Source organism: Salmo salar, chromosome 16 (genome assembly GCF_965601325.2).
Source record: "Salmo salar chromosome 16, fSalSal1, whole genome shotgun sequence".
In the NCBI taxonomy this organism is placed as follows: Eukaryota; Metazoa; Chordata; class Actinopteri; order Salmoniformes; family Salmonidae; genus Salmo; species Salmo salar.
The window spans coordinates 71,894,448-72,133,773 of record NC_138306.1 but is presented as its reverse complement, the minus strand read 5'-3'; the positions used below and the strand labels follow the sequence as shown (position 1 = coordinate 72,133,773).

Sequence of the window (239,326 nt, the reverse complement as noted above, 5' to 3'; positions counted from 1 at the left end):
AGTTAACCGTAAGGTTGCAAGATTGAATCCCCGAGCTGACAAGGTAAAAATCTGTCGTTCTGGCCCTGAACAAGGCAGTTAACCCACCGTTCCTAGGCCGTCAATGAAAATAAGAATGTGTTCTTAACTGACTTGCCTAGTTAAATAAAGTATTGTTTTTTAAATTAAAATAAAAAAATTGGCCAAATCGGCGTCCAAAAATACCGATTTCCGATTGTTATGAAAACTTGAAATCGTCCCTAATTAATCGGCCTTTCCGATTAATCGGTCGACCTCTAATCCAGGTGTACAAAGCTCTTAGAGACTTACCCCAAAATACTCACAGTTGTAATCGCTGTCAAAGGTGATTCTAACATGTATTGACTCAGGGGTATGAATACTTATGTAAATTAGATATTTCAGTATTTCATTTTCAATAAATTAGCAAAAATGTCTAAAAACATGTTTTCACTTTGTCATTATGGGGTAGTGTGTGTAGATGAGTGAGAAATTCAGGCTGTAATACAACAAAATGTGGAATAAATCAAGGGGTATGAATTATTTCTGAAAGCACTATACATGTTAAAATCTGTATTCCTCCTACAACCCTCTGGCTCCCTCAATGGAAATAAATATGGCTCTAACTTAAGAGATCTCAGCTGGCCAACCATACAGACTGTAGACCAAACTACACCTCTACACACAATGTTTACCTTAGTATCTCTTCCCCCACTGATTAAAAAGTAATGTACCAGAAACATGTATAGTCTTTATTAATAACTACATTACTAATGTAGAAACAATAGAATAGGAAAAGTAAATAATCTTTAATCAGACTCAGAAGATTAAACCTCACAGGCATTCTTTCCAACAAACCAAACAAATCGAAAAACCCTTATACTGTAGCAAGAAAGTATAATGAATGTCTTGCAAAATATGAATATGTTCTGTTTTGATGGTTTTAAAATATCAGAAGCAATGTATACAGAAAAACATGGAACAAAAAAATCCCTTATACATTTTTTTTAACTGCACACCAGGTGCTTTTAAACAGCAAGATCAAATCTAGATATTGTAATAAAGAGCATCGATATCATTGCTAAAACACAGTACAAAAATAGTTATAGGGAAGTTGTGATATTAGCTTGATTCATCTCTCCACAGACAGAAATGAAATTAGGGATTGTATGAGGACAGAATTGACTAATTAAGTGATAAAAAAGATGGATTAAATGTTATCAGATTTAGGAGTTGTCACTGTCGTCATCGTCATAATATCTGTTCCTCTTGATTTGTTCCTCCACTGACAGCGAGTCATAATCATCTTTCCACAGCATGTTGCTTATCCCCTGTGCACAGACATCCTTCATGGCAAAGCTGTCAAGCTGTTCATCCCCTTTCCACCCGTCTTTGGGTTTATCTGTGTTTCCTCTTGACTCCATTCCAAAATCCAAAAGGTCGTCCAGCGATGACACCAAGGGCCTCTCACTGACAGACTCACTAAAGATGTCAGACTTAAAATCAGACAGGAGGATGGAACTGTTATCCAGCCCAGCAAAAATGTCCTCCAGGAAGCTAGAGGTGCTAATCTTTGGTTCCGCTTCAAAAGAAAATGTACTTTGAGTCGCCTCTGTGAAGACATGTTTATCTAGACTGTCGTCTGTGGCCTCCATACATTTGGCACCCATTGGCACAAAAGCGTCCTCCCTCTGCGCCATATCTAGAACGTTGGTTGGCATCCATTTTAGCTCTTCATCCCCGAATATGCCCTCCTTAAAATCGCTTTCGGCAGTAGCTGGTTCTGTGGACTGAAGTATTAAATCTCTTTCTTCCGTTTTGTAGTCATCAAGCACTTTGAACATTGGTTCATGGTCAAATAATAATTGTCCGTTATTATTGTTGTTGGAGTTTGCATTTACTGCTGGCTCACCTGATGCCTCACCATCTATCATTGTGACCTTGACCTTATCCTCCTCACTCCCATTTACTTTCTCCATTTTCTCCTTCTCCTCTTTATAAGAGTTCTCTGCCTCAGCCTCCCCGCTATGCCCATTTACTCTCACATCCTCTACCTTCTCTCCACTTTCCTTTTCATCTTTTTCTGTCACATTCACACTTTCCACAGCTCCTTCCTCGTTCACCTCGCTTGTCACTTCCACATCGGGTTCCACTTTCCCAGCTACCGCTATGCCACTGTCTCTTGGGGGTTCATGGGTGGGAGTACTCTCTGTTACCTCTACTAGGTCTACAGGAGTGGTCAAAGCCGCCTTCTCTGCTGGAGTTTCTATAGTTACAACGGCACTTTCCCATGCAGTTTCTTGAGGACAATTTTGTGTTTTTATCGCAGGGCTATCTTTTAATGAAGGTTCATTGATCTGGCTTTTATGGGCATCGGTGTCAGTCTGTGGAGAGCTATCCTGGGGGGGCCATGAGGGTTTAACCAGCTTCACCTCGTCCTCCACCATGAACACTTTCTTGGGAGAATCATTTTGAGGGGGCCATACAACTGCAATCTTACTTGTGGGCTTTTTGTTTTCATCCTGTGATTTGCTCACTTCCTTTTCCTGTGGAGGTGGTACCTCTATCTTTGTCGAACTGAAACTGCTCCTGGCTGTGGAATTTCTGGAATCTAGTTTTTCAGGGGACGGGGATTTTAGCTTAGTCTTTTCATTTTCAATGGAATACTCTTGATTTTTAGCACTCCAAAGGTCTTTGTGAGGCTTCTGTCCAAATCCTTCGTCATAATTTCCTTTGGACTTGAACAGTTGTTTGAAGTGTGGCTTGCAGTACATTCGTCCATGGAGAGAGGCGTAGTTGCCAAGGCTGAGAAAGACAAAATGTTGTTGCTACAGTATTCAGACACAACATTTGAAATAAGATAGTTGTTATTATTTGTACTGGTTATAAGCCCAAGTTTGTGGTTTACCTTAGTTTGCCACTGCAGTGCTCACAGCGGAAGCAGCTTTTATGGAAATTGTGTTTGTCTGCGATCAGACTCTCCATCGGATACACCCTCTTCCGACACACCGTGCACAGTTCGGACTCTGGAACTCGAATTTTCTGCAAGAGAAAGATAGTGTTAGGTCATTCTTTTATTTATCTTTTCAGTAAAAACAAACAAAGTGACAACAAAGCAAAATGAGTTAACACTAACATATCAACACTATTAGTTAATAGTTAGTTATTATCAGTAAACCTACTGGACTGTAAATAATGTATGAAATAAATGAAAAAATGGTTCTCACTTTAAACAAACTACAAATTATGAAGGCTTTATGTAGCATACGAACAGTAACATCTTGCTAAGCACTACAAAGATGCTTCACAGATCTGTGTAGTTCATTCCATAATCTATAAAGGGTTTAGAAAAGGTGACATACAGTAGTCTACCGTTTAAAAAATGTTTAACTAGGCAAATCAGTTAAGAAAAAAGTATTATTTTACAATGACGGCCTACCCTGGCAAAACCCTCCCCTAACCCGGACGACGCTGTGCCAATTGTGCGCCGCCCTATGGGACTCCTGATCACGGCCGGTTGTGATACAGCCCGGGATCGAACCAGGGTCTGTAGTGACGCCTCGAGCACTGAGATGCAGTGCCTTAGACCACTCCGCCACTCAGGAGCATCTCCCTATGTACAGTATAGTAGGCTGCATTGCCAAATGTGACTTAACCAAGACAGACATAACACACACCGACGTACAGATGTTACCAAGCTAAGCTAAGCAGGCCTCATAAATATGGCGTTCGTGCTGATGTTAATCAAAATCAAATCAAAATCAAATTGTATTAGTCATAGGTGTAGCCCTTACATTGAAATGCTTACCAACGAGCCCCTAACCAACAATGCAGTTTAAAAAAATACGGATAAGAATAAGAGATAAAAGTAACAAGTAATTAAAGAGCAGCAGTAAAATAACAATAGCGAGACTATATACAGGGGGGGGTACCGATACAGAGTCAATCTGCTGGGGCACCTGTTAGTTGAGGTAGTATGTACATGTAGGTAGAGTTATTCAAGTGATTATGCATAGATGACAACAGAGAGTAGCAGTGGTGTGAAGAGGGGTAGCCATTTGACAAGATGTTCAGGAGTCTTATGGTTTTGGGGTAGAAGCTGTTTAGAAGCTGTTTAGGACCTAGACTTGTCGCTCCGGTACCGCTTGCCGTGCGGTAGCAGAGAGAACAGTCTATGACTAGGGTGGCTGGAGTCTTTGACAATTTTTAGGGCCTTCCTCTGACACTGCCTGGTATCAAGGTCCTGGATGGCAGGAAACTTGGACCCAGTGATGTACTGGGCCTTTCACACTAACCTCTGTAGTGCCTTGTGGTCAGAGGCCGAGCAGTTACCATACCAAGCAGTGATGCAACCAGTCAAGATGCTCTCGATAGTGCAGCTGTAGAAGCTTTTGAGGATCTGAGGACCCATGCCAAATCTTTTCAGTCTCCTGAGGGGGAATAGGTTTTGTCGTGCCCTCTTCACAACTGTCTTGGTGTGCTTGGACCATGTTAGTTTGTTGGTGATGTGGACACCAAGGAACTTGAAGCTCTCAACCTGCTCCACTGCAGCCCCATCTATGAGAATTGGGGTGTGCTCTGTCCTCTTTTTCCTGTAGTCCACAATCATCTCCTTTGTCTTGATCACGTTGAGGGAGAGTTTGTGGTCCTGGCACCACACGGCCAGGTCTCTGACCTCTTCCCTATAGGCTGTCTTGTCGTTGATCAGGCCTACCACTGTTGTGTCATCAGCAAATTTAATGATGGTTTTAGAGTCGTGCCTGGCCGTGCAGTTATGAGTGAACAGGATGTACAGGAGGGGACTGAGCAAGCAGCCCTGAGAGGCCCCTGTGTTTAGGATCAGCGTGGCGGATGTGTTGTTACCTACCCTTACCACCTGGGGGCGGACCGTCAGGAAGTCCAGGATTAAGTTGCAGAAGGAGGTGTTTAGTCCCAGGGTCCTTAGCTTATTAATGAGCTTTGGGGGCACTATGGGGTGGAACGCTGAGCTGTAATCAATGTATAGCATTCTCACATAGGTGTTCATTTTGTCCAGGTGGGAAAGGGTAGTGTGGAGTGCAATAGAGATTGCATCATCTGTGGATCTGTTGGGGCGGTATGCAAATTGGAGTGGGTTTCTGGGATGATAGTGTTGATGTGAGTCATGACCAGCCTTTCAAAGCACTTCATGAGTGCTACGGGTCGGTAGTCATTTTGGCAGGTTACCTTAGTGTTCTTGGGCACAGGCACTATTGTGGTCTGCTTAAAACATGTTGGTATTACAGACTCGGACAGGGAGAGGTTGAACATATCATTGGAGACACTTGCCAGTTGGTCAGCGCATGCTCGCAGTGCACGTCCTGGTAATCCGTCTGGCCTTGCGGCCTTTTGAATGTTGGCCTTTTTAAAGGTCTTACTCAAATCGGCTGCGGAGCGCGTGATTACACAGTCTTCAGGAACAGATGGTGCTCTCATGCATGTTTCAGTGTTATTTGCCTCGAAGCGAGCATAGAAGTAGTTTAGCTCGTCTGGTAGGCTTGTGTCACTGGGCAGCTCTCGGCTGTGCTTCCCTTTGTAGTCTGTAATGGTTTGCAAGCCCTGCCACATCCAACGAGCGTCAGAGCCGGTGTAGTACGAATCAATCTTAGTCCTGTATTGATGCTTTGCCTGTTTGATGGTTCATCAGAGGGCATAGCTGGATTTCTTATAAACTTCCGGGTTAGAGTCCCGCTTCTTGAAAGCGGCAGGTCTAGCCTTTATCTCAGTACGGATGCTGCCTGTAATCCATGGCTTCTGGTTTGGGTATGTATGTACGGTCACTGTGGGGACGACGTCATCGATGCTCTTATTGATGAAGCCAATGACTGATGTGGTGTACTCCTCAATGCCATCGGTGGAATCCCGGAACATATTCCAGTCTGTGCTATCAAAACAGTCCTGTAGCTTAGCAACAGTCCTGTAGCTTAGTAGTATTTAATTAAGCTGCCAGTTCAGGACTTGTGAGGCATCTGTTTCTCAAACTAGACACTCTAATGTACTTGTCCTCTTGCTCAGTTGTGCACCGGGGCCTCCCACTCTTCTTTCTATTCTGGTTAGAGACAGTTTGCGCTGTTCTCTGAAGGGATTAGTACACAGCGTTGTACGAGATCTTCAGCTTCTTGGCAATTTCTCGCATGGAATAGCCTTCATTTCTCAGAATAAGAATAGACTGACGAGTTTCAGAAGAAAGTTATTTGTTTTGAGCCTGTAATCTAACCCACAAACACTGATGCTCCAAATACTCAACTAGTCTAAAGAAGGCCAGTTGTATTGCTTCTTTAATCAGACCAACAGTTTTCAGCTGTGCTAACATGATTGTAAAAGGGGTTTCTAATGATCAATTAGCCTTTCAAAATTATAAACTTGGATTAGCTAACACAACGCGCCTATGTAGATATTCCATAAAAAAATCTGCCATTTCCAGCTACAATAGTCATTTACAACATAAAAAATATCTGCACTGTATTTCTGATCATTTCGGGGCGGCAAGTAGCCTAGTTGTTAGAGCGTTGGACTCGAACCCCGAGCTGACAAGGTAAAAATCTGTCGTTCTGCCCAGTTAACCCACTGTTCTTAGGCCGTCTTTGAAAATAAGAATTTGTTCTTAACTGACTTGCCTAGTTAAATAAAAAAAATTGGATGTTATTTGAATGGACAAAAGATGTGCTTTTCATTCAAAAACTAGGACATTTCTAAGTGACCCCAAACTTTTGAACGGTAGTGTATACTTAAGCAATAAGGCCCGAGGAGGTGTGGTATATGGCCAATATACCACGGCTAAGGGCTGTTCTTAAGCACGACACAACGCGGAGTGCCTGGACACAGCCCTTACCCTTGGTATATTGGCCATATATCACAAACCCTGAGGTGCCTTATTGCTATTATAAACTGGTTACCAATGTAATTAGAGCAGTTAAAATAAAGGTTTTGTCATACCCGTGGTACACTGTCTGATATACCACAGGTATTAGCCAATCAGCATTCAGGGCTCGAACCACCCAGTTTATAATTAGAATTATGCAACCACAAGCATGAAAACATTAATCCATAACTTCCAATCAATCCTTTTTGCAAAAGCAGCTCTATACAGTGTCTTAGGCATCAACAAAACCACCCCCCTGTTGACGAGGATATCATGAGGCACGCTCTTGCTGTGTTTTAATGCATTCTAACAGACTGCCAGTACCCATTAGATTCATTATGCTTTAGAAGTGTTAGTGTCTGTCAGATAAGAATAAAGAAGAAGAACAACAAAGGGGAAATGCATAATGAAAATAGTGCAGATGCAAAACATTAATGTTGAATTTGAAGGCACTGTTAATATTTTTTACTTTCACACAAAAATATGTTAAACACACCATCACTCTCTATTAGTCTCCCCTCATGCTCCATGTGTTGGTTTACCCGTCACGACAGTCTCCTGCTGGTGTGTTACAATCTGTGATGTCCTCTGTTCTGAGACACTGAATCCCAGATTCTGGAACACACTCTCTCTTTCGGCCCAGGACTCGTTGAAGCTCTTCAGTAGGTCCTCTGTGGCGGCCTTCACAGGAACTGCCATCTCTTCAACCGTCCCTTTCACCACGTCGGCGTAGGAGGGAGGGAGGGGGCGGGTCATGTGGCTCTCAGAGTGCATGCTGGTCTCGCTCCTCACCCCGCTTGTTACGTTGCCAAATTCATCCATGCCAGAGAACTCCTCAGTGACGGACTTTGTTTCGGAATGCCCCGTCGGTTCTGCAGACTCTGATTCTCTCCTCTCTCTCTCCTCTTGTTTCTCTCTCACTTCTTTGAGAGCATTATGATCACCCAAGTCAAAGGCATTCTTGATGGCCTTGATGTTGAAGGCAGGTGTTTCATCGGTTTTTGGCGTTTTGGGGTCTGCCTCTGGATCTTCAGTGTCACTTCCCAGTCTATCTGTGATGACGATGGGATCTTTTCTGATGAACAGCTTTGGTTGTGCCGATTCAAATTGATTGACCAGCTTTGACAGGTCAAGCCTAGGGAGATCCTCTTTCATTATGTCTATATTCACACCCTCAGGAACTTCCTCTAGATCCTCTGGACCCAGGCGCTCCGGGATTTCAATGGGGTCCTTCCGCATGTATGTCCTGCTCACCTCTGCCTTCTGAGCTTCCTCAAAGAAGAACTTCTTGTCTCTGACAGTCATCATGGAGTCAACCATATCAGCCACATCCGGAGTCGTCGTCCCAGTCTCCATCTCCTGTGTCTGCATGTGGATCTCAGGTTCAATCAGCGCTGGGGAATCCTCTCTGTCGGAGGCTTGCTCTGTGGTCAGAAACTCGGGCATGGGTGGGGGAGGGGTCATGCCCCGAGAGAGCTTCGCAGTGGTGTCCTTCAACTTGGCTAGCTTCTCTGAGCTGCTCAAGGTGGGAGAGGGTGTGTCCCTACAGAACCGAGAGGTAGGGGTGCGGGGAGGGGGTGGGGTTGGGGTGGCACCAGACCTGTATGACGGAGGAGGTGAGGGGGTTACCATGAGGGGTGAGTCTGTTCTCCTCACTGATTCAATGCTGATGAAGGTAGGTGAAGGTGTTCGCGTTGCAAGCATGGGAGAGGGAACTCTGGGATCAGGACCTTTTACTTCAGTCAGCTCCGGCTTTTTGCTCTCATGAGAGATCTTCTTCTCCTCAACCACTTTCTTATGGGTTTTGACTCTTGATGAGCCAATGATTGTTTTAGATATCTTGGTTGTTGCTCCTCCAAATCCTTTATTTTCAGATGCTGGTGCAGGTGGTGGTGTAGGTGAGGATGCAGGTGACGGTGCAGGGTGTGGTGCAGGTGGTGGTGCAGGTGAGGATGCAGGTGACGGTTCTCTCTCCTGTTTTGCCATGGCTGCCATTTGTCCTTCTAAGAATACAAGTTTTGCTTGTGCTAGGTTTCTCACATGGAAAATGATCTCTATGAGCTTCTTCTTATTCTGCTGAACAGCAACCTGTGTTAAATCACGCTTTTCCTCCGCCCTCATCAACCAGTCAGGGACCTCACTAAGTATTGTCCTCACTGAGTTTGAATCCATTTTCCCTGGATGAAGCTGCTTAATGTTAAATAGCAGTTTCTGTACCATTACACATTTCTCTGAATCTGTGCTCTCCACTGATTGAGCTGAGCTTTCCACCATTGATTGAGCTGTTTCTGTCTGTGCTGCTTCCTTCCCTGCAATGTTCATGGAGACAGCCTTAGACTCTGCCTTCGACCTCTTTTGATGCTGCTGCATTTTGCTTACTTCTCTTTGTTGTTGGAAAGACTTGACCTGCTGCTTCTGTGTGCGAACCTGCTGTTCCTGCTTCTGGAAGCTCTGTTGAACTACTCTCTCATTAACAATCACTTGCTCGTGCTTCTGAATGTGCTGTTCCTGCATGCTCTGTTGACTATGGGAGACAGATATGTGGCAGTGCCCTGGAGCTTGAGCTACTGGCGTGGGAACTAGTTTTGGCTCATTGGGAAAAGGGACTTTAATGCCTTTCTGCTTTGCCTTTGTCGTCATTTGGATCTCCAACTTTGTTTCCTTGGCAGCTGCAGTTTTCTCAACCTCCTCAGCTTTCTCCTGTATCACATTCATCTCCACCTTTACTTCATTTTTTGCTGAGCTACTGGTGGCCATCTGCGTGCTCTCCTGAACTACTCTGGTCTCACTCTTAGAAATATTCTCCATACCCATTTGATGTACATGTAATTCGTTTTTCACTGCTCGTTGATCTTTTTCCACCACCTCTCTTTTCTCCTCTTTCTTCTCTGTCGGCAACTTCACTGTTCGCACCTTGAAATTTGGTGTCACTTTTGGAATTTTGATTTTGGTGGGCTGAGATGGAATCTTTTTTACTTCCTGTGTGAGAGAGGCGTTAGTATTCTTTTCCTCCTCTGCTTCGTATGTGACGGTGGATTGGGTTTGAAGATGTACATTTTCCTGGACAATGCTCTGAGTGGAGATGATAGACTGTGAGCTAGCATTCATTCCACTCTGCTGCTCAGCTACTGAGGACGAAATCACATTAAAGCCAGATTGGACTTTAATGTTGGACTCATGGTGAGGGTGAGCAGCAGAAACTGAAACAGCCTGATGCTTGCCAGAGGAAACAGACTGATGCTTGCCAGAGGAAACAGCCTGATGTTTTCTGGAGGCAACAGATGAGGCGAGTTCTTTCCCAGAAGAGACCATAGAGGACTGATCAGTGGTAATGTGTTTCTTATCTGAGGAAATATTTCCAGATTCAGAGGTTGATTTGTTATTTACCATGGAGATCAAAGGTTTGCTCAGGGGGATATGTGATAGAGCTTTCTTCGTGTGCGGCTCTTGTGATGCTGTGCATACTTTGCTTTTAAACGGAGTTTCCTCAGCCTGTGTTACCTCTGAGGTCACTTTTGACTGCTCTGTTTTGTGTGCAACTGAGTGTTGTTCACTTCCAACATTGGTTGAGCCCATCATTTGCATCATATTAGTTGGAGGAGAGGTGGGAGATGTGACTCGTGAAGTGGCGGGAGTTGTGTCTTGTGACTTGTGTCTCTCAGCCTCCTCTCTTTGCACACGATACCTTTCCTCTGCCAGCATCAGTGGAGTTTTGAATTTACTGGCATACGGTTTAGGTTTTGCAACTGGGGCAGGTTCTGCAGGTAGGGGTATTTTGATTGGAGGGATGAATACCTTTTTAGGTGGTCGTGGCAACTCTTCCTGTGGTGGTTTTGCCACTGGGATTGGTGAAGGGATTTTAGTCATGGACACTGTAGAATCAGATTGAACCTGTGTGTTGGTAGTATTTGTAGTTTCCACATGTTTACAACTGATTTCACTCTTGACTTCCTGGACTACTGCTTCCTCTTTATGTTCTGTCTGAACTGTCATTGGCTGAGGAGGTGGAGGAGGCGGTGGTGGTACTGCTTGCTTTTTCTGCCATTTTGGTTTGACCAGTATTGGTTGCTTGGGTGGTTCAGGTTTTGGGATTTTGAATAAAGGCTTAGCTTTAAATGGCTTTCCAGGTGGTGGTGTAGGCACTTGGTGTGGCATTGAGTTTAGCTCTTGCTGTGAGGGCGGTGGAGGAAGAAAGTCTTGCCCTGCCTCGGAGGGTGGGGGTGGGGGAGAAGGGAAAAAGTCAGGCTCCCCGCATTCTGCTGGGGGTGGAGGAGGTGGAGGCGGAAGTTCACTGTCCTGTCTCGTAATCAGGGGACGGGATGTGGGAAACATTGGACTATGGCATGACAGGGACATTGGGCTGCCTGCCACTGGTGAGGGCGGGGGAGGAAGTGACATCTCAGACTCAGAGGGTGGAGGCGGGGACGTGGGAGGAGGAGGGAAATGAATCTCAGGCGTCCTTTTCTTTATCATACCTTTTCTCTTCATGTCCAGGTTCCGGAAATTTGTATTCAGATTTTTGACGTTGTGTTTTTGTATAACAGTATTATGTTCTGTCACAGTTGTTTGCAACTGTTTCATTGTTTTTGTTTCCTGTGTTTGTTTTGAAACAATATTAGTTTGAGATGCGCTTTGTGTTTCTTTCATCACATTTATGTCTGAGGCTGCTTCATTCTCAGTTATCTGATTCGTTGATGTATTATCAGTCATCTGATTGGTCATGTTTTTCTTCTTTATGAAGATGGGTTTAGGGGGTGGTGGTGTTCTCTGTTTCACAGCCTGTTTTTTAACATGTGTCTGCTTTGAGGACTCAGACATATTGACTGATTTGACCTGTGTTGTCACGTTCATATCTGAGACTTGTGTTTCTCTCTGTGTTTCTTTCGTCACCTTTATGTCTGAGACTGCTTTATTCTCAGTCATATGATTGGCTGATTTATTCACAATAATCTGATTGCCTGCTTTATTCTCAGTTATATGATTGGCTGATTTATTCACACCCATCTGATTGGATGCTTTATTCTCAGTCATGTGATTGGACGATTTATTTACAATCATCTGATTGGCTGCTTTATTCTCAGTCATGTGATTGGCTGATTTATTCACAATCATCTGATTGGCTGCTTTATTCTCAGTCATCTGAATGGCTGCTTTATTCACAGTCATCTGATTGGCTGATTGATTCACAGTCATCTGATTGGCTGCTTTAATCTCTGTCATCTGATTCATTGATGTATTATCGGTCATCTGATTGGTCAGGTCTTTCTTCTTTATGATCATGTGCTTAGGAGGGGGTTGCATTTTCTGTTTCACACTCTGTTGTTTAACATGTGTCTGTTCTTTAACTTCAGTCTGTTCTTTTACATGTTCCTGCTGTGAGTCCTCCAAAATATTTACTGTTTGGACCTGTGTTGTCATAGTGTGTTCCTCTTGGGTGAGGGTCTTGCTGCTCTTCACTGATTTGTTCTCGGTGTACTTCTTAGTGTGCTTTTGTGTGGTGTCCTGTGATTTACTGCTCTGACTCTGAGACAGGTTTTTCACAGCAGGGGCTAGATTGACTGTGACGTTCTCATTCTTAGCCACATCTAAGTATTCATGGTCCATCACTTGCTGTTTGGGTAATGGATTTTTCACATGAGATCTGGGAGCTTTCCTGGGAGGATACTTTCGTACTTTCCGATTTGAATATTCTTTTCTCTGCATCAGATTCTTTATGGCTCCTTTAACATCTCCCTTTATCACCTCCTCCTTCTCCATCTGTGATTGCTCCTCATCCTGGTCCTGCCCCTGCCCTTCGTAGAGGCATTTTATGGAGGTCTTCACATCTCCCTCAGTGCTTCCCCTGCGTTGCATTCGTGGGGATGTGGATGGTTCTAGTAACAGCTGTATTGTGCCTCTCACGTCCCCCTGTTCACTCACTTGGTGCTGGTAAAGCTTTTTCTCACTCGAGGCCTCATGCAAACCCTTCAGCGCAGTATGAATGTCTCCCTTTACAATCTCCTCCTTTTCCATCTCTTTCACTGCCTGCTTAGCCTCTTCTAGTGATTTCAAGGTGCCTTTGATATCGCCGGGCACTAAATCCTCAACAGTTACCTCAGTCTTGGTGGTCGCCGATTTCTCTAATGATTGGAGGGCTCCTCGGATATCACCTCGGACAATTTCTGGCTTTTCCATTTCCTTGGCTTGGTTTTGAGCCTCCTCCAAAGACCTCAGAGTGGTGTGTAGGTCCCCTTTCACCACTTCCTCTTTCTCTATCATGACTCTCTTGCTAATAGTTTTGGTTAGTGAGTCCAGGGCCGCCCTCAGATCTCCCTTGACAATTTCCTCTTTCTGCAGGTTTTCCAGCAAGAGAGCAGGTTCCATCATGAACACCTTCACTGTGTTGTTGACATCACCAGGGACAATATCGTCCTCAGCTACTGTGCGTTCAATCTGCTGTTGATTCTTCCTTAGTGTCATTTTGGTTTCCATAACGTCGCCGCCAATGATGCGTTCCTTCTGCGCCTGTTCTTGTTCCTCATTAGGTTCAAACTGGAGTTGTTTGAGGTAATCCAGAGCCCCAGATTCAATGCAGGTGGAGTAAAAGCTAACGTTACCCCTCTCCGTGTCTTCCACCCTTATCCTTTTAGATTCCTCTGACCCTGGGTTGGACAAGAGTCTGTGAAGGGTCCTACTGACATTGCCTTTGATGATATCCTCCTTCTCAACGCCATCACCGTCTTCCTTATTTAGGAGGGAGTATATAGTCATTCGCACGTCTCCCTTTTCATCTTCTTGAATCAGAATTCCACGTTTTGAGGAGCCCTCCTCCTTTAGTAGGTTGTTGATGGCCTCTTGAATGTCGCCTCTGAGGATTTCCTCCTTCTCAACATTGAATCCCTTTTCTTGGTTGAATAGCTGTTTTACTGTTGTGTTGATGTTGCCTCTCTCTTCCTGGTCTATGACTATCCCTTTCTCTGTCATTTCTCGTCTGTTTAGGAGGTTCATCATGATATTGTTCAGATCCCCTCTGATCACCTCCTCCTTCTGGATTTCTGGAGCATCCTGGTTCATGAGTCTGTATTTTGCCATTCTGATATCTCCTATCTCATCCGTCTCAATGAGAATCCCTTGTGAGTCAACCATTTTCTGACAATACAGCTCTTCAAGGGTCTCTTTGATGCTCTTCCCCATTATTTCAGTTCTTTCTACACTGTTCTCATTAAATTTGGTTAAAGGAGTGGTTTCAAAAAGCCATGTTGTTGTCTTTACATCTGCTTGTGGGATCTCCTCCCGGGTGACAACAGTCTCTGTTCCGTCTGACTCTTTAATGCTGTCAAGCGGCTGTTTTTCAAAGAGCCACACAGACTGTTTGACATCACCTTTCATCACTTCTTCTTTTGTCACTGTCTCCATTTCGTCATATTCTGAGCCCTCGCCATGGATCTTATCGATGCTGTGTGTTTCAAACATCCATGAGGCAGTCCTGACGTCCCCTTTTTGGATCTCACTCACGCTAACAGTTCTAACATACTTCTGAGACGTTTCATCTGTCTCAAAAAGGTGTTTGTTTGTCTTCACATCACCACCCTGGATATCTTCAACTGTTTTAGTCAACACTTTCATGTCCTCAGCGATTTCATCAAGAGGTTGTGTTTCGAACCTCCACCTGGCTGTGCTGACATCACCTTTCTGGACGTCCTCCTCCGTGACAGATTTGATGACATAGACGTCGTCTGTGTCCCTTATCGAATCCAGAGGTTTTGTCTCAAATAACCACCGGGCCCCCACCACATCTCCTCTCATGATTTCTTCCTTTGTCATAGTGGTAACTTCATGGTAGTGGCCCTCTTTGTCACAGATTGCATACAGTGGCTGATTTTCAAACATCATGGTGTAGCTTTTCACATCCCCTTTCTCTATATCGTCCCTGATGATGCTCTGGAGTTTTGACATCTCAGTCTCGGTGGACTCCTCCTGGATTTTATCGAGAGAGTAAGTCTCGAAAACAAAGCGTCCTTGACCAACGTTTCCTCCCAGCACATCGGTTACGGTGCGAGTGTCCTTGGCTCCCTCTGTATCCTCACAGATAGTGTCAATAGGTTGGTTTTCAAAAAGCCACATGTTGTTCACTACATTTCCTTTCTGAATTTCCTCTGCCGTAAGGGTCTTCAGCTTATGCATTGTTTCAGCTGAGGTTGAGGTCATGATGTCGGAAGACCGATTCTGGAAGAGAAACTTCATCCTAGACACATCTCCAGACTGGACATCAATCTTAGTCACCCTCCTGAAGGCACCACTCTCCTCCCCTGTGAGGTTCTCCAGGTTCTCTGTCTCAAAGAGGAAGCGAGCGTGATGCACATCTTTGCCTTGGACGTCCTCTAGTTTGACAGTGCAGGTTTTGAGAACGGTCTCCGATTCGGACTCTGAATGGTCACAGATGTTATCGAGGTTCTGAGTCTCAAAGAGCCATGTGCATGTTTTGACATCCCCTTTGTTGACTTCCTCAACCTCATTCTCATTCCTCACCTTATCTGCTTTCTCATACAGATTATCCATTGGTTGAGTCTCGAACAGCCACCTGCAGGTTTTCACATCACCCTTCTCAATTTCAACACTCTCCTTTGTCTTAGTTTCATCTTCTTCAGTGTTGCTGAAATGTTTAATACCATCGAGGGGTTGAGTTTCGAATAACCACTTGGCAGTCTTGACATCGCCCGATTCAATCTCCTCCTTTGATATACCTTTTATAATCTGGAATTTATTGATACTTTCCTCAAACTCATCGATAGGATGTGTTTCAAACATCCACCTGCAGCTTCGAACATCTCCTTTTACTATCTCCTCACGTCGCACGGTTTTCACCTCATGGTAGTGTCCCTCGCTGTCTTGCATGGCATACATCGGGGTGGATTCAAAAATAACTTTGTTTGATTTCACAGACCCACTGGTAACACCTTCAACTTGAATTCTCTGTGCCCCCTCACATCTGCTTAAATCCAAGGTTTCAAATCTTTCCTTGTGATTTGTGACGTCGCCCTTATCAAGTTCTTCAAGGTTTATAGTGCGTGTCATTTCCTTCTTCTCCTCCCTTATGTTTTCAAGTGGTTGACTTTCAAAAACCCACTTCTGATGTCTAACATCACCCTTCTCCTCCTCGGACGCAACCATCTTCTGAAGTTTCCCTACTTCAGCCAGATCCTTCAGGTTCTCCATTGGCACTGTCTCAAACAGATGTTTTGCTGATCGCACATCACCTCCTACAATCTCCTCTGAGGGTAAAGGTCTGGCATTGGCATTGTCTTTCAGAGTATCCATCTGCTGTGTCTCGAAAACCAGGCAGTGCTTCCGCACATCTGCTCCAATAATCTCCTCCTTTTGCCTGATGCTTTGCCATTCCTCGTCTTTAATGGAGTCCAGTGTTTTTGTCTCGAACAGCCACCTCCCTCGGTTCACGCCTCCCTGGGAGTTGTCCTCCATGGACACTCCACAGATCAGCTTCACCTTGGCAGGGTCTTTGTTGATCATGTCCAGAGGCTGGGTCTCAAAGAGCCAGCGGGAGGTCTTCACGTCTCCTTTCTCCATCTCCTCCCTGCGGATAGCGGTGATCTCCAGTATATTTCCAGAGTCGCCCCTGATGACACACATGGGCTGGGTTTCAAACATCCGTGTGGTTGTCTTCACTTCCCCTTTGATCTCCTCAAGCTCTGACTTCAGGTTCAAGAAGTGGCTCTCCTCAATGGTCTCTGTGTGGCTGAGGGAATCCAAGTGTTGAGTTTCAAACAGATACCTGGCTGTTTTCACGTCCCCTCCTGTAATATCTTTAGTGAAGACAACCTCCAAGGCTTGCTCATCCTCCTGGTAGATTTTATTCAGACAATCCAGTGGCTGGGTCTCGAAAAGATAGGTGGCTGTTCGTACGTCTCCTCTCGCTAGCTCAGTCAATTTCCCTGTATGTACAGTGGATTCTGGGGTGTCTACACGCAGCGCATCCATGGGCTGGGTCTCAAACATCCATGCTGTGTATTTGACATCACTTCCTGCAATGATTTCCTGCTGAGCAATGTTCTTCACTTCATCATCCTCATCTGGGGTGTCATCTTTAATGGTATCCAGCGGCTTATTCTCAAACATCCAGCGCATGGACTGCACCTCCCCTTTAAGGATCTCGTCCCACTCCAGGTAATCTCCCTCAGGGCTCATACATTCATCCCCACCGCTGTTCTCAAACACATAGCAAGCCTGCTGGACTTCCCCGGTCATCTCATCTTCACTATCCAGCTGTGACTGCTCGATCTCCGTGACGTCGGTGAAGTAGTCCTTCTCCATGGTCCTCCGAACCTCTGGGTGCATGTGCTTGTACAGGCGCTTCAGCTCATTGAGGTTCCTCTGCTTGGAGTACTGCTCCTTGTTGAAGATGTATCTCTGTTGGCCACCCTGGTCCTGAGGCGGGAGAGAGTCACAGCACTCGGGGACCTCCTGGGGCATTAGCTCAGTGGGTGGAGGAGGGAAGTGCTCCATGGTCTCATAATCCATGGATGAGGCTGAGGCAGCGGGAGAGGAAGAGACAGCCCCTGTCCTCATATTGGATGAGGCTGAGGCAGCGGTAGATGAAGAGACAACCCCTGTCCTCACAGTGGATGAGGTTTCATAGCTCGTTGCTGCTGAAGCCCTGGATGACTGTTTCATAGTGGACAAACTTTCATAGCTAGCTGCTGCTGAGGAGGACTGGTTTACCGGTGCCCATTGAAACTGGTTATAATCCAGATCAATCTATGGTTTTATGATTGATGGAAAGAAGGACAGTGGTAGTTGCAGTCAGAATATGAAGTGATAGAGAAATGGAAAAGAGGACAGTATAGCAGAAAAAACCAGACAGTAGATTTAAGCAGATAATGACATCTCTGAATATGTTTGTTTTTACACAAAATAATAACAACTATCATAAATTTGTGCTTTTTAAGCTCACCACATTCTCACGTCATCCAATGTACTCAGTACTCACTACCCTCAAAGTGAATTCCCCTGCTTTGATGTTGATATAATGGCATCGTCTAAACACAGACACACTATAATGGCCACGTAGATAAACAGACTGCATCATTACCTTAATTTGCTTGCCCGGCGTGGCCTGTTCTATCGTCTTCTCATACTGTTGTTTCAAAGCCTGAGTGGAGACCTTTGGTAAGTCCTCTCCTCCAATGACCTTAACTGAAATAGAAACAGGAAACAGTTGTCTCATTAAATGAGTCTCAGTTTGAAGCCCAGTTGGTTTGGAGGAAACTAAAATCATGTCTTTAAAACCTACCGTTTCCAATTCCGAAAGTGGCATCGATTACCCTATTCCCAGTTTCAATATTTTTTACCTTCCTATGCCTTGATTTAATTTGCAGCCATGCACTGAATTTCTAATAGAAAATCATCTGCAGTACAATTCAATTCCACACCTCATCTGTAATTTAGGTTTGGAGAATAATCTCCAGCTTTTCAACAGTCATTACTATACACTCTAGGGTACGCCTACACTCTAGGCTGTGATCAAAAAAGGCCAAAATTAAAATATGAGTAGTATTATACTCTACCTGTTTCATCATGGTTTTCATAACTGGAGGCCACGTTGCTTTGTTGAACTCTTTGATCATGAGTCACCTGTAATGAGATGGAGGCAAGCGGTGAGCACAATAGTCAATTCTTCAAATTGATTTCCTTCACACACAGACAACAGAAAGGGTGTGTAAGTGGAATGTTAAAATCACAATGAAAACAGCATTTTTCTTACCACGTGAGGTTAATTTAGCCCTGCATTTTTTTGTTCTTTTTTTTTTTTTTTACTTTACTCTGTGTAGGAAAACTTTGGAAAACAAATAAAGTGATATGAGAAACAAAAAGTGTTACAGTTATTCACGTACACTTCATTATAGATGTTGGGGCAGGTGCGGGGGCAGCTAACATATTGAGTTTATTGAGTAGATGTGCGCTAAAATTATGGGAAACGACCGAGCAGGCTTCATGACGGGCTCAATATGCGTTTGTGAGAAATAGGTTTAGTTTGAGACTGCACCGTTGCAGGGTTAAGGGTCCAACTGAATATAAAGACTAATACATTTTTTTTAAATATATATATATATATATATATATATATATATATATATGAGAGAAAAGTTGAGTAATGATCTGAATTCATTGGTAAATACCAGGTAAGTAATGTATTGTAATGAAGTATAAGTGTATAATACCTCCTGGTCATGGAAGTAGGCCACTTGCTGAGTGGTGGGAATGACCTCCCTGACACTGCTCCTCACTGTCACCTCCTGTGAGCTGGACACCTCCTGTCAGAAAGACCACACACAGACCGTTCACACACTAGGCCTACATACTCATGATTCACAAACACGAATGTCTCCAGATGCCGGTGGGTGTGGTTTACGCCGGTTCTGCTTTACGGGGGGTACTTTTACTTGTGGGTGGCATACAGTATTTTGTCACGGACCCGCTCGACTAGCGTCTGTTCCCGTCGCTGACAGGTTGCAAGCAACACACTCGCACACAAACACTTTAACACACACACATTGTAGCTAGAAGTCACAAACGCACAGCAGTATTGCGTTCCCCCTGACAGCAGACCATATTTAGCAGCAGGAGGGGAAAATATGAATGTTCAGAGAGCAAAGCTTACTGGAAAATCCATCTGTTATAAATAATACATTATTTCCTGTCAATTGCAGAGCTCTCCCCGTGAGAATAGTAATGTCAAAATTCTATTAGACAGTAACTTAAGGAGAGAGTGAGTGACAAATAGAGAGGTAGAAAATCTCTGAAGTAAAATGAAAATACACCAAATGCACCTCAAATAGGTTTTAGAAATTGAATACTTGAAATTGGACTTTCTTTCCCTGGCACTGTTCCTAGGCCGTCATTGTAAATAAGAATTTGTTCTTAACGGACTTGCCTAGTTAAATAAAGGTTATATAAAATACATTTAAAACATGTAGAGCGTAGAGGCATACATGTCAGAATAGTACTGGCTCCCTGAGACCACCTAGGTCTGGTATAACATGTGTTGTTGCCGTACAACCTGCCATACAGCAAAACAAAACAGCATGTGGACCCATTATCTGAGCTGCATTACCTGAGCTGCAGAGACACGTAAAAAGGCTCTTGATGCACAGTAACAATAACACAACAAAACCCCCTGCTCCACATCTGACCACAGCCCCAGTGCAATATAAATAAATAAGAATAAAGGATTTCTATGTATGGCTTATGCCTTGATGGTTTAGATGCCAGTACCTGCATGGATCTCTTTTCTAAGTGGATCTGCGTAACGCTGGTCTGGGACTGGGAGGAGGAGGCGTACTCCTGGCTCTCAAACTGTTTCTTCACGCTGGCCAGACCCCCTGGCAGAGAACAGACTTCAGACTCCTCCATAACCTATCACGAGAAGACATAGGCATCATTAGTTCGAGTCATCTCCATGCAAAGGGTTCTCATAAGAGTATCTTCAGGGTTACAGTGGTAGTTAATGCAGAAGTGATAGTTCCCGGGACGTCCTGAAGGGGGCATAAGTGAGCAGCATATTCCACAGGACTGGACAACTTCCCTAAATACAGTTGGGAGTTATGACTTGGACCTCATGACGTTTGCAAGAGAAGGATGTCCCCAGTCTTCCCACACGATTGGATATCCCAAACATCTGTGACACCAAGTCAAATCAAACTAACTAGTACAACACAGCATAACTGTATCAAGCTATGTTTTAGTGGCGTATGCAGACAGTAGCTGTAAAGGTATTGAGGGATAATTCTGGTCCAGATTCTGTCTGTTACCCCTCATAGTGTTCAGTAACCCTACAGCCCAGCCTCCCCATGGGCCATGACACTGGGATCAACGGAGGTCACCGCAGTGGCACCGACAAATGACACTGATGGCCTCAATGCAAATCTACATTGGTGTCATTCAGTACTGAATGTAAAAGTAAATGATGCATGATGAATGTTGATATCCCACTACTTGTCTTCAGAATTTTACATATAACTGTGTGGACAGAGGTTCCGGGAATATGTGGTCGCTGGAAGATCTTTGTAGTGTCCAGGAATATTCAACACTGGGTTTCTTTATGACAAAAGAGGAATTATTTCTATCCATGAGGCTTCTCATTATAAAAAGGCTTAGAAATATAAAAACGTCTTCCTGACTTCCTTTCAGTTCCAATCAGATAACAGTGGCCTGGGTATAGAGAAGCTGAATGGAATGCAACAGACCAGGGAAGAGAAGCCATATAATAGTGAATAATAGTGAACCACTAAGTCACGTATAGTAAAAGGCTAAAAGGTTGAGGCTCTGATGGCTTCAGTCCACAGACTGAGTTGAATTAATGGCCTTGGCTTAATACATGCCCTCGTTTTCAATTACAGGCTGGAAAAAGTGTAAGCTGCTTTCAGAGAGGTGTTTCTTTACTCTGATGAACCAGGCATCTAAGCTCTTTTTTGTTGTGTTTTTTACACAGCAGGTTTGCTTGGTCATGAATGTCTGTGTAGAATCGTTTTGAGAATGCGTCATATTTGGGCATACATGGATATGTTCTGTTAATAATTCCCATTAAAATGGGATGCACTGCCAATTATGCCACACACATTTCAATGTGTGTGTTTGAAGGTATAGTGTCTGTCTGCCTGCCTGTCCTGCCTGCTTATCAGCCTGTCTAGTTATTATCCTTGGAGTGTCTTTCCCTCCATCTCTCTTTACATCCTTGTGGAAGTATCCTCTTACCGTGGCGGATGAGCTGCTGGCCTCCTTCTTGGACACGGCAGCCTGATACATGGCCATGCGTTCCTTTAGTGACACGGACTCCGGCTCCTCGCTGGTGGGCGCTCCTCCGTCTCCTTTCCTCTGACTCACCACCCTTTCCCTTTCCTCAGGACGTCCTGACCTGGTTCCACCCGCGCTGCCCGCAGCTGCAAAACGCAACAGACATGGAGTTTACTCTCCAGGACATGAGAATGCAGTTTATGCACGGAAAGAGCCGAATCCTGACTTGAAAGCGCCGTATGTCACACGAATTTCTGCATTCGTTCTTACCATTGATTTACAGTGAATCCATGGTTTACGTAAAAGTCAGATCAGTTATGAGTCAACCTTTCAGCGTTTCAGCCCATTGATGTCCACCATTTTGTGGTGCCAATAGACTAATGGTCAAATAAAATAAAACATGTACAAACAGAATAGATACTTTCAAGAGATACTTCTTGAAATAACCATGGATGACATTTTAACAGGACGTATTGGAAAACAGTTGTGCTTGCTTCATCCTATTATTTGTAAGGACAGGGCCATGATGTAACTGAAACAGAGACAACAGTGAAAACCTCTATCAGTGGAGGCTGCTGAGGGGAGGACGTCTCATAGTAATGGCTGGAACGGAGCGAATGGAATGGTATCGAACACAAACGTGGTTTCCATGTAGTTTATACCATTCCATTGACTCCATCCAGCCATTATTACGAGCCGTCCTCCCCTCAGCAGCGTCCACTCATCTCTTCTGCCATCCAAGTTAGCCTCACTCCTCCGTCTGGCTTGTTCCAGAACCACGTCCCCCTCACATGTTTCGTACATGACCCCTCTATACATAGCCATAGACAGGACAATGGGGATTCACAAAGGATGTTGTCATGAAACTGAAGCGAGTTACACTCATCAATCAAACAGGACTGCTCTAACGTCACACGCACGCACACAAATGGACGCACAAATGGTTAGTACAGTACATCCCTATAGACGTCCAATTAGTGTCAAGTATTGATTTATGGTTGACTCCGCTACGCTATAAAGCATCATTAAGCCAGTGAGATAACTCCACTGAGGATCTCCCTAACACCCACACTGGACCTCAAGGCTTTTAGCATGTTGATTCTGCCTGGGTTATAATGCATTGACATCAAAGAGGACACGGATGTAAATGGTAATTGTGTTATGTAGTACACTTTGACATTCCTATGTTGTGGATTTTCTCTGCTGTTTCACATACTGGGGGGGAGATCTTAGCCAAAACAGAAGCACATGGATAGAACACTGGTATATTTTAAGGAACTATTCCAATGGTATCTCAACTACTACTATTAGCGATATAAAGCTATTCTTTGCCTGGTACATACCGTACGCATATACCCCTATGGAGACGAGCTAATCATCCTAATGCCTGTCAGAAAGTCCTATGAATACATGAATTACTATCTGCCGGTTTGATTTCCTATTCCTGGAATTGACTGGTTATCCGACCGGATGACACAAGTCAAACATGCTCCCTACTTCAAGTCTATTAAAACAGGGCCAAAGTATATATTTGTCTCATAAACACACATGATTTCTCACAGGAGCCAAGCACTTGGATCGGCTACCATGTGATGAAAGCATATTCCCTTAAACCACAATTTTTAGATCCTCCTGCTATGGCGGGCGTGTTAGTGGTAACCAATCACCCTGCACTGCGGAGAGAGATAGCTAGAGGATGACTGACCAGCACAGCAACGTCCAAAAATAAATCTGGGTTTTACCCGCTCTTGACTATAAATACAGGTCAGATACCCTACACCTGAGATCACCTGAAACCTGACACTCGTTTAACACAGCGAACGTGGGATAATGTCCTCATTTATCACTGGGGATAAGTGCGTACCACACGTAAAGCTAAATTAATTGTTAGAACCTTCGTAGGAGCATCGTTAAATCTCAGAGCTGTTTCCCAAAACCATTATTAATGTTGGACTTGAAAACCCTCGTAATCTAACGCCTGCCTCGGACCACTCGTAGAACAGCAAAGTGCATTGTTAGAGGCTTTTTTGCGTTCCCGCATCACTTTATACACAGGATCTCCGGTAATTAGAATAAGCCACCTTAATATTTGTAGCCGTAGGTGGTGATATCTCTCTAAGAACTGATCCGTTGTCAGTATTGTGGAATAATTATAATGTTAAGGAACGATTTTAATGTAGAAAGCTGATCCGAGAGCAGCGCTCCCTTTCTTTTGATCCTATCAGTATTGGCACATGTGCTAACGATGCACTTAGTGACCGTTCTCTCTACGTGGTGTTTTGGGAAACGCGGGTTACATCTTCAGCCGTTGTAGGGAAACGTGTGTTACATCTTCAGCCGTTGTAGGGAAACGCGTGTTACATCTTCAGCCATTGTAGGGAAACGTGTGTTACATCTTCAGCCGTTGTAGGGAAACGCGTGTTGCGTCTTCAGCCGTTGTAGGGAAACTGGTGTTACATCTTCGGACGTTGTAGGAAAGATGCATATTTTAAACAATCCTAATCCTAAATTCCAATGCTATCTGGAAACTGGGCCCTGGGCTGTCAGTAAGACAGAAAGACATACAAGCGTTCTGATGCCATAAAAACGCTGACTAAACCAGACTCCATGAGAGTCCCAAAATAAATCCTCCTTTTTTTGTTTCCCAGTAAGAGAAAGAGGGATGAAGGGAAGGAGTGAGAGAGAGGTCAAACACAAGGACATCTCAAAAGAGCAACATTTCTCCAGAAGCCTAAAAGCTTTTTCCTCTACATCGCTGGCACGTTCCTCTGTTTAATTAGCGATATCAACTGATTTCAATGATTATAACGTTTACAAATTACTTACTGGGTAAAATGCCATAATCTTCCAGCAGATTATCATCTGTTTGCGTTTCAACATTGCTATCTTAAAAGCAGAGTTGATTTCACTCATTTTATTTTCCTATATCAATTCCCCTTCCATAGAAGGCCACCTACTGTATGATTAGTCAGCAGTATGTTTTCACCAACTCCACATGGCAGGAATGGGTGGCTCTTGTTCTCTTCCTTGAGGAGTATTAACTCTGTAATCTCTGATATGCGGGGCAGCGGTGCCTTCATCTGGCTCTAGGGATAGGAGGGGGAGGTTGAGGTGGCGGGTGGGCGTCAGGAAAAGTCTATGGGGGGACAGTATGTGTGGGTATGCATGGCTCAGTGGCTATATTGAGCTGAGCCAGGGCCGCAAATGGATCAAAGAGACCACTGGATCGGCCTCAAGCACTTGGTCACAATGTTTCTACTGAGTACGCTCACAGTCGGAGAGCATTCCAGGCGAAATAACTAAGTCATATCAGATCGGAAAAACCAAGCTGACTTCATGCATACTTAACAATCCCACATCCTCGTGGAATCATGCTTCCTTTCGCAATTTTACATTTTATTAATTTAGCAGACGCTCTTGTCCAGAGCGTCTTACAGGAGCATCTAGGGTCAAGTGCCTTGCTAAAGGGCACATCGACGGATCCCTCACCTAGATACCTCGAGATTTGAACCATCGACCCCTCGGTCACCGACCCAATCAGCTTCATCTGACAACTCTATACTTCTTGAACACGTTTAGAAGACTCTTGCTGTAATTCCTGTCCTGTTTTACATGGTAAAACAACCTAGTCGTACAGTACACGCAAGCAAAAGCTGTATAAAGCTGAAAAGGCAATCTACTGTCAACACAGTCAATTTACCATTCAGCCTCTCATTCATCCAGTACATATAGTATCTCTCTCTCTCTCTCTACATATCTCTCGAAGTGTCTTTCTGTGTCTCACTCAAATCAATCATGTGACAATGAATGTCAGTCCACCTTTACATATTGTAACACACTGAAAGGCTATGAAGGTTGTAAAGACTGGCTTACTTACTGTAATGCTCTCTATGCCTTTAGCACGACCGTGTACCTCGGACAATACAATCCCACAGATAATGTTGAAGAGCCTTGAAATCCCCTGGGAGCCAGCAGCAGGATCCTTTCGCCCGGCCGTTACCAAAGGAAACGAAAAAAAACCCTGGGAGGTGATTCAGTGAGGGTTGGAGACCGGCTCCAACAGTGTTGCGATCAGCTCAGCTCTGTGGGGCCTAGTGGACAGTGACAGCTGATTTTATTTTAGATGCCCCCCCTTCCTAAAAGACAGAGCTCAGGAGGGGTAGGGGGGCTTTTTTTAGATGAGGTACCCTACATGCCTTTTACCTTAAGTCACACGGACCTAACGGAACAGACGTCCTGCACTGAGACCTCGAAACCGGACCCACATCCCTCGTTTCTCCGAGAGGAGGGGAAAAGACGAAGGGGTGGGGGGTAATCAACCCAATGAGAGGACCAACCCAAATAACTTCATACAGGTCCCCAAATCCAGAAATATTGACAACGATGATTCACCATTCTTTTAATATCTTTGATGATGAAATGTGTGAAACCACCCTAGGCTCCCTTTTAAGAGCCACAGGCAGCAGGACTTTTTACATGCCAGAAATGAAAAGTAGAAAGTGAAGGGGACTGAGTAGAGGGCAGACACCTGAGGTTCAGGGATCTCCCTTGGCTGCCCGGGCCCAGATGGGGAACAGGGATACCAGATGGGCAGGAGTCCCCTCTGAGACCACACCAGAGCCGCCTGTCATAGCTCGCCCTGATGCATCAGCCATGATCATGGCATTTACAACAATCCCTCTCATATCTTAGTGCGTGTGCGTGTGCGTGTGTGTGTGTGTGTGGTACCGGGCCTGTCTAAGTGACTGAGTGACACTGCTCCCTCTTTGTGCCATCAAAGCTCATTATTAAAGCCACTTGTGTTCTGGGAATCATTGAAAACATTTCCAGGAACCGTTACATAAGTGCATGCCTTAAAGCTAGAATCCTTAGTTGCTAGATCCATTTTTGGACTTAATGATTCCCATTGATTCCTGAAGAATATCTTATAAATGCCTCATGAGCTTCGTTCAACTGTCACACTCCATCAGAACTCGAAATAGCTTGCTTAACTCCAATGTTTATAAAACAACATAAATGTAAACAAACACTGTAGAGATTCAAAACATGGTTAAAACTATACATTTGCTATCATGAATTTGAGAGCGGTTAAATTTCTCCAGCCCCAGAACTTAGCTTTTTAGCTAAACAGGGACGGGGTGTGTGTTTTGTTATTGTTTCAATTAAGGATTCTATCTTAAGAACACACGTAAAGGAAATACAAGATTTGGTGACTGGAAACTTGGCCCTTTACGTGACATACAAGTATCATTCAATAATTTATCATTGAACTGACATCATGTCGCAGTTAAAAGGCAATTCCGCCACTTTTCAACCTCATATTCATCATCTCCAGCACCAAACCAGTGTTTACATACAGTGGGGTCCAAAATATTTGACGCCCTTGACAAAGATGAGCAATAATGACTGTATAAAATAAATAATTCAAATACTGAGCTATTTTGTACGCATCTAAAAAATGAAGGTAGAGGTCAAAATGATTGACACCATTGAAGATTCTTATCAATAAGGAAGTAAAAAGTGTAGTATTTGGGCCCATGTTCCTAGCACGCAATGACTCTACAAACTTGTTGGATGCATTTGCATTTCGTTTTGGTTGTGTTTCAGATTATTTTGTGTCCAATAGAAATTCATGGTAAATAATGTATTGTTTCATTTTGAAGTCCCTTTTATTGTAAATACGAATATAATATGTTTCTAAACACTACTACATTCATGTGGATGCTACAATGACTACGGATAATCCTGAATGAATTGTGAATAATGATGAGTGAGAAAGTTACAGAGTGTCAAAGGTCATACCCCCAAGACATGCTAACCTTCCCTGTTATTGGTAATGGCGAAGAGGTTAGCATGTCTTGGGGATATGGTCTTTGACCCTCTGTAACGTTCTCACTAACCTGCAGAAAGAGAAAGGGAGACAGCATGAAAGAGGAGAGTAAACTCTGCCCAACAAGAGCGAGCCCCCCTTAAGCCATTGACCTTGTGAGAGTAGCTTCACCACGCTAACTTCTCATTCAGGCCATCTATCAAAGACTGATTAGGATTAGCTTGCTCAAGGCATCAATGTGCAGACCCTGACATATCTTGACATTCTACCCAGGGTACTCCTGGTTCTGTTCAGAAAACCTCCAGGTATTGTATAGTTCACTAAATTCAAATAGATAGCAGTGATTGTTGTTTTCTGCCCTGCAGTGTGTACCATAGGAGGCTATTGGGAGGAGCTATAGGAGGATGGGCTCATTGTAATGGCTGGAATGGAATTAATGGAACAGTATCAAACACATCAAACACATGGAAAACACGTTTGACTCCATTCCATAAATTCCATTCCAGCCATTACAATGATCCCTTCCTCCTACAGCTCCTCCCACCAGCCTCCTCTGGTGCATAATGTACCCCCAGAGTCAGACAAAGCAGTGCATCAACTAAAGAAAAGCCTGGTTATCTCTGCTGTAGGAACCTGTTCCGTGCTGATAATCCCTCTGAAATTGCACATGGATTTCCTGTTCCTGGAGTGTAAACAAATTTGCCCAGAATATCTGATGTCATAGACAACATCCCCTGGCACTTTATCAGCTATCTAACGCCTGCGGGCCTTCAAAGGGTTAATAATGAACGCATTTCACAAATTCTGGAAACTTCTTTTGCTAAATCATAGTAGAAGTGTATGCAAATTCTCTGGCAAGGCTTATTTTCAGGTCACTGTTTAGACGATAGATAATCACAGTTTATTTTGTGTGCTGCCTGTCTAGATAGAGACTGTTGTCCCTCAAAGCACCCTAGCCCTCTGGTTCTGTTTGAGTATTGTGCTTAATGGAAGTTAATGGGAGGAAGTTAACTTTTGCCATTTAGAGAAGCCCTAAGAGAAACACTGTGGATTGAAACGTGTCAATCTGAGTGACAGGAGCTTCGATTTTCCTGAGGCTAAAATCTCCTCCAATAACCTTCATGGGTAAAATCCACAAACAAATTTGCCTCGTTTAACAAAAATTAAGTGGTGCTTTTCTCAACGGAGCGTATCCCCTGATATTATAAAATAATATCACTACAACTGTGAATATGACATCCCATTTAAAAAATATTGTGTTGTTTGGACCCACAGGTGTGGGCGATATAAACCAGACCCAGAATCCAGTGGGATATACAAAAGGGAGATATTGTAACCAAGGTTGTCTATTTAAAAGACAAAAGCATGCTGGTTCGGAGGTGAGGTGAGTGCTTGTTTAAAGCACAAAGTGCAGTGTGTCGTTCACAGGTCTTTATTTAACACGGTGGCTTTGGGCAAACAGCTCCTTTACCGCCTCTGTCACTCACTGTGAGATGTAAATCACATGATGCTGTCACTGACATGACACTGTCAATCGGTCAGCTCTCACAAACCCTCATCACTTACACCAACGCCAGTCCGCAAAGGCCACAGTGTCTTCCAACTTTAGCCACCACAGTGATTTAGGGCTGGTTAACCATTTCACATGACCGACATGTGACATTTGAGAATAAATAAAAAAATCTGGAAATTCAACTGCTGTGTATAGGTTGTTACTGAAACCACAACAACAACTAGGAGTAATGACGCGTGTGTGTCTATATGTGTGTGTGTGTGAGTGAGTGAGTGAGTGAGTGAGTGAGTGAGTGAGTGAGTGAGTGAGTGAGTGAGTGAGTGAGTGAGTGAGTGAGTGAGTGAGTGAGTGAGTGAGTGAGTGAGTGAGTGAGTGAGTGAGTGAAACACACAGTCCATTATTCCTCTGAGCCTTTCCCCACCCACTGTCTCTCTCTCTCGCTTTCTGTCACTCACTCACTCACTCACTCACTCACTCACTCACTCACTCACTCACTCACTCACTCACTCACTCACTCACTCACTCACTCACTCACTCACTCACTCACTCACACACACACACACACACACACACACACACACAGAAGCACCTCAACATGACCCCAATGTCACACACTCAAGCACTATCTCACTCAGGTCATGTCCTCTGCCTTCACACGTGTAAATCATTTAAATGGAGTGAAACAGGGAAATGTGTATTTGTGGATGATTTCCAATTACAGAAACATACATCTGAGAACCATTTTAAATACTGCACCTTTTTAGATGGAGAATACTGCACATTCCCCACGGCTACTCTGTACAGCCAGTGTTATCAGTTTCAGTGGAAAAGGGAAAACCCACAATGCAGCCACTCAGCAACTTCGCCTATCACAGTAATAGAAACACTGTTTGTGTATCTAGGGTTGTTCATTTTCTACCTCAGATGGTACTCAATTCCCAGAGTTGATTTGATCCCACACAGGACAATACAGTACATTCTCAACACACAAGCTCATCTTCAGATTTCTCTCTCAAATACACGTAACCAATATCACATTATGTAGCTACTATGTGGATTTGAAGTAATTCTTTGAAAGTTGTGAAACCTGATTTCTGATGGAACAAAAGTCCTGGAGGAGGAAGTAAGGCAGTGCGTAATACTGCAGTCATGGCCTACTTACAGAGGCTGGGGTCTTGAGTTGAGGCCATGTTCTCACCAGCTGATGGGTCGCTCTTCTGGTCCAGCTGGTAGTTACTGGCTGGGGCTCCTCTGGATGTGCTGGACTGTACGGCTCTCACTTCCTGGTTAGGGAAAGAGAGGGAGGGAGGGAGGAGAGAGAGAGGGAGAGAGAGGAGGGGGAGGTGAGCGTATTATCACAGGAAGCACCTGTGCTTTCCCAGAAGGGGGTGGAGATTGAGGTACAGGTCATAGCTCAATCGGCACACACACACAGGCTGGTATGCACACACACACACACACACACACACACACACACACACACACATGCCCATACACACACACACACACACACACACACATGCCCATACACACACACACACACACACACACACACACACACACACACACACACACACACACACACACACACACACACACACACACACACACACACACACACACATGCCCATACACACACACACACACACACACACACACACACACACACACACACACACACACACACACACACACACACACACACACACACACACACACACACACACACACACACACACACACACACACACACACACACACACACACACACACTACCAGTCTGAAAAATGATCCACCCAGTGAGTGTTAGGTGTCATTGAACCCCTGGACACCAGTGGAACATTATCGATGGAAGCGAGGATGTCTGTGTCTGTTGACTGGATGGCAAACAAACCTCTGAACTTACAGCGCAAACACTGATGACCTTGACTGGAATGTGCAAAACAGGCATCGACTGGAAAGTTACAGCAAACAAAACACTCCAGTGAATTTTAATTGGCAAATTCTTAGTGTGTGTAGCAGCTTAAGGCTCCACCTTTCAACAGAATTGTAGGTTACACAACTAGCGTGTTAGACAAAATGCAATATTATAATGCCAAACGTGTCTCGTTGTTAGTGGCATATCCTTGAGGCATATAATCTTGTGTTTCCTGAAGTGTTTTTTTTTTTTGTCAAATGTAGAAACTAGTAGACGAAGCACGCCTAGTTTTCTTGCAAATCAGTACTGTCTGGAACAAACAAACCTATGTGTTGTTTTCCAAGAACTATTTGCAAATCAAATGTGTTCCCTGTGGTATTTAATCTACAGCTTCCCAGCGGGACCTGGGGAAGAGTGACAACAAGGAAACAACAACACAAGGACACAACAGACAATGCTCCCAAACACCTGCCACAATCAGAGAAACGCACCTGAGACAAATCTCGGACACACACACACACACACACACACACACACACACACACAAAGACACAATGTATTTGAAGGGCATGTCCATGAGAGGAACAGCTTATGAGGTGTGTCAAGGTTGCAGGTCCAATACAGCGTGACCAGAGTTAACCTGTGGTCTGGGTTCTTCAATTGACTGAATGTGGGATTTAGTCCCTCACACTTCAAGCTTTGTCAACAGCAGCACAGTAGTAAACACCATGTAGCCGAACGCTCCATTCCGTAAAACTCGAACCACTCCTCTCCTCAGGAACGAGCTCCCAGCATCCCACTGGATCGTGCTACCATTTCTGTTGACGTCTCCCGTTATTTAATAATAGCAATAGTAAGTCTATGGCAGCACTGTGTGTTGCTCCGGAGATGTTTCAGAGCGTCGTTAGCGGCAATAGAACTGATGTTTGAACAGCATTTGTGTCTGTGAAGTTGGAATTGACGACATAGAGAGGACTGTGTGCTAATCTCTAGACGAGGGCTCCATTCAGTCTAATCCACAAGGGGATTTTGGAGTTAAATCTCCTGTAAATAATAATGCTCCACTGCAAACATGTTGGCACAGGGAGTTTATTTGACTGTTTAAAAGAATCCAGTTGCACATTGCATCACAGCAAGCAAGTGGTGTATTCTAATTGATTTCATTGGATAGGGCCCGCAGTCATGTTACCGGGCAGACTGGGCTCGAGCCCCTCTGTGGCTATTCAGCTCTGAGGTCAGATGTCAACAAACAGGGCAGGATGTAGAACATCTTTATCAGTGGAGTGAGCATTTACATCACATAATATTGGCAGCAATTATATGACACGTTTCTAGACAAAACATATCATATCTCTAATGTGTATACGTATATGGTCATTCAGCAGTATACTCATGCATTTCCTCACCCATTCCCATTAAAATAGATCAAACGTTTTCTGGTTTTCTCCACTATCATGTCACAGCATTTCCATTTCGGAAGAGGAATGGGGTCAGAGAAGACACAGACAGGAGGCCATTTCCCAGGGATCCCAGTTAGCCAGATCTTATCCTCCATATGTTCCCGTTGACCCTGCCACAGGTTCCCCGTCAGCCTTCCCATCCAGCCTGGGGAATTACTTCCCCTTATACGCTCCCCTTGACAGACTGACATCGTTAATAAGGTACGTGCTTCAGGAAATCTACCAGCCTCAGAGACAATCCGCAGGAAAAATAAATAACCCTTTTAAGGATGTCGCAGTAATGAAATCAGTGCCACCCGTCCATGACATTAATGCTGATGTGACAGCGTGCACAGTAAAACGCTGCGGCCGGTATCAGTGGAAACCATGGCGATGACATCAGTTTATTATATGGAGCTGCAGATTAGGAAGTGACATCGCGACCTGTTGTTTTCTGTCACCCGGGGGTGCACTCATGCACAACCATGCCTATTAAAATCTAGTAAAGTACATCATACAGCAACTATAGGTGATCTCTCTCTCTCGCGCTCTGTGTCTGTATAGAAAAAGGAGTTCTGGCTGAGGTGACGGACTAGAAGGGGTTGCTGAGGGAAATGGCAGCTCATATGTGACTGACTCACCACTTGGAGGGATGCTTTGTTTCAAATGATGCACACACAGACTCACATATACACACCACCAAGGCTGATTGCTCCTGGCTAGGAGGTCTAACGTTGTGAAAGCTGCCTTACTGCTTTCGTGGCACAACATGAAGTGACATGAGGATGACTCATCAGGATCAACAGTTGAAAGTCAAGACAGAGACATACCATTAGGCTGTAGGAGGCGTCTGCCTTGCTGCTGGTGGAGAACATCTCGTTTTTCTTCACTCGCCTTAAATCAATCCAACACTTTGTTAATCCATCCGATGTTTTGAGTTACAGCGTCACAAAACTTGCTTCACCTGAGCACGTACTGTACCTGAACAAGTTTGATTCCACTTTCTCCTCTTCGTGAAATAACAAAGCTTTAGTTTCTGGTTTAGAAGCTTTTGCTGAAACGGCAGATATTTCCCGTCTTTGAAGGTCACACAGAGGACCTTAACAGATTGCAGAGTGTCTCATCCAAACCTTGGCACGAGCTTCTCTTTCCATCTGAGTTGTTTGTTTGCATCCAATGCCATAAGCTCTCCTCACAATCCAAAAAGTTTGCCGTGAGAAATATTGTACAGTACAATTCTCTGTTGACTCTCACCATTATTAGGAAACACAGGCCACTGAGATCCACCCACTTATATTTCAAGCACTCTCAGGCCAACACAGTCACAAAAGAGTTGCAGCGAGGATAGAAAGATAGAGATGAGAGCGGGGAGAGCAAGAGATAAAGGGGGATACCTAGTCAGTTTTACAACTGAATGCATTCAACTGTAAGAGATAGTGAAGATAGCTGACAGTAGAAAGCCTAAATAGTATATTTGACCTTTCAGCTTCCCTATCAAATCGAAACATTTCAAGCAGACAATTAACAACAATGACACATGGTTTGATGCAAAAACCTAAGAAAGAAATTGAGAAACCTATCCAACCAAAAACATGGAGATCCAGAAAACCAGAGCCTACGCTTTCACTATGGTGAATCACCAAAACAATACAGAAATACACTACGTAAAAAGAAGGAACAGCACGTCAGAATTCAGCTCAATGTAATTGAAGAATCCATAGAATCTAACCACTTCTGGTAAAGTTGGAACACACTAAACAAACAACAACACGAATAGTTAATTATGCAAACGGAGATGTGTGGATAAACCACTTCTCCAATCTTTTTGACCCCATAACAAAGAACAAACAGCAAAGACATATACATGATCAATTCAAAATCTTTGAATCAGCTATTAAAGACTACCAGAACCCACTGGATTCTCCAATTACATTGAATGAACTACAGGACAAAATACAAATCCTCCAACCCAAAAAGGCCTGAGGTGTTGATGTTATCCTAAATTAAGTAATAGAAAACACAGACCACAAATTCCAACTGACTATACTTCAACTTGTTAACATCCTCACCTCTGGCATCTTACACAATATTTGGAACCAAAGACTGATTGCCTCAATCCACAAAAGTGGAGACAAATTCAACCCCAATAACTACCATGGGATATGCGTTAACAGCAACCTTGGGAAAATCCTATGCATCATCATTAACAGCAGACTCGTACATTTCCTCAGTGAAAACAATGTACTGAGCAAATGTCAAATGGGCTTTTTACTAAATTACCATACGACAGAACATGTATTCACCCTGCACACCCTAATTGACAAACAAACAAACCATAACAAAGACAACATCTTTTCATGCTTTGTTTATTTCCAAAAATTTGGCATGAAGGTCTGCTATATTATTACAAAAAATCTGCTATTTAATAATAAAACAGTGTTGGGGGGAAAACATTATAACATCCGTGTACACAAACAACAAATGTGTGAGACACACTTTTCTCTCAGATTACACAGATCCACAAAGAATTTGAAAAGAAATCCAATTTTGATAAACTCCCATATCTATTGGGTGAAATACGACAGTGTGCTGTCACAGCAGCAATATTTGTGACCTGTTGTCACAAGAAAAGGGCGACCAGTGAAAAACATAAATATGGGTTGTATTTACAGTGGTGTTTGTTCATTTATTTTCCCTTTTGTACTTGAACTATTTGCACATCGTTATAACACTGTACGTAGCCATAATATGATATTTGAGATGTCTCTATTCCTTTGAAACTTTTGTGAGTGTAATGTTTACTATTCATTTCTGATTGTTTATTCAACTTTTGTTCATTGTCTATTTAACATATGTTTCCCATGCCAATAAAGCCATTTGAATTGAACTGAGAGAGAGGTAGAGAGAGGGATACAGAAAGGGAGCAAGAGAGAGAAAACAGAGAGTGAGAGAGGAGACATACAGACAGGAACATAGTGGAGGGAAAGAGAGAGGCTGAGTAGAGAGAGAGTGTTGTGACGGAGTGGGCCCAGCTTGGCTGTGGCATCTCCAAGCAGGTTTGAGATGATTAGGAGCCTCTGTCTCGCTGGGCCAGCTGACACACACAGAGGAGCTAACCAGTACTGTGTGCCAGATGGCCAGACGGCCAGACAGACAGGCTGCAGAAGTGTCATATGTTGTATGGGTGGAGAGGACTATTCTAGGCACCAGGCGTTATTGTTGTAAACACCTCTCAGTCTAACACACTCATCACAACACAGTACACCAAACCCAGAAAAGCCTCAGCTACAGTGGGGGGTTAGTGATGATGTAACACTCCTCTGAGTGTAGGCTACTTTGCACTGGATTTATGGAGGGTGTAGGAAGTTCTCAGAAAAAATTGTCAATGTTGATATAACATGCATAATCATTTTTTCCACTGAACATTTTTTCCACTGAACATTTCTGAGAGAGACAGAGAGTCGGAAACTACAGAGAGTCAACATGAAAAAAAAGAGTGTGGTTCTGAAATGTGCTCATCGTGCTTCACCGTAGATGGGACTTGTCTATGAAGTACAGTGGCCTGCTTGTTAAAAGTCCCCAGAACCAACATCACTCTCTCTCTGTCTCTCTGTCTCTCTCTCTCTCTCTCACACACACACACACACTCTTTCTCGCTCTCTCTCACTCTTTCTCTCGCTCTCTCCCTCTCTCTCACTCTCTCTCTCTCTCTCTGTCTCTCTGTCTCTCTGTCTCTCTCTCTCTCTCTCACACACACACACACTCTTTCTCGCTCTCTCTCACTCTTTCTCTCGCTCTCTCTCTCTCTGTCTCTCTGTCTCTCTGTCTCTCTCTCTCTCTCTCTCTCTCACACACACACACACTCTTTCTCTCTCTCTCTCACGCTTTCTCTCGCTCTCTCTCTCTCTCGCTCTCTGCTGTGATGGCAGCAATATTTCACCCAATAGATATGGGAGTTTAACAAAACCAGGTTTGTTTTCTAATTCTTTGTGTATCTGTGTAATCTGAAGGAAATATGTTTCTCTAATATCATATATTGGGCAGAGGTTTAGGAAGTGCAGCTCAGTTTTCACCTAATTTTGTGGGCAGTGTGCACATAGCCTGTCTTCCCTTGAGAGTTTGCTCTGTTCTTTTGTTAATTCTTTCCAATATGTCTCTCTCTCTCTCTCTCTCTCTCTCTCTCTCATTCTCTCTCGTTCACTCTCTCTCTCTCTCTCTCTCTCTCTGACTAGGCCATTCTCTCTGTCTCATCCCACTGGGCCTATACGTAATGAATGCAAATCATGTTTCACTCCCTTTTATCAGGCTCCTCTGCCTCCTAATGTTTGCTGAGCGCTGCCAAACACCAACTCCATCCGACGCTATTTATACGTACGAGTGACGGATCTAAACCGGTATATCCAGAACCTTCTCCATTTCCAGTGACTTTGGACATAATAAGTGACAGTGACAGTGACTTTGGACATAATCAGGGGGCCCTGTGTTCATCAATGCAGATACAATGTTCTGGGGATATAGGCCTAGTCTATCTTTGTTTATATGGATATAGACAGGTGGAAGCAAAATAAACTAGCTGCGAGTGTGGGCTCAGTTTGACCAACAGTGCTGCTGTTAATGATTAAGCCGTCACTCCGAACACCGTTCGTCATCCAGTAAGTTATAAATAAAGCTTTAACAGGTTTGGAAAAAAAACAACATTTAATCTATTTCACCATGGCAACCATCACAGTAGCAGCCAGGTCTGTGTGAGGGGACGTTATGAATTACAGTGCTGTCTTTGTCTCAGAGCAATATCTACATAAATGATTAAACTGTAAGCCCTGTGGGTCGGGTGGTAATCCGTTGGCATGCACGCTCCGGTGCCGGTCTGGGTGTCATCATAATACCGTTGTAAAAAAAGAAAAGGGCCCTGAAACACACAATCATGCTGGTGGTGAAGATGAGGTATGACCATAATGAAGATGATTGGTGAACAATAGGAAAGGAATGCTCATTATATGCACATAACAGATAAGTACAAGATGAATGCTTTAGAAAGGGAAACCCCCAATCAAATTCCCTACCCGTAGTGTATCTAGAATAGAACCTGTTTTAGGTCAAGTCAATGGAAATGAAAAGCCAGGTGACGACGTGGCCTGGCCATTGGTTTAACTGTACAACAGATAAGTGCTGGTAATAATTGTAACGTCTAGCGTTCAGAGAACAATTCCTTTGTCATTGGGCCGTGTGGTTGGACTCCATTAAATGATTTGAATCAGTGAAACTGAGACGAGGTGGAAGTGTCTCATAGAGCTAATGGAATTTTACAAGTGAGCCATTGAGCCACTTTAGGCCGGGCCGGGCTGGACAAGAGAGGGCTGGAAGAATGGGTCAGAATGAAGGGGTTTTGGTATGGGTGTTAGTAAACTGTAGCCTCAATGTCAACATAACATTAACCATTTGGAGCTTTAAAAGAGGCTCTCAAAGCTGTTTGCCAAATACCACTTCCTGTCAACCAGGGCAGCCAATGAAATGACAGTAAACACAATTGACTAACCCCTAAATATAACAAGCATACACATGATGCTGTGTCAGGTGCCAAGTTACCTAGCTGAATATTCTGCATATGGGACACATTACATCATGTTCAAAGCCTCCATAAAAATGAAAGGACAATCATGCTCCCGAGTGGCGCAGCGGTCTAAGCCACTGCATCTCAGTGCTAGAGGCGTTACTACAGACCCGAGTTCGATTCCAGGCTGTGTCGCCATGATTGGGAGTCACTTGGGCGGCGCACAATTGGCCCAGTGTCGTCCGGGTTTGGCCGGGGTAGGCCGTCATTGTATATAAGAATTTGTTCTTATCTGACTTTCCTAGTTAAATAAAAGGTTAAATAAAAGAAATGCTTTTGTACATCCAACAGTACAGAGGTACGGTAGCTACTCAAGCTGTGAAAATCAACCCAAGCTCCCATGTACATTCCCAACTGCATGTGCCACCGTCTGAATGTGTGCAGACGTCTCACATTTAAGTGTCCAGCTGGCCTTCAGTATATGTCATATTTAAAGCCACCCATGACATCAAGCTTCATAAGTCACAGTGGGCTGTATATTTAGAGACTGGGTGTCCCTTGAAGTGGTGAAGTGAGGATGGGGAGTGGGCTATCTATCTCAGAAGCCCCCTAGGACCTCCAAAAACAAACTACCCGAGATGAACTCCCTGGTGAAATAACAGGACAATGACACAGGACGTGCCATGGTGTGGTGACATAGATTCTATCTCTGTGCCATGATGTGGTGACATAGATTCTATCTCTGTGCCATGGTGTGGTGACATAGATTCTATCTCTGTGCCATGGTGTGGTGACATAGATCCTATCTCTGTGCCATGGTGTGGTGACATAGATCCTATCTCTGTGCCATGGTGTGGTGACATAGATCCTATCTCTGTGCCATGGTGTGGTGACATAGATCCTATCTCTGTGGAGTGATACATGCTATATGACTTTTGTTCTATTTCTTCATTATAGACCTACCTGTTTAGGTGTGCAACTTCTAAGGATTGCTTTAGATTGCATTTGGATTACAGTGTTATCTGGGTTGTTAACTGGATTCATTCTGACATTCGTGATTTCTGGTTTTTGATTATTATTTGACATTTCTGCTGCACTGTTAGGAGCTAGTAACACAAGCCTTTCGCTGAACCCACTATAACATTTGCTAAACTATGTACAGTACGTGACCAATAAACTTTGATTTGATTAAACAGCAGTGACATTTATAAACACTTTAGTGTTTAGCGCTATTGTTTCTCATCTATAACAAATGCCATGTTTAATTCAAATCTAAATATCAGATGATAATGAAAACGTTGATATTGCTCCTCTATGATGTGCATTAAAACAACACATTAAAACAGCACTAATTATTAAGAAGAGGCAATATGGAGATGTCTCTATATTCACATTAAATGTGTATATGACTTGTGAATACATATATACAGCACCAGTCAAAAGTTTGGACACCTACTCATTCAAGGGTTTTTATTTATTTGTACTATTTTCTACATTCTAGAATAATAGTGAAGACATCAAAACTATGAAATAACACATCTGGAATCATGTAGTAACCAAAATAGTAGCGACGCTTTGCAGTAATGGCAGCTTTACACACTCTTGGCATTCTCTCAACCAGCTTCACCTGGAATGCTTTTCCAACAGTCTTGAAGGAGTTCCCACACATGCTGAGCACTTGTTGGCTGCTTTTCCTTCACTCTGTGGTCCAACTCATCCCAAACCATCTCAATTTGGTTGAGGTCGGCTGATTGTGGAGGCCAGGTCATCTGATGCAGCACTCCATCACTCTCCTTCTTGGTCAAATAGCCCTTTTTATTTTATTGAAATTTTTATTTCACCGTTATTTAACCAGGTAGGCTAGTTGAGAACAAGTTCTCATTTACAACTGCGACCTGGCCAAGATAAAGCAAAGCAGTGCGACACAAACAACAACACAGAGTTACACATGGAATAAACAAGCATACAGTCAATAACACAAATAGCCCTTACACAGCCTGGAGGTGTGTTGGGTCATTGCCCAGTTGAGAAACAAATGATAATCCCACTAAGCGCAAACCAGATGGAATGGCGTTTTGCTGCAGAATGTTGTGGTAGCCATGCTGGTCAAGTGTGCCTTGAATTCTACATAAATCACTGACAGTGTCACCAGCAAAGCACCCCATCACACCTCCTCCTCCAGGCTTCACAGTGGGAACCACATGCAGAGATTTGTATTTTATTTAACTAGACCAGTCAGTTAAGAACAAATTCTTATTTACAATGACTGCCTACTGGAGAACAGTGGGTTAACTGCCTTGTTCAGGGGCAGAATGACAGATTTTTACCTTGTCAGCTCGGGGATTCAATCCAGCAACCTTTCGGTTACTGGCCCAATGCGCTAACCACTAGGCTACTTGCCGCCCCTGCTGGAGATCATCCCTTCACTTACTCTGCATCTCACAAAGACACGGCGGTTAGAACCAAAAATCTCAAATTTGCACTCATCAGACCAAAGGACCAATTTCCACCGGTCTAATGTCCTTTGCTCATGTTTCTTGACCCAAGCAAGTCTCTTCTTCTTATTGGTGTCCTTTAGTAGTGGTTTCTTTGCAGCAATTTGACCATGAAGGCCTGACTCACGCAGTCTCCTCTGAACAGTTGATGTTGAGATGTGTCAGTTACTTGAACTCTGTGAAGCATTTATTTGGGCTGCAATTTCTGAGGCTGGTAACTCTAATGAACTTGTCCTCTGCAGCAGAGGTAAATCTGGGTCGTCCTTTCATGTGGCGGCTCTCATGAGAGCCAGTTTCATCATAGCGCTTGATGTTTTTTGCGACTGCACTTGAAGCAACTAAAAGTTCCTGAAATGTTCCGGATTGACTGACCTTCATGTTTTAAAATAATGATGGACTGTCGTTTCTCTTTACTTATTTGAGCTTTTCTTGCCATAATATGGACTTGGTCTTTTACCAAATAGGGATATCTTTTGTATACCATCCCTACCTTGTCACAACACAATTGATTGGCTCATACGCATTAAGAAGGAAAGAAATTCCACACATTCACTTTTAACAAGGTAGACCTGTTAGTTGAAGTGCATTCCAGGTGACTACCTCATGAAGCTGGTTCAGAGAATGCCAAGAGTGTGCAAAGCTGTCATCAAGGCAAAGGGTTGCTACTTTGAAGAATCTCAAATATAAATATATATATTTTGATTTGTTTAACACTTTTTTGGTTACTACATGATTCCATATGTATTATTTAATAGTTTTGATGTCTTCACTATTATTCTACAATGTAGAAAATAGTAAAAACAAAGAAAAACCCTTGAATGAGTAGGTGTGTCAAAACTTTTGACTGGTACTATATATATATATATAGTACCATATATATATATATATATATATTCTCACACGTCAATCCCTGAGGTAATCTCATTAGGATAGCATGATGACTAAGCTGAAGCAGGACTAATTGGTGTGTCTCCCAGACATTTGATTGCCCCCCTCTGGTTGGAACTGGTAAAGACATCTGATTCCACTGTCAACCAGTACAGGGACCCCATGTGTTTGTAAGTGTGTGCGTGTGTGTGTGCGGGCGGGCGTGCGCATGAGTGTTACACAACCAGGGTCAGACAGACCATGTAAACATAAGCAGAAGGGGGTCGGCTAGTCAGCTAGTCCACTCGAGCAAAAAAGGGGCTCTTCACTCTGAACATAAACTATTGCATCACTCCACATCTGTGGATAATGGAAACATAACCTGTCCTCCTCTACAGCGGAATCAGTGAAGTTATGGCACTACTTATAAGACCACCCGGCGATGATCCATCCTCCATTGTTATGTCTAACCTCACAATGACATCCCAGGTATTCCACTGTATAAATTATAAAATATCCCACCAAAGCTGACGTTTTATTAAATATGCATTACAACCCTACAGATAAGGCTAGAGACAGAATCATGTTTTAGAGTAAGCTGCAAACCTTTTCTTCTGTGATCTGTGAACACCGGCTCTGTGTTGAACTGACACAGGCTTTTGTTAGACGACTAAATCAGAGAGAAGAAGGTGACCTTCCCGTTGCCCGCGAATACTGTGTGGCTGATAATGTTATTAGAAGCCAGAGTGAAACAGAGACAAGTTAACAGTCAGATTATTGTGTTTCATTCAAGGTCTCCTTTAATTAAGTGTTCTAAAGGAAAATGAATCAAATATTAACATTCTGCTTTATTGTTTCTCAGGTCACCTTGCCCCAAAAGGGGACAGAATGAATCTGATTTGGGGGAACAAAAAGCACTTTAACACCACGGGCACACAGAACGAAAATTAAAAATGAGAATGAAATCTTCTTCGGAAATTGAAAGGAAACAGCAAATCGGATTAACATTCATTAAGAATCAAACGTCAAATAGAAAGGTCAGGTTGTATATGATTCAAAGGAAGAATTAGACAGTGACAAGTATCCGTGTTCTCAAAATTAAGATTCAAGATAATGACAGAAAGATCGGTTTCTCTACAAATTTTGGTCACGCAAAATAAAGGACGAATTCCAAATGGGTGTCGTAGAGTAAAAGTAAGGTTTTATCCTTCTTTCCTTGACTTGAATGATGACATAGAGGAAGGGTTGAGAGTCGTCATATTGGATCCCTATAGAAATACAAGCAGTTCAGCGTTAGTATATCACAGCGGTACAGTAGATAAACCACCATTGTATGGGGATTGGGGGCGGAAGGGTAGCCTATGCGGTTAAGAGCATTGGGCCAGTAACCAAAAAGTTGCTGGTTCAAATCCTCGAGCTGACTGAGTGAAAAATCAGCTCATGTCAAGGGAAGAAAATAATTCATCTTTGAAGCAAACTGTGTTAGAAGCAAATGTATCCTAAGTGTATTATAGAACAAGGTCCATTGGGGAATAGCCAAACTCTGTTCTTATCAGGATGTGTTTGGTTTATTATGGCTCTGTTCCACTCTGTCTCGCCACACTAGTCTAAATATACTTAACAAGGCTTAACTTTCCCTAAAATACAACATTTCACTCAGTACCAGATTAAGTTTTTACTGTGTATTGGAGACATGGCCAGTTATTCTGAGCCAAGGAATGTCTGTGAAAGATTGCATCTTTTGGACCTTTGGCATCAATGGTTCAGTGTTGTGGTTGCAGCAAACTACGGTACAGTCATCTGAGAAACATCTCACATTTCCTTTCACATCTTTAGTCACTCTCCTCTCCCCAAACACAACCTCCTCTTCCTTCCCATCTCTCTCTCTCTCTCTCTCTCTCTCTCTCTCTCTCTCTCTCTCTCTCTCTCTCTCTCTCTCTCTCTCTCTCTCTCTCTCTCTCTCTCTCAATGTAATCTTGTCAGTGAGGTCGCTTATACTAATTAATTAAAGAACAGTGAAGATAAAAACCCTCACAAAAAAACAACAACCCCCTCACTATTTCATTTTTTACACTTCTGCTCTTGTGGTTAAACTACTAAGAATGAGGCTTCTCAGCTGGCCTTTAATCAGTTCAGCTGACTTCACCTTCCTCTTTGTGATCTGAAGCAACACCAGAACCCACAGATCCACATAAGAAGACAGACAGACAGCAGGACCCAGTCCAGAACTCTGACTACGACAGGCATGATCCAGTTCCCTATAGATCCACGTCTCCACTCTGCCTGTGCTCCCATCCGATCTGAGGCAGGCTGGCAGTATCTAAAGGCCCTCCACTCCCGCGCTGTCAGCCACAGCCAGCATACCAATTACAGGGTTATTTTTAAAATACAGCTTAACCATAAAACCCCAGGAATAGGCCTTAAATAACACAGTGCGGAATAAGCCCCGTCGTCTGTGCATGGCACTGCACTGCACAGACAGCATGTGCCACCTACAGGTTTCAGCCCACAGTCGGCAGACTAGAGAGACACCATACTGCAGCTGTGCTGCCGCCTCAAGACCTCTAAAACCTACAGAGCTGGGACTACTGTATGTTTATTATGAGTAGGGCTCAGAGTTTTCCCTGACCATGAGCTAATTATGAACAACTGTGGGACCCAGTTAAGGTCATATGGTCAGGAACAAATCTAGAACCTAGTTATGGACTAGTCAGAGGTACTATGAGTCCCACAACTAAGCAATCAAAGCCAGCGAGCTCATTGAATTGATAAATAAGAAGTTAGTATCAGAATGGGTGATTAATAACCCACTGGTCTTAAATACATATAAAACTAAAAGCATTGTATTGGTAAACAAAAACAATTCTAAGACCTAAACCTCAACTGGAGTTGTACATAAAGGATGTGACCATTGAGCAAGTTGCGGAAGCTCAACTCCTAGGTAGTACATTGGATGGTCAATTATCATGGTCAAGTCATATTGAAAAATGTGTTGTGAAGATGGGGAGGAGTATGTCTGTTCTGAAAATACGTCATGTGTTTTTGACACAAAAATCAACTGTACAAGTTGTTCAGGCTCTGGTCTTGTCCCATCTTGATTACTGTCTGGTAATATGGTCAAGTGCAGCAAAGAAAGACATAGCAAAGCTGCAGCTGGCTCAAAACAGATCAACACGCCTTGCCCTTAACTGCACATACAGAACTAACATCAACAACATGCATGATAGTCTTTCCTGGTTGAGGGTTGATGAGAGATGAACTGCTTCTCTTCTTGTTTTTATGAGAAGTATTACTGTAATGAAAATTCCAGATTGTCTCGCATAATCAAATAACATTCAGGGCAGACACCCATACATACCTCTCAAGACATGCCACCAGGGGTCTCTTCACATTCCCCAAGTCCAAAACGAATTCACGACAACGCACAGTATTATACAGAGCCATGATCGCATGGAACTCCCTTCCATCTCCAATTACTCAAGCAAACAGCAAAATGACCTTACAAAGTGGATAAAACAACATCAGGTGGAAAAATAAGGACTGTGAAATGATACACAACCTACACACACACATTATTCTTTAGTTGTACTGCTTGTATATCGTCGCATTCTACATTTGTGTGACTCTTCTTGTCTATCAGTGTATCAGTGCTTTGTTACTTGTCATGTTTTGTGTGGACTCCGGGAAGAAGTACCTGCTGCTTCGGCAAAAGCTAATGGGGATCCTAATAAACCAATAAACTCCGTCGGTGTATTGATCTGATTTATAAATAACTAAAGCTGCCTTCAGGGAGCTTGACACTGAGACATGGCCATTTCCTTTGTTTACAGCGTGATTACGTTCCCTTTACAACTCTCGAGAGGACGGTAATAACATGGCCGTGGCTGAGAAACATCAGTTGTGTATTTAGGCTACACTCCATAGACAGGAGGATGGACTAGAGATCAATACAGATCTCTCAGTGCCGCTAATGGGGAGACTTCACTAATTTCTTTCACTTTTGCTGTGCTCTTCATGCTATCTGCCGGTACCTTATAGATGCACTAAGGATATTATGATACTATTTGTATTATAGTTTTGATTAAACCAATAGAATCTGCGGTGGATCTTTGGCATTACGAACACATCATGGTCAGATTTGAGAAGAATATGGTTGGCATCATGACGGTGTTAAAACTAACTAAGAGAATAACTAGGTCAGATGGACCATTCGTTACTCAACGGTAGACATTTGGCTGTGGGACGCTTTCCCCAAAATGACCCACATTGCTTCCAAGTGTCTTAGATTTTCCTCTGAGAGCAGCCAGCTGCAATGTGATGGGAAACCAGGCGGTGAGCCGGTGAAACAATCGCACTCGACTTGAGCGAGAAAAAAAATTAGACGTAAGCACTTTTACCAGAGTCAAAAAACTTTGGGTAAACCCTTTGCCAAAGGCTGAATCATATTTCTCTGGCTTTTCAGTATATTTTTTAAAGATACCTTTTAAAACACTATTTGTCTAGAGAGAAGACGCTCCAAGTATCAGAGCATCATCATTCCTGTTCATGTCTTTGTAACAATACTCCTAACCCCTAGACAGTGGTATCCACTGCTCTTTGTAACAATACTCCTAACCCCTAGACAGTGGTGTCCACTGCTCTTTGTAACAATACTCCTAACCCCTAGACAGTGGTGTCCACTGCTCTTTGTAACAATACTCCTAACCCCTAGACAGTGGTGTCCACTGCTCTTTGTAACAATACTCCTAACCCCTAGACAGTGGTGTCCACTGCTCTTTGTAACAATACTCCTAACCCCTAGACAGTGGTGTCCACTGCTCTTTGTAACAATACTCCTGACCCCTAGACAGTGGTGTCCACTGCTCTTTGAAACATATTTTCTATCCCTGGTCATCTTGTTCTATCTTGACATTGAAACCATCAATCTTCCTAAACAGAGCATTTTCTAACTGTGTAAAAACCAGATGCAATAAAAAGAGGGGGCAAAATACTGAAACCAGGTGCTACGCCAGGGGTTTTCTATTTGTCAGTGATCACACGGAAGTCTTTCACAGGATCCCACCCTGAAACTGGAATAGACGTATTTATGGAATCAAGTGAGAGAAACAATAAGAACACAAAAACGAGCAGCAGAGCTGATGTTTTTAAAAAGTGTGATGCCATTGGTCACCAGACCTCCCTCTATCTACACTGATACTCTGCTCACCGTCGTTCAGACACTAGAGACAGATACATTACAACTGTGACAAAATCTGCAATGAACCTACTTTACTCAACTTACTTTTTGAACTTTACACAAAAGTTTTATTCAGTTTCTCACAGTAAATGTAGCACATAATTGTCCATCAGTTGGTTCCCTCCCAAACAGTCCATGGACAGAGCGCTTTGGGCCACAATAAGTTAGGGCACTGTTTGGCTAAAACATTCAATTCACATAAAGCTGTACTGCATAATAAACAAAGAAGTGTACTTACGGTGTTTGTTGCTCCTAGGGGCTTCTCAAACATCCTCTTCAAGCTACTCAGAGGGATGTCAAATCTCTCAATGGTCTTGGCAGCCTGGAGGTCCTCCCGGAGTACTTGGTCGTCCGTGCCGTCTGCCTGAGGGCCAGAGAGATACGGCGAGGAGGAGACGGACCCCGAGGTCACTAATGACTCGCCACTCACCACCTCCAACTCCTCTCCATTTCCTGATTGAATTTCCATTGTTGTGGAAACCGTATCCCCCCGTTCTTTCCTCTGGGCAGGAGCGTACAGGGGAAGTCTATTGTATGACTGGGAGGTAAAAGGGGGAGAAAGGAAGAGAGAAGAAGAGGGAGTATTGTGAGTGAGAGAAAGAGAGAACAAGGAGTATATGGGGCTCCGGTGCCTTTCCCTGCTCTGTTCGGACCCTGTGGCTGCTCTAGACACACCAGGCTGATAGACGGCACAGAGAGGCTGGCCTTCAGAGGAGGAAAAGGTTTTCCCAGTGACACACCGTTTTGGGTCTTGGACGCAGCTCACAGTAACGTCAGCTACATAGCTATGAGAAATAAATATTCACTTTAGAGAGAGACAGAGACAGAGACAGAGACAGACAGACAGACAGACAGACAGACAGACAGACAGACAGACAGACAGACAGACAGACAGACAGACAGACAGACAGACAGACAGACAGACAGACAGACAGACAGACAGACAGACAGACAGACAGACAGACAGACAGACAGACAGACAGACAGACAGACAGACAGACAGACAGACAGACAGACGGCCTACTTTATAAATGAAATATTACACTAATAGAAGTATTATAGCCTACCTTTCAGCTTAATCCTGAAGCAAGGAACTCCAGAACCCAGTTTAAACTGAACAGACCCCTTTCTCCCTCCCTTTGTCAGTACCAGCCAGGCCAGGCTGACAGGAAACAGTTGAGACCCAGGGTTGACAATGTCTCCACCCTCACACCGCCCAACCCCAGCCCTATCCTTGTCTGGCTCCAATTCTATTATTCCTGAACAAATCATGGAAGCTGTGTCACAATTAACCTCCCACCCCAGCCACCAGTGTGATGGTTGTTTTATTGTTCATTTCTTTAACACTTATTGCCCTTCCTTTCCTTGGGAGGGTTTTACTCCACTGGGCACGGCTAAAGGTTTGTTTGACGATTTAAACACATTTTTTCCTCTACTTACAACATTGGATCACAACTGTTCTACTATTTTTCTTTGTCCCCCTGTAACATTAATGTTATCTCTCATAGCTTTGCGTTGAATGTTTTTTTTGTGTCAAGACAAGGGCCCTTCAGTGTGGGGATTTCGGGCTGTGTGAGCATATGCTAACTGTACTGTAAGGTTTTGCTGGTTTTTCTGAATGAGTTTAAGCACCATGAGAAATGAATTGAATTACTTATGCATAGGTTGTGAAATCCGCCAAGGCAACTCTGTGGTCTCTCAGGTATGTCAAAAGCACTTTTTTAAGCAATAGGATTTCAAAGAGTACTTTGGCAACAGTCTCAGGTAGTAGTTGAATAGTTGAATATTGGAATGTATTTTAAAATACACTTAGAAAGTATTGGAAAATACTCAAATCCACTGACTCAAACACACTCCCATGCATTTGAAAATAGTATTTGAAATAAGTATTTGAAAATACTTTCAAACATTAGGCTATTTATAGCATAGCAAATTGTAATAGCAAATGACTTCCAATAGAAGTAGTTGATTCGGGCCACATTATTAGAAAATAGTCAAATCCCAAAAAGTAGTTCAGCTCAGGGAATAAAGAGAAGGATACAACGGGATAGAGAGAGGGATAAAGATTGAGCGAGAGATCAGATCAGCTTAATGAGCGCGAGGCCATGACAGATGCATCTGACAGTACTGTGGGGATATAGTATGCAGCTTCATCTGAACCTGCGGCACATACATTATTTAGTGAAGGCCAAAGGTATGTGTGTCACTTTCAGATGGATCCTGTGTCCGCCTGGCACACTCGTCTTACAGGAGTTACAACGCTCACACAAACACATGCACACACGTACGCACACACACCGTCCTCTCCCACTCAAAGCGGATCAGAAGTAAAAAAATGGGCCTCATACTCTCCAGTCCTAAAGTCCCTTTCATTCCCATGGAAAACCCTTCAAATACAAAGACATAACTCAACATCTACATACCAGCCATGTCATGACAAGTAGGAATATCATTTGTTATCATGGAATGCAAAAAGTAGGGTGGGAGTGTATTTCTCTACAGAGAAGTTCTCCATTAAAAAAACACTGGATTGTTTATTTTGTATCCAAATAAAAGTTCTTATTTCTAAGCTTTCATTAGATTAAGATGGGCTTTTCCCAGCAGACTGAGAATTGCTGCATGCAGTACTAGACATGTGGGTAGGTATGAGCCATTCATGGATTTCTGGTCACACATAGTCACTCAGTATCAGATCTCTGTCTCACATACTCCAGTTACTGAGGTTTACTTCAGGCCTTGGTTTTCACACGTCGCCGAGACGGCAGGTGAGAAGGGACACTCTATCTAGTGAATAGTAGCCTATGTTTACACAATGTTTAACGGGGTGTTCTATTAGTTCAACAGCTACAACAGAGATGCACACGGCACTCAATGCTTTGGATATTATGTGACATTATCAAACATTTCCTTTTATATTATTTAGTTGTGTATATTTATAGTTGTTATTTATAATTGTTAAACAGTTGTTAAACAGTGTATTGACTTTTTTTTTTTATTGACTATACATCTTTAAACAAACGTCCATTTCATTTAGCTTCTAACAATGCTTGACCAAAAGAACAATGCATAAATGGTTATTGGAGATTCTTTTCCCCAACCGTTACACTGCTTCCCCCGTTCAATCTTTCGTCATGTTCTCTTGACAGCCGGATGGAATAGCTTAACGAAGGACTTCCCAGAAACCACCCTGAAGAGACAGATTGCAACATAGACCGTTGAGAGTTCAACATTTAAGTGAGGGAAAGCTTCATCTTGAAGTTTTGGAGGGGAATGACTAGGTTACAAGCAAAGAGCTATTAAACTTATCCTAAGCTTTGGGCCATAGTTAGCTTGTTTGGCTTGGTACTCCGCCCAGACCAGACCGTTCTTTAAACACAAACCCAGATGGTATCTGGACATTTCTCAGCCACCTCTCTCTCTCTACTGCTGCTGCTGCTGCTGCTGGAAAAAGTGACTCCATCTCATTTAGCTCTCATTACAATGCAGCTAAAGTCAACAGGGGATAAGGGTCTCATAGAACCAATGTTCCCATGTGCTAAGCAAGACTTTCTGTCAAAAAGACATATTGAAGATGATGAATGTGCAAGACAATCAACATTAGTTACCTTTGTGTATGTAGACTGCATTAATACAGATGTAGGATCTTAATTTGAGCCAGTTTGCTACAACAGGACAGGACATTTGAATTATTATTATGTGAATTACAATGAATGAATATGTTTGTAGGGGTTGATACATTTTTCATTAGGGTAAATCAAGTTTCAAATTTCAAAGTGGAAATGACAAACTTTAGAAGCTTTTTTAAAACTCAATCACACTACAAGTTGGCATTTCCTGCTGTGCAGGAAAATTCTCAGCAACAGAAGAGTGATCAAATACATCTGTAAAACCACAGAGAATGGAACTGGAACAGAACGGATCCAGTGCTGCATGTGGCCTGTGAGCACCCTCTACTGTCTCCTGGCTCTAATATCACGCTGTACACATTGATAATACAATTTTTAAGCCAAATGCTGCAATTGTCCCCAAGTAGTTTAAGTAATCTATTCAAATACACGGTGTGCTATACCCAAATCCAACATTTGAGTAAAACAGATTAAATGAAATATCAAATGATAATCATACAGAATATACTATATATATATATATATATTAGTTATTATACAACTATAACAACTTGTGGACACATCCTGGCAGGGTGTTTCTGTACCTCAGCTACGGCATTCAAATATAATACTTATTCTTGACAGCTCAATACATAAAAAAATACATTAAGTACTTAAATACCCTGGTGAGAGTCTAGACAAGCTTTCCACTGGATGGCAGCAAAACACTTGAAATCGCAACAAATCCTTAGTTTAGCCACACACACACACACACACACACAAAACACAATTTCTTATCTGAAGACCAAAGACCACAATTATTTTAGTTGGAGTTGGCAAAAATATTGTTTTATGTTTTCAAAGATAGGTTACAATGTTGCAAAAACACGAATCATAATGTGCTAAAAGAGTAGCGGACACTTTGGTAGTCCACGTCTAATTTCATTCACCTGGGCATGATTGGCTAACCTTAGTCACGTTGCCTGTAGGGTTCGCGTCAACTCCTTTCTCTCCACCATTGTCAGCGCGCGCAGCCGAAAAATCCTCCACGCATCTGTCGTGCTGCAAAACCGACTAATTCATTTACGACATAATCAATTACAGGACCATGTCACTCTGTTCTGCGTTTGTGTGTATGGTGCGCAAATATCATTTCAGCTGCATTGATAATTAGCCTTTCACTTAACAGTTGTATTTAGACTACTTGTTCGTTTATTTTAGCCAATACGGGACATCATCTTATACAGTTGACAGTTTTTCGTGATGGTTTGACAACATGATTGGTAAGTCACTGTTTTTGATACCTCTGTATTGGTCTTTCCCGCTATCCTTTTCAATTCCTATATAGCACTGTATACCGCAATACCCTGATTACTGTGCTTTTTCACTATCTGAATCTTAAACAAGCTGAGTGCATGATTTGAGAGATGTTACACTGACAATGGACATATTATGTATATATAAAGTGTTATGGAATAGAATAGTACATTTTATTGTAGGATACGTGGTTTGTCATAGAGGCGTCATAGCCTTCAGGGTTTCTTGCGTTGTCACAGGCATAACTACATTATGTTTTCATTCAATAGGTTTCACCACTATGTTTTATTATTTAAACAATTTTACATTGGTTTTATATAAGCTGTAGTTTATCTGCTAGTACCCCTAAAAAATGTATCATTAATGACATCATAGTTTAACCTTTTCTGTTTAACTTATTCTGAAGTTACGCATAGATATAACAGACTGATTCAACTGTATTTGCATGTCTTATCATTAAAAAAAATCTATGCTTTTGTAAACACACACACACACACACACACACACACACACACACACACACACACACACCACACCCACACACACACACACACACACACACACCTTACACTTCAGTGCTGCAGAGAGGCAACAGCCCCAGTCAGTCTGTTGAGAAAGGGCATCTGTGTGTGTGTAGAGCCCCACTCCTGAGTCCCCTGGGAACCAATTACTCATCACCAGAAGAGAAGGGGGAGAAAGAGAGGGAGGAGGTGGGAAGAGGGGGGTGGGGCAGCAACACCTGCTTTCCACTCCCCCAAGCCAAACTCTCACTATAAGCTGTGTCTCACTGCATGAGTAGTTTCTATGGGAACCCAATCCATGCTATCAGTGAATTGTGTGTCGCTATATTTCAGCCAATGTCAAATAAGAATACATTAGCTCATCAGTCCTCACCTGTGCGCATTTCCTTACAGGCCAGCAACTTCTCATGCCAACAACCTAACTTGATCTCTCAGCATCTAAGGTAGGTTGGCTTTAACTTGTCCAAGCATTGTTATTTCAATTTGTATACTGATTTTAAACATAAACTCCATATAAGGTCTGTCCAACTAGCAGCCCTGTTAGCCGTCTGTGGCGTTTCCTAAAAGGTTCCTGATGGGACAAGCCATCATGTAGTGAGTGGGGCAGCTAAGGGCCAGTGCAGGCTGAATGATACTTGATATATCTCGGTAGAGCCTCTCTTTGTCCACCTCCCCATGGTTATTATCTCTACAGGAGATAGCAGGGGAGAGAAAATAGAGCTGGAGAAGTATGGGGTGTTATTACACAATACAATGCAAAGACATAGACACATACACACAAAGACAAAAACAGGAATTTGTTTATGCATCTCCAGACTGTATGTCTTGGCCATCTTTGAGAGAGTGCTTGTCCGGTACACACACACACACACACACACACACACACACACACACACACACACACACACACACACACACACACACACACACACACACACACACACACACACACACACACACACCACACACACACACACACACACACACACACACTCTGTAAAGGTCACCCTGATTCTCCGGCTGTCAACATCTGTCTATCAAATCCATCATCAAGCAATTCCCAATGCATAAACTATATTACTAGAAGTCATGCCATGTTTTCATCAGGCTTTGACTGTATATTATTAAGGTGAAGGATATATTGTTACAATTTCATAGCAAGAGAGAGAGAGAGAGAGAAAGTGGTTGCATCATTATCGGTTAAAAATAGTATTCTAGTTACACTTCCAATGAATGCTTCAAAATGCATAGTAATAATATGATAGTCTATACTGTATTTTACATGTAGAATTGTATTACTATTCTATATTTCAATGGATCATTCTGTATTGTCATTGATACAGCTCCAGAACTATTGTGTGTAGGGATGCACGATATATCGGTGAGAATATCAGAATCGGCTGATATTAGCCAAAAATGTCAAAATCTCTAGTTTAACGGCGATGTCAAAAACCGATGTCAAAGCTGAAGTGCATACCTATATAACGTAGGTAGGTGACGTAATGACGTCACGAAAAATACAGTGCTACATGTGCAACACAGCATTCCTAACCTGGCCCACAATGTCTGCTGTGTGGATCTATTTTAAAGTTTCAAAGGAAGATAACAAAAAGGCGATATGCAACGTTTGTGCTGCTGTTATTTCCCGAGAAGGGGAGAAAGTGAAATCGTTCAATACCACAAACCTAATTTGAAAGTGCATCACCCCCAGAAGATCAGCGACTACTACTAGAAGGCCAGCTTCCCGTAGTTGCCTCTTCACTGTTGACGTTGAGACTGGTGTTTTGCTGGTACTATTTACTGAAGCTGCCAGTTGAGGACTTGTGAGGCGTCTGTTTCTCAAACTAGACACTCTAATGTACTTATCCTCTTGATAATTGTTTTATTTCCTAAATTAAAGATGAGATGATGTGTTGTAAATTTGCTCTCATTTTACTAGTCTGGTCAGTTGAGCACATTTGAAAAGTTTAAGTTGTGCCATTTATAGCAGTTTATGACAGCCTTGAGACAGTCCTTTTTTCAAGCAGTTAACCTGTTGGGGCTAGGGGGCAGTATTTGCACGGCCGGATAAAAAACGTACCCAATTTAATCTGGTTACTACTCCTGCCCAGTAACTAGAATATGCATATAATTATTGGCTTTGGATAGAAAACACCCCAACGTTTCTAAAACTGTTTGAATGGTGTCTGTGAGTATAACAGAACTCATTTGGCAGGCCAAAACCTGAGAAGATTCCTTACAGGAAGTGGCCTGTCTGACCATTTCTTGCCCTCCTTGATCATCTCTAACAAATACAGGGGATCTCTGGCATGACGTGACACTTCCTACGGCTCCCATGGGCTCTCAGAAGGCGGGAAAAAGCTGAACGATGTAATTCCATCCCCAGGCTGAAACACATTAGCGCGTTTGGCAAGTGCTCTATCAGAGGGCCATTAGACTGAGGCTCGTGCATGAGGGGATAGCATGCTTTTACTTTCACTCTCTTTGTAATAAAAAACGATTTCCCGGTCGGAATATTATCGCTTTTTTACGAGAAAAATGGCATAAAAATTGATTTTAAACAGCGGTTGACATGCTTCGAAGTACGGTAATGGAATATTTAGAATTTTTTTGTCACGAAATGCGCCGTGCTCGTAACCCTTATTTACCCTTTCGGATAGTGTCTTGAACGCACGAACAAAACGCCGCTATTTGGATATAACAATGGATTATTTGAGACCAAACCAACATTTGTTATTGAAGTAGAAGTCCTGGGGGTGCATTCTGACGAAGACAGCAAAGGTAATAACATTTTTCTTATAGTAAATCTGACTTTGGTGAATGCTAAACTTGCTGGGTGTCTAAATAGCTAGCCCTGTGATGCCGGGCTATCTACTTAGAATATTGCAAAATGTGCTTTCACCGAAAAGCTATTTTAAAATCGGACATATCTAGTGCATAGAGGAGTTCTGTATCTATAATTCTTAAAATAATTGTTATGTTTTTTGTGAACGTTTATCGTGAGTAATTTAGTAAATTCACCGGCAGTGTTCGGTGGGAATGCTAGTCACATGCTAGTCACATGCTAATGTGAAAAGCTGGTTTTTGATATAAATATGAACTTGATTGAACAAAACATGCATGTATTGTATAACATAATGTCCTAGGGTTGTCATCTGATGAAGATATCAAAGGTTAGTGCTGCATTTAGCTGTGGTTTGGGTTTATGTGACATTATATGCTAGCTTGAAAAATGGGTGTCTGATTATTTCTGGCTGGGTACTCTGCTGACATAATCTAATGTTTTGCTTTCGTTGTAAAGCCTTTTTGAAATCGGACAGTGTGGTTAGATTAATGAGAGTCTTGTCTTTAAAATGGTGTAAAATAGTCATATGTTTGAAAAATTGAAGTTTTTGCATTTTTGAGGTATTTGAATATCGCGCCACGGGATTACACTGGCTGTTGCGTCCCACCTAGCCCATAGAGGTTAAAGCTAAAATTATTAACTGCATTTTAGTTTGAACCAATATTTCTTTCAAAGCATTTAAGTTTCTCCATACGGTCAAGATTGGATAGTAAGAAGAGCCACCAACAACTTCACCATCTTTGTAATACGGGGCAGCTAAAATATTTGTGTCATGAATATCTGTTGTGCCGATAAAATACATTCATGGATGTGTCATTTTTCTAATTTACAAGTTATTAAACAATCTGTTCCTAACTGAACAAATGAACATATGACACTGTTTCAACTATTTAACTGTACTAGAATGCTTAAAAGTCTGCTAAAATGTTAAATATAGGTTATCGGTATTGGTATCGAGTTTTTTGGCAAGGAAAATATTGGATATCGGTATCAGACAAAATTGTCATATCGGTGTATCCCTAATTGTGTGCAGCCACACTGTATATTGTATCTATAGTCCTCTCCTCTTCAGCATACATAACAGTTCTTCTTTGTGAGATGTGGTATACTTCCCAGTCCAACTCATGCTTCAGCATAGTGCTCTCCTTTCGCCTCCACCCCCCCCCTCCCCCCCTCCTCACTCCCCCTCCTCCTCATGGCTGGTTGCCATAGCAGCTGATTGGAACGTTCACTCAGTCTCCAGCAGCATATTGCTGTTCACCCCCTAGGAGAGGACAAGCCGCTTACAAAAGGAAACATCTAGGAATTAACCCGGGTGCTGAGGTCAGCTGAAAGTGTGATTATTTCATTTCACATGTTCATTAATTGTAAGAGATGGTCATTATTTGGGATTATTTAGTATTATAAAAAAAAAATATTATAACCTAGCAAACCATTGTAAATGTATTGTATTCTTTGTATTTGCCTGGGTTTAGTAAACTTATTCTCCAATCATAGCCAACCATGCTCACACCTCTTTAAGGCTTCTGTCTAGAGACTTACCATTAAATAAACTAGCAGACAGAATGCAGACAGGAGATACACAGCAACCTTCCACTTTCATCTAGATAATTACTTTGAATCTCCTTGCTCCACGTTTGATTGGAGAGAGAGAATATGAGAGAGAATGAGCAAGGGAGAGAGAAAGAAATAGATATGGATAGCGAGAGAGGGAGAGGAGAGAAAGAGAGAGAGAGAGGGATGTTGAGAGAGAAAGATAGAGAGAGAGAGAGAAACATATAGAGAGAGAAACCGACAGAGAGAGAACATATATATACACTGCTCAAAAAAATAAAGGGAACACTTAAACAACCCAATGTAACTCCAAGTCAATCACACTCCTGTGAAATCAAACTGTCCACTTAGGAAGCAACACTGATTGACAATACATTTCACATGATGTTGTGCAAATGGAATAGACAACAGGTGGAAATTATAGGCAATTAGCAAGACACCCCCAATAAAGGAGTGGTTCTGCAGGTGGTGACCACTGGCCACTTCTCAGTTCCTATGCTTCCTGGCTGATGTTTTGGTCACTTTTGAATGCTGGCGGTGCTTTCACTCTAGTGGTAGCATGAGACGGAGTCTACAACCCACACAAGTGGCTCAGGTAGTGCAGCTCATCCAGGATGGCACATCAATGCGAGCTGTGGCAAGAAGGTTTGCTGTGTCTGTCAGCATAGTGTCCAGAGCATGGAGGCACTACCAGGAGACAAGCCAGTACATCAGAAGACATGGAGGAGGCCGTAGGAGGGAACCAACCCAGCAGCAGGACCGCTACCTCCGCCTTTGTGCAAAGAGGAGCAGGAGGAGCACTGCCAGAGCCCTGCAAAATGACCTCCAGCAGGCCACAAATGTGCATGTGTCTGCTCAAACGGTCAGAAACAGACTCCATGAGGGTGGTATGAGGGCCCGACGTCCACAGGTGGTGGTTGTGCTTACAGCCCAACACCGTGCAGGACGTTTGGCATTTGCCAGAGAACACCAAGATTGGCAAATTCGCCACTGGCACCCTGTGCTCTTCACAGATGAAAGCAGGTTCACACTGAGCACATGTGACAGACGTGACAGAGTCTGGAGACGCCGTGGAGAACGTTCTGCTGCCTGCAACATCCTCCAGCATGACCGGTTTGGCGGTGGGTCAGTCATGGTGTGGGGTGGCATTTCTTTGGGGGGCCGCACAGCCCTCCATGTGCTCGCCAGAGGTAGCCTGACTGCCATTAGGTACCGAGATGAGATCCTCAGACCCCTTGTGAGACCATATGCTGGTGCGGTTGGCCCTGGGTTCCTCCTAATGCAAGACAATGCTAGACCTCATGTGGCTGGAGTGTGTCAGCAGTTCCTGCAAGAGGAAGGCATTGATGCTATGGACTGGCCCGCCCGTTCCCCAGACCTGAAGCCAATTTATCTGGGACATCATGTCTCGCTCCATCCACCAACGCCACGTTGCACCACAGACTGTCCAGGAGTTGGCGGATGCTTTAGTCCAGGTCTGGGAGGAGATCCCTCAGGAGACCATCCGCCACCTCATCAGGAGCATGCCCAGGCGTTGTAGGGAGGTCATACAGGCATGTGGAGGCCACACACACTACTGAGCCTCATTTTGACTTGTTTTAAGGACATTACATCAAAGTTGGATCAGCCTGTAGTGTGGTTTTCCACTTTAATTTTGAGTGTGACTCCAAATCCAGACCTCCAGGGGTTGATAAATTGGATTTCCATTGATTATTTTTGTGTGATTTTGTTGTCAGCACATTCAACTATGTAAAGAAAAAAGTATTTAATAAGATTATTTCATCCATTCAGATCTAGGATGTGTTATTTTAGTGTTCCCTTTATTTTTTTGAGACAGAGAAACAGACATAGAGAAAGAAACAGATCGAGAGATAAACAGATATAGAGAGAGAATCAGATAGAGGGTGAGAGAAACAGATGTCGACAGAGAAAGAAACAGATATATAGAGAGAAACAGATAGAGACAGAGAAACAGATAGAGAGAAACATATGTATATAGAGAGAAACAGATAAAGAGAGCTAGAGAGAGAAACAGAGAGAGAAACCGAAAGAGAGGGAAAGGGAGAGAGAAGTTGAAATGAGAGAGAGAGAAATAGACAGAAAGCGGGACTGTGGGTGAAAGAGAGAGAGAGGAGAGAAAGAGAGAGAGCAGTGGCTGAGAGAGAAATCAGTGGCAGATTTTAAATGCAGCACAATTAGTTTCACCAGTCACTAGGAGAAGAGAGGGCGAAGAGAGCAGCGAAAAGGGCTCACTACCTCGCTGTAGGAAACAGTTGGACGTCTCCACTATCTCCTCTTATCGTGCTTCCGACAGCTAGGTCATATTGTGTGCAGTGGTAAAGGCTACTGTTTATTTAGTCAGTGGGAAATGAATATGTTATACCTCTCATTAGAGTGCATTTGTTTAACATTTTCTAGAGACTGAATTTAATTTCCAGTGACGTGTTAGCTCATGAGACAAGTGTCCGTAGATCAACTTTGCGAATAGCTCATGATCTTACGTTGGTCTTTGTTCTCCAAAAGCTTTAGACTGTGAGTGCATACTGACAGAATGTCAGCCCTCCCCAATACTATATCAGCCTAACAAGCCATTCTATTCTGTTATGTCTAAGTAGAATTTAGAAGTAGAACGTAAGTAGAATGGCCCTTATAGGATTTGAGTGGTGCGCTGGTTTAAGATGGAAGGGTATTCCTTCTCTCATTAGGCTGTGGGATTTGGGACGTTTGTCTGGGTGCTATATGTCTGGTATTGCTATAGCAACCAGTTTTCATTCATGTATGGGTAAACTGTAGCTGCTGCACACACACACACACACAGACAGACAGACAGACAGACAGACAGACAGACAGACAGACAGACAGACAGACAGACAGACAGACAGACAGACAGACAGACAGACAGACAGACAGACAGACAGACAGACAGACAGACAGACAGACAGACAGACAGACAGACAGACACGTACACAGGACAGTCAGAATAGTCGTAGAGGGACTGATGTTGTAACACCTTTCTGTCACCTTCCATCTTAAAGCAGACGTTTCTCTTGTTATTTTCACCCATGGCACCATTATACGACCGTAGTGACTCTGAAGAGCTCTCTGAATAAGGGAGATACAGCTCTCTGAATAAGGGAGATACAGCTCTCTGAATAAGGGAGATACAGCTCTCTGAATAAGGGAGATACAGCTCTCTGAATAAGGGAGATACAGCTCTCTGAATAAGGGAGATACAGCTCTCTGAACACAGCTCTCTGAATAAGGGAGATACAGCTCTGTGAATAAGGGAGATACAGCTCTCTGAATAAGGGAGATACAGCTCTCTGAATAAGGGAGATACAGCTCTCTGAATAAGGGAGATACAGCTCTGTGAATAAGGGAGATACAGCTCTCTGAATAAGGGAGATACAGCTCTCTGAATAAGGGAGATACAGCTCTCTGAACACAGCTCTCTGAATAAGGGAGATACAGCTCTGTGAATAAGGGAGATACAGCTCTCTGAATAAGGGAGATACAGCTCTGTGAATAAGGGAGATACAGCTCTCTGAATAAGGGAGATACAGCTCTCTGAATAAGGGAGATACAGCTCTCTGAACACAGCTCTCTGAATAAGGGAGATACAGCTCTCTGAATAAGGGAGATACAGCTCTCTGAATAAGGGAGATACAGCTCTCTGAATAAGGGAGATACAGCTCTCTGAACACAGCTCTCTGAATAAGGGAGATACAGCTCTGTGAATAAGGGAGATACAGCTCTCTGAATAAGGGAGATACAGCTCTCTGAATAAGGGAGATACAGCTCTCTGAATAAGGGAGATACAGCTCTGTGAATAAGGGAGATACAGCTCTCTGAATAAGGGAGATACAGCTCTCTGAATAAGGGAGATACAGCTCTCTGAATAAGGGAGATACAGCTCTCTGAATAAGGGAGATACAGCTCTCTGAATAAGGGAGATACAGCTCTCTGAACACAGCTCTCTGAATAAGGGAGATACAGCTCTGTGAATAAGGGAGATACAGCTCTCTGAATAAGGGAGATACAGCTCTGTGAATAAGGGAGATACAGCTCTCTGAATAAGGGAGATACAGCTCTCTGAATAAGGGAGATACAGCTCTGTGAATAAGGGAGATACAGCTCTGTGAATAAGGGAGATACAGCTCTCTGAATAAGGGAGATACAGCTCTCTGAATAAGGGAGATACAGCTCTCTGAATAAGGGAGATACAGCTATCTGAATAAGGGAGATACAGCTCTGTGAATAATGGAGATACAGCTCTGTGTTTAAGGGAGATACAGCTCTGTGAATAAGGGAGATACAGCTCTGTGAATAAGGGAGATACAGCTCTCTGAATAAGGGAGATACAGCTCTGTGAATAAGGGAGATACAGCTCTCTGAATAAGGGAGATACAGCTCTGTGAATAAGGGAGATACAGCTCTGTGAATAAGGGAGATACAGCTCTCTGAATAAGGGAGATACAGCTCTCTGAATAAGGGAGATACAGCTCTGTGAATAAGGGAGATACAGCTCTCTGAATAAGGGAGATACAGCTCTCTGAATAAGGGAGATACAGCTCTCTGAACACAGCTCTCTGAATAAGGGAGATACAGCTCTGTGAATAAGGGAGATACAGCTCTGTGAATAAGGGAGATACAGCTCTCTGAATAAGGGAGATACAGCTCTCTGAATAAGGGAGATACAGCTCTCTGAATAAGGGAGATACAGCTCTCTGAACACAGCTCTCTGAATAAGGGAGATACAGCTCTGTGAATAAGGGAGATACAGCTCTGTGAATAAGGGAGATACAGCTCTGTGAATAAGGGAGATACAGCTCTCTGAATAAGGGAGATACAGCTCTGTGAATAAGGGAGATACAGCTCTCTGAATAAGGGAGATACAGCTCTGTGAATAAGGGAGATACAGCTCTGTGAATAAGGGAGATACAGCTCTCTGAATAAGGGAGATACAGCTCTCTGAATAAGGGAGATACAGCTCTCTGAATAAGGGAGATACAGCTCTCTGAACACAGCTCTCTGAATAAGGGAGATACAGCTCTGTGAATAAGGGAGATACAGCTCTCTGAATAAGGGAGATACAGCTCTGTGAATAAGGGAGATACAGCTCTCTGAATAAGGGAGATACAGCTCTGTGAATAAGGGAGATACAGCTCTCTGAATAAGGGAGATACAGCTCTGTGAATAAGGGAGATACAGCTCTCTGAATAAGGGAGATACAGCGCTCTGTCTGGTATTTGCTCATGACTCATGTCTATTTGGAATATAATGGCAGAACATATGAATGGCATGGAGTCATCGTTTCGTGATTTGTTCGATGGCGCCTAGTCTAATTTTAGATTTTTCTCTTAGGCTTTGTCTGTCCACTTCTCTCTCTTTCTCACTCTCTCTCTAAATTCTGTCAATCCAGCAACATTTTCAACTCAAACTGAAAGAAAGAGCACATTTGTGTGGGTGGGTGGATAGGAAGAGGAGACATTGTTGCCTGTGTGTGTGTGTGTGTGTGTGTGTGTGTGTGTGTGTGTGTGTGTGTGTGTGTGTGTGTGTGTGTGTGTGTGTGTGTGTGTGTGTGTGTGTGTGTGTGTGTGTGTGTGTGTGTGTGTGTGTGTGTGTGTGTGTGTGTGTGTCTGCGGCAATAGGCTTCTTCAGCACCAGATGACATTAGGGACCGTTCCTTTAGGAATCCCATTTAACTGACCCTCTCTGTGACGTCATTCTAGAATCTAGAGAGGGCTTCCTTGTTCAACCTCCCTGCCTGGAGGCTGAATGGAGGCTGGCTAGCTAGCCTAGCGCTAATTCAACCAGTTTCACTGCAGTGAGTGAGTCAGGGCTCTTCTCTGCTGTGTGACACACACACACCATCAACCCAATGAATCCAAACATGAATGGAGGATTTGATTTTGTTTTATTTGGATCTCTTATAGTCCCCATTTGGACTAATCTTCCAAGAGTCCTTAAACAGGAGGAGGAGGTGTAGAGAGGAAAGGGGAAGTAGAGAGAGAGGAAGAGAGGAGATGCAGGAGGGTATTTTAGGCCAGTGAGTTAAGTTGATTTGACAGTTGGCCCGTATTCATCATCGAGACTGACTGTCTGTGGACAGGGTCAGGACGGGGCTGGCATCAGTGCTTCCCACTAAGCTTTGTCACTCATGTCCATGCTATTTGTGGCAACCTGAGCCTGTAAAGTGACACAGTGGTTTTGTGTCTGCCTGTAATACAGGGTTTGGGATTATAAAAGGGAGATTTAGTATTGCAGATCTGTCTCCTTGCACTTTTTGCTATTTTGTCGAAATTGTCTGAGTACACCAGCCCCCCCTCTCTCTTCCCCTTCTCTCTCTCCCATCACTCTCTCTCTCTCCCATCTCTCTCTCTCTGCCCTTCTTCTTTCATTCTATCCTCTCTCTTTACGTGATCTCCAAGGACTTCCTCCTCTACCTCAGTCAGGCTTCAGCACTTCAGCCAGCACAAACTAACGAGTCTTTGTGTGGAAAGGAAGAGAGTGAGAGCAAGAGAAACAGAGTTTGAGAGAAAGAGAGAAAGTGAGAGAGAGAGAGAGAGAGAGAGAGAGAGAGAGAGAGAGAGAGAGAGCGCTAGAGGGGAGAGAGAAGCTGGCTGAGAAAGCTGACAGCAAGCAACACCAGAGGGAGAGGCAGAGAGGGGGTAGAGAGAGAAAGATAGTGAACGCTAGACAGACTCCTGGGTGCTAAACAATAGAGTAAGAGGGTAGCAGCAAGGTCTGTTCTTCTGGGAGCCCTGTCGATGTGGACGTTTATGTAGTGAATACTGTGGTAATGCACTAGAGCATTCCTGGAGTTTGCAAGGCGATATGACACAGGTCAGTCAGTGGAAATATACATTATTGAAGTGTAGTGGTAATAGTTTCTCACCTTTGGTACTTTTACATTTTATGGGGGAAACTCACGAGTGGGATCCATTCAGCACAGGACACTATCTGTAGCATCTGGTGTGGAGGGAGCTTATACAGCGTGGTGTTCCTAGTGTATATCATGCTGCAGGGCTTACTGTTCTTCCTAGAGAGAGAGAGAGAGAGAGAGAGATGACATCTGGTGCATGATGTCATCCGGTACCAGGTCACAGAGGGAGAAGCTCCCAGCCTCAGGTCCTGTTTTGTGGCCATCAGTAAGGAGGCATTTATTATGAGATTGTGATTTGTGTGGACAGTAATCCACAGTTTTAAGTGGTATTGTTTTGCACAGAGTATCCACAATGTCTATATATCAGGCGATGACTGTCTGAATTAAACATTTCTCTTACTAAGATACGTGTATACGATGACACCGTTGTCATGGCAACCACCGCAGGGTTTTCAAGGAATAGGTAGCATGGTGTATGGAGCGCTGGATTCTGAGGATGGGAATGAGAATACATGACTGAAATGAAGTGTAGGAAGTCGGTACATGATGCTTAGATACAGCCATGGAAACCCTTACCCAGTTCCCACCATCTCCCCATACTGTCACTGTGGGGGGTTGTGTTTGAATTTTAGTTTCGTTTATTCATTCAACCTTTTTTACCAACAAGCACACATAAAACTTGAAAAGCCGTACATGCGCATGAGTAAAATCATGGAGGGTAACATACGATAACATCTGGGACTTTCCATTGTGGTCCTCTTGAAACAAGATGGCTAGGCAAGATGCAACACGGTTGAACACAGTATGACAGCGAGATGTCCTGTACTGAATGTGGAGTGGGATGGGAAGGGGGGGGGGGGCAGGGCTGCCGCTGCAACATCCATGTATTATGTCTTAAACATCCCTCTGTGAGTCCTGTGTGTGTGCACGCAGAGTGCAGGTGATTACATGTGTGTGCATTCCTTAATGCGTGTTCCCTTTCAGTCAGTCAACTTCGGTACAACATACTGTAATGAAACAGCAAGGAGCAGGTTTTGAACCCTCGACCTTCAAGCCCGAAGTCCGGCGCGTTATTGACTGTGCCGCAAAAGCATGCTCGAGCGGCAGAGTCGATTTCCGCGCTTATAAACCCAGGGTCGTTACACTACTCCTTCCTTTCAAAGAGCACGTCCTCGCGCTAGCTTGCGACTCAACGTCTTACAGGAACGCGCTCACCGGCCAAGCACACGCACTGTCGTGGATGCAAGGTCCGATCACTTCCGACAGCGGAGTCAATCACCACCTTCCGGAGACACCTGAAACCCCACCTCTTTAAGGAATACCTGGGATAGGATAAAGTAATCCTTCTAACCCCCCCCTAAAAATATTTAGATGCACTATTGTAAAGTGGTTGTTCCACTGGATATCATAAGGTGAATGCACCAATTTGTAAGTCGCTCTGGATAAGAGCGTCTGCTAAATGACTTAAATATAAATGTAAATGTAAATGAAACAGCAAGGAGCAGGTTTCGAACCCTCGACCTTCAAGCCCGAAGTCCTGTGCGCTATCGACTGTGCCGCAAAAGCATGCTCGAGCGGCAGAGTCGATTTCCGCGCTTATAAACCCAGGGTCGTTACAATACTATGGGGAGTCGCACGCTGGCGAAAACACAATTGGAACACGAGACCGTCTGACGTTGTGCCATCTCAACTGTCCCGTAGTGGTAGAGAGTTGCTCACCCCCTGGATGTTATGTGCTGAAGTTTGTATGGTTCTCATACATTTCCTTAATCACGAACAATTAGTTATTCTTCTAATTGTTTGGCCTGGCTATAGCAATAAGTAAGCTGGCTTACGCGACCGAAACGACGAAGGCTAACAAGCCGGGTTTGGATTCGCGACCATGGCCAGATTAATTAAAAGATATTCATGTTAGTTGTCTTGTATGTCTCGGCTCGGTGCTTGCTCAGGCTGCCCTCACTTGAATCTGTTCGTGTGCGAGACTAGGGGATGGCTGACACTGTTCCCCTACTAATCCGTGGCACAGGTTCTCTCGACAATCGTGTAGCATTCTTTAGGGGGCTTGTTGTTTCCAATAGTGACTTCCTCTCCCGGGTGCCCGTACCTCAGCTGATGGTTTGGGTTGTTGGTCGGGTAGAATGTCTCCCGGCTCCTGTGCGCACTGTCGCCGGTTACAGGAGGCTACTCGAAGAGAGAGGGCGACCAGGTTCTGTGGGTATCCCCGCCGCCTGTGTCTGCAGGGGTTAAGCACCGCTTGATTCTCTTCCCAGAAGGGTCCGGGTCCCACCTCAGTGATCCGGTCCTACGTACACTTTCGAGACCAGGTTAGCGAACAAGCGCTGCATAGCGTGCTATCCAGATTAGCTAACTCGCCGAGGCGAGCTAGCTACTACTAGCTATTCCTGCCTCCCCACGGTGGAGTTGCTGGGGTAGCTCTCTTGTTCAGTATACGTAGCGTTAAGTCGCTTGGTTATTGTAAACGAACCATGCCGCGGTCAAAGAGGCTAGCTAGCTATGGCAACTCTACTCTTATTTTCAATTCCTGGAGTTGGAGGGAGTAGAGAGCGTGTCTTGCATGCTCCTCCGATGGGGAAGTAGTCTCCGAGCAGCTGCACCGCTCCACTAAAAACATTGCTGTGACGACAGTGCCCCACATTTTGATACAGCAAACGGGGTACTATGGGGTACTACATCAGCCATTGCCGGAACCCTCTGTGCCCATAAGACATCCGCATTGCTTTCTGTTTGGGGTTTTAGGCTGGGTTTCTGTATACACACTTTTGACATCTGCTCATGTAAAAAGGGCTTTATAAATACATTTGATTTGATTTCAAGGCCGTTAGTTTATTATGATCAATCGTGATCCATTCTGACTGCTACATTTGTCGTCACACAGGGCCACGTGCAGACACAGACCTATCACGGGCAGGCAGGATACGTGGAGGCTCCCGGTTGACTCTCTCAGGCAGGATGAAAACGACTACATCAACCATGATCTTTTGCTAGTTACGGCCACTTTCACCATGATCATTAGCAATTTCTTTGTGCCATTCAGACCCATTTAGCAATATGGCATGCTTCAAATTCAAATACTTCCGGCTTCATGCGCCATTTGGGAGTTTTCATAGGAATACGTGCATGACGTCAGCACTATCACTATCTACTGGCTTTAATGGCTATGTGTCACGTCTACTCCCACTCCTCCCCTTCGGCGTTTGACGTCACCAGTATACTAACCACCGGTCCTGGGATCCATCATTACGCACACCTGGCATCGATCATTGCGCGCACCTGCACGTCATCATGAGGCACACCTGGACTCCATTACCTCACTTATTACCTTCCCGATATCTGGCACTCCCTTAGATTCTTTCCCCAGCCAGTATTATTCCTGTGTTTATGCATAGACGCTACTGTTATGTTGTCTCGGGTTCATGTTTGTTGTTTTATTAAACGTTTCACCTGCTTCTCGACTCTCAGTGTCTCCGTTACAGAATACTGACTCCAACAATGGAAGCAGCAGGTAAAACAGAATATCTCCCATACGGTCGACGAGCAGGGATAACTTCTACATCAACACCATGACCAGCTGGCACAACTGGGGACAGCTATGGAAGAGGTTCTTCACAGTGTGAAACGTCTCGAACATACCCGGAGGCGTTGCCGTCAACTAGCGGAGGATACTCTACAACCAGTCGACCCAGCGAGCCAGTACAACAGCCCATTCAGCAACTCGCTCAGGTCAGCGATGCCTGTTTGTCCCTACCGGATAAATATGACGGCACCCCATCTAAATGTTGTGGCTTCCTACTTCAGTGCTCCCTCTACTTTACGCGCCAGATGGGAGCCCCCACCACCGAGAGGTCCAAGGTTGCCACAGTTATTTCTCTGCAGACTGGGCGGGCATTGGAATGGGCCACAGCTATCTGGGAGAGAGGAGAGGAGGAGCTAGATTCATATGATGGGTTCATGGCTCTGTTCAAATGCATCTTCGATCATCCCCCGTAGGGCAGAGAGGGAGAGAGGAGAGGGAGGCTGCCGTGTATGCGCTCACCTTCCGGACAGTAGCAGCATCCAGTGGATGGAACGAGCCGGCGCGTGGTACGCTATTCAGAAGAAGTCTGCGCGAGGAGGTCCAGACGGAACAGGCCTGTCGAGACGACAACCTCTGCTTGGACGCACTCATTGCGATGGCCATCTGGATATCCTACTTCGGGAGCGTCGATACTTTCATCGCTTCTCCCTCCCTCAGTGAACACTCTGGATCAGAGCCTAAACCCATGGAGGTAGGGGGTCACACGCCTCCCCGTGGCAGAGCGATACAGACGGAGACAGATGGGGCTCTGTCTGTACTGTGGTCAAAGAGGGCACCAGCTCCAGCGGTGTCCGGCACTTCTTAATCCGGGATCCACAAGAGCAGAGGGATGGTCACGTGATCTTCCACCTCCTGGGGCAGAAGTGAGTATTCCATCTTCATCACTTTCTGCTAAACTATTTTTTGCGTCCATCATACTAAACTCAGCAGAAAAAAGAAACGGCCCTTTTTCAGGACCCTGTCTTTCATAGATAATTTGTAAAAATCCAAATAACTTCACAGATCTTCATTGTAAAGGGTTTAAACACTGTTTCCCATGCTTGTTCAATGAACCATAAACAATTAATGAACATGCGTGATGGTCGGATTCACGTTTATCGATGAAGGAATGAGCGTTACACCGAGACCTGTACTCTGGAGCGGGATGGATTTGGAGGTGGAGGGTCCGTCATGGTCTGGGGCGGTGTGTCACAGCATCATCGGACTGCGCTTGTTGTCATTGCAGGCAATCTCAATGCTGTGCGTTACAGGGAAGACATCCTCCTCCCTCATGTGGTACCCTTCCTGCAGGGTCATCCTGACATGACCCTCCAGCATGACAATGCCACCAGCCATACTGCTCGTTCTGTGCGTGATTTCCTGCAAGACAGGAATGTCAGTGTTCTGCCATGGCCAGCGAAGAGCCCGGATCTCAATCCCATTGAGCACGTCTGGGACCTGTTGGATCGGAGGGTGAGGGCTAGGGCCATTCCCCCCAGAAATGTCCGGGAACTTGCAGGTGCTTTGGTGGAAGAGTGGGGTAACATCTCACAGCAAGAACTGGCAAATTTTGTGCAGTCCATGAGGAGGAGATGCACTGCAGTACTTAATGCAGCTGGTGGCCGCACCAGATACTGACTTACTTTTGATTTTTGACCCCCCCTTTGTTCAGGGACACATTATTCCATTTCTGTTAGTCATATGTCTGTGGAACTTTTTCAGTTTGTCTCAGTTGTTGAATCTTATGTTCATACAAATATTTACACATGTTAAGTTAAGTTGTCTGAAAATAAACGCAGTTGACAGTGAGAGGACGTTTCTGTTACATTACACACATCACCCAACCCCTCACCGTAGAGTCCATTCATCAGGAGAACATCCCCTTCTTCATCACCAGGGCACCAGTTCACAAGATGTTCCTCGGCCTCCCTTGGCTTCAACGCCATAATCCCACCATGTCATGGTGGAGGATGAAAATCACAGACTGGCCAACTGAATGCCAGAGGACCTGCTTCCTCATCCCCTGTTGTTCTACGTCGGTTGAGAGTCCTGTGGTTGCCCTTCAACCCAACAACCCAGAGATATACCAGGACCTGCAGGAGGAATTATCCAAGACCCGCGCCACCTGACCCAGGCCATGGAGGATTACATCCAAGAGGCGCTCCAACAAGGTTTCATCCGCACGTCCTCTTCTCCTGCGTCGGCTGGTTTAATTTTCGTGACCAAGACGGATGGAGGGCTACGTCCATGTATTGATTACAGACGACTCAATGAAATCACCAGGAAGTACCGTTACCCTCTCCCTTTGTTGCCGGCAGTTATCGAACAGCTCCACGGGGCCCAGCTCTTTACCAAACTGGACCTGCGGAGTGCACACAATCACATCCGCAATTCAGCCCGCAGGGAGTGGAGGATGGATGACAAGAAGGTAGATGCAGTCAGGTCATGGTCAGTCCCAACCACCATAATGGGGTTACAACGGTTTTTGGGGTTTGCCAACTTCTACCGCCATTTAATCAGGAACTTCAGCTCCGTCTCCGCCCCTCTCACCTCTCTCTTCAAGGTTGGTCCCTGTAGGTTGGTGTGGAGCCCAGCAGCTGATGAGGCCTTCCGTCTACTGAAGGGACGTTTCACCTCCGCCCCATTGCTCAGATATCCTTTGTGGGGGAGGTGGATGCTTCAGAGGTGGGCGTGGGGGCCAGTTCTGTCTCAATGACAGGACAATCCACAGAAATTGTATTTGTGTGCATATTACTCTAAGAAACTGTCACCTGCAGAGAAGATTTACGACGTCGGTAATCGAGAGCTCCTGGCGGCGAAGTTGGCATTAGAGGAGTGGAGACGCTGGCTGGAGGGCACCAAGGAACCATTCGTCATCCGCACCGACCATCAGAACCTGGAGTACATGTGGACAGAGAGGAGGCTGAATCCGCACCAAGCAAGGTGGGCCTTTTCTTCACAATGTACGACTTCACGCTGACCTATCGCCCAGGTTAAAAAAACACCAAGGACGATGCCCTGTCCCATCTCTACGATTCGGGAGAGGGTCCTGTCCAGAATGAACCTATTGCCTGTAGCTTACTAGTCCCTATGAGTTGTCTAATGATACAGGTTATTGGTGGTTGGTAGCAGAGTCGAGGGACAAGTGTTGGACACGACCATGCTATTATCCAACACAATCTCTGTGGTTCATATGAACCCTGAAATTAGCTTCCTGTCTCCAGCTCAGAGCTTTTCATTCCTTGGAATTAGATTTGATTATAAATCACCCCTGTCTGTTACCACAGAAGGGGTCAGTTTTTCAGAGCTGTCTGTCCCATTCCCAGCTAGGCTACAAGGAGCTTTGTCGCCAGTACCTATGGCTGGTCGGTAGGGTAACCTTCATGGTAACTTCCAGTGTTCACGGGTATCAAAAGTGTTGTCTCCCGCATGTGAGTTCAATGAAAAGTGTCCCTCCTCCACGTTCATACACACAGTTGTCAAGAGTGGTGGAAATGGAGGAAGAACCAAACTCTCCCAGTCCCCTTCAGATGGCACTTCACGGGAGGCTCACTGTCTGCTCCGACCAGTGGCGTGCATGCGCAGTGCCGCCCTAGATCATGCGAACTGTCACATCAGGGTACAAACTACAATTTGTTGTGTCTCCCACGCTCCTGCAGCATTATCACGTCGACTGTCCCGAGGCCTCAGCGCCTGTTTTGAGGGAGGGAATATCCTCCCGTCGCCAGAATCAGGCAATCCGAGTGGTTTCTATGTTGAAAATCCTGAATGGCTGGTACAGCCGGTATTTCCTGGTTCCGAAATGGGACAGGACTTTGCATCCCATTCTAGACCTACATGCCCTCAGCTAGCACCTCAGACTACAAACTCAGAATGCTCACGAGCCGCTGGCTGTTTCAGCCTATTGGCTGGTGGCGGCAGAGTCGAGGGGGCACGCAGTGTTACACACATCCATACTACTTTCCCGTATTCAGTTTCTAGGCTTCATAAGAAACCATAAAAAGAGCTGTCTGACTCCATCTCAGCACATACCGTTTCTATCCCTGCGGAGGGTGTTCAGGTTCCGGCTCTGCTTAGCCAAATTTTGGCTGGGCTATTCCCACTGGGGATGATGGCTTCTGTGATGGAAGTCGTTCCCGTGGGGCTATTGTTGATGCGGCCCTTCCAACGCAGAGTGCTAGCCACTCACCTGGACGCATCTCTCAGCCTAACACAGTCGCTTTGGGTGTCTCTGTCAGGCCTTCGGGCCCTGGCCCAGTGGTGGGACCCTCTGCTATTGTTAGGGGGCTCCCTTGGACTGAGTTATATCGGGCAAGGTGATCACGACAGACGCGCACCCCCCCAAGGGGTGTACGGTGGCAACTCGATTCGGGAGGGATGGATACTGGTGCGGAGTGCACCATATCAATTACCCAGAGCTCCTAACAGTATATCGGCACTCAGGCACTTCCCCCTGCTTTTGTCGGGCTGGCTTGTGTTGGTCAGAACCAACAATATGCCAGTGGTGGTGTGCATCAACATACGGGAGAGACTCTCTTCCTCCTAACCTTGGCTCGCTCCCTATTTCTGGGGAGCAGTGTGCACATGCTCTCGCTTTGGGCTACTGTTCCTTGAAGGAGGGAAACGAGGTACAACACCTGTTTGGCCCCACGCCGCCCATTCCTGGGCTTGGTGAAGAGCGGTATTAAATTGAAGGAATTAATCCGAGCCTCACGCTTTTCACCTGTGGAAGGCGAGGCTTCCAGCGAGGCGTGGCCTTATCAGGCGTGATTGTAGATCCTTCAACCTGAAGTCGCAGGAGTGCGACTCCCAATAGTATGTTGTACCTCGTTTCCCTCCTTCAGAGAACAGTAGTTATGGTCATAATGTTAAGTTTACTTTTATGCACTCGATGTGCATACACTCATCACATATACCTATTGAGAGAGATCAATGCCCACTATGCGATGAACTGAGCAACCATGTACAGTAGAATGGGTTTGCTCATCGACCATGTACACACTTGTGCAATAACAGTAAAGATATTTCTTACAACATTCTTTCTCTCTCTCAGGGCCAGACGTTGGGTGGTAGACCTACGGCAGGATGAGTGGGATCCTGAAGAGGAAGTTTGAGGAGGTGGAGGTGGACAGCCCCTGCCTCTCTCTCCGGGGGTCCGATGACGAGGTCTCTGCCGGCAGCGACAGCGGGAACAGCAGCGACAGCGTCAACCCTGGCCCCTCCACCCCCGTCGCCCGTGAGTTGCTTGACTGCTTAACTAACACAGCCAGCTTTGCCAACTTCGGACAACACTGTCAACTATTTGACGCAAAGTGAATGAAATAGCGCCTTACATTGTGCTAGTGAGTAGCCATCCATCTTTTCAGTAGAAAAAACTCCCAGTTAATAGAACCACTTCCTCACCTACTGCTTTTCAAATCAGATCGGATTCCCTCAAGCACCACCAGTATAGAGAGCCTCAACGGGATTAGAATGATAGAGAGAAACAGGAAGTAACTCTTGGGAGTAGTGTGATTTCATCTGTCTCTCGGAGTCATAGCTGGTGATCTCCCCTAGCTCCTGCTCCCTGTGGGTTTTTAGATGACAGGGAGGATGTTAGGGATGCTAGAACTCAAGGGGTCCATAGGGATATCAATAGCAGCAATACTCACTTAAGGGCTCCCGAGTGGCGCAGCGGTCTAAGGCACTGCATCTCAGTGCAAGAGGCGTCACTACAGTCCCTGGTTTGAACCCAGGCTGTATCACATCTGGCCGTGATTGGGAGTCCCATAAGGCGGCACATAATTGGCCCAGTGTCGTCCAGGTTTGGCCAGGGGTAGGCTGTCATTGTAAATAAGAATTTGACTTGCCTAGTTAAATAAAGGTCAAATAAAACATTGTCTCTAAATGCCCCCTTTCTCTCCATCCCTCCTTCTCTCCCTCCTTCTATCCCTCCTTCTCACAGCCTCTTCTATCTTGAGGTGTGAGAAGCGCCTGCTGGTGCGCAATGTGCACTTTGAGAGCGTGACGGTGTACTACTTCAGCCGGCGCCAGGGCTTCACCAGCGTGCCCACGCAGGGTGGCAGCACCCTAGGCATGTCCACACGCCACAGCTGGGTGCAGCACTACACCCTGGGGGAGTTCGCTGTGGAGCAGGAGAGAAGCCACAGAGACATGCTGCGAGACCACCTCAAAGAGGAGAAACTCAACTCCATCAAACTCAAGGTAGTCAAGTCGATCTATCTAAAGGTAGTCAACTTTAGTCAACTCCATCTAACTAAAGGTAGTGTCATAACTGGATCATAACGATCTGAAGGATCAGGTTACGGGGGGAGAGCGGGAAGTCGACTGTTTTATGGTCGGTCATAAAATATGTGGGAATGGTCCGTGGACGCTTAAGGGACGGTCACGTCGAGTGTTTCATTTGGTGATCTAATGATGGACAGGAAACACACATAACTATCTCTTAAAGTGTACATTAAACTATTTGTGAAAAGTAATGTTAACCTTCTAAATGAGAAAATATGGGTTTTCATATAAATTTTACCAAATCAGTGGTCACGCCCACGTGAGCGTAGACATTATGTCGGCGTCATGGACTCGCGCCTTTTTCCACAGAGTATAAAACCCACTTCCTACAAAATTTACATCAAGTCAGAGAACGCTGGGAGTCCCCATGTTGAAATGGCTAGAATTCTATAGATCATTAGACCATACAACTGTAGTTTTGGCTACATGGCTTGAAATGGTTAAACTCCGAGACTATCGATCACTACAGAATAAGAGCAAATCTTAGACATATAATTACTAGTCTGCAGATAGAAATTCCGTAAGTCTAGTACGAGAATACCAACAATCGCCCAAACATCTATTCTAAAAACATTGTACGCCTGACGTATCGATTACAACAGACACTATTCAGGGCCGCGGAGGAAGCTACAACCACGAAGGACATTGTGACTTCTGAGGAAGTTTACCAGAAACTCTCTGATGAACTGACTCTCCAGCAGACGGACAGGCGATTCCAACAGAGAAGACAACAACGACATACGGGGCGTAAATATATACATTGAAATTATTCTCGAATGAGCGGCCGTTCATGTGCAAAGGATTAGCATTTCAATGAATATAATTATCAACTGTGTGTAGTGAATCCATTTCGTCTTTCTCAGTCCCCGCCCCTTTCATTTGTCTACCAAGCCGTCATATCGGCTTCGTCCGCTGGGGACTTTTTCTTTGTATCATGTAGTAACCCACATATCTACAGTTTGTTTTATGTAATTCGGTGTGGTTAGTTAGTAAATAAATAATTAAGCCAATTTGTATATCGACACTCTAAAATTGACACTAAACAACATTTTTCGTGGTGCCCCAACTTCCTAGTTTAAAGTTACATGATTAGTTTAATTGCGTAATTAAATGACAGAGAATTGCTTTGATAATATACAGTCTTCACATTTAATGATAGTCCAGACACGACAGTAGTCAACTCCATCAAACAACTTTTTTGGCCCACAACCCCATTTTGATATCTGAATATTCTTGCGACCATCACATACTTTTAATGTGGGCTATGACAGTCCATTGCAAATTAGTCTGACATAATGCATCTTATCTCACCACCACTAATGTGATGGGTGTGCTTGGGGCATGTCGCATCAGACCTTCTCAAAGTCAGGGGGCGTGGTCGACAGTGCACACCTCATCTCTGCTGTCACATCCAAGCTGGATCGATATTTATTTTTAATGTAGACGAGAGCACTGAATCCAGCTTTACACAGATATGAGCTGGTGAACGGTATACCATGAGTTTCATGGTGCTTTCAAGACAACTAGGAACTCTGAAAAATATGAGGTCAAATCAAAACGTCAGTGATCTTCAGGTCGGAAAGTCTGAGCTCTAGAAAGAGGCTTGAGATTCCAGTTGAATGACCGTTCAAAACACATTTTCCCAGTCTGAGATTTCCAAGTTCCGAGTTCCCAATTGCTTTGAACGCGGCAATAATTCTCAGAGGTAGACGGCAGGGTGTTCGCTTCGAGTCAGGAACCAAAACTCCTCCATAGTGACACGTAAATGCATTCCATCACATGACGGCTTCATCAGCTGTTCGATTTCACTTACCGGCATGTCAACTGAGCCAGGATCACAGTCAAATGGATTGGGAAGCAGGTGCCAAAGTGCTCTTCCAAGCATTGGAGGTGAGCAGTCATCATTCGTGTGGAACACTTACTGATGCTGTTTTCTGTTAGAAACATGCACCGCCGAGGGAAGGGGGCGTGGTTCGCTTTTGAAAGACTCTCCAATAATAATTATTTCCTCTGAATCCACTGATTGGGTCACTCATCTGTAGAATGTTTTTTGGATTTCCCCTGCATGCTTGCGTTCAGTTAGTTTAGTTACCCAAATATTTCTGTTACATAGGCTGTTGTAGCTGCTTCGCGTGATGTATTGTTGTCTCTACCTTCTTGCCCTTTGTGCTGTTGTCTGTGCCCAATAATGTTTGTACCATGTTTTGTGCTGCTGCCATGTTGTGTTGCTACCATGTCGTTGTCATGTTGTGTTGCTACCATGCTGTGTTGTCTTAGGTCGCTCGTTATGTAGTGTTTTCTCTCGTCGTGTGTTTGTGTCATATATATATTACATACTAATCAGGGGGAATGGGAACCAGGTGTGCGTAACAAAAGTCAATGCATGGGCATCTCGGCATACACAGCTAACGTTTATTTGGAGAGCATAAGCTGGGGAGTTTGAGTTGTTCAGTCAGTTTCCTCTTGATTGCTAGCAATAGCATCAATTATTTGTTTAGCAGTGTTATCTGACAAAGGTATTTATGTGAGTTTCTGTGCCTCTGCCTCCCCATACATTGTTTTCACCATAGAAATTGCTTCCAGTAATAAGTCTCTGCAATAGTGTGTGGTTTCATAGCGTAGCAGGCCTAGCCATTCACCATGGGAATTATTCAAGTGCAACGGTCAAGTGTGCCCTTTTTCCGTGATGTAAGGGCGCTCTCTGGTTGAATTTTATCTTTTAGATTTGAATAATTTTCATTTTGATTTTTAAGGTTAACCACATTACAATGATTTCGAGACACAAAGACGATGTTATAATATATTTTTTGGTATATATCTTTATCTGTTTTTCTTCAGGATTTTGGAAATTCTCCTGCGACCCCCATTTTCATTTCAGGCGACCCGTCCCCCCCCCCATGGAGTCGCATCCCCTAGTTTGGGAACCACTAGTCTAACGGAAGCCTTCCGAGGCTGTCTAACGGAAGGCAGCCGAGGCTGTCTAACGGAAGCCTTCCGAGGCTGTCTAACGGAAGCCTTCCGAGGCTGTCTAACGGAAGGCAGCCAAGGCTGTCTAACGGAAGGCAGCCAAGGCTGTCTAACGGAAGCCTTCCGAGGCTGTCTAACGGAAGGCAGCCAAGGCTGTCTAACGGAAGGCAGCCAAGGCTGTCTAACGGAAGCCTTCCGAGGCTGTCTAACGGAAGGCAGTCGAGGCTGTCTAACGGAAGGTTTGGACTATGCTTTTGTGTTAAAGTATCCAGCAGTGCAGTGGCAAATTCAGTGTATTAATAATAGATTGCATAAAGCACACACAGTGGCACTTCTCCAAGTTCCTAAAGTGCATTACATTGTACACCAATGTGTAGCATGGCAACTATTGTTGTGCTAGAAATCAGCTAACATAGCAGAGAGATGAGGAAGGAATGTTTACCCATTAGTAAGCCGGGGATAACCGGGAAAGCACGATAGCGTTAGGACTAGGTTATGAGTTCAAGGTTAATGACAAATGACATTAACCTGAGTGGCACAGTCCTTTCTAGTCAAAATGACCTTTACATTCCTTATAATGTATTTATTCAGTGTATTCACTAGCACTTTCAGCTGCTTTATCGCAGAGATTCTAATCCAACACAAGGGGATGCGCTAACACAAGCAGTCAGCCATGTAATTGTTATCAATAATAATCCCCCTCATTGGTTTATGCTGATTCCTCACCTCGCTGTGACCTCAGACAGTGTGTTGGAGTAACAACTTTCTTTGAACAACCTGTGTAAACCATTTGTGTTGAATTGATTTACATCACCACCTAAGGTATTATAAACAGGAGATGAGCATTTATTTCATAGATACAAGGATACACATATAAGCACCTACAGCAGTCTATATGGCATGACTTTACAAGAGCCTAGATACATTATCCACTGAGTATACAAAACAGTATGAACACCTGCTCTTTCCATGACACAGACTGACCATGTAAATCCAGGTGAAAGCTGTGATCCCTTACTGATGTCACTTGTTATATCCACTTCAATCAGTGTAGATGAAGGGGAGGACAAAGGTTAAACAAATATTTTTAAGCGTTGAGAATTTAGACATGGATTGTGCGTGTGCCATTCAGAGCTTGAATGGGCAAGACAACAGATTTAAGTGCCTTTGAACGGGGTATTGTAGTAGGTGCCAGGCGCACCGGTTTGTGTCAAGAACTGCAACGCTGCTGGGTTTTCCATGCTCAACAGTTTCCCGTCTGTATCAACAATGGTCCACCACCTAAAGGACATGCAGCCAACTTGACATAACTGTGGGAAGCATTGGAGGCATCATGGGCCATCATCCCTGTGGAACGCTTTCGACACCTTGTAGAGTTCATGTCCTGACGACTTGAGGCTGTTCTGAGGGCAACTCAATATTAGGAAGGTGTTCGGTTTATTCAATGTACATCACTAGAGAGCATCACCATCTACTCATGTTTTTTTCTTCCAGCTGACCAATAATGGCACTGTGGAGTCGGACGAGGCCGAGTCTCTGACCCTGGACAACATCTCAGAGGACGACATAGACCTGGACAACACAGAGGTGGACGAGTACTTCTTCCTGCAGCCGATGACCACCAGGCGGCGCCGCGCTCTCCTCCGGGCGTCCGGGGTGCGACGCATCGACGTGGAGGAGAAGCACGAGCTGCGGGCCATCCGGGTGTCCCGGGAGGAGTGCGGCTGTGACTGCAGGGGGCTATGCAACCCCGCGACCTGCGCTTGCAGCCTGGCCGGCATCAAGTGCCAGGTAAATGGAGCTGTGGTGAGGGTCTCCTGAATTACCTCTGTCAGTATGTTTGCCTGTTAAATGATGGCTGGCTGGCTGGCCCGCTATTGGCTAGCTGGCTGTTTGCCTGGCTGTTTGCCTGTCTCTTCGACTGTTTGACCGTCTGCTATGCTTATGCATCTGTCTATGTGTTCGTTATTCATTGGAAACGGAACTGTCCAGTATTGGAGGCTAACTGAGGCGTTGGTTGTCTGTCTGTACAGGTAGATCGCATGTCATTCCCGTGCGGCTGCAGCAAGGAGGGCTGCAGTAACAGCACAGGCCGCGTCGAGTTCAACCCCATCCGTGTTCGCACCCACTTCCTGCACACCATCATGAAGCTGGAGCTGGAAAAGAGCCACGAGCAACAACAACCGCAGGTCACCAATGGTTACCACGGAGAACTAACAGTCAACGTCCCTGTCCAGCGTGCTCTGCAGTACCCCCTGATGTCTGACAACATCCCAGTCCCGCAGGCTCCCATCATGCACCTGCCGAGTGCCAGCGACGCTGAGCAGCATCTAGAAGAGGAAGCGGACGAAGATGAGGAAGATGATGAGGAGGAGGATGAGGACGATGGTAGTAGTTTATGTAGTGGCCTCTCGGACTGCAGCACCGACAGCCTGCACACTAGTGACTCTGAGGAGGAAGAGGAGGAGGAAGATGACTGTGGGTCTATGGAGGAGGGGGTGAGTGGACCCCCAGTCTCTCACACAGAGGTGGTTCCTCTCTCCTCTGTGTTGGGTTACACTGATGGCACACACACCAACACCAACCGCGCTAACCCCAACTCATACTACCACAACCCTTCATCAGGGTACTACCAGATGGACAACTCAGCCAACCTGAACCCCACACCAAAAGCCCCTAGTGAAGCTCCCTCACTCCGCCTCTCACTCCCCAACAGGGAGGAGGCCACCGATGGCCCCACGGTCGTGTCACAGGAACAGCCTAAAACCACCTCCGAGCCGCACACAGACCACCTCAGCCAGATAGAGGGACTGTATATGCATTTTCCCCACACTGACAAAGCACCAGCAGCCAACGCCTGTTCCTCAGCCCCGCAGCAGAGCAACACTCCCCACAGTGGGGAGACTAGTACACTACACCATGAGCAGTCCTTTCAGACGCAGGTCAGCGTTTTTCATCATGAATCGTGTTCTAGAGGCAGCTCTGCGGAGTGGTCACTAGCTGGCACAGCCACAAAGTCATAAAATCAGATTTTAAACCTAACCTTAACCCTAAACTTAACCACACTGCTAACCCTAATGCTTAACCCTAACCTTAAGACCAAAAGCACATTTTTGAATTTTTACAATAGAGCCAATTTTGACTCAGTAGCTGGCCTATCTAAGGGGAAATCGCTCAGTTCTGCCTCCAGGACAAGACTCATGACAATAATTGTCAATCAGCCTTTCAGACAGACATGGACGGTAATGATGTTACACTGTCACTGAAGAATAGCACAAGGTCTGAGGTATCTGTGGGGACTGAGGAGCAGCAGAGCCAAGGGACTTTCAACGGGCTGGCTGAGGCGTCCTCTCTCCTACCTGAGAATAAAAGGGATCCACCAATTCTAGAGACTAACACTAGTCACTAGCAGTGTCAGGTAGACTTGTGGCAAGTTCAATGAAACTGGTTAGTGTGATAAGTCAAATAAGCATTCCTTTGCAGCAAGTATGCACATTTGGATTAATGTGCTGACCAACTTAAAGGGTTAAAGGGATACTTCAGGATGTTGACAGTGAAGCCCTTTATCGCCTTCTCCAGATCCAGATGAACTTGTGGATACCATTTTTATGTCTCTGCATGTAGTTTGAAAGAAGTTGCTAACTAGCGTTAGCGCAATTGCTAACTAGAGTTAGCGCAATGACTGGAAGTCTATGGAAACCAGATGCTAGCTGTGACCATAGACTACCAGTCATTGCACTAACACTAGTTAGTGTTGGCTTGCAAAACTACCTCTAACTTCCTTCGTACTGGAGGAAGGATGCAGGGACATAAAAATGGTATCCATGAGTTCATCGGACTGGGACTGGGGAAGTAGATAATGGGCTTCATTGCCAAAATCCTGAAGTATCCCTTTACTAGAGAAACTACATGATGTCAGTATCAATTCATTTTCTGTACAGGAATAATGCTGTTTTTGACCTATCCTAGAAACTGGGTCGCCAGTTTGATTTGAATAGAACCTGAAGGACAGTGTTTGTTGTTTTTAACTCCTGATGAATGTACCTTTTTAAAGTGAACGATTAGGTTTCAAAGGCAAGCTGTGGGGTTTTGCCTCAGAAGGATCTTTGCACATTATTGCACACACAGTTTCCATGTCCTGGATCTGAACGTCTAACAGCTATTGGACAATGACTGTGAAATAGTTAGAATTAAACAAAATGATTCCTTATTTCAACAATATAACCATGTTGAATGGGGAAATGAAAAGATAATCTAATTTGAGTTAAATGAATGAACTAAGATAGCCAGTAGGGCTCGGACGATATCAGTAACGCGATACTTGTTGGTAGCGTGGCAATGAAACAAAACACGAAGCGGATTTAACTTCTTTAGGAAAACAGCCCTAATGTTGGAAATAAACATTGCTGTCATCCAGAGTCGCATGTCTTTATTTTCCATGTTATAGCTCACAATATTTATATATAGCAGGTTTTTAAAAGACCGAAGAGTTTTGTCTGCTTCGTGTTTACATTTTTGCCATGGAAAAAATATTGCAGTACTGGTATAGTCACAGCCTTAGTGGATTGAGCTTTTATATGGAGTCAACTGGAAAATGTATATAGCTGCAGTTTATTTATGGCTATACAAAGTTTATGTAATATTATGTGCGTTTTGATAATGAGAGCATGCAGTGGATTTTGAGGTACTTCAATTATTAAGCGTCGGTCTCGTGCTGATCTGTGTTGTCTCATAGATGTTGAATACTTCGCATGTATTTTGTTGAAAGGAAAAAACCCTGTTTAAAAATGAAAGTCGTTTTTTTTAAATATGCAGTGAGAATGTCAAAAGGAAACAAAGAACATTTATACTTTACATTAGATTGGACAATCCTCCAAGATACTGTAGTTGGAGCCACAGACTTATAATTGTCTCTAGTCTTACCACTACATTTAGGTCCATCTTCAATTGGACCATGAAACTTGGAAAATGTACGTCATTTGAAATCGTTTTAAACGTCTTGCTCAATTTCATGAGACAAGCTATATTTTCAGTGCTGCTATTATGATTTGATATCAAGTTTTATTGTCACATTCACAGGATACAGCAGGTGTAAAACAGTACAGAGAGAACCTTAACTTGCGATCTCTTTCCCAAAAATGCGCAATAACGGTAGTAATACAGATAAGGAGTAAAACACGGGAAATGCGACAGAAGAAAAACAGAAGAATAGAGTTATATAACGTTCTTATATACAGGTCAGTACAGTGCCAGTACTGTTATTACAATGTGCAGGGGTACTGGAGTGATTGAGGAAGGAATGGACCTACTCAATCAAAACATGTTCTTTGTCTACACTCTCTTTTCTCTATGTATCCAGTCTCTTCATCTAGCCCCTTTGTGGTTCTCCTCTTTCTCTTGCTCTCATGACCTCTCTCTCCTCTCACCCATCCTGTGACATCATATCACGTCAGCCAATGAGGTGGTATGTAGCGTAAGGGTGCCAAAGCGTTCATGTTCAGGTGATTTATAGTGAAGTAAGCTACATCTGTACCAGTCTCTGCTATTCTGCTGTAGATATGATTTGGTAGTCTATATTGTGGTCAATGTGAAAATGGGTATTTATTGTGGTTTATTCTCGCAGCAGTCTGTTGTGTCATGAAGGCCTTGAAGTGCACAGAGCTCATGTTGTTTTTGGTATTGTCCCAAATGGCACCTTATTCCCTTTATAGTGCACTTCTTTTGAACAAGGAAGTAGTACCATTATAGGGTATTTGGGACATAGACTTCCTGTTCTGTTTAGTTTTGTCCCAGAATGTCTCTTTGTTTATCAAGACTGCCTAGAACTGGGGGCCAAAAATAGATTTTCTCTGTTTGTCTCTTCTTTTTTGCACCACCATTTGTTCCTTTTTCCACAAACATCAGACTTTGAGAATAAATAACCAATGGAACAATTGTGTCCCTTGTCAATCATTTTGGTTACGGATTATTATGACCTTGACATTTTGTCAAGATGAATCATACATATCAGTAATGTATTGTTGTAATTATTAAAGAAAGACAAAATGTACATCCTAAACATAAATATGGATGTTTCTCTTTCTTTTTAAAAAGTGTTTGTCAACACCCATTTTCCAGTTCCAAATGTAGCCTCTGAAATCCCCAGAGAAAACCACTGCCATGTTGACTGTCTCGCCCACAGAGTCGGAGTGAGATGGATTCTCCGGAATGTGTCTGTTTCCCAGGGTAACACATAGCTAAGACTGCTGTCTTGCGCTCAAGACCTCTACATTATGTAATGAATTTGAAGAGTTCTTTCAGTAATGTCTCAGCAACTGATTATTCCAGGATATACAGCGCCTTCGGAAAGTATTCAGACGCATTGACTCCACATTTTGCTAGGTTACAGCCTTATTCTAAAATGTATTAAACTGTTGTCCCAATCAACCTACACACAATACCCCATAATGACAAAGAATAAACTGTTTTTTAGGCTCCGTCTGGGCCACTCAAGGACATTCAGAGAGTTGTCCCGAAGCCACTCCTGCGTTGTCTTGGCTGTGTGCTTAGGGTTGTTGTCCTGTTGGAAGCTGAACCTTTGCCCCCAGTCTGAGGTCCTGAGTGCTCTGGAGCAGGATTTCATCAAGGATCTCTCTGTACTCCGTTCATCTTTGCCTCAATTCTGACTAGTCTCCCGGTCCCTGCTGCTGAAAAACACACCCACAGCATGATGCTGCCACCACCATGCTTCACCGTAGGGATGGTGCCAGGTTTCCTCCAGACGTGATGCTTGGCATTCAGGCCAAAGAGTTGAATCTTGCTTTTATCAGACCAGAGAATCTTGTTTCTCATTGTTTGAGAGTCTTTAGGTGCATTTTGGCAAACTCCAAGTGGGCTGTTATATGCCTTTTACTTTCGAGTGGCTTCTGTCTGGCCACTCTACCATAAAGGCGTGATTGGTGGAGTGCTGCAGAGATGGTTCTGGAAGGTTCTCCCATCTCCACAGAGGAACTCTAGACTTCTGTCAGTAACCATCAGGTTCTTAGTCACCTCCCTGACCAAGGCCCTTCTCCACGATTGCTCAGTTTGGCCGGGCGGCCTGCTCTAGGAAGAGTCTTGGTGGTTCCACACTTCTTCCATTTAAGAATGATGAAGGCCACTGTGTTGCTGGTGACCTTCAATGCTGCAGAAATTGTTTGGTACCCTTCCTCAGATCTGTGCCTCAACATAATCCTGTCTCGGAGCTCTACTGACAATTCCTTCGACCTCATGGCTTGGTTTTACTCTGACATGCACTGTCAATTGTGGGACCTTATATAGACAGGTGTGTACCTTTCAAATCATGCCCAGTCAATTGAATTTACCACAGGTGGACTCCAATCAAGTGTAGAAACATCTCAAGGATGATCAATGGAAACCGGAGTCTCATAGCAAAGGGTCTGAATACTTATGTAAATAAGGTATTTCAGTTTGTTTAATATATTTTAATATATAAACATTTCTATGAACCTGTTTTTGCTTTGCCATTATGGGGTATTGTGTATAGATAGCTGAGGATTTTTTGTTTGATTAATCCATTTTAGAATAAGGCTGTATGTGGAAAAAGTCAAGGGGTCTGAATACTTTCTGAAGGCACTGTATGTATTGTTCTTTAGTATAAAGTCAGTTATAGCTAATACGATTCTGTTCTTGTTGATACCTTCGAAAGTAGTGATTGTAATGAATTGAGAAATAGTCAGAAAATACATTAGGAACAAGGTCTTAGTTTTAAACTGACTGTTAGATCAGTCAGTCTACTCTGGTGTTTTTGAGATGTCAGTCTTGTGCTATACCTCTATACCTGGATAGTTGACAACAGATTTATTCATGTCTAAATTATGGCTTAATGAGGAGTTCAGTAACAACATTGAAATAATCATTATTACATTCATGAAAATATTATTAAAATTACATAATACAAATACAATAAATTATAATAGGTTATACGGTTTGACTCAATGGAACTTGATGACAAAACCAAAATTCCCTTGCTATGGGGGGTTGTTTATTGCCGATTTGTGCTGTTGCTGAGCAACTATTTCTAGGTAATCATGGAAATTATTCTCAAGAGTTCAACAGACATAATATCCTACTATAATGACATCATTTGAGTACTTAATTGAGCACATAAGTTCAGTCTACTGCATGATTTGCGCCAGTCAACAAGCACTCATAGAGCATGTTTATTGAAAATCTCCTTGAAATCAGCCAGAAGTGCTACCCAGACTGGTCATGTGTCTCCCCACCTCTAGGTGGAGCCACTGACCTTATTTTGCAGGGAGTCCTCTCTTTGGTGGCAGGCAGGTTAGGGTATATGGTGGTCCTGTCTTCCCACCTCACACAGGCTAATCTGTTCCTGTATGGGGACCTTGTCACGGCTCACTGCCCATGGGTGTGTATTAAACTAACATTGACTCAAACAGACCCCCACTACAGCAGGTGCTGAGCACACAAAGGATTTGTATGGATTAAAGCACAGGGATATGAAGGCAGTTCATTGATACTATGCATATACTGTAATATTGTACAGTTTAACAAGTGTTTTCCATGGCTTCTGATCATGGTTTTTTTTCTGATGCAGGGAAGGAGGGAAGGACAGGGGTTGGGAAGAGTATGCCTGCTCGCCGCAAGGTATTGTGGGTAGGCAGTTGGGAGACACTACTATCAGCAAAGTGTTTTGAGGCGGTAAGGGTGGGGGTAATCTCAATCGCTCTCCCTCTGTATACAGTTGATATATGTCTCCCTGCTGCCTATTGACCATTCAACATGCTAACAATAGATTGCATAACGCAACAGTTTAATCTGATTGAAAATATTCTGTGTACAAAGTATGCTTTCCAAAATCGGGTTTTATTTTGGAAATCTTGATTTTGTGTTTTGTGGTCACATCTTTGGTTCTAACAAAAATGTCACTCGTCACACATTTGCAAATGTATACATTTCAGTGTAACATGAAATTCAACCACATGGATGATACCGTCAACCAAATATCCAGCAATATCCAGCAATCGTCATGCTTTCTGATAGAGCATAGCTTAAAAGAGAAAGGTAACAGGTGTGTTCTCCATTCTTTTGAATGTTTTATTTCATGTTTCCAGATGAGCTGATACTAGTCCTGACCTGCATGCCCTTCACTAACACACTAGCTGAAGGAAAAATGGCTGCCGATTGCTTTATGTTTCATATCTACAGAAATGTGGACCATACAAGGATTTCATGTGTCAATGTCTGCAGAATGTAAAACAAGCTGTAGAAAAACGGCAACTTAAAAGTTACTTTAAAAAGCAACAGTAGAAGTGCTATTTATAATACTTGTAATACAAGTAAACTGTAGACCCCAGTCACACACACTTGCACGCACACACACGCGCGCGCGCGCGTGCCCGCACGGACGCACACACACACAGATGTGTGCACGCAAACACGGGCGCACACACACGCGCACGCTCACATAATACCCTTTGGGGGTGGCCATGAAAAGATAAAAAGTGCTCTTACATCAAATGGAAGTGTTATGCATACTGTGGGTCCATTTAGAACACCATACTATTTATACATCGAACCAAACCACTATGTTGAAAGAATCAGGCTTTGAATTCAAATCATTCATGAACTATGAGTACAGTATGCAGTACAGACGAGTGGTAAACTCAACGCCAGGTGTCATATGCACATATTATAATGGAGTTAGACATCTTTGGAAAAAGACCATCAATGTGTTCCCTTTATTATATTTTTGTTAGTCATCTTTCTTTACAAGAGTGTTTCAACAGAAACAAGGAGTGGAGAGAGAGAGAGAGAGATATCGAAATACATCTGTCGGAGACATTGCTTTGTGACAATGAATGTCTACGAAAATGAAGATCTCATTGGATCCCTCTCAATGAATCTGTTGACATACATTCAGGATCTCTGTGTCCGTGGGCATGTTCATAGAAACAGCGAGGGGGGGAACAACGGCAATTCATATAGATGTACAAGATATATCTTTACCAAGTGTCACCGATGATAGGTTGCGGAATTAAGCTTGTGCATAATGTAACGTTCACGTGATGAGTAACCTTGCCTGAGACCTGAAGACCTGGGTTAGCTCCCCGAGCTAAGTCTCAGACCTTACCTCAGCGGGCTAGCACAGTCTTGTGGTGTGCAGGAGACCCGGTTAGTTACATATACAGCATCTATGCTTATTCCCAGAGTGATACACCAAAACTGCGGCCTGAGAACAAATAGTTCTGGGAGCAACAAAACGTATGTGGCGTTAGTATTGGAACATGGATTTGTTTAGTCGCTGAGTTTTGCTGTACATGGTGTTTTTACAACCGTGAAAAGCAGTGGACACATTCTCACAATTACACGATAAAACATTCCTTACCATTAAAAAAAGGAAATTATACAAAAATGCAAGAACCTTAACTAACACGGCGATCGTTATTCAAGACACTGGATGTAGGATGGTAGCAGCAGCACTAGCTACAGAAAACTTCACAGTATACTCATGTGTGTCAGATAGTAACACTCAACAGAAAATCACAAGCGGTTTCGCAACGGCTTTTTGAGTTGCCGTCTTTCACTTACTCCTGGCAGTGATACATAACAATAATCTTCCCCTGCCTTGTTACCCCCTGGAACAGTCCCCTTAAATGGCTCCAAACCTGCTCTCAGGCCTTAGCTAGCTACACATCAGTTTGGCCTAGCACCCAACACCACCACACCACCTCCACCAACACATTAGCATACATCGATCTTCCAAAACTGTAAACACGTTTTTCTTCAAAGCAAACGTCTTAGTACTTATCATTTGTCCTTTTGTTCGCTTATTTATTTTGCTCTCTCAGATCTTTGTCTTTCTCCCTCTTTTCTTTCTCATATTGGTCTTTCTCCAAATTTGTGGCACTGTTGTACGAAGGCAACGAGGCGGTGGAGGGCGTCATGTCCGTTTTCTCTGTGGAGGTGGAGTTGTCCGCTAACTGTCCTATCACCAGCACCTCATTGTCCTCCAGCTCGTACATCACACTGCTTTTAGGCTGCTCCTTGCAGAGCTCTGCTGCTTTCTTCAGAGCGAGTCGGGCCAGGTAGCGCCTGAATGACCTCTGGATCACCACGGCAGACATGTCTTCCTGCTTGCGCCGCAGGGTACTGGTGATGGGTTCGTAGGAGACTTTGGAGGGGTTGGAGGCCATGAAGCGCTCCTCCATCTGGCCCCGGAGGAGGTCCAAGCCTTCACCCTCTCCCAGGACACGCTTGGTGAAGGCAAACAGGATGTCAAGGCAGTGGATGCGCTCCCCACTGACCATGGGCAGATCCATTTTGATCAGCTGGATGTGGTTGGGCTTGGCCATTCGCAGCGGTGGGTCCAACGCGTCTGCAAAGTCCGACAGCTTGTCGTACTCCACGAACTGCGTGGCGTCCGGGTCGAAGCGCTCCCACACCTCGTAGAACATCTCAAAGTCGTCCTCGCTCAGCGGCTCGGCCGACTCCTCGGTGGCCACGCTGAAGTTCTCCAGGATGACGGCGATGTACATGTTGACCACGATGAGGAAACAGATGATGATGTAGCTGACGAAGAAGAACATGGCCACTGGCGGGTTGCCGCAGTTTCCCCGGTACAAGGTGCCCGGGTGCTCCATCTGGCTGTCACAGTCAGGCTCCTTCTTGTTGAGGATGGGCGCCAGGAGGCCGTCCCAGCCCGCCGACGTGGTGATCTGGAACAGGCAGAGCATGCTGTTGCCGAACGTCTCGAAGTTGAACATGTCGTCGATTCCCGCCTCGTGCTTGACGTAGGCGAAGTTGGACATGCCGAAGATGGCGTAGATGAACATGACCAAGAAGAGCAGGAGGCCAATGTTAAACAGGGCAGGAAGTGACATCATCAAGGCGAACAAAAGCGTCCGGATGCCCTTAGCGCCCTTGATGAGACGGAGGATGCGGCCGATTCTGGCAAGTCGGATGACTCGGAATAACGTTGGGGAAACAAAGTACTTCTCAATCAATTCTGATAAAAACATACCTGTAAGGACAGAGACAAAATACCACACCAATTAAACACATACAATTTCTCGGTTACAACTCCAAACATTTCATTCTGAACGCTACATTTGCATTCAAACGACTATGAAGAGTCAAGGTTCTTACCTACGATTGAAAGGATGACAACGACAAAGTCAAACACGTTCCAGCCAATGGTGAAGTAGTAATGGCGGAGGGATATCATTTTGAGCGTACACTCCCCAGTGAAGAGCACTATAAAGACAAAGTTAATCCAGTGGAGGATATTTTCCCTCTCTGGTGTCTGGTCATCCTCTTCCACCATCATAGTGACCATGTTGAGGCAGATGAGGATCATGATAACAATGTCAAAAGCCTGCTTCGTTATGAAGTCAAACACACAGCCTTGGAATGCATTCTAGAATGGAAAGACAGATGAAGGGAGAGAGAAAAACAGAGAGAGGAAGAGAGCGATAGAAATATATATATTTAATCATCATGACTGTGAGAATTCAAAATAAATATTGATTTACATTTTTTGTTATTTGCTTAGAGAAATCAGTCTTAAATATTCATTCTTAATATTTGAGCTACTGCTTGGTTTAATGGTTATTGTAATATCGATAGGTGTCAATATCAAACCGTTGGCCTGGGAATAGGCTTCTGGGGTTTCTTGGAGCCGAGCTTCTTCATGGCATTGTAGTATTTCTTCTGTTCCTCTGTCATGAAGATGTCCTGACCTCCAAAGTAAAGGGAACAGTACAAAACCTGGTAAAAACCTAACACACGGACAGCCAGAGTGTGCATCTCTCTCTCTCTCTCAAGTTTCTTTCAGTCATTGTTAGCTCAGGGCTAGGCGCGCTTTTCAGATCTCTCTCGCTCTTTCTCCTCCCTCTCCTCTCGATATCTCTCAGGCTATTTTACACTCTCTCTCCTCTTCCTCCTTGAACTTTCTTTATTTTTCTCTTGTCTCCTCTGTCTCTGTATCACAGAGACTGCATTCACAGTGTTAGCTCTCTTATTAACGACTGGAAGGTGAATGTGTGTGTGTGTGTGTGTGTGTGTGTGTGTGTGTGTGTGTGTGTGTGTGTGTGTGTGTGTGTGTGTGTGTGTGTGTGTGTGTGTGTGTGTGTGATGTAACTCATATGCCTGCTGTATTTAGAATAATCTCTCAGCTAGCAGCAGGTTTGACAAAACACTGAGCTCTCGATATCGCAGTGTATACTGAATACGTATCTTTTTCTTCTGTTGGTTGAAGTTGTCAATGATGACACCAATGAAGAGGTTGAGAGTGAAGAAGGAGCCAAAGATGATGAAGATGACAAAGTACAGATACATGTAGAGGTTCTGTTCATATTGGGGCTGAAGTTCCACCTGAAACACAAACAAGAAAGATATACACCAAAATGTTTAATCATTGCACATATTCCACCATATTCAAGTCAAACCCTCATTTACAGGACATTCCTAAAGGAAGAAACATTTTTTACAAAAGCCATAAAAACACCAACATTCCAATAAAAAATGTCAACTCAAAACCTTAAATACAAGAGTCAACCTGACTTTAAACTGTCAGCCATTTTCCATGACCAGAGCCCCAAAGAAACACTTACATTACGAGAGTCCACAGCTGCGTACATGATGTCCATCCAACCTTTAAATGTTGCCTAGGAGCAGAGGACAGAGAACAGAATGAATGACTCTCTGAGGGGTCACTCTCAAGTGGTTACTTACATCTGACTTCCCTGTTCCTTTGCTGCAGCCTTGCAGTCAGGCTCCGCTCCACTACTTTTGGTTAAGGAGAGCTATTTTGGTAGCAGGAAGAAAATATTAAATGAACAGTCACAATACTCTGTGAAAGGTGCTAAGCTATGTCTCGAACAAAAAATACTCTACACTGATTTAAAAGCACAAAAGTGGCATAAAAAGTCAAAAACAAGACCGCCATACAGGCATACGGTATATAGACTGAGTGTACAAAATATTAGGAACACCTTCCTAATATTGAGTTGCATCCCTTTTTGCCCCTAGAACAGCCTCAATTCGTCGGGGCATGAACTCTACAAGGTGTCGAAAGCATTCCACAGGGATGCTGGCCCATTTTGACTCCAATGCTTCCCACAGTTGTGTCAAATCGGCTGGATATCCTTCGGGTGTTGGACCATTCTTGATACACACAAGAAACTGTTGAGGGTGAAAAATCCAGCAGCGTTGCAGTTCTTGACACACTCAAATTCCTCTGATCAGTCTATGTCATGGAAAGTGCAGGTTTTCCTAATGTTTTGTTCACTCCGTGTAAATTAACATTATATGCACGTTTCATAATAGCTACACTTTTAAAACCAGATTTATTAAAGCATAATCTTCCTGAACGCCAACAGACAACTGACCATGTCCTCATGCCTGTCCCACTCACCACTTGCAACAAGGCCAAATACCCGGCCCCGACATTATCAAAGTTGATCTTGACATTCTTCCATCGGGCGCTGTCATTGGCCAGGGCCAGACAGTCGCTCTTGTTGTTGACCACCTCGATGGGAAAGGTCTCGTCGTTGGTGGTGTTGACGCAGTAATAGTACTTCCCTGCGAACAGATTGACGCCCATGATGCTGAAGATGAGCCAGAAGATGAGGCACACCAGCAGCACGTTCATGATGGACGGAATGGCACCCAGGAGGGCGTTCACCACCACCTGTCAATCAAAGATGACATGGTTAGAGCGCTCGATCAAACCGGTTCTCTGAGGTTTCTCTGGATAGGACTAGAAAGTAATGTGACAATGTGTTGAGTGAGATAAAGTTGAAGCTGAAATGCACACTCTTGTTACTAAAGAACCATGCATTTCTAGGCTTATCAAAGAATCCTGGTTACCATAGATAATAACATATGCAATAATAATATAATCATGTATAGGGAGGGTGAATAACGCTGGTAATATTGAGATATTTTGTTAGGTTTAGGAACACATTATGTGTACAGTATTTTCACTGTGTTACTTTCAGTACAAAGCATGTTACGAGCGCTACCACAAGAGTTTGACAGTTAACTATTTAAGGAAAGGAAAAGGACGGAAACGCTCTTTCAAAGGAGTGGCGACAGAGCACATTTAACCACTGTAAGTTCAAAAGCAAAACAGAAAAAACCTTAGAAGAGTCAGGGTGAAGTCACAACAGTGTTTACTGTAAATGAAAAGACACACAAAGAAAATAATTACACATCAAAAGGCCCCACACAAGCAACATCGAGGCAGAGCAATGTTAGAATCTATCGACACAATGTGGAGAAAGTAATGCAGATACACACGAGAGACATATCTCGAAATCTAGCTCTATACACAGGCATGCGTCCATTTAAAATACATCACTGGTTTCTGTTTTCCTCCTTCTAGAAAGCCTCAGTCATTTAAAAAGGACTGTGGCTAAGAATGCTACAAGATGTCAAATGTAACAAGGCATTCATCTCCTAAAATAAGTTACATTTAGCTATGACATTTAGTTATTTTCAAAAGACTCAATTGCAGTGGACTTTATCATAACAAATATCCTAAAAGCTGCTTGAGAGGCTCTTTCTGATTGCAGTTCAGCATGAAACATGTTCTCCAGTAACCCTTACCCTCATGCCCTCGAACCGTGACAAGGCCCTCAGGGGTCTTAAGGCCCGCAGGGTTCGTAGGGATTTAATGGCACTCAGCTCAGAGTAGCCTAACGCATTGGCTACCAAGCTCACCAGAGACACCTGAGAGAGAGAGAGAGAGAGAGAGAGAGAGAGAGAGAGAGAGAGAGAGAGAGAGAAAGAAAAACAGAGAGAGAGATAGAGAGGGAGAGCGAGAAAGAAAAACAGAGAGAGAGAAACAGACAGAGAGAAACAGAGACAGAGAGACAAAAAACAGAGAGCAAGAGAGAGAGCGAGCGAGAGAGAGAGAGCGAAGGAGAAAGAGAGAGAGAGAGAGAGAGAGAGAGAGAGAGAGAAATAAGCAATGTCAGGAGAGACGTTTGCAGAAGGAGAACTATGTGTGGTACATGGGTAACAAATGTTATGGAATTTCCATTCATTCCAATTGGTAAATGAATCGTCACAAAATTAATCAAATCCCTTTAAATTGCTATCCAAAGCTTAGATTTGAATTCATCTGCTGACAAAGCGTGTTCAAGGTCATCGCGTGTGTACCGAGTTCGCATACAACTCCAGCAAATACATACATCAACAATGAGGAAGTCCAGCCAGCACCAGGCGTTGGTGAAGTACTTCTTGAATCCATAGGCCACCCACTTCAGCAGCATCTCCAGGATGAAGATATAGGTGAAGACTTTGTCTGCGTACTCCAGCACTATCTTAATGGTCTTCCGCTGTTCTATGTAAATGTCTTCAAACGCCTACACGGAGACACAAACAAGGAATCAAGCATTAGATAATGTTTGTCAAGTGTTTTGAGTCACATAGGTTGGTGTTTTTTTTATAAAATGTAGGGCTCTGAGTTTTTTCTGAACACAGGACATGACCAGGAAATACTATGCATATGGCTCAGAGTTTTCCCTGTCCGGACTCAACCCTACTGATGAGTACCCTCTGACCAATCAACGTTTCAGTTTTCACTTCAAAACAGAAGTGTCAGGCTAACCAAGAAGCCATAAAGCTCATCTTCCCTCTACATCAAAGTAAGCAGACTGTAATTATTTGACACTCACATTGTGATGTAAAGGCAACTAGAGCACACGTTTACTTGACTTTTCTTAAAGGAGCGGTACAACATTACACAGGCCAGGTGAGCGGCAGCCACTCACCAGAGCGCCACTGCTGAGCAGGATCATGAAAATGATTAAGGTCTCGAACCAGTTGTGTTCCACGATGATGAAGCACGTCTTCCTCAAGGTCCACCACATCTTCCACTTGCCCTCCTCAACGTTCACCTGGCAACACTGGAACCTGAGCACACAGCCTGGGAGAGACAGAGAGAGAGAGAGAGAGAGAGAGAGACCGAGAAAGAGAAAAAGAGAGAGAGAGAGAGAAGATAAAATAATGCCTTGTCCTTGCCTGAAAGAAACTTTTCCTCCCATTTTTCAAACAGTTCCCCCCCCACCATCAGAGCTCGGAATTCGCTCTAGACTACTTCTGATGTGTGAAAGGACAAAGTATGTCAAAGATAAAACGTTTGTCTCTGTCAGTCTCTCTCAAACCTTCCTCTCGCCAGTCCCTCTCTCCCTTCCCCCCCCCTTTCCCTCCTTCTTCCCCCACTCTTCCTCGTCCTCTCCCCCAGCCCCTCCCTCCCTCACCATCAGTGAAGCAGTTCTCTGGGTCCTCTGACTCCTCGTCCTCCAGCTCCACTGACTCCGCTCCATCCCCCGGGGGACCGATATCCACCGAGCTGCCCTCCGACGAGGTAAGGTGCTGGGGCTCTATAGGTAGCTTCTGCGGGGGCGGGGGGAGAGACAACCTTCTGAGCTACTAGAGATCTTGAGATTCTTGTAATGGTTCATTCTCCATTGTCATGGACTGTAACAGTACAGTAGTCTCACCAAAAACTTTGATCTGGACTGGAGACATGACTTTGGCTTAAATATAAACTCAGAGTTATACTCGTTTCATCATTATAATCATCATTACATGCAGCGTCAATCAAAAGTACCTACAGGCTTTGAGATCAGTTTGATCAGAGGAGATCCAATCACACTGTAGTATACAGCACGTGGTAGCAACAATACATGCTACAGGGAGAGGTTGGTGTTACAATGCACTGTGGGTATGTTTGATATTGGCTCAGACAGTCGAAGGGGGCATGCAGTATTCCAGTGCATTTCCAATCCTGAAATCGGAAAACAAGCAAGAGAATAGCACAAGCTTCGGTCTGTTTCGGTAAATAAATGGGTATTGCCACATTAGCTAACCAGCAAAAACCAGTACTGTGCACTGTTTACAAGACAGCATGTGGTCTGGAGCTATCAGATAATAATAATATAATGAATACTAATATAACATTAGATGCAGTGTGACCATGCTACCCAGAAAACATACAGGGGAGATACAGCTAAATGGGGTACTCTAACAGGATTATCCACTGGAGACTAAGAGGAAATGTCCCTCCAAGAGGAAATAATGTTGGAGGGATCTCTGGGGCTGACTACTACAACTGTCCTTATTCTTTGCTATTGGGAGGATAATCATTGGATTATAATGCACACTTTGACATTAGAGCCCTGCAATCCATGTAAGTTACACATAGTACAGTACTAGAGATATTTTTTATATATAAATATATAATCTACATGCTGTTTGGGCTCCCGAGTGGCGCAGCGGTCCAAGGCACTGCATCTCAGTGCTACAGACCCTGGTTCGATTCCAGGCTGTATCACAACTGGCTGTGATTGGGAGTTCCATAGGGCGGCGCACAATTGGCCCAGCGTCGCCCAAGTTAGGGTTTGGCTGGGGTAGGCTGTCATTGTAAATAAGAATTTGTTCTTAACTGACTTGCCTAGTTAAAGAAGAATATGCAATTCTGTGTACTGTATGGTGAGAAGGCTTAGCTCCGTAGGTGGAATCCCTGTCCTGTTTTCATTGGTAAAACATGGTGCAATGTTTAGGGAGTTTGGGGCGTCTGGCTGGCTGGCAGACAGAGGAGTAACATGCCATCAGTACTAGACAGTGCAGCAGGTCTGATTGCCGTGGGACCCAGCTAATACGTAGTGTGAACGATGGAAGCATGCTACCCTGCCCGCTCCACACACCTCCAGCCCGAGATACACAATGTTCCAGAAGGAGCGGTGGTGCTCTCTCTCTCTATACCTCTCTCTCTCTCTCTCTCTCACACACACATTATATCCCCCTTTCTCACATGTTCTCTATTTCATCCTTCTTCTTCTTCTCTCTCTCTATACCTCTCTCACACACGTTCTATCTCTCCTTCCGTCTCACACATTTTCTCATCCTGCTTGTTCCGTCTTTTCCATCTCCCTCCCTATCTCTATTCTTTCACACGTCTTCTCCTTCTCTCTCTTTTCCAGTCTCTCGCTCTCTGCCATTTCTCTCTCTGCCATCTCTCTCTCTCTCTCTCTTTGTTCAGGGCAAATGCTATATATAAATTGAGGGTGCCCTCCTGCCATGCTTTTGGAAGGCAATATATAATTTGTGTCTCGATTTCACTTGGGTGTTTGCTATAATTGCTGCATCAGTTCAGTATGGTATGGCTGACTGTATGCAATCGCTAATCTACCAGGGGTTCAAAGAACCTAATATTCAGACTCCAAAACATTCACTAGATCTATACAGGGAGAACATGTCACCCTCGTGATTTTAACCTAAAGTACTTCGGGTAAAATTCATTTATTTCATCTTTGTCTCTTCCTCTCCTCCTTTTCTCTCTTCATCAATTCTCTGTTATTTTTTCTCAGTCTTGGGGTGATCAATGCCAATCACCTCCAAAATCAATCAATACAAACCAAGCAAGGAAATCAAAAGGAAAAACAAGTCACATGACTTCACCTATCAATGAGAAAAGTGGATGCAGCTCATTCATAATGGTGTTGAAACTACAAAAAAAGCCTGATGATCAAATTACAAATAAAGAAATGAGATGAAGGGGGATAGAAGAAAATAAAGGCCAGGGACTACAACAGAGGAAAGCAGTTGGGGAGAGGGGTAGTCAGGCAGAGAACAAAAAAATAGGCAATCCGTTGAAATAAATGCAAGATAAGTATTGGTTGGTTCTGTAAAATGGCATAGGCAGTCTTCATGGTTAGTGCTATGTAGAATAAAATGGTCTTACAAGTCTCCTCTCTCTCACTGACAACCTTGTGAGCGTCTGTAACACAGCTGCAATAACAAACGGTGGGTTAAGCAAGGTAAAGTGACACAAACCATGAGCCAGCTCATAATGTACAGTACAACCTCGATGTCTGTTTTCATCAATCAGCTGCAAGGCACATAAGAACACAGGTTATCCACAGAGAAACACTTTAGAAGACAAGGCTCCAGGATGATATAGAATAGGATTAAACAAATTGTGAGGACGACAATTGACCTTGTACTGTTCGTAGCACAAAATCACACTCACACACTCACACACGGTTTATGATCCCGTTCCCAAATAAATAGACTAATTTGAAGCTATTATTAATAAGGGAGAAGGGGGATCAGCAGTGGCATCTAATCCATATTTGTTGCATGGAGAGTCATGACCAGAAACAGACCAGGCTAGCTTTCTCTAATAACTGAAGGAGTTGGCTGGGGGCAGGTTGGTGACACTTCTGTCGGTCGGCTCAGCTCCACTCCACTCCCTGTCCTTGGCTCTGGTCTGGAGATGTGAGGGCGGGGCTACTGAGCCCAGAAGGCCCGCTTACCCTCCTAGCTTAACGTGACATTATGTCTTCGAAGCAGATACACATCTTATTTACAACATCTGCTCCAGAATGTCATGTGTGTGTGTGTGTGTGTGTGTGTGTGTGTGTGTGTGTGTGTGTGTGTGTGTGTGTGTGTGTGTGTGTGTGTGTGTGTGTGTGTGTGTGTGTGTGTGTGTGTGTGTGTGTGCGTGTGTTCGTGTGTGTTCATGTGTGTGTGTGTGTGTTCGTGTGTGTGTGTGTGTGTGTGTTCGTGTGTGTGTGTGTTCGTGTGTGTGTGTTCGTGTGTGTGTGTTCGTGTGTGTGTGTGTTCGTGTGTGTGTGTTCGTGTGTGTGTGTTCGTGTGTTTGTGTTCGTGTGTGTGTGTGTGTGTGTGTGTGTGTGTGTGTGAGGCCAGTGAGTGGGATATTTTAAGTCCTTTATCTGTCTTCCGGCCTTAATTTACAGTCTATTAAACATGTCATAAATATTATGTTTATTTTCAAATCTCAGTGGTGTGATTTCTAAGGAAAGGGATTAAATGTGTGAGAAATGAGCCTCCACACACATCTGTGAGCCTCCACACACATCCGTGAGCCTCCACACACATCCGTGAGCCTCCACACACATCCGTGAGCCTCCACACACATCCGTGAGCCTCCACACACATCCGTGAACACCCACACACACACACACACACTTCACTTCGCTTCACCCTTTGCAAGGACGCTGCTCTAAACAATTTCTTTCAACAAGCGCATATAATAGTGAAGACCCATTTGCCCGCCTGTATACTCAGTCAACCAGATAACACACACATCAGCCCATTATAGATATCTAATGAGAACATCCAGAAACAACCTGCTGCTTGGGCCATAGGCCATTCTGACTCATTATCTGTAGTCAATCATCATCAAATTTCAAATGTATTTATAAAGCCCTTCTTACATCAGCTGATGTCACAAAGTGCTGTACAGAAACCCAGCCTAAAACCCCGTACAGCAAGCATTGCAGTTCTAGAAGCACCTGCAGTGACTGTACTGTCCTCTCATGCTACTTCATTGTTTTGATGCCTAGGGATTTATAACAGTACACTACAACAACCCTGGATAGTGGACTAGGCTAAAAAGACTTGGTGCAATGACTCAGCAAAATATCTAGCTGATAACTGCCTCTGGAAAGTCTGGAGTTCTCAGATTCTATCCACTGATGTGTAGTGGTAAAAAAGAATCGGTGAACAAAGTAACGCTGCCTATATTTCCCATGCATTTTTCCACTTTAGGTGGGTAAATGCCTGGCAAGATGAAAAGGTGTGTGAATGACGATTATGTGCGTTTCCCTTCCACTTCACCACTGATTCTGTATACAGATCTACGTCAAACACAGCAGACCTTGGTCAAATACATATGACAAAAACGATGAAATACGATAGAGTTGCGCTGTATTTAGCTTACCTGACAAAATGGAACCAATGGCACAGTCACAAAAGTGTAAACCAATGGAATAGTTCAAAAGGTGTAAAGAAATAAGCCTTGTTTAACCATCCTGATCTGCTGAGCTCACATTCTGTTTCACTACACATGACACGTAATGGGAGCACACACGGTTAGTTCTGGTTCACAAGGCTAGTAAACCAGTAGAACAATCCCAATAGTGTTAACTAAAGGAATCGTCCCAAAAGTGTAAACCAATGGAATTGTCCCAAAAGTGCAAACCAATGGAATAGTCCCAAAAGCGCTCACTCTGCTTAAGGTCAAGCTAAATCATGGCACCTCCAGTAACACAGACACCACTCAGAACTAACACAGACACCACTCAGAACTAACACAGACACCACTCAAAACTACCACAGACACCACTCAAAACTAACACAGACACCACTCAGAACTAACACAGACACCACTCAAAGATACCACAATTAAAAGATGTGATGTGACTGTGCTCGTTGCTACTTAACAGAGCAGCACAGGGGTCTCTAGTCAAACCTCCTCTCTTACCTCTTTGCTGCCCATCGACATTTCCTCAGAGGCCGAGTCGCTGCTGAAGTCCTCCGTGATAGCGGTCTCAAAGTCCGACTCGCACACCGCGATGGGCACGCTCACCGTCAGGCTGGGGTTGTGGATGAACGACATGTAGTTGCACTCCTCCTTTGGGTAATTCGCCGTACTGTCTCCTAACCCCACCCCCAATCCCCCTCTGGGCCGCCCGTTCCCCTCCTTCAGATAGACCCCACTCGGATCTTTAGTGATCTCGACCAACATGTGTTTTGAGATGCAGTTGTCCCCCTTGCCGTTGATGGAGCTGTGGAGCTCGTCCAGGGTCTTATCCCCCACCAGTGACCCCCCCTTGACCCGTTTGGTGGCTCCGCCCCCGAGGAACAGGCTCTGGATAACCTGGCGGATGGTCACCTTGACCCACGCCACGCCCCTCTGGATGCGGCCCACAGCGATCTGCAGGTTGTTCATCTCGCTGTCGTCATCCGTGGCCGCCAGGTTGTCGGCGCTGAAGGAGCTGAGCAGCAGGGCCAGGAACAGATTCAGGACCTGTAGAGGCAGAGGGAGGAAAGGAGTCCATTCTGATCTGAGTTCAGTTGTTAATATGGAGATTCAGTTCAAATTGAAAATTGCATATCACGTAAATATGGCAATGCTTAAAACATATTTGCTGCACCAGTGTCAAACACAAATTGACCAAGAAAGATTCATCACAAGTACAGTGATATCATCCATAGGTATGGGGATTTTGGGATATACAATGACTAACAGCAAAAACACCTACCACCAGGTTCCCTATAACCATGACCATCATAAAGACGATGAGGCACATGCTCTGGCCAGCCACCTCCATACAGTCCCACATGGTCTCGATCCACTCCCCACACAGCACCCGGAACACGATGAGGAACGAGTGGAAGAAGTCATGCATGTGCCAGCGCGGCAGCTTGCAGTTGTCTGCGATCTTACACACACACTCCTTGTAGCTCTTGCCAAACAGCTGCATGCCCACCACGGCGAAGATGAACACGATGATGGCTAGGACCAGTGTCAAATTACCCAGAGCTCCCACCGAGTTACCGATGATCTTGATCAGCATGTTCAGGGTGGGCCAAGACTTGGCCAGTTTGAACACCCTCAACTGTCGACAAGAAGAATCACATGAGGTTTTTTTGTTGTTCCTGGTTGTGACTACGGTATTAATATCTAGCTAGCATCAATCAACAAAGGATGAAGATGAATATTACCGCTGTATCAAGGAGTATGTAAAAGAAAGGCCATCTGTTATTCAGCTAAGGGGGGGGGGGGGGGGGGGGGGGTAGTATAGTTATGTTTCCTGTAGAAATGTGGCAACTAGAAGGTACACGATCTGCTCTGACGGGGTCAACTCGGGAGGAACTGGTGTCAGAAGTGGGATCTTACCAATCGGAAAGACCGGAGCACAGACAGGCCCTCTACATTGGCCAGGCCGAGCTCCATCAGACTCAGACTGACGATGATGCCGTCAAATATGTTCCATCCCTGTTGAAAGTAGTAGTAGGGGTCCAGAGCGATTAGCTTGAAACACATCTCGGCCGTGAAGATGCCCGTGAACACCTACACAGAGACAGAGACAGAGACAGTGGTTAGATTTGAGCACGGTTAGAAATATTTCCATAGAATGAGTGTTAGTGGTTGTGTGGGTAGTGTGTGGGTTAAGCTTGGCTAGCCATACATATTTGGACCTATGGATAGATGTACATCTTTGTATACAGTTTCCATAGTATGTGGCCAACTTGGTGGCTGAATCTTCTAAAATAGACTTAGACAATGAAACTGTGAAAAATAACAGATTGGGGATTTGGAAGATGCCACGTGTGACTTTGAGGAGAAGCTATACCAGGTGCAAGAGATTTTCCTTACAAATTCCATAGAAATGAAAAAAGCAGCAGTAGACATTTCTGAACTCTTATCGAACAGACCTATACATCCATGAATGGATCTCTATCATTTGTAACTGTTTCTGATGTATGTATTGTGAAGTATTGTTCAATAGATGTACTATGTAAGGCATTTATTTATCTGTGTTTCTATTTCACAATTCATTTTACATATACTATCAGATTGCTGAGTGAAGGGTTTGGGTGTAAAAAATATCTAAATATATATGATGTATTGTATGAAGAAAAAAATATACAATTAGAAATGGCTGTTAGGGGAGAAAACCATCCCAGTAACAATCTCTCTTTAACTGCTTGATATTTCGAAAAAGCCTTGCAAGTTTACGTCAGTAATATTGGACACGTACCAGGTTCCCGACAGAGAGGACATGATTGAACTCCTTGGTCATGGGATAATGTTCCATGGCCATGAAAAGGGTGTTGAGAACGATACAGACGGTGATGGCCAGGTCCACGAAGGGGTCCATCACCACTGTGTTGACGATCCCCTTGAAACTCAACCACATAGGACAGCAGTCCCAGATCAGACAGGTGTTGGCAAACTTATACCAGCATGGTGGACACTTCTGCCTGGACTCTTCAAGCTCTGGAAAGGGTTAAAACAGTCACATTTTTGTGTGATTTTTTAAAATGTTTACTATTTAGTCATTTAGCAGATGCTCTTCTCCAGAGCGACTTACAGGAGCAATTAAGGTTAAATGCCTTGCTCAGGGGCACAGACAGATTTTTCACCCAGTCGGCTCAGGGATTTGAACCAGCGACCTTTCGGTTACTGGCTCAACGGGTTTTAAACGCTAGGCTACATGCCGCCTGTTGTCATGTAGACATGTCCACATTTTGGCTATAAGGCATTATGACTTGTTATAAGCATGTATAACAAGTATCAAATATCATATAGTTAACTTTCAGGAAAGTGCTATCATGCTTTTATAATGCTAAGGAGGACACTTCATTGATGGCATACACATTATAATGGTTGTTGTAGGCTATGAGTCTTCAAGATGTTTGGTTCATCGGTCTAGTATAATAACATATTATTTAAGAACTTGGTGTGACACCAACCCTCCATGGTGTTGGTGAGAATACTGGCCACACTCATAGCTCTGGCTCTGGCTCTGTCTGGCTCATCTAGGTAGGCCATGGACGCCTGGCGAGACCTCCTCTTCTTCAGCCTCATCTCAGAGTCAGTGGTTGTCCCCTGGAGATCAAGAAACATCTGGAAGAGTTATTCAGTGTACGGACTAGGTGGCCTGTAAGGGACTCCTGACCCTAACCATGACTATACCAACGATGTTGGGTTCACTTCAAATAGTATTTATTTTCTGTCAAATACTTTAGCTGGGCAATGGAACCAATGGAATAATCCCAAAAGTGCAAACCCGGTCATCTGACTCAATCAAAAGAAAATGAATAATATTTGGAGCGTGGACTGATAAAAGCTATAGCTCACCTCAGGCAGGAGCAGTCCTACAGGCGAGGTGGGCACCGAGGTCCCTCCCACTAGCGAGACGACGCCGTTACAGTCCACGGTGCTGTGCATCTTGCCGTTGGCGGGCAGCAGGACGCGCTGAGGGGCCAGGCTAGTCTGACTGACCGTGCTGGAGCGGCGCTCGATACGGCAAGGCACAAACAGGGAGCCGCGGCGGCTGTCGGTGTCCTCGAACGTGCTTTGCTCGTCGTCGGCGAAGTCGTTATCGGAGACCACATCGCGGGCGCGGCCTCGGAAGCTAAACAGGCTAGCTCGGCTGTTCCTCCTCGGGGAGAAGAGGGAGCCGCGGATACTGAGGAGAGACTGGTGGAAGGGGAGAGGGAGGAAAGAGAGAAAGGGGAGAGGAGAGAAAGGTATCAGTACTGAAAAAGAGGAGGAGGATGGAGGTTATGGAGACGATGAAACGGAAGAAGGGAGATCAACATGATTGGAGTGACTCAGTGGACACTCCGCCCAGTGGAGTGATGAGGAAGATGATGGTAATGAGGACAATGGTGACTAAGACAATGACCCTTTCCCCTCACTGTGTACTCGCCTGGTTGGGTGAGGAGCATCTCTTCTCGTAGGACAGCCGGTTGGCATCCATAGAAAACCGGAAGCTTAACCTCTTGATACTGTCCTCCGACTCGGACTTGTGGAACTTCTTGAGCTCGCCCCTCTCTTTTCTCTTCTTCTGACGGTTCATTCTCTCCTTGGCGCTCTTGGAGATGAGTTTGGAGGTCCCTGAGGAGGCTTCTGAGGAGGGCCCCCCTCTCCCGCTGTACTCTCCGTGGCTCTCTGTGGCTGCTGCCGCGGCAACCTGCCAGCCAATCACACACAAGCACAGTTGTCACGGCAACCGGCACCCGTCTTTGGTGGACAGAGCACAGAGCAGAGCGGCAGGCAACACAAATACCCAAATCAGCTTCAAAGAACTTCTTAAAATGGAGGCCTGTGTTTTGTCCCACAAACTGACTGTTTTCCTAACGAAACTGGCAAAGATTAAAAGGTTATCTGTTCCGGAAGCAAGTGAACAACCCAATTGCTCTTTGAAATAATAACAAGCCCTGGGTAACCTGAATCACTGTGGATTCATTTACAACAACAAAAAGCATGGGAGACAAAGTCATTCATTTTTCAAAAGCAACCATGCTTAGACTAAGTATATAAAATCTTTGTGATATCCATGTTTTTGTTATTATTGTATTGCTGGACACTTGGTCAAGCTGTTATTGTAAATAAGAAATGATGTGTAGCAGATGGAACTTCCCTCCCTCCACGAAAGCCAATACTGTACTACCAATACTGCACAGAGTAATTATTCCTTCTCTATCTACCTCTTGTTTCCATAGTAATGGAGCACCCTTGTGTGTAAAAGCTTGACTCCAAGCAAGCACCAAGACATACTTATGTAAGAGAGGATTATGGACTTAAGAGAGAAGGGCAATAGAGGGAATAGTAGGGAAAGACAGGGAAAGACAGGGAGGACTTTGGCTGTATGCACTCACTACTGTGCCGTCGCTCTGGATAAGACGGTCTGCGTAATGACTCAAATGCAAATGATTTAAAAAAGTAAAACTCTGCAATGCAAATGCACAAGCAGAAATCAGCCAATACCAATGCCTCCTCCTGCTGTCTCTTGAGCTGCTCCAGCATGGCCTGGAACTCCTCCTCCTTCTGGGCTGCCTCCTCTATGGTGGCCTGGTTCTGCTCATCGTAGGCCATGGCCACCACAGCCAGGATCAGGTTGACCAGGTAGAAGGAACCCAGGAAGATTACCAACACAAAGAAGATCATGTAGGGCTTCCCCGCCGCTCGCAGGGTCTAAGAGGGAGGGAGAGAGAGAGGGACGGTGGAGGGAGAGAGGGGGAGGAAGAGAGAAGGAGACAGAGAAAGAGATGGTGGAGGGAGAGAGATGGGGAGGGAGGGAGGGAGGCAGGGGGAGGGAGACAGAGAATAAAAGAGGGAGAGAGAGATAGGGAGGTAGGTAGTTAGGGAGGGGAAAGAGAGAGGGATAGAGGGAGGGGGAAAGAAGGATAGAGGGAGGGGAGGGAGAGAGAGAGAGGGAGGGGAGGGAGAGAGGGATAGAGGAAGGGAGATAGATAATTGTTTTCATTATATGCATTTTCTTTTCTTTACATTTTTTACATTTTAGTCATTTTAGCAGACTCTCTTATCCAGAGCGACGTACAGTAGTGAATGCATACATTTCATAAATTTTTTCCATACTTTACCAGTATTCCTGAGTTGTTTCACTGTTATTTTCAATGATAAAGCACTAAAAGGGGATCAAGTGTATCAGATCAGCAAACAGTGAGCGGCCATTTTGTTTCTAACCAATAGCTTTGTCCCACCTGTTGGTAGAGGTTTTCCCAGAAGTCCTGGGTCATGAGTCTGAAAAGGGACAGGAAGGCCCAGCCAAACGAGTCGAAGCTTGTGTAGTCGTAGTCTGGGTTCCTGCCCGCCTTGATGCACGTGAATCCCTCTGGGCACAACCTGTGGTGAAGAACCCCATACACAACACACAGGTCAGCAACCATGTTGTGGTCACTAAACCACTGCCACAAGCCACTTGTACAGTACAGAGCAATACAGTGGATATTTACTGCATCCACTGAGCAGCATTGGTTTTCATTAGATCGACTTAACTGTACTTACACTGAATATGATTTCATTTTCTAAGATCAGCCTGACTACATTAACACTATCAACTGGTTAAGGAAACAAGTGAGTATGCTTACATGCATACTAATAACTCGATATTAAACTGATTATGGCAAAAGTCCGAGTATGGCATTAGTCATGTAAACACCTTAATCTGATTATCTTAATCGGCGTAAGGTCAAAGTCAATTAAAACACCTGGTTTTCTGAGCAATCTTTCTAATTATTAGGACATGTAAACAGCTTAATCGGCGTTCCAGCTGTGTATTTGATCTGTGCATGTGCCAGGACCGGAAGCATATGCCTCCCTCTTATGCGTGAGGGAAGTGAGTTCGGAAAAACTGAAAGGATGCATCATTGAAATATTTTTCACAAACAAACTTCATTTGTCCAAACTCAGAATCAAATAGTCTTTGCAAAAATAACACGTTCCATGTTGTAAAACGTTTATTTTGTCTGCTGATTTTCAGACGTGTCCATTTAAACATGATTATTAGGTAAATCGTTCTTCTTGCAAAGCATGTAAAGGTTTTAATCAAATTATTACATTAATTTGACAGTGCACAATAACCATATTTATTGTGTGCATGCAATCATGCTCAGTAATTCCGTATGCGTGTTGAGGCTGTGTTGGTGAATGTAATTGGCTATATAAATAAAGGATGTTGTCGAGTCTCACCCGGCTCCACTGCCATTCCCACACAGGAGGGCATCCCTGCGGTTGGGGAGGTAATAGTAATTACCTAGAAGGAAGAACAGAGAGAGGAACCATCAGTCAATATGTTGAGGAGCGCTCGGGGAAAGGATGGAGGCAGGCAGGGAGGGAGGAAAGAGAGGAGGGAGGTTTGAAACTGGATTAAAAGATTTGAAATTTAGCAAATCATCTTAATGGGTTTTCAAACTTGTACAAAATTCTGATTTATGAATTAAGCAAACAATATGCTGTGGCCCAGTGGTTGAGTGCTTTAAGTGAAATAAACAAAAGCACTTTATTCAAATAATTGTTATTGTCATTATATATATATATATATATATATATATATATATATATATATATATATATATATATATATATATATATATATATATATATATATGGTATAAAGGGGGGTGCAACTCAATATTAGGAAGGTGTCCTTAATATACTGTATACTGAACCAAAATATAAACGACTGACTTGACTGCATCAAATGAACCAACTCAATTATGCTGAAATAATATAGTCCTCTCCACTCTCTTGTATTAGCGCCAAGTGCTCTATTCTGGTTAGCATCTCTTCAATGCCTAAGTGTTAAGGAAACAAGTGAGTATGCTTACATGCACACTAATTATTTATTTCAATTCACTGTTTTCCTTATATGAACTGTAACTCAGTAAAATCATTGAAACTGTCACGTTTCATTTATGTTTTTGTTCAGTATATACAGTATATGTATATATATACACAATTGAAGTCGGAAGTTTATATACACTTAGGTTGGAGTCACTAAAAGTCGTTTTTCAACCACTACACAAATTTCTTGTTAACAAACTATAGTTTTGGCATGTTGGTTAGGACATCTACTTTGTGCATGACACAATAATTTTTTACAACAATTGTTTACAGATTATTTCACTTATAATTCACTGTATCACAATTCCAGTGGGTCAGAAGTTTACATACACTAAGTTGACTGTGCCATTAAATAGCTTGGAAAATTCCAGAAAATGATGTCATGGCTTTAGAAGCTTCTGATAAACTAATTGGCATAATTTGAGTCAATTGGAGGTGTACCCGTGGCTGTATTTCAAGGCCTACCTTCAAACTCAGTGCCTCTTTGCTTGACATCATGGGAAAATCAAAAGAAATCAGCCAAGACCTCAGAAAAAAGACCTCCACAAGTCTGGTTCATCCTTGGGAGCAATTTCATCTGTACAAACCATAGTACGCAAGTATAAATACCATGGGACCACACAGCCGTCATACCGCTCAGGAAGGAGACGCGTTCTGTGTCCTAGAGATGAATGTACTTTGGTGCAAAAAGTGCAAATCAATCCCAGAACAACAGCAAAGGACCGTGTGAAGATGCTGGAGGAAACAGGTACAAAAATATCTATATCCACAGTAAAATGAGTCCTATATCGACATGACCTGAAAGGCCGCTCCAAAACTGCCATAGAAAAGCCAGACTATGGTTTGCAACTGCACATGGGGACAAAGATCGTACTTTTTGGAGAAATGTCCTCTGGTCTGATGAAACAAAAATAGAACTGTTTGGCCATAATGACCATCGTTATGTTTGGAGGAAAAAGGGGGAGGATTGCAAGCCGAAGAACACCATCCCAATCGTGAAGCACAGGGGTGGCAGCATCATGTTGTGTGGGTGCTTTGCTGCAGCTGGGACTTGTGCACTTCACAAAATAGATGGCATCATGAGGCAGGAAAAGTATGTGGATATATTGAAGCAACATCTCAAGACATCAGTCAGGAAGTTAAAGCTTGGTCGCAAATGGGTCTTCCAAATGGACAATGACCCCAAGCATACTTCCAAAGTTGTGGCAAAATGGATTAAGGACAACAAAGTCAAAGTATTGGAGTGGCCATCACAAAGCCCTGACCTCAATTTTGTAGAAACTTTATGGGCAGACCTGAAAAAGCGTGTGCGAGCAAGGAGGCCTACAAACCTGACTCAGTTACACCAGCTCTGTCAGGAGGAATAGGCCAAAATTCACCCAACTTATTGTGGGAAGCTTTTGGAAGGCTACCCGAAACATTTGACCCAAGTTAAACAATTTAAAGGCAATGCTACCAAATACTAATTGAGTGTATGTAAACTTCTGACCCACTGGGAATGTGATGAAAGAAATAAAAGCTGAATAAATCATTCTCTCTACTATTATTCTGACATTTCACATTCTTAAAATAAAGTGGTGATCCTAATTGACCTAAGACAGGGACTTTTTACTAGGATTAAATGTCAGGAATTGTCAAAAACTGAGTTTAAATGTATTTGGCTAAGGTGTATGTAAACGTCCAACTTCAACTGTACGTCTCGTGTCTGAGGTGTTGAATTGCGACTCTACTTTGTCTCTATACTGAAGCTTAGCTTGTTTGATTGCCTTGCGGAGAGAATAGCTACACTGTCTGTATTCGGTCATGTTTCCGGTCGACTTGCCATGATTAAAAGCAGTGGTTCACGCTTTCATTTTTAGGTGAATGCTGCCATCAATCTACGGTTTCTGGTTGGGGAAGGTTTTAATAGTCACCGTGGAAACAATATCACCGATGCACTGCTAATAAACCCGCTCTCCGAATCAGCATATACATCAATGTTGTTGTCTGAAGCTATCCGGAACATATCCCAGTCCACGTGACCGAAGCAATCTTGAAGCGTGGAATTCGATTGGTCGGACCAGCGATGAACAGACCCGAGCACAGGCGTTTCCTGTTTTAGTTTCTGTCTATAGGCTGGGAGCAGCAAAATGGAGTCTTGGTCAGATTTTCCGAAAGGAGGGCGAGGGAGGGCTTTGTATGCGTTGCGGAAGTTAGAGTAGCAATGATCCAGAATGCTTCCAGCCCGGGTTACGCATTCGATATGCTGATAAAATTTAGGGAGTCTTGTTTTCAGATTAGCTTTGATAAAATCCGCAGCTACAATAAATACAGCCTCAGGATATGTGGTTTCCAGTTTATATAAAGTCCAATGAAGTTCTTTCAGGGCCGTCGAGGTGTCTGCTTGGGGGGGATATACACAGCTGTGATTATAATCAAAGAGAATTCTCTTGATAGATAATGCGGTCTGCATTTGTTTGTTAGGAATTCTAGGTCAGGTGAACAAAAGGACTTGAGTTCCTGTATGTTGTTATGATCACACCACGACTCGTTAATCATAAGGCATACACCCCCGCCCTTCTTCTTACCAGAGAGATGTTTGTTTCTGTCGCTGCGATGAGTGAAGAAACCAGGTGGCTGTACCAACTCTGGTAATGTATCCCGAGGGAGACATGTTTCCGTGAAACAGAGAATGTTACAGTCTCTGATTTCTCTCTGGAAGGCAACCCATTCGTCTACCTTGTTGTCAAGAGACTGGACATTGGCGAGTAGTATACTCGGGAGCGGTGAGCGATGTGCCCATCTACGGAGCCTGACCAGAAGACTGCTCCATCTGCCCCTTCTGCGGCGCCGTTGTTTTGGGTCGCCTACTGGGATCCGATCCATTATCCTGGGTGGTGGTCCAAACAGAGGATCCGCTTTGGGAAAGTCGTATTCCTGATCGTAATGTTGGTAAGTTGATGTTGCTTTTATATCCAATAGTTCTTCCCGGCTGTATGTAATAAGACTTAAGATTTCCTGGGTAACAGTGTAAGAAATAATACATAAAAAAACTGTATATACACACACACTGACTGTACAAAACATGTACAAAACATTAAGGACACCTTTCTAATATTGAGTTGCACCCCCCATTTTGCCCTCAGAAAAGCCTCAATTCGTCGGGGTATGGACTCTAGAAGTTCAACGACACTTAAATATTTTGTCTTGCCCATTCACCTTCAGAATGACACACATACACAATCTATGTCTCAGTTGTCTCAAGGCTTAAACCTGTCTCCTCCCCTTCATCTACACTGATTGAAATGGATTTAACAAGTGACATTAATAAGGGATCATAGCTTTCACCTGGATTCACCTGGTCAGTCTATGTCATGGAAAGAACAGGTATCCTTAATGCTTTGTACAGTCAGTGTGTGTGTATATATAGTTGAAGTCAGATGTTTACATACACCTTAGCCAAATACATTTAAACTCAGTTTTTCACAATTCCTGACATTTAATCCTAGTAAAAAGTCCCTGTCTTAGGTCAGTTAGGATCACCACTTTATTTTAAGAAGCCTCCCCCTTTTTCCTCCAAACATAACAATGGTCATTATGGCCAAACAGTTCTATTTTTGTATCATAATACCAGAGGACATTTCTCCAAAAAGTACAATCTTTGTCCCCATGTGCAGTTGCAAACAGTAGTCTGGTGGTTTTATGGCGGTTTTGGAGCAGTGCCTTCTTCCTTGCTGAGCGGCCTTTCAGGTTATGTCGATATAAGACTCGTTTTACTGTGGATAAAGATACTTTTGTACCTGTTTCCTCCAGCATCTTCACAAGGTCCTTTGCTGTTGTTCTGAGATTGATTTGCACTTTTTGCACCAAAGTACATTCATCTCTAGGACACAGAACGCGTCTCCTTCCTGAGCGGTATGACGGCTGTGTGGTCCCATGGTGTTTATACTTGCGTACTATTGTTTGAGCAGATGAACGTGGTACCTTCAGGCATTTGGAAATTGCTCCCAAGGATGAACCAGACTTGTGTAGGTCTACAATTTTTTTTCTGAGGTCTTGGCTGATTTCTTTTGATTTTCCTATGATGTCAAGCAAAGAGGGGCAGAGTTTGAAGGTAGGCCTTGAAATATATCCACGGGTACACCTCCAATTGACTCAAATTATGTCAATTAGCCTATCAGAAGCTTCTAAAGCCATGACAGCATTTTCTGGAATTTTCCAAGCTGTTTAAAGGCACAGTCAACTTAGCCTATGTAAACTTCTGACCCACTGGAATTGTGATACAGTGAATTATAAGTGAAATAATCTGTCCGTAAACAATTGTTGGAAAAATTACTTGTGTCATGCACAAAGTAGATGTCCTAACTGACTTGCCAAAACTATAGTTTGTTAACAAGAAATTTGTGGAGTGGTTGAAAATGAGTTTTAATGACTCTAACCTAAGTGTATGTAAACTTCCAACTTCAACTGTATATACAGTACCGGTCAAAAGTTTTAGAACACATACTCATTCAAGGTTTTTTATTTTTTTTTTATTTTACTATTTTCAACAATGTAGAGTAATAGTGAAGACATCAAGACTATGAAATAGCACATGGAATCATGTAGTAATCACAAAAGTGTTTAAAAAATCTAAATACGTTTTATATTTGAGATTCTTCAAATGGCCACCCTTTGCCTTGATGACAGCTTTGCACACTCTTGGCATTCTCTCAGCCAGCTTCATGAGGTAGTGCCTTCTTAATGTGTTTGAGCCAATCAGTTGTGTTGTGACAAGGAAGGAAGGTATACAGAAGATAGCCCTATTTGGTTAAAGACCAATTCCATATTATGGCAAGAACAACTCAAATGTGCAAAGAGAAACGACAGTCCATCTTTATTTTAAGACATGAAGGTCAGTCAATCCGGAAAATTTCAAGAACTTTGAAAGTTTCTTCAAGTGCAGTCGCAAAAACCATCAAGCGCAATGATGAATCTGGCTCTCTTGAGGATCGCCACAGGAATGGAAGACCCAGAGTTACCTCTGCTGCAGAGTATAAGTTCATTAGAGTTACCAGCCTCAGAAATTGAATCCCAAATAAATGCTTCACAGAGTTCAAGTAATAGACACATCTCAACATCAACTGTTCAGAGGAGACTGTGTGAATCAAACCTTCATGGTCGAATTGCTGCAAAGAAACCACTACTAAAGGTCACCAATAAAAAGAAGAGACTTGCTTGGGCCAAGAAACATGAGCAACGGACATTAGACCGGTGGAAATTTGTCCTTTGGTCTGGAGTCGAAATTTGAGATTTTTTTTCCAACCGCCATGTCTTTGTGAGACGCTGTGTTGGTGAACGGATGATCTCTGCATGTGTATTTCCGACCGTAACGCATGAAGGAGGAGGTGTTATGGTGTGGGGGTGTTTTTGCTGGTGACACTGTGATTTATTTAGAATTCAAGGCAAACTTAATCAGCATGGACACCTGCAGCGATACGCCATCCCATCTGGTTTGGGCTTAGTGGGACTATAATTTGTTTTTCAACAGGACAATGACCCAACACACCTCCAGGCTAACAAGAAGTAGAGTGATGGAGTGCTGCATCAGATGACCTGGCCTCCACAATCCCCCAACCTCAACCAAATTGAGATGGTTTGGGATAAGAGTGAAGAAAAAGCAGCCAACAATTGCTCAGCATATGTGGGAACTCCTTCAAGACAGTTGGAAAAGCATTCCAGGTGAAGCTGGTTGGAGAATGCCAAGAGTGGTGATGCAAGTAGCCTAGTGGTTAGAGCATTGGGCCAGTAAACAAAAGTTTGTAAGATAGAAATCCCAGAGCTGACAAGGTAAAAATCTGTTGTTCTGCCCCTGAACAAGGCTGTTAACCCACTGTTCCTAGGCTGTCATTGTAAATAAGAAAGTGTGCAAAGCTGTCATCAAGGCAAAGGGTTGCTATTTGAAGAATCTCAAATATAAAATACATAATTTGATTTGCTTAACACTTTTTTGGTTACTACATGATTCCATATGTGTTAATTCACAGTTTTGATGTCTTCACTATTATTCTACAATGTAGAAAATAGTAAAAATAAAGAAAACCCCTTGAATGAGTAGGTGTTCTAAAACTTTTGACCGGTAGTGTGTATGTATGTATGTATGTATGTATGTATGTATATATGTATGTATATATATATATATATATATATATATATATATATATATATATATATATATATATATATGTGTATGTATATATATATGTATATATGTGTGTGTGTGTATGTATATATATATGTATGTATATGTGTATGTATATATATATGTATATGTATGTATATATGTGTCTATGTATATATATATATGTGTGTGTGTATGTGTGTATGTATATATATATATATATATGTGTGTGTATGTATATATATGTATGTATGTATGTATATATGTGTGTGTATTTATATATGTCTATGTATATATTTATGTATGTATATGTGTGTGTGTATGTATATATATATGTGTGTGTGTATGTATATATATATGTATGTATATATGTGTATGTATATATATATATATATATATATATATATATATATATATATATATATATATATATATATATATGTGTGTATGTATATATATGTATGTATATGTGTGTGTGTATATATATATATCGTGCAGAGGTAATAACTCTAACAATATCTCATCATGACCATACCTGGAACACTATGGACCAAGGAGGACCACAATAAACACTTCATAGCCACTACTGTGGGTGAATGATAGATTGTTGTCAATAAATAAATTATTCACAAAAACAAAGGATGCAAGGAGTAAACATTACATTATACAAGGATATTAATTATTCAAACCAACGCATCCCCTGAGACTGGAAGTCAATGAGACATATACTGTCTGTTTGACAGTGTACCAACAGCTCAGGGGAAGAGGACAGAGTCGTCCAAGAGAGAGTTTGACCCCGTGAGCTACTGGCCTTGAATACTAAAAGCTGCAGGTTGCAGAGAGATGGAGAGGCTTACTGGAACTCTCACCCAGCAAACTACTACACCTCCCTCCCAGACCTCTGTGACTCACATCCTCCATTACTCTCTCCATCTTTCCATCTCTCACTCAAATGGATTTATTTGATTGATATTGCATCAGTTCCATCGTCAACACTGACTGTCATTTTCCCCTGTTTTCTCTATCTTCTCTCTCCCGCTCTCGCTCTCTATCTTTGTAAATCCATTTCCTCTTTATCCTTAGACCATTTTCACTCTACCCTTTCTCTCTTCTTCATTTATCTCCTCCTCCCTTTCCACCTTGTCCCGTCTCTCCCCATGACATCAGTGTCATATGTTGCTGGTCTGGTCTGTGTGTCCGCCTGCCGCGCCCTACCAGCGGCCAGTGACCAGCCTTCTCTCTCTCTCTCTCTCTCTCTCTCTCTCTCTCTCTCTCTCTCTCTCTCTCTCTCTCTCTCTCTCAATGTGCCTGTTTTCTCACACACAGACAGGGTGTAGGAGGGGATGGGGAGAAGGGGGTTGTTGTGGGCGATTATCCGCCACGTTTGCCACAATTTCCCACCAGGCACTGCTTGCTATTCCCCCGGCCTTCCGGCCAATCACTGTCACTCTTTATCACGCTGCTTCACAGACAGTGGGCAGGGCATGGGCTGTCTGGTTTTATTACACAGAATATGAAGTCTGTCTGAGTAGTGTGACTCAGATACTGTCTGAGGTATAGAACTTGACCCTCATTACCCCGGCGCCCCTGCAGACAAACAGGCACTTAGCTTACTCTCATCGTTGATGTACTCAGTCCAGTTTACGGAGCTAGTGATGTTGAAATCGGTTCCATTTAAGTCTGCAGTTCCCAGAGTTCTGTTCAGGCGGTCGTCGGGGGTCGTGTCATTGACGAGGTTGCGGATACACTTCTGTCTCAGGTTGCCCATGAAGAGCTGCAGGCCAATCAGGGCGAAGACGCTGAGACAGAAAACGGTGAGGATCATGACGTCGGAGAGCTTCTTGACCGACTGGATCAGAGCGCCCACGATGGTCTTTAGTCCTGTTAGGGAGGGACGACGCACAGTCCTGGTTACCAGCTCCAACTGATTAATAGAACAGATACATAATATGGTAAAGAAATATAGTATAGAAATGCTAAGGTATATAGAAATGCTTCAGCCCCCAATGATAGCTAGCAATCAGCATAGGAGATCCATATGTCAAGTTTCTGTATGGCATTCATACAGGAGCCGGTTGAGGAAGAGACTGATCATTTTTCCTCGTGGATCTCTCCAGAGATGGTGTTGTTGTTGGTGTTAAGATCACCCAGTTCATAACACACTTAGATAAACCCCTGGCAAACTGTCTACACAGAAAGTCTAATGTTGGTTGATAATCAAATTATCTTTTTGAATAGACTCAGATCACTACAGATATCGTATCATATTCATATAATTACTTAGTGATCTGTACAGAAATGTAATAATGACATGATAGACAAATTGCGATCATTCAGTTTGACAGGGACCAAGTGTGTTGGGGTTTTAGTGATGCTATGCAGATGCTAAACTACGTTTTGCTACAGACTGTTTTACTTGCACAGACTGGAATATGTTCCAGGATTCTTCCGATGGCATTGACGAGTACACCACATCAGTCATTGGCTTCATCAATAAGTGCATTGATGATGTCGTCCCCACAATGACTGTACGTACATACCCCAACCAGAAGCCATGGATAACAGGCAACATCCGCACTGAGCTAAAGGGTAGTGCTGCCGCTTTCAAGGAGCGGGACTCTATCCTGGACTCTATCCTTATAAGAAATCCAGCTATGCCCTCCGACGAACCATCAAACAGGCAAAGCATCAATATAGGACTAAGATCGAATCGTATTACACTGGCTCCGAGGTGCACGTCGGATGTGGCAGGACTTGCAAACTATTACAGACTACAAAGGGAAGCACAGCCGTGAACTTCCCAGTGACATAAGCCTACCAGATGAGCTAAATTACTTCTATACTTACTTGAGGCAAGTAACACTGAAACATGCATGAGAGCATCAGCTCTTCCGGACAACTGTGTGATCATGCCCTCCGCCGCCGATGTGAGTAAGACCTTTAAACAGGTCAACATTCACAAGGCCCGCAGGGCCAGACTGATTACCAGGATGTGTACTCCGAGCATGCGCTGACAAACTGGCAAGTGTCTTCACTGACATTTTAAACCTCTCCCTGTCCGAGTCTGTAATACCAACATGTTTCAAGCAGACCACCATAGTCCCTGTGCCCAAGAACACTAAGGTAACCTGCCTAAATGACTACCAACCCATAGCACTCCCGTTTGTAGCCATGAAGTGCTTTGAAAGGCTGGTCATGGCTCACATTAACGCCATTATCCCAGAAACCCTAGACCCCCTCCAATTTGCGTACCACCCCAACAGATCCACAGATGATGCAGTCTCTATTGAACTCCACACTGCCCTTTCCCACCTGGACAAAAGGAACACCTATGTGAGAATGCTATTCATTGACTACAGCTCAGCGTTCAACACCATAGTGCCCTCAAAGCTCAGCACTAAGCTAAGGACCCTGGGACTAAACACCTCCCTCTGCAACTGGATCCTGGACTTCCTGACGGGCTGCCCCCAGGTGGTAAGGGTAGGTAACAACACATCCGCCACGCTGATCCTCAACACGGGGGCCCCTCAGGGGTGCGTGCTCAGTCCCCTCCAGTACTACCTGTTCACTCATGACTGCACTGACAGGCACGACTACAATACCATCATTAAGTTTGCAGATGACACAACAGTGGTAGGCCTGATAACCGACAATGACGAGACAGCCTATAGGGAGGAGGTCAGAGACCTGGCTGTGTGGTGCCAGTACAACAACCTCTCCCTCAACGTGATCAAGACAAAGGAGATGATTGTGGACTACAGGAAAAGGAGGACCGAGCACGTCCCCATTCTCATCGACGGGCTGTATTGGAGCAGGTTGAGAGATTCTAGTTCCTTGGTGTCCACATCACCAACAAACTAACATGGTCCAAGCACACCAAGACAGCCATGAAGAGGACACGACAAAACCTATTCCCACTCAGGAGACTGAAAAGATTTGGCATGGGTCCTCAGATCCTCAAAAGGTTCTACAGCTGCACCATTGAGAGCATCCTGATGGGTTGCATCACTGCCTGGTATGGAAACTGCTCAGCCTCCGACCGCAAGGCACTACAGAGGGTAGTGCGTACGGCCCAGTACATCACTGGGGCTAAGCTTCCTGACATCCAGGACCTCTATACCAGGTGGTATCAGAGGAAGGCCCCCAAAATTGTCAAAGACTCCAGCCACCCTAGTCATAGACTGTTCTCTCTGCTACCGCACGGCAATCGGTACCAGAGCGCCAAGTCTCGGTCCAAGAGGCTTCTTAACAGCTTCTACCCCCAAGCCATAAGACTCCTGAACATCTAATCAAATGGCTACCCAGACTATTTGCATTGTCCCCCCCCCCCTTTTACGCTGCTGCTACTCTCTGTTATCATCTATGCATAGTGACTTTAATAACTCTACCTACATGTACATATTACCTCAATTACCTCGACTAACCGCTGCCCCCGCACATTGACTCTGTACCAGTACCCCCTGTGTATAGCCTCGCTATTGTTATTTTACTGCTGCTTATAATTATTTCTTACTTTTATTTCTTATTTTTTTTTTCTTTTTCTTTAAACTGCATTGTTGGTTAAGGGCTTGAAAGTAAGCATTTCACTGTAAGGTGTTGTATTCGGCGCATGTGACAAATAAAATTAGATTTGATGTGATTTGAAAGTGGGCTGATGTAGGTTGAGGTTAGAGACCCCCACTAATCATGGGGCCAATGATGTGATTGGTTCGTTCATGAAACCGAGAGATGACAACTTTGTGAGAGTGTGTGTCATGGCATTGCCTAGCATCACTCTAGTACAACCCTATTCAACAACCACCATACACAGTGAACAAGACATACATGCAACCTAGAACAAGGACAGAGGGGTAACCCTAGACACAAATGCTCACCACACAAATTAGCTTTTGCAATGTCTCATGCATAAAAAGACAAACAAATCATAAATATTCTACCTAGTTTCACCAAAGGGCAAGATAACAAAAGAAAGAGAATTACAGGAAGAAAGTGAAAGTAACGTAATGTGTCTAAAAGCGTGGAATCTTTTCCATCTCGATGGAGTGGGCCTGGATTCCTGCTTTTACTGGCCTGTGGAAAGGCAGCGTGACAGAGGTAACAACGCTAGGCTAAGCTAACATGAGATGAGCAGTACCTCTATCTCAGATGGAGTGAATTAGCCATTAGCTGTTAGCTTATAGCCTTGTTGCTAGCATTTAAGCATTTAACATTTAACCTTTGACCTCTGACCTGGGCTCTCTCACCTGGGATGACTGATATAGTTTTGAGGGCTCGGAGAACCCTGAAGGTTCTGAGGGCCGAGACATTACCCAGGTCCACAAACTCTGTCACATATCTGTAAGGGAAGGCAGCAGGGGGGAGGTTTGGGGGAGGGAGGAGGAGCGAGGGAAGGAAGGGGGAAGTCACACACACGCACAGGACACACACCATGACAACACAAGGGGGTTGGGGTTTGGGGGGGGGGGGGGGGGGGGGGGTCGGCAAACGTCACAAACAAAAGACATCTTGGCTGACGGGTGAGTGAGCAGGCATAGGTTCTTACCTGGGATTACCGAGATAGTTTTCAAAGCTCGCAATACTCTGAAAGTGCGCAGAGCTGAAACATTGCCTAGGTTTACAAACTCTGTTACATACCTGCAGGATTAAATGCACAGTTAAAAATCAGCGTTGTACCCTGACATACTTGCAAATGCACACACAAACGTACAGACGCAGGTACACACATACGCGCATATGAATACACGTCAAGCACACACTTTCACAGTGGAATTAATTAGATCAAATGCACTACACCATAAACATAGGAGTACATTAGATATCATACATACCGTATATACGTTTTTGAGAAAGATTATTTGAAAAATAAAATTGTATTTTGTAAATGTAGTTAATGGTTTCTTTTCATTTTGAAGCGAGATTAAAATGGAATGGATTAATGGCTATTTGTTAATGTAAAAATAGAAATGTAATGAATTAAGGCTGCACCATTAGATTTGGGGTGGGGTCGCGAGAACAAAATAAACGGGCCCCCCCCCCAGAAAATCTGGCCAAAAAAATGGGGTCCCCACTGAAAAAGTTTGAATGCCACTGGTCTAGAGGGTTGAGTGAAGAGCACTGCTCTGACCTCTGTGTCCTGACAGACCTCTGTGTCCTGACAGACCTCTGTGTCCTGACAGACCTCTGTGTCCTGACAGACCTCTGTGTCCTGACAGACCTCTGTGTTCTGACAGACCTCTGTGTCCTGACAGACCTCTGTGTCCTGACAGACCTCTGTGGCCTGACAGACCTCTGTGTCCTGACAGACCTCTGTGGCCTGACAGACCTCTGTGGCCTGACAGACCTCTGTGGCCTGACAGACCTCTGTGTCCACACTTTTCAAACCAGTCCTTCCAGTTACATGGCAGAATCAGAATATACACAGAGTGTAGAAACATTAAGGACACCTGCTCTTTCCATGACATAGACTGAACAGGTGAATCCAGGTGAAAGCTATGATCCCTTATTGATGTCACTTATTAAATCCACTTCAATCAGCGTAGATGAAGGGGAGGAGACTGGTTAATGAAAGATTTTTAAGCCTTGAGACAATTGAGACATGAATTTTTGTATTTGTGCCGTTCAGGGGGTGAATGGGCAAAACAAAAGATTTTGAACGGGGTGTGGTAGTAGGTGCCAGGCACACCGGTTTGTGTCAAGAACTACAATGTTGCTGGGTTTTTCACGCCCAACATGGCCCAGCATTTTGAGCATGGGGTGGGGGTGGGGGGGGAGCAACTGAAGGTGTTCATAATGTTTGGTATAGTCAGTGTATATTGATATTTGGATTAGTGACATGAGTAGCAGTTTTGTAGTGGAGTGTTATATTAATTATACTTTTTAAAATAAAATCTACGCTGGTTAGGAGGAATACATACATTGGTCCTATACTCAAACATGCTTGTTGTTGATACGGTCAGCAATGCTAGATAATATCCTATTCTATTAATCCTAGCTGGAAATATAAGTCATCGATACAGTTGAAGACGGAAGTTTACATGCACCTTGGCCAAATACATTTAAACTCCGTTTTTCACAATTCCTGACATTTAATCCTAGTAAAAATTCCCTATGTTAGGTCAGTTAGGATCATCCCTTATTTTAAGAATGTGAAGTGTAAGAATAATAGTAGAGAGAATGATTTATTTCAGGTTTTATTTCTTTCATCACATTCCCAGAGGGTCAAAAGTTTAGTATTTGGTAGCATTGCCTTTAAATTGTTTAACTTGGGTCAAACGTTTCGGGGAGCCTTCCACAAGCTTCCCACAATAAGTTGTGTGAATTTATGCCCATTCCTTCTGACAGAGCTGGTGTAACTGCGTCAGGTTTGTAGGCCTCCTTGCTTGCACATGCTTTTTCAGTTCTGCCCACAAATTCTCTATAGGATTGAGGTCAGGGCTTTGTGATGGCCACTCCTATACCTTGATTTTGTTGTCCTTAAGCCATTTTGCCACAACTTTGGAAGTATGCTTGGGGTCATTATCCATTTGGAAGACCCATTTGTGACCAAGCTTTAACTTCCTGACTGATGTCTTGAGATGTTGCTTTTTCCTCCAAACATAACGATGGTCATTATGGCCAAACAGCTCTATTTTTCTTTCATCAGACCAGAGGACATTTCTCCAAAAAGTATGATCTTTGTCCCCATGTGCAGTTGCAAACCATAGTCTGGCTTTTTTTATGGCGGTTTTGGAGCAGTGGCTTCTTCCTTGCTGAGCGGCCTTTCAGGTTATGTCAATATAGGACTCGTTTTACTGTGGATATAAATACTTTTGTACCTGTTTCCTCCAGCATCTTCACAAGGTCCTTTGCTGTTGTTCTGGGGTTGATTTGCACTTTTCGCACCAAAGTACGTTCATCTCTGGGAGACAGAACGCGTCTCCTTCCTGAGCGGTATGACGGCTGCATGGTCCCATGGTGTTTATACTTGTGTAATACTGTTTGTACAGATGAACATGGTACCTTCAGGCATTTGGAAATTGCTCCCAAGGATGAACCAGACTTGTGGAGGTCAACAATTTGTTTTCTGAGGTCTTGGCTGATTTCTTTTGATTTTCCCATGATGGCAAGCAAAGAGGCACTGAGCTGGAAGGTAGGCCTTGAAATAGATCCACAGGTACACCTCCAATTGACTCAAATGATGTCAATTAGCCTATCAGAAGCTTCTAAAGCCATGACATCATTTTCTGGAATTTTCCAAGCTGTTTAAGCCACAGTCAACTTAGTGTATGTAAACTTCTGACCCACTGGAATTGTGATACAGTGAATTATAAGTGAAATAATCTGTCTGTAAACAATTGTTGGAAAAATTACTTGTGTCATGCACAAAACAAATGTCCTAACCGTCTTGCCAAAACTATAGTTTGTTAACAACAAATTTGTGTAGTGGTTGAAAAACAAGTTTTAATGACTCTAACCTAAGTGTATATAAACTTCCGACTTCAACTGTACATCTGTGGTAATACTTACGCCATGGAGATTACCATGAAGTCCAACCAGTTCCATGGATCCCTGAGGAAGGTGAACTTCCCCACACAGAACCCCCTCGCCAAGATTTTAATGAGAGACTCGAATGTGTAAATTCCTGTGAATGTGTACCTGATCAAACCAAGACAGAAAGGCATTATGATGGTTGCTATGGAAGTCAACAACAACAGCCCTATTCAATCAAAATCTTATACCTGTTTTCTGGGGCTAGACCAAAACAACACAATTTCTCCTGTGCCAGTGTAGGCTCTGTTCCAATTTTGCTAGCAAGAAAACAATTGTAAGTCTTATGCTAGTGTGGATATCAGTGGAGGCTGCGGAGGGGAGAACGGCTCATAATAATGGCTGGAACGGCGCAAATGGAATGGCATCAAAGCTTGTGTTTGATGTATTTGATACAATTCCACCTATTCCTCTCCATTCCTCCCCAATTAAGGTGCCACCAACCTCCTGTGGTGGATACTAGAGCATAGCCAATGTTTGAATTGTCCTGCTAATTCATTTCTTTTGGTTTCTCACAGTAAAAATGTCTGAGATTACTTGAGGCCAAACGCAATTACGCATTCTCACACTGGAAACAGAATTGTATCTTTGTCTTACCAAGGAAGCTATAAAAACTGGTGTCAATTGAATTAGTGTAACAGCCAATAATAAGTAACCTACAGGAATTAAATCTAGAATATAAGTTACTTACTCAACATTCTTGGCCCAGTCCGGGGGGTTGCTCAGAGTCATAAAAGCACAGTTGGTCAGAATGGTGAACATGATCAACATGCTGAACATCGTACAGAGACACAAGTCAAGGAAAGAACCCAACACGTTCAGAGACACATGAAAAGCAATGTCACATCAAGGCTAACTAACAATGAGGACTAGTCCCCGAGTGTTCCGTGACCATAGGCCATAGGCTATCCGTTTTGTTACCAAAGCCCCATATACTACCCACCACTGCGACCTGTATGCTCTCGTTGGCTGGCCCTCGCTTCATATTTGTCGCCAGACCCACTGGCTCCAGGTCATCAATAAGTCTTTGCTAGGTAAAGCCCCACCTTATCTCAGCTCACTGGTCACCATAGCAGCACCCACCCGTAGGACATGCTCCAGCAGGTATATTTCACTGGTCACCCCCAAAGCCAATTCCTCCTTCGGCCGCCTTTCCTTCCAGTTCTCTGCTGCCAATGACTAGAACGAACTGCAAAAATCACTGAAGCTGGAGACTCATATCTCCCTCACTAGCTTTAAGCAACAGCTGTCAGAGCAGCTCATAGATCGCTGCATCTGTACATAGCCCATCTGTAAATATACCATCCAACTACCTCATCCCCATACTGTTATTTATTTTATTTATTTTGCTCCTTTGCACCCCAGTATCTCTACTTGCACACTCATCTTCTGCACATGTATCACTCCAGTGTTTAATTGCTATATTGTAATTATTTAGCCACTATGGCCTATTCGTTGCCTTACCTCCCTTATCCTACCTCATTTGCACACACTGTATATATACTTTTTCTATTGTATTATTGACTGTATGTTTATTATTCCATGTGTAACTCTGTGTTGTTGTTTGTGTCGCACTGCTTTGCTTTATCTTGGCCAGGTCGCAGTTGTAAATGAGAACTTGTTCTCAACTAGCCTACCTGGTTAAATAAAGGTGAAATAAAAAAATTAAAAATAACCCGGAAAAACTCCATGCCCTATACAGCCTAGAAATATCGACCCAGAGTTTTTCTTGGTCAGGTCACATGGTCACGAACCACTCAGGGAATCCACTACCATAACATATTTTCAAAGTCAACATACAATTTAGTCACATTTCTCTCACATATATGCTCTATATGACACCAAACTAGGCCATAAGTATATCAAACTAAACCTTGATATAGATGTGAAAGGATATGAGTGTACTAAAACTGCAATTGCTATTCTCCGTAGAGGACTGAAGGGGCTTAGGATGTAACAGGCAGGAGTGGCGTTGAAACGGAATATTGCCTTGCCGTGATTCAACACTATAAATGTCTATAAGAGACAGAGAGAGAGAGAGAGAGAGAGAGAGAGAGAGAGAGAGAGAGAACATCTTCGACTGACTATGGAACTAAGACTACAAGAAGTGACTGTGGCTGTGAAACACACCCATCCCAGCTGTACACACCACCACAGCACCAAGGCAAGGCCAAGACATTGTCATCCACTGTTGATGGTGTGCTGCGGCTGTACTGTGGTCCTGTTACTATTGGTGTTGTTCCTTCAGTCTGGCACGCTCAAACCCCAGAGGACAGGTGTGTGTGTGTGTGTGTGTGTGTGTGTGTGTGTGTGTGTGTGTGTGTGTGTGTGTGTGTGTGTGTGTGTGTGTGTGTGTGTGTGTGTGTGTTTTCTGTCTAAGTGTGTTTGTGTGTGTGTGTTTCTGTCTAAGTGTGTTTGTGTGTTTCCGTCTATGTGGGTGTGTACATTGTGTCTGGATGACTACATGGATGACTACATCAAAGACTCAGCTGGGGCCACAGTTTAGCTCAGTTCCTGTCACTTGTGCGTTGGCTGCTAGTTAGCCTTGGCACCATCTGAGGAGGATCCTAGAGTGTTGGCTGCTAGTTAGCCTTGGCACCATTTGAGGAGGATCCTAGAGTGTTGGCTGCTAGTTAGCCTTGGCACCATCTGAGGAGGATCCTAGAGTGTGTCTGCTAGTTAGCCTTGGCACCATCTGAGGAGGATCCTAGAGTGTTGGCTGCTAGTTAGCCTTGGCACCATCTGAGGAGGATCCTAGAGTGTTGGCTGCTAGTTAGCCTTGGCACCATTTGAGGAGGATCCTAGAGTGTTGGCTGCTAGTTAGCCTTGGCACCATCTGAGGAGGATCCTAGAGTGTTGGCTGCTAGTTAGCCTTGGCACCATCTGAGGAGGATCCTAGAGTGTTGGCTGCTAGTTAGCCTTGGCACCATTTGAGGAGGATCCTAGAGTGTTGGCTGCTAGTTAGCCTTAGCAACATCTGAGGAGGACCCTAGAGTGTGTTGACATGAACTGAGTGCTCAGAAACAGTGTCTCAAATGTAATTTGGCCTGTTTTTGTTATTCTTTGAAGATGCATCACTGAGTGCACCAGTTAATACATAAATGACACAACATGGCACATGAAGGCAGCATGAGGACATGGCACCATGTTGCTGCTTTGGAGCACAGTATGCTAGCTTTGTTTAAAATGCAGAACATTCTGTGAACTCCTATGTGTCACTATTGGCCATTAGGGGCTAACGTGATTGCCAATGAGTCTTGCAATGTCTTGTGAATGTATCATAATACTTTTGGATTGAAAAATAGACCAAACCTTAAAGGTTGTGGGTGGGGTTTAGCCTGAGTCCCATAAACCATGAAATAGGAGTTGGCAAGACAGCACAAACAGATCTGGAATTTAGGCTAGGTGTGGGTGTGTCCAGTACCTTCTGATTGGAATAGAAGGGGTCCAGGTCCTCCAGAGGGGTGGAGACAAAGCCTTGGGGGACGTCCCCGTAGATGAAGGGGAGGGACTTCCCTGCCTCCAGGTCGCTGTTGGGCTTGGGCTCATTGTCGTCATTGCTGTCGCTACGGTCAACGCGGGGTTTCCGGGCCTCCTCCTCGGCGATGCGCCTTTCGATGGCGGCAAGCGAGTCGGGACAGAAGCGGCAGAAGCTGTCAGGTCCGGGCGGTACAAGCAGCTGTGCCATCTTGTCATGGTGCTCCTTCACAGGGAAGCTTGGGGCTCCGCCAGGACAGGGGGCTGGGGAGAGAGGGAGGGAGATCAGGAAGACCCAGCTACAACATTTAGCCTACAGCACATGTTGTGCATGACAAGTGGCCTGGGATACATCCAGTACTCTACTGTATGTTTAGACAAATACTCTCCCCTCCCCCTACGTAGAACTGAAACAGCATGAATGGCAATATAATCTTAATTTCCCATGACTTCTACTGTAACTTACTGTACTGCAGCACCATGTTCAGATATACCATTACGTCATCATACACAGAGACCTGGTTTATTTCTCTCTCTGATGGACGATCAAAGAGACTTAGTGTAGCATCCTTAATCCTAGAATCTTTCCTCTTAAAGACATCAACGTGGTAAGCGCATTACAGGGTAATGTGCACACAGCTCATACATGTAGATATATCTACTGTTGAGAGTGAAACCCTGGATGACTGTCAACCACACACACACACACACACACACACACACACACACACACACACACACACACACACACACACACCACACACACACACACACGCACACACACACGCACAGCAAAAAGGAGGGGAGACATTAGAGAGGGTTTGCACGGTTCCTCTGCCCGCACTGAACTTTGGGTAGTCTTTCTTTCGAGACGCCCAGGGGGTCATAGGTGGGGATGAGGGAGAGGCGAGAGGGCTGAGGCTGGTGACAGCCGAAGAGGGACCTAAACTGATGCAGAGGGACACAGACAGCCTTGGCCGAGGCCAACCAAACTGGACATCAGAGGCCTGTTTCAGCCGAATACAAAATTGAAATACCCCTTTTATTTGTATGAAACAATACACACTCTTTCTTTGCTGAGAAGGGAAGTGGTCACCAAGTTAATTGAGATGTCGGTGACCACAGAGATTTTTTTTAAGCTTATTCAAATGTAATTCTATGTAGGTGAATTTCAATATGTCACACTCAAGGTCCTAAACGATATCTTAACCGCCATCGATAAGAAACAATACTGTGCAGCTGTAATCATTGACCTGGCCAAGGCTTTCGACTCTGTCAATCACCACATCCTCATCGGCAGACTCAATAGTCTTGATTTCTCAAATGATTGCCTCGCCTGGTTCACCAACTACTTTTCTTATAGAGTTCAGTGTGTCAAATCGGAGGGCCTGTTGTCCGGGCCTCTGGCAGTCTCTATGGGGGTGCCATAGGGTTCAATTTTTGGGCCGACTCTTTTCTCTGTATACATCAATGATGTCGCTCTTGCTGCTGGTGAGTCTCTGATCCACCCCGCGCGCCCTCGCCGGCCCCGGACCTGGCCCCTCCGCGGCCGCCTCCCCCCCGGGCCCCACGCCATCAGCTAGCTGCTCCCCGCGCGCCGCACCGCCGCCCGTCCGCTCCTCCGGACGGTTCGACGAATATGTGGACAACTACAAATACCTAAGTGTCTGGTTAGACTGTAAACTCTCCTTCCAGACTCACATCAAACATCTCCAATCCAAAGTTAAATCTAGAATTGGCTTCCTATTTTGCAACAAAGCATCTTTCACTCATGCTGCCAAACATACCCTCGTAAATCTGACCATCCTACCGATCCTCGACTTCGGTGATGTCATTTACAAAATAGCCTCTAATACCCTACTCAATAAATTGGATGCAGTCTATCACAGTGCCATCCGTTTTGTCACCAAAGCCCCATATACTACTCACCACTGCGACCTGTACGCTCTCGTTGGCTGGCCCTCGCTTCATACTCGTCCCCAAACCCACTGGCTCCAGGTCATCTACAAGACCCTGCTAGGTAAAGTTCCCCCTTATCTCAGTTCGCTGGTCACCATAGCAGCACCCACTTGTAGCACGCGCTCCAGCAGGTATATCTCTCTGGTCACCCCCAAAGCCAATTCCTCCTTCGGCCGCCTCTCCTTCCAGTTCTCTGCTGCCAATGACTGGAACGAACTACAAAAATCTCTAAAACTGGAAACACTTATCTCCCTCACTAGCTTTAAGCACCAGCTGTCAGAGAAGCTCACAGATTACTGCACCTGTACATAGCCCATCTATAATTTAGCCCAAACAACTACCTCTTCCCCTACTGTATTTATTTATTTATTTTGCTCCTTTGCACCCCATTATTTCTATTTCTACTTTGCACTTTCTTCCACTGCAAATCTACCATTCCAGTGTTTTACTTGCTATATTGTATTTACTTCACCACCATGGCCTTTTTTGCCTTTACCTCCCTTATCTCACCTCATTTGCTCACTTTGTATATAGACTTATTTTTCTACTATATTACTGACTGTATGATTGTTTTACTCCATGTGTAACTCTGTGTTGTTGTATGTGTCAAACGGCTTTGCTTTATCTTGGCCAGGTCGCAATTGTAAATGAGAACTTGTTCTCAACTTGCCTACCTGGTTAAATAAAGGTGAAATAAATAAATAACTAATTAAAAATGTCCCCAGGGTTGTCACTGCCACTGTGGTTGATTTAAAAACAGCCAACTGCTGTGGATAGATCACACTCATTGTGGATACATCTGTGATGGAAATAAACACTCATTTTCTCTCTCACCATGGCCTGATTCTCAATCAACATCAATCAACGCCCACACACACCGTCCTCTCCCCCATTTATCTTTTTTTCCCCCTCTCTCCAAAGGCCTACCCTGTTTCCTCCAGAGGCCCAGGGAGAAATACAAACAAGCACTCCCCTAAAACCCAAGTGGGGCCTTAGAACAAAGCCTGTACCTTTAAGACAACACATATTCAGAGGCCAGTGAGGGCAGTGGGGCCTTCCTGTCAGGGGTCAGGGGGCAGGGAATAGGACTGTGTTCCCCCACCGGCTCCTCTCTCATCACATCTTTGGCACTGTGGTCAGTCTTTACCATTTAATATTTCGGAAACAATGGAGGAGCTGCAGTTCTGTCGCCTAGCAACCCTATACTGTCTGACATATGAGGCGACTACTGACACATGGCACATCCAACACAGTGTCACAGCACCCAGCATACACTTCCATGGGGCTCCGAGGCCAGCCGAGGAGGGATCTCATTCGCATTCATCAGGTTAACGCCATTTGGTTTCTGATTGCCGTGCGAGCAACTGACATCGAAGCAGGTGTTTTCAGAGTTGATTGGTGTTTCTACAGACTATAAATAACAATTTAAGTAACTATCTACTAACCCTAACCCTTATCCTAACCCTAAACTTAACCGTTACCCTTATCCTAGCACTAACCCGTACCCTATAACCCTTATTCTAAACCTAACCCTAACTGTAACCTTAGCAACCAGTTGCTTATCAACAGAGAGTTTGACCATCGTTCTAGCATCTACAGATGGACTGTCAGGACTATCTAAATAAAGTGTGACTCGAAATCACCTTTGTTCTAATCCACGGCATGGAATAGGCGTATAAATGAGGAATTACAGTAACCTCATATATCCTACGGTTCTTTGTACTGTAGACAATATCTGTGTCACTGTGTGCTGGCTAGCTTTTCCCATAGGGAGCTTCATAAACACATCAGCTTGTGTCCTAAAGACAGCCTGGGGATCCACTGCTCCGATGTGTGAGTTAGTTGACAGCACGTCACCTAAGAGCCCTATGAAAGGTTTGCTAGACCCTATGCTAGTACACAGTCCCCCAACTGAGCCGGTCTCTGAAGGCGCGTTTTGCCTGGAGTCTAACAACACCGCAGACACTGATTATTTCTATACTCTGAAGATGAATGAAATGGTATCTCCAGTTCTAGCATACATCTGTAGCTATACTGTCTGGTATGTTAAGGGGTTTTGAATGGACATTACATTTCCGAAGCCATTTAAAATCAAAAGGTAGTCTTGGGTGGACGCCATTCATTCTAAGAATGTTTAAAATGTCGACCTCCACATTTAAAAAGGTTGTTTTGATATTATGATGTCTGTCTGTGATTGGGATAAAGACGCTTTGGGAATATCATACTCGGCCTGTGATCAATATCACAGCAAGAATGTTGTCAGATCTGTTCAACGTCACACGAATCCCTCGAGACTTTATGTAGGCTGTTATCAACACACAAGTATGTACTCAAGACATACATTAAAGCAATACATACTGTTATTATATCAATACATTAAATGTGACATATGAATAGTAGTAACCGTTCATATTAGTACTTATTGCTGCGTAGCCTCATTTTCTCTGAACGCGTCTGCTGTCCATGGTGCTGAAACGCGAATCAACACAGAAAACACCAATTTGGGGCTCATACACCAAACGACAGACAGAAACCAAATGGTAAGCTGCTAACATAGACACAGGTATGTTGTCATCATGAAACGCATAGCCAAACACATGAAGGTGTGAAACAAGTTAGGAATTGATTGATGGCTAATAAATCCGTCTAGACAAGTGCAGTGGTTTGCTTTTAAATACATTATGTAGCCTTATCACGAACAATAAGCACAGGCAACAGGTATAATCTGAAAGAGAAGGTGAGGCTAGTAGCCATACCTTAATTGTCGTGGATTCAAAACCAGCAGGGGAGGCGGCAGCTGTCGCCATATTGACGTATCCGTATATTTCCTCGAATTTTCGGTTTCTCATTCGTAACATCTCCGCCCTACCACCACCATCTGACACGCACATAAGTCTCCAAAAACCGAGGCACTCAGATCATAGTTGGAACGGGCGAGGAACATTAAGTAACAAGAGTGGCTATCTCTCTCAATCACCACAATCCCTGAAAACACAGCGACGTGAGTGAGTGACAAAGGTTCCCAAGCGCGCGTCAGCCACCCAACTGAATGGGTGTGAATGGATCTCTGGGCGTGCCCTTACCCCGTTGTTTATTCCTTGTAATGGATCCACTATGGATGCTGTTAGCTGAAATATGGATAAACATTTGTATTTTGCCACTACATTCTCTAAGTAGCAGTGTTTCATCTATGGCCATGAGAATATCTTATGTCCATGACACTAGAGTCATCTAAGAAGCAGTGGTGCCATCTATTTTTCCATTATCGAGACATGACCGCAAATGACTCAAGCTACTTGAACAATATCGATTGGAAATATGATCGTGATCAACGTTTGCTCAATGCGTTCGTGTGTTTGAGTAACACACGTTTAGAGACCACAAAATCCCTGCCAATTTTGATAAATGCATTGCAAGAAATGTATATGTCAATTGAAGGAAAAATTGTTAAATTGATATGTATTACAACAAATTGAATGATCTAATTGCGACACCCATGTATAAAAAAAGTAAAGCCATAATTTAGAGATTATAAGAAAGAAGCATAGTATAGTAGCCTAAATAATCATTTATTGTCATTAATTGTCTGTCAGGGGTTCCCAAACATTTTAACTCGGGCCCCCAATGGGATCACCACACAGCCATTTTGGTACTCCCTCCGTTGTAAAAAAAAGATTTTGAAACGCATTTATTAATGTCTACATTCGTTTTTGACAAGTATGTTTTATAACAGACACCTTAATGCATACATTTAAATTATATTAAGGGAACTTAACATTATTTTATATATATAAAACATATTCCTTAAAAAACACATTTGAGAGTGCTAATGATACTTCGCCCACTACAATTTTTTATGTATTTAAATACATGCAAATTTGTCCTTTTATTGACATACTGTTGAATTCTTTTCATTCCTATGGAGGACTGCTCCTTCTGGGGAGTGCCAATATGGCGACCGGTGGCTTCAAAACCTCTCATTGGCCATGACACAGCATCTACCATCCAGGTAATCATTGGTTATCGTCTTGTATTGTTTGTGTGAATGTTTTCTGAAATCCAATAATAAAAAATAAAAAAATATTTGGAAGTCTGAGATAGACTGTATTAAATAGAATGGATTGGCGGTTCCGAATTTTCTGTCTTGATGTTGCAAGAAATACGGAGATTTCCTCGCATGCAGGATCCACTAGCCTACCTGTCAGCTGCTGCTCAATCACTCCATAACTCTGCTTCCGCTTGTTCACGAGATGGTTCGAAGAAACGTAGATCTGTTGTAACAGTAGGCTATTGCAAAAATAAGCACAACACAAACAGGTTGTTTAGCAATTTCGTATTTTATTCAGGAGGGGAGTTACATGCAGATAGGCAAGTTATATGTAGCCTACACAGCATATCGTACAAGTAAGTCACAGACAGGCAGTCAATAGCGAGTTAATGTTTAAAACATTGTTTAGCATCTTTGCAAACATTGGCTAAACTTGAGGCAGAGTGCTAACTATATGGCAACATAACTACAAATATTACATCACACATAACGCTAATTGTTTTTGCCCCAATGTAATGTTTAGACTACGTCTTGCTTGTGCTACGGCAATATCCTTTTCAACAGACAATACGTTTGTATGTGGACTTCTTATACAGTGAGCTGCAAAAGTATTGGGACAGTGACGCTTTTTGGTTGTTTTGGTTCTGTACTCCAGCACTTTGGATTTGAAATGATACAATGACAGTGAGGTTAAAGTGCAGACCGTCAGCTTTAGTTTGAGTGTATTTTCATCCATATCAGGTAAACGTTTAGAAATTACAGCACTTTTTGTACATAGTCCCCCCATTTTAGGGGACCAAAAGTATTGGGACTAATTCACTTCTATGTGTATTAAAGTAGTCAAGTGTAGTAGTATTTGGTCCCATATTCCTAGCACTCAATGATTACATCAAGCTTGTGACTCTACAAACTGGTTGGATGCATTTGCTGTTTGTCTTGGATGTGTTTCAGATTATTTTGTTCCCAACAGAAATAAATAATGTATTGTGCCATTTTGGAGTCACTTTATTGTAAATGTTTCTAAACACATCTACATTAATTTGAATGTTACCATGATTGAGGATAGTCCTGAATAAATTGTGAATAATGATGAGTGAGAAAGTTACAGATGCACAAATAGCATATCCCCCCCAAAAACCTTCAGTTATTGTAATAGTGAGAGGTTAGCATGTCTTTGGGGTATGATATTTGTGTCTAACTTTTTCACTCATTATTCAATGCATCCAACAAGTTTCTAGAGTCACAAGCTTGATGTAATCATTGCGTGCTAGGAATATGGGTCCAAATACTACACTTTTGACTACTTTAATACACATGAGTGAATTTGGCCCGATACTTTTGGTCCCCTAAAATGGGGGGACTATGTACAAAAAGTGCTGTAATTTCTAAACGGTACACCTGATACGGATGAAAACCCTCAAATGAAAGCTGTCAGTCTGCTCTCATTGTATTATTTACAATACAAAACTACAACAAAAAAGTGTCACTGTCCCAATACTTTTGGAACTCACTGTATATTTTTGGAACGTATGTTCAGAAATATGAGGCAGAGACATAGGCTACATCATCATATCGATCTAATTGGTTGAGGGTTCAGAAGAGGGCGAGCAAAGAGAGAAACATGACTGTGTGTGAATAACACATGCACAGTATGGGATTTGGATTCTTAGATTTGAGAGAGAAGTTTCCAGAAGGGGAGGGACTGGAGCAGAAACTCTGTATTCGTAGCCTCGGCCTAAAAAGAAACTCCACCACACTGGAGATCTTGATCCTCCACAACTGCATCAATCTGAAAACACCAAATATAATGGCAGAAATCATATTAGATGATTTTGCTTCCACCTATCCAGCCGTTTCATTCAGATCAATGCAGAAGACGAAGGATAGGACACAAGGTCAGGGTGCCGCTGTTGACTATTGGGACGCAGGCACTCTGTCAGATGGGCTGTAGTGTAGCATGGGTGAAAAAGGCTACTGATCTGTCTGATTAGCACAATACTTGAGCATTCTAAAGAACTGCACTTTCAACTAAAGAGCAACATGTGTTCTCTCTGAAGTGGCACTCAGGGAGAACCGGCAAGCAGTGGGTGTGTGCCTCCTGAAGGGTAGCCACCCTGTGATTCTTGCAGGTCCCTGCCCTCTGCTGGTGAAAGTGCATTTTTACAACAAGCCAAGAAAGCAGTGTGCCACCAATCTCCTAATTATCCATCTCCATCAAATACACATCTAACCCCTCACATGTCAAAATATACCTGAATTTAACAATGCTGTCATAGTGAATAAAAAAGCTGTAGTGCTGGTTGCCCTTGGCGCCCATGTGGAGTGTCTGACTGTTTGCCATTCACCTGGCTCCTCATCGAGGGAAGTTCCTGAAGCTGCCTGTCATCATGGTTACACTGTTCTCTTCTCATTGCCGTCTCAGTGATGAAAGTAATACGTGTGAGTTTCTGTCACATACACGCACACGCAGTCACAAAAACACACACAGGCACCTATACACACACATGCATACAGTGCATTTGGAAAGTATTCAGACCCTTTGACTTTTTCCACATTTTGTTATGTTACAGCCTTACTCTAAAATTGATTAAATAAAATGTTTACCTCATGAATATACACACAATGCCCCATAATGACAAAGTTTTTTGAAATGTTAGCAAATGTATTTAAAATAAAAAACAGAAACACTTTATTTAAATAAGGGAAAGGGGGATACCTAGTCAGTTGTACAACAATGCATTCAACTGAAATGTATTTTCCGCATTTAACCCAACCCCTCTGAATCAGAGTGGTGCGGAGGGCTGCCTTAATCGGCATCCAGAATTTTGGAACCACTCTTTGTAGAGCTGGTCGCCCGGCCAAACTGCGCAATTGGGGAAGAAGGGCCTTGGTCAGGGAGGTGACCATGAACCCGATGGTCACTCTGACAGCTCCAGAGTTCCTCTGTGAAGATGGAAGAACCTTCCAGAAGGACAACCATCTCTGCAGCACTCCACCAATCAGGCCTTTATGGTAGAGTGGCCAGACGGAAGCCACTCCTCAGTAAAAGGCACATGACAGCCCACTTGGAGTTTGCCAAAAGGCACCTAAAAGACTCTCAGACCATGAGAAACAAGATTCTCTGGTCTGATGAAACCAAGATTGAACTCTTGCCTGAATGACAAGCGTCACGTCTGGAGGTAACCTGGCACCATCCCTATGGTGAAGCATGGTGGTGGCAGCATCATGCTGTGGGGATGTTATGCAGCGGTAGGGACTGGGAGACTGGTCAGGATCGAGGGAAAGATGAACGGAGCAAAGTACAGAGAGATCCTTGCAGATCCTTGCTGAAAACCTGCTCCAGAGCACTCAGGACCTCAGACTGGGTCAAAGGTTCACCTTCCAACAGGACAACAACCCTAAGCACACAGCCAAGTACATGCAGGAGTGGCTTCGGGACAAGTCTCTGAATGTCCTTGAGTGGCCCAGCCAGAGCCCGGACTTGAACCTGATCGAACATCTCTGGAGAGACCTGAAAATAGCTGTGCTCCCCATCCAACCTGACAGAGCTTGAGAGGATCTGCAGAGAAGAATGGGAGAAACTCCTCAAATACAGGTGTGCCAAGCTTGTAGCATCATACCCAAGAAGACTCAAGGCTGTAATTGCTGCCAAAGGTGCTTACTTATGTAAATGTTTTACTTCCGTTTTTTTATGTTTAACATATTTGCAAACATTTCTAAAAACCTTCTTTTGCTTTGTCATTATGGGGTATTGTGTGTAGATTGATGAGGGAAAAAAACATTTAATCCATTTTAGAATAAGGCTGTAATGTAACAAAATGTGGAAAAAGTCAAATCAAATCAAATGTATTTATATAGCCCTTCTTACATCAGCTGATATCTCAAAGTGCTGTACAGAAACCCAGCCTAAAACCCCAAACAGCAAGCAATGCAGGTGTAGAAGCACGGTGGCTAGGAAAAACTCCCTAGAAAGGCCAAAACCTAGGAAGAAACCTAGAGAGGAACCAGGCTATGAGGCTATGAGGGGTGGCCAGTCCTCTTCTGGCTGTGCCGGGTGGAGATTATAACAGAACATGGCCAAGATGTTCAAATGTTCATAAATGACCAGCATGGTCAAATAATAATAATCACAGTAGTTGTCGAGGGTGCAACAAGTCAGCACCTCAAGAGTAAATGTCAGTTGGCTTTTCATAGCTGATCATTGAGAGTATCTCTGCCGCTCCTGCTGTCTCTAGAGAGTTGAAAACAGCAGGTCTGGGACAGGTAGCACGTCCGGTGAACAGGTCAGGGTTTCATAGCCGCAGGCAGAACAGTTGAAACTGGAGCAGCAGCACGGCCAGGTGGACTGGGGACAGCAAGGAGTCATCATGCCAGGTAGTCCTGAGGCATGGTCCTAGGGCTCAGGTCCTCCGAGAGAGAGAAAGAAAGAAAGAAAGAAAGAAAGAAAGAAAGAAAGAAAGAAAGAAGAAAGAAAGAAAGAAAGAAAGAAAGAAAGAGAATTAGAGAGAGCATACTTAAATTCACACAGGACACCGGATAAGACAGGAGAAATACTCCAGATATAACAGACTGACCCTAGCCCCCCGACACATAAACTACTGCAGCATAAATACTGCAGGCTGAGACAGGAGGGGTCAGGAGACACTGTGGCCCCATCCAATGATACCCCCGGACAGGGCCAAACAGGAAGGATATAACCCCACCCACTTTGCCAAAGCACAGCCCCCACACCACTAGAGGGATATCTTCAACCACCAACTTACCATCCTGCGACACGGCCGAGTATAGCCCACAAAGATCTCCGCCACGGCACAACCCAAGGGGGGGCGCCAACCCAGACAGGAAGACCACGTATAGTGACTCAACCCACTCAAGTGACGCACCCCTCGTAGGGACGGCATGGAAGAACACCAATAAGCCAGTGACTCAGCCCCTGTAATAGGGTTAGAGGTAGAGAATCCCAGTGGAGAGAGGGGAACCGGCCAGGCAGAGACAGCAAGGGCGGTTCATTGCTCCAGAGCCTTTCCATTCACCTTCACACTCCTGGGCCAGACTACACTCAATCATAGGACCTACTGAAGAGATGAGTCTTCAGTAAAGACTTAAAGGTTGAGACCGAGTCTGCGTCTCTCACATGGGTAGGCAGACCATTCCATAAAAATGGAGCTCTATAGGAGAAAGCCCTGCCTCCAGCTGTTTGCTTAGAAATTCTAGGGACAATTAGGAGGCTTGCGTCTTGTGACCGTAGCGTACATGTAGGTATGTACGGCAGGACCAAATCAGAAAGATAGGTAGGAGCAAGCCCATGTAATGCTTTGTAGGGTAGCAGTAAAACCTTGAAATCAGCCCTTGCCTTAACTGGAAGCCAGTGTAGGGAGGCTAGCACTGGAGTAATATGATCAATTTTTTTGGTTCTAGTCAGGATTCTAGCAGCCGTATTTAGCACTAACTGAAGTTTATTTAGTGCTTTATCCGGGTAGCCGGAAAGTAGAGTATTGCAGTAGTCCAACCTAGAAGTAACAAAAGCATGGACTCATTTTTCTGCATCATTTTTGGACAGAAAGTTTCTGATTTTTGCAATGTTACGTAGAGGGGTCTGAATACTTACCAAATGCACTGTACACTCGCGTCACGCAAACACACACACACATACATACTCTCCCAATCAACGATCACTCCATCGACAGACACACCCAAGACTTCAGCTTAGCATGACTTTCCAAGAAGAACAATCTCGGGTTTCTCCCAAACACCCTCTTGTCATGCGGCTGGTGTAGCTGGTGCATGGAAGTCAGGTGCAGGAGAGCAGAGATGAGTGGACAAAGCATTTTACTGAGGCAATATTTGGAACAGAACGCAACTGCGTCACAATAAACAAATGACCAAAGAGCAAGTGAGGCAGCACAAAGTACAACAACTAAATACAAAGTACCGGCTGCCACAAAGCACGGGTACAAAACAGGGGCGAAAATCTGATATCAACTTTGGAGGGGACAATTACATGAAATTTTCTCAAGAGCAATTCCTGAGGGGGACACCAAAAGTAGTGCTGTAACACATAGCCTACATTGTAATATGGTAAATGTATATTGAGGAACCAAAGAAATAAGCTGTTTGCCGTACTCCTAACTACCGGTACCCAAAACTACACAACTAATCACAACAGCAATACCATTGCCTTTAACAAATCTTAGTTCAGTCACCAGTTTAAGTTGAGAGTGGGGGTATCCATGGCATTTTCCAATTATGTTCCTATTTTACAAGTAAAAAAAATTGAGAACCTTTCATAATGTTGCCAAACAAAGACTCAACAAACTTACCTGAGACTCCCTGTCTCTGCCAGTCTGTCCCTGCATATCTGTCCCCAACTCTGCTGTCTGTGTGCCATCTGTTGCCTGCTCTGCCTAATGACATCATTGTGAAACATTTCCATTAGAATTTCATTTCTTTCTTATGAACATTTTATCAACTAGTCTTTGAGATATTAGGCTACTAGGGTTCTTACTTTGCGTTTTGGTGTACTGAAAAATACTCTGATGTCCGTCTTTTATTTTTCTGCCATTTTTCTACCTGGCTGGCTGGCTACACACACACACACAGTGTGTAGGTTATTTACAGTAGGAGATGGGCTTCTATCATCTTATCTTTTAGCATTCTATTTGGGATTCGATCTAAAAGGTAGCTAGCAAATGTGAAACGGATTAAAATGACAAGAGTTGACAGCTGTATGAGTTCACCATTTACACAACATATGCTGCAACCTTTTGTAATTTTAATAGTTTGTTTCATATTGGCTGGCTTCCAACAATAGCTGAATTTGCAAAGCTAGCGAGCACCAATTCCGTTTCAGTGGTGTTTGCTATAATCTTTGCTACCCGGGTTAAATAAAGGTGAAATAAAATAAATAAATAAAAGTTCCCTTGCGACAATTTAGCTTTTGCAACGAGACCATTAAATATATTTAAGACAATGGTAGAAGAGAGTGTAGTTCTGTTCAGTTTGGACTCCAGTTTATCGCTAACCTTATCACAGGGACTTTGAAGCACTAACTTACATCATCTGCATGCTGATCTTGGAATAAATTGACGATAGCAAAGATTCCATCTTTGACGAGGCCACATAAATGGAATAGGTACTAGCTAGCTTAATAGTTAATATTTGCGCGCTAGCTCTGCATATTCAGCTAGTGTGTGTGCGCGATTGACTGGATTAACCTCACATCAGTTACGTTCATTGAGTGCCTTTCAGACAGTGGATACGACCCCTCTGTTACCTCGCCAACTAAGGAACTGGCAGTGGATCAAACCATTGTGAGGCAAAGGGTGGGTGGGTCGCACTCTTTTGAAACTTAAAAACGCGCTATTAAGTGTCTATAATCAGCACAATTGCTTTCATTGCGTATTATTAATATTATTTAAATTACATAGTTATGTTTCAGTGATATATTGGGGGAGACAAATCATATTTTTCCCAGGATGGGGGGGGTCGTGTCCCCCCCGTGTCCCCCGGGATTTCTGCCCCTGGTACAAAACAAAACCCGTCGCAACCAGCCGGAAGCGTGCCAACCTTGACAATAAACAATACCCCACAGAGACATGGAGGGAACAGAGGGCTAAATACACATAGTAATTATGAGGAGATGTAAACCAGGTGTGCAGGAAAACAAGACAAAACAAATGAAAAATGAAAGGTGGAGCGGCGATGACTAGAAGACCGGTGACGTCGACCGCCGAATGCCGCCCGAACAAGGAGAGGGACCGACTTCGGCGGAAGTCGTGACACCTCTTTATAAGCCCTCGACCTGACAGTCAAAGTGACCACAGGCATATGCAAAAAAATATATAAAAAAACAATTCCAGACACATTACATTCTCCTCGAGTAAAAGGAGACAATTGAAGGTGTCTGGGATGTCATATTGTGACAAAATCTTTAGTTGTTTATCAGGCTGGCAGAGCATGTGACTGACCTCACTGTGCTCCTGAAACAATGTCAGCTATGTGACTGAGGTGGAGCTCATGGCTCCTGTCCCCTCTTGACATTTGGCTGTGACTCTGCTAATGTTTTCATTAGAGGGCTAGTGGTGAATGTGAGTGCCTTGCAGCAGCTTGACCCTTACAGCTCTGTGGTATTTAGGGTTACATCATGCCATAGTACTCAGTGGGTGTTGGGAGTTAGTTAGCCACTCAGTACACTGTAAATCTACTGCACTTCCTGATTATTCCAAGACTGAAAAAATAGTAATAACTGGGTAGGGAAAATTCGGAATAAATTGCCTCTATACACTTTTAAGGAATTGTGCTTGCTTCGGTCAAATGTTGATTTATTTAAAACTGTTCATTTAGTCAGATGGTATTGTTTTCTTACTAACCTCCATTTCACTGGTTTACATGTGATTGTACAGGACAGGAAACCGGTAGGAGTCTAGGGGGTGCACACACAAGCCAGAGTCAAAACTTCCCGAGTTACCTCTGACCTATTCAATAAACTGGCTCGAGTAAATAGTGCATTGAGATAACAAAGGCATGCGGGGAAACAGAGGAGGGAAAATGAGTTCATATTATACTTACTGACTCTATTTCCTCACCTATAGATAAGACTATTCACGATGGGGTCAGGGTGCAACGTTTTTCAGAAATGCTCATCAACATGGCCGCCACTGTTTAAAGATGGATAAGTTAAGATCTGTGTGCGTAGGTTGTAATAGTAGGGGGATTTTATTTATTTATTTAACCTTTATTTAACTAGGCAAGTCAGTTAAGAACAAATTCTTATTTACAATGATGGCCTACCAAAAAGGCAAAAGACCTCCTGCAGGGAACGAGGGCTGGGATTAAAGAAATTAAATATAAATATAGGACAAAACACACATCACTACAAGAGAGACAACACAACACTACATAAAGAGAGACCTAAGACAACAACATAGCAAGGCAGCAACACATGACAACACAGCATGGTAGCGACACATAACAACACAGCATGGTAGGAAATGTTGATTATTATTCTAAGACAGCCATTTAAAAATGATTGTGTGTGTGTCCATCTGATAGTGTGTGTGTCCATTCACAGATTTCAGTACATAAACATTAGTGCACACCAGATAAGTGACAAGCGATTTGTAACAAGGAAATGTGGCCAATGCAACACATTTATGAACGTATATATTTACTAACTAACTGGTGCAGGGAATCTCCACTGTTTAACCACCAAATAAGATTACATGATTACAGTCGATGTGGACATGTGTTCCTGGGCTTAATTTGATTAAACTCCTACTTGGTGAGTGACTGCTACTGTGTAAATTAAACTTTAGTATAGGGACAATGTCCATCGCCTGCCATAGTCCAGTCTGACCTTGTGTGATAGTGTTGAACCAAGCAGAGTTTCCAAACCGTAGACTTCTACTCCCTCAATGGTGCTACTTTGTCTCCAGAAATCACAGGCAAGGGTGTGTATTCATTAGTTGCATTCTGTTGCAAAACCTTTTGTCTGTTGCGTAATGCTTTGTAAAATAAACTTTACCGTTTGCTTTAGGTGTGATGGTGTGGGGATGCTTTGCTGGTGACACTGTCTGTGATTTATTTAGAAATCTTATCCAGCATGGCTACCACAGCATTCGGCAGCGATACAACATCCCATCTGGTTTGCGCTTAGTGGGACTATCAGTTGTTTTTCAACAGGACAATGACCCAACACACCTCCAGGCTGTGTAAGGGCTATTTGACCAAGAAGGAGAGTGATGGAGTGCTGCATCAGAGGAACTGGCCTCCACAATCACCCGATCTCAATCCAATTGAGATGGTTTGGGATTAGTTGGAACGCAGAGTAAAGGAAATGCAGCCAACAAGTGCTCAGCATATGTGAGAACTCCTTCAAGACCGTTGGAAAAGCATTCCCGGTGAAGCTGGTTGAGGGAATGCTAAGAGTGTACAAAGCTGTCATCAAGGCAAAGAGTGGCTACTTTGAAGAATCTAAAATATACAATATATTTTGATTTGTTTAACACTTTTTTGGTTACTACATGATTCCATATGTGTTATTTCATAGTTTTGATTTCTTCACTATTATTCTACTATGTAGAAAATAGTAAAAATAAAGAAAAGTCCTTGAATGAGTAGGTGTGTTCAAACTTTTGACTGGTACTGTACATGCATTTGTACAATACAAACTCTTGTTTTCATTTGGAGGAAAGGGTTTTTGTTGCAAAACGTTTTGCTAATGAATACACCTCAGATCAGTCCTCCCCATTTATGTGAATGCATTGTAGACACAGAAATCGGAATGGGTTACCTTCAGTAAAGTATCACCACACAGGACAACATGACTGACGATGCAAAGATGGCAGCACGCAGACCTATAAACCATACTGTATAGTCTCTAGTCCAAGATGGATGAGAAGGGTACAGTAACTAAGACTAGAAATGTTTTTACAAATTAAAGGGACTACGGAGGGTTCACCCAGTTGAAATAATGCCATAGGAGCCCTTAGGTTCCAGTAGGCTGTATAGTACAGTAGGGTATATGTGTAGACAGGACAGAGTCTGTGATGTCAGAGGGCTGGGCAGGGCCAGAAGGTGCAGTAGGCTGTCTGCTAAACAAGGATTACAGAGCAAAGGATCTCTCCCTCTCTCTAATTCTCTCCCACGATGGTGGTGAAATGACAGTCATGTTGATTGAAGATATCTCATTTCTGGACAGAGAGAGGTAAGGACATTGTCTATTTGAAACTGATTTGTGGATTTGATTGTTGTGTAACTGCTGGACAATATGTTGGGACAGGGCTTGGAGAGCACTAATCCGTCTCGCTCTTGGAGGAGTAAAGCCTATTCTGGTTGGCATTAGCCAGTTGACCAACATGGCCCAGGCATGGCTGCATTTAATTATGTGCTTGGTCTATTCTGAGTATATTTGCTCTATTCTAAAGAGAGAGAAAAAAATGTGAATTTAAGTGTTTAACCTATTCAATTAGATGCCCTGATTACCACTATCATTCAGTTTTGTATTGGTTTAAGAGGACAGGACAGAATGGCTATAAAGTAAAACGTGTTTTAGTTAAGTCATTTAGATGTTCACAGGAGCCCCCAGCATATTCTTCCACATTGAGTGGAGGGCAGGCATACCCAAAGTGTTGGAGTCCTAGAACTATAAAGCTTCCTAGCAACGCATTCCAGAGAGCAGCACTCACGTGTTACAGTATAGGAACGTGGTGACGAACATTTACTCACCGCTGCGGAGGAAGACATGCATTGTTGAACTCACTTCTTTAAATAGTCTGGGGTTGTCTGATATAAACTAGGGGTTTGACACTTTGCATGCTGGTGCTCAGTTTTGTCAACTACGCGTGCCACTAAACGTTTGTGTGCGTGAATATTAGGTCTCTCTTATTTGACGAACGTGTCCAGAAAAGCCGTTCCGATGTTGTCTCGTAAGTAGACTTCTGCTGTTGTAGTTTGTATTTTTAAACGGAAGGTAGTATAAAAGCACATGGAAGTGACATTAAAGCATTTCATTTCGAACTAGTGTGTCAAATACGCACTCAGTCAAAATCCAGTAATTGTCAGGTGGTCAAGTCTGGTGACAATTTCATATTAAAAACAATTTAAATGTATTTACTCTTGCTGTGTAAATCTTGTAGGATATGTCCATGTTTTTGTCTAAAAAACGGAGGACGACTGTGGTTTTAGATTTCACATCTACATAAACATTGTATAATTAACCGTACCTCCTGTACGTAAGTATTTTATGTCAAGCACTTGGACGTGTGAGTAGCCCCAGCTTTACAAGGTGATGAATGTTTTTATTTTTTTCAGAGACCATGAAGGGATGGGAAGGGTTTATCGGTTAGGCCCAGAGGGGCTCCTCTCAGGCATTTTAATGCCATCTCCAAAGTACTTTTAGAGTAGGAACAAGGCATTTCACACAGGTCCTCAGAGGTCAGGGCCAGGCAAGACTTAATCTGTGATAGACTATATATGCATAAGTATGTGGGCGCCCCCTTCAAATTTAGTGGATTTGGCTTTTTCAGGCACACCTGTTTTTGACAGGAGTATAAAATCGAGCATGCAGCCATGCAATCTCCATAGATAAACATTGGCAGTAGAATGGCCTTACTGAAGAGCTCAGTGACTTTCGATGTGGCACCTTCAAGGGATGCCACCTTTGCAACAAATCAGTTTGTCAAATTTCTGCCCTTCTAGAGCTGCCCTGGTCAACATTTAAGTGCTGTTATTGTGAAGTGGAAATGTCTAGGAGCAACAGCGGCTCAGCCGCGAAGTGGTAGGCCACACAAGTTTACACAATAGGATTGCTAAGTGCTGAAGCACATAGTGTGTAAAAATCGTCTGTCCTTGGTTGTAACCGAGGAATCTGGGTTTGGCGCATGCCAGGAGAAGGCTATCTGCCCCAATGCATAGTTCCAACTGTAATGTTTGGTGGAGGAAGAATAATGGTCTGGGGCTGTTTTTCATGGGCTAGGCCCCTTCATCGGTCCCCTTAGTTCCAGTGAAGGGAAATCTTAACGCTACAGCATACAATGACGTTCTAGAAGATGATGTGCTTCCAACTTTGTGGCAACAGTTTGGGGAAGGCCCTCTTCTGTTTCAGCATGGCCATGCCCTCGTGCACAAAGCAAGGTCCATACAGAAATGGTTTGTTGAGATTGGTGTGGAAGAACTTGACTGGCCTGCACAGAGCCCTGACCTCAACCCCATCAAACACCTTTGGGATAAATTGGAACGCCGACTACGAGCCAGGCCTAATCGCCCAACGTCAGTGCCCGACCTCACTAATGCTTTTGTGGCTGAATAGAAGCCAGTCCTCGCAGCAATGTTCCAACATGTAGTGGAAAGCCTTCCCAGAAGAGTGGAGGCTGTTATCGCAGCAAATAGGGGACCAACTCCATATTATTACCCTTGATTTTGGAACGAGATGTTGGACAAGCAGGTGTCCACATACTTTTGGCCATGCAGTGTAAGTCCTGTACCACGGTGACACTTTTAGTTGACTGTGACATCCGCTTCTCACAGGATGTCATCTCTTCTCCTCATGTTGACATTGTCCCTCTGTTAGGAGATTCACCTGAGATTCAGTCAAGTCTCAGACTTTGGTCGCGTCTAGACCCCTGGGGAAGGTCCATGGAGGAGAAGGAGGAGAACCCACTGGAGCGGGAGCATACTCTTGCAGTGGTTCTACCAGGAGGCCTGGAGAAAATGGCCACGGTACATGGGAGGTAAGAGGCATACAGCCAGAATGTTTCATTGGAGCCATACAAAGTCATGCTGTGTATTTGGAACGGATTGACTGAGTATGAAAAAAGTATGAAAATGGATGCACTCACTAATGTAAGTCGCTCTGGATAAGAGCGTCTGCTAAATGACTTAAATATAAATCGATTCCTTTTATATTTGAACACCATTAAAATGAGTTTTAAACCATGAATATATCTCTATACTGTGGACACATGTAGTACACCTGCACTGTGTTTGTATCTCTACAGTAAACCCGTGATGGACATACTGGTCACACTCTGTGCCCAGTACCACCTGAATCCATCTGACTTCACCATAGAACTCCAGTCAGCCAATAGAAATGACATCTCCTTCAAACCCAGCTCTCTGATTGGAGCCATGGAGCCTCACAGGATCCTACTGAAACCTAAAGGGGGAGAGGAGAAGATAAGGAGGCCGTACGTGCCAGAGGTAAATACTGACAAAATGCATCTGTACACACTAGCCAATCTCCAACCTAGGTCACTTTATGTACTGAAGGGATACTGTTTCCAATAGGTCACTGTACGTCTGCTGATCAACTACAAGAAGAACCATAAGGCCGTTGTGAGGGTCAATCCTAGAGTCCCTCTGGAGCAGCTCCTGCCTGCGGTGTGTGAGAAGTGTGAGTTTGACCTGGAGTCCACCATTTTACTGAGAGCCAACGACTCCGAAGGACCTTTAAACCTGAGCAGGTCCCTCGATGACTATGGACTAAGGGAACTATACGCCAAGGACATGGCAGGTGAGACATGTTTTTATGTTACTCCGCTTTTGAGTTTTGGTAGCGCTGGTAGTGATGACGTACTTGTTTCATACCGAAACTGTGTTTTGGAGACTGTCTACAGAATATTATTTACCCACTGAGTGCATAGTGTGCGTATACTGTAAATAGGAAAATGCTAACATGGATGTCTTTTTCTAATCTTGAACAGCTATGAAGTGGTTATCACTCTACCTCCCCCCGAGGGTACAGAACTTAACGAAAATGTCTGAAAATGCCCCAACATTTCGGCAATGAACACATTTCATTAGAATGCCAGTTCTCAATCATCTGTCGTTGCTATTTCTTTCCCCTAGAAGCACCTGTAGAACCCCCCCCCCTACCGAGTAAAGAGAAGAAGCAGAATGAGAAGGAGAACAGGGGATTGTTGGGATTATTCAGGAGAATTAAGAAGAAACCAGAAAAGGTACTTTATTTTACTGTCGTACGTAAGCAATGTGTAAGAAGTAGATTTTAGACCTTTTTGACTAGATCTGTGAATGCAGTTGTTTTTTTTCCCCCAGCCGTGCTAGATTTGAGTGTGTGGTAGGATTTCAGTGTACACTGACAAAGCTTTGTGATATGTGTTTTTTGCTGTGGTCTTCTTCTAAAGGGTCTCTCAGTGAGTGCCCCGGCCTCACGTGGTCTGAAAAACCAGCGGGTGGCCGGCAACAGCATGAACTCCCTGGGTGTCCACTCCTCCAACACCCTGCCCATGGACAACACCATGGACAAGAAAAGACAGGCACCCATGCCCCCCATGGCAGGCTCCCAAAGCGTCCCTGCTAACCTCCATGTCCAGCCGGTGAGTGACAGGTGATTAGGGAGTAGGATTTAGGGCTGTCTCTCGATACTCTTTCATGGTTTCCTTCGCTTTGTTAAGCCTGCACGAAACACAGCCCTTATTTTAAGTGGTTCTAAAATCCCCTATTGGAAAAACGATTGGAACCATTTCCTTGTTTGACAGCAAGGTTTTTATGGGTATTATTACACCGCTTTGGGGCTCTATATGTGAAAGGACAGGGGAGCCTTCCACCATATTGACTTCACCTGATTTGATTGCCTGATTATGCCCTGCGAGTTTAGTGGTTATAGAGAAAAGGAAGCATGTCAATACTATTGAGACTCAGCCGTGGACTTTAGACTTTAACTAGTGGTTCCAAATCATTGTTCCCTGACCACAGTGAGAATGTATGGTAGATTTAAAGGATCCTGGGTTAAACCAGTATTTGTTTCTGGTGTTTTCCAGTTGACATCTAGGAAGAAGAGGAGAGCCCCCCCGCCACCCCCCTGTGCCCCCCCACCACCATCCTCCTGTCTTAACACCCACAAAGGACCACCCCAGGACACTGAGATCAAAGGTCAGTCATATTGAATCACTAGTTGACTTGTAATCTGAATGGTCTCTCACTGTTGTAAAATTGAGTTAGATCAGGGATTGGCAACTTTGATGGGAATTTAAAACAGAATTTATCATGATGGGTCTGCATACCCAAATCATACACCCTCCCCACCTTGCGAGCAACATTTTAGCGGCCCGACTCATGACCGCAAAGTTAAACAATTTACGTTTTGAAGTTCATTTCCTGCAATTCTGCGATTTTTGCCATGGGACAGAGAGAGAAATGAAGTTTTACCACATTTCCTGCAATTCTACACATTTTGCCATAGGGTGGAGGCAAATGTTTTTTTTATATGATAACTGATGATCAGTGGGCCCCACCCCAGTCAGTAATTCCACCATGCTTACAACAAGTTTATATGGCTAGCTGCTAGACTAATTTACCAATAAACAAAATAATATGCTGATGTGGGCTAATTGAGTGACTGCTGATGCACAAACGCATTTCGAAATTGCACCTTGTGTATTCTATTATTATTCTAACTCTCAACAGTAAGTTGAAACCCCGACTGAGTTCCTTTTTTGAAGTAGTTCCGCGGACCTACAAAAAGGGGGCGGCTCATGGGCTGCCAGTTGCCCATCCCTGAGTTAAGAGGGTAGGCTCATGTAGAATCACATGCTGCATATGGTGTCTCACCTGTCCTCTAGTGGTCAATATTTTAGTGGGCTCTTCCTGTTGACTCATTTCCCTGTCTGACTGGTTGTCCTGCTTGGCTGTTGGTTCTCCTTGGCAGTGGTGTTCATCTTTAGGCTGTTTAATCACAGATTAGGGCTCCCAGTAGGCGGTACTTTTCAATCCTGGTACCTGAGCAGGATTGTAGACCACTGTTCTAAGCAGTGTCCCTTCTTTCTCCCCTGCAGACGGCGAGTGAGAGCTGCCACCTCCTTTCCTCCTCCTCCTTCCTCTGTGCTGCTCCTCCTGCTCCTTCTGTTCCACTCTCCTCTTGTCCCCGTGGTGAACGATTCTTCCTTCTCTCCACCATGTTGGTTTTTGAACTGTCATGTTTGTCACTCGGTAGTCTTTATAAGCTCTTTATTTTATTTATGTTGTATTTGTTTATTTTGTTTGCTTTTACCGCCTGTGTAACCTTTTTGTTTCCTTTCTCTGGGTTTAGATGGTAGGTTTCTCAGTACAGTAACACAGATTTAGTTCCTGCCATATCATAACTGTGCCTTCTGAAGAGACGCTTCATACGATACACACCTCAGTGTAAATGACGTACAATACTTCACAAGTTTACTTTTGAATTAAACCATGAAGGGATTAGGTTTTATTGTCTCAAACGTGTTTTTTCTGTTTTCTTTGTTGTTTTTCTGTTCCTCAATTGACATGTTTTCTTCCATTCACCTCTTTCTTTTCAATCATAGTTTAAACTACGTCTGTTGAGGAGATAATGTTTTCTAAGTCAGACACAGGTTGCTATTCCTTGTGCAAATGTATTCATTCGATTTTAATAAAGTGCTTTGATTAACTTGTTTTGTCAAACTGGGCTGTCTGTATTGTCTAAAATGAGTTACAACCACCTTAGTACTCATTTCAATCTAATCTACAATCATCTTTGCACCCTTACTTCCTATATTGCAATCCTCAGTTACTCAAACCACCAGCCACTCTCTATTCTAGGTTAACCTAACATCCTAACAGTTTCTCTGTCTTTACAGGGAATGGAGTATCACTTTACACACTGGAGGAGATGGGAGAGTGTGAGGAGGACCTGGACTCCCCATCCTCATCCCCAAACGTCTCCAGCCCTTTGACTCAGCCCCGAGTGCCCCCCACTCCCCCTTCTACCCCGTCCACTACCTCTCGTCCCTCTAGCACCTTTCCACCCTCCAATCCCTACCATCCCTCTCCTCTCTGCCCTCCCTCCCCTCCCATCCTAGGGGAGACGCTAACCCCTTTCCTGCTTTGTCAAACCAGGGCCAACCTCAAGCATCCTTCGTTCCCAACCCTAAGACCCGTCAACTCCACCAATGGAGGCTCCCCTGTGTCCTTGACACAGTCGGGTGGAAGTAAGGGTTTCAGCCCCCTCACTTTACTCCAACTCAAGGCCAAGGCCCCTGGTGAGGCTTGGAGGAGTCCCGGTCTGAGGGAGGGGTTGACCACCTTCACCGTGGTGCCCCGAGGGCAGTCCCTGATGGGGCAGAGGGGCTTGGAGGCGGACCCGACCCTGGCGACGACCCAGGCCTTAGACCCAGCACAAACCATTGATGAACCCTCTAATGGTGTTGCTGAGCCTGGGTTGGAGCACCACCGGACAATGAAGAAGACACCTGTATTGCTGGAGAGGTCAGCGGTTGAGGGATCCACCCCAGAGCCTGATATGGATTCTAAACTTTCTCCTCCAGGGTTTCCAGAAGGTTCTACTGACTGGGTCATCAGTCCTCCAACTGTGTCTAGTCCTAGCGAGCTTTACCAGACCGCACCAAATTCACCAGTGGTAGTCAAGCAGGAGAGTTCAGAGATCGAGGCCCAGGAGGAGTCCAAATCACCCACAGACAGTCTAGATTCAGAACTACAGAAAAGTCTAGAGGTAGAAGTCCCAGAGGAGTCAGATTCACTCTCAGAGATACCCAACCCATACGCAGCTGACCTGTTGGCCCACACCAATGGAATACCTGGAGATGAGGTGACCTCAACTCCTGAACTACTAGAGAGCAGAGGATCGTTCCGGAAGCTCAGTCTGGTGATGGACGCCGAAGAGGACCGTTTCTGTTTCCCTCCTCCCCCTCCCCCTGTGTGCTATGATAAGGAGGTGGAGGAGACGGAGCCGACCCAGTTACGATTGAGGCCTCCTGGGGGAAGAAATCACCGCCCTCCCTCTTATCCTCCCCCTTCTCTTCCTACGCTGAGTCGTACCTTCTGTGAACCAGCAGAGGGAGACAATCAGACAAACGCCTCTTCTTCACCCAAACCCTACGTGCCTGCAGCCAAAGCCCTGGCCAGAAAAACCGCCATCCCCTCCTGCTTTGCCCAGGCTGTGGCTCTAGCCGTCCGTAAGTCGCAGTCCGCCCGAAGGCCAGCACCAGACTTGCTTCCCCCCTGTTCCTCCCGTTCCGGCTCCTCACCCTCCTCCGCCTTACCGCTAACCAATGCGGTGAGTGATGATTTTGACCTGCGCTGACACAGTGATGACATGCTGGCAAAATTTGCCAGTGTAGCAACTGGATTGGACCCACAGCTGAACCATTGGTTACCCCTATCGTACTACGATGTGGTTGCTTCTATACATAAAGTTGCCATTCTTAACTTTCATGATCTCTCTCTCTGTGAACCTCACATGTTCCACAGGTGAACTCTTTACACCAGTGGAGGCTGGTGGGAGTGGAATGGAATGGAGTCAAACATGGTTTCCATGTGTTTGATACCATTCCTCCTCCTATAGCTCATCCCACCAGCCTCCACTGCTTTACACAGGAACAAAGGGAAGGGCATATCTTTATGTAAGTGTGTACATTCTACAGTGGGATTTTTTTTCTCTCTGGAAAGATGTCATTTGTTACATTAAATGGCGACATACGCCTTTCTAAACAATCCTGCCAGGCTGGTATTCTTCTCAGACACCTTGGTGTTTGTCTGTTATCTTCATGTGTATGTGGTATATGGCCCTGTAGAATACCTCTGTGCTCACACTCTGTGTGACCTGGTGGAGGAAGGACCTAATCTAAACTGGTGATATTTGTGTCTCTTGTCCTACAGGGGCCATAATGGCTTCTTAGTAAATCTGTGAATGGAAGTTCCTGTTTAGGGTGAGGCAACTGCAGTGAAGTAGAGCCGGCCACCACATAGTCACACGACCTCCAAATGGACCCCACTTAGAGATTGACTGACAAATTCCAAAGGAGCCCAGGCCCCTTGTTTTGCACTGGGAGTCAGCACGTTATAAAAACAAGACTTCATCCAAGAGTTTGGTTAGTGTACAGGTCATTTTATGTTCACTGAATGTTTGTTTTTTGTATCATGCTACTTGTATTATTTGGAGGCAGTGCTGCCTTATGTTATTAAGATGTTTGACTTATGTGAAGATGCATTTCTTATTTGACCTTGGTAGTACAGTATTTATGGGATCTACATTTTTGTACATGGAGTTTCCTGTTGACTCATTTGTGTTGAAATGTGCCAAAACCGAGATTAAATAATATGTAATCTCTTATCTTTTTTCTTTTTTTTGTCGGTCAAGGACAGAGCTCTGAAATATGACGACTTAAAATGTTACATCTCGTTCTGTACGTATCACACCTTTGAGTGGATAATTCTATTTTTTCCCCCAGACATGCATTATATATATGTGTATATATATATGTATATGATAAGCCATAATCAACTAAAGTGTTGCTTTCTTTTACCACTGGAGGGCAGGAGCACACTTCACAGTTAACTCGTGTACAGAACCACTGAGTGAGCTGTTTTGTGATCCACACTTGATAAATGATTAGCATTGACATATCCAGATATTTAAGAAGAGCATTAATTATCATTTGTTTTCTTTGTCTTTACTGGTTCTACTTTTTTTTAATGCGTTAGTGTGTTTCAGTTCAAGCCTTGTTATATTGTCCATTTATTGAGTTATGGTTGGTATTTCACAAGGATATGCTACAGGGAGCTATGTTTAGAACATTGCAGGAAGATATGTAATGTTAAATCTACATGATGTGAAAAATGTCCTTGTTATGCATTCTGTTGTTCAGAGTGCAACACTACAGAATAAACTGAGAATATACCGTGTTAAATCTTGTACTGTTAACATATTGTACCCCTGCCCGAAGGCTGCACTGCGTAACAGTATGCATGGGTGCTGAGTGCGTCCACAGTATATTGATTTAGCTCTGGCCTTCGAGAGAGACAGCCGCCAAGCAGCAGTTGCTACATACAGTCAGACCTAGCCAGAGCAGATGCAGCCTGTGGTTAAAGCCTCTTACTACCATACCAGGGCAGAGCGCTGGGATACACTCCTCTCCTCCAGCTTCATCCTTTTCACCACCTGAGGGGGGGGTGGTGACGGGGGGTGACCTCTGACCCTATCGTGTTTCCACGTTGATCCCCCGGAGGACGTGTCCTGGCCCTCAAGGGCAGCGGCGATGTCATGCGGCCGTTGTCATGGAGAATGCCATTATCGCCCCTAAGGGAGGGTCACGTCTCAAAGGTAGAGAGACACACACCCACACACACATACTGAAGCTGCCTAAAGACATCCAGTACAAGTGACAACTCTGGCATTCTCCTTCTTGCGATGAAAGGTTGCATTTCAACCTGGGCTATGATGTTATACACTACATGGCCAAAGTATGTGGACACCTGCTTGTTGAACATCTCATTCTAAACTCATGGGCATTAATATGGAGTTGGCCTCTCCCTTTGCTGCTATAACAGCCTCCACTCTTCTGGGAAGGCTTTGCGCTAGATGTTGGAACATTGCTGCGGGGACTTGCTTCAATTCAGCCACGAGTATTAGTGAGATTGGGCACTGATGTTGGGCGGTTAGGCCTGGCTCGCAGTCGGTGTTCCAATTCATCCCAAAGGTGTTCGATGGGGTTGAGGTCAGGGCTCTGTGCAGGCCAGTCAAGTTCTTCCACACCGATCTTGACAAAACATTTCTGTATAGAACTCGCTTTGCGCACGAGGGCATGGTCATGCTGAAACAGGAAAGGGCCTTCCCCCAAACTGTTGCCTGGAAGTTGGAAGCACAGAATTGTTTAGAATGTCTTTGTATGCTGTAGCGTTAAGATTTCCCTTCACTGGAACTAAGGGGCCTAGCCCGAACCATGCAGAACAGCCCCAGACCGTTATTTCTCCTTCACCAAATTTTACAGTTAGCACTATACATTCGGGCAGGAAGCGTTCTCCTGGCATCCGCCTAACCCAGATTTGTCTGTCGGACTGCCAGATGGTGAAGCGTGATTCATCACTCCAGAGAACGTGTTTCTACTGCTCCAGTCCAATGGCGACTAGCTTTACACCGCTCCAGCCAACGATTGGCATTGTGCATGGGCTTGTGTGTGGCTGCTCAGCCATGGAAACCCATTTCATGAAGCTCCTGACGAACAGTTCTTGTGCTAACGTTGCTTCCAGAGGCAGTTTGGAGCTAGGTTGTGAGTGTTGCAACCAAGGACAGACGATTTTTATGCGCTTCAGCACTCTGCGGCCCCGTTCTGTAAGCTTGTGTGGCCTACCACTTAGCGGCAGAGCTGTTGTTACTCCTAGACGTTTCCACTTCACCTTCACAATAACAGCACTTATAGTTGATCAGGGCAGAAATTTGACAAACTGACTTGTTGGAAAGGTGGCATCCTATGACGGTGCCACGTTGAAAGTCACTGAGCACTTCAGTAAGGACATTCTACTTCCAATGTTTGTCTATGGAGATTGCATGACTGTGCTTGACTTTATACACCTGTCAGCAACAGGTGTGGCTGAAATAGCCGAATCAACTCATTTGAAGGGGTGTCCACATACGTTTGTATATATAGTGTATCTTGTCAGATGCTTATGCAGATGTTTAAAGCATGAGGGGAAACCTTTGAGATTACAACGTACTGTAAATGTAGGATCATATTGTGTCAGTCACAAGATTGAATTAATAAAGCCTTCGATTAAGCAGGGCCTTTTAGATCAAATTAAATCAAGCTTTATTTATACAGCACATTTCAGACATGAATGCAACACAATGCACTTCACAGGAAAAAACATTCATTAAAAACTGAAATGGGAGGATTAAGAAAAATAATAACAAAGACTGAACAACTAAAATGCACCCTTAGGAAAAGCAAAACTAAAAAGATCTCTTTTAAATTATGTCCACAGTTTCAGCCCCCCTCAGGTTCTCTGGCAGGCTATTCCAGAGGCTGGGGGCATAATAACTACAAAACTGCCTCTCCATACTTCTTGGTCCTAGGCTTTGGGGACAGAGGACCTGAGGGACCTACTGGGTACATAACTTAAAAGCATGTCTGACATGTATTGGGGTGCACAATTGTGGATTGATTTAAAAACCCTCTTGAATAATCTTTAAATTAATTCTGGCACTCACAGGCAGCCAGTGCAGTGACTGATGTGATGTGTGCTCTACGTCTGGTCTTGGTCAGTACCCGTGCTGCAGCGTTCTGTATGTTTTGCAGTTGACCAATGGCTTTCTTGGGCATACCAGACAGGAGAGCATTGCAGTAGTCTGCTTGTAATAAAAGCATGGAGAGAGTTTCTCTGTATCAGCCTGAGAGAGAAACAGCCACACCTTGGAAATATTCCTCAGGTGGTAAAAAGTAATTTTGGTCACATTCCTAATGTGTGATTTGAAATTGAGTTCAGAATCTAAAATGACACCTAGGTTTTTTACCTGGTGTTTTATCTTTATTGCCCGTATATTAAAATGTGAGCCAAATTTTCTGTAATAATTGGCTCTAATAATAAGTACCTCAGTCTTGTCTTGATTTAGCTGGAGGACGTTGTGAGCCATCCAAGTATTTATATCACTAATACAGTCTAATAATTTATCTGTGGAGCTAAAATTCTCTGGTGACACAGAAATGTAAAGTTGTGTATCATCTGCATAGCAGTGAAAATCAATTCTGTGCTTTCTGATAATGCTGCCAAGGGGTAACATATCCTGTATAAACTGAACAGTACCAGACCCAAAACCAAACCTTTTCGATTGCCACGTGATATCTACTTCCTCTGAGTTATGTTCACCAAGAGCGACAAAGATGAAGAGGCTGTTTTGTGTTGATGCGGAGGCCTTACTGTGGGGCGGTAGCGGGAGAGCCAGACACAGCCTGTTTTATGTCAACCTGAGACTGCCTTGAACACCACTACTAAGTCAAGCACCATTGTTGTGTTACTACTTCACACTTTGATTTGGTTACTGGTCAAAGAGGGGTCTGGACTTCTTATCATATCCATCGACATGAATTGAACAACCTTTTACATTTTCAAATCAAATAAATCATTCATTTTTATGATTATTTATTATCTTGTTTTCTTTTTCCTCTGCAATTCTCACTGTCAAAAATACAAGCAAAAGCCTGGATGGAGTGAAGGAGTCGCTTTACGTCAATGGTTCAAATGATCTCGATCGTTTACTGATCTCAAACTCACATCAGAGTGCTCCCTTCACATAGGGAAGAGCAGGAAGCCACTGAAGGTGCTGTAGTTACTCGACTTTTCATCATAGAGCTCCTGATTTACCGGGAGACGCATGTAGACCACATCCCCGGCCTCCAGCTCTAGAGTCAATGCATTAGACAAGAACCTATTATGTCCATTGTCATTGTCCTGGTGATTGAACATGACACTCTTATCGTTACGGTAAATATAGGCACCTATGGACTGTGGACCCTTGAGACCCATGGCAGTGAATCTGATGTAGTAGAGTCCTCTCACTGGTGCTGTGAAGACACCTGCATCAGAGGAGAGTAAAATAAGTTAATAGACTGTCACAGACACTTAGCGACGCTGGAATCGCTGGTTGTCTACATGTTTCTATATGGGATAAAGATAACACAATCACAATGCATGCGTACACCTGTCTGATAGCAGATGTCTAATGTGAACATGATCTGATCCCAGGTCACATTTGAATACAAGGTGAAAAGGGGGTCTTAGTGTGTTCAGTACCTGTATTTGGGTTGTAGGCCTTGCCGATGTTGGTGATGACCCTTCTGTATACTAGTGTGGTGATACTATTAAAGAGTCCTACATATGCATCATTAGTCAAACCAGCAGAGAAGGCCACCTTTGGTCTGTCTATGAACACAGAGGAGGGAATTAAAAGCACTGATTGAAGACAAATACAAACATGGTAAAATGCATAATATGATCCTGATGAAGACAAAAATCACCTAAAAAAAACATGGAAATGAAATCCTAACAAAAGGTTTAAGTGAAAAACAAAGACGCAATCTGCGACATTTATCATATTACAAACGCATTCGGGCCATGAAGCAAAAAATAAAACGCGCTTTGATTCGCCAACAGCCCAACAGCCATTCCATTAGATTACAAGGATGTGCAGTTGTAGGCCTACATTATATGCTCCATGGAGTTTACCTGCATTCTCTCTCCTCAGCTCCTCCACCATCCCCTCGCTGGCATTCAGTCTGGCCTCTAAGGCTACCATTACAAAAAGACAGATTAGTAAACTGATGCTGAAACTCTCTGTTTTAAGCAGAATGATTTCATATATCCAGGCTGCATCACATCCGGCCGTGATTGGGAGTCCCATAGGGTGGCGCACAATTGGCTCAGCGGTGTCTGAGTTTGGCCGGGGTAATTGTAAATAAGAATTTGATCTTAACTGGCTTACCTAGTTAAATAAAGGTTAAATAAAAAAATAAAAAATAATATATGCGACTGAACTCAGGAAGGTGAGCTTATGTCCAATTTTCAAGATTGTCTTTCTTTTACATTTTATAAAAGTACAGACTCAGCTTCAAAACGGCATATAATATGATATAATTAAGTTATGCTTCTTTGAAATTTGATAAACCTGTTATTACATTTTGGAGACAAGTAGGAGGAAAAAGTGCCCTTGAATGATTTTCACACTTTCTAGAGGGCTCTTTTTTTGTTTACGCCTATTCAGCATTGTTCACACCTTCTTAAGCCTTCTTAACCCATCTTTTTAAGAATTCACATGTAAACGAATGAGTCAGCATGGCATCGTCCTCCAGGAGGTAGTCTCTCTCTATTATCCCCCTCCTTTATCTCAAACATGGCATCCTGCCTTTCTCCCTACATAGCTCAGTGCTTTCTCTTTGGCAAAACTAGGGTCATAATTTAACAGATCCCAGACACGTTTGTAATTAAGGCATATGAAAGTTCAGAGAAGTTAGGAAATGGCAACAAACGCCTACGATCCGGAATCCGGGTCACATTTATTTACCTGTGTTCCCATTCTCACTGTCTGTCACTCTGGCCTCCAGGGCTAAAATAGCATGGGAAACAGTCATGAAAAGTGAGTTCATATGAGAAATAAGCATAAATAAACTGTCTATAAACAATTTCATAGACAATTTTACAAATACAGTTGAATTCATGACCCTTTCTTTCTAATGATAAACAACTGATGTTGGTGGACAAATTACATTACCTGCATGCATTCTCTTCAGCTCCTCCACCTCCCTTTCACTGGCACTCAGTCTGGCGCCCATGGCTAGAATTATGAGAAAATGTAAGATCGTGATCCTCCTCTGAACTAACCTCATTATAACAAATTAATTTGTATTAAAAAACAAAACAGGCCTCTACCTGTGTTCTGTTCTTTCAAGTCCTCCACCTCTCTCTCAATTAATTTGTAATTTATTTATTTTTACTTCAGTTTATTTTAGTAAATACTTTAACAATTTTCTTAAAACGACATTGTTGGTTAAGGGCTTGTAAGTACGCATTTCACTGTAAGGTCTGTTGTATTCGGCGCATGTGACAAATAAAATTTGCTTTGATTTTTGATATGACTCAGTCTGGCCCCCATAGCTGGATTTATAGAAACAAAACAATTCTCACAAACATGTTGATCCTCCACTGAAACGACGTCATAATGAACCAAAATCCATAAATACCTGCATTCTCACTCTCCAGTCTGGCCTCAGCTCCTCCGCGCCTTTTTTCTCTCCACCTTCTTCCCACGTGTTTCTCCATGTTCCTCAGCTTCTCTCTCTGCTCCAAAACCATGGTTCCCAAGTTATCCACCATGTCTCTAAGCTCCTCTACCTCACCCCAGATATTGGGGGTTGTGGTGGTCTGGCCGGTCGTCTGTTTGCTAGTCGTCTCTGTATCTTCAGTCCCGCGGCTCTCTACCAAACTCTCTCTGTCCCCTCCACTTTCTCCCTGAGCCCATGTCCCAGACTGACAGAACAGCAACACCAGCAGAGCTACAGCAACCCTCATTCTGAAATGACACTTCTTCAGAAATAATGCAGCCTGTGAGGCTCACTCCAGGCAAAAAGTAGTGAACCACTGCCTGAGAAGTGTTTCACATGTTTCTGACGTAATGTGTACAAAATAATGTCAAGGATCCCTGCTGAAGAATTCAAGGTGAGCTGGCTGCCTTTTTAATCTGAGACACTGCAAGGTTGTGGTAGAACAGAACCTGTTATTTGGTTGAAGGTCTTTCTTTATCTCCATAAGGTACGGTGTGTCGACGTTTGTGTTTATCTATTTACATAGTACTAATACTGTGACAGATCACACACAATGCACGAATGCATGCTGTAGACACACAGAGGAACTGATTACACATTCACAAGTAACACAGTCACATAATAATGACATTTTCTTTTACAGACATGCACGCACACACACACGCACACACACCACACACACACACACACACACACACACACACACACACACACACACACACACACACACACACACACACACACACACACACACACACACACACACACAAACTGTTGAATCCTGTCAAATCAATTGAGCAGCCCACACAACTACCAGTAATCAGTACTTCCCATGAATTTATTCAGTCATCTGTTCATTCGTTTTCATCTGTATATTCTACCTTTGAATGTATATATTTAGTTTAGTTTTACAAGGTGCCTCACGGCTGGAATATATACTGTAGTAGTAGGATGATATGCTCGTCATAAATAAGCCTATAGGGGTGCTTGTGGTTGGAGTGTGTGTGTGTGTGTGTGTGTTCACGGAGTAGCTTTCGCTAGGATTGGAATAGGCAATCGATGAATAACCCAAAGCGTTGTTCTCCTGGACACACTGACTGACTAGCTGGTGGGGGAGAGGAGCTGAACAGTACTCGACAGCTTCACCTGGGGACTGACAGCCCCCCCACAGTCCGATAGAGATGCAGGAAAGAGAACGTTAGCAGCGCCTGAGGGGCTGTTGTGTTGGGAAACAAAATGCGGGGGAGATGATATTTGACCTTTGACCTGGACCATGTATTCAGCTGATCTCTTCTACTTTGGAAGAATAGGAAATCAGTGGGTTCCATGTAATTGATATTGTCAGATTCTTGTAGTTGTGCTTTTTGGATGAGGATATGGGGTAACCTGGTTAAATGTTAGGGATATGATACTGGCGATTGTTTTTTATGATGTGGCAAATAGCCAGGGCAAACAAAGACAGAGCAAGAGGGATGTGCTTGTATTCAAGATTACCATTTATTTGAGTTGTGTCAGATTGATGCCAGCTATATAACAGTAAAAGAGAGAGAGAGGGAGAGAGACAGAGAGAAAGTGTGTGTATGTATTTTGTAAGCAAAACTTTACAGCTATGCACAGGAGCATTCGTTTTAGTAATTTCATCAGTATTATTATTCAAAGTCATTCATTTAGATATTTTAAACAGGAGAGTACTAATAGCATGATTTTTTAAAGTATGTTTTTTATATACCAGTTGGCTATAGTGAGTGTAATAATACAGTAGTGAATAGGAGATGAACAAGGCTACTGAACAAGGCTACTGAAAAAGGATACTAAACAAGGCTACCGTTTGTATAAACACTTTTCTGATTTATTTTTATTCAACACAAGTAGTATAATCTTATTTAGATGGGTCTGAGGTTCTGCACAAATCAATGACTGCATCATGAGGTTCAACAATTATATTATTTTATACACATCAAATATGTGGATGTTTGGTATGAATTTTCCGTTTAGATTTTCTTTGGTTGATCTGAACGTAGTGTACAAGTGGTCTGGTAAAAGAGAAAGTATGTTTCTAAATTCATTCACTTGTTTCGTGTGTATAGATGACATAACAAACCAGAACTGACAGTAACCACCAACCCAAGTACTGCCTTGATATAAAGAACAATGGTTATCGGCTTACTGCCACAACAACCAATAATCATTATATAACAACCATAAAATACGGTTTAATAGATCGCGACAAGCCGTTTCAGCCCGTCATTTTCTTACTTTTGCAAGTCTCCGAGTCTCTCTGAGGGAAAAATGTATTTTTGTGACAATGGCTTTGTGTCAAATTCTCCAAATTCAATCCGCTGACAAATGTACACAATTTCCCCTATGCATTTTTCATTGGCCTTTCCTTTGATTTAATACCGGCCTCTAAAATAGTCAGATTATGTAGATGATCAGATGAGGAAATTATTCAATCCATCCTGGTTTCACACAGAAAGTCATTTGATCTGTCACTAACTGTATACTTGGAGTCATTATAGTGGAATTATTCATAAACATATTGTCTGTGTTATTCATTCTTGTTTAAACTGTATTGTTAGACTTTGAGTCTGACTGTAGTCCTAAATGATAGTGCAGTATTATTATATAACCACTAGGGGGCAGAGTAATCACTATTTAAGAGTCAGGGTTGTGGAACAACACTCAAGACATTGTTGACGGATATAAAGGATAGAACCTCATAATCATGACAGCACAGTTGGATATCTTCATCACTGTTTAGTATCATATTGACGATGGTCAGTATCTGTGTCCTCAACACTCACCGTTAAGAAGATGCAGGTGAAAACGGTTTTAATATTGCCGGAGGAGACTCAATTAAAATATGTTTATGGGGATTTGATGGAATGATATTTACTTTATTTATGATATTACATTAGATGTGTCGTTTTTATTTTTTCAAAAAAAAATTGCTATCAATTTGATTCATCTGATAAATAAAAGCCAAATTGAAGAGTAGCTGCAAACACAAAATGTGCTAAGTCAACGTGCAAACGACAAATCCTACAGTGCGTGTACACCTCTAATGGCGGAATTTAAAATGGCTAAAGTTAATATTTCTATGACTTTACCTACGACTGCTCTCCTTTTAGTTCACCTGGAAGTTCCTTTTACAATATCACATCAATGTTTTGGAACCATATTCAAAGCAACACAATTACACTCACCAGAGAAAACACACCAACAATGTATTTTACATTTGACAGCTGAATGAAAAACTTAATCATTCCATTTCATCCCTACCATTGACAGAAATGATGGATGATAGGTAAAATATCCCAAATACAAAACATCTCATAAATATCTGCCTGTCACTATTAATAATTCATTTCCTTTTCTTTGATACAAAAAAAAAAAACAGAACAACAAGCGTAACAACAACAGGGATAATATATGCAGTAAAAAGCTCATTGTCTGACGGAGGAGTGAAGAGACAAGTGAAATGTGCACTGGAGTGAAACACGAGAGATCCCCGAAAGGGTGAGGCTCAATGTCACTCTGCACGGAGCACAGGCAGCGCAGGCAGACAGGCAGGCTGGCAGGAAGCAAAACAAACCTCCCCCCAAATGAGTCTCGCAGCTCAATTAGAAGAATTATGACTGGAAGTATTATGACTGGAAGTATTATGACTGGAAGTATTATGACTGTGTTATGAGATAATGAAGAAAAAATACTTTAGCCAGTTGAAGATTTGCTCCATAGAAAGACATGTTATAAGCCTTGTAAAAAGAGAATCATAAAGGATGCTTATAACAAGTTATAAAGCATTATACCTGTCTGTTACACATTTCCCCCACGGTTAAAAAGCAATAATCCAATGTATTTTGTTGATGTGTGTTTGAGAGCATAATGGAGTGAAAATGTACAAGGTTACCTTATGTTTCTTTGCATTGGATGTACAGATGTGTGTATTCTATATGCTGCATTTGTCCTTTGTATACCTGGGCTGTCAGTTGCTAAACATCCTTCAACCCTAAACAAGTCGAGGCACAATACCTCCTTGCTTCAGGTGTCTCTCTTTGGCCAGACCTTGTGATGCTTACCAAAAGGGTGTCCTTCGTCTGAAAGATTCATAGAAGAATGCATGCCAACTTATTCTGTTTATTAAAGAAGAAGCACAACACATTACTGCCTTAGACCCTTTAGACTAACCTACTCACTCATTCCATCTGAAGATAAACCATTAACCAACCGAAACACATTGGTTTCTGGGAAATAAAGAGTGAAAACATGGAGCTACCATGAAAACCCTTTCACCCTTTCACTTCCTTCTTTAGAATCACAATACGGTTGAAGCACAGCATTCACCTCTGTTTTTCCGACAGCTAACATCTTAGTTGTTTACCTTGCTTCACTGCAAGGCTTTCTCTCTCCCAAGGCTAAAACCGAAGCATACTTCAAGACCATGTCTTGGTTTCAGGCTGTTGTGTAGCCAAAATTCCTCACCTTGGCCCTTGTAATAAGACAGGGTAATTGCATCAAGGCTCTCTCCATCTAGATGCGCTCTGGGATGGAGTCACACAAGAGACAGGGCAGGTGCGACAGAGCAACGTTACAGTCCTATTGATGATCAGAATGCACTGGCCAGAGGGTGTGAGAAGCAGGCAGCACGTAGCTTTGAACTTAGCATTGAACGGTGTCAGTCCGTGTTACCGTTTGTGCATGCATTTCATTGTGCGGATGGGTACTAGTCGTATCTTTCATCTCGACGCCGTGCTCATTGAGGGAGTAGTTAGTGGCGGAGGATGCGTGTGTGAGTGTGAGGAGACCAGTCTTTTTTCCATTAGCAGGTGTAGTCTGTTGGCCTGCCCTGCTCAGACTCTTTGTAAGAAGCATCACCGCTAGTTTAACCCTATCAATCGGAGTAAAGCAACTCGGGTATTTGCCACAATCATAGTTGACTCGCCCGCTATATCTGACTCCGTTTGACGGCACCAATCTCTGGAGGATGTTGTGTTTGTGGATTGGGCAAAAGCTTACGTCTTTCACCCTAGTTTTGTTGTCCCCCGTTCTTATCGAAGCACAAAACATGCTTGCAGCTGCAACAGGAAATAAAGTAGTGTTAACACTGCTGCTGTTGTGATGACTCCAGGTTGAAGGTTGTTCGGAGGAAAGGAAGTGGAGCTCTTTGCTTCCTCTACTTGTCGATGTGAGGAGGGAAATAATGTATGAATGGGATCGCTTCGGAGCTTCAGCTCGCCACTGCTGTGATTACTGTGGCACTGTTTCAGACAGCGTTTCAGTTAATGACCGAAAGAAAGCCTTTCATAATCAGACCAGGTCATTTGTAAACGTCGCTCTTTGTACCGTCTGAGAGCACACACACCGTCTGAGAGAACACACAACCTTAGCTCAATAGTGTGTCAGTCACACTGAGGAAAACTTGATCCTCACTATCCTGTTCTCACGTTATTGTTATTTAATGTATACCTTACTGTGGCTGTTGTTTAGGTTATTTCAGAGGTATTCCTTATACTCTGTCACGATTCAGGTCAGTGCTTGTATACCACATTGTCGTTTATTCACCCCTATGTTCCGTCTTTTGTTGTGCGTCCAATAAGCTTACACAATCCACATTCCAGGCAACGCCTAAAGCTCCTTTTCAACGTAACTGGTTTCACGTTCCAAGGCTAGGTGACATCCAAGGTGTATTAGGTATTGTAGTTCAAGTTACAGTATGTGCTGTATGGACTATATATGGAATTGTTGATGTGTTGCAATAAACATTCATTGATTGAGTATGTCATGCAATGTGGGAATGTATTATGTTATATACAGTGTGTTCACAAACACTACTATTCAACCTGGTTCTTTGGTGGCTCAGGAAAAAAAAAAGGTGAAAAATATTAATTCAAGGCATGATGCCTGGGTGTTATTAATTCAGAGCCACAGTGACAACTGAATAATAAAATTTAATGAAATTTTTACATGGACTAAAAGTCAGAGTTCTTCCCTCATTAATTTTTAAGTCACACTCAGGACTCAGGCTTTCCATAGTAATGACACCGGACACCTTTCCACAGGGCTGCATAGGAACATAGAAACCCCTCTCATTCACATCATACGATCATAGACTTGAGAAAGCATCTCTTTCTTTATTTCGTTTTCAATATGGTTCAATTCTGAAATGCATTTTTCTCTCTCTCAATGAAATAGGCAAGGTAGCCTCCAGTATGCGCCAATGGCTAAAGTAATGTTCAGTTTTTAAAAGGATTGGAGGGCCGGCCTGAGTATACGAAGCATTAAGAACACCTGCTCTCTCCATGACATAGACTGACGGGTGAATCCAGGTGAAAGCTGTGATCCCTTACTGATGTTAAATCCACTTGTTAAATCCACTTCAATCAGTGTAGATGAAGGGGAGGAGACAGGTTACAGAAGGATTTTTAAGCATGCCATTCAGAGGGTGGAACGCTTTCGACACCTTGTAGGGGGGAGGGTGCGACTCAATAGTAGGAAGGTGTTCTTAATGTTTTGTACACTCAGTGTATATGACAGACTTAATGTGATCCTTCATTTACAGTATGTTGTAATCTCAAAGGCGGTTCCCCTCATGTGTGCCTGACGTTCGGTATCTTCACTGTATTTCCATTCGATTTATCTATTTGTAACATGAGAATGCAATTATGCGAGCACTGATAATGGAATTACCAAGAGAAAGACATTTATGTTCATTGTTGAAAGACTGACTGAATCTATGGCACGTCTGGCCTAAAAATTGTGATGCCATGGCTTACCTCCCCCACTGGCTTTGGTCTAGGAGTTTAACAATGAGTTTACCTCTGCCCAGATGGCTCATAGCAACACGCAGAGAAAGAAAAAGGACAAAGTGATCACTTTTCACCAAAGCTCTGAGGATTATCAGGACACATTTTCTCTTTCTCTCTCTCTCTGTCTCTTTCGCTCTCTCTCTCTCACCCCCCCTCCCCCCCCACACTATTTATTTTTTCTCTTTTTCACTCTCTCTTTCTCTCTCGCTCGCTCAGCGTTCGCTAGTCAATAAAACACTAACTAGAAAAGAGGTCACTGATTTGAGGATCAATCCGCCGAGCCTCCCTGTGGCTTCCCCATCTCTCCTTGGTACTCTGCGTTGTCTCCATTGTGGCCCAGGCCCAGTAAGTAGCATAGTCTAAGCTGAGTGAAAGAAGCCCCAATGTGCTGTGACCCTGGTGGAGAATGGATCCGTGGAGGTAGAGGTGCAGTAATCGAGGTAGTGTATGGACAGCATCCTCTGTGGTATTGTGTGTCCTACGTGTGCTTTTCAAACACAGTCATCAAGAAGTCCAGACTCGGGGAATGATGGAAGATACACATTGAATTGACATCCTTAGAACATTTGATGATTGTCACATCATGTAGGTGTTGGAGGCTTTTGCTCGACGACAATGACAAAGAAAAGACATTTCGACAAATGAAATGCGATAAAGGGGACAGTTTTAATGTAGCATATTATTGGAAAGCAAAGGGATGACATGCTTACTGGTAAATACTTTTGTGTCACTCAGTTCCTGTCATGAGATAATATGAACCAGGTGAGAAAATATGCACCAGGTGAATAACGTGTCTGTTCTTTGGCAGCATCCCGCCAGGCGCACTGTTCTTTGGCAGCATCCTGGCATCTCCTGAGATTCAGCGTACTGAAGATGTACGCATCACCTGACATGTTTCTAGCTTAATGCATCCCAACACTTTACAAATACATCCAATTTCTGTGGCAGGACATTTTTGTTTTCCATTCAGTGTCACAACCGTGAAGTGAAGTTGCCGTATAAACATGTCATAAAAAAGATCAACGATTTTGCACCTGTCCGTTTGTGTAAGAGAGAATATGCTCGAATTGTTTTCCTGCACATTTTGACACATGATAAACAAAGAAACAAACAGAAAAGGATGTCTGTGAAAAGCATTTGAATTCTTAAGAATACAAATTTTGCCCTTTGTCACTCAAATAAAGGAAATGTCTCCAGCTGCTACTCATAGGCCTACTCATATCATGTAAGAACCTGCTATTCTTTTACACAGAATTAACTTTTTTCTAAGTATCCATACTACAGTAAATTGAATTGCATTTGAATACTTGAGAACTTGGAGACCGCCGGAGTCCTGCCGTCCTCCCTTGGTTTGTAAATGTATGAGAATTTCATATCAGTGGAGATCTCCCTGTCTGTTGGGGTGATTGACATAAGCCCATATTAGGAGGTGGTTTTGGAAATAAGTCCATGGAGACGCGGCGGATCCAGGCTGCAGAAGGAGGAGAGCGAGCGCTAGTCTCCTGGAGGAGCCGTGCCTTCTTAACCCCGCTCATTGGTATGCTGATGCGTACACGTTGAGGCACACTCTAAATGGCTGAGCCTTCCAGACTCTCCCCCCCCCCCCCCCCCCCCCCCGACACAGCGCTGGGCAGACATGATCCCGCTGAGGCCCGGCGACGATATGCAGCGCGGAATACAGAATCATAGAACGAACCCAATTAATAATCACGTAGTTAGTTCATATTTTAGACACTGTCTGTGCAGTGTGCAGCCACAGCGTCGCTCGTCTTGTCAAAGTTTCCAATTGGAAAAGTTGAGATATAGGGTTCAAAGTGATTTTATTTCTTGATATAGGCCTCACTGACAGGCCCATGTTTTTGGTCACATGTGACAGATGCATGGGGTTTTAACTTAAGACATATGATCTTCTGTCATCGTTCCCGTAAGTGAAAAAACACACACAAAATCATGTTACATTTTTTTTAATTTTTCAGATCACACCCCCAGTCCCAGAATTAGAAGAACAACATGTCAGCCAGAGACATATCTGCTGTCAAGTGAGAAGATAGAATATCACGTTACCCTATTGTGACTTTCAACTGTAAGACAGTTATAGACAGATTGTTTTTGTCATATAACGAAGTGACCCTGAACCCTACCACTCTCCTTTCAAACTATTCCGCAAAACTTCTGAAAAAAATCCCTTCAGAAAAAGACTGTTGGAATTTGGTAGACCTTAATGTCATTGTTAAGGAATATTACCAAAAACATACATATTTTTATCTTTATCGTTCTGAGGGACTTCGAGGGTCGAGGTTAGGTTCGACTCTTTGAACATGCTTAATGAAAGGCAACATGAAAGGTGCATCATCTGTTGTTTTATACCGTTTTGTTTCTCGCTATACTACACATGCTGCCACTAATTATACGAGCTAGGTAGTCCTCATACAGTCAGAAATGAAAACTCGACTGTTACTGACATATTCATTTTAAGTTTCTAATCAGATTTAAATATGCAAAGCAGGTCCCGATGGGTTTTCTTTGATATGCAAATAGAGAGTGCAAACAAAGGTGGAGGCGATGTAGATTTTTCAATATAAGAAAATCTCAAAGGTGGGCTCGTCGTCACATCTTGTTAGAAAAGGGAGGAACATTTTTTCCCTATTTCCATACTATAGCATTTAAGAGAAATGTCTTATATTTTCCATGCAGAACAAAATACTTAAACAGAAATAAGTGATATGATATGATAGGATAATTAGTTAGACAGTGTGCTTCAGAGTATTCATAATAGCTGTAATCCCATGAGTAGGATACTGCATGCTCTACAGTCGTACACACAGTAGTTGTGACTCCTATTCATATATCAAAGCCATATCTGATATGGATCTACTGTTTGCCGTCCAGCTGTATCATTGCATGTAAACAAGCCTGACATGGTGCTTTTCTGTGGAGCGTGTCCCAACTGCAGCTTACTGGCCAGTTATCAGTTTGATGGAATGTAAAGGGAAGGTCAGTGTTTCCATAATTCACTCTTACCATAAATCATATTATATGATGTGGATCCACATAGCTATCAACTCTCTCTTACTGCTCGGAGAATGGCAGCGGTATTTTGTTAAGGCATTTTGGCCCTCGGATTGTGGAGGTCACTATGTGTAAAAATGTTTTTTTTTTAAATAAAAAAAATAAAGATGAAGCTCATTTAAGTACAGACAAAAACAATGATCTTTAAAATAGAACACACAAACAGTTTTGTTGCAGAACACACTGCAAGCTGTCCTAATATGGAGACCGTAACAGATGGTTTTATTGACATGAAGTACTTTGTCATATATTGTGTAGGTGAAGACACAAAAGCAGTTATGTGCGTAGACACATGCAGGATTTCTTAATATAGACACTGTAACATTTTATGGACGTACAGCACTTTGTAGGCCACAGTTTATTCTGAATAGTGTTCAAAACACTGTCACCTCTACGTACATTCTTGTTCTTTGCATATCATCCAGTCAAATTCTGTTGCATGGTGTCTACAGCTACTGTATCAGTTAGCACCAACTTGAACAGAACAAACAATAAGTAATACATGGTCAGTGAAGTGGAGCAATGGAGGAAAGCTGACTTTTATTGACTTCAGAAATGGGACTGTCTGACCTTCATTTTCAATTTTAGCCCACAGATTGGAAAACCCTGACTGGTCTCTCCAGTGTCCCATGCGCCATTTTCTGACTCCATGGTGTGGAGAACATGATTTCCCTTACTGAAAAAAACAGGCTTCTGGCAAACAGTTGTGGCAAACCTTTGGCCAATTTGCCACAAAAAATATTTTCACATGCAAATTAGTTTTGTGGAAAAATGTTTTGGCAAATTTGTAGTGACTTGTGAACTTATGGCAAACAATTCTTGGAAATATGTGGCGAACATTCTACTGTTCGCTACAAATTTGCTGCAAACTCCATATGACTACACTAATTCGATCAGGTTTTGGGTTACTGGGTGTTAACAACATTTCAATGTTGAATCTACATAAACCAAATGACATATAACTTTAAATGAACTTGCTTCTCACAGAGAAAATTAAACTAAACATACTACATTTCCAAAATATACTAAACAACATGTATTCAATAACAGATATAAATACAGTGCATTCGGAAATTATTCAGATCCCTTGACTTTTCCACATTTTGTTATGTTACAGCCTTATTCGAAAATGGATTAAAAACAAAAATTGCTCATCAATCAAGCTACAATACCCCATAATGAAAAGTCAAAAACAGTTTTTCAAAATTTTAGAAAATTCAGAAAACATTTAAACAGAAGTACCTTATTTACATAAGTATTCAGACCCTTTGCTATGAGACTCGAAATTGAGCTCAGGTGCATCCTCTTTCCATTGATCATCCTTGAGATGTTTCTACAACTTGATTGGAGTCCATCTGTGGTAAATGCAATTGATTGGACATGATTTGGAAAGGCACACACCTGACATTGCCTGTCAGAGCAAAAACCAAGCCATGAGGTCGAAGGAATTGTCCGTAGAGCCGCATGACAGGATTGTGTCAAGGCACAGATCTGGGGAAGGGTACCAAAACATTTCTGTAGCATTGAAGGTCCCCAAGAACACCATGGCCTCCATCATTCTAAAAAGGAAGAAGTTTGGAACCACTAAGAATCTTCCTAGAGCTGGCCGCCTGGCCAAACTGAGCAATCGGGGGAGAAGGGCCTTGGTCAGGGAGGTGACCAAGAACCTTATAGTCACTGTGAGAGAGCTCCAGAGTTCCTCTATGGAGATGGGAGAACAACCATCTCTGCAGCTCTCCACCAATCAGGCCTTTATGGACGGAAACCACTCCTCAGAAAAATGCACATGACAGCCTGCTTGAAGTTTGCCAAAAGGCATCTAAAGGCACCATCCCTACGGTGAAGGATGGTGGTGGCAGCATCATGCTGTGGGGATGTTGTTCAGCGGCAGGGACTGGGAGACTAGTCAGGATCGAGGGAAAGATGAACGGAGCAAAGTATAGAGAGATCCTTGATGAAAACCTGCTCAAGAGCGCTCAGGACCTCAGACTGGGGTGAAGGTTTACCTTTCAACAGGACAACGACCTTCAGCACACAGCCAAGACAACGCAGGAGTGGCTTTGGGACAAGTCTCTGAATGTCCTTGAGTGGCCCAGCCAGAGCCCAGACTTGAACCCGATCGAACATCTCTGGAGAGACATGAAAATAGCTGTGCAGTAACACTCCCCATCCGACCTGACAGAGCTTGGGAGAATCTGCAGAAAATAATGGGAAAAACTGCCCAAATACAGGTGTGCCAAACTTATAGCGTCATACCCAAGAAGCCTCAAGGCTGTAATCGTTGCCAAAGGTGCTTCAACAAAGTACAGAGTAAAGGGTCTTAATACATATGTAAATGTGATATTTCAGGTAATTTTTTTTATACATTTGCAAACATTTCTAAAAACCTATTTTTGTTTTGTCATTATGGGGTATTGTGTGTAGATTGATGAGGGGAAAAAACGATTTAATCCAATTTAGAATAAGGCTGTAATGTAACAAAATGTGGAAAAAGTCAAGGGGTTTGAATACTTTCCAAATGCACTTTATGCATTGCTTGTGCTGAGAAAATATACTCTGCAGGCCTACTGTCAGTATTTGTCATTATATAGAGAAAATAAGATGTCCACATAGGCCTCTCTCAGGATATCTAATGACTCAATATCTGGCCATATCATGTATGATATCCGGAGGGAATCCCAAACTGATTTGTGCATGAAAGAAAAATATGGATTTCATATTTGTGAAATTATTGAGCATGTGCTGAGAACTCAGAAATGCATCAGAAATCATATTTTCAGCACATCAAAAAGCATTTCAAGATCCAGATATGGACCTCAGCCAAGAAAAGCATATCTGGAATCAATACATTCATCTTGAATGTGCTGAGAAAACACAGATATGCGATTTACACAGTCAGTATTTGTCAACATGATGAGAGAAAATAGGATGTCACATATCTCAAGATATTGAATTGGTCCATATCCGACCATAGGAAATGTCCATGTGTGATATTCAGAGTAATTCCAGCGTCATGTATGTCTAAAAGATACATCTGGATTCAGAGTTTGTTCGGATATGGTGCAAATCCACAAATGGTCTGTATTCTCTAGGATATCAAAAACGTGTCATGCAAAAATATCTCCTGATATGGACCCTTTTTGTCCAGTGCTTGCAACGTCTACATCAAAATTAGAATCATTGCACATTGAGTAAGGCTATGTTTGTTTTCGCAGTAAGTTACAATATTCACTTCAAACTGTCAGATGCTGTTGCTGTCTGCAACACACCGTAATCCCTTTTGTCTGTGTGTGTGTGTGTGTGTGTGTGTGTGTGTGTGTGTGTGTGTGTGTGTGTGTGTGTGTGTGTGTGTGTGTGTGTCAAGGACGTTAGTCCTAAGTACTATCAAGGCATGCATTTTTCTGTCCCCGTCCCCGCAGGAGGTCTTTTGCGTTTTGGTAGGCCGTAAATAAGAATTTGTTCTTAACTGACTTGTCTAGTTAAATAAAGGTTCAATAAAAATCAAAAATAAATGCAGCATCCTGCCTCTTCTCAATTGAGTATGCAAAACGGAATACTCAAAAGCTGCAATATACAAAGCTTTCTTTTTTTACTAAAAGTGTCAAACAGTGCATGGTCACGGCAATGAGAACCTTTTTGTCTCATCAAGAGTAAACCAATTGAAAACCATTTTCAATAGGCTTTGTGTAGGGCCCTATGTAGCACTGCGAAACATTCTTACCTCAGTATAGAGGCATTGTGTCAGTGGTTATACAGTAGGTGTATTGAGGATGTGTATTGCCCATGACTTAGCTTAGAGAGGTTGATAGCATTTATCCCTGAGGGTATTTACTTATTTGTTATTATTTACAAGGTATTTACACCATTCAATTGTAACTTTTCATTCCCTTTTCTTGAGCCTGAAATACACGTTGAAATTGTGTACGGATGAAGTACAAAACAACTACTGTAAATTAAGGTTTGCTTTCTGACATTTGGTTATTTTTCACACATAGCAGCACATAGCCTATGCAGTGGATAAAGAGCATTGTGACATACCAGGAAACTGACAACACAAAACAAATGGAGTGAAATGTATTACCCCATAGTAAAGTTCATCCCAATAGGAGCTAGCATTACACCTGACCTTTCTGACAGCCAAAAATGGCATTTAAGGTTTAAGGCAAAGAAATACAGTCATATTTAACCAAGCCTTCAGAATCTTTGACATTTTCTCTGATGTTGCCACTGGATGGCACCCTGAATACTCCTCTACATCCCAAATGGCACCCTATTCCCTGTATAGTGCACTACTTCTGATCAGGGCCCATAGGGTTCTGGTCAAAAGTAGTGAGTTATACAAGGAATAGATTTGGGACGTACACTCTGCAGTGTTGGCCTTCCCTCGCAGCCTTTAAAGACGTACAATCATCATAGGTGTTGGCAGAGCTCTCAGTATACTCAGAAACACCTCTGAAAGGAGGGGATAGTGACAGCTCAGATAAATCCTGGGTCCCGTCTTGTGCTGTATGTATTGCAGTCGACACAACAAAGATGGATAAAGTTGAAATCAGGGAGAAAACATTTCACTGCAATACACATAATGATATCAAGATACATGATTATTTAGCGGCAAAAAACACCTCTGGTTATCTATGTTTTTATTTAAAAAATGAAGAAAACATTTTCTCCATTACCATGGTATGCATGCAAGCACGCTCGCACACACAAGCACATCCACATGCACGCACCTACACACACACTCACAAACACACGTACACACACACACGCGCTCCCGCACGCACGCACGCACGCACACAGCATCTTCGCTGCCATTCACTAAACTGCAGGTATAGCTCATCTCTGCTGAGCCAGAACTCAAACCAGGAAGTTATAAGCCAGTAGAAGAATCAGGGGGATCATGGGAGGAGTGGGTCTGAAAACACTCCAACACCACTGGAGACCGCCATTCCGCCAGTTAGGCCCACTCGCATTCCCTAATTCCAGTTGGAAACCCCTCACACAAGCATGCACAAACACACAAACACGCACACACCACCCCCACAATTCCTTTCTGTCAGTTTTTCAGACTGAAGATCATATGTGCCCCTAGGGACTTAACATTGGTGGTGATTGGGAGGAGAGGAAGGCTTGACACAAAGACAGACTGCAGTCCTTTACACGTGCTGAGTGCTCTAAATAAACTGTACCAGGAAGAAAGATCCACTGTCATTGTTGGTCTATGTCTCTTGTTGATTCATGTGTGTGTTGTCTATGACTCTCTCTTTTGTTCCCTGCTCTCTCTCTCTCTCTCTCTCTCTCTCTCTCTCTCTGTCTCTCTGTCTCTCTCTGTCTCTCTCTCTGTCTCTCTGTCTCTCTCTGTCTCTCTGTCTCTCTGTCTCTCTGTCTCTCTGTCTCTGTCTCTCTCCTGGGTGCCATTCTCTGCTACATGTGGTGACGTGACACCTCCATGCCTGACCAGGAGAGCTCATGAGACATGGACCATAGACCATGCATGCGCACACCTCACACCCCTGCCCTCTGGAGTGTTCCTGAGAGGTTCCCTGCTGGGAGAGATGACAGGGAAACAGGGGTCTAGAGACCAGTGTCCGTCTGGTCCTGTAGCCAGTCATTTCACATTCACAACCTTTCAGGACATTCAAATACTTGGGAACTCGTACTTCCATCAGCATACTACACAACAGCCTGAATGTTACAGTAGTAGAAGATACACACCTGTGTTGTGTTAACCTTCAACCATTAAACCACTGGCATGCAACAAATTGCATCTCACTATTGTGTGTGTAGTGTATGTGTGTAAGTGTATGTGGGTATATGTGTGTGTGTGTGTGTCCTTTGCCTGAAAACAATCAATGTTACCTTTCCGCTCATGGCCATTTAGAGAGAGAAAGACTTTGTAAATGAATTAATTACAAATTATTCTAAATGTCAAGTATAGATAAACCTTAATACCCTGGCTCCTCCTCGCTGCAGCAAAGAAGCTTTTAAATGGCTCGCTGCCAGTCTCTATCTGCCAAACGACACCAAGGTTACCGGCAAAAGCGGAAATATTCATAATATATGCAAAACCGTCCGGCGCTACCCATGGACAGTGTTCATTTGAATTCAAGAGCTGATCTCAAACCTTTGACAACTGCTTAAGTAATTAGTTGGACGAAATATTATGCTGGAGACAAAAAAAACAGACTAGAGAATATTTTTCACGTTTTATCTTTGGGTTTGATTCTAATTGAATGTGTTTAGGAAGTTTCAGGTTTGATCTGGGTTTGATCTTATGGGCTGTACACATAGAGAGAGGATATGATATCATTTGTTTTTACTTTTAGCAGATAAATAGTGTATGAAGAAAGAGGGGCCGAAGGTCCGGCTGCCTTCTGAGAATTTGCAGGTGATCGAATAAACCCCCACTTCCCTCCATTCTGCTTGCAAACGGGCAATCTTTGGACATTAAAATCGACGAGTTACGCGGAAGATTAAACTACCAATAGGACATAAAAAACGGTAACATCTTATGCTTCACGGAGTCGTGGCTGAACGACGACAACATCAACATACAGCTGGCTAGTTATACGATGTACCGGCAGGATAGAACAGCGGCGTCTGGTAAGACAAGGGGCAGCGGTCTATGTATTTTTGTAAAAAAACAGCTGGTGCACAATATCTAAGGAAGTCTCGAGCTATTGCTCGCCTGAGGTAAAGTTTCTCATGATAAGCTGTAGACCATACTACCTACCAAGAGAGTTTTCATCTGTATTCTTTGTAGCTGTTTACATACCACCACAGTCAGAGGCTGGCACTAAGACAGCATTGAATGAGCTGTATTCCGCCATAAGCAAACAAGAAAACGTTCACCCAGAGGCGGCGCTCCTAGTAGCCGGGGATTTTAATGCAGGGAAACTTAAATCAGTTTTACCAAATTTCTATCAGCATGTTAAATGTGCAACCAGAGGTAAAAAAAATTCTGGACCACCTCTACTGCACACACAGAGACGCGTACAAAACTCTCCCTCGCCCTCCATTTCGCAAATCTGACCATAACTTTGTCCTCCTGATTCCTGCTTACAAGCAAAAATTAAAGCAGGAAGCACCAGTGACTCAGTCTATAGAAAAGTGGTCTTACCAGGACATGTACTCCGAGCATGTGCTGACCAACTGGCAAGTGTCATCACTGACATTTTCAGCTCATTTAGTGCGGTTTTAGTTCCAACCTCACTCTGTGGTGGTATACAGACAGCTTCGAAAAAAACTGATAACTCTCTGGGTAAATAGTGAGGTCTGCAGCTTATCATGAGATACTCCACCTCAGGTGAGCAAACTTTGAGATCTCCTTAGATATCGTGCACCAACTGTTGTTTACATAAATGCATAGTTCCCCGCCCTGTGTCTTACCAGAGGCTGCTGTTCTGTAATGCCAATAGTGTGTATAACCCACCAGCTCTATGTTCTTAATGTTGTCGTTCATCCACGACTCAGTGAAGCATAAAATATTATAGTTTTTAATGTCCCGTTGGTAGGATATATGCTTTCAGTTTGTCCCATTTATTTTCTAGCGATTGAACGATTGCTAGCAGAACAGAGGGTAAGGGCAGATTAGCTACTCGTCGCCTGGTCCTCTTAAGGCACTCTGATCTTTTGCCTCGGAATTGCCGTTTCCTTCTCCAGCGAATCACAGGGATCGGGGCCTGGTTAGGTGTCAACAGTATATTCCTCATGTCCGACTCATTGAAGAAAAACTTTTCGTCCAGTTTGAGCTGAGCAATCTCAGTTCTGATGTTTAGAAGCTCTTTTCGGTCATAGGAGACGGTAGCAGAAACATTATGTACAAAACAAGTTACGAACAACGCGAAAAAACAAACAAAATAGCATGATTGGTTGAGGGCTGATAAGACGGCAGACCTACCCACCGGCCTCATCATTTAAACAGGCAGGAAGCACCAGTGACTAGATCAATAAAAAAAGTGGTCAGATGAAGCAGATGCTAAGCTACAGGACTGTTTTGCTAGCACAGACTGGAATATGTTCAGGGATTCCTCCGATGGCATTGAGGAGTACACCACATCAGTCATTGGCTTCATCATTAAGTGAATTGATGACGTCGTCCCCACAGTGACTGTACGTACATACCCTAACCAGAAGCCACGGATAACAGGCAGCATCCGTACTGAGCTAAAGGCTAGAGCTGCCGCTTTCATGGAGCGGGATTCTAACCCGGAAGCTTACAAGAAATCCCGCTATGCTCTCCGACTAAGATCGAATCGTACTACACCAGCTCTGACGCTCGTCGGATGTGGCAGGGCTTGCAAACCATTACAGATTACAAGGGAAAGCACAGCCGAGAGCTGCCCGGTGACACGAGCCTACCAGATGAGCTAAACTACTTCTATACTCACTTGAGGCAAGTAACACTGAAACATGCATGAGAGCACCAGCTGTTTCAGAAATATGTGTGATCACGCTCTCCGCAACCGATGTGAGAAAGACCTTTAAACAGGTCAACATTCACAAGGCCCGCAGGGCCAGACAGGATTACCAGGATGTTTGCTGCGAGCATGCGCTGACCAACTGGCAAGTGTCTTCACTGTCATTTTCAACTTCTCCCTGTCCGAGTCTGTAATACCAACATGTTTCAAGCAGACCACCATAGTCCCTGTGCCTACGAACACTAAGGTAACCTGCCTAAACAACTAGCAACTCGTAGCCATGAAGTGCTGTAGCCATGAAGTGCCTTGAAAGGCTGGTCATGGCTCACATCAACACCATCATCCCAGAAACCCTAGACCCACACCAATTTGCATACTGCCCCAACAGATCCACAGATGATGCAATTTACATTGCACTCCACACTGCCCTTTCCCACCTGGACAAAAGGAACACCTACGTGAGAATGCTATTCATTGACTACAGCTCAGCGTTCAACACCATAGTGCCCTCAAAGCTCACCAATACTGGGACTAAACACCTCCCGCTGCAACTGGATCCTTGACTTCCTGACGGGCCGCCCCCAGGTGGTAAGGGTAGGTAACAACACATCCGCCACGCTGATCCTCAACACAGGGGCCTTTCAGGGGTGCGTGCTCAGTCCCCTCCTGTACTCCCTGTTCACTCATGACTGCACGGCCAGGCACGACTCCAACACCATCATTACATTTGCCGATGACACAACAGTGGTAGGCCTGATCACCAACAACAACAAGACAGCCTATAGGGAGGAGGTCAGAGACCTGGCCATGTGGTGCCAGGACAACAAACTCTCCCTCAACGTGATCAAGACAAAGGAGATGATTGTGGACAACAGGAAAAAAAGGACCGAGCACGCCCCCATTCTCATCGACGGGGTTGCAGTGGAGCAGGTTGAGAGGTCCTTTGTGTCCACATCACCAACAAACTAACATGGTCTAAGCACACCAAGACAGTCGTAAAGAGGGCACGACAAAACCTATTCCCCCTCAGGAGACTGAAATGATTTGGCATGGGTCCTCAGATCCTCCAAAGATTCTACAGCTGCACCATTGAGAGCATCCTGACGGGTTGCATCACTGCCTGGTATGGTAACTGCCCGGCCTCCGACCACAAGGCACTACAGAGGGTAGTGTGTACGGCCCAGTACATCACTGGGGCCATGCTTCCTGCTATCCAGGACCTCTATACCAGGCGGTGTCAGAGGAAGGCCCTAAAAATTGTCAAGACTCCAGCCAATCTAGTCATAAACTGTTCTCTCTGCTACCGCACGGCAAGCGGTACCGGAGCACCAAGTCTAGGTCCAAGAGGCTTTGAAACAGCTTCTACCCTCAAGCCTGAACATCTAGTCAAATGGCTACCCAGACTATTTGCAGTGCCCCCCCCACCCCCCACCCCTCTTTACAGCACTGCTACTCTCTGTTGTCATCTATGCATAGTCACTTTAATAACTCTACCTACATGTACTTACTACCTCAAATAACCGATGCCCCTGCACATTGACTGTATCGGTACCCCCCTGTACATAGTTTCGCTATTGTTATTTCACTGCTGCTCTTTAATTACTTGTTACTTTTATCTCTTGTCTGTTTTTTTTAACTGCATTGTTGGTTAGGGGCTCCTAGGTAAGCATTTCACTGTCAGCTCTGTTGTATTCGGTGCAGGTGATTATTAAATTGGATTTGATTTGGTTGTGTGAGAAGACTTTCTTTATGCCTTTAAACCAGATAATTCAGCAAGTATTGCATCCCTCGTTTTTACATGTCTATTCTAAATCAGTAACGATCGATATTTGATCATCAACCACAGGAGGTTGGTGGCACCTTAATTGGGGAGGACGGGCTCGTGGTAATGACTGGAATGGAATAAGTGGAATGGTATCAAATACATGGTTTCCATGTGTTTGATGCCATTCCGTTTGTGCCGTTCCAGCTGTTATTATGAGCCGTCCTCCCCTCAGCAGCCTCCACTGTAATCAACATAGAGTATGCAACAAACCAACATTGCTCTATGTTTCTCCATTTTCCTAGCAGGAGAAAAGCAGCTTTGAGTACAGTAGCATTGACTTGCAGATTTTGGCCAATGCATAATTAATATATGACAACACAACATCCTGTTTTGTTGTTAACAAAAGCCAAGCTCAGTGTCGGACACAAGATAGTGCTGTTATTCTATTGTTCTTTACTGTGCAGGCCTGTTCACAATGGTATTATTAGCGTCTGCCCATATCTCCCAGGTTTGGTGTCATAGTCCTATAATGAGAATCATACTCCAACTACTTGGAACTAGGCCAGAACCCATTGAAAGCCACCCTCCATGCCTAACACATTACCGCAGTGTATTAATCTAAAGAGACTCCGTGTTTGTGTTTACCGAGCTTGATTCACTTCCAATTAGAGGGAAATAATTACACTCCACAGGACAAGGGATGCAGCCGTGTGACAAAATGGGGAAGGGACGAGAGGTTGCTTGTGTCACATTGAGAGAGAAAAAACAGGAAGCAGGACTTTAACAATTCGATTCGATTTAAAGGGGAGCGTTTAAACATGAGAAAGATACATGCGTTCTGGGAGTACGTCTTTCTTTGACACATTTTCATTGATTACAAAAAAAATGATTATTTATTATTAGTTTGGAGATATCCAGGGAAATTGGTGGTTAGTTGTCCTTTTATGTATTCAATATATTAAAAACATGATTCACATTTTAGTCCTTTAGTACACTCTTAGCGATTTACAGTAGTGAGTGGATATATTTTGATATTGGTCCCCCATGGGAATTGAACCCACATCACTGGCGTTGCAAGCGCCATGCGCTACCAACTGAGCTACACGGGACATCATCATTCTTGTTTATAAGAAACATACTTGAATAAACAAATATCAGCAGTTTTTATCGACAACACTGTGATACCAGAATTGCATTAAATTTGAATGCCCTTGGGAATACTCAGTTTAGAAAAGCACCATGGCTAACACATAACACAACCCCACGGGGACCCCAGCCACGAGCTGTTCACTCACTTACCATCGGGCAGACGCTATCGAAGCATGAGGTCTGATACCAACAGGCTCAGAGACAGTTTCTATCTACAAGCCGTCAGACTACTGAACACTTGAACTGGACTGACCACCTGCTCTGATTCTCCACATCTTTTATATATATATATATACATTATTGCTAAACACACATCACAACTACTGCTACCAGAGTCTAATTTATAATAATGCACAATTTAAACACGTGGCCCCCAATCCCCTCTTCCACAAAACATGTGTAAATATTGGACTATAAATTGTGCCTTCCTGTACTACATTTATGCAAAAATGTTTATTCTATTCTACTGAGTCATTTACTTTAAGTTTTTATTCTTATCTCTTATTATTTATTGTTGTTGCATTGTCCAGAAGGAACCTGCAAGTAAGCATTTCTTTGGACGGCGTATCCGATGTGTATCCTCTACGTATGACTATTAAAAGGTGAACGTTTTTATTTTCAGACTGAATGTATGCTGGCTTCAACAGATAACTCTCTAAGGAGAGAACATACAGCAACTCAAGGTATATGGAATGTGCCTTGTTAACATTGCAAAGACATTACAATGTAAAAATGCACAAAACAGATAACTCACCAACAACCAAAAATATACAGTAGCTAAAAGTATGATAATGTGCTTGACTAACATGGGTCCAACAGGCACTATTTGTAAATATGTGTGTGATTGAACCAACCCTGTTAAGAGCTCAAGTGTCCTTGTCTTTGGGACAACAAGGGCATTGTGACCTCCCTCCATGCTAGCTCATCCTGGATGGCCATTCATTCCTACGTCCCTCTATAATAACATCTCCATCACATTAAACCGAGCTAGGCTGGAAAAACCTCCACATTTCTGCCCCTGCTTTTTAAACAGGTCGTGTATTGCAGCAAGCGCTCTTTGAAAAGCCTTGTACAAGTCAGTGCAGAGAGAGGGAGAGACCAGATGTGTACGAATGCCGGTGTAACAAAAGCACACCTGATTTTCAAACTGGGACAGCTCAAGGGAAGTGGAGCGGTTAACGTATTCTGAATGGTCAGTAGCAAGGCCAGTGCTCCGATCCGTCTTTGGATCCACCCAGTGGAGGCTGACAAGGTTGGCTTCTATTTGATTCGGGGACGGCAGCGCGAAGATGAGGAGGCAACATTCATCTGGACTCACTTTTCCTCTAGAAAACCGGCTCTGGAAACCAGACAGCTGTAGAGTTAGATGGATCAACATTCTGAAATAGAGAGCTATGGAGAAAAAGATACGGACAGACAGACACACATACATCTATATTGGGATACTACACACACATACACATGCGCAAGCACACACGCACACACACACACACACACACACACGATGCTGATTGCCCTGTGTTGTGATAGCAGCCTTCTCTCTCCTCACACACACCTGGGGCTCCTACAAGGTTGCTACGGGGTTGCTACGGCGTAGCTGTCCCGGCCAGTCGCCATGGCGAGGGATTGATGACACCCATTGGCTGCTGAAGGTGTATACATCATGTCTGTCCAGGGCTGCAGTAACCAGATGGACCCTGACCATCCATTCTCTGTCAGGGACACAGCTGCCCTGCTCCGCCCAAACCCCCTCGCTCTTGGGGATCTAACAAGTCTTCATTGCTCCATAGGAAGGTGGCAGGGATATATAGTGTGGGATATAAGGGTGGAGGGGGGTGAGGGGGCGAAAGCATGCAAACTCAATCACCAGGTTTTCTGGGGAAGATGAGGCAATGTGTATCAGAGTGGAGATTCTTTAGTACCAGGATTTTTGAAGTACAGCCTTTATTTGTGTTTTTTCCTTTTCTAACAGCAAATGTGGATAAACAGTACCAATTGTGTTATGTACTTTCCAAGGTTTTGGGCTTTTCTGAGTGAATACTCAGAACAGAGAAAGTATCTGATTAATTGTATACTATTTTGTCAGCTTCATCTTCCCCCAATGGCAGTTTTAAGAGAAAGCCCTTTCCCTTTGTTTGACAATGACAAACTGTAGTGTTCAGAGAAGGAATGCTTGCAGAAATATTATCCAATATCATAGTTTTTGTGTTATTTATATTTTGAATTAAAATGACACATTTTGTGATATACCCGATGTATTTGATGTATCATGATAAGTGCAAACAGAGCATAATGTGGATGTATGAGTGTGTGTACATGTGGGTTGTTTTTTGTGTGTGCGTGTATGGGTCTATGCAGCTGTGTGTTTGTCTGTGTTTACGTCTGGCCCCCCTGAGTATATGCGTGTGTACATATGTGAGTGTGTGTGTTTGTGTGTTCATGTCTTGCAGGTGAGGGTTAGCGCATCTTCCGCCCGAGTTCATTGGTGCCCCCTGTGAGGAGCGGAACGAGATCTCTAGATCTCTTAACACAGAGGACCGTGTGGAGTTCTTCACTGTCTACCCACTCCATTATAATAGTCTGGCTCAGCGTGACTGACAGAGCCTCTCTGTGCTGTGATTGAGTGTATCGATCTCCACCGCCGGCCGCACTACTCCGGACGCCAGGGAGGAGGAGACCAACAATCAGATCCTTCACGCGCAGAAAAAGCCTTCCTCATCTGCCTTAATCATTCCATCAATGATTAGCGGCAGGCTACTGAGGGCTCTGACAAAGACATCTCCCACTGAAAGGGTTTCTTTTATTTTTTCTTCTATTCCTCGACTATGCCGCCTGCCCCTTTTTTCATTGGCCTTTTTTTTGGTTTGGATGGTGTGTGTGTGTGTGTGTGTGTGTGTGTGTGTGTGTGTGTGTGTGTGTGTGTGTGTGTGTGTGTGTGTGTGTGTGTGTGTGTGTGTGTGTGTGTGTGTGTGTGTGTGTGTGAAGGGAGGTTTACAGATGGGTTTAGGGGCTCCTCCTCCTCACTGAATAACCCCACCCAGTTGTCTGCCAATCGCCAATCCCACACTGCCCCTTCCTTCCGCCACACCCCATTGTGCGACACTCAATGAACTGGCAGCGGTCCAAGTCCATTCCCTCCACAGTGCTCAGTCAAAGCTGTTAATCAGACAATGATCCTTCCTTTTATCTGTAGTATTAGAGCTTATGTTTGTGGAAGCAAGATATTGTGACTGATTAAGAGATGTGGACGGAGTGGGATTTCGATGATATTGTTATAGGATTATTACAGATCTTGTGGGATCTTGTTTGGGGAATAAACAGGGCATACACTCATGGACATGCAGTCAACCCTACAGTTAACTGCATGAATCCTATTGGAAATCTATCTCTTGCCCTCAGTCCTTCGCAAGGCCTGCGTTTACACTCCTTATTCAACAGGATAAAAATAGCATCACTTTCTCCTTTAGTTTACCAAATGTATTGACCATATGAATATCTCTCACTGGCCTTTTTGGTGACCTTTCATTTTACTCAGGAGTATGGTTCTACATTTTGTACCAGTATATTCATACCTTGATTTTTTTTTTTTTTTAAATGTCCACAAATATTTTTGGGGACATACTTTCCTTCAAGCTTATATGTTGCTGTTCCAAATTACAAAGCATTTATTCAATGCCTTATTGATTTGCCGGGATTTACAGTGCAGACATGCCATTGTACCACTGTTATGAAAAGCAGCAGAGAGGACTCCTATTGTGTGTCAACACAATCCCTCTCTCCTGAGTAGCTCTCCTACCACGACAATAGGCTCTTCTCGCTCCACATCAGCCCGGCCATTCCTCCACTTATTCACTTATTTTATTCACTCTTCACTGATAGAATTGGACATTTGTCTCACTTTGGGTGGAAACTCAAGGTTGCAGCTCCTCTTGCCCACCTAAGTCAGGTTCGCTGAATACCCATTATCGCCCCACACTCTAACCACACGCTGTCTGAAGGCTGCGGAGGGGAGAAGATAAAAAGAAAGCAGAAAGGTTTAGCTATAGCTGCTACAGCACTTGTGAGATCTTGCTGCATCTTAATTCCTCTCTTCCCCCGAGTCTGTTGAATAGGGAAATTCAGAGGCAGCGACTACAGAGGGAAACGGAGACAGAGGAAGAGCACTGGTCGAGTTAATTAACTGATTGGTTAAGTCAGTGGCTCAGTGACCACAGTATGTTGCACTACTCGCTGTTCAATCCTTTATTAATCTCAGTTTATTAGCTGTAAGGTCCAAAGTTTTTCCTGGTCAGGCCCAATTATAATGACACCAACAGCTGTGTGGCCATAGCAGATTTGACCATGTGGATGACTACATGGTACTGATTAGAGGTCTAACACAAACACTCTACTGGAGACACACATAAATATGAAATGCTTTTGGATAATTCTTATTATCCAAGTCATATTCAAGAATAGTCTTTGTTAGGCTACACTGTCTTTGTTTTGCCTTTTTTCTTTCCATATACAATTTTCCAGATAGGTGTGATATTATTATTTTCCAATTTGCATTTAGATCTAGACGTGGAATAAGAGCATTTGTTTGATTGACTGAGAAGCGTTTCCTGGTTCGTCACAATAGGAAGTCTAGCACATGATTATACCATGGCCCTTCATCCAGGAGGAGAACACTAGTCGACAGCCCAAATGTGCCCATTTTCAATTACCTCCTATTAGGAATTTCAATATCCACCCGCACTACAAGAGGCTTCTCAAACCCACCCTCTAACCTACACACACACTCAATACAGACCCCAAATGGGCCACTACGAGCCACTACGAGCCCGCAAAAACATGGCCGTCATTAGAGCGATGCAGTTATGTAATTTTGGAGACGGGTAATTGAGTGGTACTCTTCTCAGTGGAGGTCCCGCCTTCGTTCCCTCGCGAGGAGTAGTGGGAGAAGATACAGGAAGGTAATCACTGCTTTTACAAGCTCCACTTCTTATGGATGGAGGCTGGTCCTTGTCTTTGGTGAAAGCATCTCTTCAACTTCCTCCTTCAGAAACAATGTTTTACTAGCAAAGCCACAGGTATGTAGTCATGTTAGAGTCATCCTCCGTAGTTTCTAATTCGCTTCAACGGTGTGACCCTATAAGATGGTTTGGTTTGGTTTTGGAGGGCTGAGGTGCAAGTGCATGATCAAATAAGAGGAAGGAACATATGTACAGTATATGTATTTTTAAGGCCTATATTTGCATGCATAATTTTGAGCAGATGAGTACAGTACTGTCAAGTATACTTTGTGTTTTGGACAAGCTACCATGATGAGCAGAAAATACTGCAAAATTACAAAATGGTTGTAGGACTAGGCTAACGTTATTAGGGGTTTTCCCTGGACATATTGAAAACACGTTGGGCTAACAAACCAACCAGTAACCAGACTGCGTGAGAGAGTAAACTGTGTAAGTAGTGGCATCAGTCTTCTCTAATGTCCTGCCGCCAGTCTGTTCAGAGTGACACCAGACAATGGCACCTTTCTCTGGGAAACCAAGGTGCATCACAAATATCACCCTATTCCCTATATAGTGCACGACGTTCGACCAGGGCCCATAGGGCTCTGGTCAAAAGTAGTGCACTATATAGGGAATAGGGTGCCATTTGGGACCCATGCCAGGTTCTTCAGGAAGAAGAGTGGTCAAAGAGATGCTGATCGACAGAAATACAATCTTTCCTCATGACAAACAAGAGGCAAGGGATCCAATTAAATTCACATTTTTAAGATTCTCTCCTCAACCCTGGAGAGCGTAGCTTTTCCTCTAGGATGACTTGTGTTCAACTACGTTGCCTCTGTTTGTTTGTCAGTGGATTAATTAATGAATGGTTGTTGCAGTGGGTTGGCACTAGGGAGGGGTTTGTGGGAAGAATATTGTTGATTAATTAATATATTGTATGTACAGTGTGTGTGTGTGTGTGTGTGTGTGTGTGTGTGTGTGTGTGTGTGTGTGTGTGTGTCCTTTTGAGAAGTGTAACTTGGTAAAAAAGAAATGGTTGGATTTGATATCATTTTAACATTCGGTCATAAAGAGCACATGTTAAAACTACTAAAAAACATGTTTTCCCGTCTCAAGCGGTTAAATAATAAAATGATTGTAGTAGGTGCCTATTAAGTGCCAAATAATGTAACAGTGTTGACTGTAACAGGGTTGACGATTTCATCTGAAATCAGCCATAAATCCCCCTGTGACAGGGGGAATGGAAACTTGTTGTGTACAACAGGGAGGGGCAAATGAATGCGAGCTTCACAACAAATGGAATTGTTAAAACATTTAGAGTCTGTCTATCTATGGGTAACAGGGCTGACGTGTTATGCTTGACCTGCTCAGTTCCCCACCACAAAACACAAGAAAATGACCAAAAAGAGTAGAACCAGCTCACCTGCGTTTACACTGTGATTTGACTGTTAGATGTTGAATGTTTCTTTTGAAAATAATATTTAAAAATGAATAATTTGCCCATATTAAAACGAGAGTTCAGTTCCAGTAACAGGGTTGACCTTAAAATGAGGGACAGACGTAAACCCCTAATCACATGAAATAAATAATAATGATCAGAAAAGACTTTGTCAAAGGAACAAAAAAAAATAGGACTTTGTGATGTTGGTGAAAACTTTGATCCATTTTTGAGCTAAGTGGCTTAAGATCTTCCTAAAAGTCACGGAGGGACATGTCAGAATGCTACATTTTGGCACTTTAGCAAGCCTTTATTCATATAAAAAAAATTCTGAATTATTCAACTCTCCATGCGGTCTATATCAATGGGCACTTAATTTATTGTAACAGGCTTTTACAATTCGATATTTGTTGTAAATTTCTACTTAAACTATCACAGGTCGCAAAAGGCACTCATTTCATGGAACGACACAGATATTTCTATCCTGCATGTATACATTTACAGCATGAAATACCAGGTCTAGTCATAGCTGTTAACTCAGGTCCAGAGCAGTTCATTTTTAATAAGAATATTACAGACTTGTTGGCAGCATTGTTTAAATGGCACATCACATATGGTAGAGGAGCTAGGAGCTGTGAGACCCACTGTTGAATGTGATGGATAGTGAAAAGGCCTTTAGGCTAGCATCATTTTTCAGGCAGTGTTTCTACTTATCCATGACTCATCTCCCATCTCTCTCTCTCTCTCTCTCTCTCTCTCTCTCTATCTCTCTCATATCTCTCTCATATCTCTCTCTCTCTCTCTCGCTCTATCTCTCTCATATCTCTCTCTCGCTCTCTCTTTGCCTATCACTCTTTCTCTCTCTCTGCTTCTCTCTCTCTCTCCGTCTCTCTCTCGCTCTCTCTTTATATTAATGCAACGACTACATTGGTGGGGAATGAGATGTGATATAACTGGTAAAATATAGCTTAAAACATTCAGATGCATTACAACATACTCTAACCCATTCTCTGATATTTCTATACAACCTGTGGACCAGCTGTGCATCTGCCATATACATATACAGAACAAAACTCTCTGAACTTGGCCTGCTGGAAATGAATGGAGTCTCACAGTGTTCCAGAATACCCGAGAAGGAGGCAGGTTTCATGTTCCTGTCATGCAGGTTTCCTTCAGGACGTAGTCACGTCCACTCAGGTTCTCCCCACGCTGATGACAGACCAGCACGCTGCTTCATATATTCTTCATGGGAATGAAAGGAAAAAGAGGAGGAGGGGGGTGGAGAGAAGAGGAGGGGAGAAGGAAGTGGAAAGTGATGGAAAGAGGAGGAGGGGAATGAGGTGGAGGATGAGGGGATGAAGAAAGTATATAAGTGAAGAGGAGGATGAGGATGAGTGAATGAACAGCAGCAAGAGGACGGAGAATAGGAGGAATAGGAGGAGGGAGAAAAAGAGAGTGGGGTCTGGAGTTTTGATGGCGGTGCCTTCAGGCTCCTCCGGGCGATTAGAATCACTGTCTTCTGAGAAGTCCCCTACGTCCTCGCTTAGCCTGGGCCCCTGGAGCGGAGAGGAAGAGAGGGGGCCCGCAGGCTGCTCTGTGATCATTAGGATTCACACTGGCTTTGACAGCAGGTCTCCCTAGCCACGGACACTGCATATTTAGACCCAGGGATGGCTCCCTCTCCCCCTGCTTGTTGTGAGGGAGGGCTGGGGAGACGGTAGCCATGCAACAGGACTGAGGAGCAAAGGGCTCAGGCGGAGAGTTGGATTTGAACTACATTTACATCGACATTTACTATACTATTCACTTCTCTGTGTAAGAGAGCGGCTTGGAATGTGCTGTTGTTATTGCGTCGGACATTTGTTCTGTTGTTACTGTATGATTCACGTTGTTTTCTTAGAAGATGACGTTGGTGATTCATTCTGTATGATTCAGCCCAATTCAGATGAGTCTGAAGGCCTTTTATTGCAGTGACCAGTAACCGGTTATCATTGTGTGTTGAAACAAATGGCATAAATACAGGATGGAATTCTTGTCTTCCACATGCTGTAAGTGGCTCAGGTGGTTAGAAAAGGACACCCCAAAACACCCCTTACCTCCCCCACCTTCCCCCTCCACCTCCAGCTACACAGCTGTTGTGCTGGTATCGATTTCTCCGGCCCCACTCTTTCCCCAGCATCGTTATATAGGCCAGGGGAACAACCATCGGGCCCAGCCAACAGCCTAGCAGATGGACAAACCTTTACCCGGGCTCTTTCAGAGCAGCAGTAGATGGATGGAACACTCCTTCTAGGCCCAGAGAGAGAGAGAGGCCCAGGGAGAGACTCAGAGAGACAGTGTAGTTGTTTTAATTGTTTGTGGTGTTAGTTGGCCTGGCGCTGTAGACTCCGCGCTGCAGGCTGGCTCTCAGGGGAGCGGCACCTGGATGCAGGTCGTGACCCCGGTGCTAGCGATGGAGCCTGGCACACAGGAGGATCGAACTCAGGTACATATCAATTAACTACCCAATTAACAGACACAAACAGAGATGCTGGGCCAGATACTGAAGGGACAGGACAGGAAGCTGGGTAGCAGGAGAACAACACTGAGCTGTTTGTCTATATGGAACCAGTATGCTATTAAGGGCTGTTCAGCTCTAGCCGAGGTGGCATTGATTGTGACTGGAGCATTGGTCTTGAGAGGGCAGGTACATGAAGGTTAAGAGAGAGACTCAATCTGGCCATTAGGAAATATGTGCTACAGCAAGTGTTGAAGAAGCTTTTTTGTCAAAGAACGGCCAATAAATTTAGCCCGACATATTGATCAGAGCCTGTGGAGTACAGCCTATAAAGGACAATGTTGCTACGCTAAAAGCTGAAACATTGTTTACTACGTGAAGATGCTCCTTAAAATGCAATCTATGCACTTTATAGTCACTCTGTGACAGGAGGTTGAGTGCTCAGTTAAGGAGCGCTGCCATTTCTGTGGGACATTCAATGCCCACGTCTGTTGTTTGGAAAGGCCTGTCTGTCAGGGAAGCACAGCTCCTGGTACAGAGGAGAGGGTCATGTGGCTGACAGTGCTCAACTAGTAGTTATGGCAGCCCTGCCACGGCTCACTGACTCCACACAGTCACAAGGAAGGAGATGAGAATCATCAACGGTGTCCTCTTCTGCTCCACACACACAGGCACGGGCGTGAGTGGCGCGCACACATACACACACACACAGAGAGACAGACATGCATGGACGGATGCACATCCCACCCAAACACACACCTACTAACCGGCACGCACACACATATGCACACAAGAAACCCACAGGCAAAACTCGTACGCAAACACCTTTACTTTGTCTATCAAAATACAAATAAAAATGGCTTGAAATACCTCATCAATACGCCATAATGAATCAGAAGTATTTTAATTTTACTTTTGCCATATTTACAGTAAATCACTATGCTTTTAAGCCCTTTATATTAATTTAATTGTTTAAGCCAGGCTGTGGCATAGTCGGCAGACTGCTATCAGACTGAAAATATGTCTCACCCCATGAGTGAATGCCCCAGTTATTAAGAAAAGCCAACAGTCCTTTAATCTCCTTTACTACTTAATGCTCCCAACTAAACACTACAGTGTGGAAGGCAGCGAAGCCTTCAAGTATGAAGCATGAATATCTGCACTCAGGGGTTGGCCAATAAACTCTATTATAATGCATCAGGATCTATCTGGGGACCACTTTGTTCTAAATGTATCATATCATCGCTGTTCGAGACATGACTTCACAATCTTGTGATGTAAGTATTTTTACAATTCATGAAATTCAAATACTTATGTTGGGCCGTTAATTTGAACTATAAGCCGTAGGAGGAGAGATTTACAACTGGATGCTGTGTGGAGTTGAGGGTCGTTTTCATTTTCTTCCATTAAAGGAGTCAGTAGAAAGAGGGATAGAAAACGGGAGAGGATTGAGCCGGTGCGAGGCGAGTCTGACTGTCTTACTCTGAACTTCCCTATCCATGTCACTGAGGCATTTATTTACATCTGTTTGAATTGCAAAGGTCAAATTCCTACACATTTACATGTAGTTGTGATAATGCAGCTATCCTAGTTAAGACAGGCTTCTCCTGGCCTCCTGGCTTAGCGTGCTCTGTAGCAAAGCACTGCATTTTGCATGAGCATATAGCCCCTGGAATTCTACAGCAGTGTTTACTGATGCTTCCTGAAGGCATCGCGCTACACACTCTCATGCCTGATAAGATGTTCTCCTTGTAAGACGGGAGAACAGGAACCCACAGTGTGCTGGGGGTCAGGACAAACAGACAAAGTTCTCTGTTTCAAACTGGCATCAGCCACTAGATTAAAGTACCGACCGTGGAGGCTCATGGGTGTTGCGGCCAGCCTTTTACAAAACCACGTCTCCTCAAATCAACCAATCACAGATGATTTCACCCTTGTTTGTGGTACAAATTATTGTTTGACGGTTTTAGCCGCTGTTACTGTTGTATTCACAAAGTGCAACGTCGCCTTTGAAATTAATTTGTGCTGCAGAGGTTTTTACGGTGTCTTCTCACAGATCTGTGCTCTTTTGCGTAATGAAAAACGTCACCCTCGGTGATTGCTCCGCAGACAAATCAGCTCATTCTATACCTGTACTGCACCTCCACTCAAAGCCGTGCACATCCTCCAAAACATTGTCTGGGCGGGGATTTCCCGACGGCCTCACCTTAACCCACAATAATCTCCCATAAGTGGCCTGTGGTCTCGCATTAGCAGTCATTTGTCAGACGACGCGGGCCAATGTTACGGGTTCAAACTGAAATTGGAAATGCCTCAGTGCACCCCAACGGCCCAGCTTTGCTTCTCTCTTTACTCTCTGTAACCCAGGCCAAGATACCATTATCTTCAAGGTATTCTAGAAGAAATGGCTTCTGAATCTTTTGGTCATTTCAACTGTTTTGGTGAGCTCTTTGTTATCTCGCCAAGGTTCTTTTAACAATGCTCAGGCTCTGAGAGGAATGTTTTTAGCGAGCACAGATGCAATTCAGAAGTCATTTTGCAGAGAGATTGGAGAATTAAATCCAGTGTGGTTTTTGAATGTAGTCTCTGGTATCCAACAGCACCATGAAGTGAAAAGATGTAGCATAGACTGCATACAGTATGCGCCTTGGGTCCTTTTCTACAGACAGCTTGATGACAGCATGATAATCACTATGAGAATGTGAGTCATTTAAAAAATCAGAAACAAATGAAAATAGAATGAACTGGAACACCCTCCACTCATACAAGGAACATATACGTTTCTGGTGGAATGTATCATCACTGATTATCACTATAGCAACATTATTTTTCTTTATTTAATCACATTGTATCTACTCCTATTGTTGGAACACCATTGTTGTTGTGGTTGTGTCTGTATACACATGGTACCGTGTGGACACAGTAGTAGGACACTATCTGAAAACCAGGTACCTTCCCGCTGTGGACCTGCAGCACTGTTGAACAGCAGCCTTCATTGGGCCTCAGCTATCTGATTGAGTCCATCCAAGTGGAGCGCTATTGAATCAGGAGAGTAAACCTCAGGGACATGGTCTAGCACACCCAGCTACACACACACACACGCGCGCGCGTGTGCGCACACACATGCACACGCTGAACATACACAGCCTCCTGCTAATTGTGTAGACACATTGGTGACCATGAGATGTTGTGGAGTGCTGCTGTCTGTGCTGCACCAAGCAAAGTAAATATAATACCGTGCTCTCTGTGACCTGTAACCCCCGCACTGTAACAACAGGAGGTACACATTCCAATACTGTATGAGGTAGACCTGCACTGCACCTGTAATAACCCATCACTGAAATACCATATCTCTAAGAACCAAGATGCACAAATCCACAAATCCACAAATCCTGTAATGTACTCAAATGTTACCTCAATTTTTTGGGGAAATTACACATACATTTGGGGCAAGTCAGGATTTGACCCTAATTGAAAGATTTGAGTGTGATACTATCAGGACAATCATTCACTCATCATTGTTTTATTCCTTGAGATTTTGAACCATTACCAGACAGAGAATATACAAGATGCCTAGTGTTTCAAAAGGACTGCACCACGTCTGCTAAATGGCATGTATTACTGTTATTATCATATGAAAAGGCCAGAGCAGGACTGCACCTTGTGAAAAGGCCTAGGTAGGAGACAGAGAGCCATAGCGGTCAACGAAGCCAGCACTCTCCCACTCTCAATTAAGGGAGAACTCAAGAAAAGACCTTTCAAGTAGTTAATTAGATGAAGCCAGGCGTTCATTCAGCGGAAGACTACGCCACAAACAATGAAGTGGTTACCAGTCATGGTAAAAAAATATGGCGTATCACCATGGAGATGTGAGTTGGCTTCGATATCCCAACGTAAAAAAGTCATCAGGTTGAAATGCAGATAGGATGTCATTATAATTTTTTGGGGGCCTAATGACGGTCATTATGTGCCAACACTGATTGAATTCCATTTGTTAGTTCCACATTTGAGCCGAGTTGGAATAATTACCATTTAAGTGTCTCCATTAAAATTAATGTAAAATTGTTCATGGCCCAGACGTCTCTGGCTTTTTTGAGACTAACATGTTATTCTTTGATTGAGAACTGTTAAGAGGATGTTCTTTAGTTGTGGTTCTGATATAGAACGAAGGAAGAATGTGAAATGGACAGGTGATTTTATGTTGATTTAATTTGAGTACATTTAAATTATTGCATAGTGTTAAATCAAATATCATATGAATTAATGTCATTTAATCATTAAAGCATACCACATGGAAAACATTCGACTATTTAACGGTCTACAATGTACAGTGCATTCGGAAAGTATTCAGACCACTTGACTTTTTCCACATTTTATGTTACAGTCTTATTCAAAAATCGTTTTTTTTTTTTATTCCCTCAATCTACACACAATACCCCATAATGACCAAGCAAAAACAGGTTTTTAGACATTTTTGCAAATGTTTTTTTTTTTTTACAGAAATATCACGTTTACATAAGTATTCAAACCTTTTACCCTTTACTTTGTTGAAGCACCTTTGGCAGAAATTACAGCCTCTAGTCTTCTTGGGTATGATGCTACAAGCTTGGCACACCTCTATTTGGGGGAGTTGAAAAACATCCCAACATCATGATGCTGCCACCAACATGCATCACCGTAGGGATGGTGCCAGGTTTCAATCTTGGTTTCATCAGACCGGAGAATCTGGTTTCTCATGGTCTGAGAGTCCTTTAGATGCCATTTGGTAATCAAAAAACAGGCTGTCGTGTCTTTTACTGAGGAGTGGCTTCCGTCTGGCCACTCTACCATAAAGGCCTGATTGGTGGAGTGCTGCAGAGATGGTTGTTCTTCTGGAAGGTTCTCCCGTCTCCACACAGTAACTCTGGAGCTTATGTAAATAAGGTATTTCTGTCGATTTTATTTTTTTTTTATAAATGTGCATAATTGTGCACAATTTGTTGCTGTGTGTAGATTGATGAGGGAAAAAAGTAATTGAATCCATTTTAGAATAAGGGTGGAAGGTAACAAAATGTGGAAAAAGGGAAGAGGTCTGGATACTTTCCGAATGCGTTGTGTTGACTACACTATGCACGCTTAACAATTCTGACCTTATCGTGTATGGATTAGACTGCAATCTAATTGGCAAACACTTCTCAATGTGATCATCTTTCCAGTATGCTCCGAGTGATCCACTGTGCTGTATTGATATCATGTGCTGTATTATAAATAACCCAATCAACAGCAGTTGATGCAATGACACTTACAGCTACCACCTAAAATCTGACTGACACGACATGTCTGCATGTTCATGAAAAGGATATGCTTTGTCTGTCGTGTTTCGCAGGCCTAAAGCATGTTTCTATTGAGCAGCAACAACAAACAGCAGCATGTCTGGTGTCCTTGCCCGCTGCAGTGGGAGTCCTCTCATGAGCCTGTCCACCTGAGTGGCTGTAAGTGTGTGTTTGCGCACACACACACAGACACACACACTCCCCTAATACTGCCATTCCCTTGCACATTTACACAGCAGCAGCAGCGGGCGGCCAGCCTACCAATGCACTCGGTGAGGGGATTTGGCCAGCACCTAATCAATCAATGACAGATTACCTCGAAAGCCACTTCCACAGCCATTAAGGCAGGACAAATGCAGAAATGCAACTGAACAACTTGGAGTTTTAAGCCAACAGTGGGACTTCCTGGTTATTTGTCAAAGTCACTGCTGCTGAGCTGCATGACTGGGTGCACAGAGCGAGTGTGTGGGGCGACTCACGTAGCAGACAGAGGCAAACCAGCCAGGCGGGAGAGAGAGAGTGTGTGTGTGTGTGTGCCTGAATGTGTGCGTGCGTGTGTGTGTGTGTGTGTGTGTGTGTGTGTGTGTGCCAGTACACGCGTGTATGTGTGTGTGTCCCTATGTGTTTGCGCCTCTAGCCATGACTCAGTAGGCCCAGTGGCGTTTACAGTAAATCACTTTGCCTTTATTTCCAGATTTAGTAGCTTATTGTCAATAGGCTCCGTTCAATCTAAGCTCCGACCCATCAGGCTCTTAGTCTCAGTCCATAAAGGACAGCAGGCCACACACCAGCAGAGACACACAGGCCTTTCAGCCTGCCTACTCAGTCTATTTCCTTTCTGATTCTCTGAACACTAGGCATTATGGAACAGTGACTGAGTTTCATTGTAAATACTCTCATTTTTCTCCCTTAGGCTTTCATTGCTTTTGAGGGTGTTATATTTATATCAGTGTTCTCTATTCACTGGGGCTTTCTATGCAATGTAACTGTACTTGATAAGAGACGCCAACACAATCTTATTTCACATAGGTTCTATTACCAAGGGAACGTGTTGTGTTGCACATGTATTGTAGGGAATTTAGAAAGGAGAGATTTGTATGTTAGATTTCAGCTTCCTTCAAATTGTACTTGACATCTTTGTCTGTTAATAAATATTGCAGGTTAAATGTTTGCATAATGATTTATAAGCGAGGAGTACAATTATATCTGTGATTTGAGGATTATAGACATCAAGGAAGGAAAATAGATTTGTATTCTTAATGTATGTAAAACACATTCTCTCAATTTAAATGTTTGATCTGTGTGACAGTTGATAAAAGTACTTTGCCTTTATACAAAGCTACTTGTTTTGTTTTTAAGGACGAGACGCATCTCAAATTAAGCTTTTTAAGATGTTTTTGGATCCGGCACTTCAGTGGCCTACTAAATAATGCATAATCCAATCATAATGTGACACCAGACAATGTTTTTCTTTTCATTTTCATGATGACTGGAAAAGAAAACATCTATTTTTCCTGTAATTGCTGTAAAGCAAAAGTACAGCTTGTGGTCTTGAAGTGATGAAGGGTGACATCAAAGTCCTCGGACGGAGGGGCTGTAATCCAGACAGTCACGTGACTAGGAACCCCTTCTCTAAACCCTGTGAGTGTAGGGAAGGAAAAACGTTGTCAACGTCGAGGGTGTGTATGTGTGCGTGTGTGTGTGTGTGTGTGTGTGTGTGGTAGGATGGAAACGAGGAGGGTGGAGTGAACATCTACTGTGGGTTTAGCATCACTGTACACCCCCTCCTATTCAATTAAGAGCTAAAGCTCATTAGTGGTAGCACCACATCATTACCTCTGAAATGGTTAATGACTTCAAATCTATTTAGATTAATGTAGCAGTTAAATCACGGCTAGGCCTGCTCAAATTCAACAAGGCCATGCTTACACATACAGTATACACACACACGCACCCACGCACACACACACACACACAGTCTATCTAGCCTATCCATTACGCTTAGCAAATAATATTGGTGGTGGCGGACTGAGCTCTCTTGCAAATTCACTTTCAAATTGGACTTGTGGTTCATTTGAAAACTAAATCCGAATGATAGATGACTTTGGGGGATTCGTACACTAGGTGGTATTTTACAGATTAGTGTCAAATATTTCATGCTACCGTTGAATATTCAGTGTCACCTGAATTGCTGTCTTTACTGCAATTTGCAAATTAGATGCAAATATTCTGCCTACCACAGGAGGGTAATTTATGTGTGGAGCCTACACAGTACTTTCTACATCAAGTCTGAAATACTCTAGGTACTCCACCATTTCCTACAAAAAATTATAACGTGGTAGATCCAACAGAAAGGGACAAAAATATTACAGAAATAGAGAGGAACCAACAAAATTCTGAAGAAATTCGGAGTGTATGTGACGTGTGGATATTATACGGGAAGAAAAGGAGACGTCAAATAATTCCATGTGTCCTGCCTGCTGACACAAGGACAAAAGGCCGGACACAAGGTGTGTGTATCCTTGCGTGTGTGTTTGCATGTGTGTGTGTGTGTGTGTGTGTGTGCGCGCTGCATGTGCATGCATGTGTTTGTGTATATTTGTGTGTATGCATGTGTGATTGTATATGTGTGCATTTGTGTGGGTGTGAGTGTGTGTTTACACACCCATGGCACCATCAAGAATCACAGCAAGGCTGTATCTCAGAATGACCTCCAAGCCAGTCAGCAGCTGTGTGGACCTCACAGCCACGTAGGTACACCATCACAGTGGCTGGCACACACAAAGGCGAGCCAAAACCCCCTCCATTCTCAGCCCCCAAACCCTCCTACTGATTCAACCCTCTGTCTCTGTTGCGTCACTTTCTATCACCACAGCAGTACCACTCCTAGTAGTGTGACTCACATTCAGCTGTGGTCTCCTATCAGCCGCAGTCCAGTTTAGAGTCCAGATTTCAACATAATGGGGAGGGGGAAATTCTCTCAATCTGTCAAATACTTTTTTTTGCAACAAAATAAAGGTGAGATTTACTCAACATGTGAACAAAACATGCAAATACGGTGAGTGCACAAAACATTAGGAACATCTTCCTAATATTGAGTTGCACCTCCCCTTCTGCCCTCAGAACAGACTCAATTCATCGGGACATGAACTCTACAAGGTGTCGAAAGCATTCCACAGGGATGCTGGCCCATGTTGACTCCAATGCTTCCCACATTTGTGGCAAGTTGGTTGGTTGTCCTTTGGGTGTTGGACCATTCTTGAAACACACGTGAAACTGTTGAGCTTGAAAAATCCAGCAGCGTTGCAGTTCTTGACACACTCAAACCTGTGTGCCTGGCACCTACTACCATACCCCATTCAAAGGCACTTATATATTTTGACTTGCCCATTCAACCTCTGAATGGCACACATACACAGTCCATGTCTCAATTGTCTCAAGGCTTAAAGATAATTTTTTACCTGTCTCCTCCCCTTCAGCTACACTGATTGAAGTGGATTTAACAGGTGACATTAATAAGGGATCATAGCTTTCACCTGGATTCACCTGGTCAGTCTATGTCAAGGAAAGAGCAGGTGTTCCTAATGTTTTGTACGCTCTGTACATATCTGCTTGTCTGCTTGTCTGTCGGTCTGTTGGTCTATCTGTCTGCGTGTCTGTCTGCTTGTCTGTCTGTTGGTCTGTCTGTTGGTCTGTCTGTCTGTCTATCTGTCTGTCTAACTGTCTGTCTGTTGGTCTGTCTCACTGTCTGGAGGTGTACCTGGGGACCACAAGGTGGTAGACCTACATTGGAACCTGTTTTGGGAGGTGTGATGGGAACTGGAGCACTGGGATTTGGAATAGCTCCATGCTGAACTGATGATGTCCAAACCAGAGGTCCCCGTAAAAGGCCAGTGAAACCCTACAGTATAGAGCCAGCCCTAGCCAGTCAGTCAGTCAGCCAGCCAGGCCATGTGTGATCAGGGGTTAAATTGAAAGGGAACAGAGTGGAACAGATGGGAGCATACAGTGAGAATTGAAGTGATTCTCTGTTCAAAATGGTCATCGAAAGAGCAACCCCTTTTGGGGACAGTTTTATAGCACTTTAAAAAAAAAAAAAATCCCAATTGAACCTCTTTGTGTGTCTAGGTGTGTGTGCGCGCGCACAGTCACACATGCGCGCCTGTGGACGTTTGATTACGTTGTGCATGTGCGTGTGTGCGTGCGTGCGCGCGGGTAAATGTAGACAATCTCAGACATCTCACTATTTTTTTTATTAACCTATTCCCTTTATTTCAACTGTATACAAATACAATTCCGGTCTCTCATTAGCAGGACTTTGATTGTGTAAATAAATAAAAGATATCAGCCATGACGATTGGGATATTTCAATTGAGCCTTTATTTGACACACTGAACTTCATCTGACAGTTGTTCCATCTTTGACGTCTTGTTTAAATATGATCTCCCTGCTGATGCTCTGATAGTGTGTTAACTGGGACAGTTCAGCTCTAATTAGGACTCAGATAGATAATTCGACATTGGTGCTATAATTATCATTGGGAAATACAGAACTAGGACCAGTGGAATGAGTGCGTGTGTCTGTGTGTGCGCGCGTGTGTCACACAGCAATCACACAATGGGCTACGTTCCCAGATTGTTCTCTAAATATGGGACAATGGTTATTGATTTCTTATTTGCAATTGTTTCAACAAAAATGATCAGCGCGCTATTATATATAATCCATAGATTAAAAGTATATGTTTAGACAGATCCAATCTCGTAGCCTACAATAGTCTACTGTCGCTTTTACTTGAACACAATCACGAGCTTCTGCTTATTTCCCAATACAATGTTGCCTCGATGTCTGCTGGTATAACAAGATAATAACCTTGCATAATTACCCCTTTACGCGGGACTTTGAATGTCTGGTCTTTACAGCTAGACGCATGCGCATTGCGAGGCATACTGGTCAGTCTCCGAAGCAGCTGTTTTAGGGTTTGAAATTCCAACATGGCAGTGGCTGTGGTCAGTGTTGCCTGCGCTAACTTGGAATGGTTTTAAATCCCACGCAGCCTCGCTTAACCCACCGCACAGTCATTCATCAGCAAGCTCTACCGTGGATCGATGTTACTCTAACCCCAGAGGTCGACCTGTCGCACATACAGGTAAGCCTTTCCAGAACTGGATTCGAGATGTCCGCAATTAAAGTAGCCGATATTAGGCGAGTCTTGCCTTAGCAGGGAACCCAAGCGCTTTATCGTAAAGACACCACCACCCACCGAGACATAATGAATCATACGGGATTTAACCATTCGCTGTTAAAAACAAGTTTAATTGCTTTTGCAATGCATTTATCAACGAGTTTGTTCGTTTTAGGATCGTAAAGTAGCGCATTTGCGTTTTGGATTAGTGTCACTTAAAACCGCATGGGTATGTTGTGTTCTTATGTAGGCTATCCAATTGCTATTGCTCGGTTCGAATGACAGTGCTTGTGTATGGGGGGTGCTGGGCCGATATTTGAATTGTTTCAAAGTAGCCAACTTTTATACACGCATACGGTGATTACAACAAGTATCCCTATGCATCATATCGTTCGCATCAGCGGATGCAATATCATAGTCCTTGTGACACGCCGTCTATTGTTAAAGCACGAGAGTAGCCTATGCTAGAGCTTGTGTATTTTTTTATCGGGCGAGAGCGATATCGCATGGAACTTTCTCGATAACATAATAACAGCAATCAATGCGCAAATGATCTGGTGTGAACCAAGTGGGTGCACCATCATATGATTTGCTCCCGCCTCTACAGCGCTATCCAACAGCGTTTTGCTGCCAGGGTCCACTTCCCTTGTAATAGTATGCGTGTAGGTTAGATGAGTATTTAGTAGCCCTGACTATAACGACTCACGTTAAACTGATATGTGAGAGTGGAGAATAGTGCTTCTTATGTAAAACAACCTTTGGAATTCCTCCTCGTCCAAATTCCAATTCCAATTCCAATGCTCTCCCCTCTTCTTCCCCGTTATTCGCAGCGAGACATGATCAGTAGCAGCAGCGTCTATGGTAGGTTCTTTTTGTTCCAATATTTCATTTGATTAACTGTTGTTATTTTTTTTTTTTTATTGTGTTTGTTTTGACCGTGCTTGTTTTCAAGCATGCGTTTTGTGTCAGTTTCTTTAAAATAATGACAGGAAATATGACTGATGTATGATGAGATATGTTGCATGCGTGCACATTGTTTGGTGAGAGTTTAGCAATGAAGGCCTACATGTTGATTTTTCCATGCTATCATCCTCAGGCTTGTGTCCAAATTAAAACAATTAAAAATAAAAAAATATATAATTTTGCATCATACTCTATCTAGGCCGAATTGTTGCCACTCTCGGAAAACAAATGATTACTATAGTATACATAATGGAATATTCCTGGCATCAGATGGTGGCCGTGAATGCAAACGGACCCTTGACGTTTGTCTGTGCTGCCTTTAAATGCACATAATTATGATGCCGATATGTTTTCGGGAACTGCTGCACCCACAACCCCTTTCACGCGCTGAGCTTGGGCAATAGTAGGCTAACAGGAATGTCTCCCAGGTCCACTTGTTATGTAGGCTATATTTAGAATATATTAGTCTGCTTAAATTATGACTAATATACCGGTAAACGTGTTATACTAATCTTCAAACGTTGTTATTACGGATATACTACTAGTAAATTAGTATAATCAAATTATTAGGAGAATAGACTGGAAGGTTAGCTTTTGTTAGTCTCAGGTGTGGCAAACAAACTGTAATGTAATCAAAATATATCCGTCATTGATCAGTAATTTGTTTTAATATAATGTTTATCTTAAACCAGAAGCCTACCCTACAAATAAGAATTATAGATAGTAATTATTTGTTAACCTCATCAGAAATGGCAAACAGCAGTAATTAAGCAGCTATTAATAGCACGTTAAGAGGCCATCTTTGTCACCATTAGCCCTTTATCAACATTGAACACTGAAATATATAGCCTAGTTAGGTTATTAGACACATATTTCAAATTGATAAAAGGATATTGATATATTTTGCATCAAAACCAAAATATCCCGAATGAGCATGACAATAATTCCACTTCATCCTGAATATGTGAACATAGAAGATTTAGGCCTATCCCATTTCTGGACTGGCTTTGTGACGTTGATCCGTATGCGTCGTACAAACTATTATATGAGGTGTTCATTCCAAAAGGGACAAGAATGAACTTTTATGAAGTCACAAAAAAAGAATGTTTGTGGTTTAGGTAATGTAGTATAACATTCATCGCATGGTAGGCCAGATAGAATGTTATGCACCAACTCTAATTTGTATTTCTCTGTATGTTCATGTTAAGCTACCTAGAAATAACAAATAGGACTTAGGCCTACTTTCTTCAACATCAACATGTTGTTCATTTGCCGTGTTCATTTGTCACTATGTTTTCACTTGTTGTTTTATACGTTAGTATAGAGATGAATGTTAATATTAGCCTCTCTCTCTCTCTCTCTCTCTCTCTCTCTCTCTCTCTCTCCTCTCTCTCTCCTCTCTCTCTCTCTCTCTCCTCTCTCTCTCCTCTCTCTCTCTCTCTCTCTCTCTCTCTCCTCTCTCTCTCTCTTAGAAACGCTTCACAGTTCGGGGTGTAGTTAGTCACATATGTTGGTTGACTATCCTTTTCCACCCCTTTACTTTACTAATTCATTCATTTAATGTAAATCCACTATATATGATAGAATAGATTTGTTTTCATTAGAATAGCCCACATAATGCAGCTTGTTATAGTGTAGGCTAATACAGCCAATAACTTCTCTGGAATAAAGATTAAGACTGTTTCAGATCGAGATATTCCGTTGCGTTGCAAAAATGTCCCTTGCTGTAATGCTGTTGCTTGATTCATTCTCAAATTTATTTTGCTTGATATATACAGCACATCTGTATTCCTGTTTTCGATTCTATTACGCACATCATGGAGCCTGTTTGCAAATCCAAATATCTCAGTTTGGGCCCCTACAGATGAGCGGTCTCTTGTCGCATAAGTCAAGGCAAAAGCCTGTGTGAACATTAAACACTATTTATTCCTTTTTTTTCTTTAAATCAGCCCAACTATCTGTACTGATATTTACTGGATTTAATTTGGTTATTTCCTAAATAAGGAAGTTGACATTCTACGCTGTTTAGTGTAGTGATGGATAGTTGGTATGCACTGAGCAGTCCCCTAACGGTGTGTTTCTACCCGGTGGTTCTCCTGATAAATTGATAGAGTGAGGGAAGTTGTGGAGGCTACAGTCACAGAGAGTGACTTATACCCCGTGTCATTTATACTGGCTGTTGCTGATGTAATGAGAGTCGTGTGTGTGTGTGTGGGACGGGGGGTGGAGTGTGTGTAGGTGTGTTGGGTGTGTGTGTGCGTGTGCGTGTGTGTGCGTGTGTGTGTGTGTTTGTGTGTGGGGGACGGGGGGTGGAGTGTGTGTGTGTGTGTGTGTGTGTGTGTGTGTGTGTGTGTGTGTGTGTGTGTGTGTGTGTGTGTGTGTGTGTGTGAGTGTGTGTAGGTGTGTTGGATGTGTGTGTGTGCGTGTGCGCGTGTGCGTGCGTGCGTGCATTCACTCTCACATGGTATTATAATGTTATAAGATCTAAACACTAAAGTTCACTATCCACTACACATCCCTACTATATTAGAAACTGAACTGACAGCACCACTGATTCCCCTCATTGTGTACGTAATGCCTCATTTTATGTCTATGTCAGAAGAGTCGTGATAGTTGCTCAAAGAGATAATGAAGGGGATAGTAGAGATATTAGAGAGGGTTAAAGAAAACGGTCTTCGCAAACAGAGACACTAATATACAACAGTCTCCTCTCGAGTACTTTGTTTATCTAGCTAGTGATTTCCCCTCTGACTCAGAGTGAATACAGAGAGCGGTTTGGCGTTAAGGCTAGCTGGACTATTCCCTGTGGGACTAAAGACAGGAATTAGCCTGACAGTTTCAAAACATCTGTAATGTTTACCATTAAAGAAGCCCTCTCTCTTCCAAAATTACTCCCTTGCATATACTGAACCCTGGGGAATTACTGCTGTGGAAGATGTATGTAGATGGAGTCCTTGTAATGTTAAAGAAAGAGACACTTGTCAGACGCTCTCTCTCTCTCTCTCTCTCTCTCTCTCTCTCTCTCTCTCTCTCTCTCTGTCTCTCTCTCTCTCTCTCTCTCTCTCTCTCTCTCTCTCTCTCTCTCTCTCGCTCTCTCGCTCTCTCGCAAATATCAGTGGACTTCTCTCGTCTGCCGCTCCTAACAAAGGCCGGCTTCAAATGAGATCTAGGCAGGGTTGTCATCTTTTAGCAAATATGTTAAGTGTTGTCTTTTGTGCTCTCCCCGTTTCAGCGAGCGAGGAATGACCCCAAGGGAGCCTGGCTCATGCAAATCCCTCTCCGAGTCTCTCTCTCGCTCTCTCTCTCTCTCTCTCTGTGTGTCCCCGAAAACTAGTCCCTGGACTTGTGGCAGCTGGCTATGTTGTCTTTGTGCGTGTCTCTCTGTGTGTGCTGACAACTCTCTCAGTGATCTAAGTTAGAGAGGCACACAGCGCTGGAAACGGGAGGCAGCTGTCTGTTGCTACGCTGTCTGTGAGACGGAGGAGCGTTCGTTCTGCCGCTGCAAAGATGAACGGCCGCCAATCCGTAAATCCTTGACATCCAGCCTGCCCCTCCCGGCTCTCCTCCTCCACTCCCTCCTCCTCTTACTCCTCCTCCTTCATTTCTTTTGGATCAGTCTGTCAGCTCTGGCTGTCTGTTTAGATGTTTTTTTGTGTGTGTTTGGTGTTCCTCTGACTGACAGTGTATGGGCAAAGGCATTCTTTTGGAAGGTATGATAGTCCCAGAGACAAACGCCAAAATCCTTCCTCTAGCCATTTGAACAGTGATCTGTTTGTTCTTCCCCTCCCTCAGACTGTCATCATGCTGTTATCATTCTGAATGCTGACAGCCCTGTGTCTTGTGGGGGTTTAGGAGAGAAAGAGGTCTCCTGATGTACAGTATCTGGTTTAGCACAGTAATACTTTTACTGTATCTGGGCTAAGAGCAGATATACATTGCCTTCAGAAAGTATTCACACCCCTTTACTTTTTCTACCCCATAATGTCAAAGGGGAATGATGTTTACTGTCATTTTTACAAATTAATAAAAAATGAAAAGCTGAAATGCTTTGAGTCAATAAGTATTCAACCCCTTTGATATGGCGAGCCTAAATAAGTCCAGGAGTAAAAATGTGCTTAAGAAGTCGCATAATAAAACAAGCAGACATTTGATACACACTTTGGATGGTGTATCAATATTAGAGGTTGACCGATTATGATTTTCCAACGCCGATACCGATTATTGGAGGACCAAAAATATATATTTGTAATAATGACAATTACAACAATGCTGAATGAACAATGAACACTTTAATTTTAACTTAATATAATACATAAATAAAATCAATTTAGTCTCAAATAAATAATGAAACATGTTCAATTTGGTTTAAATAATGCAAAAACACAGTGTTGGAGAAGAAAGTAAAAGTGCAATATGTGCCATGTAAGAAAGCTAACGTTTAAGTTCCTTGCTCAGAACTTGAGAACTTATAAAAGCTGGTGGTTCCTTTTAACATGAGTCTTCAATATTCCCAGTTGATACGTTTTAGGTTGTAGTTGTTGTAGGAATTATAAGACTATTTCTCTCTATACAATTTGTATTTCATAGACCTTTGACTATTGGATGTTCTTATAGGCACTAGTATTGCCAGCCTAATCTCGGGAGTTGATAGGCTTGAAGTCATAAACAGCGCTGTGCTTCAAGCATTGCGAAAAGCTGCTGGCAAATGGAGGAAAGTGTGGTTTGAATGAATGCTTACGAGCCTGCTGCTGCCTACCACCGCTCAGTCAGACTGCTCTATCAACTGTCAAATCATAGATTTAATTATAATATAATAAACACAGCAATACAAGCCTTAGGTCATTAATATGGTCAAATCCGGAAACTATCATTTAGAAAACAAAACGTTTATCCTTTCAGTGAAATACGGAACCGTTCCGTATTTTATCGAATGGGTGGCAACCCTAAGTCTAAATATTGCTGTTACATTGCACAACCTTCAATTTTATGTCATAATTATGTAAAATTCAGGCAAATTAATTACGGTCTTTGTTAGGAAGAAATGGGTGTTCACACAGTTTGCAAGGAGCCAGGCAACCCAAACGGCTGCATATACCCTGACTCTGCTTACACTGAACGCAAGAGAAGTGACACAATTCCAGGCACTGATTGATTATATGCAACGCAGGACAAGCTAGTTAAACTAGTAATATCATCAACCATGTGTAGTTAACTAGTGATTATGTTAAGATTGTTTTTTATAAGATAACTTTAATGCTAGCTAGCAACTTACCATGACTCCTTGCTGCCTGCACTCGCGTAACAGGTGGTCAGGCTGCTACGCAGTTCCTCGTGGATTGCAATATAATCGGCCATAATCGGCGTCCAAAAATGGTGATTACTGATTGTTATGAAAACTTGAAATCCGCCCTAATTAATCGGCCATTCTGATTAATCGGTCGACCTCTAATCAATATACCCAGTCACTACAAAGACACAGCTGTCCTTCCAACCTCAGTTGCCGGAGAGGAAGGAAACTGCTCAGGAATTTCAGCATGAGGCCAATGGTGATTTTAAAATAGTTACAGAGTTGAATGGCTGTTATAAGAGAAAACTGAGGATGGATCAACAACATTGTATTTACTCAACAACCCCAACGTAATTGACAGAGTGAAAAGAAGGAAGTGCGTGCAGAATAAAAATATTCTAAAACATGCATCCTGTTTGCAATAAGGCTCTAAAGTAATGCTGCAAAAAATGTGGCAAAGCAATTCATTTTTTGTGTTAATACAACACATTACTGAGTACACTCTCCATATTTTCAAGCATAGTGGTTGCTGCATCATGTTATGCGTATACTTGTAATCGTTAAGGACTGGGGAGTTTTTCAGGATAAAAAAATAAAAGGAATGGAGCTAAGCACAGGCAAAATCCTAGAGGAAAAACTGGTTCAGTCTGCTTTCCACCAGACATTGAGAGATGAATTCACCTTTCAGAAGGACAATAACCTAAAACTCAAGGCCAAATCTACACTGGAGTTGCTTACCAAGATAACAGTGGATATTCCTGAGTGCCCAAGTTACAGTTCTGACTTAAATCTACTTGACAATCAATGGAAAGACCTAAAAATGGTTGTCTAGCAATGACCAACAACCAATTTGACAGAGCTTGAATAATTTTGAAAAGAATAATGGGCAAATGCTGCACAATCCAGGTGTGCAACGCTCTTAGACTTAACTATAAAGATTCACAACTGTAATCTTTGCAGGTGCTTCTACAAAATATTGACTCAGGGGTGTGAATACTTATGTAAATCAGACATTTCTGTATTTAATTTTCAAAACATTTGCAAAAAATGTCTAAAAACATATTTTCCCTTTGTCATTATGGGGTATTGTGTATAAATGAAAATAAATAAATGTAATACATTTTGAATTCAGGCTGTTACACAACAGAATGTGGAATAAGTCAAGAGGTATGAATACTTTCTGAAGGCACAGTACTTTAGGTATCACCATATACCCAGTAATAAGGGGAGGGATGTCTTTTTTGTATGGATGGATATTTTCATTATGGTGACGATAGTCAGCACTTTGTATTCATTTAGTATTTTGAGTATGGTATTTTGAGTGGGCCCCATTATTGTAAAATCTATTATTATTCATTTTCGTAACGTAAAATACATTCAACATGTTCGCATAGTGGTGGATCCATTACAAGTGGGTTTCAGGGAGGTTTTTTTTCTGACGTTGTAATTGTGTATGGTGCAGAAAGACAAGTGTGAGAGCCCAGGTGTGTGTTGAGATTTGTGGTCGTAAATTAGTAGACAAGTAAAGGAATCAGTGTGTGGCCTGGAAGGGGAAGCAGTGTCAGACAACAGTCCACTAGTGACCATCTACCGTTTAAAACACTTTACCCATCATGCAACTATACCCATCTGTGAACACTGAGACAGAGAGCACACATCTCGGGAACATCGCACTGTTTCTTCATCCAGAGTTCAGCGAAATTCACCTTGGTGTGAATACAGGAATTAAAATAATATCTTCCCTGTGCATGGCAAGTGCTCAAAGTGTTTGAAGTTCCCCTGTTTTTTTATGTAATGCTCAATTTTCATAGGTTTAATCAAATCGAAGCTATGGATTTTTTTACCTCTCTTTTTTTCACTGCCCATTTGGAATTTTAATCAGTAATTTCTCACCCCGCGTGGCTCTCTCCTGCTCAATCTCTCCATACTACCCATGGCTAAGATTCTCTCTTAGATATTAACACATTCTACCGAGATGATGGGAAAAGTTAAATATGCTAAAGACTTATTAAAGCTAACGTCCCGCTACCGGATATTCGGCTTCGTTAGATCCACAATAGACCACGGCTTATCCTGTACATTGTATTTTCAAATGAGACCTTCTGCAATTCTAATTAAGTTATTGATATGGACATCTGAGTTAAACGGTGCATTGATATGCGAAGCGGCCTCGCGTTCATTTGCCTGATGAGGGAACCAGTTACTAAACGATGACTGCTTTTTTCAGGGCTGCTGGGGGGGAGAGAAAAAGACAGCAGCAGAGAGAGCGAGAGAGGGAATTGAGTCATCTCTCATCTCTCTTCTGCCTGTGATCTGATCCTATATCTTACTCTGTGCGTCTCGGCTGGTGTACAGCTTGATTAGGCAGACGATCATTGGAGAATCGCGCAATCTCTCTCTCTTTCTCTTGTCAGCCACGGTCAAGTAAGTCCCTGTCTGGCATTTTCATTCACCCAGCCCCTCTCTCCGCAGAGCTGTGTATGTGTGTGTGTGTGTGTGTGTGTGTGTGTGTGTCTGACAGCTTGGCAGGCTGCCAGGGGGTGGCACAAAGGACCTTGAGTGGCTGGGCTGGGTGTGTTGTGTGTGTGTGTGTGTGTGTGTGTGTGCGGCACGGCCAGCACGGCAGCCTGTGGCCTGTCTCCGGGAGGGAAGGGTGAGAATCAGACAGCGAGGACGGAGGAGAAAAGTGTTTTGTAAAGTGCCGCGTCCAGCAGAAGCGTGTGCATAATCAGGTTGATCTGCGGGGGACCTGTGGAGAAGGGTGTGTGTCTGTGTGTGGCAATGTGTATGCAAGCATGTTTGTATCATTGTGGGTGTGCGTGCCTATTTGTGTGCTAGAGTCTCTATCAGGTTTTGTGTGTTTTGTGTCGGGTGAAGGGTTTGGCTGCATGGATAATGTAGGACGGTACTGTATGCGCTGGGTAATGAGATGCAGCTCCGAGCTCCTCAACCTAGTTTCATACATTATCCATACCGGCAGATACACGTGTGGTTTTGACTTGTGAGTGGGTGTGCGTCAGTCGTGGGAGTTGTTTTGCGTCAAAGAGGGCAGAATCTTTTTTTTTAAGACACCCGATTCAATTGCTTCAATTATTTTAAAAAGGTTTTGTTCGACGTGTAGGAAATATATCCTCTTATACTTTTAACTCACCACTCGCTTGTTTTAGTCTCATTAGATAGAAAACATGCAAAAAATCAGTGTGTGTTCTTCTTGTATGTGTTTCTGTTCTTAGAGTGTGTATGGCAAAAGAACCTCATCACATTTAGACAGAGTGTTGAATTGAGAGACTTGGCCAACTTCCATCCTCCACCCGGTCGACACATTAATCCTGTTCTCCACACTCCTCTGGGCCAATGAGAACCCTGGGGGGTCTCAATGACATGATTACTAATGTGTGCTTTGGAAAAAAGACTGCCATTGTGTTCTGCAAAGCTCATAAACCACTGTATGATTTGTCCATTGTTGTCAAATCACTTTGCTTTCGCCAGGAACTAGGCATTTCACTGAAGGCTTAATGCTTTTGAAACCATCAGCAACGTATTCGAGTTCCTCTTTTGTTACTTTGGCCGGGAAACTGCCAAGAGCGCTACTCTGAATATTGTTGTCAGGAAAGAAAAGGGGGTTTTGCCAGAAGAGTCCATTGAGCAGACTGAATGGACCATTCATATTTAAGAAGAATTACCCAGACGCCATATTGTTGGCGCAACAAGGCTAAACGCTCTCCAACAAGGGCGACATTGTGGGTATTTTGGCGAGGTGTGAAAGTGTAGAAAGCATGGGTCCTTAAAAAAGTTTTTTTTTTAAACTGCGGTGGGCCGTATGAACGGAATAAAATCATTTTTGCAATATTATGAAAAGGGGTGTGAGTATTTTTAAAGTGGTAGTGGATAGGACTGGTAATTGGCAGGGACCTCACGGTACAATATTATCACCATACTTAGGTGTCGATACAATATGGATTGTGATTCTCACGATTCTATATGTATTGCGATTCGAAGATGGAAAGAGACGGAGAACAAGCCATAAAGGAAAACATTTTTTTTTGTACAGGTACAGCCAACTAGCGCAAAAATAATATTGCAATATTGTCAAAACGATACGACACGAAATATCGTTAAAAAGTAATATGCCGATATCTACAGTAACTATCGATTTTTTCCCCCCCATCACTAACTGGTAACTGTAGATTTATCTTAGGGTCAAACATATTTGTCATTTTAGAGATGATCGTTTTATGGTTGATCTTCAAAGCACCACATTAAATTCACAATGTATTGTTACGTAAGCAAAGGTTCACTTACTGTTCGCTGCTCCAAAATGGGTTTTATTGAAGCTAGTGATACAGCAACATTTTAACTGACCCATATTTGTCCTGTGCCAATGTCAGTTATCCCTCTCTTTTCATGAATTTTACAATGTAACCCAGTTATTTGCTACAGAACACCTTCCCCCAGCATTCTCCACTGATAATTCTAATAGCAGAATATTCTTAACAAACTTTAGAAGGTACTACCCAGCTAACACATTTTGGTTCCAAGAACGTTGTAGGAAAACCAAAGGAGAACCTTTAGGGAATGTTACGGGAATATTCTGTGCTAGCTGGGTACAGTACCACACCTTTGAATTTGTTCTGTAAGCACTAGAATACCTGCTCCCTTGGAAGGCAGTCCAGTCCCGTTTACAGTACGGTATTAGCTCGCTAGGCTATAGGCCTTAGCATAATGTCATCTAGTCTAGGGCCTTTATGTCACCCTGGCCATGCATTCACCCGGGTATTAATCACCACTGTGGATCTGCGTCTTAGAGGATTATCAAATTTATTGTTTGGCTGCCCGGTACTGTAATGGGTGTTTAATTACTCAATAAAAGCGCTTTTATGGATTCCAGTCCTCCCGTGTATCGAGCAAATGGTATTGATCTGGCTCTCCGCTGCAACATGATCGCCTGTGAAGGAGAATCAGAGCCACCCGCCTGCCTGCCAATGGGCCTGCTCGTTCATTAGTAGCACATTACATACTGGGTTGGTTCAGACATAACGTTGGTAAGATCAGGGTCTAGACAAGACAAACAGTTAGTACCTTAAACGTGTAGATTTCCTGATATTACACATTCGTCATAAGGTAGTCTGATTTCAATAGAATCATTATCAATATGGCTATGTGGTGTTCTGTTAGCACAATTAAGACTCTCTTCCGCCGACTTGCTACAGCCTAGCTGAGATAGAGTTCAACTCTGAGACGTCTACCTGCTAAACGGCTTGTTTCTGTAATCTGTATGCCCATTGTGGTCTCCCAGGCACGACGCTCATAACGCCGTATTTCTCCAGCCCTCCCCCTAGCGATTACAGGGGTGTGAAATCATCCTAACATGAGGGAAAATGCACGTGTTTTAGGAGATTATAGTAGTTGAGTGCTATCTTTAAGTAGGTATTTCATTGTGTGTGCGTGCAGTACCGAATATCTGTTTTGCGATCTCTTGATTTTTAGGCCACACCTGAATAACTCGATAAAGACTACATCTAATCCTTAATACTGTAATTTGGGGTTCACCGGTGAAATCATTGGAGAGTAAGCTTATAGGTCACCTAAGACAAATCAATCTTAGTCTCTCTCATATCTTCAAGCATTTCAAATGAATGTTTCCCCACTTAACAGTGAGACAGAGGAGTCAGTGTGGAGATGTTAGTGAAAAAACTGCGTAGCGTGGGGGAGACGGACCTCGACAGACCATAATAGCAGCATTGTCCAATATGGACTACAGTGCCTTTGTAGATAAAGGAATTTTCATGGCGATTCACTTGAACACAGACATGAGCGAAATGTGCTCGGACTGTGGATAATATGAAATTGTCCTCACCTCTCGCAACTATAGTTTAAGTCCTGTTTACTGTGCCGCTAGTCAGGGAGAGATCTTTTGCGGTTGTATTTAACAGATATTAGATTTAGAGCTTAGTGTCTGTGTACGGCCACATCGATCATCAACCATCACTCCATCACTTGTAAATAACCTGAGATGATCATTACTTCAGTCCCGGGGTCGTTGTTTTCCACCATTTTCACATTGAGGACCACAATATATCTTTCAGACTGTCAAATATCCCTAGCTTCCATTAAATATCATATAGATTGCTATATGGTTAGCAGTCAAATCATTATTTTGATTAAAAGATAAAGGAGGCTCAGTTGACGTTGAATGGGTTATCTACATACTTGTGTGCACTTGCATTCGTCTATGTCTGATTAATGTACATGAGCAATCTGTAAACATAAAGATATGCATATTCCCTCCCCTTTTACCCTCATGTACCCTCCCAGTACCACCTCTGTGGTCAGAGTGAGTATTGGAGAAGACTATTCATTCCGTGCTGAACCAGTGAACTAAGTAATCTGAATGTGCAAGAGGGACAGGCCTATTGGTTTACAAATCAATTGGCTGCATGTCCATGCCATTAGGTTGACATGTTACGGATGCAGTAAGAAGTGGTCGTAGAGGCAGGCTGTGGTTTGTTCCCCTGCTCCCCTGGACTTAGTCAGCTACTAGACTCGCTTATCTCTTTTTTCCATTCATTCTCTCTGCCTTTTCTTCGCTCCACCACTGTTTGGCTATTCTCAGTGGATGAGTGCTTCAGGGGATATTGCTTACGGGAAAGTGTTTGTGTGTGTGGTGTGTGTGTGTGTGTGGAGAGAGGAGATATTTTGGCCAATGAACCCTTGTTTAGCTCCATCCTCTAGCTCTGCTTTCTTGGAGTGAGTAAGTGCTCCCCAGGGAGAGAGGGCTGTAGTTTACCCAGGCTTAATGCACACACACACACACACACACACACACACACACACACACACACACACACACACACACACACACACACACACACACACACACACACACACACACACACACACACACACACACACACACACACACACACACACACACACACACACACTGGCTCAGTGATGTGTGGTGCTGTGGGATAGAAAACAAAAGTAATCTTAACAGATTCCCATGTTGGACACGGACTCATAGCCTCATTTTACTTGGCTGAAGTCAATTTAGGAATATGTTTGAATAGCTAATTTAATACACAGTTCAAAATTGCCCCCGCCCCTATAATAAGGCCCGTAGAAATGTTTTATATGTAATTCACTACAGGTACCTGTGTGAGCTAGTCTAGCTGGGCTAGGATGTTGTAATTCACTACAGGTACCTGTGTGAGCTAGTCTAGCTGGGCTAGGATGTTGTAATTCACTACAGGTACCTGTGTGAGCTAGTCTAGCTGGGCTAGGATGTTGTAATTCACTACAGGTACCTGTGTGAGCTAGTCTAGCTGGGCTAGGATGTTGTAATTCACTACAGGTACCTGTGTGAGCTAGTCTAGCTGGGCTAGGATGTTGTAATTCACTACAGGTACCTGTGTGAGCTAGTCTAGCTGGGCTAGGATGTTGTAATTCACTACAGGTACCTGTGTGAGCTAGTCTAGCTGGGCTAGGATGTTGTAATTCACTACAGGTACCTGTGTGAGCTAGTCTAGCTGGGCTAGGATGTTGTAATTCACTACAGGTTGTCATGTACAAATCTTCCCAGCGTGAAATAGTCCCCAATCGTTCTGATTGTGAAGTCAAGTTGTAAACATTTTCACAGCAGTCAATAATTGCACGCGCATCTGTGTGGGTGGCTGAGATCGTGCATATGTTTCTCTCACACCTCCTCGCCCTTGATTTAGCTAGCTTACTAGCATAATTAGCTGTAAACTGGTCAAGATGACTTGTTCTCAGAGATGTGCAGTTTTAATTTGTTTGTATAGCTAACTAACTAACTAACTAACTAACTAACTAACTAACTAACTAACTAACTAACTAACTAACTAACAAACAAATATATGCACTGTCAATTGAAAACGTAGCGCCCAAGTCTTTGGAATCGCAAAAAATCTCTCCTCACATCAACCCTCAGCACTTTGACATGTGAATCCGGGTATTTATATGCTGACCTCACGCCTCAACAAGCTTCTGATTGGTCAGAGTCAATACTCCTGGCCACCATTGATTGGCAGATGTGTGAAGCCAATGCGCATGCCCACAGAACAGTTTTTCGAGGTCGAGGCAGGGTGTGAGAGAAACATCCACATGAGCTCAGCCATCCACATAAAGAGATGAGCTCAGCCATCCACAAAAAGAGATGAGCTCAGCCATCCACAAAAAGAGATGTGCTCAGTCATCCACATAAAGAGATGAGCTCAGCCATCCACATAAAGAGATGAGCTCAGCCATCCACATAAAGAGATGAGCTCAGCCATCCACAAAAAGAGATGAGCTCAGCCATCCACAAAAAGAGATGTGTTCAGTCATCCACATAAAGAGATGAGCTCAGCCATCCACAAAAAGAGATGAGCTCAGCCATCCACATAAAGAGATGAGCTCAGCCATCCACATGAAGAGATGTGCTCAGCCATCCACAAAAAGAGATGAGCTCAGCCATCCACATAAAGAGATGTGTTCAGTCATCCACATAAAGAGATGAGCTCAGCCATCCACATAAAGAGATGAGCTCAGCCATCCACATAAAGAGATGAGCTCAGCCATCCACATGAAGAGATGTGCTCAGCCATCCACAAAAAGAGATGAGCTCAGCCATCCACATAAAGAGATGTGCTCAGTCATCCACATAAAGAGATGAGCTCAGCCATCCACATAAAGAGATGAGCTCAGCCATCCACATAAAGAGATGAGCTCAGCCATCCACAAAAAGAGATGCGCTCAGCCATCCACATAAAGAGATGCGCATGCAATTATTTAACTGGGAACATTTTCGCGCTGGGACAAATTTTACAGCATGACGTCACAATCAGGACACAATCAAAACGATTGAGAACTATTTCACACTGGGAAGATTATTACATGACACAGGTACCTGTGTGAGCTAGGCTAGCTGGGCCACATGCTAGCCCAGCGAGCCTTGCTCAGCTGGTACTCTACCCTGCACCTTAGAGACCTCTGCCCTATGCACATGGTCATTGAACACTGGTCACTTTAATCATGTTTACGTAATGTTTTACCTACTTCCTATCTATATACTGTATTCTAATCAAGGCTCATCCTATATAACTACTGCCGTACACACCTTTGCTATTCATATACTGTCCATACTGTCTATACACAACACTATATACACTGTATATATTTATACTCCCGACTCTGACATTGCTCGTTCTTTTTCTTAATTTCTTTATTTTTATTTTGGGGATTTTTGTGTATTGTTTTTATTGTTACGTATATTGCACTGTTGGAGCATGAGCATTTTACTGCACCTCCGATAGCATCTGCAAAATATGTCTAGCAACCAATAACATTTCATTTGATTTGTAATTGGTTGTGAGCTAGGCTAGCATGGCTATCATGTTGTAATTGGGTTAATGTGTACCTGGTCTTCGAGGGTCAGTCAAGTGAGCGTGTCAGTGTGGTGTGTCGCATTTCCTTTCCTTTATTTTACTTTCCTCTCTCATGCTCTCTCTTTCTGTTAGCCTCCCCCCTCTCTCTCTCTCACTGATTGTCTGAAAGTGTGGCCACAGTAAGGTAGGAGATGACTGACTTATTGCAGTACTGTGTTGTCCAGAGGAAGGGGGTAGACGTTGCCCATAGCAACTGATTTTGGGTCAGTTATTTTCACCAAAGCTAATGATGTCATCTCCTCAGCACCGTTAAGGTTCATTGCACTCTTTCACTTTGACCCTTGCGATGCCATTTTAGTCGTTCTCATTCAAATCAATGTTCTTGTTTTTTGAAGTGAGATACTGGTCAAATGTTTGATGGTGCACACAAGAAAAGTGTGTTTCTAATATCCGCTTTATACTGGTTTATCTGTAGTACAGCTTCGACCACTCTAACACCTATTGGGTACATTAACGGTGAATGTGATTAAAGCCAGAGATCGATAGAGACTGACACACTGCTGGGGGGGTGTCACCAGAGGTGTGTGTGTGTTTATGTGTGCTCGTGTGTGTGTGTGTGTGTGTGTGTGTGTGTGTGTGTGTGTGTGTGTGTGTGTGTGTGTGCGTGTGCGTGTGCGTGTGTGTGTGTGTGTGTGTCATGGTGCACCCACCCCAGTAATGGGAGAGCAGACGCTGCCTGTTAACAGGCCTACAGCTGCTGTCAGGCACTCTCTCTAACTCTGTTAGGGCCCTTATTGATTGCTCATTATTACTGTTCCCTGAAAGATGAGCTTCCCTTATGATTACATTAAATCTGCTCTCTCTTATTCCTCTGAGACACCGTCTGGCTTATTGCTTCCCCCCATCACGTTCCAACCTCCAAGATGCCATATTAAGGAGGAGGTAGGCATTTTGTAATCGCCGCGGTTTTGACTGTTTAGTTCGATCCTTCCAAATACCTGTCTGGAAATTGTTTGAGGAATTGACTAGCCCGGTCTCTCTGTGAAACGGAAATAAGCGATGATTGATATTCTTTTTTTGTCAATTGTAATTATACTTTTTGCCAAACTTACAATAATGTATTTTTTTTATTTCCTCCCCACTAATTTGATGTAATTCTAAAACAGTCATTGTAAAACAAAAGGGAAAATAGAGGATGGGAGATGAAATAATGACTAATGACACATTGACAGTAAGAAAATAGTTTTCAAATGAAGCAAGTATCTGTGTCTTTCCTCTTTCTGTGGTGTGATATCATGAGTGAGTTGTCTGAAATATTGATCAGTCAGTCACGGGCTGGTTCTTGTAAAGTTTGGACTTTTCCAAATCTACCCCTCAGTCTCAGAGCTGCATCAGAGGCCATCTTATCACTCAGTCCCGATGAATTATTCAAAGGAATCGACTGCGTCAGTTCAGTCTGAGGACCTGTGATGATGTTACGCTGACTGCCTAGCTGGCTTGATATTCACTCAGAGAACCGTAATGGATGTCCTCGTAGAGTCAAACTAACAGCTCATTCCAACTTCCAAAGACACAAATGTCTCGGGAGCAAAGAGACTGAAATATGTGTTCTGTAGTTTGGTTGGTGTTATTTATATTTTGAGTGTGTGTGTGTGTGTGTGCGCGCGTGTGTGTGTGTGTGTGTGTGTGTGTGTGTGTGTGTGTGTGTGTGTGTGTGTGTGTGTGTGTGTGTGTGTGTGTGTGTGTGTGTGTGTGTGTGTGTGTGTGTGTGTGTGTGGTGTGTGTGTGTGTGCGGCTCCTCAGCGGTAGACTGGGGAACGCTAGTGAGAATCTCTTGCCCCCTCGACACATCTGGCTCAGTCTCAATGCCACAGATCGATGGCCATATTGATCCACTGTTTGAGTGTTTAGACAACCTGTGTGAATTCCACCAGAATGAAATCCACATTGAATTCAAAGTAGAGGTATTTTAGACTACAAATGAGTCTGGAGTTTTACAAAATTGTTAAATATTATGAGCAATATTGACGTAAACGCATTTTTCTTATTCCGTATAATTTCAGATATGAAAGAATTGCAAACTGTCAATAATGTCCTTTTATTAGGTGTGTCTGTATCCCTTCATGTAGATTTTTGTTGGATGAAAAACCCGCCTGAGGTGGCAGTGCCTGATGTGAAGTGTGAAAGACTTGACACCTTTGACTTCCAAACTGATCCCATGCGTTTACAGTTCAATATGGAGGTTGGGGTTATTTCAGAATGGTGCTGTTCAGTAGTAGAGACGGGCTGTGCTCTGCTGACAGCAGTTTTTAATCTGAGCCAACTCCTGTTTGGAGCGGGCCTCTCTGACCCCCATCTCACCAACACGCGGTCGCCCGCCTTTTCCTCTTTTGGAGGATTGTCAGGGTGGCTATCATCAGATAATTAGCAGCAGCAGAACTCTTAACTGGTGACTCCTGTCTCTGTTGGAGGGGTTTGCACGGTTGGCTATGGCAGTGTAGAATTTATTCTGACACAAACAACTATCAAGAAGTGCATGCATTTGATGCACGCACGCACACACACACATTCATTCACAAACAGTGTCACTTTGACAGCCACGGCTGGCTCGTCTGTCAAAAGCTTAACGTTACCGTGCCTGCCGCAGCACACACACACACACACACACACACACACACACACACACACACACACACACACACACACACACACACACACACACACACACACACACACACACACACACACACACAGACAGAAAGCCAGTGACAACAGACAAGGTGAAATATTGTTGGGAATCTGCTTGCGTTTTCTAACATTCAGGAGGAAATCAGTGGCTGGTGTTAAATAACCATTCAAGAGGAAACTCTGGTTCCACTGTTGTCCGAAGTTTAAAAGTTATGTGACAAAACTCTTTTAAATGAAGATAATAGTAATTGTAGATATTTCTTGTACGTTAAATGTACCAAATTGGCTTTAATTGACATTTGATTTCGCTGAAAAATATTTTTCAATAGCTTTAGTGTTTACGATGTTGATGGATTATCTAATGAGAGATCACTGCTGTTTGTATCATGGCTGTGCACCCCCCAAGTCGACACCACACTGGCACTCAAGGAATTACAGAGGAATATGAACAAATTGGAAATAGCAAACAGCATATCTTGAGGCCACATTCGTTGTAGCCGGGGACTTTAACAAAATAAATCGAAGGAAAGTTCTCCCAAAATTCCACCAACACATCTCTTGCCTCTTGCAGGAAAAATAAGTTGGACCATTGTTATTCTCCATTCCGAGATGGATACAAAGCCTACCTTCGACCCCCTTCGGAAAATCAGACCACACCTTTATCTTGCTCCTGCAAGTCTACAAGCAAAAATTAAAGCAGGAAAAAGCCATGGTAAGATTTGTTAAATGCTGGTCTGACCAATCAGAATTTATGCTACAAGACTGGGAAATGTTCTGGGGCTGCCTCTGACAATAACATCAATAAGTATACAGACTCAGTCACAGGGTTCATCAGGAAATGCATAGAGGATGTTATCCCAACAATGACTATTCACACATATCCCAAAAAGAAATTGTAGTTCAATAGCAACATCCGTGCAAAACTGAGAGCGCGGACCAACGCATTCAAATTGGATTTCTGGGAATATGGATGAATACAATAAGACCAGCTACGACCTCCAGAAATAAATCAAAAGACGAAAAAAGACAGTACAGGGATTGCATTTCGACGACTCTGACGCTAGACGCATGTGGCAAGGACTACAAACCATTACGGACTACAAGGGAATAACTAGCAGCACTGCGAACACAGATGCCTTTCTCCCAGACAAGCTAAACAACTTCTACTGTATGCTCGTTTCGAGGCAATCAACACTGATCCTTCTACGAGGCCCCCCGCTGCTGTAGAGGACTGAGCTCTCAATCTCTGTGACTGACGTGAGTAGGACCTTCAAGCATGTGATTACTCGCAGAGCAGCTGGCCCAGACGGCATCCCCGGCCGCGTCCTCAGAGCATGTGCAGACCAGCTGGCTGGAGTGTTAAACCTCTCCCTGTCCCAGTCTGTGGTGACCACATGCTTCAAGATATCCATCATAGTCCCTTTACCCAAGCAAACTAAGGTAACCCGCCTAAATTACTATCGCCCTTGAAGAATATTCAACGATAAATACACAACGCAGAGAACTAGAGATCTGTTTAGAATCTGTGTATGGGTTCCAGTTCGGGACTCATAGCTAGCTACGTGTGGAAAATTATTATTGGTACAAACTATCTATACATTGAAGCCTGAAACGGGGTGCTTTGTTTTTGGCCATTGGCCAAATTTTACTATAGTGAATTCTAGTTGGTCAACCACAGGCTAGGCGTCGGTATAAACTACATCTTGTCTCTTTGTTCAGCGGGAGAAACAACGAGAACACAAAAGAACGAACATCGAACATCCACTTTCAAGCATAACAACAATGATTTGTTCTCTGTGAATAAATATATTTTTCTCCCCCTGATTTGCTTTGGGGTCTGTGTTGTTGAAGAATAACATCAACTGCTAAAACCCTGTAGCACTCACTTCTGTCATCATGAAGTGCTTCGAGAGGCTGATCAAGGACCATATCAGCTCCACCTTACCTGACACCCTGGACAAGAGGAACACCTATGTGAGAATGCTATTCATTGACTACAGCTCAGCATTCAACACCATAGGCCCCTTCAAGCTTGACACTTAAGTTCAAGGCCCTGGCTTTGAGGACCATCTGCAACTGGATCCTGGACTTCCTGACAGGCAGACCCCAGGTGGTGAGGGTAGGCAACAACACCTCTGCCACACTGACCCTCAACAAGGAGGCCCCCCCATGGGTGCATCCTCAGCCCTCTCCTGTACTCCCACAACTGCTTGGCTACGCATGACTCCAACACCATCATTAAGTTTGCCGACGACGCAATGGTGGTGGGCCTCATCGTCGAAGTGACAACATACAGGGAGGAGGTAGGAGCCCTGGCACTGTGGTGACAGAGAAACAGCCTCTCCCTCAGCGTCAGCCAAACCAAGGAGCTGATCGTGGACTACAGGAAACAGGGGGAGGAGCACGCCCCTATTGTCATTGACAGGGCTGCAATGGAGAGGGTCAAAAGCTTCAAGTTCCTCAGAGAACCTGACATGGTCCAATTACACTACCACCATAGGCGCCTGAAGAAATTTAGCATGGGCCCTCAGATCCTAATGAAGTTCTACAGCTGCACAATCAACAGCCTGGTATGGCAACTGCTTCGCCAAAAACCAGAAGGCCCTACAGAGGACCTACTACATCCCTGGGGGCGACCTTCCTGCCTTCCAGGACATCTACACCAGGCGGTGCCCGAGGAAGGCCCAAAAGATCATTAAGGACTCCAGTCACCCGAGCCACAGACTTTTCACTCTGTTACCATCTGGCAAGCGGTATCGGAATATTGGTTCCCCAACCAACAGGCTCCAAGACAGCTTCTACCACCAGGCCATCAGACTGCTGAAAAACCCAACCTAGCTGTCTCCCTGGACAGACCTGCACCTTAGAGACTATTTGCACCGGAGAGACTATATATGGAACATAGTAATTATTTGCACTGACTACCCACATATCCAACCCTTAAACACAAACACATACACATACACATACACACAAACACCCATAAACACACACACAGAAGCACACACACACAGAAGCACACACACACACACACACACACACACACAGAAGCACACACACACACACACACACACACACACACACACACACACACACACACACACACACACACACACACACACACACACACACACACACACACACACAGTCAACGCTGCTGTTCTATTAAATTCTATTGATCTCACTACCCACTTTATATTAGTAAATACAGTGTAAATCCATTCCTTTATTACTATGCAACTACCTCTTCTATTACTTCTGTTCTTTTGGACTCTTCTGATTGTCACTGGTTAATGTACTGCATTGTTATTATTGATCACTGGTTAATGTACTGCATTGTTATTATTGATCACTGGTTAATGTACTGCATTGTTATTATTGATCACTGGTTAATGTACTGCATTGTTATTATTGATCACTGGTTAATGTACTGAATTGTTATTATTGATCACTGGTTAATGTACTGCATTGTTATTATTGATCACTGGTTAATGTACTGCATTGTTATTATTGATCACTGGTTAATGTACTGCATTGTTATTATTGATCACTGGTTACTGTACTGCATTGTTATTATTGATCACTGGTTAATGTACTGCATTGTTATTATTGATCGCCGGTTAATGTACTGCATTGTTATTATTGATCACTGGTTACTGTACTGCATTGTTATTATTGATCGCCGGTTAATGTACTGCATTGTTATTATTGATCACTGGTTACTGTACTGCATTGTTATTATTGATCACTGGTTAATGTACTGCATTGTTATTATTGATCGCTGGTTAATGGACTGCATTGTTATTACTGATCACTGGTTAATATACTGCATTGTTATTATTGATCACTGGTTAATATACTGCATTGTTATTACTGATCACTGGTTAATGTACTGCATTGTTATTATTGATCACTGGTTAATGTACTGCATTGTTGAGGGAGCTAGGACATAAGCATTTCGCTGCACCTTTTATACCTGTAAATTGCGTTTGGGACAAATACATTTGATTTGATTTGACCATGAGATGTGTGCATATGTTGATATTCTGTCTCATTTAGTACCTACGGGCCGTGAATCTAATGGCCTGTTCTGTGATTTCGTCGTCATGTGGATTATTCTCTGACTACTACATTAGAATAATGAGCGGGGAAAGAGCCTTTCTCTTCTCGTGTCTCTTTGTGCTGCCGCGGTAACGACCCCGTGAATAGTTCTTTTGGATGACCTATCAAAGTCTTCTCTCCCCAAGCACCCAATAGATGGTACTTCCAGAAATGAGTCACTTGAAAATGATCATCGTCCAACACCGTATAAGGTAATGGATAACCATCACACTCCATTTCCCTGCCTCCTCACCCACACAAACGCAGCGCTCTTGAAATATGATGCATCTTCTGTGCTTAGCAGGCACTTAATGTCTGAAAGAAACCTGTTCGCGTTGATTTACTGACCGCAACGGTAAAAAAAAAAAAGAGTGCGCCTCGCAACGTTCAGTGTCTCGCCGCTTGTTCACTCAATAATTATCTCATTTTATTTACGCAGACAGACAGCTTTAGACGAGGTGAGAGGCTTCCCCTCCATTATCTGTAGGTGGGCCTCTCTCCCTGTCTTTCTACTACACCCCCTCATAGTCCACAGTCCCTTAACGACGTCCTCCACTTCGAGGATTTCGATTTCACGAGGCACACACAGTGCACATAGACATGTAGGCACGGATGTGTGCGCGCGCACACACACACACACACACACACACACACACACACACACACACACACACACACACACACACACACACACACACACACACACACCTACACTTGTGTTAAAAAAATAAACGTTGAACTAAATGACACAATGACTCTCCTCTGCCGGTTGTCCAATCAATGTGGTTTCTAAAAGGATTAGGGCCTTCAGTCTGAAATCTATTTTAATTACTTAACCAACAGGTAAACAAAGTCGCGGTGGCACCGCCGGTATAGATCCAGGCGTCTGGGGTGTATCAATACCACCTAGCCCTGTGTTAACCCCGCAGGCCCCCCAAAGAAAGGAGATCTTGGGCCCCTCCCAAATGGTACCTTATTACCTATAAAGTGCACTATGTTTGACCAGGGCCCATATGGCACTGGTGGAAAGTAGTGCACTGTATAGGGAATAGGGTGCCATTTGGAACAATGTCCTGGACTACGCCACCAGAAGGATCCCATCACCTCTAACAGGTTTAGAATATATGTAGATGAGGTCCCTCAGCAGTGGCTTACTGTTTTCTACCGTCCTGAGAATGTCAGCACATACTGGGGACGTATTAGGACATGTCCATGCTTGTTAAGATGAATCTGCAGGATTGCAGTTTTTGTGTGTTCGTGTGTGGTGTGTGTTGGAGATGAGGGAGGAGTAAGATTATGTTGGCTAACAGCGGTGAAAGGCGTCGTCGGCGTTAACGCTGGGTTAAAAATGATCTGGTGTCTTGTCTCAGTGTGCTACAGGCCCGGTGTGTGTTTATGTGTGTGCGCGCTGTGTCTTTGAGAATGCCATCGTGGGTATAACCGGGTGATTAGGCACGGTGCGCCAGTCACAGGAAATGGACTGTCTGAATGACGGGCCCGACTGCATTAAAGATGAATGGCGAGGCGCTAGGGCGTTAACGTCCCCGTGTCGCCGCCGCGGCTTAGAGCTCACTCTGAATATCTCTCAATTTCCCCCCTGACTGACACGTGAAGCCATGCACAATTTCCTTGATCCGGAGTATTTGTTTAACTGCGCTCTCCGTTTAACCCAGAGCTCAGATAGTACGTCTAGTAAAAGGCAATTTATCCAGTGTCAATTTATTATACAGCTCAGGGGAAAGTGTCACTATATTTGCCTAGGTAGATTTGTTAGTGCTCAATGGAGTAATCAAAAGTGTCTGTAATGTCATGGGACATGGACTCTTCGTAACATTAGATCACTTTTAAGGTCTGAAACCTCTGGCAAACTTTTACTGGAGAATGAACTATCACTTTAACTATCCCTGAAAGTTATAGTTTGTAGAGCAAATCCATACGTGAGGGAGAAAACTTGGTCCAAGTGTTATGAGCAGGGATGAGGGATCACCAAATTACTAGGAATATTTAAAGGATATCTGTCGGATTTCCTAATATTACCTGTCACTCTGAATTTCCTGAATTCCAGTTGGTTTATCCGTTTTTTAATATAAAATCGCATTTTCGTTGATGACAGCTTATCTTTTGTGTCTGTGTTGGAAGTGGAAAGTCACTGCTCGCTGTATGCGCTTTTAACTTGCTCTGTTTTTGTTGTTGTTGTCCCTCAGTCGAGTTGTTGTCATGGTAAGCCACTGAACAGTGGTTGGGCTTCAAAATGCATGCTTCAAAGACGGCAACGCTTGGTTTTTGTTTATCTTTACAGTTTCAGAAGAAATGGGGGGGATGCTTGGTCTTTGCTTGGTCTGTGGGGGTTCGTAACTAATTTGTCAGGCTTTGGGTTCAAGATATTTTATTTTAACTTTGTTTTATATATATTTCTGTTTTGGAAGTGATCTGTGAAGTGACAGATAATATTTTTTGGGATGAAATGATCTAATCCTCAGACATTGGAACTTAAACTTTCACGCGAGGCGTTTCAGCTCCATCTTCTCAGACACAAAGTACCTATTTAAATCTGCATTTACATACCAACAGAAGAGAAACAAATACTTCAAATATAACTTCATTTGTTCTGTTGTCTTTGAGGTTGAACCCCAGACTCCAAAGTCCTCGCTTTCTCTTCTGTTTCAAGCTTTATAACAGGCAGCTTGATTCTAAGTGGAGTTTTTTGCCTGACAATCTATTGTATACAGCTACCCGCATTTCTGAATAGAACTATGAGTATTAGCGGGCCACTACACAATAGTTACCTTCATTAGAAATACACAAGCGTTTATGAATCCAGATGACAACATTGATGCAATGTTATAGCTGGGTCATACGCTAAGAGTCAAACTGTAACTTCTTAGCTTAGGGACCTGACATCAGTATTTGTAAGTGCAGAGGTTCAATCAATTAACCAAAACACTGAAGCAATTTTGATTGCAGTGTCTGACACTCATTCACGACTAATTACTTAATTAATTGCATTTTAGAGGGCTTAATCACATTATTTTACACGGCAGGTAGTGTGTGCCAATACGCCATCGCCACTGGCTTAGGAACAGTGTCAATGTGGCAGCCTCATTAACAAGGTGACACACACACCCCGGCACGCACGCGCACACACACACACACACACACACGCGCACGTTACACACACAATATCTCGCTGAATTCGAGGTTAAATGATGCCCTCTGCTCTGTCTGACGAGGATATCAGTAATTGCTTTGACCATTTCCTCGCGAAATTGAATCGGTCTCTTATTCTCATTTGATGAAGTTAGATCACTTGTCAATCAGTCGCTGCCACAAATTCAGTCTTTCACCGCATTTCATTTCAAAACCCCGCTGCTGAACATGTTCCGAATATATTGCGGCATAACTTGTTTTGCGTGCGTAATGCGAGACGACTCGTCGAAAGCGAAGGATCTTTGATGTGTGTTTGTAAACGCACGGATGTTAATTATGACAGGGCTGAAATAGGTAGTCCGCTCAAACACACTCTGTGCAGAATCACACTGCAGACGGACTTCAAAGAGCTCATTAGTGCTTTCTGAAGAGCTGTTTACTCCACACACACACACACACACACACACACACACACAGAGAGACACACACACACACCCCTTTCTAATATGCAGCCAATGTCCAGAAGCAGAAATGAGTTTGATTGGACCTTCTATATGACGGACAGAAAAGACACAAACGTGCCTTGATGCTCTTAGGACGCATCCAAATGTTGCTGGATGTTGTTGCAGCTGAGTGCGTTGATGCTCGGCCAGACTCACTCTCTCTCACTCTCTCTCACTCTCACTCTCTCTCAGAGCACACACACACACACATAGTTTGTGATCAAAGTCTAGTTGCTCTTGACAATTTTGCTACATGGTCATTCATTGTGATCCAAATTCAATCTTACATTAGATGTTAATATTTAGAGTGTTTTCAATTCGAGAGGCATAATATATTTTTTTTATAGGAGATTATTCGAGATTTGTGTATTCCGTGTTTTAACCATCACATAGACTACAATGTACGATTCAAGTGCCAGTCTCAGGGCCTTATTCCATGTGTTTGTGGAAGTGCATGAGGTTCAAAGCCTTGAGTTCAAACTCATATGCCCTCATCTGAATAACGGGAGAGTAATCAGTGTTACCTGATTTAAATAGTGCAAGTTATCATTTGGCCCTCATTTGCATAGTGGAGGTAATCACTGTGGGTGCATCTCAAATGGCACCCTATCCCCTATATATTGCACCTCTGGACCAGGGCCTATAGAGCTATGGTCAAAAGTAGTGCACTATGTAGAGAATAGGGTACCATTGAGACGCAGGCTGTGGCTTTACATTAACCCCCTGATTGGAGAGATGAAGGCACTGATGGAGCCTGACACGTCTCTTAGAAGTGTTGGGTTTATTGAGGATGGAATTATAAAGATTCCATGTTTTCTAAATGGATTTAAATAAGATAGGAGTGATTGAGGTTTTCTATGTTAATATTACAGTGATAAAAGGGAGGGGTAGGTGGTTGTTTTAAGTGGGCTGGAATTTGGAAGATTTGGAAGATGTGTTTTTTTTGGGCCGCGTAGAAGGTCGTGTGTGTGTGTGTGTGTTTATCTGTGTGTGTGTTTATCTGTGTGTGTGTTTATCTGTGTGTGTGTGTGTGTGTGTGTGTGTGTGTGTGTGTGTGTGTGTGTGTGTGTGTGTGTGTGTGTGTGTGTGTGTGTGTGTGTGTGTGTGTGTGTGTGTGTGTGTGTGTGTGTGTGGGCTTGTATCTGTTGTTTTCTTGCCAAGTTGCCAGACTGGCACTGCATACCCTCTCTCTCACCCTCTATTTCTCCTATAGCTTCTCTCTCTCCCTTTGTCCCTCTCCCCCTCTCTCATCCCCCCTCTCTTTCCCTCCTTCCCTCCTGTGTGTTTCTCTCCATTGACATGCTGGCAGCTGAACCGTGGTCCCCAGAGCAAGGCCCAGTACACAGTACTAGGAGTCAGACTGTGAATTCTCCAACACAGGCAGGGAGGAGGGAGGGAGGGAGGCATCTCTAGTTAATAATAACACTGTGAAGAGAGAGACTACCTAGCATGCTGCTGTGAAGAGAGAGAGAGAGATGCTGTTAGGGTAGACCAGGGTATTGTGAGAGAGATACAAGAAGATATACTGTTGTGTTGAAATATTGACGAGAGATACTATATTTTTAAGAGAGTATAGAGGCCGTGCTGTTAGAAGGATAATTTTCTCTCCCAAACTGTTACTACCATAACCTCTGAACGACTTAATACTCTGCTATCTACAATTGAAATGACCATTCTTCCAATAAATGACATTTAGCCCCAAAATTGAAATGCCATCGAAGTATTTTAGAACTTTGGACAAATATTGCAGCTATCGTATAATGGGGAAATAGGGAGGTTTCAGAACCTCACAATTAGTATAAATGATGTGAGAAATACTGCAATAACCACCCACATAGCTATCGGGTGTAATGTCTTGCTGGGTACAAATATTATTATCAACCGGAAAATCGCAGAGTTTAGAACAATATTTGCTGCTGATGCTTGTTTTAAATTTGAAATGTATTTAAAACTGGATGCATTATGTTTTAGAGTTCTCAAATGAGCTGCATTGGCAAATGAATACCCTTTTGTTGTTAACTCCCATCCCTGCCTAAACTTCAACTTTTTGAAATTTCGGCAATTAGTTTACTTCTGTGTCTAACCTCTAAGCCAAAAAATATACATTGGGTAAACATTCTAGTTGTATATTCAAACACGTTTTACTGTGCAGAAATATAATTGTTTTACAAAACAAGAAAAGAATACAGATGCTATGTGAATAATTATCAATAGCAACAATTATTCCCATCATGCAGCAGTGTCAATGAAACGTCATGTCATGAAACACACCACACTGCTCCACTCTTTTAGCTGATTGCCGTTTATTGAACAATTTGATCCAGGTTGAAGTATTTCCAAGCTCTTTCTCTCCGTCGAGTTTCATATAGTCATTACATAAAGGAGCGTGACATGCGTGCCAGCCCTGGCAAGACTCCCCTCGGCTTAAACCTTGTAAATGAACACAATTAGCACATCGTCATCCTGCTAATTAGCTGCTGGTGTCTGGGTGAGACGTCTGGGAGAGAGAATCAGAGAGGAGTCTGGGGAATTCCCCCGCTCTATTACCAAACAAACACCATGCTACGTTGACACGCCGAACCTACTGGAGAAGTGTGTTTGTGAATATGCGTGTTAGTGAATGTGTATGTGTGTGTTCACGCCAGTTCCACTTATAAACCCCCCCCCCCCCCAAGAGGTACGTCGGTGGTACGGTAATTGTAAGACATGCAGTGCTTAAAGGGCCTCCAACAGTGGATTCATAAGACATGCTACTGAGACTGAAGAAAGAATGGTCACAAATGATCCTCATAATCCGCTGTGTGTTAAATCAAATCAAACAGAGTCCGATCTGAGAGGAGGCTCCTACGACGATGTGGGTCTGGCCTTTGATAGCACCCTGCTTTGATAGTGAGATGTGTGTGTGTGTGCGTGTGTGTGTGTGTGTGTGTGTGCGTGCGTGCGTGCGTGCGTGCGTGCGTGCGTGTGTGTTAGTATTTGCAGATAGTCTTTGGGGATTATATAAAATAGTGGCTCTTGAGCCTCAGAGGCAACAAAGGGAGCTAGGTGACTGAAGTGTGTGTGTGAGACGGAGCAAACGAGCCAGAGGCGGGGGGGAGAGAAAAAGGGATGAGGACAAAGATGGGAGGGGGTAATGAGAGAGGGTGGACAGGGAAAAAGAGCAAGAGAGAAAGGGAAAGAGAAAGGTAGGAGGCGAATAGAGATGGAAAGGCAGAGAGAGAGTGAGAGAGAGAGAGCGAGAGAGAGAGAGAGAGAGAGAGAGAGAGAGGTGGCGGGTTGGAGGTGCAGTCCGGCACTGTGCGGTGTATGGCGGAGGCCTCATACACAGGGTGTTGTAATTCATAGCCAGCTGTGGCTCTGGTGTGTGTGTGTGTGTGTATTGATGAAAGCAGCAGAACACTGCCGGCGGGGGGAGATTGCTTTGCTGCACTAGGCGAGGCGCGTTCTGAAACCATCTCTGGCCGCCTGAGATGAGAGAGGGATTATGGAGTGACCTGCCATGTCTGTGTCATATTGTTATGTGCAGGGTGCATTATTTTGTCCTAACCTGGCAGCGGCCAGCCCGGTCCCAAGGCAGAGAGGCGGTGTCCTTCATGTGATCTGTCAGTACTCGTGTCATATTTACCATCCGTGTTCCAAGAAACAAAAGAAATGCGAGAGGCGAAAAGAATCAGACGACTTAAATGTCCAGAATTTTCGTTAGTTAGTCATTTTCATGGATATAATATTTACATTTATTTAAAGATGCACTTTGCAGAAATCGCTCTGCCGTTTCCTGGCTGCAAAAATTATAATAGTTAGGGTTAGGGTTCATTTCAGTTTATGTGACAAAACAAGCAAGTATAGTATAGAGAATCATTGTACCATCTAAACCGCTGTGTAATATATTTTCCATAACCAAAATATTGTATTTTTTGCTGTTTGAAGCTGGTGTACAAAACCGAAAGTAAAAAACACAAAAACTAAGCTTAAGAACAGAAGGCATGAAAATAGCCCACATAGAACAGATCTACCACTTCTTAAACTTGCTTTCAATGAGAATGACAGATCTATAAAACTCATTTCTATGTGAATTTGGCCGGGTCGCCCAAAAAGTGACATATTGCATCTTTAAGCCATTCCCTAAATGAAACTGATGGACGTCACATATAAAATTATTATTCACAGTAGTTATTATACAATATACAGTAGCACGTAATGTCAAATTTCATTCAACTAGAACACATTTTGCTCAGTAGTACCTCAGTCATCATGGATGTTAATTATTGATCATGATGTGTGAATCACGTCATAAATGACCCACTGTATAACCTCCGAGCTCAGATTCATATACATATTCATGAGTTGTATTCTCGATTTTATATTGAAGAAATGGCAGCAGTGAATCTCCATGATTAAGCAAAATACAGTGCGTACTATCATAAGCATGACAGTGTTTGATCACAGTCAATAAACTGTCATCACATCACAGCCATTAAAATCAATCTGTTGACAGCATAACGAAGACCAATTGACAGAGAGCCTAAGTGAAGAGATGCTGAATTTTGAGTGGCTGTACCTTGTCTTATAAATAAGACCAACCTAACTGTCCTGTCTGTCTCTATGCTCTTGCCGTTGCAGGCCTAAAGATGCAGTGGACCCCAGAGCACGCACAGTGGGCGGAGCAGCACTTTGACATCACCTCCACCACGCGCTCGCCGGCCCACAAGGCCGATGCTTACCGGGGCCACCTGCAGCGCGGCGGCAGCACCTACCAGTACGCCTGGGCCAACGACGACATCTCTGCGCTCACCGCCTCCAACCTGCTCAAGAAGTACGCTGAGAAGTACTCTGGCATCCTGGAGATGCCCAGTGAGAGGGCCCTGCTGAACTCCTACGCCGATGCTGGGATAAACGGCAGGAAGGCAGAGGGCGAGGCCTGGCAGGAGGGGGTATACTGCGTCCCCGAGGGGATGTCCATGAGGAAAGGAGGGGTGGCGGCGGAGGTGGCTGGTATGTGCAGCTCTCCGTCCCCGGGCCTGGCCTCCAGCGGCCTGACAGAGCCTGGTTACTCCAGCAGCAGCTGTGGTAGTCACACCGCCACGGCCCTCCACTCCTCTGCAGGCTCCTCTCAGGAATACGGCCCCAGCTACAGTGGCTCCTACCTGGGCTACAGCTCCCAGGTCACCACCTCCCCGCTGCATAGTTCCGGCCTCTTGCAGCCCCCTCCTCCACCCCCCCACCCCTCCCTGGTCCCGACCTACAATGGGGGATCCTCCAACCTCTCGGGCTACAATTACCCCCATGCTGGGTACCCCTCCCAGAGCGCTGTGGGGCCTGGCTACAGCCCCGGGGGAGCCCCCCCTCCATCCTCCTACCTAACGTCAGGGATCGCCGCTCCCACCCCCCTGCCCCCCTCCTCCACACTCCCCGGGTACCCCTACCAGTCGCACAACCTTGGCCCCATCGCGCCCACGCCTCTGAACGGCAGCTCGTCCAACTCTCTGAAGAGAAAAGCCTTCTACATGACAGGGCAAGGAGAGATGGACTCCACTTATGGAAATTTTGTCTACGGCCAGGCGCGCAGCTCCGCAGAGAGCCCCATGTACAGGGTACCGGACAGCAGCATCTCAAATGCGGGCGGAGGGAACGGTTTTGACAGGAACGCTGACAAGTCATCTTTGCCGTTTAATACCCAAAAGCAGCCCATGGCCTCTGAGCAGTCTGCGGGTGGAGTACTCACCCCTCCGTCATATGCCTCCACCCGGGGTGGCTCGCGCTCGGCCGACTCCCTGGGCAGCTTCACCTCTCCCTCCCTGAGCGACCAAGGGGACGAGCACCGCCTGCACCTCTCCCACCTCTCCCTGACGGGGGAGACCTCATCCTCCCGGCCCGCTGAGGAGCAGCTGAAGAGCAGCGACCCCCACCTCCTGGACATGGTGACCTCTGAGATCCTACAGCAGGGACCCCCGGTGGACTGGAGTGACATTGCAGGCCTGGAGCTGGCCAAGGCCACTCTGAAGGAGGAGGTTCTCTGGCCCATGCTACGTCCGGACATGTTCAGCGGCCTAGGTTCGGCCCCGAGGTGCGTTCTACTGTTCGGCCCCAGAGGGACGGGCCGGACGTTGCTGGGCCGCTGCATGGCCAGCCAGCTGGGGGCACCCTTCCTGCAGCTCAGAGGCTCCACCTTGGCCACCAAGTGGCTGGCAGAGGGTGACAAGATCCTGCGGGCCTCCTTCCTGGTGGCGCGCTGCCGCCAGCCCTCAGTGCTGTTCATCAGCGACGTGGACATGCTGCTGTCAGCCCAGCTGAGCAACGAGAGCCCCGTTCACCGGCTCAAGGCCGAGCTCCTGGCCCAGCTTGATGCGCTGCTCCTTGGGCCGGCCGATGACTCCAACAACCACGTCCTGGTGGTCTGCTCCACCAGCAAGCCCCAGGACATGGACGAGGGGCTGCGACGGTACTTTGGCCGGCGGGTCCTGGTGCCGCTGCCGGACGGTTCGTCCCGCCACCACATGCTGAGCCAGCTGCTGTCCCAGTCCCAGCGCAAGTACTGCCTCAGTGAGGAGGAGCTGGTGCTGCTGGTCCAGCGCACCGAGGGCTTCTCCGGCCTGGACGTGGCAAGGCTGTGCCAGGAGGCCCTGGTGGGCATGCTGCACACCTCCTCCCAAGGCCTGGACCTCTCGGTGAGCATCATGCCCACGGGCCAGATGCGACCCCTCACCTACCAGGACTTTGACAGTGTTTTTTGCAAATTCCAGCCCAGCATATCGCAGAAAGAGATCGACACGTACACCGAGTGGAACAAAATGTTTGGGTGCGGTCAGTGAACCTCGGGGGGAAAGTCCTCAAGAAAGAGGCTTTGGGAATTCTTTGACCTGGCTATGGTGCTAACCAGAAAGGAAGGCACACAAGAGGGGCGACGTAACCCCCCCCCCCCCCTCCCCACACACACACACACGTGAGACCTGACACCAGAGGTGGAGAAACATCAAGAGACTTGGTTGGAGTGATACCTGATGGTTTTGCAGGTAACGAGCAGAGATTTCATTAGGATGCTTGACGCTGCTAAAGCCAGGCATAGTTATACACATTAAGAAGGGGTCAACTTGAGAAGAGACAGAGGAGGACCCTGTGTGTATATATACCTTTGTTGTTGTCCCCTAAAATGTAGTTGGCTAACCAAGTGCCTGTAGTGGTGCTTTCTTAATTCTAATATCTTTTTATGTATTATGATTTTCTTTGCCTCACAATCTACATTAATGGCATGTGCTGATATTATGAGCTTTAAACTTCAACAGCAAAATTAAAATTAGAGTGGCGGTTGCCATTTTGTCCTGCCATTTCACCAAGTATCAACAGTATTCCTCAGGGGGTGACAGTAATCTGGACCCCCGATCCATGCACTTCATCTCTTTTGATCCTCTGTCTGCAAAAAACTCAGGAAAGTGTTTGTGAATTGTACAGTACCTCAACGTCATCACCACACAAAAGCACTACAATCCTCTGAGAGTATTAAGACCAAGATTTTTGTCATTTATATAATATCTAGAGAAACAGTGTTAGGTTTACCTCGAACCTTCTAGGGGAGACGGTCGAGGAGATGAAAATGAATGTAACCAGATTTAGTTCTGGAACGACGGGACAAATAAGTCAATATGGAGATTTCTCTTTTCTTAAATGAAGAATTTGGTGATGAGTTCAGTTTCCATTTTAAGGTTTTTAGAAAATGCGATGCCCGAGTGTGTTTTTCTGATCCTGAGTTGTGTATTGATTGAATCAAGAGAGTTGTTCACCTGATGTTTTAAGGGGGCACTGATGACCACGTATAGTGGGTTATATGAATGTTAGGGGAATGTTGTCAACAACGAACAACTCTTTAGATGGAATGATGGACTTCAGTTGCTATTGTGTTATCACAGGAAGCCATAGAATTACTGTAATTGACGATGAAGCAGAAACGCCACCAAATGGAAAAAAAGCGAACGGTGCCGTGACACAGTGTGTGATTCCGTATTTCCCAGAATACTTTCTGTTCTACCTCAGTTGGTTTCAACTCATCTTGGAGGCAGCAGAGCAGTCGGGGACAGCCTCAGATCCAAAATGGCCAATTGCTAATTACTGCTATATGTCAGCCAGTTGAGTCAATTTGAATGAGAAAAGGCTGCCAGCTTTATTCATCACCAAGGTCAAAGGTTCAGCACCAGGGCTCAATTCCAAACCTGTTTTCAGTTCCTTACCAGAGGTCCTCATTGGCTTATCCAGGTACAGATCTGACATGATTAGATTGTTCACAGCACTATGGCTATAATGATTGATCTCTGGAATGCTCTGGAGATTTTCGGTCATATTGCTAACACCTATCCAGTTGTGTCATATCTGCAAGGAGACTCAACAAGGGCTTGCGGGTAGGAGCTAGGTATTGTTAAAGGTATTTGGCCAATCGTATCCTCATTGTATAGTATGTACACACATTACCCCAAGCACATTGTCAGGGTGGATATACCACTAATTGGACACTGGTCCTGGCTATTAAAGGCCCAGTACAGTCAAAAACGTGATTTCCCTGCATTTTATATATATTTCCACACTATGAGGTTGAAATAATACTGGGAAATTGTGAACATTTTAGTGTACGAGCTGTTTGAAAAGACTGCCTGAAATTTCTGCCTGTTTTGGTAGGATGGAGTTTTGGCCATTCATGGTGATATCACCATGCGGTAAATTAGTTAATAGACCAATAAGAAAGAGAGTTCCAAACCTCTCTGCCAATAACAGCACACCACTCAGACCACTCCCAGAACGTCCTAGCAAAATTCTTGCTTTAGAAATTGCCCTTTGCTGAGAAGCTATATTTGTTTATTTTTTTAAAAACCATTTTAATTGAAAGCAATCACAGTGAGGTACTTCAATGTTTCCCAGAAACGATTTGATATTGAGATCAAACCAGCTGCACTGGACCTATGAGAAACCTTCAGTCAATCTACTGTGTTCAGTTCCAAAAGACCCACAGAACAGTGATTCATAGCTCATTGTGTTGCATTTCAATGCATTTTGTTGCTCTTCTTTTGTTCTCTGTCCGTGACTGTTGCTATGCACAACCATGGTGGTGTTGATGTACCGTAGGTGTAATATTATTGTACAACAGCTGCACTATAGCGTTCCTTTGTGTGTATTTTTGTTTCGGCGTTCATAATCACTGGTTTGCAATCCCCGAGCACTGAGATTGCCAGTACCATGTTGCTTGCCTTTACGTTTTTGTTTGTTTTGTCAGCTTGTGACTAGTGTAACGTTTATCTCTTCCTATGATTGGTATTATTCCCAATTCTAGTTTGCATACCTTTTCCATTTTAGCACTCAATGGAATTTAGATGGAACTTGCTGTGACTGCACATTGCACTAGTCTACCACGATGTCTCGGCTATTTAAGATTGAACACTTCTTCAATTTCTCTCGCTTGGGTAGATAAAACGGTAGATCCACTGAAGTAACATGACCATAATATAACCGCTTACATGGCCTTTGAAACTTCGACTCAAATTATACTTCACTCATATAAAATATCGGTAGGTGGATGAAATGTACAATGTTTTATTGATATACTACACACAAACAAACCTTAAAACACAAAACATCCACGTCGACCTCTCAGATTTAGTTTACCTCTGGAGTTACTTAAGAATTACCTGAATGCACTTTCACAAAACTTTAATTCATCGGAATGTTCAAATGTTTCACAAACTTGATACAGTGTCAACAGACTGATTCTCACAGCCTGAGTGTACTGTATGTGTAAAAGCTCATTACTAGAAGGCTTGTTCTGGAAATAGAAAATGGAGTCTCGCTCCCTACTCCTTGACCCTCAGCCCAGGCGTGTGAATCTCACTTCTCCACTCACTCTCACTGAGGAGAGGAAAGGACACGCTGAGGTGTGTGTGTGTGTGTGTGTGTGTGGTGTGTGTGTGTGTGTGTGTGTGTGTGTGTGTGACAGCGCGTCAACAGCACATGGAAACTGCAGTGCAGTCTGTCAACAGACTGACCACAACGCGGTCTATCCCATAATTCAGTCTGCCCTCTCTAAACTGAAACCTACTGATGTACATGAGAGCACAAAAAGCCCATTCCTTCACATATACAGTACTTTCGAAACAACCAAATCACTTGAATTGTACTATCCAACCAATCTTCTTGTCTTTTTATTGTTGCTATGTACTTTTCTCTTGGCTTCTTTTTTTTCTTTGTACCAGAACTGGCAAACAATGTTATTGGTGGTTTCTGTGTTTGTTTATTTTTCCCGCTTTCTCTTCAATCATTTTATTATAGTGTTTTTTGAGACATTTCTACCTCATGGCTACATATTATACATGTAGTATTTCATTTATGTCTTTTGAATGTCCTACATTTGTTGACAAATCGAACAAAAGAAAAACAAAAAGGAAGTGGGTGGGAGCAGGAAATCACAGGTCCTTGAGCTTGAGTCTACCTCAGAGGCACTGAGCAGAGGAGATGGTGGTATAGTCTCACGTGTGTGTCTGACAAAACTGGACGCACACTCACTCAAGACACCGAGCGGCATACAGACACACAACACCCGCAAGGGAACATTTCTGGTGGACGGGAGGAAACTGCTGGACTTTGCAGGTCCTCTCCGAGGTTTCTCTTGATGCATAATCCAATGCGTTGCTTTAATCTTTGGTGAGCTGTAGTTGTGTGATTGTGTATATTACGTGGGCACACATGAATATGATTTGGTTTGTGTGGGATTTTATATATAATTAGTATATATAAAACACACTTGCACAAAACTTTAACTGAGTGTAACGTGTTTCTGTTGTACATATTTATATACACAAATACAAACAAAATGCACCACATACATGTTTATATGTGTGAATATGTTGCCATACTTGCAGTCGACTTAAATGTATTTTCATGTAATCTGTCTGAGGTACAAAAGACAACAACTGATTCATTAAAGATGTTTTCTTGAAATGATATTTTCTTTTTGTATTTTTTAAGATCTAAGGTCTTCAATTGAGTTTTTGTGTTCCTTGAAAATAAAGCTTGTTTTCATGACATCCTCTCACTTTGTTGAATGCCAACATAACAGTACATAGTTTACACTCTTAGAAAAAAAGGTGCTATGTAGAACCATATAGGGTTCTTCAGTTTGTCCCCATAGGGGAACCCTTTTTGGTGCTAGGTATAACCCTTTACCTAAAACCCTATATGTATGGTTCTTCAAAGAACCCTCTGTATATGGTCCTACCTAGAACCCTCTATGAAGGATCCTACCAATAACCATTTTATAATCTAAAGGTTCTTCCTAGAACCCTCTATGAATGGTTCTGCCAGCCTTTAAATTCATTATAACAATACAATATGCACTGAGTGTACAAAACATTAGGAACACCTTCTTACTAATGAGTTGTACCCGCTCCCCCCTTTTGCCCTCAGAAGCGCCTTAATTCATCAGGGCATGGACTCCACAAGGTGACGAAAGTGTTCCAAAGGGATGCTGGCCCATGTTGATTCCAGTGCTTCCCACAGTTGTTAGCTGGATGCCCTTTGGGTGGTGGACTATTCTTGATACACATAGGAAGCTGTTGAGCGTGATACACCCAGCAGCGTTGCAGTTCTTGACACACTCAAACCGGTGTGCCTGGCACCTACTACCATATCCCGTTCGAACGCACTGAATGGCACACATACACATTCCATGTCTCAATTGTCTCAAGGCTTAAAAATCCCCTCCCCTTGAAGTGGTTTTAACAGTTGACATCAATAAGGGATCATAGCTTTCACCTGGTCAGTCTATGTCACGGAAAGAGCAGGTGTTCCTAATGCTTTGTACACTCAGAGTTAGGATATCCAACAAGTGGAATTTGTATCACCCGCAACCTGCCTTCAGAATGACTGCCAGCGTAGGGAAGATTGAATACTGAGACTACCTCAATCATCTAAACTGGAATAACCATCTCTTTAACGGGTTCAATAAGTCCAACTACTAACATATTGGTTTAGTTAAAAAATATATGTTATTCATCTTTGTGTAGCAGAAAATGTATCAACCAATCAATGCTTAATTTTAAAACAATTCTAAAAATTCACCCTGCAATAGAGCATGCTGGGAAATATGATATATGGTTCTATGTTAAATCCCTCTTGCCTTCCAAAGATCCCTTCTTGCCTTCCGAAGAATCATCAAAGAACCTTTCTTCAAAAAACGGTTCTTAGGATTTTAAAATTCTAGGTACAACTCTTTGCCTTACAAAGAAACGTTGTCTTCCAGAAGGGGTTCTTCAGATCAAAACAGTTCTTGGTAGAACCCTATCCCTCCGCAAAGAACCCTTTTGGAACCCTTTTTTGTAAGGGTGTAGTTTAGATTTAAATCAAGGCCGTACTTTCGAAAAAACATAAAGTGCTCTGCGAGATCTTTGTAATATTTTTTGTTTTGTTGGGGGGGGGGGGGGGGTAATTGAATTGTTTAAATGTACTTTAATGTTAAATGTGTTGTTTTTACACAATGTACATTTCCTGTAGTGCAAATTATTTGATATCAAACACAGATAATATGGAATATCTTCACAGCAAGATGCACTGTGTATGCAATATACAGTAGATAATGCACATTTTTTAGCAAACCTTGTGCCACCTCAACCTACAACGTGTGCAATTAAAATATATCTCTGTATGTTGCAGTGCACCAAAAGTTTAGTCATACATTTCTCTCATTAAAATGTAACAATTCATTTATTTTGGGGGGAAAAGTGTCAAGTAAAAACACTAAAACCTTACCTCACACAAAGAATTCACATAAAGTGACTACTATGAATGTAAATTAGGTGCTTTTATCCCTACCATTTTTGAAAGCATCATTATATGGTTGATGGTAAGCGTAGGAAGCTAGCTACAGTGTAATTAGCTGTGCAAAGCAGACTGAGATTTCAGGTTGCTGAGCAATGGAGTTTCTGCTTGGTCTTCGTCCATTGTACTTTGCTTTATGAGGTCTGTGAGATTTGAGGTTCATCCGCTGTTCTTTTTTCTTACCTTGTTTTTTAAAACAAAACATGAAATATTAAGTTGATTTGAAAAGCTACAACCAGTCCCATCCTTACTGCGTGCATGTACATTCTATTACAGTTTGGCCCTGAGAGTCTACATAGCAACAATATGTTGCAGGTCCAAGGTCTTCGCATTACAATACAAACCTTGGATGGGTTTATAGATACACTACATAATGTTAGTCAATTCAGGTTTCATTGAAACAGTTACATATGTATGTATTGTTATGGTAATCTTATGAGTAGCGGTAGATCATTAGCGGAGTGCTGTTAAATCAATGTGTTGTCATTTTGTTGATATCAAAGAGGCACTTACTCCTGTGCTCTTCATTTGAATTGCAAATATTGGTGTCTGCGTGCGTGTGTTTGTGTACGTGTATGTGTGAACTTGGAGGGTTACTCTGGTCACCACTGCACACCTAGAATCACCTGGCCAGAGCCAGACTCCACAGGATACACCTGACATACTTCTCCCCACACAACAATTCAAATATGCAAAGTGATAATTCCCTTTAAGTAGCCTTCAATGTGCAATCGATTCAAATTGTGAGAGGAAATTGCCCAAAGCTCTAGAAGAGGTGGATGGAAAGAATACATTATGCAAATAACACAAAGGACTGGAGCACTTGAAAGCCTAATTCCTCTATAATCAGCATACTGTGTCGTTTAATATGTTTTCACCTCTTATTAAGAGAGACTGTTCTTCTGCACTGTCAGCCGGCTGGATCTGACATTGGACTGAGACCACGGACAGACCTTGATGCTAACGCATTCCGCCGTCACAGCTTTTAGGTGATGGTTCCATATTCTACCCCCCCACAAGTAATTATGCGCCGGAGAGTCCAGAAATAAGGTTTAATTACACAGTAATCGCCTCTGATGGACACTAGGAAGTGGTGAGCACTGCCAGACTGCAATCCATCAATGACAAACCTCTATCCACTTTTAATTCCTCCTCATTTGCATCATAACCTCCGCACCAAGTTGCACAAACGCTGTTAAATGTCAATGGGACCTGTCTCTCCACTCAAAATGAATGCTTAAGCCCCATTTCACTCCCTCACTCTTTTATCCCACTCTATCCTTTCTCTCCCTCTCTCTCTTTTTTTCTCTCTCACTGTCCATCGCTTCTCCCTTTCTCTCCTCTTTCTCTCCCCTATCTCTCCCTCCCTGCTCATCCCCCTCCCTCCCTCTCTCAGCCAGCGTTAACGGTTGAAGAGAACCCACAGCTTGGTCAGTGATGCGCTAATTGGGAGCAACACTTACAGTTTTATCTCTCCAGCACTAATAGTGGCCCTGCACCGACAACCCTCAGCATGGGTGGTGGAGGGTGTGAGAGGGGGATGGAGAGAAGAGGAGAGGAGGAGAGTAGTGGGCATGTCCTGCATAGGAAATGTAGACCACAGCACGGATCTAAGTATGATTGGCCCCTCCAGTCATAGTTAATGCGAGTCTGGAGGGACCCAGCACACAATTTCCAGCTTCATTAATTGAAAATTGTGGCTTTTTCCTTTTTGGGGGGGATGTGAATAAAATAAAACACCTTGGCCATTTATTAAGCATTTTGTCTGTTTTATTCCCGCCACTCCTTGACGATGAAGTGGGGGACGATCTCATTATCAGTGCCGTCTTGAAGAGTCGCTATAATCCAAGCCTTGATTGTTTCACCGTGCTAAGAGAGAGATAAATACCCACAATGTTTTGTTGTGTTGATGCAGACACTCTGTGGAAGGGAATCATTTGAAGTCTCATCACAACACACATCATGGAAATAAATCTGATATTAAATATTCCACACTGGCTCTTGATAGTGCACACAAACACCTTCTTTTTTCATCATTAGCACATCTTGTTCATTGCTTTTTACCATAATTGGAATCAACATGCATTGTTCTAATTCGTGACCTGCTACTCCCTCAGACGCACAAAAACAATATATTAATGTTGAGAGGGACTGATAGCAAAGAACACAAGGTACTATATTTTTTTTAAATTATCATTTGTTTTATTAGCAAAGTGTTTCATTTAGCAAAGTGTTGTTGAAAGTGGTCCTTACTGAGTGTTTCAAAGTTCCTATTTGAATCAATTTCAGTATTTTAGAATACAATTTTTGCAAAGAAAATACATTCTACTACTTAGTCTATCATCCGTGTGTCTGTATTCAAACAGGTAATATTTTGAAGCAAATTCTTTGGGATGTAGGTTTTTAGAACAAAACTTAAGACAAATTCTTAAGTATAATCTTGAACAATGCACAGACTTTGTTTTCTCAACAATGTCTGTTTTCCTAGTGCTGGTCTCTTCCGAACACTGTCACTCCTCAGGCAGCTAGTCAGCCTTCATGCCTCCCTGCCTGCCTCTCAGAAGACATGACATTCATTTGTGCCCTTTCAAAACAACGTGCTTGGAGGTTTCAGAGAGACACCGCAAAAAAAATATATATCTTACAATGTTTTTAAAGGGATAGTTCACCCAAATTGCAAAATGACAATTTGCTTTTTTTGTCATTTGAGTGAACAATCCCTTTAAGGTTGTAAGGACTGGATATTTTTTGCTGATGCTTAATATGTAACTCTGGTTTATTAGTCGTTTCCCTATGCAAATGATAAATTATTAATAAAGTATTATTTTTATGATAATACATGATTATGATAATGAGAGACATCTTTAATGCATGACATTGACATTGAGATATTGATAACACGTTGCATTTTGTCATGCAAATTGTATGTCTGGAACTTATGGAGTAAGCCTAATTGACACTTACTTCAGGTTGTCAATAAATACATGGAGATAACCGCCATTTGTTATACTGAAGATACCCTTATAATTCAAGCCAATACACCATTCACTTATTCAGTTTCATTCATGATGCCTTATCATATCCGATAGAGACAAGATCAAATGTTCTCTCTCTTCACTATAGCATTGCTATTCATAGATGTACAGTATCTTCATCGACTATCATCACAAGTCATCGGAGATGTAGCCTATCCATATCCCTGCCCATACATTTTAGATTAGAGTGTATAGAGCTAATAGAAAATATGGCGGGTTTGACGTCCCTTATCAGTGCGGCGCTCCGTCTGTTACTGAGCCCCAAACGTCCGCTAATGACTCAAATGAGCGGAGATCCGTTTTGTCCCCCTCAATAACCCACCTTTAGAGTTTAAAAGGAACTCTCAGTTGAGTCGGTCGTCACAGGAGAGTAGAGCTTTATTAAAACAACGGTTACAGAGTAGAGCTTTATTAAAAACAATGGTTACAGAGTAGAGCTTTATTAAAAACAATGGTTATAGAGTAGAGCTTTATTAAAAACAATGGTTTTAGAGTAGAGCTTTATTAAAACAATGGTTATAGAGTAGAGCTTTATTAAAACAATGGTTATAGAGTAGAGCTTTATTAAAACAATGGTTATAGAGTAGAGCGTTCATTGTTTTTTTTAGAGCCCTTACTGCTTTGTGTTGTCAGATTCCACTGTGCTTTAACGCTCTCAAACACACAGGCAGAGGCTGACAGATGGACAGGCAGACAGATATGCAGCAGAGGCCTACTGAGGGGCATCAGCGTGCGTTCACATAGTG

General features: G+C 43.5%; 6 protein-coding genes across 10 annotated transcripts; 3 read left to right on the top strand and 3 right to left on the bottom strand.

Moving 5' to 3' along the window:
* Positions 1–2,538: 2,538 nt before the first annotated feature.
* On the bottom strand, positions 2,539–47,748 carry LOC106574559 (uncharacterized). Of its 3 annotated transcripts, XM_014150531.3 has the most exons (11): positions 47,581–47,748; positions 46,752–47,051; positions 30,170–30,290; positions 21,626–21,810; positions 20,147–20,287; positions 19,093–19,185; positions 18,439–18,505; positions 17,964–18,067; positions 7,420–17,629; positions 2,906–3,039; positions 2,539–2,802 (listed from the first exon to the last, which is right to left on the bottom strand). In XM_014150531.3, the coding sequence occupies exons 2-10, from the start codon at positions 46,980–46,982 to the stop codon at positions 2,945–2,947; spliced, it is 11,247 nt and encodes a 3,748-aa protein (XP_014006006.3). In that variant the 5' UTR covers positions 46,983–47,051; positions 47,581–47,748; the 3' UTR covers positions 2,539–2,802; positions 2,906–2,944. The 3 variants fall into 3 exon arrangements, with proteins under 3 accessions (XP_014006006.3, XP_014006005.3, XP_014006007.3); XM_014150530.3 differs by lacking the exon at positions 47,581–47,748 and having other exon boundaries at positions 46,752–47,197; XM_014150532.3 differs by lacking the exons at positions 30,170–30,290; positions 46,752–47,051; positions 47,581–47,748 and adding an exon at positions 25,542–25,770.
* A 3,401-nt stretch (positions 47,749–51,149) lies between these two features.
* LOC106574560 (cysteine/serine-rich nuclear protein 3) lies at positions 51,150–82,003 on the top strand. Its single transcript, XM_014150538.3, has 6 exons — positions 51,150–51,401; positions 52,350–52,399; positions 71,869–72,051; positions 72,760–73,019; positions 77,565–77,861; positions 78,104–82,003. Exons 3-6 carry the CDS (start codon positions 71,901–71,903, stop codon positions 79,091–79,093), a joined length of 1,698 nt encoding a protein of 565 aa, XP_014006013.3. The 5' UTR covers positions 51,150–51,401; positions 52,350–52,399; positions 71,869–71,900; the 3' UTR covers positions 79,094–82,003.
* Positions 82,004–84,919: 2,916 nt separating this feature from the next.
* On the bottom strand, positions 84,920–128,919 carry LOC106574562 (sodium channel protein type 2 subunit alpha). Its single transcript, XM_014150539.3, has 27 exons — positions 128,635–128,919; positions 123,867–124,183; positions 122,340–122,458; positions 121,134–121,223; positions 120,422–120,550; positions 117,160–117,251; positions 113,531–113,797; positions 105,124–105,187; positions 104,136–104,277; positions 103,399–103,605; positions 102,338–102,601; positions 101,764–102,105; positions 101,376–101,511; positions 100,661–100,899; positions 99,796–99,969; positions 99,158–99,514; positions 98,377–98,922; positions 93,344–93,479; positions 92,855–93,009; positions 92,273–92,446; positions 91,686–91,808; positions 90,490–90,765; positions 89,687–89,740; positions 89,310–89,447; positions 88,716–88,820; positions 88,221–88,491; positions 84,920–88,095 (listed from the first exon to the last, which is right to left on the bottom strand). Exons 2-27 carry the CDS (start codon positions 124,128–124,130, stop codon positions 86,903–86,905), a joined length of 6,057 nt encoding a protein of 2,018 aa, XP_014006014.3. The 5' UTR covers positions 124,131–124,183; positions 128,635–128,919; the 3' UTR covers positions 84,920–86,902.
* Positions 128,920–140,475: 11,556 nt separating this feature from the next.
* Positions 140,476–150,088, top strand: LOC106574563 (uncharacterized). Of its 2 annotated transcripts, none has more exons than XM_014150545.3 (8): positions 140,476–140,631; positions 142,996–143,155; positions 143,423–143,624; positions 143,712–143,937; positions 144,273–144,382; positions 144,569–144,760; positions 145,205–145,316; positions 147,020–150,088. In XM_014150545.3, the coding sequence occupies exons 2-8, from the start codon at positions 143,061–143,063 to the stop codon at positions 148,480–148,482; spliced, it is 2,400 nt and encodes a 799-aa protein (XP_014006020.3). In that variant the 5' UTR covers positions 140,476–140,631; positions 142,996–143,060; the 3' UTR covers positions 148,483–150,088. The 2 variants fall into 2 exon arrangements, with proteins under 2 accessions (XP_014006020.3, XP_014006019.3); XM_014150544.3 differs by lacking the exon at positions 140,476–140,631 and adding an exon at positions 141,083–141,352.
* Positions 150,089–153,335: 3,247 nt separating this feature from the next.
* LOC106574581 (uncharacterized) lies at positions 153,336–156,236 on the bottom strand. Its single transcript, XM_045696705.2, has 6 exons — positions 155,909–156,236; positions 155,440–155,502; positions 155,233–155,274; positions 154,398–154,460; positions 153,966–154,094; positions 153,336–153,748 (listed from the first exon to the last, which is right to left on the bottom strand). The coding sequence occupies exons 1-6, from the start codon at positions 156,234–156,236 to the stop codon at positions 153,462–153,464; spliced, it is 912 nt and encodes a 303-aa protein (XP_045552661.2). The 3' UTR covers positions 153,336–153,461.
* A 40,177-nt stretch (positions 156,237–196,413) lies between these two features.
* Positions 196,414–233,754, top strand: LOC106574564 (fidgetin). 2 transcript variants are annotated; one of them, XM_014150546.3, is made up of 3 exons: positions 196,414–196,588; positions 197,455–197,485; positions 227,320–233,754. In XM_014150546.3, the coding sequence occupies exons 1-3, from the start codon at positions 196,475–196,477 to the stop codon at positions 229,506–229,508; spliced, it is 2,334 nt and encodes a 777-aa protein (XP_014006021.2). In that variant the 5' UTR covers positions 196,414–196,474; the 3' UTR covers positions 229,509–233,754. The 2 variants fall into 2 exon arrangements, with proteins under 2 accessions (XP_014006021.2, XP_014006023.2); XM_014150548.3 differs by lacking the exon at positions 197,455–197,485 and having other exon boundaries at positions 196,444–196,588.
* Positions 233,755–239,326: the final 5,572 nt, after the last annotated feature.

Bases quoted from the DNA above. Each gene is read 5' to 3' on its own strand.
- LOC106574559 (XM_014150531.3), bottom strand. From the start codon at position 46,982: ATGGAAATTCAATCAGGAAATGGAGAGGAGTTGGAGGTGGTGAGTGGC. The intron at 21,811-30,169 runs GTAAGTAGGCCA...TGCGTTTTGCAG, and splicing joins AACTCAAGACCCCAGCCTCT to CTGCGGGCAGCGCGGGTGGA. The intron at 20,288-21,625 runs GTAAGAGGATAC...TTCTCGTGATAG, and splicing joins CCAGCAGCTCATCCGCCACG to GTTATGGAGGAGTCTGAAGT.
- LOC106574562 (XM_014150539.3), bottom strand. From the start codon at position 124,130: ATGGCACAGCTGCTTGTACCGCCCGGACCTGACAGCTTCTGCCGCTTC. The intron at 90,766-91,685 runs GTAAGGGTTACT...TTTGATTGACAG, and splicing joins CACGGTTCGAGGGCATGAGG to GTGGTGGTGAACGCCCTCCT. The intron at 88,492-88,715 runs GTTTGATATTGA...TTTCCATTCTAG, and splicing joins AGCCTATTCCCAGGCCAACG to AATGCATTCCAAGGCTGTGT.
- LOC106574563 (XM_014150544.3), top strand. The intron at 143,625-143,711 runs GTAAATACTGAC...TGTTTCCAATAG, and splicing joins GGAGGCCGTACGTGCCAGAG to GTCACTGTACGTCTGCTGAT. The intron at 144,761-145,204 runs GTGAGTGACAGG...GGTGTTTTCCAG, and splicing joins CTAACCTCCATGTCCAGCCG to TTGACATCTAGGAAGAAGAG.
- LOC106574564 (XM_014150546.3), top strand. From the start codon at position 196,475: ATGGTTTTAAATCCCACGCAGCCTCGCTTAACCCACCGCACAGTCATT. The intron at 196,589-197,454 runs GTAAGCCTTTCC...CGTTATTCGCAG, and splicing joins TCGACCTGTCGCACATACAG to CGAGACATGATCAGTAGCAG. The intron at 197,486-227,319 runs GTAGGTTCTTTT...TTGCCGTTGCAG, and splicing joins CAGTAGCAGCAGCGTCTATG to GCCTAAAGATGCAGTGGACC.
- LOC106574560 (XM_014150538.3), top strand. From the start codon at position 71,901: ATGAGTGGGATCCTGAAGAGGAAGTTTGAGGAGGTGGAGGTGGACAGC. The intron at 72,052-72,759 runs GTGAGTTGCTTG...TCCTTCTCACAG, and splicing joins CCCCTCCACCCCCGTCGCCC to CCTCTTCTATCTTGAGGTGT. The intron at 77,862-78,103 runs GTAAATGGAGCT...CTGTCTGTACAG, and splicing joins TGGCCGGCATCAAGTGCCAG to GTAGATCGCATGTCATTCCC.
- LOC106574581 (XM_045696705.2), bottom strand. From the start codon at position 156,236: ATGAGGGTTGCTGTAGCTCTGCTGGTGTTGCTGTTCTGTCAGTCTGGG. The intron at 154,461-155,232 runs GTAAATAAATGT...TTGTAATGGTAG, and splicing joins CAGTGAGAATGGGAACACAG to CCTTAGAGGCCAGACTGAAT. The intron at 153,749-153,965 runs GTACTGAACACA...CCTCTGATGCAG, and splicing joins GGCCTACAACCCAAATACAG to GTGTCTTCACAGCACCAGTG.